We start from the raw sequence: 234,604 nt of genomic DNA, 5'->3' as shown, positions 1-234,604 counted from the left end.
TCTCAAAACCCCAAAGTGAACCTGCTCATTTGGAGGAATCATAATTCCAAGGGTTCCTTTAAATATGAGCCAGGTCTATTCTTATTGACAAGAGTACTTAAAGTTTTGCTTCTAAGGAGGGACTTAATAATTTAGTGAGGAAGGCTAATAGGTAGCATTTTCCGCAGCCTGGGAGCAGGGACTGGGTGGTACCCATGTGGGGGTAATGCATTCTGGGAAAGTAAGAGAGCTGAACCATTGCTTCTGCTGGCAGGGTAAGACTCTAACTTTGCTTCTTGAGAATAGTGGCTCTTTGTGCCTCTTAGATACTTTTCCTAAGGAAAAAGTCATTGAGGTTATTCTTTTACTTTGGTCTCTGTCTTTAATATCACTCTGACTGTAGGAAGGCAAGAACAAGTTCTCTCAGATAGTCTGACAGAAGAAAGGACAATGAAATTCTCCATGAAGCAAATAGTGACAGTAGTAACCAGGAAATACCCTTCTCTCTGGAGGAGAGTGCAGCTATGAACTGCAACCAGAGGCTGGTGGAATAGCCCAGCCAAGCATTTGAAATGTCTGATCCATTCATTATTGAAGCCCCCTTACCTATCTTGCCTCTCCCATCCCAACTCCCTTAGTGGGAGGGTCACCTTTCTAGTTCTTAGTAAATAAATTCCTCTCAGGTTGATTAGGTAACAAACATTTATCAAAGAGAGGGAAGTATGTTGGGAAGAGGACTGGACTGGGAACTGGGAAACCTGGGTTCTTAGTTACTATTGTATTGCTTAATTTCCATTGGATGACCCTGAACAAATCACCTCTCCTCTCTAGATCTGTTTTTTTTTTTAATCTAAAAGAAGATTATGGTAAATAATGTCTTGTTATATTATATATCTTAAGTTTCCTTCCAGATCTAATATCTCAAGTTCTGGGTCCTAAAGTCCCTTCTAGCTCTGGCATTATATGTTCCAAGGTCGTTTTCAGCTTTGATGCTTTAGGAATCCATAAGCATATCTGGAAGAATTTTGACTTTTGCTACTAAACTCTGATGCTAAATACGGTACACAATAGGTACTGGTTGTTGACATTAATTTAAATGACTCTCATTTCCCTGCTTCCCTATTCCCTCCCTGTGGATTCTAAGCTTGTGACTTTTATGTGGCCAGGCCACTGAATTCCCTCAGGGTACAAAGTCCATGCATGCTCGGAGACAGGCTGCCTGAATCAGCCTCATCCTGCCTGCAGGCGGCACTGTGTGCACATACTTCAAATAGTTTGGAGAGATTCACAATCAATGCATTGTCTCTTGTTTTCCGAGTCTGGGACACACCAGTCCAAGCAGTCAAACAATATTATTTCCCATTTGTCCCCCTCTCCATTCCAGATCAGAGGAAAGAATAAGTCTAGTGAGACCCAGGATCAAGTACTGGTTCCTTCGTTTGCCAAAGGTGACCTTGATACTGGTGAATCTGTTTACTCATCGGTAAAAAAGGATGATAATGATGATAATGGTATATGCATAAAACACACACACATACTTATATGAAACTTACATTAGAGAAGACTGTTCAAACCTGTGGATTCCTCTCAGAATAATGTTTTCAAATACATAAAATAAAATACCTAGGATTACAGAAATAAAGTTGTCAAAATATAAAAAAAGACAAGTTCATGTACCCCAGATTAAGAACCCCTTCCTTAGAGGGTTTTTGTATGACAAAATAAGATAATGTAAGTTAGATGACCATAAAATATTTGGTGTCCTGCAAAGAACTTTTTAGACCTTGTGTTAGGACACCTGAGTTTGAAGTTTGACCCTCAGAAAATTGTTTACTCTTTTTAAGCCTCAGTTTTCTCATCTGTAAAATGGGAACAGTAGTACTTGCCTCACCTACTTTACATGGCACTTGATTGCAAAGCACCTTGTTAACTTTAAAGTAATAAGTATTGCTATTACTATATGAGATGCTCCCTGAGAACAGGGACTGTTTTTTGCCTTTCTTTCTATCCCTAGAACTCAGCATAATATCTGTCACATAATTGGGCTTAATAAATCTTTGTGGATGACTACTATTTTTTTTCAAGTGACATCAGAGACAAATTCTGTTAATGCTGAATATATCTTGCCTGTGTTATTCTTTGTACGTTGTCTTCACCATTATAATAAAAACTCCTTGAGGGTAGGGACTGTATTTCTGCTTTTTGGGTATCTCCAGTGTTTAGCACAGTGTCTGATGAAAGTAAGTGCATAATAAATGCTTGTTGGCTCATTAATTGACTGACATCTCTCTGAGAAAATTCCCAAAGGGGCAAGTTGAGGTAGATAATTTCTGACATATTGCCAATATCTCATAATTAGTGTAGTAGAAAGAACAGTGGGCTAACAGCCAGGAACCCAGGTTCCACTCCTATCTCTGCCATTAACTTGTTGCATGCCTTTGGGCAAGTCACTTCCACTCCTTGGGCCTCAGTTTCCTCTTTCTCTGAAGGCCTTTCCAGGCCTAATAGTCTAAGATCCTGAAGGCAGAACCTGTGTAGTTTGGCCATTTCTACTTAAATCAGGAATGTCTCCTTCCTCATTCATCAAGTGTAATAGGATAGGCTGAAGGCATGAGTACTTTTAGTGGCTTTCCTAAGTTGCAAGAGAAACACAACTTGCCAACATGAAACTGGAATAATAAATTCTCAATCTAGAGAAAGCAAGCCCTTTTTCTGTTGAGTTGTATTAGCCCAAGAAAGACCAAATTCCTATCTGGGCAGAATGACTAACATGATGAGGATCTGTTCTTTACAGAGAACAGGAAAAAAGAGAAAATCTCTGCTCAGGGACTATCTCTCACTAATTTGCTGTGTAACCTTGAGCAAGTTCACTTCCTTCTCTAGGGGTCTCACCTTCCTCATAGGTATAACTAGGAGTTGCCCTTATCTCGTTCAATGGTCTGTGAAGTTCTGTGTCTGTGGGTATGATATCAACCAAAGGAGAAAATATCCATCTTGCGTAGTGTTTTCCACATCATTCATCACACTACCGATCTTGTATCATATTATATATTACTGTCATCTCTCCAGTCTTTTCCTGGGCTTATTCATCTTAGCATAGAATCATGGAGAGCTAGAATGTCAGAACTGGGAGGGGCGTTACAATGTAGATCCTAAAATATGCAATGTCAGAATTGGAAGGGGCATTAGAAACTTAGGCTATGAAACCTAGAAGGGACTTCAGGGTAAAGAATATCAGAGATGGAAGGGATTTTAGAGATCATTTAGTGTAATTGTCCTATTTTACAGATAAGGAAATGGAGGTCCAGGGGAGGGAAGTGAATTGTCCGTAGTTACAGGTCAAGTTAGTGGTAGAGTCTGAACTCAAACCTCAGTGTTGGAATTCTAGGTCCACTGCTCTTTCAGGGGTGGGGAACCTGCGTCCTTGAGGCCACATGTGACCTTTTAGGTCCTTGGGTGCGGCTTTTTGACTGCATCCAAGTTTTACAGAACAAATTCTTTTATTAAAGTGATTTGTTCTGGGAAGTTTGGATTCAGTCAAAGGGCTGCCCTTGAGGACCTAGAAGGGCACATGTGGCCTCAAGGATGCAGATTCCCCACCCCTGCATGGTTATGCCATGCTGCCTCCTCCAAGGGAAAGAAGGGGAAGGGAACAAGCATTTATTAGGCACTTACTATGTGTCAGGCACTGTGCTAAGTGCTTTAGAAATATTATCTCATTTGATCCTTACAATAACCCTGGGAGGTAGGTGCCATTATTATCCCCATTTTACAGTTGAGGAAAGTGAGGCAGACAAAGTTAAGTGACTTGCCCAGGGTAACAAAATTACTAAATGTCTGATGCTGAATTTGAACTTGTCTTCCTGACTCCAAATCCAGTGCTCCATTGCTCCACCTAGCTATAAGTAAACTTACTATGTCTTCAAAATACAGACTGATACTAAGTATATATTACTGGATACTATAGGCCATGAAACTTGAAGGAAAACAGGTGGAAGGCATATAAGGATGAAAGTCTGGGCGGTCTCTTATGTAAGCCTAGTGCTTATCCTGTGAGTGTCTTTGCTTTAGCTTATAGAGATTTAGTTCCAGGAAGCTGGAATTTCATGGGTATGGAGGAGTGTGTTCTCTGTCGCTGCTCTCCTACCTTCCCACCATCCTACTTAGCCAGTTTGGTTCCTTCTGCCAAGACAGTCCTGGTGAAGGAGAATCAGGAATTCTAAAGTTGTTATCCAGGTTCAAACAGGCTGGTCCAGAGGCTAGTCTCTTTCCATTGTTTTTTGAACTTGAAATAAACTCAGATCCCTTTGGCAGGCGTCTGCCTCATCTTATCAGTTGTGGCAGAAACAGATCATTTTGGGCTTATTTATATCTGTGGCTTTTCAGAGAAGGAGAAAAAGAGAAATCTGGATTCTTTGACTTGGCAGCTTCATTTAAACAAATGCTCATTTTGCTAAAATAGGTCTGCTGCTCTGTGTTGCTTTTTGGGTCTGGAGGGGTTGTCACAGCATTTTTTTTCCCAATGCAAAATTGAATATATATGTTCTTTGGAGCCTAGTAATCTTCCCCAGCTACCCACATATTGGTCTTTTAGGGGATGCATTAACTACACATTGATGAAAGTTTAATATATCTATACTGGGTGTGCTCCCTTCAGCTCTCCACCTTTTAATTTAAAGGCTTCCATGGTCTGCTTAGTGAAGCCTACTTCTTCAATATTGTCAAAATCATAGTTGTCATAGTGAAAGCTTTACATTGTATCCTCTAAATACATTGCCTGCATTCTACTCAGGTAGCCCACAGTACTCCTTCTTGTCCTACAAGGTTATTTCTAGAGTCCTTTAAATCATAATTTGGGTTAGAAGGGGCCCCTGAGGTCATCTGGTCTAATCCTTTCCTTTACAGATGATGAAACTGAGCCTAGGAAGGTTAAAGTCTTTGTCCAAGGTCATTCAGGTAGTAAGAGTTGGGGGCAAATCATCTCATCTGATGATAAAATCATCTGATTTTAGCACCAGTGCTTTTCCTACTTTGTCCATGATTCTTCCTTGATAAAACCAAGATATTGAAAGAAATGATTATTGAATAACCAATTGTTAATATTGGGGTTGTCTAGGATTGTTTTCCCTTCCTCATTTGGAGATTAGGTCAAAGCTTAGTTCTCTGAAGGGCAGAGCAGATGATGAGATGAAATCTTAGAATTGTTACCCCACTCAAAAGAGTGTAATCTAAGGTGAATTCTGACCCATTGTGTTCCACTCAGTCAGGTCTGAGTAGAGGTAGGTCCTTTGTCTAGATTACCTAGATTGGAGGTGGTCTGGGAGCAAGAGTGATCAGTTACATCCCCATTCCCTCATTTGAATAGGCTCACCCCTCATTATAATATTCATTCTCCTCATTAATTGTTAACCAATCAGAGTTGATTGCTACCCACAGGAACACCCACTCTTCCAAGGACATATAAATGTTGAGTGGGTTCCACGTGGGAGTCTTTGACATTCTAGAGCACCACTGATCCCTTTTATTAATTATATGCTAGCATGATGTATTAGCAACCATGCTAGCATACAGGGTAGGCTGCTGGCACAGGCTCTTTGATCTGCTTTTCTAAAGGAAAGACTACTTCAAAGGGGTCAACAATTGTACTTGAATTAAACAATGCAGACAGAGAAGCAGAAAGGAGTGAGTATCTAAGAAAGAATTCAATAGAGAAGGCTCCAACTGTCTAAGCAAAGTAACAGAACAATTTACATCACCAGACCAGAGAGCACCAACATCTGGGTTCAAAACAATGACTACTCAGAATCTCATCTGGACAAATCACAAAGAAACATTTTTCCCATGAGTGAGCCTCAAAACAAAATACCAACCTCTCAATATACATAGTTTGCAAACAGAAAAGTTGAAAACCTATGTGCCTCAGCACTTAATTGGATCCACGTGGTCCAGAGCTTAATTGGCTCTGCATCAGGGCTCTAAGTGATTCACGATGTAGACCTGGGAACAACGCTCATGTTCCAAGGGAAAAAGGAATACATGTGGTTACAAAGGCCTATTAATGGATGGGGAAGGTATTATATTCCATTAACCCTCCATATGATTAATAAAATTATTAATTACTGAGAAGCTATGTCTCTTGAACTTTTTATACATCACAATATGCTATATCTGCTCAATTTCTCTGACCTAACAGTCTAATGTCCCTATCAAAAAAAGAATGAAGGGTAGTTTGGAACAATATGTTCTTCCTGAACTCATGCTGGGTTGATCACTTCTTTCACAAACTTAATCCATTGTAGAATTTTGTTGGCGTGGATGTTTGCTTATTTACTAATAGCTACTATTTGTTCATTTCAATGATGTTTATTGAGACTGGAAAGGTAATTAATTGTTTTTGTCCCCTAGGAAATTTTTTAAAAATCAACTCTTTAACATGCCAAGAATACCTAATTTAACAAACATAGCTCTAGGTTGAGAAGTGTCATTCAAGGCAAAATCTATTTACTTTGTTTCTGTTGGTGGAAGCTCACCAGAGTATGGCTGTGAGCTGAGACAGTTGTAAGTGGTGATTGCTCTGTTATTTTTTTCAGAATCAAGAATTTTGTCCAATAGCAGTTCCTATATCTTATTCAGTTCTTAAAAAACTTAGAGGTTTCCTTGTTTTAAGGGGAAAAGAAAGAAAAACATCAAAACAGAATGGTGTTCTAAAACAGTTCCTGTGATTGGAATGGTTCTCCAATATTTAGATAAGTCATAAGCTGAGGCTTTTCACTAAGACAATGGCTGTGGGAGCTAGCTTGTTATGGGAATGGACACTGTGCCTAGGAATAAATGCTAGGAATAAATGTAATGTAGAGTTAATATATAATGTATATTTTGAATTGCATAAGCAGTGTGAACTCCAGTTCCTTACTGAAGGAAGGCTATTAACTATGAGGAGAGAGTTCCTAATAATATTAGTAATAATTAGCATTTATATAGTATCTTAAAGTTTATAAAACCCTCTATAAACATTTGAGCTTCATAAGAACTCTGTGAGGTAGGTACTATAGGTAGCATACTCTGTACTAAAGCTAACCCCTCTATAAAAGTGACCTTGGGCAAGTCACTTAACCCCAATTGCCTCATCCTGGGTCATGTCCAGTCATCCTGATGAATATCTGGTCACTGGATTCAGATAGCTCTGGAGGGGAAGTGAGGCTGGTGACCTGCACAGCCCTTCCTCACTCAAAACAAAGTCAAGGGCAAGTCATGTCATCATTTCTCTGATGGCATGATTTTTTTTGGCAACAAAGGACGAACACAGGAACCCCTCTACTTGTTCAAGTGATCTCATTCCATTCAAACTCTTCCAACAGACTGACCCATTATTTCTACTCTTTCACTCATTTTCAATCTCTCCCTATAATACTGACTCATTTCCTGCTGCCTATGTCTCCCTCATCCTGAAAAAAAACCCTCTCTTGATCATTCCATCCCTGCTAACCATCATTCTATATCTCTTTTGCCCTTTGCAGCCAGACTCCTTGAAAGGCTAACTACAATAAGGTGCCTCCACTTTCTTTCCTCTCACTCTTTTCTTAACCCTTTACAATCCAGCTTGTTATCATTCCATTGAAATGGCTTTCTCCAAAGATATTCTTGATCTCTTAGATGCCAGAACCAATGGCCTTTTCTCAATCCTCATTCTTTCTGTCCTAGCTATAGCACTTGATATTCTCTTCTCTACTTTTCTAGGTTTTTGGGATACTACTCTTTCCTAGTTCTCTTCCTACCTATCTGCTTGCTCCTTCCCTTCTTCCTCTGCTGGATCCTCTTCAAGATCATGCCCTATAACAATGGTGTCCTTCAAGGCTTTGTCCTGGGGCCTTTTCTCTTCTCTATCTCTACTACTTCTCTTAGGGAAACCCTCAGTCCCCATGGATTTGGTTATCATCTCTATGCTGAGGATTTTCAAATCTACTTATCCTGGGGCAACCTCTCTGCTGACCTCCAATCTCATATCTCCAGCTGCCTTTCAGATGTCTTAAACTCAATATGTCCAAAATAAAACTCCTTATCTTTTCCCCTGAACCTTACCCCCATCCTTCTGTATTACTGTAGAAGGCAACACCAACGTCCCAGGCCCTTAGGCTCACAGCCTAGGAATCATCTTGGATTCCTTATGATCTCTTACCACTCCCCACCCCCCACGTCTAAGTTCACCCCTCAAGGCCTGTCAATTTTACCTTTGCATCATCTCTCAAACATGCTCCCTTCTCTTCTAGGACACTGCCATGACTCTAGGGTAGGCCCTGGTCACCTCATACCTGGATTATTAAAATAGCCTTCTGATTGATCTGCCTGCCTTAAGTCTCTCCCCATTCTAATCCATCCTCCATTCAACCACTAAAGTGATTTTCCTAAAGCACAGGTCTGACCTTATTACCCACCTGTTCAATAAACTCCAGTGCCTCCCTATTGCCTCCAGGATCAAATACAAAATGCTCTGTTTGGCATTCAGAGACCTTCATAACCTAGCCCCCTCCTGCATTTCCAGTCTTCACTCTCAGACACGTACTCTTCAATCCAGTGATAGACACTGGTCATCTGGCTATTCCAGGAACAAGACCCTCCGTCTCTAGGCTATGGGCATTCTTTATATCTTTAACAATTTTTACTTTATCCTTTATAATCTTTTATCCATAATAATTTCCTACTCAACATTCTGGTTTTAGGATTTTCTCTATTGACTTCTCTGCTAGTGTTTGGGCTTTTATTGAGGCTTTTTCTTGAAATCTCTTTTCTGTCTCTGTCTCTCTCTCCCATTGTCTTGTTACTTTATGGACTTCTTTTTCTAGTGGGTACAACAGCCTCCCCTCCTCCCTCCACTCCAGACTAGGTTTCAAGGTTGTCTCAGTCTCTTTGCTTTGGGAGATATAGGGGTTTCTGGTTTGGGTTCCTGCCCTGAATAATATATGGGAGGGCAGTATTAACTTGAGCTGGGTTTCAGTCCCCTTTCCTTCAGGCCTACATAAGTCTCTTATTCTAGTACCATAATTCAATTTTTCCCTTAGCTCTCTTTCTTTCCTTCTTATTACTAAATTGAATTAACATCTGCTGATTTTTTTTCAGACTAAGGGACAGCAGGGAGATTGTTTTAGATAGAGGCTCTGCAGTTTTGTGTGTCCCCAACTCTAACAACCTTTCAAACACTGATCAGTATAGCATTCTATATTCTAAGGATTTCTATAATGCATTTCAAACACTCTATATTCAAGCATTCTATATTCTAAAGACTGCCCCCTCCAACCCCTGACAATCACTGTTGTATGTTCTAACGTTCCTTTTAGCTGTAATATTCTATGTTCTATATTCAGTGGTCTCTTTAAACTCTATTGTACCAAGGTGGTTTTTTTTCTAGCTTTAGCTAGGATTCTAAGATTTATGGGGCTTTTGCTCCTTTTCCTCTGTTAGTGAAATAGACTGGAAAAGAGAGGAGATAAGAGATGATTTCCAGCTTTATATTTCAGTATTTTACCAGTGAATTTAATTATACATTTATAGGAAAATTTTAAAATCCTTGTGACACAGATAAGGCATTTGACCATGGTTTCCTCTATGGGTAATTATATTCCACATATTTATGCCAGTATTTGGGGCTGAGCAATCTACCTCTATTTAGCAGGCTAGGAAATTTCCATCAGTACCAACCCCCTGGCAGAACTCCAAGGACCGCAGACCTTTATCCAAAGGTAGATTTTCTTCCCCTAGGCAGTTGGGGTGGGGGGAACCAACTTACTTCTCAGGATTGTTTGTGTCACACTATATAGGATATATAGAACGCCTTGGGATAGTGAATAGAGAACCTGACTAGGAGTAAGGAAGACCTAGGCTCAAATCCTGCTTCTGAAGCAGACAGGCTATGTGACCTGGGCAAGTCATTTAGCCACTCAGTTCCCCTAGGCAATTTGCTAAGACTACAAGTTGCAAAATAGTTGTTGATCTACACTTGTGGAGAGGGTTTTCTTACTTTACCCATCAAATCACAAGTCTGGACCACCCTTTCTCCTTCCTCCCTTGCCATGTACATAAATAATAGGAGGCAGTCGTTACAACAGGAGGTGCATGACTGGAATTTTGACCTCCCTTCTAGACTTTGCTCCCTCAGTAACTCGCTGTGTCCCCTAGGGAAAATCATTGAACTTTTCTTGACCTCAGTCACATCCAGCTCTGCCATTCTATATTTTCTATACCTCTGACATGGTTCATTCTAGCTCATTATTGGTTATCCTTTGTTCTCAAAGAGGACCAATGACATCACAAGGGTGTGGGGTAGAAGATATAAGTGGGGCAGAACAGTGCAGAGTGGTCAGCCTCACTCTATCCTCCAGAGTCATCAGAGTCCAGTAGCAAGACAAAAGTCAAGAGGACTGGTGATGGTCCAGGATGCAAGGGGTGACCTTGGTCTACGCCTGTATACTCTCCCTCCCTGAGTGACTTGGGGAAATGACTTAACATTTCTATGTTTGTTTTCTCCACCTGGAAAATGGAGATTATCATCTCTGCTCTGCCTAGTCTCACAGAGTTGATGTAGCAATCAAGTAAGAGAGTAAACGTGAACAGAACAAGCTGGGAAAAATATGAAGTGCAACATGCAAAAAAAAGTTCTTTTACATATCTCATCTGTAAAATGGGAATAATATTATTATTATATAGTATATACAAGTAATAAAATAATATTATTATATATGATTTATATAATAATATATGATATATAATAATAATATTATTATTAGCACCTGCCTCCCAGAACTGTTGTGAGGAAGAAATGAGATTATGTATATATAGTACTCTGCAAACCTTAAAGTGCTATGTAACCATTCACCACCCTAGACTATTTTTCATTTTTCTTTGCTTGTGTAATGAATGCTAGAAATTGCATTCTTAGCTTATATCAATGTTATTGCTGTAAGCTACTGTTAAGAAGAGGATTCTGAGAGTCAGAAACCTCCTGCAGGTCTAGAATACTAGAACATAGAAAGTTGGAAGGGCCCTTAGAATATAGATGGTTAAATCTGGAAGAGATCTTAAAATATGAAATATTGAATCTGGAAGAGAACTTAGAACATAAAAAATGCTGACTCCAGAAAGGACTTTAGAAGACAGACATGGAATGAATATCAGAGCTAGAAGGGACCTTATATGTAATAATAATAGTTTCCATTTTTACAGTGCTTTAAGGTTTTCAAAGTACCTTACAGAAGTTAACTCATTTGATCCTTACAACAACCCTATGAGGTAGGCACTATTATTATCCCCATTTTACACATGGGAAAACTGAGGGGAGAGAGGTTAAGTGACTTGCCTAGGTCATAGAACTACTAAGTATCTGAAGCAAGTTTAGAACCCAGGTTTTCCTGACCCCATGTATAGTACTCTATTCACCATGCTACCCTGCCTCTCAAAGTGAAACATGTGACATTACAGCCATAGGAAACTGTAGAATCGTTAAACCAACCCCCTCATTTTACAGATAGGGAAACTGAGACCCAGAGAAAGTAGATTAACTACGTATTGTATTATATAAATGTGTCCTATTATAATTCTTAGAGATTTCTAGTGAAGAAGATTTTATTAACTTCCTTATTAATGATTTTCCAAGGGGAACCAGTCAAACAAAGGGACATTTTTTTTTTTTTAGTTGACCAGATAGTTTGTCATTGAGGGAAGTGACCAGACTGGAAGGAACAGAAGAAAAGTAACTCTAGGATGTGACTCACTTGCAGTGACTGGATGGGATCCACACCTCAAATCTGGGTAGAGAAACATTTGAACTCCCGCCCTTTTCCCTTTCCTTTTGACTTTTATTGGAAGGGTGAGCCTGGTGAGGGTGAGGACTGTAATCTCTGACCTGCAGCAGGATGATGGTATTTCCAAGGGCCCCAGGAGAACACTCACTTGGGTTTTGGACTTTTGGTGTCAATGGCTCTATCTTGCCCCTTCTCCCCAATCCTGTATTACCCTGTCCACATCTGAAGTGCCTTGTGCTCATTAAGGGCAGGCTTCCTTTTTGCCAGGCCCTGACAGGTAATTGAACAAAGATTTTTTGCATCAGAACTGTAGTTATAACTCAGAGACTTTTGACCAGACACACAGAGAGGATTATATGCATGTACACATAGGCAGAGCCATAATCACAATTGCATACAAATAGAAATGCATATACAGGCTCATACACAAACAAATTCAAACACAATGTATACTCGTGCACATAAACACATACTATTGATATAGACACATTTACACACGTGTCCACACAAGTATAAACAGTCATACACGCAAACATAATAAATTCTATCACCTATTGTTTCCATTTCTACCCCCTAGGGCAAGCAGAACAGCTTAATTTCTTTTCTAAGCAGATATTCCAATACAGCCATCGTGTCTCCCCCTCCCCCAACTCCTCCTCCCAAGCCTTTTATTCTTTAGGCTAATGTCTTTAGTTCCTTGTGGGTTATGATTTTGAGTTCTCTTCCTTTTCCTTGGCTCCCTCTTCTGTACCCTCACCCACATGGTAACTTTCCGGGAAATGCATCATCCAGAATGAGACATAATATAGACGGTGTATGGCAAGGGCAGAAGAGGCTAGGATTGTCCTGCCCTCTTATTCTGGCTACTAGCCATCCGTTATATATGCATAGTCATTTACTTATGTCCTCTAATAATTTCCTGTGTATGACATTTCCTGAGTTCAAAATGAACTCAGCTTCTTAAAGCTTATATCTTCTGCTTTTACTGAGGCCTCTATAGTACCTAGCACAATTCTGGGCACATGGTAGACACTTAATAAGTATGTGATATCCTATGAACAATTGGCTGACCCCTACACAAAACTCTAAACTTTTCTAGGATGCCTCCTTTGCTCCAGTCCTGTTACTGGGTTCAGAGTAGTATTGTCATTTAAGAAGCGTGGTAGCACATCACACAGGTCGGCAAGTGAGCAAAGGGGCAGGAAGTAGGAGAATCCCATGACTGCCCAGAGTTAGAGAGGCAGCCAGCAAAGGGGAGGAGGACAAAACAAAAACAAAACCTTCCTCATTTAAAAATAATATTTTATTTCCCACCAATTACATGTAAAAGCAATTTGAACATCCTTTCTTTTAGTTTTGAATTTCAAATTCTATCCGTCCTCTTCTTCCTTGAGACAGTAAGCAATCTGATCTAGGTTATACATGTGCACTCATGTAAAACATTTCCATATTTGTCATTTTGTGCGAGAAAACTAGAACAAAAAAAGAAAGTGAAAAATAGTATCCTTTGGTCTGTATTCAGACGACATGAGTTCTTTCTCTGGAGGTGGATAGCATTTTTCATGATGAGCATTGTATTGCTGAGAAGAGCTAAGTCATTCACAGTCGTTCATTGTACGATGATGCTGTTACTGGGCACAATGTTCTCCTGGTTTTGTTCATTTTGCTTCATATCAGTTCATGTAAATCTTTCCAGGTTTTTCTGAAATCATCTTTTTTTAATAGTATGTAGTATTTTATTTTCTCTTCAATTACATGTCCAGAAAAATCTTTAGCATTTTTACAAGATTTTGAGTTCCAAATTTTTCTCACTCTCTCCTTGCCTTACCTTCTCTTTTCTGAATATGGTAGAACGTTTGATATAGTTCATACATGTGCTATCATGTAAAGTATTTCCATATCAATCACAGCAGTGAAAGAAGAAACAGGTAAAAAACACAAGAAATAATAAAGTAAGTGAAAAAATATGCTTCAATCTGTATTCAGAATTCATCAGTTCTTTATCTGGATGTGGATAGCATTTTCCATCCTTTATACTTGTCTTGGATCATTGCGTTGCTGAGAAGAGCTGAGCCATCCATAGCTGATTACCATACAATGTTGCTGGTACTGAGTACAATATTTTTCTGCTTCTGCTCATTTGACTTTGCCTGTACAAATCTTTCCAGAATTTTCTGGTCTGCCTTTTTTCATCATTTTTATTGCATAATTATTCTATTTTATTCATATGCCACAACTTGTTCAGCCATTCCTCAGTTGATGGGCATCCCCTCAATTTCCAATGTTTTGTTACCATGAAAAGAATTATTAATATTTACACACATGTAGTCTCTTTTCCCTTTTTAATGATCTCTTTGGGACACAGACCTAGCAGAGGTATTGCTGGATCAAAGGGTATTCACCGTTTGGTTGCCCTTTGGATATAGTTCTAAATTGCTCTCCTGAGTACTTAGATCAGTTCACAACTCCACCAACGGTGCCTTAGGGCCCCAATTTTCCCACAGCCTCTCCAACATTTGTCATATTCTTTTTTTGTCAGATTAGCCAAACTGATAGGTACGAGGTGGTATTACGGAGTTGTTTTAATTTGCATTTCTCTAATCAAAAGTGATTTACAGCACTTCTTCATATGCCTATAAATAGTCTAAAAGATGCCTATTCATATGCTTTGATAGTTTATCAGTTGGGGAATGATTTGTATTCTTATAAATTTGAATCAGTTCTCTCTCTGTGTGTGTATGTATATATATATATATATATGTATATATATATATATATATGTATATATGTGTATATATATATATTCAACTTTCCAAGCCTCCTCTTCCTTTATCTTTTTAAATAATTTATTTTTAGTTTTCAACATTCACTTTAATAAGATTTTGAGTTTTACATTTTCTCTACCTCCTTTTCTTCCCCCTAAAATCATCTTATAGCACAACAATATTTTATTACACTCACATACCACAATTTGTTCAACTATTCCCCAGTTGATGGACATCTTCTCAATTTCTTATTCTTAGATACCACAAAAAAAGCTGTTATAAATATTTTTTTGTACAAATAGGTCCTTTTCTCTTTTTTTTAAATCTTTTTTGGGATACAGCCCTTGTAGTCATACTACTGGGTCAAAGGGTTTATGCATGATTTTGCAGCTCTTTGAGAATAGTTCCAAATTACTTTATAGAATGGTTGGATCAGTTCACAACTCTACCAACAATGTACTAGACTCCCAGTTTTCCCACAGGCCTTCCAACATTTATCATTTTCCATTTTTGTCATATTAGCCAATCTGTTGGGTGTGAGGTGGTGCCTCAGAAAAACCTTCCCGTTTTTTGAGAGCCTGGTAGTATTCATAGGGTTCATCAGAACTAAGAGGCCATACCAGGTAGTGTACAGAGAACTAAGTTTAGAGTCAGAGGCTCTGGGATTGAATCTCAGCCCTACCCCTTGATACCAGTGTGACATTTAGCAAGTCACTTAACCCTTTTGGGCTTCTGAGGGGGATGGTGGATTAGATGAACACTAAGGTCTGTTCTAGTTCTAGATCTTTGAGCTGGTAGAAGGGCTCTCAGGGATAATCAAGTACAATCCACTCATTCTACAGAGGACAAAACTCAGATTTTGATTGGTAAAGTGACTTGCCTGTCATTATGTACCAAGTCAGAAAGAGATGCTTAAAGAGTCAAGTTGCACAAAGTTGTAAGCCTTACTCTCTTTTCCAGAATCATCAAAGTCCAATGGCAAGATAAAAGTCAGGACAACTGAGGATGGCCTGGAATATAGTGGATGACCTTGGCATCTTCCACATCTTCCAAGTCTGACCAAGGTCTAATGGCTCCATAAAATCTGCTTCAACTACCTTCATAGCCTTTGGAACAAATTGTTCTCACCCACCCATTCCACTGAAGGACATCTTCACATATTTGGGTTAGACATTACCCAACTCATCAACAAGTTTGAGGCCTGTTGGTTACCCTCAGCCTGGTTTAACCCATCTGCTGAGATGGTTTACCAGAGTGTGACCACTGCACATGCTACAGCTTCTTGGAGCCACAGGAGAGAGTTGAGTGAAAAGTGGATACCAAACGTAGATGAATAGCTCTGTGAAAGGCTCAGAAAGCCCTCATACCAGAGGAGCAAATCCTGCTTGAACACCCCATACACTCATATACCCTAGGGTATAAGCCTAGTAGTGAAATACCTAGGTATTAGTGGTCACACTCATTTGACTAGGGAGCTGGTAGAGATATTTAAAACCAGCCAGATGACTAAAAGCCAAGGAATCAGAAAGTTAGAAGGTCAGTTGAGTTTAGGCAGTGTGTCAGCACCTGAAAAAGATAGAATTTTTTAGCCTGGTCACGGGAAAGGCAAGATAGAGCATCAGAGTCAGATGCTTGGTTAAGTGATATTGGCTGTCTTGAAGCCCTGTATTAAGCCCTGTGAAAATTAGGCACTGGTAACAAGTACTTTGATGTGGAAAGTTGGAGAGCCCACCTTTTCCTGTATAGGTCAGCTAATTTTTTGTGCATTTATTTCTTATGCTGTTATCTGTGAATTTACTTATTGACTAGAGAATGTCAGAATTAGACAAATAATTGATTTTTGTAGTTCTTTTAGTTTTACAAAGAGCCCCCCAAACACAGCAAATAACATTAACATTTAATATTGAGATGATGCTTCAAGGTTTATAACATGCAATATTTTATAATGTTGCAATAATTTATAATATATACCCTTTGTCATCTGATATGGGGTGCATGGTGTGTATCCCCAAGCATGTGAAGACCTTCTCCTGGCAGAGTGGGCAGATAAGAACAATTTGTTCCCAAGGCCATGAAGGATGCTGAAGCAGGTCCTGTGGAGCACTTGGTGCTTGGTTAGACATCGAAGATGCCAAGGTTGTCCACTGCATGACTTTTGTCTTGACACTGAACTTTGATGACTCAGGGAGAGAGAATGAGGCTGACAACTTGGAGCAACTCTGACTCACGTAAATTCAATGCATGGCCGAGTCAAATCATCATCCTGTGATGTCCCTGATCATCTTCTGCATGAAGGATAAACAATAGTAATAACAACAGCCATCTGATATGCAACTGAAGCCCAGAGAGGTTAAGTGATTTGTCCTCAGTCCCATAGTTAATAACTGTTCGAGCCAGGATTTGAACTCAGATAGCCTGATAACAAGTCCAGAGCCCTTTCTACCACTCTGGTAGTTTTCAAACTTTTTGAGCACCCACTTTGTTTCCAGTTTTTTGGTACAACAAAAAATTCTATTATAATATTTTTACATAAAAATGAGTACTTTTCCTCTTGAAATTTACATTCTTAAAAATTATTGAGGGGCCCCTATGAAATTTTTATGTGGGTTATATTTACTGCTTCTGCTGTCCATCTCTACAAAAAGGAAAGGGAAATAAGTTGTCTTGTGGCAGTCACAGAGGCATTTCTCTCTTAGTCATTGCTGGCAAGATTCTTACCAGAGTCTTTCTTAATAGGCTGATCCTTCACCTGGAAGATTGTCATCTACGTGAGAGCCATTGTGGCTTCAGAAAGGGCTGAGGAATGGTTGATATGGTGTTTGCTACTTGACAACTCCAGAAGAAATGCCAGAAGCAGAACAGAGGATTGTACACAACATTCCTTGATCTAATAAAGGCCTTTGATAGTGTCAGTCATGAGGGCTTGTGGAAAATTACGGCAAAATTTGGTTGCCCGGAGAAGTTCATTAGTATTGCATATCAGTTTCATGATGGTATGCTTGCATGGGTTCTGGATAATGGGCAATCTTCTTGAGCTTTCCTGGTCATCAATGAAATGAAGCAGAGCTGTGTGCTTACTCCCATGCCTTTTAGCATGATGTTTTCAAGAATGTTGTTGGATGCTTTCAGGGAGGACAAAAACAGTATCAAAGTCAGCTTCTGTAATGATGGTAAATTATTTAACTTGAAAAGGCTACAAGCCAAGACTAAAGTAGGGGGAAAGTTGGTGCATGATTTTTTGTTTATTGATGATTGTGCACTCAGTGCAGACTCTGAGGCTGAGGTGCAAGAAAATATGGATTGATTCTTTGCTGCTTTCGCTAATTTTAGTATAACAATTAGCACTAAGAAAACAGAGGTTGTCTGTCAGCCAGCACCACAAGGAACCATAGGAAGTGATGAATGCTGTCAGTAAGTTCACTTATCTTGGCAGTATACTTTCCAGGGATGTCCACATAGATGATGAGGTTGACACATGCAATGCCAGTGTTTAGGAGACTCTGAAGGAAAGTGTGGGAGAGAAGAGGTATTACATTGCCTACCAAACTGAAGGCCTACAGAGCTGTTATGCTGACCTCATTGTGGTATGCCTTTGAAACTTGGACAGTATACTGGTGCTATGCCAGAAAACTGAATCACTTCCATTTGATTTATCTTAGGAAGATTCTGAAGATCACCTGGAAAGATAAAGTGCTAGACACTGAGATCCTTTCTTAAGCTGAACTGACAAGCATTCAAACTCTACTGCAGAGAGCACAACTCTAATGGGCTGGTCATGTTGTTCAAGTGCCAAGTATACTATAATAGCCTATAAGACTATTTTACAGAGAACTTGCAGAAGACTTACACGGTGCTTACATGGAAGTCAGAAGAAGTGATATAAAGATACTCTCAAGGTCTCTCTGAAGAACTTTGGAATTGACTGTGAGACACGGGATACCCTGGCACAGGACCACCCAGAACGGCATGCCCTCATCAAAAAAGACACTCTCATCTATGAGCAAAGCAGAATTGGCTCAAAGGAAATGGCTCAAAGGAAATGTGAGGTGCGTACATTTAGAGACATCTCCATTTCAAATGTTCATATGGACTACATGTGGCTGATCTGTGGTAGAGTCGTCTGAGCTTATATTGGTCTGATCAGCCACTGTTGGACACACTGTATCTTGACCCCAACACAGTTATGTCATTTTGGTCCTCTTTGGGAACAAAGGAAGTTAATCAGATTCCAGTGACTAGCTCCTTGGTTCTATTTTAACATTAAACATCAATTAACTTTAACAAAGAGATACTTGCTTTGAAGGTATTATAAGAAGAAAGTATAAACCTTTCCCCCCAATACTTGGGACCACAAGTGTAGCCTGATTTTTTACATGACACTTGTTCCACTAAGTTCATATCTAAAGGTAGCACAGCTTCCAGATGAGTTTTTGCCTCCACATGGAAGACAGAACCAAAACATCTATTTTACCATTGGGTTGGATTCTAAAGGTCATTCCTTGCTCCTTGATGCTGTGATGGCTTTGGAACCAGATTCTAGAATTCCAGCATGCTGAGACTTTCTTCTGACCTTTGGAAAATCATAAGATCTGAGGTTCTAATTCAGGGGTGGGGAACTTGTGGCCTCGAGATCACATGTGGCCTTCTAGGTCCTTGGGTTCAGTCCTTTGATTGAATCCAAACTTTATAGAACAAATCCCGAAGTAGTCTAACCACAGAGTATTAGAAAGTGTTGGAAAGGACTGAGGCAAGAGAGCAGGCCAAAGGTGACTCAGAGCTTTTGAATGCCTCTGCAGCCAGTTAAAAAGAGCCCCCCATTTGGTTTCCATGGTTATAGCCTATTGGAATCAGTTAATAGAATGTGTACTCATGCTTCCCAGAGTCTTTGTAAAACACTTCCACTTCACATCATCACAACTCTCCTGGAAGCAGGTTCCCCAGCCTTTTCACATGCAGATATGCTAACCAAGGCACTCTGCACATATGCCAGACCCCTGTTATACAAGCAACTCCCAGCTCTAGAATTCTGTCTTCTAAGGGCCCCTCCCTTATTTGAAATTATACATTCTAAGCTCCCTTCCGACTGACATTCTTTGTTATAAGGTCCTTAGAAGCTCTAACATTCTGTGTTCTAGGGCCCCTCTGAGCTTGGACATTTGATGCTCTAAGTGTAAGGCCCCTCCTTGGTATGAAATTTTATATTCTAAGGGCCCTTTCTGCTTTGATATTTTATGTTCTCTATTCTGAGGTTCTTTCTGGTTCAGAGATTTTTGTTTTAAGACTTCCGCCTGATCTGATATCCCCTGTGCCAAGTTCCTTTTCAGTGCTATGGTTTTAAAACAATGACTTCCCATCCCTTTACCCAGTGCAGACCATCTGCCAAAGGGTAAAGTTTTATTTAATTTCCTTCATCTTCATCTTCATTCTTTGCCAATTCTCTGACCTTTCTAGGTGCACCTCATGTTGCATTTGTTACTGGAAGCTCAATAAAATACTTTGTGTTGTGTCCCTACAACATACACTTTGGCATGCATAGTGTAGCACCAACATGAGATTCACAGTGCCTACGGTGGCCATGTATATTCTGGCACAATTTGGAATCACAAAATACGACAGACTCTCCACATGGAAGACAGAACCAAAACATCTATTCAGAAACCAGAAAGCCAAATTCATCATAGTAACAAAAATAAATACAAAATAACAATGCAGAGAACAACACCAGTTCCAAGCCTTCCCTTTGTTAGGCTTCCTACAAACCAGCTCCCTTAAACAAAATCACAAACAAGCTTTTTCACTCATGCTAACCAGCAGCCTGCATCCTTCCTAACTCTCACGGCTCTTTGACCAATTTCCTCTCAGCTCTGACTCTTCCTGTTCCACCCTTCCTGTTCCACCTGGTCAGCAAACTCCTCTCACAGGCTCCATGTGACTCAGACTTCAATGGCAGGTCACATGGGCCTATTAATGAATGGGAAAGATCTCCCCATGTAGATTACCATTACATTCATCCCCAAGATCTTTTGTATTCATTACATAGGTCACTGGGGCAACGGGTATCAATCAACAGAACTTTAACAGGGATAACAAAAAATAAGCATATAAAACAATAGTTCAGGCAACTGGTGCACCACAATAACAGGGATCACTCAAAATAAGCGCATAAAACAGTATCTCAGAGCAGGGCTTGAGCACAAGTCCCCCATCGTTCTCCCTCAAACAAATGGGGCCCAGAATCTTGGGGTAAGGGGCAAAGGTTTTTTCTTCCATAGCTACTTCCTGCTGAAATTGGATATGGAGCTGTCCCTGCCCCAAGAGGTCCCATTCGAGGGGTCAGTTCCTCAGCTGGAATTTGGAGCTTGGTAGATGCCAGGTCCAAAGATGACACATCACAATCGTGGATAGGGGGTGACATCCAGCTTAATCGATCAGGCATCTGCAGATGGAGGGTAATAAGCCTGCAGAAAATAAATCTGACCAACAAGGTGACCAGACAAAAAGCCAAAAAGAAACAAGGAGACAACAACCAAAACTGGGTAGATATAGGGTCAGCCATGCTTCTGGAGTCCATGAATCCATTATTTTTTTCACTGTTGTTTACTGTTTTCTAATTTGAAGTTTTGGGGTCATCATTCTGGTTAGAGGTATACTTTTTAAAATCTGGGCTGGGGCCTAGCCAACCTCCTGTTCTCCCTGAAGGTGTGAAGAACTTGGTTAAAATGTTTCAGGAGGATCTGCAGGGGCAGTTCTCATCTGTCTGCTCAGTCTAAAATCAAGCCTCTTTCCTCAGTACATTTTATATAGTTCATTAGTTGGAATGTCATCTATTCTTTCAAAATCTACCCCTGCCTTCAATAGAGCAGTAAACAAATCTTTCCTTGTCAATCTATTCTGACTTTGAATCCACTGGCTATTTATTCTTCTCTCTTGAGGAAATTTATTTTTTTTCACTGATTTTCACCATCCAAGACACCAATAATTCTCCCATCCTTTGTTGAACTGACTCAAAATATCTGTGACCTCCTGTTGAGTAAAATCCTGAATTACCTCCCCAATCACTGTGGGGTCCCCTTGATTCTCCCGTTGCGCTTCTACCTGAGAAGCCACCCACACATCGTTTTTCTTGTTACTTTTTTGCTTCTTTTTATGAGTTGAACTACCAACAGCTTTTCCTACCATCTGAGACCCTCTGGCTTGCTCTACTAAAGGAGAATTTGAATGGTGCACCATAAAAAAGCTTCTCATACAAACCAGCCAAGTCTTTTTCCATCTCATCCTTCTCCTCCAGCAGCTTGTCTCTGCTTTTACATATAATTTGATAACTTGTTAGCAAGCCCCAGCCTCTGCTACACACCCCTGTCATTTCTTTCCCTGGTTCTATTAGTATTCTCTGCAAATATCTTTCTAAGTCTCCAAGTTCTCCCTTCTGTAGACTTGGTTCTCAGTTTTCACAGAGCCCTGTGCCAACCCATTCTCTTGCTATGTCCCACCCTGGGACATTCATTTCTTCTTCTGTCTCCTCTGCTTTCCTGTCTCCAAATAGTGGTCTGATATTTCACGATCCCATCCTTGTCGTCATTTGTAGTGCCAATGCAATGTTCACAGTGCCTGTGGTGGCCATGAATATCCTGGTACAATTCTGAATTGCAAAATGCAACAGACTCTCCACATGGAAGACAGAACCAAAACGTTTATTCAGACACTAGAGAGCCAAATCCATCATAGTAACAAAAATCTATATACAATAACAATGCAGAAAATAACACTAGCCCTAAGCCTTTCCTTTGCTAGGCTTCCCACAAACCAGTTCACTTAAACAAATCACAAGCAGGCTCTCTTAAACAAAATCTCAAACAAGCTCTTTTACTCATGCTAGCCAGTAGCCAGCGTCTTTCCAAGCTCTGACTGCTCTGACCAATTTCCTCTCAGCTCTGCTCTAGCTCCATCTCTTCCTGCTCCACCCTTCCTGTTCTAACTGTTCAGCAAACTCCTCCCACCACAGGCTCCAAGTGACTTCTTTGTGACTCAGACTTCCATGTGACCCAGACAGGTCACAAGGGCCTGTTAATGAATGGGAAAAATCTCCTCATTTAAATTACCATTACACATAGGCGCACACATTCACATCCTCTTTGAGGTATGCTTCACAACAGGCACATGATTGCTCTCTAGGAGAGCTTAGCAATAGCATCTGCTTAATTACCTGCTTCGAAGCATTAAACAGGAGTTGAGGTCACTGTAAACTAAGGAAACCCTGGATGCCAAGGTAGAGACGGAAGAGATTTCTTTCTGCACAGTTTAGTACATAAAGAAGCATGGGTATTGGAATACTTGCTGGGTGAAGTTTAAGGTTTACTTTATTAAATGTTCAGGGGGTATTACGGAGCAACGGTGATTCTAGCAACTCTGTAGTTCAGGTATGGGGGTCCTCAGAATATGGTCTTTTTAAGAAATAAATGTTTGTTGCAAACCTTTAGGCTGCATTTTTCTTTTTTTTAATAGTATTTAATTTTTTCCTAATTACATGTAAAGAAAATTTTCAACATTCAGTTTTTGAAAGATTTTGAGTTCCAAATTTTTCTCCCTTCTTTCCTACACCCTCCCCCGCAAGATGGCAAGCAATCTGATATAGGTTATACATGTGCAATCATGTAAAACACATTTCTACATTAGTCATATTGTGAAAGAAGAAACAGAACAAAAGGAAAAAACTATGAAAGAAAAACCAAAAAAAATAAAAATAGTATGCTTCAATCTCACTTGGCATTTTAAAATGTGTTATCTCAGTTCTGCTAGATTTTGTCTATCAGAACTGCAAATGATGCTCTACCAGAAACTTTGACTTGTCCTGACTTAACCTAAGGAGAAAATTGAGGCACAGGGAAGGGAAGCAACTGGCTCCATGTCAGATGGATAAAAGGCAAAGCAGAGAATTGGACCCAGGAGTCCTGACTGCCAGATCCCTGGTCTGGCCATTAGTTAGTTCTGTGGATGGACAGAAAAGCATGTCCAATAATTCTAAGCTCCAGTTACTTGGTTAATCATTTTCACATTCATTATTAATGTTTGGTAATGAAAACCTGATCAGAGAGAAGGCCAGCCTCAGACCTCACTTAAAGCAAAGATTGAACACAGTCCTTGAAATTGAAGAAATGGTTGTGGGGGATGGAGGTGGCAAGGGAAAGAAATGGAGAGAGAGGGATGGGGTCATTAAATTAGTTAGAGGGGATCTTAAAGAACAACTAGTCCAACTCTCCATACCCCTTTCCCATAGTGTATTAATCTCCTCCTACAACAACACCCTTCACAGGTCTTTGTGCTACTTAATAAATGATAGATAATCATAAGCTAGCATTTACGATTTTCTAGTGCTTTATACAAGTTGTCTCACTTGATTTTCACAAGAACCTTGGGATGTAGGTGCTATAATCACCCCCATTTTATAGATGAGGAAACAGAGGCTGAGAGGGGCTAAGTGCCCAGAGTTACACATTTCACTTTGGTCTTCCTAACTCTAAATCCAATGCCTTATTTACTTTGCCACCTACTTGTTTCATCCAGTGAGAAGGAAATGATTACACTTCCTATTCCATTGCTGGACAGTCTTGTTTCTTAGACATTCCTTGTGATAATGAGCCAAAATATGTGCATCATAACTTTTACCCACTACCCCAGCTCTGCCTGCTAGGGGCAACAAGAATGCCTCTCATCCTCTGCTTCTTAACATCTAACCTAGTCAGTCAACATTATATTTTAAGCTCCCAGTATATGCAGAGCTAGATGGTCGCTTGGAGTAATAGATAGTTTGGCCTTGGAGTCAGGAAGACCTGGGTTCAATTCTTGCCTCTGATACATACTGGCTGTGTGACCTTGGGCAAGTCACAATTTCTTGTTGCTTTAGGAAACTTTCTGTGCAAATGAATTGCAGAGCAGCAGGTGATTTCAATGGGCAGAAGGAGTTTCTTGATTGGGAGTTCCCTCTACTCCAGTGTGTAGAGCAGGCAGCTTCTAAGTCTTAAGGGCCCCTTCTCATATTAACATTCAATATTCACTATTCTGTGTTCTGAGGACCTTAGCTTTGGGAGTCTTGATCTTACAGAGGTTTATTGTTGTGGGCGAGATGTAGGTGGTGGATAGATTAGATAGAGAATTAAAGAAGGAAAATCAAGATGGGCTTCCAGAGAGTGGGTGCCGGAAAACAGAATTTGACCCTTAGGGCCCTATGATTTGGGTTGTCTTTGGAGTGAAGCAGCACTTTGGTGGTAGGCAAGGGACTCAGGAAGGTTTTTCTGGTGGATAAGAAAAAAGATGAGGGACTCACATGCGTACAGTTGATTCCCAGTAAAAAGAGGATTGGACCACTCAGTGGTCATGAGACCTAGTTTTTTTCCGACTCTCCACTAACTTTCTGTGTGCCCTTGGAAAAGTTGTTTTACTTGGTTGAGTCTCAGTTTTCTTAGTAAAATGGTGGAGGCCCTTTTGGCTTTGGCATTCTGTGTTCTAAGGCCCCTCCTAGCTCCGATAGTCTGTAATTCAAATCATTACCCCCTTCTCTGAGAAATAGGAAAAGCATCGGCTTGTATCTTTTCATAAACTCTTCAATCCTGCCTTTTCCTAAACTGCTTTTGGATGTGAAATCATTTTAGCCAGATATCATATTGATCATAATGGGGCAGGGGAGGAGAAGGGGAAGAGGGGAAAGGAACCCACAACATGATTTGCTGGGACTCTTAGGGACAGCCCTACACAGATCCTAAAGTAGACTATGAAGAATTAGTAGGAAAGTTGAGAATACAAACACTGCCTTTAAGGAGGCCAATGAGGTGGAGACGGGGCAAGTACAAATTGCAAACACACAAGAAGACACACTTATTATTATTAAAAAAAAATCTATGCATAGCTTTAAGTGTCAAGGAGGATATTGTTTAGAGGGGAGACGATGGAGCAATCAATAACCGAAATCCTCTCCCCTGCCTTTCCAGGACCCTTGAAAACCTGCCCAGTGATGTCCTCAAGTCACCTCATATCGGATCCTTACCTCAGAACTCCATCATTGGTATATGGGAGTCTCAGGGCTCTGTTTGTTTCCAGACAGTGGCGACTCTAATAGGGAATTGCCAGCTGCTTTAATTATCCAGATGGGAAGCTGGCTGTGACAAACCCATCTCTGACAGGATTAATGACTGCATTATCTTCATGGAGAGTCATTTGTTTCAGAACAAACTTAGGAATGTAGATATAAATTGGAAATAGAGTTTTGTATTCCCGGAGGGTAGGGAGAACATTCTTTATTGTCTCACAAAGGAAATTCATTTCCACCCTTCCCCTCCTTTCCCAAGAATCTCAGGAAAATCTGACATAAATTTAGGAGTCATTCTGATTTTGCAGAAAGGACTTGGCTTTTGGTTTCTTTTAAGCTAAATTTTGTCACTATGGGGTTTTCACCAGGTCAGGGAATTTGCATGGTTGACCAGGTCTTAGAAACCTTTAGCAAGTGATTTTAGACTGTGGTGGTAATAGTAGAATAGAAGAGAAGAAAGAAAACAAGCTTTTATTAAGCACCCACTAGGTTCCAGGCACAGTGCTAAGTGCTGGGGATAAAAGCAAGACAAAAGATAGTACCTGCCCTCAAGGAGCACACAATCTAATATTAAAAGAAACTGAGAAGGGTGGAGTAGTGGGAGAGAAGGAGGTGGGAATTGATGGTATGACTTCCTGGGCTTCTTCCTTGAATAGAGGATCTAAAATGCCAGTGTCCTCCCCCTGTCCTTTCCAATCAGAGAGAGGGAGGAGTCCAAGAGCTAATGTGATCTTTCAAGGGGAGTTTCTGAAAACAGTGATGAAAATGAAGCGACTTTCCTAGGGTCTTGTAGCTGCTAAGTGTTTGAAGCCAGTTGAACTCAGGTTTTCCTGACTTGAGGCACAGGGCTCTCTATACACTGGGCCACCTAGACTTGAAGGGAAGAGGAAGGGAGGTCACAAGTTTTGGGTTTAATTCACTGGTTCTGACAGTTGTGGTGTGATCTTAGGAAAGTCACTCTTCTTCTCTGGGGCTCAGGTTCTTTCACTGGAAGGTGAGAGGGATGTTTTGGATGGACAGGAGAGAGGCTACGTGGTATCAAAGAAGGAACGCTAGATCTGCAGTCAGAAGACATGGGTTCAAATTTCACCTCTGACACTACCTTTGGGAACTTGGGCAAGTTATTCACTTAACCTACTTGGGCCTCAATTGTCTCATCTGTAAAAATGGGATGGGAGTTGTACTAGATGGCCACTTCAGTCTCCTACAGTTTTATATCTATGATTTGTGACGTCTAAGATTTTTAAAAAAATTCTTGCATTTCATATTCTAATACTCCATCCAGCTCTAACATTCAATTTGATTAAATTTGGCAAATGTTGATTAAATGACTACTATATTCAAGGAACTGTGGTAGGCACTATTTTGAAAGGTCCTTTCCAATTCTGGCATTTTTGGGGTCTAAGGTCTCTCTGCTCTCACATTCCATTTTCTAAGTTCTCTTATGCTTTGACATTCTATGATTTTAGACTCCTTCCAGCTCCAGCATTTTAGTAGTTCTTGAGACTTCTCTGGAAAGAATTGGAAGAAATTAATTAGGCATTGATTTTTTTTTTTTTTGCCAAGGATGAGGAGAAAGGCAGCAGTGAAGCTGTGAACTACGCAAAGAGATGAGCAAAGACAAATGCTCTTTAGCGGAACCAGAGGGATTGGCTGAAAAATGAATTTGAGGTTAAAGGAAATAGGTTCATTTCTTAGGGTCCAGACAATATTTCCTAGAAGCTAAAAGATCCTGAGGCAGAATTTACATTAGCAGAGGAGAGTGACTTGTTGGCTGCATAACCTATTGTTTTACTAAATGTGAGCCAGTTTCTCACAGGAAACATTTATTTAAGACAAGAGCCTTCAAAATTTCAATGCATTTAATAATATCTGGTATTCTTAGTTCCTTTTTACCTTCTTTTCCAACAGGATTTCCAGCCTCCTAGAACATATTCCTTCACCACCACCACCACCACCACCACCACTGTGGCAGGTAAAAGATGAAATGACTGAGGAAAACAAAGGTTCCATCTTCTGAGCATATCAATTTATTAAGCAATGCGTGCCAGTTGCCTGACAAAGTGATACTGGACCTCCTCAATATAGGGGGAGACTCTTTTATACATTAAAAACAATTAAATAAGACCAATAAGTTAAAAGAAAACAATACAACATTAGGTAATCTGATTTCTAATTGGATGAAAGATTAGGGACTTTCCAAGTTGGGAGAAAGAGATTGAACAGGTACAATTCCCTGAAGTCAGAAAAGGACATGTCTCACTCCCCAAAGTGTCTGTGAATATTCAAAGGAAAAGGTGAACAATAACGGATTGATCAGTAGTACAGTCAATTTTCAGATAAGACATATATATTACTTGAGAAGTACAATTGTGAGAAAACTCCTTGAATTTATTTTTGGATCTGATTTGGTTTCTGGTCAGCATAACCCTAGGTCCAGGTTATTTGTTTTTCCAATAAGATAGTTTGCATTTTCTTCTATTTTTTCAGTCTATTTACTTTAATTGTTTCTTCATGTTTTATTATGGAGTCATTACCTTCCACTTGACCAATTATTTTTAAAATAATTATGATAAATAATAATAATTATAATGATTTTCTTTCTTAGCATTTTATTTAGTTATTTATTTTTTAATGTTTTTTTATTTTTAGTTTTCAATATTCATTTACACAAAATTTTGAGTTTCAAATTTTCTCCCCATCTCTCCCCTCCCCCACCCCAAAATGTCATGCATTCTGATTACCCCTTTCCCCAATCTGCCCTCCCTTCTTACATCCCTCCCTTCCCTGATCCCCATCTTCTCTCTTTTCTTGTAGAGCAAGATAGATTTCTATACTCCTTATTTTCCAGTTGCATGCAAAAACAATTCTCAATATTTGTTCCTAAAACTTTCAGTTCCAACTTCTCTCCCTTCCTCCCTCCCCACCTAACCCCACTGAGAAGGCAAGCAATTCAAAATAGGCTATATATGTGTAGTTTTGCAAAAGACTTCCATAATAGTCATATTGTGTAAGACTAACTATATTTCCCTCCATTCTGTCCTGCCCCCCATTTATTTTATTCTCTCTTTTGACCTTGTTCCTCCCCAAAAGTGTGTACTTCTAATTACTCCCTCCTCCCATTTTTCCTCCCTTCTATCATCCCCCCATTCCACTTATTCCCTTCTCCCCTACTTTCCTGTAATGTAAGATAGATTTTCATACCAAATTGACTGTGCATGTTATTCTCTCCTTAAGCCAAATGTGATGAGAGTAAGATTTGCTTTTTCCCTGTCACCTCCCCCCTTTTCCCTTCCATTGAAAAAACTTTTTCTTGTCTCTTTTATGAGAGATAATTTGCTCCATTCCATTTCTCCCTTTCTCCTCCCAATATATTCCTCTCTTATCCCTTAATTTTATTTTTTTAGATATCATCCCTTCCTATTCAACTCACCTTGTGCTCTTTGCCTATATATATGTGTATAATTCCTCCAGCTACCCAAATACTGAGGGAAGTTACAAGAGTTACAAATATTATCTTTCCATGTAGAAATGTAAATAGTTCAACTTTAATAAGTCCCTTATGATTTCTCTTTACTATTTACCTTATCATGCTTCTCTTGACTCATGTTTGAAAGTCAAATTTTCTATTCAGCTCTGGTCTTTTCATCAAGAATGCTTGAAAGTCCTCTATTTCATTGAATGACCATTTTTTCCTCTGAAATATTATGCTCAGTTTTGCTGGGTAGGTGATTCTTAGTTTTAATCCTAGTTCCTTTGACTTCCTTTGATACCTTAATGTAGAAACTGCTAGGTCTTGTGTTATCCTGATTGTATTGCCACAATACTCGAATTCTTTCTTTCTAACTGCTTGCAATATTTTCTCCTTGACTTGGCAACTCTGGAATTTGGCTACAATATTCCTAGGAGTTTTTCTTTTTGGGTCTTTTTCAGGAGGTGATCTGTGGATTCTTTCAATATTTATTTTGCCCTCTGGTTCTAGAATATCAGGGCAATTTTCCTTGATAATTTAATGAAAGATGATGTCTAGGTTCTTTTTTTGATCATGTCTTTCAGGTAGTCCCATAGTTTTTAAATTGTTTCTCTTGAATCTATTTTCCAGGTCAGTTGTTTTTCCAATGAGATATTTCACATTATCTTCTATTTTTTCATTCTTTTGGTTTTGTTTTGTGATTTTTTGGTTTCTCATAAAGTCATTAGCTTCCATCTGTTCCATTCTAATTTTTAAAGAACTATTTTCTTCAGTGAGCTTTTGGACCTCCTTTTCCATTTGGCTAATTCTGCTTTTTAAAGCATTCTTCTCCTCATTGATTTTTTTGGACCTCTTTTGCCAATTGAGTTAGCCTATTTTTAAAGGTGTTATTTTCTTCAGCATATTTTTGGGTCTCCTTTAGCAAGCTGTTGACTTACTTTTCATGATTTTCTTGCATCTCTCTCATTTCTCTTCCCAATTTTTCCTCCACCTCTCTTACCTTTTGAGCTCTTCCATGGCCTGAGATCATTGCATATTTATTTTGGAAGTTTTGGATGCAGAAGTCTTGACTTTTAGGTCTTCCTCTGATGATATGCATTGTTCTTCCTTATCCGAAAGGATGGAAGAAAATACCTGTTCACCAAAAAAGTAGCCTTCTATAGTCTTACTTTTTCCCCCTTTTTTGGGCATTTTCCCAGCCAGTTATTTGAATTTTGAGTCCTTTGTCAAGAGGAGGGTATACTCTAGGGACTTGTAAATTCTCCATTCCTTCAAGGTAGCACAATCAAGGGAAAGGAGTTTACTCCTCTCCTTGCCTACACTCTGGTCTGGGAGCAACCACAAGCACTCTTCTGCCCAGGATCTGTGAGTAGGGTTCCCTCTCCACAACTGCCTCCAGCTCCACCATACCAGCCAGTGATCCTTCTCACCCCAGAGCTGCCACTCAGGGCTGAGACTCAGATCAGCACCTCAATTTCCTCAATTAAGACGAGGGCTCCAAAAATAGAGTGGCTGCTGTTGTCACATCCAGACAGTGTTCCCTTCTCACCCAGGTGAAAGAGCTTTCTCACTGACATTTGAAGCTGTCTTTGGCGTTTGTGGGTTGAGCAATCTGAGAACCACAGCTGCTACCTGAGATTCTGCCCCCAGAGGCCTGCTCTGGTCCTGTCCCTGCTACATTGTGTGGCCCATGCTGGGCTGCTCTCCCAATGATTTTCTTCATTGAGGTTTTGTACCTCTTTTATCAAGCTGTTAATTCTTTTTCTAGGAATTCTTGTTGAGCTTGTGTCAATCTGTTTTTTTTCCTTTTGAGGCTTTGCTTATAGATGTTTTCAAGTCATTGTCCTTCTGAGTTTGTGTCTTGAGCTTATCTGTCTCCATAGAAACTTTTTTAGTATTTTTCTTCCAATTACATTTAAATATAGTTTTCAACATTCTTTTTTAAAATAAGATTTTGAGTTCCAAATTTTCCTTTCTCTCTCCCATTTCTCCTCTTCAAGACAGCAAGCAATCTGATATAGGTTATACATGTACAATCATGTTACATATATTTCCACATTAGTCACGTTGTGAAAGAAGAAACAGAACAAAAGAAGCCCATGAAAAACAAGAAACTAAAATTAGTGAAAATAATATGCTTCAGTCTGCATTCAGACTCCACAGCTCTTTCTCTGGATGTGGATAACATTTTCTGTCATTAGTCTTTTGGAATTGCCTTGGATCATTATATTGCTAAGAAGAGCTAAGTCATCCAACTGAATTGAACTCTTGTTCAATTGTGTCCAACTCTTTATGACATCATTTAGAGTTTTCTTGGCAAAGATACTAAGGTGGTTTACTATTTCCTTCTCCAGCTCACTTTACAGATGAAGAAACTGAGGCAAACAGGGTTAAGTGACTTGCCCAGGGTCATACAACTAGTAAATGTCTGAGGCCAGATTTGAATTCAGGAAGATGAGTCTTCCTGACTCCAGATCTGGCACTCTATCCACTGCACCACATAGCTGCTCTAAAAATTCACTTAGTGGAACCATAGATTAGTCCAGCTATTCTGGAAAGCAATTTGGAACTATGCCTACAAAGTTTCTGAACTGTGCACATCCTTTGACTCAAGGATACCATGATTATGCTTATACTCCAAAGAGATCAGAGGAATAGGAAAATGGCCTGTATGTACAAAATAGTTATAGCAGCGGTTTTCTTTGTAGTGGTTAAGTACTGGAAACTAAGGTAGGGTGAGTTTTCCTCTCACTTCAAGACTGACCAAACAAATTATGGCACACAAAAATAATGGAATTCTATGTTACTGTAACAACTGATTAAAGAGACAGTTTCAGAAAAGCCTGGAAAGACTTGTATGAACTGACGTAGAGTGAAGTGAACGATAGTAGAACAACTTATATAAGAACATCAACATTGTAAAAATGAACAATTTTGAAAGGATTAAGAACTCAGATCAATTCAGTGATCAGTCATTATTCTAGAAGACCAAGGAGGAGGAGAGCTACCTGCTTCTTGACAGAAAGATGATAGACTAATAATACACAGAATGAGGCAAACATTTTTGGATGTAGCCAATGTGGAAATTTGTTTTCCTTGACTATTGTCATTTGTTACAAACATGTTGTTTTTCTTTCCTCTTTATCCCAATGCTGGAGGGGAGAGGTAGGAAGGAGAAAACATAAATGGTTGAAAATTCAAAAACAATTTAAGAAATAGTTGTTCACATATACATGGTAGGTAATGTATCTGAAGATTCTGTTCCAAAGCTTACAACCCTAGTGACTATTAAATGTGTGGGACAGAAGCAAAAACTAGCATCTTAAGAAAACAATCTTTGTTTTAGCAATCTCTGGGCCAGGCAATGGCTTCTATTGCTGAGACTGTTCCTTTCAGCATTCAACAGCCAAGGCCAGAGGAAGGGAAGAGTTTAAGAACAGATTCATAATGAACTGTCCAAGCCACTTCAGCAACAGGGAATTACCATGGCACCTTGGAGGAGGGTCAAAAGAGTCTAAAGCCCTGGGATGAGAAGCTGGTGACTTGGGGCACAAATGAGGGATTTGTCTTCCCAGCTATGCTCATCTTGTACCATTGGCCTGTATCAGAAACAGCTGTCTCTGCTCCCTTACCTAGTCCCTTCTATCCCTGCCTCCTGTTCTGCCTGCTGCATCTTCTTTGGTTAAGGGAGATGCCCATGATGCCTTTTCTAGCGGAGATGGTAGGATCTGTGGCAGTGGGATTGGTCTATACAGAGTAGAAGAGGAATAGATTAGACTCCCTGAGGGAGGGGCTGCCCCCTCCCCTGGAGAGATTTTACTCAGCCATGGAGGGCTTCAGTAAAAGCCGCCTAGAGAACAATGAAAGTGAAGGACAGTGGGATCCCAAGGTGAGTTTCTCCCTAGCCTATCCTTACCCTCTTGCTTTCCCCAGGTGCAATATTCCTAGATATGGTTTTTATTTTTCTTACTCCATCCCCCAAACAGCTCATATTTATATAACACTTAACGTTGTTCAAAAAATCTTTTTTCTCTACTTCCTGGTGAGGTAGGTAGTATAAATATTATTCCCATTTTACAGATGAGGAAACTGAGGCCCAGAGAAATAAAATAACTTGCTGAAAATGACATAGGTACTATATGAAGTCAGAGCTGAGATTCAAACCCACTTCTCAGGCACGTTAAGTTTTACATTCTTTCCACTATTTATCAGTCACTCTTAAATATGTTGCTTCATAAGAAGTGATGAGAAAATCAAGTATATATTCCCTTCCTCTGTCTTCTCTAACCTCCCCAGTTCCTCCTGTCACTGATAAGTTAGGTCCCTAGAGGGTGCCTACTACTACTATTACTACTACCACTACTGCTATTACTACTACCACCACCACCACCACCACCACTTCTACTACTATCACTACTAACTACTACTACTATCCTCAGGGTGACCCTGAGGGGTTTGGGTTTTTGAGTATTGTTCACAAGACCATGCCAGTATATTCTCCATTTACTAAGAAGGTAAAGCAACAACATTTGGTACAGAAACATTTTCCCCAAAACCAGGTGTGCATTTTCCCCTTTCAACACACACAAGGTCTCTGAGACCTTGAAGGACTAGAAACCCTTTCCCCTCCTGCTTTGTAGAGGACTCATGAAATTCTCACTGGTGTCACTCTTTTTTGGACTCTAAGGGCGAGTGGTTCTGAAGCTGCCTTTCCTTGTTTTCTGAAGCTGAGGCTGCCATCGGTACTAGTGCTCTGAGAACTGAACTGCTGGCTCTGACTGACACTGCTACTGATGCTGATGCAACTCCAGCTCTTTGGACTTTTCAAAGTTCACAAGGTCATCACCTGGTCAGTGGTGGGTGAGGGAGGAGAGGAGAGGAAAGGAGAGAGAGAGAGAGAGAGAGAGAGAGAGAGAGAGAGAGAGAGAGAGAGAGAGAAAGGCAATTCCCTCTCAGGAATCCTTCACCACTTGATTTTCCAGTCACTTCTTGGTGGGACTGCTACTGGAAGGAATGATTCTGAACTGACTGGGCATGTTATACATAGGCCCAAAGGTATGTCTGAGTCTTTTGTCCAGTCGCAGAAAATATCTGTGTGTTGTCATCTGCTTTCATCCAAGGCCTGAAAGTCCCTATGTTGCTTTCAAATTGATGAAATCATAGGTCTCTCACTAGCTCCTGGTGAGGGTAAATGTTAGATTTTAGCTTTAATCAATTAATATGCATTGAGCACTTACTGTATGCTCAAGGGCATTTTAGGTACTGTGCAGATACAGTTAGGAGACATAGTCCGCACTCTTCAGGAACTCATAACTTAGGGAACTAAGATTCAGACATAAGAAACAGTCTCAAAAAAGTGTATCTTTAAGTTCTAAGGGATATGGTAAGAGCTGTGGGCTTTCAGAGCAGGAGAAGATCAGTGAGGATTGGAGTAGTTGAGAAATGGCTAGAAGAAGTTGGGACTTGAACTGGGTTTTAAAGAATGAGTAGAATTCGGAGAGGCAAAGAGAAGGGGAGAAGATTTTCCAGGCATGAGGCATACATAGCATGAACAAAGACACAGATGTAAGAATTTGGCTGGAATGTTTGTGGGATACTGAATGACTGATCTTCTAAAATAGAGGATGTGTGTTGGGAATAATTAGGAAATAAATATTCAAACTCATGCTTGAAACAACTTGGCTTACTTCCTCAACAATTTCCTGCTATTTCTAGGTAACAGAGAGATGTAGAAGTACAGGGGGACAAGGATTAATTTCTTGGGTCTTTTACAATAAAGGGAGCTGTATGAGGTCATTAATATTATTCAACAATGAAATTAAAAAAAATTTATTTGGTATTTTATTTTCCCCCAGTTACACAATGGAATTTAAAAAAAAATAATTTATTTGTTTTTACATTTCAACAATTACTTCCTTAAGTTTTAAATTTTTATCCCCCTCCCTCCCCACAACAGCATGCAATCTTATATGGATTCTACACATGCATTCTTATTAAACACATTTTCACATTAGTCATGTGACAATAAAAATTTTATAACAAAGACTGTTATCTGCTTCATGGGAATCACACCAGAAGAGGTTCAGAAGAGGATGTAGAAAAGATGCCCAAGACATAGCACAGATGGTGAGTATACAGCAGTAGTTCATGGGGTCCTAGACTGTACATAAAGGCAGCACAAAAAGAATGATCGATGACCATTGGACATCTGGATCTGCTTGGCAAATGGGCTAGAATGTGCCTACTATCTCTATAGAATTGGGTTGGGTTGGGATTCACTGTATCTCGTTTTCTCTTTGTGACTGATATTAGGGCAATACCTGATAATCATTAGCATACAGCTTCTGAGTCTCTGTTCCCTGGATGAAAGTGGAATATGAGAACTAAGACTTTTACCAGAACGACTACTGCTAAGGAATGTAAATTTTAGATCTTTATTGTAATGGTTGTACTCAGTCCCATGGGAGTTTTAATATTATATTCTTTTATTTTCAGTTACATTCAGTAAGTATATCCTAATCTATAATGTGAATACATAGACTTTTTTGAGCCACTCAAAGTTGGGAAGGAGACAAAAATCTTAACGTGCATTGGGGGTCTGAGCCAAATGACTTATGGCAATCTTTATATTTTCAATCTTAGGCTAAGCAAGCTGAGATAAAACCTGAGTCAAGGCACTAGAACACTGAAAGCCTCAGGAAATCTAGGCTGTTCTGTTCCCACCAACCCAGAGTAATAGACAGGGGACCAGACTGGAAACTCTGGCAGCCTAATTGAGGTCCTGCATTTGAACAGAGGTACCAGGCAGTCAGTCCATATTTGCATGCTTGGAGAGGGACTGAGGAGAGCTGGAGCAGTCTGAACTCCAATCACCACCTGGTGGCTTATACAGAGAATGCATTCTATCTATCCACCCATTTTCTTTTCCACACTCTGTGTCCAAGTAAGGCAGGGAATCCTGTGGAAAGATTTTTTGTATCGTACATAATGAGTTAAGTGGAATTAGGATCCAAGAGTCTCAGTATATCTTAGTGAGGGTTAAAGAGTGTTGTTGGTAATAGGTGAGCAGTGGACCTGCCTCTAGTGTGACAGGCAGGTAAAGGAAAGCTTGCGCTATGCAGATTGCACTAATAGAGGCATAATGTTTAGAACGCAGGAGAGGATAGTATCACTGTATTCTTCTTATGGTCAGACACAGTCACCATATCTTGGGAAGGGCACAGACAACCTCAGTAGGTCTAGAGGAGGGTGAGCAGTAAACCATGTAATATGTGGTTGTTTGAAGAAACTGTGGATCTTCAGCTTGGAGAAGGAGAGACTTAAGGGGAAATATAACTGCCTTCCAATGTCTGAAGAGCTCTTACTTGGATAAGTTATTGTTCTTATGTTGCCTGGTCTCAGACAGCAGAATTTTCATGAATGGTAAGAAGTTGCAAGGAGGTAGACTTAGGCTCCACGTAGGGAAAACTTTGTCCAAAAGTGGAATGAGCTGCTTCAGAAGGAGTGGGTTCCCTCTCCAATGAGGTGTTAAAGCAGAGGCTGACTGACTACTTGTTAGTAGGCAGCCTCTAGTGTAGCCTCTACTTCTGAAATTCTATGATTCTGCCTTCCCTTTGGTACATATTTCTCATGTGTTCAGGTGACAGGGAACCCCACCCAAACTAGGCCAGACAAGAAGGAGGGGTGGTGCCGTCCCTCTTTGCCAGCTGGAAGGAATGAAAGGGAGAATAGGCAGGTCTTTGTGCCTATGAAAAAGTTGACTAGCAAATGCCCCCCTAACTCCAAGGCCTTCACAAAGGAGACCGATGAGGGAGATCAGCTGAGAATTGGGTCACCAGATGTGGGTGTTTGTCCAAAGACCATGCCATCAGAGAAGTAATGACATGACTTGCACTTGACTTTGTTTTGAGTGAGGCAGGGCTGTGCAGGTCACCAGCCTCACTTCTCCTCCAGAGCCATCTGAATCCAGTGACCAGATATTCATCAGGATGACTGGAGATGACCCAGGATAAGGCAATTGGGGTTAGGTGACTTGCCCAAGGTCACACAGCTAATGAGTGTCAAGTGTCTGAGGTTAGCAGATGCTCCTCTATCAAAAATCTGCTGAGGTGATGAGGATGGAAGCAAGATAAGGAAACCTAGAAGATTTTTAAAGATGCCAAATGAGTCATCTTTTCAAGTGGATTCAAAGGCCTGCTTTCCCTTTAGCCACTTTATAACTCACATTTACTAGCATTTTAAAGTTACAAAGCTCTTTCCTCACAACAACCCTGTGAAGCAGATAGCATTTTAGTCATGAGGACACTGAGGTTCAGAAAGTTTATGACTTGCTCATGGTCACACAGCTGCTAAGTATAGTGTGGCATCATGGAAAAACAATGGGATCAAAGTCTTACAATCAAGTGCTACTTTTGCCACCTTTAGTCCTACCTGTAGCTATGTGACCTTGAGTAAGTTACTTCACTTATCCCAGGCCTCAGTTTCCTTATCTATATAATGAGAAATTTGGGCCTTCCAGTTCCATATCTGTGATACAATGATATTTATGCCATTCTAAAAAATACAGATGAGGAAACTGAGGATGAGAGATCTCAGGAGATTCTTTCCTGGCTTACACTACTTACTACAGAGTGGAATTCAATAAGAAGCTGGTTTGCCTTGTACCCTCTTCCTGGGTCATTAGCTTCTGAAGTCCCCAAAGAGCCTTCTCATACAAAATACCTTCACCTGCATGTTGGCTGGATATTTCACTCTGTGGAGGATTGTTGTGAATTGGGGTTATACTGATGCTTGGTAAATACTGACTGATTAGGATGGAGGAAGTTTTTCCCCATTCATAGATGTAAAGAAAACTCAGGTGCCATGAAAGGATGCTTCTTTTCTCTCCTTGAGATCTATTTATTTTTCAGGGAACACAGTTTTGTTTTTTTTTAAATGTTTGCTTCAGCTAAAATTACTGTTTTAGTTAAGCCATCCTGCCCTTCTTATTCTCCCCTCTCCCCCCATCATCTGGCCAGATTGGAGCTCTGAGTCTGTTAGGTATGAAAAAACGAGGCATGGGAGGGAGAGTTGTCCTTAGAATCCAAGGCTGTCTCATTGGCAACCTACCACAGAAACTCTCATTACCCTCTTGTTTCCTGGATGAGCAGGAACAACAACAAAAAAATACAGTTCAGCAAAGCCCTATCTGTAACCTATCAGAAACCTCCTCTACAGCTTCATTTCCCTCCCCAGGGCTGCTAGAGTTTATCTCCCTGAATTTGGCCTGGATTGATTAAGTCCTTCCTGCCTAAACCTCAGGGAATAAGAAAGCTCAGATTACTAACTAGTCCTACTTTCTATGCCAAGTCTCCAAGATATCCTAGGCTAGAAAAGTGCTGGTGAGTGACTGGGACTTCTTGAATTATGTGTGTGTGTATGTGTGTGTGTGTGTGTGTGCGCGCGCCCATGCAGCCAAAGCTGGGGAAAGATGTTTAGAGTGGGACAGTTCAGGCACTGAATAGGAGTGGGAAGGGAACAGAATATTGACCTGGGAAAATATGTGGACCGAAGTGGACGGGATAGCAGGTGTTCCTGTATGTGTGTGGGAAGGACATTAGAGCAGGAGAGTTTTAGGTGACAGATTTGGTTTGGGTGTCTGTGGTAGGGTAGGGTTTTGGAGCTGAGAGAAAGGAGGGAATAGGAATCCAAAATGGAGTGTCTGCTAGAGCTGGGAAAAGTGTGGTGGGTTGTAGTCTGTTTCCACACTTGTCCAGGTTAGGCTAAATCAAGGGTTCTTAATTTCTGCCCCATGAACTAGCTTAAAAAAACCCCAAACAAAACCAAATACAAACAACCCCAAACCCCACAACATTTTGATAAAGGTATTTCATTAGAGTTAGTTTCCTTTGTAATCTCATCTTATTTTATGTATTATTTTGATAAGGGGTCTACAGGCTTCTCCAGACTGCCAAAGTGGCCCCTGACTTTGGAACCCCTGGACTAGAGGATCCCCAAGGCCTCTTTCAATCCTAACATTTTATGACTCTTCACGGGACAGGCTGAATGGTCTAGTGGAGGGAGAGCTGTTTTGGGACTGGGTTAGAGCTGGTCAAGTCCTGCTTCTGACTCATACTACCTATGTTTCTAACTGTGCCTCAGGCAACTGTCTAAGCCTAGAAGTTCTCGGTCAGGTGCTTGCTACATCGCTTTAGGAAGACTCCTCATGAGGAGTTTTATAGTTTAAGCCAATGAAATCGCAGGTGCTGATTTTTTTTAAGTGCATGAACCTAGGAGAAGTCCGTGCCACCTTCTAGCTCTGTGTCCTTAGACAAATACCTTTCCCCACTCTGGGCTTCAGTAAAGTGAGAGGGTAGGAATAGATGACCTCTAAAAAAGCGTCTGCCAACCCCTGCGATTCTGGGGCTCCTGGCAGACGAGGTGCCCACCCACCCCGTCCCAATTCCTTGCAGGTTATTCCTTTTGGAGAGCAGAAGATGTGGAGGGGAGGGAGAGTGAGGGGAAGCATGGGGGTATTTGCATACAGGGGTGCCTCTATGGATCTGGACCCGGGGAGGGGCGAGTAACGTGGGGGGTAGTTTGAGTTGGGATCCAGCCCAGGGAGGAAACCTGTGGCTCCGCCTGACTGACTCTCCCCTCCCTTCCCCCTCCCATCCTTCCCTAGGACTCGGCAGGCGTGGGAGTCCACCGGACATGGCCCATGGTGCGGTACTGACCTGGGCCTGGGCTCTGGCTCTGGGAGCGATCCCACGGACCCAAGCGGGCTGTGCGGAGCTCGGTCGCTGCTGTCCCGGCCGGGACCTGACGTGCGTCTCCCGGGGCTGGACAGCGGCGGGTCTCTCGCTGGGCTCCCAGCCCTGTTATTGCGACCAGGCATGCAGCGCAGCCGGGGACTGCTGCCAGGATTATGGGAGTGCCTGTCCAGGTGGGAGCCGGGCGAGGATGAGCAGGGAGCGTGGGCGTGGGCGGTCCACAGGGACTCGGAGAGGCGCGGGACGAGGGTGACCGAGCCTGGGATAGGGGCACCGGCACCGAGAAGGAGGTCTGAGAGTGGGAAGAGGGGCTCGGCAGTGAGGAGAGGAAGGAAAGCAGGAGCCCAGATCGACAGGTGATCTAATTCAACCCCACTCATTTGGCAGATGAGGGAACTGAGACCCAAGAAAGTGAACCTACTTCCCCAAAGTCATAGGGTGGGGTGAGGCTATAAAGTGGTCAGTGGGATGAAGAGGGGGCTGGGACCAGGCCTGGGGTAGAGGGGTCCTAGTTAGGAATAGGACTATGTTAGATTAGGGTTAGGGTAGAAATTAGGACTGTGGGGAAGAGGGACTCTGGGCCTGGCATGGAGTTAGGGACCTCAGGCAGGGGCATGGAAAGGCAAAAGAAACTCAGGGATTTGTAAAGGAATTCTTGAGGAGCTGATAGGAGAGGGCCATAAGGGATGGGACCCCCACACCACCACTGGTCTAGCTCTCCCCTTACTCCGAGGGCTTTTATGATGGTGTCTGAAGTTACTGACTGGTCAGTGACAGTATAACTTCCTAAGTGAATTAGAGTAATAGGACTCAGACTATCACCATCCCTGTATCATCTTGATTAAAACCATTACTATCATAACCAACAATAATCATTATCTGCATTAATAATGAGTATTCATGGAGTATGATTTAAGTGAATGCTTATTCTGCTTCTTGGAGATGTAGAACTTCCTTAAGATAAGAGGTTATTTTACCTCCCTCCCCTTAAAAAAATTCCGCAGACTCACAGAAAGTTGAGGCACTGAGGAGATGCTTTCATTCTTGGCTATGTTATTTTTCAGTTTCTTTCCAACGTGAGAATTTTCATCTTTACCTGATCAGGGTTTGGCTGGACCTGGAATGGTGATGGCTTTTCTTTACCTTTAATGCTGACTATTTATCATGCCTTGTGTGGTAGGAAGAATCCTAGGTGAGGAGTCAGAGACCAGATTCTGGCTCTGATTCTGCCTCTGATTCCCTGTGTGATATTAGGAGTCAGCATCCTTCCCGATTCTGAGCCTCAATTTCCCCATCTGTAAAATGAGGGGATTGGATCAGATGAGCACTAAGATCTAGCTTTGACATTCTAGCCTTGAGATAAAAGTCAGAAGACCCAAATTCTAGGCCTGGCATTGTCCCCACCTCACTGTATAACCTTAGGTGTCACTTCCCCTTGGTGAATATCAGGTTTATTTCCTGTAAGATGAGGGGGTTGAACTAAATGATTTCTAGGATTCCCTAGAGCACTGACATAACATAATTCTAAGGTATTAACATAATAAGGTTACCTTTTCTGGAAACACTTTCATTTTAAAAGAGGGCACAAGTTCTTAATTAAAGAACTGAGGGAATTACCAGTGGTTAGACTTTTAGTCATTTGTGGGGGAAAGTGTTGTTTTTGATGGGTGAGGCAGAGGGGGTGGGAGGGAAGTTCATTCCATGTTAAATCACACTAAAGGTACCAGATGTGTACTGGTATATCCATATCTTCTCTGAATATTATGAAGCCACCAGACTGGCCTATTCTAAGCTTGGAAAATCATCTGCCTAGAACAACAAGATTGTTTTCTACCTCTACACATCTGGTACTTGCACATGCCTGCAATCATTCCACACATACTTGCAAGGGTGGATCCTCAGGGACTCAGAAACATCACAATTCCTTCTGCCTGGCATTCTTATATACATTTCCCAGTAAGAGAACTGAGGCACAGTTTCAGGGACATGCCTGTGGCCTGTGGGGTTCTAAACAGGGGCCAGGGATTTCATTGCAGTCCCAGAGAGAAGCCTTTCTATAGTTTCAAGTTGTTTCCACTTCTAATTGTTCATTTTCTATGTCCTGTAGTCACTTCCAACACTAATATCCATGTTATGTAGCTTTGACATTCTACAGTCTAAGGCTCCTTCCAGTGGAACATACTTGTATGAGTTGCTATTCACTGGTGGAAAGGGAGTGCTGTGGGGCCCTAGGAGGGGGAGATGGGCAGAAAAGACCAGTGGTTACATTGTTTGAAGGGAAATGTTCCCACATTCCTGACCCAGAGCCCACAAACCAGTTGATGTTATCAACACCTCATCATTCTCCAGAATATAAAGAGCTCTGACCAGGGTGGCAAGAGGTGTGCAAGAGGGTGGGTGAGAGGGGGATGATAAAGACAATTCCTTGTGTTCATCAAAGCTTCTGTTCCCTTTGTTTGCCCTGTTTTAGGTCCTGATTTATACAGTAAGTACGAAAGGACTGTGGGACCAGAAACCAACTTTCTGATTATGGGTTGGCACATCTCCATCTGCTTATAAACAATCCCAGATTCAGCAGAAATTATTTTAGGGGCTCAAGGCCAAGGAACTGAAAATTTTGTGAGTTCAGGAATCAAGGAAACTATGATCCAAAATTTCCTATTTACAGTATTAGGGAATTCTATTCAATTTATAGAATCAGAGCATTAGTGCTAGATGGGAGCTTAGAAGATAGAATATTAGAATTAGAAGAAGCTTGAAAAGAAGAGAATGTGAGAGCTAGAAATAACCTGAGAACAAAGAATATTGGAACTGAAAGGGATCTTAGAATACCGAATGTTAGATCTGGAAGTGACTTTTGAGATCACCTAATCTAACCCCTTCCCTTGTTTTACAAAGAAAAAGCTGGGACTCAGAGTGAGGAAGGCCACAGAAAGAGTAAGTAAAAGAGCTGGAACTAAAAGCTAGGTGGTTTGATTATGACTCCAGAGCTCCTTCCACCATATACATCTTTATGAATCAATTACCCTTACCAGGCACTGTGTTAAGTGTGAAGTGAAAATGAAAGTGACACAGGGATCTAGCTGCCCTCCCTAATGTGCCAGGCTCCCACCTGTGCCACATGCCCTGTCTGGGTAGGCAGATGAAGACTTCTCAGTCCCAACTTCTTCCAGCTCTTCTCGAGTTCTAAGGTTACTTGTCCCTTGTGTCTCTGCCTCCATCCACTGGCAATTTCCTTTTCTTGTTTAATTTTGCTGTTGTTAACAAATCACTTGAACTGTATATTGTAGTAATCAAAAGTTTTGTTGGGAAAATCATGTTAATATCAAGTAGCAGCAAGTAGATAACTCAAAAGACCTGAGATAACCTAAAATCACAGCAGGTACCATCAACTGAAAATGTCATTTCCTCCTTTCCTTCCATGACTCTAGCACTCAAATTTGGGGTTCTATGTATCTAAGTTTCCTTAGCTGAGCTACTCAAAGAGGTTCTTAATCTAGAGGAAAAGGGGAAAGGGACAGGACCTGCCAAAAACACTACTTTCAGATGTTGTTTCGTGATTGAAGTTCTAGATGGTTTTGTTTTGTCTTAAACCTACTGCACTCTGAAACTGGGATTCCATTGGGGCTCTGCCTGAGGGCTCCTCTGGACCCTCCTAACTTGAGAGTGATTATCAATAGTAACTGTTGCTGTTTCCGTCCCAGCCTGATGTCTTTCTTTTCTTGACCTCATTAAAGGGGCCATGCCCTGGCTACTTCCTAAACAGGCCTATTCAGTGAATGGACGTTGCCTCATCCTAAAGTGCCTGCAAAGACCTTGGCCTAAAGGGCCCACGGTCCCCCTGTGCATCCTGGGTCATGTTCAGTCATCCTGATGAATATCTGGTCACTGGATTCAGATGGGTCTGGAGGGGAAGTGAGGCTAGTGACCTGCACAGCCCTCCCTCACTCAAAGCAAAGTCAAGTGCAAGTCATGTCATCATTTCTCTGATGGCATGGTTTTCTTCAGCAACAAAGGACAAACACAACAATCTAGATGGTTTTGTAGCCACCTTATTTTTTTAAAAAATGCATTGACTAATAACTTAATCTTTTGATGCACAAGACACAAAATAAAATTTTAATATAAAAGGATTAATGTTTCACAAGCCCTGAGGTCCGTATTGATCTTAAAAGGAGTCTACTTGTGCTTTTAGGAGAGAGAAGGAAAGTGGAGGAGGAAATGAGAATTGCTACCTTGGCCTGAACAGATTTTTAGTGATGTAGGTCCTATCCTGAACATAACATGTGCATAGTTCATTTATACTGCTCTGGTTCAGTAATGTCTCTTTGGGTATTGGTGACTCCTCATACACTTGTCATGGCAACTGTTCCTTCCACCTCCCTGGATCCCCTTACTCTTCCTCCTTTTGCTCCCAAAAGATAAGAGGGAGTAGCTTGGGAATTAAGGCCACCTCTGTACACAAGCAGATGCAGTAGTCACTTAATTTTGCTCAAATGGACTAGATCTTGGTACCATCAATGTCTCCATTGCCTGGAATAGGTGGACTCTTGAATTAGATTGCTCTGATCTATTCCAGGAATAGGAGAGATGACCATCATACCCTACCCAGCTCAGGGTGGGATATGGAAGATTCACACTGGCATATGATCACAGTCATTTTTTCTTCTCAACGTGACATTCTCCATCCTTTTTGCTTTCTGCCTTCACAAGTAGGAATGTGGGTCGATGCCTCATATCTGGCTCCCTGGGATGTCACTTTTAGAACCTTCTTCCATTGAATACTCTTTTCTCTCCAAAGCCTTCTCTGGGCAGAACGTGTCCTTTGTCTGCCCTGATTTAAGTCTTTCCCCAAAATTTCTTGGGGTGATATCCTTTCTTTATGTCTCTGGGGATAGGTAGATGACTCAGTGGCTAAGAGAGCTAGACTTGGGGTTAGGAAGGCTAGCTGTATGATCCTGGGCAAGTCACTTAGCCTTTGTTTCCTCATCTATAAAATGCGGATAATAATAGCACCTATTTCATTGGGTTGTTGTGAAGATCAAATGAGATGACATATATAAGATGACTTGGAAATCTTAAAATGCTATATAACCACTAGCTACTACACTACTACTTTCTGTAGTAAAATTTTCAGACTCTGAAAATTCTTGGGAGGTACACCCTGATGTTTGTGCCACACATTACAAACACACATAAATAAGTATATGTTGTTGTTGTGCAGTCATGTCTGACTCTTTGTAACTTTATTTGGGGTTTTCTTGACAAAGATACTGGTGATTTCCCATCTCCAGATCATTTTACAGATGAACAAACTGAGGCAAACATGGTTAAGTGACTTGCCCAGGGTCACACAGCTACTAAATATCTGGGACAGGATTTGGACTCAGGAAGATGAGTCTTCTTGACTGTAGGCCCAGTGTTCTACCCCCTGTGCCACCTAGGTGCCTGTTATACCTTGAACAGCTTTAAATTAAGATTGCCCAAGGAGTCCATGACACAAAAAGAGCAGGAAAATTTTCCTCTGGTTTGGTTGATGGTCAGTATCCCAGATTCTCAGCCTTACTCTCATGTCTGTGATAGCAGTTTCTCTTACTCTCTCAGATTATCTTTACCCCATTCTGGAATTATTTTAGCTTCAGACTCATGTGCTCTACAGGACACCAGGCTTCATCTGCATTTATGATCTTATTTCCTGGCTGATAGTACACCATGAACTCAGAGTTGGCTAGTGCTTCTGCCCATCCCTGGCAGATAGCATCCAATTTGGCACTGGTCACAATATACATATTCTTAGAACTTATTAGCGAAAACCTACTTCAAAGCCAAGAATGCCAAAATGTGTATGGGATAATGAGTCTCCCTCTCAGTAAGTTCCTAACTAGAAAATGTAATCAGCTTTTGATGCCAATTTGTTGGAGGAGGCCCCAGCATCAACACTCTCTTAGTTTCGGTTGGATATTAGGATGAAACACAGCACACTCAAGGCATTGAAATGTTAACAAGAGGAGGTTTACTTTGCTCTAACATGGCAAGGATATGCAACAGAGATACAATGATTTTAGCTTCTCTGGACATGACTTCCCTTGTCTCCATATGAGAAAATTCCTGGTCATCAGGGTAGGATACGTTGAAGGAGGACATCATGCCTTTTGTGGCCTTCAGAAATGCATCAAGTCCAAGGAAACCGCTCTTTTTGGCTGGCACTTTTTATGCCCTTAGATGACTAGGGAGCTGCATCAGGGAAGCCAGGGGACAGCTTTATGTTCTTTTAGGAAAAGCTAATTCATGTTGCAGGAGGGAAGAAAGAGGAGTGGTCCAAACCCATGTTGTGGGGAAATGCTGGTAGATGTTCCTATAACCCCATTGTTTTTCTGGGGTAAGATTTCTCACAAGCCTTCCAGGCTAGCATCAGTGTGTAACACAATATGCTTACTCGAATTTGAGAAGCCAGGACCAGTGCACATGTGAACCAGTCCCTTAAAACATTTAATTTTTTGTCATAATGACTTCCAAATGGTGCCAAAGGGGTGAGATTGTTCCCTTTTTTGCCCTTCTGTGTCCAGTACTTCTCAACCATACACCTGCAAGTGAGCTCATTGAGAGACTTAGCGATGGTGGTGCTTTTCTGACAGTTGCCAACAAATCCTAGAACATGTCTTAGCTCTTGAAGATTCTAGGTATAGGGAAAAGCCTGCACAAAAACATGGAAGCAGTGTTTTGAGTTCAGGGAACCAAACATGTACTCCATGTTCTGCATGAGGGTGAATAACGTGTAATAAATTTGCAATAAAATAGTCTCAAGTTAGATTGTGAAGGACTTTATATGCCAAACTGAGTTTGTTTTTTATCCTAAAGACAAAAGGAAGCTCCCAAAGTTTTGGAGCAGGGGGGTCATCAAGCTTACATTGTGCTTTAGGAAGAAAATTTTGGTAGTTATGTGGAAGATGGATTAGAGAGGGCAAGCTTAGCAGCTGGAGGTCCAATGAGGAGACTGTTGCAACAGTCCACGTAAGAAGTGATGAGGTGGCTAAATGAATAAAGAGAAAGGGATGGGTACCAACGGATGTCGTGGAGGTAGAATCAACAAGTGTTGATATGGGGGATGAGGGAGAGAGAAGAGTTGAAGATGATTCCTAGACTGTTAAGCTGAGTGATTCAGAGGATGGTTGTGCCCCAGATAGAACCTGAAAAGTTTGGAGGAGGGATGGAAAAAAAAGGCTCTTATCTTTGTATAGTGAGTACTTTGTCTTTGCACTGGCAAGCTTATTATCTTTTTCAGTAGATACCTCATTTCATGTTCCATCCATCTCCCTCTCTCCAGGAAGATTTTAAAATTTCTTGCCAAGCTCTTGTCCTCCATAGGGGATCTAGCAACTAATTTCCAGACATCCTCTTCAACTTTTATCTCTTTGGGGACATTGGAGTGTTCTGTTGTATCAGGTAATTGGCAAGAAAACAGACATCGTTCCAGAATAGCTTTATCACAGTATTCAGTGGCTAATCCTGAAACTAACAGTGCTTGATGGAGTTCCACTGCCACTAGGATACACAACTTTTTTCTTTTTTACTTTGATTTTTGTTTTTTCAATTAACAAGTATTTATTTTTTTCTCTTCTTACCTCCCCTCCTAGCGACTGGAAAAAAAAAAGGTGAGAAGCAATACTTATGTAACAACTATGCATAGTCATGCAAAATAAATCCCCACTTTGGCCAAGTCCAAAAAAAATGTATCTCATTCACACAGAGGCAGCTAATAGGTTCAGTGGATAGAGTTCTAGAACTGGAGTCAAGAAGAACTGAGTTCAAATTTGGCCTCATACACTTACAGGCTGTGTGAACTATGGACAAGACACCTAGCTTCTATTTGCCTTAGTTTCCTCATCTGTAAAGTGAGATAATAATAGCACCTATCTCCTAAGGTTGTGAGGATCAAATGAGATGATATTTGTAAAGCACTTGGAATAATTCTTGAAACCTAGTATATAGTAACAGTATGAGTGAATAAATTATTTTGTCTATATAATTACCTAAAATAAATTAATTAAGTTTAATTAATTATTTAATTTATTGAATTTTTATTTAATATTAAATATTTAATTTATTAAATTAATTAAATAAATTTTATTAATTAAAAATTAAAAAGAAATTTAACTGAGATGTTAAGTGACAATGTCTTTTTGACTCCAAATTCCAGTGATCTATCCACAGCTTACAAAGTTGGGTTTTCTCCTTTCCTTTCCCTCCTTCCCTACTCTATCATTTGAATGACTGGAATGCTGAGAATCCAGGGTATTCTAGTCAAGTCTCTCTGTAAAAATTACTCTAAATCTAGGGGGAGAAGAATTGTTTTGGGGGAGTAGAAATTGTCATAAACATCTCCCATAAGCACTGAAGGTGCCATCCCCTTCAGCTTCCTTTTATCCTTCAACATCATATAGGTTGTGAGGCACGAACTTCCCTTTGTGCTACACTCATCTGATCAGAGAAGAAGGTTAAAAGTAAAGACTTGTGGAAGATAAAATTGTAGAGGTCAAATCACTGATTGTGAGATCTGGGAGGGACCTTAGATCAGAGAAAGTCAGAACCAGGAGAGATCTTACCTTTAAAACAAGGAATGGAGAAGCTGGCATGAGTCTTTCTAATCATATAGTCCAACTCAATCATTTTGCAGGTGAGCAAACTGAGGCCCAGAGACATGCCCAAAACTACATAGTGGCAGAGGTGGGACTAAGCTCCCCTGGGCTCCAACTAATGCAGGTGGCATGATGTTACCTGGGTAACTTGGACAGGCTGACTCGCTTTAACTCGGGTTGTTCAGGTGCTATTGCTGTTAAGTTTAAGTTAGTGCTTTCTACTAGGAAAACATTGTAGTAATATACATTATATACATAGGATATATACAGTGTAAAGGAATATTATAAATAAATTATATATAGATACACTAGAATTTTCTGAAATATTGCCACCTAGTGGTGTAGATTTTGCTATGACGAGTTCCATTTCCTGAGCACTTTGTATGTGAGGCAATTTTTATAGAGTTAATGGTTTCATTTCCCCTTTCCACCGCTAAGGGGAAATGAAACTGTTAACTTTATAAAAACTGGGAAATGAAGCTATTAACTCTATAAAAATTGCCTCACATACAAGATAGATTGATAAGATAAATTTGGGGTGAATTTTCATTTTGAAATCAGGTTTCTTTCCCTCAATAATAATTACCTCTTGTTATAAGAGGAAAGTTATATTAGATAGATTCTGTTAGGGAGTGACCTCTCTATAATAATAGATATTAGGAAAATCCTCTCCTTCTGCCTCACCGAGGTTGTCATGATACTGCCTGGTTGCGGCTTTCATCTTATCCAGCAGGTTTGTATTTCTCAGTGCACTTTGTAGATTTATCATCCGTGTCCTTCTTCGTGTTTGTGGGTGTGCCTCAGGGTTCTAGCCTGGATTATTTTCTTTTTTTTTCTCTCTCTACTCTTTCTCAGTGATCTCCTTAACTTACATGAATTTAACTCTTTATGTTGGCTCTCACATCTCCATAGTCAGTTCATACCTCTCCCTGAGCTCCATTTCTGACTTTCTAAATACTTGCTGGACATTTCCATCTGGATGTTCCATCGACATTAAATCCAAAGCAGAACCCATTCTATTGTTCCCTAAGCCCAGCCATCCTCATTTTCCTGTTTCTGTCAAGGACATACCATTCTTCCAATTACCCAGGTATGAAATCTAGGAACCATCCTCAACTCTCTACTCTCACTCACGCCTCCGTATCTAATCAGTTTTAAAGTCTTGATTCCATCTCCTTAACAGCTCTCAAATGTCTTTCTTTCTTTCTTTCCTTCCTTCCTTCTTTCTTTCTTTCCTTCTTTCTTTCTCTTCTTTTCTTCCTTCTTTCCTTTTTTATTTCTTCCTTCCTTCCTTTCTTAATTTTTTCTTCCTTCCTTCCTTCCTTTTTCTCACAGACCACAACCCTAGTTCAGGTGCTCATTGCCTCTTACTTGGGTTATCAATAGCTTCCTAATGGATCTCCCTAGTTCTCTCTTCTCTACTCCATTCTCCACACAGTTATCAAACTGATATTCTTAAAACACAGTTTTGATCATGTCATTCTCCTACTCAAGAATTTCAGTGGTTTTCTATTGCCTATGAGATAAAATGCAAATTTTTTGTTTGCCATATAAAGCCCATCACATTCTGACTTCAGTCTATTTTCCCAGGCAGATTACATATTATTCTGCTTCACACTCTTTGCATCAGGCAAACTGGCCTACTTCCTTTTCTCTATCTCCTGATTCCTTTTCTATTTATGCCTAGAAAGCTCTTTCTCCTCACCTCTGTCTCTTGGGATCCTTGGCTACCTTTCAAAGCTCAATTTCAGTGCCATCTCATTCAAGAGGCCCTTCCTAATTCCCATAGATGCTAGCAGACAAGACAGAGGATCAAAAGTCCATAGATTTCTAGTGGGAAGGACCCTTAGAGATCAGCTAGTGTTGTCCCTTCATTTTACTGAGGTTCAAAGATTTAAACAAACTTTCTCAAGGTCACTCAGCCAGTACGTGGAAGAATCAAGAGTTTAGCTCAGGTTCCATGGCTCCAAATCCATGTTCTTTCCACCATACTATACAATTCCTATTCTGCTGAAGCCTCAGTTTTCTTGTTTTTTTTCTTTTTATTAATTAATTTCTTTTTGGTTTTCAACATTCACTTCCACAAGATTTTGAGTTCCAGCTTTTCTCCCCATTCTTCCCCTCCCCCCCAAGATGGCATACATTCTGATTATCCCCTTCCCCCAATCTGCCATCCCTTCTATCACTCCCCTTCTCTTCTCTTATCCTTTTCCCTACTATTTTCCTGTAGGGACAGATAGATTTCTATACCCCATTGCCTTACATCTTATTTCCCAGTTGCATGTAAAAGCAGTTTTTAACATTTGTTTTTAAAACTTTGAGTTCCAAATTCTCTCCCTTCCTCCCTCCACACCTACCCTTATTGAGAAGGCAAGCAATTTGATATAGGTTATACATGTGTAATCATGCAAAGCACCTCTATGATAGTCATATTGTGAAAGACTAACTATATTTCCCTCCATCCTACCTGCTCCCAATTTCCTTGTTTTTTAAGTGAAGGACTTGGACTAGGTGATCTTCAAAGTAACTTTCAGCCCAAAAACTGTGTGTCTGTATGTGAACTTAAGCTTGTTTCATAATCATTGACTCTAAGACAGACAGCATGGTGCAGTGGAAAGAACATTGCACCTACCACCTGGAAATCTGGGTTTGCCTCCTGCCTCCACCACTCAATAGCTGTTACCTTGGAGAAATCACTTCACTGCTTTCTGAACCTCAGCTTTTTCCTCTCAAATGACTTGCATAACTTTTCCGTTAGAACTATTCTGGGGAAAATAGTTTATAAACCTTAAATGCTATAGGACTAGGACTATTGTTTATATCTAGAAGGTATGTTAGAGGTTATCGAGTTCTTTTTCCTAATTTCACTAAGTATGTAAATGGAGAAACTGAGGCCCAGAAGGGGGAAGGGATTTATTCAAGGTCACAGAGTAGGCACAGCCAAGACTAGAACCCAGATCTTGTGACTTCCAGTCTAGAGCTCCTTCTGCTGCACTGGGATGATGCCATTTACTTTGCTGATAATTGCAGCCCACTAAGCAATAAAGCCGCTCCTATGGAAATCTTTGAGAATTGCCCTAATTTTGGAACCTCAGCAAATGAATAAATGCTGAGAAATAGCAGCACCTCAGACATGTGTGTCTTCATGTTGATTAATGGTCACTGAGCTGACCATTACACGGATAATCAAAGTATGTACGTCCCTTGTGGATTTTTATTTAGGAAATAAAATTAAAAGTTGGGTTTTGATGTGAGGGGTAAAATATTTGGACCAAGAGTCTGAAGGTATGAGTTTTAATCCCTGCTCTTTCACTAATGCCTGTGTGACCTTTGGCAAGTCACTTGGCCTCAGTTTTTATATTTGTAAAATGAGGAAGTTGGAGTAGATTATCTCTAAGATACTTTTACCAGTAATAATGATGATAATGATGATTTGCATTTCTATAACCCTTTTAGATAGCAGTCTCTGTCCAGCTCTGGCATTCTGATTTAGCACCGTGGAATGAATGCTGGACCTAGACTCAGGAGACCCGAGTTGGGATTCTGGCTGTGCCACTTGCCAGTCAAGTCACTTTAGGTAAACACTTCTCCTCTCTGAGTCTTCATTTTCTTATCTGTAAAATGAGAGTAAGAATAGAACTTTGTGAAGCTACCTGCCTCACAGAGTTGTGAGGAAAGTTGTTTGTAAAACACTATATGAATACAGTAATGATGATGGTGATTTGTTTGTGATTCTTATCTTGTGGAAGAGGAAACAAAGGATTTCCTCACTAACCCCAGCACCAAAGCATCTTCTTATTTGGAAGCTGCAAGAAGGCAAATGCATATTTGGTCTAGGGTCTAGAAATCTTACTGCAGCACCAGGGCTGAAAAGTTTAGGGCCTGAAGACTGTTATGAATTTATTATTTATTATTATTTATTAGGACCTAGCATTTGCAAATATTTCTCTTAGAGCATTTCCTTTGGAAGGAAGTATATAGCACTTATTAAGTACCTACTATATATCAGGCACTCTGCTTAGCATTTTACAAATACCTCACAATAACCCTGGGAGATCGGTGCTGTTATTACCCCCATTTTACAGAGGAGGAAACTGAGGCAGATAGTGGTTAAGTGACTTGCCCAGGATTATACATCTAGTGGCTGAGGCTGGATTTGAACTCACATCTTTCTGACTTAAGGACTAGTATTCTATCCATTGTGCAGTCTAATGACCTCCTTGAGGCAGTAAGGGTGCTCACCAAGGCAAGTTTCATTTTACCCTGTGATTTATTTCTGCAACTTTGATGCTCTAAGGATGATATAGTTCCTGTTTTGTAAGGGAGAGACAAAGGAAGAAAGAGGCACATGGGAGAGGGCCCTGACTGAGGTCATTTGGATGAAACTAGATGATGATGCTCTATCAATATGATTTTTGAAACTGATTTACTTATAATTTTATATATTAATGCTTATATTAGATGTCTAATATAGGAGACAGCTATATGGCTTAGTGGTCAGAGCATTGGGCCTGGAGTCTGAAAGACCTGAGTTCAAATCTGGCCTCAGACTTATTGCTGTGTGACCCTAGGCAAGTCACTTAGCTTCTATTTGCCTTAATCCACTGGAGAAGGAAATAGCAAACCACTCCAGTATCTTTGTCAAGAAAACAGCAAATGGCATCACAAAGAGTTGGACCTGACTGAACAACAACAAACATCTAATACAAGTATGTACCATGTTATACTCATACTATATAGTTTTAGCAATATCCATGACGTATAGATGAAAGCTCTCGGGAAATAGCACTGAATGAATATCTAGGAGAACTGAGTCTGACTCAGAGACTCACCTTGACCACTCACTCACTTGACCTGGGGCACTTCCCCCTCTGATGGGTCTGAGGTTCCCTATCTGTAGAATGTATTGAGAGGGGAAAGGGAGATCACTATTGACCTAATTGATCTCTAAAATCCCTTCCCACCTTTCATGTTCAGAATGGGTCTTATGAACTAGAGCTTGACTAATGAAAACCATGTCATTAGGAATGGCTGAAGAAAATGGTGGAGTCTACTCTGGGGAGGAGAAGGCTCAAGGAAAACATGAAACATTCAATTTACCCCCATCATTTCTATATCTCACTATATTACGCTGCCTTAAGTGGGTTCCTTGTTATTAAAGACCTTAAAATAATAATAATAATCATAATAGTTAGCATTTACGTAGTGCTTCAAGGCTTGTAAAACACTTTGTAAATATTATCTCATTTGATCCTCACTACAACCAGGAAGGTAAATGCTAATATCATCCCTACTTTACAGATGAGGAAACTGAGGCAAATGGGGTTAAATGACTTGCTCAGGGTCACCTAGGAAGTGTTTGAGTCCAGACTTGAACTCATAAGGATGAGTGCAGTACTCTATCCACTGCACTAGCTCCCCTCATTGACTTGTCACACAGCTAGTAAGTGTCTAAATTTGGATTTGAACTCAGGTCTTCTAACTTCAGATAGCTATGTGGCACAGTAGATAGAGCACTGGGCCTGAAGTCAAGAGGACTCTAGTGTGTTCTATAAGTGTCCCTATTTTTCCATATCCCTCCCAACATTTGTCTTTTTTCTTTTCTGTCATATTAACCAATCTGACATGTATGAGGTGGTACCTCAGAGTTGTTTTAATGCACATTTCTCTAATCAACACTGATTTAGAGCATTTCTTCATTTGACTAGAGATAGCTTTGATTTCTCCATCTGAAAATTATTGATCATATCCTTTGGACAATTTTTGACCAGTTGGGGAATGATTTGTATTCTTATAAATTTGACTCAGTTCTCTATATATTTAAGAAATGAGGCTTTGTTCAGAGAAACTTGCTGTAAAATCCTTCCCCCTCAACCCACAGTCTTCTGCTTTCCTTCTAATCTCAACTGCCTTGGTTTTGTTTGTGCAACACGTTTTTAATTTAATGTAATTTGGCTGCAATATCATTTGGTGCACATATATTTAGTACTGATATCACTTCATTGTCTATGGCACCTTTTAGCAAAATGTAGTTTCTCTGATAATCTCTTTTAATTGGATCTATTTTTGTTTTTGCTTTGTCTGAGATCATAATTGCTACCCCTGCTTTTTTTTTTTTTAACTTCAGATGAAGCATGATATAGTCTGCTCCAGCTCCTTACCTTCATTCTGTGTGTGTCTCTCTGCTTCAAGTGTTTCTTGTAAACAACATATTGTAGAATTCTGGTTTTTAATTCATTCTACTGCTTCCATTTTATGGGTGAGTTCATCTCATTCACATTTACAGCTATGATTACTAGTTGTATATTTCCATCCATCCTACTCCCCTCCCCCAGTTTATCATTTTCTCTCTCCTTTTATCCTGTCCTTCCTCAAAAGTGTTTTGCTTCTGATCAGTGCCCCCCCCCCCGCCCCAATCTACTGTCCCATCTCTCAGCCTCCCCTCATCTTATTCACTTCCCCTCCTACTTCACTGTAGGGTAAGTTATATTTCTATACCCAGCTGAGTGTGTATGTTATTCCCTCCTTGAGCCAATTCCAATGAGAGTAAGGTTCAAGTATTTCCTGTCACCCATCCCCATTCTCATCTTTGATCCACTGTAATAGCCCTTTTGCACTTCTTTTATGTGAGATGATTTATCCTATTCTACCTCTCCTTTTCCTTCTCCCAATGTATCCCTTTCTCACTCCTTAATTTTATTATTTTTTATATATCCCATCATAGTCAATTCACAGCCAAGTCCTCTGTCTATGGATACTCCTTCTAATTCCCCTGATAATGATAAAATTCTTAGGAGTTATAAGTATCATTTTCCCATGAAGGAATGTATACAATTTAACTTTATTGAATCCCTTGTGATTTCTCTTTCCTGTTTACTTTTTAATGCATATCTTGAGTCTTGTATTTGAAAGTCAAATTTTCTATTCAGCTCAGGTGTTTTTTTATCAGAAATTCTTAGAAGTCCTTTATTTCATCAAATGTCTATTTTTCCTGCTGAAGGATTATACTCAGCTTTACTAGGTAAGTGAGTCTTAGTTGTAATCCTAGCTCCTTTGCTCTCCAGAATATCATATCCCAAGCCCTCTGATCCTTTAATGTAGAAGCTGCTAAATCTTGTATTAACCTGACTTTCACTCAGTGATATTTGAATTGTTTATTTCTGACTACTTGCAATATTTTTTCCTTAATTTGAGAGCTTTAGAATTGGGGTATAATATTCCTAAGAGTTTTCATTTTGGGATCTCTTTCAGGAGGTGACTAATGAATTTTTTCAATTTCTATTTTACCCAGTGGTTCACGGTAGTTTTCTTTGATAATTTCTTGAAATGTTATGCCTAGGGTCTTTTTTTGATTGTGGTTTTCAGGTAGTCCAATAATTCTTAAATTATCTCTCTTCATTCTATTTTCCAGTTCAGTTATTTTTCCAGTGAGATATTTCACATTTTCTTGTTTTTTTCCATTCATTTGATTTGATTTTATTGCTTCTTAATGTCTTATGGAATCATTAGCTTCCACTTAGTCAATTCTAATACTTAAGGAATTATTTTCTTTAATGAACTTTTGTGCCTCTTTTTCCATCTGGCCAATTCTGTTTTTTGAGGATTTTTTTTTTTTTACCTCATTTTCTGTTTGGCCAATTCTGCTTTTTAAGGAGCTGTTCTTTTCTAGTGGATTTTTGTACCTCTTTTAACATTTGTCCTGTTCTGTTTTTTATGGGGTTATTTTCTTCAGTATTTTTTTTGTTACTCTTTCACCAAGTTGTAGACTCTTTTTTCCCCAAGATTTTCTTTTTTCTTTTTTAAATTAATTTTATTTATTTTAGTGTTCTACAATCACTACCATATAACTTAGATTCCCCCCCCCTTTTCTGCCCCCCCTTCCCCGAGAGAGCATACAATTTTATATAGGTTCTATGCACACATTCCTATTCAATACATTTTCACTATAGTCATGTTGCATAGAAGAATTAAAATGAGTGGGAAAAATCATATAACAAACCAAAACATAAAACACATATAAAAAATGATCTGCTACATTCTGCGATTGAATTCCACAGTTCTTTCTCTGGATGTGGCCCCATGATTTTCTTGTATCACTCATTTCTTTTTCCAATTTTTCCTCTACCTCTCTTGAATTTTAAAAATTCCTCCAGGAATTATTTTTTGGATGTGAAATCAATTAACACTCTTATTTGAGGCTTTTCATGTAGCTGTTTTGATATTGTCTTCTCAGTTTGTGTTTTGGTCTTCCCTGTTACCATAGTAACCTTCTATTGTCAGGTTATTTTTTGTTGTTTGCTCATTTTCCAACCTATTTCTTGACTTTTAACTTTCTATTAAAGTTGGGCTCTGTTCTTGGGGAGAAGGAAGGACTATCTCAAACTTTACATTTTTGTGCTACTGTTTTCAGAGCTACTTTTGGGGGTGTGTAAGTTTTCAGGTCTTCCAAGGTGGTAGGATCTAAGCAGAGGTGTGGTCACTCTTCTTCTGGCTTATGCTCAGGTTTCTGAGTGACCAAAAGCATTCTTTTCCACCCTGGAACTTCGACCAGGGTCCCTGTTCCTGTTAGGGCTCCTTCTCACCCTGGGACTTTGACCCAGAACTAAATATAGGCAATGCAACAGAATCCTGCTCCCAGGGCCCTTGTAATCTCCTTCTGATCAGTTGTCTGAGCCTCTCAGAGTCTGTGGGCTGAGAGCCTCAAGGCCTGCTGCTGACTTGCTGGGGGTAGAGTCTGTACTAGATTGCATTTCACTTTCACGCTAGTGAGACAGATCTTCCTTGTCAACCTCCTAAGTTGTCTTGGGCTGGAAAATTGTTTCATCCCATCATTTTGTTGGTTCTACCATTCTGAGGCATTATTTTAACATTGTTTGAAGGGGAATTGGGGAGAGCTCAGGTGAGTCACTGACTTTACTCACATTCCACTTGTTTAGGTGTGTGTGTTTGTCCTTCGTTGCTGAAGAAGATCATGCCATCAGAGAAATAAAGACATGACTTGCACTTGACTTTGTTTTGAGTGAGGGAGGGCTGTGCAGGTCACCAGCCTCATTTCTCCTCCAGAGCCATCTGAATCCAGTGACCAGATATTCATCAGGATGACTGGAGATGACCCAGGATGAGGCAGTTGGGGTTAAGTGACTTGCCCAAGGTCACACAGCTAGTGAGTGTCAAGTGTCTGAGGTGAGATTTGAACTCAGGTCCTCTTGACTCCTGCACTGGTGCTTTATCCACTGCACCACCTAGCTGCCCCTCGTTTAGGTATGTTTGGACTATATTACTTCTGAGATCCTTTCCAATGGAAATTTTCATAGGTGATAATAATGATAATCAATGCTTTATATTTGTATGTATTCTATTTTATACCATTCATACTTCTCATCTGTTATCTCATTTGATCATCTCAACATTTCTGTGAGGTATGCATCATTATGCCTGATTTACAGATGGGAAAACAGTGACAGAGAGTTTATGTGACTTGCCTGATCAGTTAGTGGTAAATGGATGAGTTGGAGCTCAGTGTTTTTTCCATCACAATGTAATCCTCTCTGGGGCATAATTTGGCTCAGATGTCAGAGAAAGGTCTGGAAAGGTTTGGAAGGTCTGGGAGAGTCACACCATGAATCTCTGTTTGTTCTTCCAGCTGTGACCTGCGCAGTGTCTGAGTGGAGTGGCTGGAGCCGGTGTGTTGAACCCTGTACTGTCACTTTTCGAGTTCGAAGGAGACAAATCTTAAGAGAGCCAAGGAATGGCGGTGGCCCCTGCCCCACACTGGAGGAGAGGGCCGGTTGTGTGGAATACTGGAGCCATGAGGGGGTGGAGTGCCAACAGGCCCTGAGTGAGTGCCAGGAAGGGGCCAAAGGGACAAGGCAGAAAGTTGAGGGTTTTCTGAAACAGCAGGCTGGGAAAACTTTCAAAAAGCCCCAAGTGCCAGAGGAGATAGCATGATATAAAAGCTCCCAACCTCCTTGAAATCTCAACTAAATTGCCACCTTCTACAGGAAGCCTTCCCTCACTCCTCTTAATTCCAGTGCTTTCTCTCTTTTAATTATTTTCTATTTATCTTCTGCAGAGCTTGCCTTCTATATATGTGTTTGCTTGTTATTTCCCCCATTAGATTATAAGCTCTTTGAGGGCAGGGACTGTCCTTCTTTTTATATCCCCAGCCTGCAGCACAGTGTCTGGCACATAGTGGACACTTAATACATGTTTATTTATTGAGTGCCAGTGAATAGAGGGATGGACTTGCAGTCAGGAAGACCTGGGTTCAAATCCTACCTTAGAGATGAAATAGCTGTGTGACCCTGTTCAAGTCACTCACCTTTTCACCCTGTTGTCTCAACTGAAAAACAGAGGTGATGATAGTGCTTATCTATTAATAGGATAATTAATAAGAATATTTTGCGTTTATACAGCACTTTACCTATCTTATATCTTGATCCTTACAATAACTCTGGGAAGTAGACACTATTATCATCCACACTTTAAACAGTAGGAAATTGAGGATGAGATAGGTTAAAGGATGTGCCCAGGATCACATAGTGAGCAAACATCTGAATCAGAATTTGCACTCAGATCTTCCTGACTCTCAGTCTAGCTCTTTCACTGCCTGCCTTCCTGCTATAGCGAAGATCAAGTGAAATAATAGATGCAAAGCATTTTGTGCATTTTAAAGCACTCTATAAATGTGAGTCATTGTTATCAACGTTATTATGAACCCTGAGGGCCCATAGGATTTTAGACTTGGAAAGATTCCCAGAATATAGAGTTATAGAGCAAGAACAGACTTTATAATATAGAGCATAGAATTATAGTGCTGCAAGGGTCCTTAGGAAAGACTGATCCATTTTATAGATGTGGAAACTGAGGCCCAAGGTGGGGAAATGACTTATCCCAGGTCACATAAGTGGTAAACAGAAGAGCTGGGACTCAATTCCATGTCCTCTGACTCCAAGGCCAGAGGTCTTTCTACTATCAGATGGATCTGGAGGGTGAGGGTTGGCTGATGAATCTCTAGAGTCTCTGTTCCAATACCTCTAGTCTCACCCAGCCCAATCCAATTTTGAATTTCTCAAAAAAGAAAAAAAAGGTCTTTACTCAGAGCTAAGAAGACCTGGCTTCATTCCTAGCTTTGGCTGTGTGACCCTGGGTAAGCAGTTCATCTTTCAGGGGTCTAAGTAACTCTCCAAGACCCTACATTCCAAAGAAGGTGTTGCCCTGCATTGTAGAAAGAATGTCCTCATCTAGGAATGCTCTGTGGTCTATACTGAGGAGGAAATGTTGTGCCTATCCAAGAGTGTTCAGGGTTCACCTGTTTGGGCTAGAACTCAGTTTTGTTCTGTTCTGTTTTGGGGTTTGAATTCTGGTACACTTGTCTTAATGTCTTCCTCTGTAAGACGAGGACCATTAAAAAAGAGCAGTGGTGTCAAACTCAGATAGAAACATCAACAGCTAAACTGTACAAAAGGGTCCCTTCCAGCTGCACATTGACTTAGAAAACCACAGATGGACATTATCCATGTTCTATTGCATCTTTATTCTTTAGTTAAATATTTCCCAATGACATGTTAATCTGGATCACTCAAGAGGACTGTTGGCTGCCTAGGCTGTGTGTTTGACACCTTTGAGCTAGATATTGTCCAAGGAACATTCTAGCTTCAAATGCTATGATACTGTTCCCTTTTTAGCTTTGCTCTCCAGGACCCCTTAGCCTAACTCCACAAATAGGAATAGAATTCTCATTCTGGGAATTCCAAATCTCGTCCTGGCAACTAGGACCAAAGTGGGATAATGGATCATGGGGCAATAGCTAGCCATGTAAGATACATATGGATGATCTGCTCCCCTTGTTGCAGCCTATATTTCAACCAAACTGCATGGCATGCTATTCCCTGATCAGTTCTGCCCTCTTCCATCTTTGTGCTGTATTGATACCCACCCTGATGACTAGTATGGATTTCCTCCCTTCCCAAAATCTTAGGGTTGGAAGCAAGGGTATGCAGTAAATGTTTAACAACCCACTCTCTGAAAGCAATGCTGCTTTATTGCAATATTGCTTTACAATACTTAGGACACATTTTTTAGTTTAATTAGCTTTACTAACATTTTCGCTATTACTTCCTTAAACTGAGACAATCAGCAAAACAGTAAATCAAGCCCTGATTTGTAGGATTTGTTGATTTCTGATATGTTCACACTGAAAATTTAACAACCAGAAATCATTTAGTCCAACTCTTACCTGAACAGAAATTCTCTCCACAACATCCTGGGTAAGTGGTCATCCAAGCTTTCTTCCACTGTATCTTTTGGCATCCTTTATGGTTGAGAGAACCAAATATAGGTCTGTAACCCTAAAATGAGAGCACTTTGAATGGAAGAAAAAATTATATATAAATTGAAAAATGACACCAATTGTAGGCTGTATTTAGGTTTTATATGAGGCAGATTGGGGACAAAAGTGTGACCTAAATTCAGCCTTCTCTGGTCATTGTGATTCACTTTTGTTATTAAGTAGTAGAAAGAGGCAGGAAAGACCATAGTTGCAAATGGCTATGAAACACCTACTGTGTGCTGGGAGAAGCACAAAGTTTAGCTATGGCATAATTGCTGCTCTTTCAGCATTCACTGTGTTGCGTGCTAGAATGAGCAATGGATTTGTGGGACCCTTGGGCAACTCACTTAACTTTTGGGCCTTGGTTTACATGACTCTAAAATGAGAGGTTGGACCAGATGTTCTTTCAAGTTCTCTTCCAATTCTAATAATCTATGTTCTACGATCTAGGCCCATACTAACCCTTCCGTAAAATGTGGAGTTCTAAGGTCCCTTCTAGCACAAAATCTTCTTTCTTTCTTAATTGAATTTATTTTTCTTTGTTGCATTTTAAATTCCAAAGTGTCTGCCTCCCTCTCTCCCTGCCCCACACTAGAGAAGGTCACCATTTGACACAGATCTATAAATACGTGTATAATCATACTGGGCATACTTCTATTGATCAGTTCTTTCTCTAGAGGTGGATAGCATCTTCCTTCGTAGATCCCTTGTAGTTGATTTGAGCATTTGCAGTATTCGTAATAACTTCACAGCTGTTCTCTGAACAGTATTGCTGTTACTATATACAACATTCTCATAGTTCAGCTCATTTCACTCTTCATTATTTCATGCAAGTTTTTCCATGTTTTTCTTAAATCTGACTGCTCAACATTTCTCCCAGCACAGTAATATTCTATTATTACTATCTACCACAACTTCTTTAACCATTCCCCAATTGATGGACACGCTCTTAGTTTCCATTTAGCATTAAATCTTTGTGATCCAGTGAGCTAACCATGAAAACCAAATTCTACTACAGAGAAATCATGGGCAAGGAAGCCCTGGAATTGTCCCACACTCCTTCCTCTGATTGCCACCTTGGGTCTTTTACCCAGTGCAGCCCCTGTGATTGTGATATGGCTGCCATTTTGAGCTTTTGGAAGAATTTATCCACCTCTTGTGAATTGACTCAGTTCTTCTCCCTCCTTCTCCTCTCTTTCCTGCAACTGTCCTGATCAAAAACCTGCTTGTTGGTGGGAGGAATGGCAAGGCTAGGCTTTCAGTGCAACTTGAAGTATTATTTTTTCTAATAGATTGAATGTCAAATTGAACCAGCCTTGGCTCTCCTGTAGATGATGCTGTTGTTTCTTCAGGAGCCCTGGCTGGGGGCAGTTACTCAGTCTTGTTCTCTCTCTCTGGCCCCCACAGTCCCAGCTCTCATAACCACTGGGGCCTTCCAGAATGGGAGGAAAAAGAGAGCCGTGGCCCAAGAGAGAAAATCAGCTGGGTAAGTAGGATGAGAACGGGGACCTAGACAATGTCTCCTGAGGCTAACTTTGGGGCATGTCACTTCCTTTCTGAGTTTTAGTTTCCCATTTGTGAAATGGGGAATGATGATCTCTGCCTTGTCTGCTACATGGAGTTGCTGTGAGGATCAAATGAGCTAATATGTGGAAAGTGCGTTTAAAACCTAAAGTCCCTGTGTAAATGTAAGTGACTTCAAAAAATCCACCATTTTTCGGGTCTGAGCATTTCCTCTACCAGCCTAGATCTCAACCCCTCTGCACCAGAGTGCCAGCAGTCTGCACAGGTTATTATGGACAAAAAAATCACCCCCTGGTGGCCAATCTTAGCTAGGCTGAGCCTTGAAGGACAGGCAAACATGGCAAGTCCATCACTGGGCTCATGCTCAAAGACTTTCCATCTTGGGGGGTTCTTGCCTGAGCTCATACCCCATTGGCAAAAGCTTTAAGAACCAGGGATCATGAATACCCCATGAAAATGAAACATTGGAGGAGGTCTGTGATGGAGGGTAAATGTCAGTTAAAAGAACAACAAGAAAAACAAAGCCCAGTCTTCATCTTGTCTTGAAAATCTTTCCAGTGCTCCTTGTTTCCGACTGAATCAAATCTAATCTCCTCCATAGTGGAAAGTGTACTGGACTGGAGATGCAGGAAAACTGGCTTTGGATCTCAGCTCTGATATTTACTAGCTTTGGGACTATGGGCTAATCACTAAGCTTCTCTCAGTCTCAGTTTTCTCATCTCTAAAATGGGGATAATACTAGCACCTATTTCATTGGGTTGCTGTGAAAGTCATATAAGATAATATATTTAATTACTGTTATTGTTGCTATTGTTATAATAATAATTATATTCCAAGCTACCTTCCAGTTCAGACACTCATTCTACAATGTTAAAGCAATTGATAAATGTTTGTTGCTATGCCCATGCTTTCTATAAGGGTCATGAAGTGAAAAGAGAATATCTACGTGTGGGTCAGGCTCTATTAATTGATAATAATCCATACTCATAGGATTTAGAGTTTACAAAGTTCTTCATCTGCAAAATGGGAATAAAAATACTTACACATCTTCCTTCAGAAGCTTGTTGTAAGGAAGGTGTATTGTTGACCTTAAAGGGCTATGGAGATACCAGCGATCATTATTGTCAGTCACTTTTTAGGAGGTGCAGTAGATAGAGTGTTTGACCTGGAGACAGGAAGACTTGAGTTCAAATTCCTCATCAACTTACTTGTTGTGTGACTTTGGGCGAGTCACTTATTCTCTGCCTGTTTCTTTGGCTGTGAAATGGGGATAATAACAGTACCTACCTCCCAGGTTTGTTGTGAGATTCAAATGAGATGATAACTGTAATGTGCTTAGTACATAGTAAGCACTATGTAAACGTTAGCCATCATTATCGTGATTGTTCCTGATTTCGGGAAAAGAAAATATTCTGTTAATGAGGCTTAGTGAGAAAGATATTCTTCATTCCTTAATCCATCCAAAGAGCACTTTGTTTAGTGCCTTTTATGTGCCAAATGAGCACTGTGCTGGAGAATACAAAGGAAAAAAAATGCAGACTCTCCCTGCTCTCAAGAAACTTGCCTTCTCTTGGGGAATTAAATACAACATATGTACAACATCATTTCCCTGAGGAGAGTGCTAGCCGGTACAGGACTCAAGTTTTTGTTAAGAAAATAGGCTCATTCTTCGAATGTGTAATGGGTATCACTTTTCTTGCCTTCTCAGTGGTGGGGGAGGAGGTGAAAAGAAAGGGAGAATTGGAACTGAAAATAAAAGTAAAAAAAAAAATAGTCATTGTAGAACCTGCAGTGATCTCCTTTCTTATTTCTCACTGTTCCCCCACATGTGTGACAGTTTACATTTCTAGAAAAAAAGCCCTTTTTTTCTGCAGAATGACCCTCTGGACTAAATGTGGCATTTTAAAATTAAGAAAAGGAGGAGAAGCAATTTATCCTAGGACTCACCCAAAAGGTAAATTGTACCGTAGTCAAACCCAGGTTCTCTGACTCCAATTCTTAGCAATCCCAGCCTCCTTTTTGTTTCACAAGAGGAAATGAAAGCCCAGAGAGGAGAAATTACTTGTCTAAGGTCACCCAGTGAATCAAGAGACAAGATGAGAGCTAGAAGACTATTGGACATCTGACTTCTAGCCCAGGCCCTGTATACTATGCTGTGTTGTTTTTCCCATGAAAAAAGAGGTTATTTGCTCTCTGGGGAGAGTGTCTTTGAATTTCCTTGGTTCAGTGTTCTGCATCAAAGGTGTCAAGCCCATGGCCAAGAGGTCACATGCTGTCCAAAACTGCTCCTGAACAAGATTAAAATGTAAGCGGGAAATAGTTAACAAAGCAAACAGAAATGAAGTAGAACACAGAGAGCATTACATTTTAATGTTACTAAGTTACCATGCAGTCTGCAGGGATCCTTATGTATCGTTTAGTGGCCTGTGCTTCTGTTTGGAGTTTGACACTACAACTCTCCAGCGCAGCCTGGGCCAGTCCTGGGAACCTTGTCCCCACCCCCACCCAAAGTCAATGCTTTAGGCAAGGGCTGAAAAACCACAGCTCCATGGATTATTTCAGAGATGCTCAGATCTGTTGCCACTAGAGGGCACCCGATGCACGTGGTCACAGATGTGGTAGTGGGGAGGGCAGTCTCCTTCTTTCCCCAGCAGGGGGTGATATTGCTAAGCCTTCCCTCTGCTCCACACCACCTCCAAACAGTTCTTCACAAAGTTGAAGGCAAATAGAATTTCTGTAAATTGAATTACATTTAGGTGCCTTAGGAAAGCTTTTTGGATACAGGAGTCCAGTGGAATTTTTTTTTTTTACAGTAAAGCATCCTTTTATAAATTGAATCCCCATTCCCCTAATTGGAAATTTTTATATGGCAAAGTTATTGAAAGCAAGGCAAACTTGTGTCTTCTGGGCTCAATGACTCCATTTTTTCAAATCCTGTCTCAGATACTTACTAGTTGTATGATTGTGTTAAGTGGGCAAATCCCTTAAGTTCTTTCAGCCTCAGTTGTCTCATCTGCAAAATGGGGATGAGAATATCACCTAATTTATAGGGTTGTTGTGAGGGTCAAATGAGATAATATGAAAAGCATTTTTCAAACTTCAAATGCAAACTATGCAAATGCTAGCTTTTATTATGTCCTAAGATCCTTTCCATTTCTAGCGTTTTAAGTGTCAGGGTACCTTCCAGCTCTGCCATTCTATATTTCATGTTATCAGTCAATTAACAAGCCTTTATTAAGCTCCTACTACATGTTCCAGGCACTTGCTAGGCCCTGGAAATACAAATACCAAAGTGAAGGCATCCCTGCCCTCAAGGTGGGGGGGGCAGTTGGCATTCTATTGAGAGAAACACAACATGTTCACAGTTATATGGTCCCTTTTTCTTCTCACATTATGAATTTTATGTTCTAGGTACCCCTTCCTATTCTGGGTCCATGGTGAGCAGTTTACACTAACCTTAGCAGGGATTAATAGGAAAAGGGACACAAGATTAGGTTGTTTCTGGAGGATGCTGACGTAGACAAGTGGGAGTAAGGGGTACCATTGGGGAAGTAGGCGCGTAACAAAGTTTTGCTTTTTTTTGCTCTGGTTGGTGGGCTGGAGGTGAGGATGGTCTCAGAATATACTCTATTATTGCTAGTAGTTATGGTTGTTATGTATGCGTGTTTCCTTATGTTGGCCACAGGTACTGTGTCATGTTCCAGCTGGTGACCATCACTGTGGGCTGCCTTCAGACAAGGGCCCCCTTCACTCAGTGGATGAAGTACCTCACCCAAGGGCATACGGTCTGTGTGTTGTGTGAGCCACCTGCCCTGGATATGAGAAGCCTTCGGTGCTATGGGGATGGTAAAGGATCCAGAGGGTGAGAGTCTGGACTTTGGCACTGGGTGGTGTGTGTTTGTGTTTGTGTGTTTGTGTGTGAAGAAGTCATCCCTCTTGGTTTAGAGTGAGCCAGATAAAGGAAGATGCCAGAAGGTTGAACCAATGTGTGTGGATGGAAGTTACAGAATTGTGTTCGTCCTTCATTGCTGAAGAAGACCATGCCATTGGAGAAATGATGACATGACTTGCACTTGACTTTGTTTTGAGTGAGGGAGGGCTGTGCAGGTCACCAGCCTCACTTCTCCTCCAGAGCCATCTGAATCCAGTGACCAGATATTGCTCAGGATGATTGGAGATGACCCAGGATGCACTGGGAGACCTTGGGCCATTTAGGTCAAGGTCTTTAGAAAGGCAAATATTGGCTCACTATTAGCAAGAACTGATGTTTAGAGCTGTCTTATAGTCGTTGACTTGTGAAATGATCTTTCCCTGGCTAGTCAACTGATGCTTCATGTCTGCCTCTCTGGGAGGCTGTAGGGGGTGCTCCTCTTTTACATGGGAGGTTGGAATTTCACTTGTGTGACTTTTACTGGGCCTCAGTGTCTTCATTTGTAAAATGAGGAAGTTGGGCTTTGTGGCTTTGGAGGTTCTTTCCAGCTCTAGAGTTATGACCCAAGGTTCCTTCCAACTCTGAGATTCTATGTTCTAACATTGGATGTATACTAAGTTCTAAGATTCTAGGTTCTAACCCCTTTTCCAGCTCCGATATTTTATGTTCTAAGGGTGTTTTTTACTCTAACAATCTGTGTTCCTTGCCCGAAGGTTGCTTCCAACTTGGACCTTCTTTTTTGTTTTGTTTCTGCCCCTTCTCTGACATTCTAGTTCTAACATTCTTTAGGTTCTTTCCATGTTCTTTGCTGTTTTCATTCTGTGATTCTGAAATTCATACTATTTGTTGGTTTATTTCCAAATTCTCCAGCCTTGGAAGATGTAGATCCCTATGAAACATATCCAGATGGCCTTGTGGTGACCCTGCGGATGATTGGACCAACTTACAGGTGCTACCGCCTTGAAGGTTTATGCTCTGTGCTTGTTTGTTCCAGGGACCAGCTGCTTCAGTGGCAGGCTGTTGGCAATCCCAGCTGTAGAGGGACCTGGAAGAGATTTCAGCAGCTGGAAGTCTGTTCCTGTCCTGCTGTCCACAGTTTCCTGTTTGTCTAGGGGCCATGAACTTGTGCTATCTACCCATAGAGGGCCTCTGAGCTTTGGGATCCTGGTGGATGGTACCCTCTCCTAACCTCCCCCTCTTCAAGACTGAAAACTTGTTTTGCATTCTTCTGGTCATGTGAAGGCCTTTTTTCTCCCTCCCCCTACCAGTCCAAAAAGCGCTGGAAATCTCTTCCCCCCCACCTTTTTCTGTTTTCTCTATTTGTTTTTTTCCCCTTTTCCTTATACCAGTGTGGCCTGAAATATTACTGTAGAGAATAAAGATGTTTTGGAGAGACTATAGCTCAGCAATTTTTTTTTGTCTAATAGACTTAGAAGAAAACCAGACTTAGTAGTAATGTTGGCCCTTAGCAAAATCCTTCATCTTAGCTGGGGCATGCAAAGTGTGAATGTGAATGAGCGAATGGAAGGGCCAAGATCTTTTAGCTGCCCTGGTGCCTCTGGCCAGCCTGCCTTATACCCATCAGAGCCTAGCTGATGCTTGATTTCAGGTGGAAGGTCAGGATCCTACAAGGATTTGCTAGCAAGATGGATCACGGTGACCAGTACTGATGAGAGATGTATAAAAGGTCTAGAGCAAGGAAAGAATATGGTCCTTAGAGATTGGTTTCCTTGGGCACCCAACGCCCCACTGAAAGGATGCTTATTTTTGGTTTAGAGGTCCCCATTTCTATTTGAATTTGATACCACTGCTTTAAGAGATGAACATGTGAGGGAAGAGGCCATTTCAGGCACAAGAGGATGGCACGAAACCAGAAGAGGGAAGGACAGAATTGGGGAGTATAAAGTAGTTTAGTTTAACTGGAACTGAGAGAATAGGAAGAGAAATAGTATGAGAAGACTGGAGAGCTAAATCAATCAGAGTCAGATGGGGGAGGGTCTTGAATGTCTGAGATCAGAGTTCTACTTTATTCTGAAGGTGATGACAGCCATGGAAAGTTTTTGTAAAGAGTGGCATGATTGATCATGGAGGTGCATTAGGACACTTACCTGAGAAGGGGTATAAAGGATAGATCAGAGGCAGGGAGACTAATTATGAAGCAGTTCTAGTCATGCAGGCAAAAGGAGATGAGGCCTTGACAAGGGTGATTGAAGTGGGTTGAGAGGAGGCAATCTCCCTGAATCTTGGAGCCCCAGAAATGGCTTTGTCTCTCAAGGCTCATCCTCAGCGATACCCTAACCCAGTCTCCACCTTGCTGTCCCACTCTCTGAGAGCCCAGCCCTGTTGTTTCCTCCCTATGCAATCTTCCCCCCACCCTATCTACCTGCTTTTCCTCTCTGCCGCACAGCAACAAGGCCTCCCAGGGGATCTTTAGGCCACAAGCAATTCAGTAAGTTTGTATTGAACTTCTCCTGTATACAGGACCTTGCTGTGGAAGTAACAATGAATAAGATGTAGTCCCTGCCTTCAAAGAATTTATAGTCTAGCAGAGAAAATTGTTTATAGAAAGATTTTTTAAAAAAGATTTCAATATAAAATGGATATTTTGTAGTGACTAGCCCCCAACTGAAAACCTTGCATGATCATTACCTTTGTCCTATTGTTATTCATCTATCTGTCTGTCTATCTATCTATCTATCTATCTATCTATCTATCTATCTATCTATCTATCTATCTATCTAAATATTTCCCGATTTTATTGGTTGAAGCTCTACTGTGGGTACATAAAACCTCGTGTTAGACACCTCTGTCTTAAAGCTCCTTCAGGATGCTGTCCCTGATTCCCCCATGGAAGCGATCTCTCCCTTCTTTGAATGTCACCCATAGCTTTGTGTTCCCCTTTTCTGTACATTTATCCTCATCTTGATTGTATCTAACACATAGTTAGATGTGTATATATTCTTTCTTCTATTAGAGTAGCAGCTCTTTGAAGTCTGGGAGCATGTTCATCTTTGCATCCCCAGTACTGAACACAGGGCCTCTATCATAGTACGTAACTAATAAATATTTGCATTGGATTGAATTGCCCTGGGTTTCCAGAACTAACGGGGATTCAAAAGGAGAACAATAGTTTAAGGCAGAAGGAGATTGCTGTACTGAATTATACCTGGCCATCTACTGAAGATTAATAAGGTTAATTCCCCAGACTGGCAGGCAGAAAAGATATCTGGATGATCTGGGGAAGGCAGCTTTCCCCTGGGTTTCTCTGGTGGCTTGGGAAGAATGCACACCTTGTCTGTGTCCAGTATCACCACTGTCTAGGTCTGCTGGAGGAGAGAGTGTGGGCTGGTATTTTCAGAGCGATAGCCCTAAGGGGTGTATCATTGTAGAATCAGGCAGAACATGTTGCTTGTTAATTACTGGCTCTTAATTACTGGCTGAGGATTATAGTCCTCAGGTAGTCATGGTCTGTCATGCCCTGAGGAGGTGGTAACAGCAGCAGCAGCAGCTTAGGTGCCATCACTTTCTGCCCCAGAATTCAACTTAACTTTAGATCCTTTTGTCCCGGTCAGGTGTGAATTCATGAAAGGACAGTCACCAGAGTCCCTTGTGTTCTAAGGTTCCTCTCAGTTCTAGAATTCTATGTTTTATATTTTAATGTATCTTCTAGACCTATCAGTCCAAGTTCTAAGACTTCTTTCTGTTCTGATCTTCTATGTACTAGTTCTATTCTAAGGTCCCTCCCAGCCCTGACACCCCACCTTCTAAGGTCCCTCCTAGCCCTGACATCCCATCTTCTAAGATCCCTTCTAGCTCCGACATCCCATCTTCTAAGGTCCCTCTTGGCTCTGAAACTCTCTGATTCTGCCCACGAATGCATATTGATTCAATCTAGCCAGTGGTACCATTCAGGTTTGTAGGATCAGAACTCCTTGTGATGGATCTGCTACTTTTGCAAATTTCTGAGCTAGCTGTCAGACACCAGACCGCCCCTCCCTGCCTCACGTACAGTACAGCATGTGATGAGAGATCAGGACCCGATGGTTTCCTTGTACATTACAAGCATGCACAGTCTATAATTGGCTCCAAGAGAAATGATCTCATCTCTGAGTACCAAGGAGGGAGTGGCAGGGCTGGGGGGATGGTGGCTGGTGGCTCGCCTTGCTGCATCTAACGTAATTTGTGACTAACATATCTTTGAGAGAGAGAAAGAGAGAGAGACAGGGAGAGACAGAGACAGAGACAGAGAGAGACAGAGACAGAGAGAGACGGAGAGGACAGAGACCCAGAGAGAGAGCCAGAGCCAGAGAGGAGAGAGAGAGAGAGAGAGAGGGAGAGACAGAGAGAGACAGAGAGAGACAGAGAGAGAGACAGAGAGGACAGAGAGAGAGAGAGACAGAGAGAGAGAGAGAGACAGAGAGAGAGAGAGAGAGAGAGAGAGAGAGAGAGAGAGAGAGAGAGAGAGAGAGAGAGAAAGAGAGACAGAGACAGAGACAGAGAGGACAGAGAGAGAGACAGAGAGAGAGAGAGAGAGAGACAGGGAGAGACAGAGAAGAGAGAGAGACAGAGAGAGAAAGAGAGAGACAGAGAGAGACAGAGAGGACAGAGAGAGAGAGAGAGAGAGAGAGAGAGAGAGAGAGAGAGAGAGAGAGAGAGAGAGAGATTCTGCTCTCTGGAAGATAGCTTAAAAGTTCCAACAATGGCCTATTAATAAGTAACGAGGCTCCAGTGTATTGGGTTTGGGACTGAGGCATTCTGGCAGGGTCTAAGGTCCTTCTGAGACCTTAGAGACATGGAACGTGGTCCTACCGCATCTTAAAACTTGTAACTCTAACCCCAAATGATTAATTCTCCCAGACCTTGCTATCACATCCAGCAGAAGGAGATGAGTGTTTGATCAGTACTTTAGGAGGCTGACCATTTATGGATTCTTAATCAAGTTACATGGTCAGTTCCTGCTTTGCCAGTGACCAGCTCAGCTCTGCTAAATGCCCATACATTAAATTTACAATATACCTCCTAATCATCTCCAAAAAGCCTGTCACGGCACCATCTGTGCAGCATTCGTCATTGTTGCATTACATAAGAGTCAAGACATTTTTAAAGAATGCAGCTACATTTAGGAACTGGAGCACAGGAGATATTGGAGACCATCACTCACAAGGTTCCTGAGCTCTGAGAGACCACTGTTCATTCCTTCGGGGCTAGCTTCACAGGGTGCTTTGGAAGTGATCCAAGAGTCAGAGTTGCTGGGTTGGTCCTGCGCGGGGGTGCGGTCTCCCTCTTCCATCCTCCCCCTCTTTTCCTCCCTCACCCCCGTTGCTTGCTCCCCCTCTCTGACTTTCCTTCTCTTTCTTCTTCCTTCTGTTGCCCTTTGGCTTTCTTCTGTCTGTTTTCTTCTCCTATGACTCCCATCTCAATTTCCTCTTCAGCCTTTTGCCCATTTCTGTTTTGCCCTTCTCTTCTCTTCCTTAACCCCTTGTTCTCTCTCTCCTGACTTGCTTCCTAGTTCTATCCCTCTCTTCGTTATCTCCTGTCATCTTTCTTCCTCTCCCTTTAAACCCAGATTCACAGAATGTCTCAGCTGGAAGGGACTTTTGAATCTAGAAAGAGCTAGAAGAGACTTGGAGATAGAGAAAATCGCAGATGGAAGGATCTTAGAATATACAATGCCAGGACCGGAAGAGACCCTTGATATTATTGCATCCAGCTACTTCATTTTAAAAAATGAGGGAACCTTAGGCCCAAAGAAAGGAAATGACTTTCCTAAGGTTGCATAGTTAGCAAGTGGCTGACCTCGGACTGGATTCCATGTCTTATAACTTCCAGTTTAGTGTTCTTGTGTATGATCATCCTTGTCCCTCGTCCTCCCATTATCCTCTTGATAGCTTTCTTTTCTCCATCCTCTCTCTCCGCTCTCCCCTTTTTGTTCCTTTCCCCTGTTCCTCTATCTTCCCTCATCTCTCTATCTCATTGACTCTCATCTATCCTCCCACATTCTGTCCTTTCTCTCTCCCCTATTTCCCTTTCTCTGAAAGATCTAGAGGTCCAATAATTTGAGATCCAGGTCTAAGGGCTACAACAGTGAGACTTACAGTCTTTTCTGTGCCAGGGATTCGGGACCAGCAGAAACTATCTGGGCAGCTATTTTCTTAATACCTTCTCCTGCCAATCTCCAAGACATTTCAGAATGGAATTAAATTACTGTCTCTCTCCTGTGCCATTAGCCTTTCCATCTATAGTCTCTCCCTTCAGTATAGAACTTGAGCCTTCTTGGTAGTTGCAGGGATCAAAATGGACAAAGTTCTTTGCCCTCTCACTTAAGTGATACCCTCTTGAATAAACATGAGGCAGCACGAGACAGCTGTCTTTAGGCATGGATATTCTCTTTATAAAGGTCCATTCCAGCTCTCAGAGATCTGCATTCTATGCTCCAAGGCCACTTCTGAGACTGACATTCTATGTTCTGTGTTCCTAGGACCTTTGAAGATCTGGCATTCTTTGTAGTTTGTTCTAAAACCCCTTTCACCTCCAACATTCTATATTCTAAGAATGCTTTCAGCTCTGACATTCTGTGTTCTAAGGTCCCTTCTAGCTTTGACAATTAATATTTCTGCAAAATGCCCCGATATGGCTATAAAGATTTATGGCATCAGAGCTGCTTTTATGGATCTATGCATTTTTGACTAGATGTCAAATACCAAGTGATCCCTCTCCATCTCCCAGGGGACAGCAGCTGCCTCCACACCCTTTGGCCTTTTCTTGGCCTCACAATTTGATTTCACAAAAAAGTGATCACACCAATAACTGCTCTCTTCACCATATCAGTTTTATGTCTCCTTCATTTTTGTGTGCACTGTGCTATGCTCCAAACACACCTTGTATACTCCTGCTGACAGTGGTCTTTTTCTCTCTGTCCTTCCTTAAAAAAAAGCATTTTATTGATATCATTTGTCTTTATATTACATCATTTCCTATCCCCCCCCTCTAAATTGAGCCCTCCCATTTGACAAGGAAAAACAATTAAGGAAAAAGAACTGATACAAAAATCTTGACTTTATATATGATCGTCTATCCTTGTAGGCCCCTACCTCTCAGCGACAAAGGAGAAGGTATGTTTTCTTGTCTCTTCTCCCAGACCTTTGCTGGTTTTCTAGTCTTGGAAGACACCTTCCTTCATTTATATTGTTATAAACATTGGGCATGTCGCCCTCTTTGTTCTGCTTGCTTGTTCCCGTCTATCTCTGAGATACGCATGGCTGTCACTTCTTCTTGCACCATACCATTTTCAGTTATTCCCCAATCGATGGGCATCTACTTTGTCTTTTAGCTTTTCCTTCTGTGAAGAGTGTTTGCTATGAATATGTTGTTACGTATCTGATCTTTGTTTCTGACTCTGACTTCATGTCCTTTCTTTTAAATGGAATTCTTCCCTTGGTCTTACTGAAATCCTTTGTATCCTGCCAAGTCCAGCTCAAGGTCTGCATCTTTCAGGAAGCCTTTCGTGGTCTTCACTAGCTTGTGCTCATCTTTTCTTCCTCTGCCCTTCTATAACTCTTATCTGTCTGTTTCACTTTTTAGAGCATGTAGTCTTTCATCATGTTATTTTTTCATGCTTATGTGTTTTATCTTCTCCAGAACCCTGAGCAACCAGAGGTCAGAGACTACATTTTGTGTTTCTCTTGTCTCCTCCTCTGGACCTAGGATAGCTCTTGCAAATAGTGGATGCTCAGTGATTGTTTATGGATTCTCTGAGGCATGGAACTTCCCAACCTTAGAGGCTAATGTATTGGAGGTGAACAAAGTGGTGTGCTGGTAAATGTTTAACAACTGGCTCTCCAAAATTAGCTTCCCCTCTATCACTTTCTTAAGTCTGGACAATAAATTAAGGCCTGATTTATCATGTTCACCAGTATAAATACTCATACTGATAATTTAACAATTGGCTTATTATGAGCTGGCTCTAGCATACCTTTGGATAGACTAGAAGCAGCTGGTGGCATATCTGGTGGCACAATGGATAGATCACTGGGCCTGCAGTCAGGAAGATCTGAGTTCAAATCCAGCCTCAGACACTTATTAGCTGTGTAACCTCTCTCTGCATGACTTTCCGCAGCTGTAAAACAGGGATCATAGATCCCTGTGAGGATCAGATGAGACAACATTTGTAAAACACTTAGCACAGTGCCCGGCACGGAGTGGACATCATATAAATGCTTATTCCCTTCCCCAGTGAGATGGTAGTGTCGGAGGAGAAGAGCCTCGCTATTCATAGATAAATAGAATATCACAGATAGAAGGGACCTTAGAACAGAGAGTGTCAGAATTGGAAGGGGGCTTAGAATGTAGAATGTCAGAGCTGAAAGACATCTCCGAACATAGACGGTCAAAGCTTGGAAACGACCTTAGGAATTATCCAGTCTAGTTTTTCCTCATCTCATTTTTTAAGTAAAGAAACTGAGAAGGAAAGGGACTTATCCAAGGTCAAACAATGATTTAGTGTCAGGGTTGGGATTAAAAACGCAGGTGTCTGGACTCCTGCTCAGTACTCCTTGCACAATGTCTTTCCTTTGGTTCTCTCTGCTAGCTGCAGTGCCTTTGATACAGACAGAGGCCAGACTCACCAGGTGAGGGGGAACAGAATATGGAGTCCATACCACTGTCTAGAACGGGTCCCTGCAGGAGCTCCAGGGCTCATCTTGGGGTGAGCACAGGGTGAGCAGAGCTGAAAGGAGGCCTGGGACTGTAAACAAGCCAACCAGCTGGGTGCTATGGCCCTGAACCAGGGACTGTTTACGAGAGATGACAGCTGTTCCCATGGCAACCTTCTGGGCCTTTCACCAGCCAATGTCAACACTAGGAACAGCTGCCTTCCTGGACCCTGGCAGCCAGAGCCTGTGGGGTATCTTGGGAGTTACCCTGTCAGAGCCTGTCCCTTCCTCTTACCCTAAGGGCCCTGTGGGCTCTAGTGTGTGGGGAGTGGTCTTCTGGAGAGCTAGCCTTGAGGGGAGGGGGCCACAGGCCTCTGAATACACAACTCAAAGGTCACATCTCAGCTGGGGGTCACCAAGAAGGAGATAAATGAAGTTCTAGGCAGTGGTTGTCCCGTGGGTGGTCTTGGGGTGGGGGTCATAGAAGGAGACTGCTGTCATTTAGCCTGGGGTGTTGAGGGGAAAGGGCATTGTATGGGCCATGGGCATAGGTCATTTTCCTGAGAGCTGACTGAAAGCTTGATGCATGTGTATTTCTACAAGTCTGTGTGTGTGTGCATGTGTGTGTGTGTATGTGTGTGTGTGCACGTGTGTGTGTGTCTGTGTGTGTGTGTATACAGCACTTTACTGTACTACTTAGCTATCTTCCTCATCTATAAAATGGGTATTATTAACACTTGCTCTACGTTATAAAGTACCATAGAAATATGAGCTATTGTTGTAATTATGTATGTGTGTATGTATGTATGCACACACACATACACACAGAGTTAGGTAGCCCATGGGATAGAGTTCTGGGTCTGGAGTCTAGACTTTAGTTCAGATCTGACCTTGGGCTCTTCCTAGCTGTGTGACCCTGGTCAAGTTCCTTAGCCTCTGTTTGCCTTAGTTTCTTCATCTGTAAGGTGGGGATAATAATAGCACCTACCTGCCAGGGAAATTGTGGTGATCAAATAAGGTAATAATTACTTAGCACAGTGCCTTGCACGTAGTAAGGGCTATATAGATGTTTATTATTATTACTATTGTATGGGCTTATATGTGTAAGGAGATGTGTGTCCATGACTGCTGGTAGGGAGGATAGTCTCCCAAGGGGGTTAGTTGTTTTTCTAGGATGCCAGGTCATTTTTGGGACCTTAGGATCCATCAGCGTCTTCCCTCAGAACTTGGAGCACATGGTGTAGTCTGCTCTGGGGTAGCCCCAGGCAAGGGTCTTTTAAAAATATTATTTTATTTTTTTCTCAATTACATGAAAAAACAATTTTTAAATTTGTTTTTTTTTTTAATTTTGAGTTCCAAATTCCCTCCCTCCTTTTCTTTCCCTTGAGAAGGCAAGAACTTTGATATAGATTATGCATGTACAGTTATGCAAAACTTATTTCCAAATATGTTGTAAAATAAAACACAGGCCAAAAAAACCCCCAAGAAAAATAAAGTTAAAAAAAAGTATGCGTCGATTTGCATTCAGACTCCATCAGTTCTCTCTCTGGGGGTGGCTAGCCCTCGTTAGTATCTTGAATGAGTCACGACAGTGAGAGGCAAGCTGGAGGGAGCTGGTACCTGACCTCTTCCCCGTCCTCAAGAGATGGGTCCAGTTGGCTCCCTCTTCCATTTGACTTTTCCGCTGTCGTCCTAAAACACGTCATTGCCCCTGGGCTCTGGCTGGCTTCTAGCTCCCCTCCCTCCCAGATTCCCCTCTGAAACAGAATGGAGGGGAAAGTTATTTTTCGCGTGCCAGAAGATAAGGTCTCCTTCAGCTAGAATTGAGGAGACACAGGGATCCGAGTGGGTGCCGGCCAGCTGAGAGTGATGGGCTGTTTGTGCCTTAGGGACATAACCTCATGCTGGAGAATTGGGCTGGACTTCTGCCATGTTCAGGATCTTCTTTTGTCCTTAATCCAGCTGCTAAGGCTGAATGCACAGAAGGAGTAAGGGACCTCATTTTCTCCATCTATAAAATGAGAATGTTGGATTAGGTAATAAATAATAGCTAACATTTATATAGTTCTTGCTACATGCTAGGCACTGCACCAAGTGTTTTATACTTATTGTGTCATTTGATCTTCACAACAACCCTGGGAAGTAGGTGATATTATCACCATTTTGCAGATGAGAAAAGTGACTTGCCCAGGGTCACACAGCTTGTAAATGTCTGAGGCTGGATTTGAACTCAAGTCTTCCTGACTTTAGGCCTAGTGCTCTAACCATTTCACTACCTTAGATGACTTCTAAGGTTCCTCCCACTTCTAATAATCAATGTTTTATCTTCCAAGATTGCTTCTAACTTAAATTCCATGTTCTAAGTCCCTTCCAGCTCTAAAATTCTATGTTCTCTTTTCTTTTCTAGTTCTGACGTTCAATGTTTTGTTACTATTTCACAAATCACAAACTCCTTGCCTTGAAGAGTTTCATAGTGTTTAAAATTTCAGAATGGAAGTTGAAATGAAATAGCTCTGGAAATGGTAGTGAGCCAGTTAAATATAGTAGAAAGAATGGAGAATTTGGAGCTAGAAATCCTGAGTTTGTGACCTTTGCTAGCTGTGCGACTATGGGCAAGCTACTTGAACGATGATAGTTAGCATTTAGATAGAACCTTACAATATTAATCTCATTTTATCCTCACAACAATTCTGGGAAGCAGGCAATATTATTGTTCTCATTTTACAGATGAGGAAACTGTGGCAGATAACAGTTAAGAGACTTGCCCAGGCTTACACAGCTGTCAAGTGTCTGAGGCAGGATTTGAGCTCAGGTCTTTCTAATGCCAGGTTCAACAGTTCTATCCACTGCACCACCTAGTTCCTCATTATTAGCTCTGTGACCTTCAGTTTCCTCATTTGTAAAATGGGGATTTTAGCACTTGCTCTACCTTATAAAGTATGACAGAGACATGAGCTGTTGTTACGATCATTATTCTTAGTAGCTACAAGTGGTATTGTTCCCAATGGGGATGAGTGATAAGGTCTCATACCCAAAGCTTAATCCACTCTGGTTCCTTCCTAGTGAGGAAGATGTAGGAAAAAAGTGTTGGCTCTGCCTTGGGTCTTGCTCACTGGTCTTTCTCCAAGCATCTCTTTTAGGGCTGCCACAGGGGTATGTTGGAACCAGCTCAATCCAGATCTGGAGAGCCAATTGTTAAATTTTCAGTGTGAGAATTTATACCTTGGAAGTCAGCAGATGCTACAAATCACAACTTAATTTGTTGGTTTTGATGATATAGACTTAAGAAAGTGGTGTAGAAAATGTCAATAATGTACATTGAACTTAAAAGTGTGTCAGGCAGACACATTTTTTCACCACAGAGCTACTTGTTAAACATTTATCAGCACCCCACTGCACCTGTCCCGTTTCCATGGCTCCTCTTCTCAAGTGGGAATCTCTATTCAGCATCTGGAGAGACCTCACTCAAGTTTGGGGTTTCAGCTGCTACATTCCCAGCATGTCCAGGCTGTCTGCATCCCCCAGCTGCTCTCTCTGTCTCATCTTGCAGCCCTCAATGTCTGCTTTGTCCAGATTCCAGGGCATTGGTGAAGCATGGGTTACCATTATTAATCAGGTAAATTCTGGGACCAGGAGAGTCAGGTGATAGTAGGGGAACCTAAATTTTCCAGAGCTCAGAAGAGAAAGGAAGTTGGGTAACTGGAGGGAAGGATGGCAAAAATCTGAAATCTGGGTTAGCTAGGTAGGTACCAGGTCTCTTTAAGACCAATGAACTTGGTGCTGGGGAATGAATCTGACTTTGAGGCAAAATCAGGCTTTAAGTAGAGGTTTCTTATATATTTCTTGCCAGGACAGGATGTGATCCCAGGACGTGGACCACTAATCAGAGGATGTGGTTGGACCTGACTGGAGAGGGCAATTGATTGGAAGTAAGAACTAATCAGTTGAGCTGATAGCCTGTGCTAGGTATTGAGGTATTGGCAGTCTCTGAGAGAAGGAAGGGGCAGAGACTGAAGAATGTCAATAGTAAATGAAAAGACATGCATTGCTTGTGGACTAGAGAAGTTAAGTGATTTCTCTAAGACCATACAGTCAAGCAGTATCAGAAGGAATTAGAATAGGAGTCTTCTGACTATTACACTTCTCTAGGAATGGAAGAGAGGGTAAATCCCAGAATCCTAGAAATAACCTCCAAGGTCATGTAATCCAATCCTCCCTCACTCAATAATATCCTCTCTGGTATCTCATGGAAGTGCTCGTCAAGTCTTTTGAATACTTCCATTGATGGGGACTCATTACTCCTCCAGGTCATCCACTGCATTCTTTGACAACTTTAATTGTTATTCTTTTCTTACTACTCTTAGGATTGTTGGGTTCAGAACTAAAAGGAACCTTAGGAGCCACTCAGTCAAAGTCCTTCATTTTATAGATAGGAATACTTGTTGTGTGTTTATTCTTTGTTCTCGAAGAGGACCATGACATCAAGGTGATGATATGACTTGCAGTTGACTTTGATTTGAGTGAGAGAGGGCTGTGCAAGGTTCACTTTCTCCTCCTGAGCCATCTGGGTCTAATGGCCAGATATTCATGAGAATGACTGGAGATGGCCCGGGATGCAATGGAAGACCCTGGCTGACCTTTTTGGGCTAGGGGCTTTTCAGATTTTCACTTTGAGTGAGGTAATGCCCATTCAGTGAATAGGCCTCTTTGGATAGGAATACTAAGATCCAGAGAAAAGCAGGTCACATGGGTAGAATATTAGCAGAGCTGGAGATCTGAATCCAGGTCCTCAGACTCTTTCTACTTCTAATTGTAGCTCACATTCCCATATCATTTTGCTCACAACAGCCCTATGAGAATATTATTATACCCATTTGATAGATGAGGAAATTGAGGTACAGAGAGGGAATTGATCTGGCTGTGATCACATAACTAACTAATCAGAATAAGAACTGGGTATTATACTCAGGTCTTCCATTTCCAGGCCAATATTTTTTCCCTCCAGCAGTTAAGAGAGCCCTTTCGATTGAATTATGATGAACCAGAAAATGGGACTGGTTCTCTTAGAGAAGAAGGATGAGGATAACTCTGGGACTGTGGACAGTAGGCCTTGCTATAACCCCACTGGAGTCAAAAGGGCTATGGCTCAGGTCAGATGGGTTCACGTGCTCACTGTGGTCCTGAGTGAAGATACCTGTCACAACTCATTCATTTTCTGGAGACAGAATGGCTTAAAAGTTTCCAAAGAAAGCACCATTGTTTATCAGAGCCGGCAGCATTGGCTGCCTAACATATACAGTTCAAGGGGGACTTGACAGGAAACCAAACAGAGATGGGGCCCAGGAATCTCCTCTAGAAGAGGAGGAAGGGAAGATGGAGTGAGTCCTTTAGGGAACAGAAGAGGCTAACGGGGCTGGGTTTCTAGGAAAGGTGATTTTCCAGCTTGTGGGCTCGGCTATTAGCTGTTGAGCTCCTCCAGGGGCCTGGTAACTTCTGGAAATTCCCTTGGGAGAGGATGGGTATCCTGGGAAAGGAAAATGGCCCATTTAGGCAAAAATCACTTAGAATTCAACGAACAGGAAGAGTTTTTTTGGCTGTTATTGGTGCATTTTCCAGGGGACACAGACTGTCCTATCCATATGAATTGCTACTTTAAGTACCTATAGGGGCGCTAGACCCTTTGATACTTACCTTTAGGGAAAGCTTGAGACACCTAACCTTTATTTTGGAGACTTTTTTCAGGAATAACTCCAGATAGAGACAATGAACCAAAAGAGAAGTGACCTTTGGGACCAGCCCTAGGCTCTAACCTGACCTGTGTATGGAGTCAGGAAGACCTGAGATCAAATCCCTTTCTCAGACACTTATCAGTGTTATTTTGCAGGGTTATTGTGAGGATCAAATAAGATAATATTTGTAAAGCCTTGGCATGATGCCTGGCAACTAGATACTTACAAGTTTTGTTTCCTGGCCCTGAGCAAAATCACTTAACCTCCATATGCCTTTTTTTCTTCATTTGTGAAATAAAGATATTAGACCTGATGACTTCTAAGATCTCTACCAGTTCTAAATCCATATATGATCCTATAATTTTAGAAGAGGTGGGCCCCTAGGCTACAGATTACCTTTAAAGAGAGCATTCATATCCATTATCTCACTGGAGTCTGGGAGGTAAATGGATAAAGGTCATTAGCCCCATTTTACAGATAAGGAGTTGGAGGCTCAGGATTTTAACTAGTAAATGGTAAAGGGAGGGTTCAGACCTCGGCTCTGGAGCCAGCTCCTTCTCTTGGACACTCTCTACAATGCCACTCAGCTGTTGTCACTGTATCTGCTATCTGTCTATTGTCTCTGCAGGCTCTTGCTCACTCTCTCATCTATCTTCCATGCCATCTGGGGACCTAGAGCACTTAGCTATAAACTGGGCATTTATGATATCCTTCTCCAATTTTCCTTTTAATTTTTGTTACATAAACTTTGTATTTCCAGAAATGGAGATTTTGAACTCCTGAACTCATTTGGAAATCCAGTCATTGCCAGCCCTCATCTATATTAATAGGGACTTGATTCTCTCTCCCATTAGAAGGCAGAGAGATGAGGATAGATGACTTCAGACTGTCCTCACTCTCTAATCCTGAGATTTTTTTGTGTGGGAGGATGACCATCTGATCACTTTGGTGTGTGCCAGCACAAATGGACACCTAAAAGGGATAACAGGGTACACTGTGGCAAAGAGACATCATGGTAGCCAGGTGTAGTAACCTAAAAGTCTGATAGACCTGGGTTCTAATCTTACTCAAACTAACCACTGTTTAGCTGAGTGATTTGGCATAATTCACTGCCCCTCTCTGGGCATCAGTCTTCTTTTTTGTAAAATTAGAGCCAGAGAAGAGATGAGAAGATGTATCTCCTTCCCTTCTTTGCAGAAGTGGGGGGCTATGGGTAGGAAACATTGAATATACTGTCAGACTTGAATGATCTGTTGGTGGTTAGTTTTGCTGAACTTTTTTTAAATAATTTTTTACATTATTTTTTTACTTTTTTTAATTTAAAAATATTCTTTCTTACAAAGGATATCTCTTTAGGGAGGAGTAGGCGGGAAGGAAGAAAACAAGTATTTATAAGTATCTATTATTTGACAGACATTGTGCTAATGTTATCTAATTTGATCCTCACAATAACTTTGCAATATAGGTGCAATTATTATTCCCACTTTTAAAAATGAGGAAACTGAAGCAGATAGAGGTTGTGACTTGCCCAAAGTCACACAGCTAGTAAGTATCTGAGGTCACATTTGAATTCAGGTCTTCCTAATTCAAGCCCTAAAGCTCTTTCTATATACTGACCCTCCTAGCTGCCAAGGTAGGAGAGAAATGTTTGGACATGAAGGTGATTCAAAAACAGATGTTAATATAAAATTTTTTAAAAGAGGAGTTTGAACCCTAAGATCATGGGATCATAGACGCAAAAGTTTCTTTACCAGCTTTGATGTTCTATGTCCTCACCTTCCTTCCAGCTCTCATATTTTATGTTCTTAGGTACCTTCCATTTCTGATATTTTGTGTTTGCTTTTGACTTTAAGGGTCTATGAGAGAATGAATTGATTGAGTTCATCCAGTCTCCTTCATTTGTTAAATTGCCTTGCGTGGGTAGCTCAGCCCTTGGCAAAACAGATGAGGAGGGCTTGGTAATAACCAACCAAAGAGACCCCCTCAGTGCAGGGGGTGGGGGGAGCAGCGGGCAGGGTCAATTGCAGAAGGGAGCTGTTTCCTTTCACTCCCTGCTTCTCCTCATTAGCACAAAGCTCATTGCAAATGCATCTGCCGATTAAGTGATTGGCTCCCTCCCTGTGTTTTCATGGCACCAATTACAGGGCCACTTGGGAGACCAGAGTGTATTTTACTGTAGTATATTTCTCTCCCTACAAATCAAGCTGGGTTTCAAAGGGGGATATTTTCAACCCTTTCTTTCAGTTGCTGGAACCAGGGAAAAGAGGAATCAGAATAGTAACTTCTCTCTTTTTGACTTTTTTCCTATATTCCTTGGATACGAAGTAAAAGCAAGAGACCTGAGCTGGAAGAGAGAAGGCTTGAATTTAAGTCTTCCTTAGGCCATTCACACTGGGGGAAGTCACTTCTCCACTCAAGATCTCAGGTTTCACATCTATAAATCTATAGGGGTAGGTGATACAATGGGTAGAATGTGAGACTTTGAGTCAGGAAGACCTGTGTTCAAATTTCACATTAGGTACTTTCTAGCTATGTGAACTTGGGCAAGTCACTTGATTGCTTTCTGCCTCACTTTCCTCTTCTTTAAATGGGAATTTTACATGCCTCCCAAATATTATATCATTTGATCCTCACAAGTTATGAAGATGAAATGAGGTAATATTTGCAGAGTGATGAGTAGACCTTAAAGTGCAATGTAAATGCTAGCTATTATTATTTATTATTTTTATCATTATTGTTATTGGCATAGAGGCAATGCAGCGCAATGGCTATTTGTCTCTCTGGTCTTCACTCCATTTAGACTATAAGGTCATTGAGAACAGTAACTGTTGCTTTTGTATCTCCCAGGACAAAGCACAAGACCTTGCACATGAATATTAGTCGGATTGACTGGATTAGAAAGTATTGGATTTGGAATCCAAAGACCTCAGTTTGAACCTCAAGTCTTTCACTTCAGTCAATCCATAGCTATGCAACTTATGCCTCGATGCCCTGAGCTATAAACTAGTGGTAGTATCTAACCTCTCTACTTCATAAATGTGTTGTGGGCAAGAAATAATATAATATATGTATAGGCGGAGGAACTGGACCCTGACCAGTCAACTTACCAAATCTGGATGGAATTACAGAAAATAAGAGGCAGATAGGGAAATGTAAAACTAAATATAAAGATGTCTATAGCCCTACATCCTTTTACGAAACATGAACAATTTCTTTGATTGAATTAGGAAAGGAGTCTAGTCATTGGCTGAACAAAAGATTAGCTACCTCCCAGCTGGTTCTTATCAGACAGTCAACAGCTGAAGAGTTTGTCTGTTTGTAGAGAGTCTGAGGTGTAGTTGGAGATGCATTCAGCCAGAAGCAGAGGCACACTTGCCAAATGGAGACCCAGACAGTGAGGGGCATCATTCTAGGCAGGAAACAAATTCAGTGAGTGAGATGTCTGGAAGCAGAGAAAGGGGCTGAGCATGGATTCACGAGAGAACTAGTTCTGGCAGTCAAGAGTTACGTTATGGGCAGGAGCACATGAAGGCAGACCAACTGATTGAGCCACCTGGTGGTAATGCTGCCCCTAAGAAAGAACAATGTGAGAACTCCACGAGAAGAGAAAGGGTTATAGGTCACATGCATTGGCACATTATATGCCTTTCTTACATATAGATTTACATATAAGTTTTACTGCCATGTCACTCTAAGTTTATGATCACTCTTCCCAAGAATTCTGTGTGTTTATGGAAAAATACAACTCAAGTTTATGTGAGGAATGCTTTTCTACTTCAATCAACAAAAATTAAGTATCTACTTTATATTAGGCACTGTATAGCCACTCTTCATACTACACCATTTTAGTAAATGCCTCTACTTTGAATTAAATGTGTCTACTGACTGACTATTAAGGGGAAACTCACCAGTAGGGGCTTGTGACTTTTAATACTGTAGACTTACCGCATACCCTAGTACCTGAGAGTAGTAGCCTCATTCTAGGGACCCAATATGTGAATGTGATTGCTGAGTTGGGGAGCTAATATAGAGGGGGTGCTACAGATATACTATATTATATATATTATATGCCTGTGAGCTAGTTTTATAATCAAGATGACCATAGTTCCCTCAAGCTCTAAAATTCTTCTGTTTTTTTTAAAAATCTAATCCAGTGTAATCTAGCGAGAATTTAAGAAGTCCCTACCATATACAAGATAAAAGAGAAAATTAGACAGTTCTTACCTCCAAGGACTTTGCATTCTACTGGATGGGAGTGGGGGATGGGGGAATAGATCTACTCATTGGTGGTAGTTTAATTAGCCATGAACCTGATTGATTAAGATTAACTGTTCCTACTCCCCCTCTTTACTTATTGAATGCCCATCCATTCTTTAAAATCCATCTTCCTCCAGGAAGCTTTAAGTGATCTGTAAAGACCTGTCTCCTCTAAGTAAGTGAACACCTTGCATGTCGCTTTGTTCACATCCCTCTTGTACATTAACTTGTATATTAAAATTGTCCGTGTTTGTGTCTTATAGCTCTGCTAGAGTATAAGCTCCCTGAAGGCAGGGGCCGTGTCTTATGCAAACTTTGAACTCCCTTCTACACTTTGTGTGGCCCACGTGCAGTAGGCATTTTTAAAAGTGTTGGTGGTTTGAATGAATGAACTTCAACAGTGAGTAGCTGCTGAGCTGCCCAATGCCGGCTGTTAAAATACTCGATATCCTAATATGTGCAGTGGGGGATTTCGAGATGAGAGACCATATGGTCAGCAGGAGAGAAGGAAATACAAAGATAGACCATGAGCTATGGAGTACATCTATTTGTCCACCTGCTCTTCTCTGCTTACATCCGCTGGAGAGGGAAAGACAGCTGTGCAGACCACTCCAGAGCCCTGACGGCATGGCTCCTTTTAGACTTCCAGCCCTATTCATGTAATTGAGAAGGGACCAGAAGCAGGCAATGGGAGGATTGTGATGGGCCAGACAGATGAGTGTTGGGAAGGGGGATGGAACCAGTGCTGGAAAATGGAATTTTAAAAGTTATATTAAAAATTGCTCCTGTTTCTATAGGCCTTTGAGGTTTACAAACAGCTCTCCTCATGATAGTCCCAACCGAGTATAGTATTATTAACCCCATTTTATAGATGAAGAAATTGAGGTTCAGATGAGTTGGGGGGCTCTCTCAAGGTCATGTAGCTACTAAGTGTTAGAGCTGGAATTAGAACCCAGGTACCCTGACTCTTAAGTTTGTCATTCTTTTCACTATGCGATGCTGTCTGGTGAATTGGTAAAAAAAAATCGTTACATATGAAAATCCAGAACTACATAACTCTTCTGTCCTTTTGAGGTTCAGATGATTCTAAATTGCCCACCCTGGGGGTCTTTCACAGAGGGTAATGGAGTATGTTCTTTGGGGTGGGAGCAGGTGGTCTATGAAGGAATCCAGTAGGGTCTTTCTCAGAGGGGAGGGATCACAGGTGCCTGAGGGAACCCCTGTGACCTTCCATGATTTGACCTTTCCAGCTTTGGGGAGATAACCTTACCCTAGTGGGGAGGGTATTTCCTTGTTAAATATCCTCAGGCCTCATCGTAGAGTAAGAGCTCTTAACCTGGCATCTGTGAAATTGCTGTTTATACATACACACATTACATATATTATATTAACTATATATTGTATTATATATACATATGTATATATAACTATTTCAATGTAATTGACTTCCTTTGTAATCCTATATATTTTACTGCATTTAGAAACCTTATTCTGCCAGAGGCATCTATGACACACAAAAAATGGTTAAGAACTCCTAGGCTAGATTTTAGAACCATATATGTTGCTCTTGGGAAGATGGCCTGGGCCCAGGTTAAGCAGATGCCCAGATTAGGACTGTAAAATTTCTCCATATATTTTGTATTGTGTATTCTCTGTGTATCTCTATATATGTATGTATGTATATGTATATATGTATATATAAATATATCTTGTATACAAAGGCCAGGAACCTTATATGAGTGATACAGGAGATCTGGGTTTAAATTCTGCCTTCACCAGTTACTGGTGAGTGTGACTTGGGCACATCACATTTCCATTTAGAGCCTCAGTTTGTTTCCTATAAAATGAGAAGAATTATCTTTGCTCTGTCTCTACCACAGAGTTATTATGAGGAATTGTGAGGACCTGATGAGGTAATGAATGGAAGAGCCTTTTCAATGAATGTATTGTTTTTGATATTATATCCTCAGTCAAATTCACTGGGAGCCTGGCCTCAGTGACCATTTGCCTTCCTAGTGAGTGTGACCAGCTGAGCTGAATTTGCACAGTGAATCACTGCAGGATGGAAGTTAGGGTCAATGCAAAGCAGGCTATCCATTTCAGAGATTTTTCAGTTTCACCATAAGGCAAGAATCCTGACTTCAACTGTGGGTTCAGCATAATGGGAATGTTAGAACATTAGCCTGAGGCTTGGGTCCAAGAAGGGCTAAGACAGGAGGCAATGGTGGCATTTCGAAGACCTGCATTTGAATGCTGTCTCTGGCAGTTACGAGCTGGCTGTGTGATTTTGATCAAATTACTTCCCCATACTGGGCTTCTGTTTTCTGACCATAATTATTTACCTTTCATTAGCATTTTAAGGATTTTCTGACTGACCCCAGAGCTCTGACCATTATACAACCCAGCTGCCTCAAATATAAGTTCATTTTGTTTTCTAGCTGCTCCAATCCCCAGTCCCTTTAGGAACTTTAAAATCTTCTCCCTGGAACATTTTGACCTCATGGAACACAGTTCAGAAAATGCTGCTTTGAGGAATTAGTCATTAGGAATTCATCAGACCTGTTAAGGATAAGTTTAAGGATAGATCTATGATCACAGAGCTAGTAAGTATGAGAGGAATGGAGTCCAGGTGTCCTTACTCTTAGTATGGTGCTATCGCATTGTCTCATCTGTGAAATGGGGACAAAAATCCTCACCCTGCCCCCACCCAGAGTAGTATTGAAACTCATATAAGATTTTGTTGTTTAATCATTTCAGTTTTTTCCGACTCTTTGTGACCCCATTTGGGGCTTTCTTGGCAGAGATACTGGAGTGGTTTGCCATTTCCTTCCCCATCTCATTTTACAGATGAGGAAATTGAGGCAAACAGGGGTAAGTGACTTGCCCAGAGTCACATAGCTAGTAAGTGTTTGAGGTCAAAATCAAACTCAGATCTTCCTGACTGCAGGCCTGGTGCTCTATTTACTACACCCCCTAGCTGTCCCAGATAAGGGAACAGATATCAAGGACCTGAATCTGAATCCTGCCTCAGCTATTTATAAACTATGGGATCCTAGGCAAGGCAGCCTCAGTTTTCTTATCTGTAGAGTGGGGATAACAATAGCTTCTACCTCATGGGGTTGTTGTGAGGATCAAATGAGATAATGTATGTAAAAAGACAGGAAGAGGGACAGAACTTGAGATTTTACTGGTATAGAGAAGTCTCTTGTGAGGAAACTTTCTACTAATACAATTCAGTACCTTCTTTTCAACTTAGTTTTAGAGAATCACCTGGAATCCCTAAGGGTGAAGTAACCTCCCTGGGATCACACAGCCCGGATGTGTCAGAGTGACACCAAACTCATTCTAAGGCTGACCCTCTTATCCACCAAGCCAGACAACCTCTACTACACATAAAGTACTGTCTGTTAACTATTTTCAGAATTGCATTGTCTGAGTGGAGGCCCTGTCCCACCCAGTCGTGACTACCTACCCCCATCTCCCACATCTTGTCTCCAACATATACTTCTACCACTCATTGTGGCTATGTGGGTTTGGGTGTCTCTCAGACATAACATCTTATAGATCACTCTAATGCTGTCTGTCTCATAGGCATATCCCTGTACTTACTGAAGATCCCTCTTACATGGTGTGTCTGACACACACAAGTGCTCCAGGCTCCCCTCATGCCTTGCTCCCAAACTTCTATGATCTTGCTTTAATGAGAAGCAATGAAGTAAAGGGGATAGCCCACGGACTTTAGTGTTGGAAAGACCTGGGTTCAGCTTCCCTCTTAGATACATACACTAGCCTTGTGACCATGCAAGTTACTTAAAAGCCTCTTCGAGTGCCATTTTTCAATAGTGCATTAAGGTTTGTTTGTTTGTTTGTTTAGAAATAATATTTTATTTTTTCCCAATTATACATAGACAATTTTTAATGTTCATTTTAGCATTAAGATTTGAGAAGCTCTTGCCTCACATCAATCTCATGGGATAAGTCGAATAAAGATTCTTGTACTGAGCCTCAGTTTTCCTGTCTGTGAAATGGGTGATAATAACATCACTCACCTCATCAGGTTGTTATCAGGATCCAGTGAGATGATATATGAACCTTAAAATGCCATACCTACATGGACTTCCATGGTTTATCTGAGATAGGCATGATATCCTATCTCTAGCTCTTGGTTTGGTCAGGATATTTCCAGTCCAGAAGTGTTCTATGGCAGAAGGAATTTGGGAAATGCTGGCTGGAGCTTGCCAACCCCTGCTCCATCAGGAACAAATGAAGTAGTTCAAGACTGTTTTCTCCATACCTTTTTATTTAATTCCGCAGATTGCAGTAAGGGACCACGGTTGGAAAACCCTTAGACATTTGGACACAATTTACAAGACAATAAGTACAGTTTCTGAATGTCACACAAGGATCACAGTTTCATCTCTCTACATGCATATAAAGACATCGAGTTTCTTTTCCTCTGTGTGTGAGTGTGTGTGACATTTCTTTTTCCCTTTACAGAAATGCTCGAAGAGGTCAGCAACCTTGGAACAAAGAAAGACTAGATGAACGTTACCCAAAGAAAACAGAGACCACGTGCTCTCATCGATATGGCTAATGTCGGTGGCTCACTCCCTGTCCCAGTCAGAGTGGCATTGGATGGCTTAGGAGGCCTTGGAGGAGAGATTCGAGGCTGAGGTGTACTTGCCCAGGGGAGGAGAGAGGCTCAAGCTAGGCCATCAGCATGGGATGGGAAGAAGGACTATTCACTCTATGGCAGAGAGGATAGGGCAGTTGGTGTACAAGCTGGCTGTCCTGCATCTGGCTGGGCCTCCCATTTATGCAAAAAAGTTTTTCCAGTTTGGGCTCAGAGATTCCCTCTTTCCTTTGGCCTGGGTTGTTTTTGTTTTTTTTTTGAGGGGTAGGGTAGTTGGATTGCAGAGAAGAGTTCCAAGAGAGAACACTAGCTTGGGAGTCAGAGGTCCTGGGTTTTTGTCTCAGTTCTGCCAATGCTCATCTTTGACTTTCCATTTCCTCATCTTATACAATGGGGACTGTGTGAAGGAAGAGCTTTGTGAACTGTGAAATCACCTTTTTTACTGTTTTCCTCAGTAGGCCTTCTGTGTCTGATGTCTGCATCTAGGAACAGGGAACTCTTGATTCTTGAGAGTGGGGGAATCTTAAAATGCTGGTTTTCCCTTATTTGAAATCTATCTCCCTTGGGAGATAGGGTGCATGGTCTTCTTCAAAAAAGAAGGACGAAGACAGACAGACAGACAGGTATGTCTGAGTGTATGTGGTACGAGTCTGTGCACAAAGTAGGAGCTGGAGATGAGAGGCCAGAAAGAAAGGACTGCAGTTGAGACAATCCCTCTTTGGTTTCCCAGTAAGTACAACCCTGATTCTGGAACTGGAAGTATACACTTCCCTCACGGCAGCTGGTTGGTGCCACTCCTGATTCCTCTACTTGGAGGTCCTGCGTTGATCTGGCTCCAATCTGAGTCAGGCATAAAGCCTGCAGATAATTTGGCTCAAGGGCATTAGGGAGTGACATAGTCCCCAGCCCCAAGCTCTCTCCCCTTCCCTAGTGGTCACTGGCCCAACTAAGGTCAAGTTTTATTTGTTTGATCCCTAAAAAATGAGCAAAGCATACTCTGAGGAGGGTACAGGGAGGCTGGTGAATGCCGCAAGGGGAGGGAATGCTGACCATTGAGTACCCAGCATGGTTTTGTTGCTGAGCAAATACATGTGGGGTCAGAATTCCAATCCAAAAGGGCCTAATTAGGCTGGTTAAAGATTAGGATGATTTTCATGTAGCAGAGACTCATTCTGGCATAAGGATCTGGGCTTGGGATAACTTTCCTCTTGCTCCTCATGAACCAATACTTAGAAGAATTTCATTCCAAAGAAGACTTTAGAACTTTGAATAATAACTTGAAATCAAATGCCAAATTTTGAAATTCTGGGAAAGTTCTAAAGCTTTGTTCTAAGGTTTCTAAGGAGAAGCCCAGTTGCACTAGGGACATTTACTTCTCTTCCATCCAAACCCCATCTGTGTTCCCTTTAATGGTTCTCCTGTCCTGCACTGTCAAACACACAAAGTCCTCAAGGTAAAAGATTCCCGTAGGCTCCTAAAATAGACAGGAGGGCCTCTAGGAGCACTGCTGTAATGGAAAGTGTGCTGGACCTGGAGTCAGAATAAACCTGTTTGAATAGTTCGGTGATTCTGGACAAGTCACTTATATGGACATATGGGGACAAAACTATTTCTACTACGTACCTCACAGGGCTGTTGTGAGGTAAGCAATATGTAAATCTTTAAGCATTACCGAAGCATGAATTATTATCATCATTATTATTACAAAGAAGAGGTGGTGATGGTTTATAGTTACAGGTGTTTTCTTGAAAAATAGATTCTGAATTGTGCTGAATTGTGTTCATCCTCATAGACACTGACTTAGCTGGAACCTTGGATGTTCTAGCTTTTAGCTGTATGTGCTGAAAAAAATCCAAGGCTGTTATTCTATCCCAGGAATTCTTAACTTTTTTTGGCAGTCTGGTGAAACTCATGGATCCCTTCTTGGTATCATGTTTTTAAATAATCGAAGGAAATGTTAAATTTTAATTAGAGGTTATTGAAAAATAAAGATGCAATTTTTTTCCCCATACAGGCTCATAGATCTTCTGAAATCTCTCCACGTATCCTTAAAGGTCCATGCAATCCAGGTTAGGAACCCTTGGTCCAGTTTCCTATGAAATATGGCCTTCATTATAGCACAGCTTATAAGGTGACATAGATTTAAATCTAGTATGGGCTAAATTTATACCCCACCAATTCTACAGACCCAAAATCTGATAGAAGACAGTGAGCTACTGTTAATCTTGTCCCATTCTAGGAGCTTTAGAGAAGGGTCCCCTCTATTTAGATGCATTGGAAAGAGCACCAGCCTCAGAATCAGGAGACCTGAGTTTGAGTCCTGGTTTAGACATCTCTTGTCAGCCTTTTTCCTAGGGAATTCTTAGTCATAATTTTAGGTAGAACTTTGACAAGGGCTTTCCTTCTCTTTTACTCCAGGATGATCCCACTGAAAGCTGATCTCATGGAATACCATGGATGGGGACTTGAAATGGACCTATCTTTAAATAGGGGCACCTGTATCAGCCATAGGAAAAACACATTTCTGCACTACAAGAGATTCACTCATTCCAGGAAGGAAATCCTACTCCTTGGGATGCTACTTAGTTGGGAAATGGAAAACTCTGGCCTCTGAGAGAGAAAGAATAGCAAAGATGAGGGGTTTAAGAGGAAAAGCCTTTTTACATCAGCTTAGAAAGGTTCTGAGGGCCTCAGAGATGGGGGAGAATTACAAGTTGTCTGGTCAAAAAATTCAGTTTGGTACCAGGGATCAAATAGGGCATTGGTTAAAGGTTGTGCTGTGTCCTACAGCTCAAAGGAAGGAAAGAACAGCTCTCCCTCTCCTTAAGTTGCCTACTAGTGATATGAGCTCAGAGGAAGATTTAGACTTTGAAGGTACCTTTAAACACAGAATACGAAAGATGGAAGGGACTTGAGAGGTCATCTAAACTTAGGCCCAGAAGCAGGAAAGCCTTTTGAACAAGGTTAATAGATTCAAACCCAGGTCCTTTTAACTCCAGATACAGGTCTCTTTCTACTATCCTATGTCTCTTTAATAAGACTTTGAGCATCATGAGGGTAGAGAACAAGATCTTTTTCTGTCTTCTACAATATCTCACACAGATATAACAATATGCTTGAAAATATGACATAGAGTATGACCAATTCCCAGGATATAGGTTCTATCCCCTAAATAAAACCTTATAACTTTGAATCAGAACTTGAAAGCAAATAAAAACTTTGGAATCGGAAAGTTCCAAAACTTTGTTCTAAGTCATTCCCACACTAATAAAAGGAGGTTCCTTAATCTTACATTAATAAAACTCTGACTGCCTTCCTTGGAAGGGAGGAGACAACTTGGGTCTGTGTGTGTGTGTGTGTGTGTGTATGTGTATGTGTATGTGCATGTGTGTGTATGTAGTCAGTGTAGTCATTTTATAATGAGACCACTCCAAAAACCAATCCTGGTTCAAAGTGGCATTTGGGAAGCTTTGGAGAAATTCTCAGGTAAGTGGTGTCTGGGACTACATCAAACTCTGATGTAAGTGCTTGTCTGTAACACTGAATGGCTCAGTTCCTGCGAGGAAAGGTTTTTGGACATCTGTTATACTGGTTCAATAGTTTTTGACTCAAAGGAAGTCAGAGTTAGAAGACACTTTAGAACATAAAATGTCAAAGCAGCAAGGGACCTCAGAACATAATGATTGTCATTGTTGGAAGGGAACTTGGAACACAGAACACAGAATATCAGAGCTGGAAGGGAACTTAGAACCCAGAACACAAAATTTCAGAGCTGAAAAAAATCTTAGCAAATAGAAGATAGACTTTCAAAGCTGGAAGCAACCTTAGAACACAGAATACCAGAGCTGGGAGGAAACTTATAGAGAACTAAGTCAAAACCCCTCATTTTTAGAGAAGAAGAAACTGAGGCCTGGAGAGGGAAGAGACACACTTTGAATCACCCAGGGAGGTGGTGACAGAATTTTGTCCTCCTGGTTTCTGGTGCAGGGCTCTTTCTACCACGTTATAACAGACACTGCATTTGACTCTCTTAGAACTGGTTTACCAGGATTTGCTTGGGAAAGATCTTTGGTTCAGTTCATTATTCACTGTGGAAATTGAAATTTAGCTATTTTTCCATTCAGAGTCCAGAATTATTAATGTGACCCATTCCAGTTTCTCATTCACAGTTTGGTTTAGAAATCTGCTGTCCCAAGAAGGGACACACAAGGATGCTCCCCCTCCCCCATTGTCATTGAGACATAGTGTGGCACACTATGGCTTAGAGTCAGAAGATCAGGTTCTAGTCTCAGTTCTCCTACTAAATAGCTTTGTGATTATGGCCAAGTCACTTTGGTTTTCCAAGCCTCAGTTTCCTCATCTATAAAATATGGAAAATAACTTTCAAATCACATGCCTTATAGGGTTATTATGAGTACAATTCCTTATAAAGTGCTATAGAAATATGAGCTCTGATTTTAATCATTGCACAGAGGGAGACTTGGAGAGATGCCCCTGGACAAACTCAGAGGAAAAATCAGTGAAATCCCAAGATCTGAACAAGAGAGGGCTATGTAGACCCAGTTGCACTGAATCCTTATCCATTTGGCTACATATTTAGGCAACCTTCAAGGAAAGGAAGTTTAGACAGCACATCCTGAGAAGCAGTTTTCCTTTCCAGGTGTGGGAGAGGCAGTTGGTCTTGGGTGACGTTTCTAGAAATAAGCCAATGAAAGGCTTTCAGTCTGGAAACATCGATAACTTTCCATTTCATTTGGTAGTGTTATAGGGCTGGGTAGAGAGGCTACAGACTGGTTGAGAAGAGCCAATTTGGGGCTAAAAGGAACCTAAGAATGTAAAATGTTGACTAAAATTTGAATGGGAAGAGAATTTTGGTTCCAAAAAGCCCTGGTCAATCCAGGATGTCTGGAATGGCAGCTTTGATTAGGACAGCCTTTCCAGATTCCCGTGTTGAGTGGATTCCATTTGACAGATCATACGTTTCTTCCTCCTTTCCTTCCTTCCTTCCTCTCTTCCACTTTCAGTCCCTGCTTTATGAGCCTTAAACAGTAACAACACAAAGACAACTTATGTAAAATGACAATACCAGACAGTTGGTTGACATTTCCACAAAGGAATCAGACACCAAAACCTTGGATGGGTTTTTCTGTGCCCCTTCCTCCCTCTCCTCCCCCACTCCCCTAGAAGCAACAAAAACCAAGGAATAAAATAAAAAGACCAGAAGAAATCAGATATAGAAATGACCATAAATAAGTCTCCTAATATATTATTCTGTAATACAAAAGAAGATATTTGACTCAATTTCCCTATTATAAATTTGCTAAAAATACATATATATATTTTTATCTGAACAGAAAAATAGACTATTCTGAGATGCACGAAAGTCTTGTGACATTTCCATACATCAGATACTTAAAGGGCCAGCTCAAAGGTAAACACCGAGGTAATTCCCACTTTTGTACCTTTTCAGGAACTAATTAAAGCCATCTTCTCCCTGACTTCGGGTATCCCCAAACATTCTATGGTTGTGTGAGGTTAGTTTTGGTTTCCTTAGCACAAGGGCTTGAGAGGCTATGAAACTTTGAAGAAGGGAAACCTCTAGTTTGACTTAGTCGATTCTGGCAGGGTGGCTATAGATGGTGGCTCCTCCTTTTACCACTTGTGTGGCCCCTTGAAGCCAGTGACCAAAGTGCTTCAGCATGATGGTCCTGCTGTTCAGGGCCCAGATTCCAGAGTTTTGTTATTTTCTCAAGTTCTTGTTTCAGAGTCTTGGATAATGTGATGTGAGACTTGGTGGCAGAGAGAGAGAGAACCTGGCTTTAGTGTCCTGGTTGGTTTAAGTCTTAAATTACCCCTAGTTCATCTACTAGAAACTGTACCAACCATAATTTCAGTCAAGACAGAAATATACAATAGATACAAACATTAACAGTACATTACAATTTTACAGAAGAGAATACTGTTTTGTTTTGCTCCATATAAACAGGTACTTTATTAGCTGCAAGGGAAGGAAAGGCTTGGAGTCACCAAAGATACCTATAGGATGTGTTGACAGTTCAAAGTTTGCATCGCCTGTGATTCCCAGGGGTTGGGCTGCACCAGTCAAGAGGGAATCTTTTTTTTTCTTCTTCTGAATTCTTAATTCCCTAACTCTTCTAGGAAAGTAGGAGTCACAGGAACAAATGTATCTTTTTTTTCTTCCTCCTTTTTTTGTGTTCCTTGTCCCCTTTAAGTGTGCTTAGATGAAATTCCTAAGAGAAAAAGGCACTGAGAAATCTACTGCCTGGAAGTAATGTTCTTCTTTATTCAAAGCTTACAAGTTCAAGACAACATCTCCTCCCAGTGTTAGCACTCCACCCACAACTGGCCACAGTATTGTCTCTGGAGCGTGGCATTGGAGTGGCCAACTAGCCAGTATTTGACTGACTTGGCCAGAGTTTTGTCACAGAATCCAGTTGTTGGTTTGGGATCCATGAGTGGATGAAAATGAATTAGTCATTGGGATATGCCTTCATTTCAACAAACTGGATAGGGATTGGTGATGGGAATGACATGGGGATGCTCTTATTGATGTGATCTGTTCTGACCCTTTTGAAAAAAAAATAGATTTTATTGCCCCTAAACTATCATGAGGCAGTGTAAAAGTTGCCCACACTTGTTCCCTTAGGGATGAGTGGTGGAAGTTTGACTTTATTCTCTGTTGGGATCCAGCTGACAGGTGAGTTTTGCTGAATTGATTACCCAAAGAGAAGGGAACCTTGGGATCTCTTCTACCCATCTCTGCCCACCTCTATTTGTATTTCTACAAACCACCACCTGTGAGTTTGTGTTTTATTTTTCTTCTGCTTGCTTTTTGTTGACTCCAGGAGAAAAATATGATGGGAATTTTTGAATTGCCTTCTTCTTGAGATACCTGTGGGATTGAGAGGGGGAGGGGAGGGAGAGGAACACTCTATGGATCCAAATCAGTGTTTTTTCTCTACCAAGGACGTTTGAGTCTCACCGTTTAGTAACACCTAAGTAGATTTCCCAGTGTATATGTACATACGTGTAACTATGTACAGGACTGCATGTGCACGCACATAACATCCACATATTTTAAAAATTTGGATTCGTCATGTTTTTATTTGGAACTGGGTGCACGGTAAGAGCTACATTTCCCATAATACATACACACAAAAGTGAAAAATAAAAAAAGAAATCAAAACATTCTTCAAGCATAGTAAATGCTGGGTCTCCGTGATTCTGTTTCTATAAGAAATCTATAGGGTTTTGGCTCTGATGCCACAAAAGGTAGGTTTTTAAGGATACTTCTGAATTCATCCTTCAAAAGTGACTCAAAATGCTACTTTAAAGTGAGACAAACTAGGCGAGCTAAGGGTTGAGTCCTAAGTGATCACACAAGGCAGACAGGGCCTTTGGTTACAAGGAGAGTTGCACCAATTGATTTCAGTTTTAAAAACCAAACCAAAACATGACATGTTACTGATCTAGACACCTCTTGTCAACATCACCTGCAAATAAGATGCATCAATTTAAAGTAGGGTTGGTGAGTTCCCTTGGTATATGGCTATATTTAAATGTGTTCACTTTCCTGATATGTAAAATATGCAATGTCATTTTTAAACATAATAGATTAGCATCAGCTCTAAAAATTTCTCAACTGGAAATCACTACTATTTACTTTATATATATATATATTTAATATATGTAAAAAAAAAAAGCTATTTTTTTCCCTGAATTTTCACATTTGTGCTGATGACAGACATGAATGGCGACCCAAACAAAGAGAAGATGCTAAGAACGGCGGACATTGTGTTGGACTACCTCCCACTGGCTCCCACAGGCAGACAGGCCACTCCAGATAGCTTGCCAGAGAAAAAGCCCCCTTGGTGGATAATTGCCATGGAGTGTGCTATACTCCCAATCTGACACAAGGATCCCGGGAATACTTTGCAGCAATTCCTCTAAGTACACTTTTGCATTTGCTGCACACGTGCTGTGAATAGATCTTGGCAAATCCTTCCAGTTGCTACTTTTCTCTGTCACCTGGCCAAGGACAGAGCCCACCCAGGGCCCACCCTGACTCAGTGAGAATTCATCTCCCCCAGCATGCTGAGGTGGGAGGAGAGCCAGGTGTATATGCAGCATAGAAGTCATTGTACTAAGGACGGGACAACCAACCATGGAGTTACAAATCACAACCACTGACAATGTACATGTGCACTTATTGCTGTTGTCTGTACAGGCTGCCCTGGCCATCACTGGTTGCAGGAATACGAGAGCACAGCATTTTGTACAGACAGTTACACCGAAAACAAACCCAAGACTAGTTTACAAGAAAGCAACAGAGACACCTGACTCCAGACTCTTGACTGTCTTTCTCAGCAGTGCAGGCATGGTGTCCCTTGGACAGCTAGACTGGATCGTTAACTGCCCAGGTCACCTACACTGTCATAGGGGGTTTAGAAGCCTTTTCTTGTAAGACTCATGGGGATTAACAAGTTAGTTTTGTGGGGCTGGGGCTGGGGGTGGGGAAGGTGAACCCACAGACACAGACACAACACAGAGCAGTAACAGCGCACAAGTCACATGACCAACTGTGGCCAGTGACCAATGCCTTAATGACAACCTTGCCAGTCAGAACAGGTGGCCCCTGTGGAAATAGTGCTTGTTTTAAAGTGCTAGATGTTTATCCTGTCCTTGGTAGATCCTACCTTTGAGAGACCATAAAGTGCTTTTCGTTTAGAACATTTTTTGTTTTTGTCTTTTTAGTGTGAATATCACAGAAACAAAAGTTAATCCCTTTGTAGTTGCTATAACCTGTCATGGAAGGATTTATTGCAGAGTCTAAACTGGGTGCTGCAAGTGGGTCTTGGTTTCCTTTTGAATTTTGCAGTTTTTTCCCCGTTTTAAACCAACTAGGTTTCGTTGTGGCTCACTTGTGGTCTCTTTGATTATGGTATTTTTTTTTGCATATCTAATACTTGCATATCTTTTGATTCTATGCTAGTTAAATCTCCAAAAATATTCTCATTTTCTCCCACAACATTCTCTTGGTGCTCGAGTTCATTGTATTGGGTAAATATCAGTTACCAACCCCTCCCCAGGAGGTAAGGAGTCAATTTAAATCAGATACAAGTGGTGCAACTCACCCTGCTTTGACCTCAAAACAAAAGCTCAGGTTTCTACAGAATACTGAAGTTAGATGAAGGGTCTGCAATACGCTTTTCAGGCCAGAATCTTGGCTTGTACAAGTGCTCACATTTCCATGATGTAAGCATCCCCTGCTACCTTGAAACACTGTCTCCATCCAGGAGACAGAAGACTGGTGTGCCCAATGGTTGTGAAGCAGGACCCCAGACTGGGCTTGTCTTTCCCCCTTCCGTTCCTTTCCCATAGGTTTGCTCCTTTACCCTGCTTTGTTTTTTCCTGGGAGGGATGAAAATATCCCCATCCAGGGCTGGAACATTTGAGGTTGGAGTGTCCCAAGAATGGGGAAAGAGAAGAGTGTATGGGAGGGAGTGGGGACAGGGACTGCTGTGAATATTGTTCCCAGCCCTTCCAAAGAAGGATGGTAACAGGAGAGATCCAAGGAGATACTGTTGCCTGGTCAACCTCACTCTGATGGATGGTTTTGTGGACTGGGAAGTACCTTAGATGATCCTTCCACATCAGGACTTGTGTGGCTGCTCTGGGCATTTCCTTGGATATACTTCATTCTGTATTTTATTTAGAAACAAGTAGCTTGTTTCATTTGTAAAGTTCATGCAGAAAAGCTCAGTGGTGGGGGAGCAGACAGCATCCCTGGAAACGTGCCAACAGGTCTCCTGTCCAGGGTTTTTCAGATGCTTGAATCCTTTGTGCTTCCCTGTCCTCCACCCCCTGGCAGCACATGGACCTCTGGGGATATGTGATTATCTAGTTTGCCCTTTTCTTGACTTCTCTGGTTCTTTCCAGTCAATGCTTCCATGGAATAAACACAGTTCTGCCCTAGAAACTTGGGCGAGGTGGGTAAGGGGGAAAGCTCCTGGTGGTTCTTGTCCGTCCTGTGCACACTGTCTCTTTGCCTGAGAAATCCACTGTTGGTGATGCTGTACTTTGGACTGGTGTTGCTGTGAAGGCTCTTTGGAGGACTAGAGTCCACACTGTAGAGCAGCTGCCCTTCATCATCGGTGTCTGCATCGATGTACTGATGGATACTGGCATCGTGGAAATTGAATGCTATTGCTGCGTGTTTCTCGGGGGATTTGGGGGGCGTCCTGGCACTTGCCGTGGTGTAGACAGAGGACTCCGGGCTCAGCAAGGATCTATCTGGGAGCATAGCACTCTCAAGGCCCATGATGGTGGCACCACCCCGGTTTCTGAGAGGATCTGGATATATCCCCAGGATGCTGCCCATAGGTAAGGGTGAGCCTTGATCCCCTTCCATGAAGTTGACTTTCAGTGACCGGAGTTTCAAGGGATTATTTGTCTTCATGGAACTCTTGGGACTCTCAATAAAGAAGCTGGAACGTTGGCTGCCATCTGGGGTTGGGTTGGAGTCTGATAACCTGCTTCCACCAGAGTCTGGAGGGCCCCGCCAGCTGAGTTCCTGGGCCATAGGGCCACTTGTCTTGCTAGAGAGGGATGCCAATGGGCTGTGGGAGAACCTGCTGGATTCTGGAAAGTCTGTTGCACAGCTGATGAAGCTATCGATACTGGACATGCTGCGCATGTCAATCACCCCTTCTGTTCGTGCGGGCAGGAGGGGTACCACAGGACCTGGAATGCTGTCCATTTCAAGTTCTTCCTTGTGTTTGCCCTGCTGAGCTGACTCCTTGGTGTTGAGGTTTGGCTGAGACTGAGTCTTGGCCATCTTGTTGTACATGTCTTCTAGCTGCTGAACATTCAGGTGCTGAGGGCTGCAGGATGACCTGGCCTTCTCTGGAGACCCCTGCTCTTTTGTTTCAAAGGACTTACTAGAGCTAGTTTCAGACAGAGTCCTCTTTGTCCACTTCCACTTGCTAGGAGACAAGTGATTATCTTGGACTTTATCCTTTTTTCCCAGGGTCTCCCCATTCTTTTCCACTACAATGTCCATCATTTCTATACTTCGGGCAAAAGCATCCTTCATGTTCATGGAAACAATGCTACCATTTCTCTTGGCTCTCTCCAGGGCTTCCCGACGTTTGATGGCTTTCTCTTGTCTCTTCTGCTCCTTGTAGAACTCAGAGAAGTTGTTGACAATGATGGGGATAGGAAGCGCAATCACCAGGACTCCTGCAATACAGCACAACCCCCCTACGATTTTACCCAAGAGGGTTTTGGGGTAGATGTCGCCATAGCCTACAGTGGTCATGGTGATTGTAGCCCACCAGAAAGAAGCTGGGATGCTTTTGAACTTGGTATCATCCTCATCCTTCTCAGCAAAGAAAACCAGGCTGGAGAAGATCATGATGCCCATGGCTAGGAAGAGGATGAGTAAGCCAAGTTCATTGTAGCTCCTCCTGAGGGTGAACCCCAAAGACTGCAGGCCAGTGGAATGCCGGGCAAGTTTGAGAATCCTCAGGATTCTCATAATTCTGAAGATCTGCACAACCCGGCGCACGTTTTGAAACTGTAGCACGCTCTTGTTGGACTCGGTTAGGAATATGGTGACGTAGTAGGGCAAAATGGCCAGCAAGTCAATGGCATTGAGGGGGCCTTTGAAGAACTTCCATTTCTTCGGTGAGGACAGGAATCGGAGGAGGTATTCCATGGTGAACCAGGCAATGCACACGGCTTCCACATGAGCCAGCTGGGGGTTGTCGGTGCTCTGTCCAAACTCATCGAGGCTCTGAAGCTCGGGAAGCGTATTGAGCGACAGTGCGATGGTTGAGAGGACAATGAACATAATGGAGATAATGGCCAGGATCTGTGAAGAGAAGAGAGCTGGATTTAGTTCATAATAATAATTAATCATGATAATAATGTCATTATTTTATACTTTTATATTTATATTTTATACTTTTATATTTGTATTGAGAGGCAGTGTGACATAGCAGAAGATAATAAGAATAGCTAGAATTTATACAGAATTTTAAGGTTTGCAAAGTGTTTTACATATATTATCTCATTTGATCATCATAACAATTCTGTAAGGTAGGTGCTATATTACTCCCACTTTCTAGATGAAGAAACTGAGTCTGAGAGAGGTTAAATGACTTCCATAGTGTCACACTGAACTCAGGTGTCCTGATTATCTAGTTGGAGGCAGCTAGATGGAGTGATGCACAGGGTGCTGGTTTTAGAGTAAGGAAGACCTGAATTCGAATCCAGTCTCAGATGCTTATTAGCCATGTGACCCTGGGTAAGTCACTTTTAACCTGTGTTTGTCTGAATCCACTGGCAAAGGACATGATAAACCAGTCCAGTATCTTTGCCAAGAAAACATCATGGATAATATGGTTCACAGGGTCACAGAAGAGTCTGACATGCCTGAACAACTCCTGACTTCCCAATGCCATGCTCTGTCCTCTATATCAGAGAGCTGACCTCCAACCCAGGAAGACTTGGATAAATGTTAAATATATGTACTACTTTTGACACACACTGGCTGTGTGATCTGGCCAAATCACGTAATTTCTCTTGGCTCTCAATTTCAGAGAAGGTGCAGCCCGGTATTAGTGAAGGGAGTTTCCTCACCCCAGGAGTTCATTCTACCAACAACATCCCAGGTCCAGTCCCTTTCCCTAGGAACTAGATCTTTGTTTCTCACTTCATGATCTGCAGGTTACTTTTGCTTTAGAAAGCAGGTATGGTATAGGAGAAAGAACCATGGACTTGGAATTAGGAAGTTTAATTTGTAATTGATTTCGGACTCTTACTAACTTGTTGACTAGAAGTAATAAATTTCCTAATCTGTAAAATGGGAGCAACAGTACATTAACTTACCTCATAGTGTAATGAGAGGGCTTTTTAAACCTTAAAGTGCTATGGAAATGTGACTGGATTATGATTGGATTTACAGAATGCTAGAACTGGAAATAACAGGAGTACCATTATGTCAAATGACATAATGGCCGTCAAATATTTTGAAAACCTTGAAGTGCTATAAAATGCCAGTTAATTATTATATTCAATGTTGTGATTGTTATTATTCCTATTATCCTTGAGTTACCAGGACTCCCGGCAAGTGATGACTTCATTCTCTGAGCCTTCTCCTGGGCTGCTGTGGAGCTGAAGCAGTATTTCTAGAGCTATCAGGGGGTGTGCTGGTAAGCAGTTAACAACCAAGTTCTCAAAAAAGGTTGCACATCCACTTTTAAGTTTACTCTGCTTTATTAACACTAAGGGCTAGAAATCAACAAAATAACTGAAGCCTTCAATGGCAGTGATTGGCAGTTTTGGAGGGGTAAATACTCACTGAACATTTAACAATGGGCTTTGTAAGCTGTTTAGAGCTAGTTCTAGCACACTCCTGGCTGGAAGGGACCTTAGAATACAGCATAATAGAACCCAGAACACATAGGGAAATTTGCACACAGAACATAAAATACTAGAACTGAAAACGATGTTGGAGATCATTCGTCCAACTTACTCATTTTACTGAGTAATAAACTGAGGCCCAGAGAGGGGAAGTGACTTGTTTCAAAGACACAAAGTAAGTTTGGGACTAGATCTCAGGTCTTCTGACTACTGGTCCAGTGTTCATTTATGATACTACTACCACGCATACTACCATTGGACAGATGGAGAAGTTGAGGTGTGGTGAGAACACGGAATTTGAAATCAGTGGATCTGAGTTCAAATCTTAGCTCTGTAGCTTACTACCTGTGTGACTCTGGGCCATTCACTTGGTCTTTTTAAGTCTCTTTTCTCATAGGCAAAATGTCAGAGTTGGAGTCTCTCCCTAGGGTTCCTTCCAGGTCTGACATTTTGTGTTCTACGATCCTAACTATACACACACATGATTAAATGTTATATTATATGTACATACACATATACACATGTTGTTAACTATATGTACACACATGTATATACATATATGGATATACACATGCTGGTAAACGTTTACCAGCACACCGCTGTCTGCGTGTATGCATGTGTGCACATGTACATGTGTGTGTGCATGTGATTTTCAAGATTAGCGAGGAGCTGTCCCCAAAGCAGTAAGGGATAATGCAAACATCACTAGGAGAGTGCTTCTTGGAGTTTTGATACATACACTATATTTTCAACCTGCAGAAAACCCAGGCCCTATCAAAGTGTGTGGAATACTCATAACTGATGTGCTGCAAAGGCAGACTCATAAATTACGCACCAGCTATTGTCTGTTTAACCTTGGCTGGTTGTTTAGGTGGCTTTCCCCTTTGCACCTGGGAATGTACTCTTCAGAGACAGGAAAGAAATATCTTTCTCATAGGAAGAAGAGAAAATCACCTCCCTTCCTCCTATATTCTCCCCAAGTGGTATAAGTGAACTTCTGGTGGGAGAAGGCAGCATGGTGTATCAATCTATCAGTCAATCAACAAGCATTCATAAAGCACCCACTGTATGTCAGGTACCGTGCTGGACACTGGAGATACAAAGACAATTTTTTTTTTAACAAAACTGTTCCTGCCTTTAAGGACCTTACATTCTATCAGGAGAAGCTACACGTACACATCTAAGAAGGTAAAGAATAAATACCAAATAGATACCAATGAAAAGAGAAGGAACTCTGGACTCAGAGTTAAGGTTAGATTTGAGTTCTGTCCTGTTTGATGGTGTGACTTTGGGCGACATGTACGTCTTGTCTGCTGGCCTTTCATTATAAAATAAAAATAATAGCTAGCATTTATATAGTCGCTATTAGCTCACATTTACATAGCACCTACTATGTGCCAGGAACTGTGCTTTGCAAATGTTGTCTCATTTGATCCTCACAAACAATCTGGGGAGGTAGGTATTATCATTGTCATCCCCATTTTACAATTGAGGAGATTAAGGCAGACAGAGGTGAATCGACTTGCCTAGGGTCACATACCTAGGAAGTATCTGATACTGGATTTGAATTTAGGTCTTCCTGATTCCAGGTCCAGCACTCTAACCACTGAACCACCTGGCCGCCTCCCATAAACTCCCTTCTGTCTCTCACTTTTATTTTTTAAGGTATTTTTCCACTTCTTCTATTTATCTGAGTAGATAATAGCTTCCGAAGTAGGGATCCCAACTTCCTCTCCTCTCATTTTTGTCCTACATTCCATCTACAAACCTACCTCTTTCAGCCCTCAGTAAATACAAGGCCATAGACTCTCAGAGTTGGAAAAGATCTTTAATTTTTTTAAATAAAAAAAGGTGAACAAATTTAAAGTTTTTAAAAAAGAGGGGATATTAAATTTCATCTGGCCTCTAACCTCCTGAGTGGTGCAAAAATTCTAGGACCTCTAGCATCCATAGGTCATTCAACCTCCACATTAAGACCTGCAGTGCAGGGGAATTCACTACTTCTCAAAGCAGCTCGAGCCTTCCTGAGTCCAGGGCTGATACTATATCCACTGCACCACCTAGCCAACTAATAGGTGGAAGTTACAGGGAGGCGATTTTAATTTAATTTTAGCAAACACTTCCCAACAGTTTGAGCTGTCCAACAGTGTTTGCTAAAACTGAATTAAAATCTGCCTCCCTGTAATTTCCACCTATTAGTTGGCTAGGTGGTGCAGTGGATACAGTGTCAGCCCTGGACTCAGGAAGACTCAAGTACAAATCTGGACTCAGATACTTCTTAGCTATGTGACCCTGGGCAAATCAGTTCACCTCTGTTTGCCTCAATTTCCTCAATTGTAAAATGGGGATGATAAATACTAGCACCTGCCTCTCAGGGTTGTTGTGAGGATCACATGAGATCATTGCTAAGTGCTTACTTGGCATAGTGCTTGGCATATAGTACTACATAAAATTAGTCATTATTAGTCCTAATAGTTTTGGTCTCTGGGTCAAAATAAATCTTATCCTTCTTCCACATGACAGGTCTTCCGAAATGGAAGACAGTGTTCACGTATACATTGAATCTCCTCTACTCTAGGCTAAATGCCCCCCAGTTTCCTCAATTGTTTCTTCACAAAACATGGTTTTGCGTGCCCCCTCCCAAGAATCTTCTCTAATACACTTCAGCTTTTCTAAGTCTTTTCTATGATTCTATGCTGACAATTGGACAGAATGCCTCAGGTGGGATTTGATCACCCCCCCCTCCCTTGTTCTGAACATTCTACCCTAGATGGGGTCTGACAAGATGGCATATTCCAGATGTGATCTCAGAGACAGTGAAGCCAGGAGCTGTGTTTTTGCATTCTTTTATATGCCCAGTGCTTAGCACAATGCCTGGCACATAATAAAAACTTAATGAATGCTTATTGACTGCCTAATTGTAGATCACTGGGTTTGGAGTCGAAAGATCTGGGTTTGATTGCTACGATTTAGCTGTAAATCACCCTTTCAGGGTCTTAATTTTTACTTCAATATAATGGAGATAATACTTGTACTACCTGCTTTATGAGAATGTACTACCTACTTCTACTTGTGTAGAAGAAAGCTGTTTCAACCATATTAAACTCTTATAGAAATGCGTTCTATTTATATAGAAACCAAGAACATTCTTCTATGGTCTCTTCCCATTTCATCAGAGGAAGGACTTTTCCAGGAAATGCCCCAGAACAAACCCTTTTTCCTTAGTGGGAGGAGTTGACCCCTGGGAATAGATAGGACTGTTTGGCATACTTAGCCCTGTCCTTTCTCACAGAATTGAGAGCTGGAAGGGGATCTTGGTACAATTGTGATTGTACAGTACGAAAGAACAAGAGCTAGAAGGAAACTTGGAGGCCATTTTGCCCAGTTCTCTGATTTTATAGATGTGGAAATTAAGACCACAGAGCAAGATTCAAGCTCAGGTCCTTTATCTCCAGAATGGATGTTTTTTCCACATACTGAGTCTTGTGACCTTGGTGAAATCATCAAATTTCACCGAGAAGGAAAGTGAATCCTAGAAGGGAATCCAAGTCACAAGTCACAATAAATGGCAGATATGGACACAGATCTTGGGGCTCTTTCCATCATGCCTCAATGCTTCCTCCAAGGTCTCCAAGATGTCCACAGGCTTATCTGGAGGGGATGCTGAGCTCCTGTCGTCAAGATCAGATTTTGGAGGGGGACTAGATATTCAGGACTTTGGGTCATAGAGTCTTTGTAGGACATTCTTTAGGACTCGTGATCTTTTTCTGGGATTGGTTCCCTTTAGGAACACAGGGAATACTGAGGAAAGCAGGAAAAGGCTGAGCTTGTTGGCACATGCCTGTAATTTCAAGTCCTGGGGAGTGTGAGGCTTGTGAGCTTGGGGGTTCTGAGCTGTGGTGGGCTAAGCTGATCAGGGGCTGAACTGAGTCCAGAAGCAATATGTTGAACTAGGGCCATAGGGTCACTAGGCTGTCTAAAGAGAGGTGACCCAGCCTAAGTCAGGAATGGAATAAGTCAAAGCCCCTGTACCAATCAAGAGTACAATAGGGTCTGTCAATAGCCCATGCATTTCTAGCCTGGGAGAGAAGGAAGAAGACTGGAAGGAAGAAAGGAAGGAAGGAAGGAAGGAAGGAAAAGAAAGAATCTAAGGGAAACAAAGAAAGAAAAAAGAGAAAGAAATAAAGAAAGGAAATAATATGAAATGAAAGAAAGAAGGAAGGAAGGAAAGGAAGGTAGTAAGGAAGGGATGGAAAGAAAGGAAGACAAAGAAAGGAATGAAGAAAGAATGAATGGAAATAAGAAAAGAAAGCAGTTATAGCTGTCTGAAGATTGCCACTACTGATCCAGGCCCTAAAGCAATCACCTCTTTTCAGTTCTCCTCTAATCAGAGCCACCAACTGTGAAATGTTCCAGCCATTTTAGAGAACAATTTTGAATTATTTCAGAAAAATGCCTAAACTATTCATATTCTTTGACCCTGAGATACCCACAATGGGGGATGGTATGTTAGTCTTTACAAAGAGATCAAAGGTAGAAAGGTCCTATATATAGCGTGGGGTGTGTGTGTGTGTATGTGTGTGTAGACATATACACACTCACATATGCATATATATGTACACATATTATATGGTTGTTGTCCTTCGTCTTCGAAGAATACCAAAATGACATCACCATTGTAAAGTGAAATTTCAGTGTGTCCGAAAGTGGCTGATCAGACCAATATGAGCTCGGAATGCTCTACCACAGGTTGGGCACAGATAGTCTGTGTGAATATTTGGGGTGGATATCCCAAATTTGTGCATCCTGCATTTACTTTGTGATGTCTCAGTTCTGCTTTGCTCAAAGAGCACAGCATCTAAATGCACTATATATGCTAAGATGTTTGTACTAATTTTTGTAGTAAAAAAATCATTGGAACAAAGTGAATGCCCTCCTGGGAAATGGCTGAATGAACTGTTATATATGAATATAATAGAATTTTATTGGGCAATAAGAAATACATAATATGAAGAATTTTAGAGAGACATGGGAAAACTTGTGTGATCTGATGCAGAGTGAAGTGAGTATAACCAGGAACACAGTCTATACACTGAAACCATAATATGGTGTAAATATGATAACATAAAGCTGGTCATTTGGCCATTATAACAAACAATCTTGGCTTCAGGGAAGACATGAATACATGTAGTTCCTTTCATTGATGAGGTGGGGAAGGGAAGTTTTTAGTTGTGCTATGCTGTATACATTTCAAACATAGTACATGTTGGTTGATTTTGCTTAAATGTTTTCATCTTTGTTATAAAGGAGGGCTCAGTGGGAGAAGGGTAAGGAGAGCAGCATAACAAAATTACTTTGAAGTCAATATAAAAGGTATCAAAAAACTCAAAAAATAAAATAAAATAAGAGCCACCAATTTTATCCACAGATTTAGATTTGGAAGAGATGTCAGATGCCTAACTCCTTCATTTTACTGTTGAGGAAAATGAGATCATGAGAAATTAAATGACTCACTCTACGTTACTCAGGTGGCAAGTGGCAAAGTTGAGATTCAAAACCCAAGTCTTGACTCCAAATATAGGAGTCTTTCTACTGCACTGATGTTTCTCAATTCCACTTATGGAGTCCTTGGATCTCAGTGCCAGGAAGGAGCTCACAGGTCTCTAGCCCAACTGGTATCTGACCTCTTCCTGGAGACTTCCAGTTAGTAGGATTCCATTAACTTCCATGGCAATCTGCACATTTTTGGATAACTCTAATGGTTGATATGTTTTTCCTTACATTGAGCTAAGCTTAAAAAACATTATTAAGCATTTACTGTGCTCACAGCCCTTTCCTAGGCCATTGGGAAAACAGAATGTTAGGTAATATACACATTTCCTATTTTCTTGGAGTTTAGAGTATAGTAGGATCAATTAAGAGTCTCTAGAATAATTTTCCTATTGCTTTCTCTCTCTGTCTCTCTCTCTCTCTGTCTCTCTCTCTCTCTCTCTCTCTCTGTCTCTCTCTCTCTCTCTCTGTCTCTCTCTCTCTCTCTCTCTCTCTCTTGAATTCTGCCTGTAGCTTTCTAATTAATTAATTTACTTAACTTTTCTAGGAATCAGTTTCCTTCTCTGTAAAATTAGGGGGAATTAGACTAGATGATCTCCCGGATCCCTTTCCAGCTCTAAGTTCTATGATTACAGAGACAATGCCAGAGTTCTTCTCCAACTTCAAGCCCAGGAAAGACCTGTCCCTGGTTCAATTTCCAGAAGTTTTTTTTCACTTGAAAAGAATAATTAATAGGGATGAGACCTGTGATCCCACAGATTAAAGGCGAAAGAAGTTCCCTTTACCACTGTAGGTTGGCAAGCCCTCTGCAAGTTATAGTCATAGAGAGTCGCTTCTAGTATGGAGAGGTTAAGTGACTTGTTAGTATCTGGAGGTCATGAATGTCCACTTTCTGAGGTCAGCTTTCTAGCTGTGGGTAACAACCCTGTGTATTAGGTAACATGAAGATTATACTTATTTTATAGGAGAGAAAAGAGACTTGCAGAGTTAAAATGATTTACCCAGGGTCACACAGCTCTTAAGAGTGGAGCTGAGAGGCAGACCAGATCTGTTCATCTACAAACATTTATAAGGGGCTTGCTGCATGCTATGTGTTGTGCCTGGCAAAAATGAAACTGTTCCTGCCCTCAGGGAGCATATATTCCTGACTTTAAATATGATAGTATTCTTTTCACTGCATTATGCTGTCTCCAGAAAGTGATTTGCCTTTTTCCTTCCCCTTCCCTCTCTCCACGCCTTTTCTTTTTAGAATACAGAAGGTATGTGCGGGAGCTGTCTGACAATATCCAGAGCATCCGGTCGTCTCCATTTCCAACTACTCAGGTGTCTTTGGCCTCTGGGGAATTAGTGTTCCCCAGTTTTAATCAGATGAATCATGGGAGCCAATCTGGTTATGGGGATTAGGGGCAGCCTGTTGGCCTCAAGGGATTTTATTACACTCTTCCAACTTTCAGGTGGGAGGGAGCTGACTCGTGGGGGTAATGAGAGGGGAAACTTGGGGTCATTTGGATTCAATTCAGTTCAATTCAGGAAACAGCTCCCAGCTCCAAAGAGACCAGAGGGAAATTATAACCAAATGTCTTCTATGTTCAGAGACGTTAGGAGGCCAAGGCTAAAGAAGGGAAGATTGTGGGGAGGAGAAGGAAAGGAAAGTTAGAAGGAAGGGAAAGGGATTGGGTGTAGGGAGTGGGTAGGATATGGCCTCCAGACACTAGGACCACAGTCATCATCTTTGGAGTAGCATCTTTGTGGTTCTACCTGGGTAGGTGATTGATGAAGGAGAGAAAATGTGATGAGATTGAGTTGAGTTTGGGGGATCCCATTAGCCATGCATTAGACACTGCCTGAATGTTGCCTTGGGAGGTTATGGTATGAGCTGTAAAATAGCACTGGGGATAGCAAGACAGAGCTATGGGTTCCAGTGACTGCTCAGTCCCTTATCTTTCTGAGAGGCAGGCAGCATGGTTCAATGAGAAGAGCTCTAACTTGGGCATTAGGAAAAGTTGATTCGAGTCCCAGACTCCCCACTAATTTATTGTTTGACCTTAAGCTAATCACTTCTTTCTCCAGGCTTTATTTTTCTCATCTGCAAAATGAAGGGTCTCATCTGTAAGAAGGAGGGGAATGTCTGTGAATAGATTTCAGGGAGTAAATGAAAATGTTTTTAAAAATTATTTTGCATTTTTGTATTTTATTTCGCTGTGCTTTGTCTTTTAAAAATATTTTTTACAATATTGACTGTATTTTGTACTGTATTTTAATAAGCTGTTTCTTTTGTTATCCTATGGATTTTACTTTATGCTTTTAAAAATATTTTTCTATAAAGGGGTCCAGAGCCATCACCAGACTGCTCAGTCAATGTTAGCCTGGGCTAGATAAGCTTTAAGTCCCTCCCCCCCCCCCAACTCTGGCCAGCATTCTCTGTTTTAATCCCCCCTCCCCCAACTGTGGCATTCCATGAGTCATTAAAACCACTCATCACCTTGTGGAAACTTCTTGGGTAAATGGCAAATCATACTTTTGCCAGGTGTCTATGGCTGCCTATCTGATAAATAGAGAGAACAATTGGGAATGTTGACTTCAACCTTATTTGGGCCCAGGTAGAAATCTTGCTCCCTTCCACTAAACTCCATTATAGTCAAACTGCTTTCCCCTGGACTCAATGCTCCATTTTCTGCCTTTGTGTACTAGTACAACAAACCCATGGTAATCTTCCTTCTCATCTTTGCTTCTCACAAACCTCTCTCTTTAAGGCTTCTATCTCAGCCACTTACTGTCCCTCCAACATGACACTTCATCTTCTGCCTTCATGTCTTTTCACTAAGTGTCCACCATGCCTGGAATTCTCTCCTTCCTAATTTTTGCTTCTTAAAATTCCCGACTTCCATTAAGATGTAGCTCAAATCTCAGCTTCTACAGGAGGGCTGCGCCCCCTTCCTGGGTTCACCTCCCCAACTGTTGGAGCCTTTTCCTCTAAAGACCCACAGACAGTAGTAGAAGCAGGACTAAGTCTTCCTGGTCCCAAGGCCAGTTCTCTACCTAAGCCAGGCATCCACTAGGATTTCACCTTCTTGAAGGCAGGGACTGATTTTGCCGTTGTATCCCTAGAGCATACTGACTGGAGCATAGCAAGCCCTTAATAAATGATTGTTGATTGATGAGGGTTTCCCTGATTTTCTCAATTGCCAATGCTCTCTCTCTACCCAAGTGATTTTGTATTTACTCATTGATTTATCTGGAGGGATTCTATCTTTTTTTTTTTTGTCTCGATTCCCTAGCACTTAGCTCAGAGTAGATGCTTAATAAATGTTTGGTGAATTGAATTTGTTAGATTGGAAATTTGTTGAATTATTAGAGGGTCATTCATTAGAAGTCCTGAGCTGAGAAATCAATCCATCCCTGGGTATGGAGGCACCTCTGCTTTGACTCTAGCTACATGTCTGGGGTTGGACTGCCTCTATGTGGCAGGGCAGACACACTCTGGTGATGACTAGCCCTGAGGCAAAGCTTCCAAGGGCAACGATTTTAGGTCCAGTGATATCATTAAGGGGAAAGACTGGGACCTCAATCCCATCTGCTAAATGTTGGCACTTATAGTCTAGTGCAGGATTTCTTAACCAGGAGTCCACAACCTTGTTTTTAAACTGTTTTGTAGTCCTTTAATATAATTGATTTCCTTTATAATTTCATGTACTTTAAAATGCATCTTAATGCATTTTAAAATACATTTATAACATTATTATGAGAAGGGGTCCATTGGTTTTTACCAGACTCCCAAAGGGGTCCAAGGCACAAAAATAGTTAAGAACCCCTGACGGATAGAGTGTTGGGCTTGGAGTCAGGAAGAACAGGATTCATATCCTCTAATACTTACTATCCATGTGGCCCTAGGAAGTTTACTTGACTTCTATGTGACTAGGACTTATTTAATAAATCACAGGTTTTGATCTGGCTTTATCGAGGGAATTTCCTATTCTGAAGTAATCAGTGATTCCCAATATGGAGGCACTGAACTATCTACCTTGTGCCCACTGGAAGACCAAACAGACCTCTGTGATGCTGAACCTGCCTCTGAGTGGAAAGAGTAGCCATACCATTTACTGCACATGTAACTTTGGGCATTGGTTTCCTTTTCTGAAAAATTAGTGATTTGTATTAGTGAGTTCTTCTAGCTATAACTCCTAGGATCTTTTGGTGGTATAGTGATTAGGATACTGTTCAATGATTGAATTTTGGTCATTCCTTAATGGGCTGTGGGCAAGGTAAGCTGTGGGAGGGACTGCCAGATTGCTTTTGGTGATTAGCGTCCTCAACTCCTTCCTTTGGCCACAGTCAAAGAGGGTCTGAGGCAAAGGGCTATCAGAGGATAAAAATAATGAAAAGCAAATATAAATGCCTTGGAGATAGGCAATCACCTACTCCTGTGTAAAGGTTCCTGGGATATTTCCACCAAACTGGTGAGATTTTCCTCAATAGGTCAATGGACTGTGAGTCAGGAAGAGAGTGACTGGGTTCTAGTCCTTGCTGCAGACAAACCACAGCCAGAGCACTGATGACTTACTGTTGGATGAGGGAGGGTTGGATTGAATGATATCTCAGGACCCTTCTAACCCTGACTTGTTGTTGTTCTAAGGTCATTCCCAATTCCAACAGTCTATGTTCTAATATTTTTTCCTTCTATGAAGTGATAAATGTTGTCATTTAAGGTCCTTTCCAGCAGTAATATCCCATGACCTAAGGTGGCTTTCATCTTCCTAGTTTTGTCTAATACTCGGAAGAGCTTTGGGGTAAGTATTTCATTTTTCATCTGAAGCAAGCTTGACTAGTGCTGAGATAAGCCAGTTATCCTCAGCATCATTTTAGTTTATTAGTTAATCTACAACATATGATTAGAAAGTTAGCATTTTAATGGTTTAGGAATAGATCTTTTCCCTATAGTACACACACACACACACACACACACACACACACACACACACAGACACACACACACACTCCCCATATATAGTTTGAGACCTATATCCTGCTCTGAGGCACAGTGTCAAGAACACTGAATTGAGATATACAGGCTCTGCCTAGACTTGATTTGGGACTTCAAGCAAGTCACTTTCTTACTGGAGACTTCTGTTTCCTTACTTGTAAGGTAGGGAGGATAATGCTCACGTTGTTTCCTTCCTAGGACAATTGTATGCATTAAGTGAGATACTGCCTATGCAGGTTCTCTACCAACTGATTCTCACTTTCTTCTTCCATAAAAGAGGGTAATGATCCTCTCACTGGAAATCTAGCAGAATTGTTGGGCAAATGTCATAGTGCAATAGAAAGATTTTATTATTGTTATTGCTAACAACAAAATATTTTATTGCTAATAGGGATAGAGACTAGCCTTGCTTTTTAATGGCCATAGGGAGTTCCTAGATAAGGCTATGTGGTGGCTTGGTTATACGACTGGATTGGACATCAGAAAAATCTGAGTTTAAGTCCTGCCTCAGCTAGACACTTGCTAGCTGTGTGATCCTGGGTAAGTCTCTGTATTACTCAATTTCTTTAGCTATAAAATGAGGATTATAATAGCATCTGCCTCCCAGGGTGATTGTGATGTTCAAATAAGATATTTGTAAAGTGTTTTGCAAACCTTACTATGCTATATAAATACTAGCTATTACTATTATTACTACCAGTGTAAATCAGCATCTCCTTTGCAAGGCATAGTCTTTTTTGTTGTTGTTGAGGCAGTGGGGTTAAGTGGCTTGCCCAGGGTCACACAGACACAATGCATAGTCTTAAAGACTTTTTTTTCTAGAGAACTGAAGGATTAAGTGGCTTGCTCAGGGTCAAGCAACCAGTATGTATCAGCAATCTGTATGTACTTGAAATTTGATTTCAGGTCTTCCTGGCTCCAAAGCTGGCTTGCTATATTGCTGTCTCTAATTCTTTTATAATTAATGCTAATAATAATTTTTCTTAATTCCATTATTATTGCCAATGCTAGAATAATGATGGAAGGTATTTTCATCCTCAGCTGGCTAACACTGGCAGTAGGCACTTTCAGACTTTGAGGCTCTCACTGAGGTCTATTTTCCATTCAGTCTGTGTTGAGTAAAGGGGACAGATGTTCCTGGCTTGTCGCATATCTGTCGGCCCCAGGAGATATCACTTAACAAGGCTATGGAAGTCAGAGGCTATCAGCTTAGTTGTTGAGCCAGGTTCTACCTTATTAATAGGTAAGAGATCAATGGATATTAATTGCTTGGGAATACAAGAGAGTGTCAGTCAGGAGCTTTGAGACTGCCATTTCCAAGGAGAGCTGGAGCTGACAGGGAGAGTTGTGCTTTTGTTCTATGGCCAATGCGGACCTCCCATCCTTATTCTGTGAGATATAAAGTACAGCCTATGTCCAAAGGCCTATGGATAAAACCCTTCAAAACCTGGGGGATTGGTTTAGTGGAGGAGGTCAGTGGAAGGGATCCTGGGTTTCCTGTGCAACCTGGTCTGAAGCTTTGGCTATATGACCTGGGCAAGTCATTTACCCTCTCTATGTCTCACCTTTTCCATCTACTTTCTGCTCTGAAGGCAGTTGAAAAAGTGCTGAACTTGGACTCTGAAAGAGCTGGGTTCAAATCCTGTTCCTAATATTCACTAGCTGTGACTCTACACAAATCACTTAACCTTTCTGACTCTCAGTTTCTTCGTCTATAAAATAGAAATAATAATAGTAGTTCCTACCTTACAACGTTGTTGTGACAAATCAAAGGGCAAAGATGATGACATATATAATGCACCTTGCTATGTAAATGTTGGCTATTATTATTATTTCCATGCTTTCTATACAGGTCATGAAACTAAAAGAGGACGTTTAAGAGTGGGGCCAGGCTCTATAAGCTGATAATAATCCTTACTCATAACATTGTAGGGTTTAGAACTGGAATAGACCTTTGAGGCCATGTAATCCAACTCCCTTGTTTTAGAGACATGGAAAGTGTGTCCCAGAGAGGTTAATTAAATTCAAGATCCCAATGGTAGTAAAAATTGAGCAGGAAATTGAATTCAAGCATCCTAACTCCAAATCTAGTGCTCTTTTAATTATATCGAGCTGTCTATGTACTATTAGCCCATTTCTCAGATAGAGACACTGAGGTAGGGAGATGAGTTACCTGTCATCACCTACCAGTGGGAATGGAAATATGCTGCACACCTTCTTTGATGCTGTGGTCCAAACTCAGCTAACTAGGAGGGAGGAAATTGAAAATACTAATAGTCTCTTATATTTCCACAGAGCTTTTTTGGTTTACATAGTATTTTCATAGTGGTTATTTTATTTGGTCTTGACTAAACTTTGTTTCTGCTCTAAGGAAGTTTGCAGGTTTGACCCTGGAGTTTAGAGAGGGGAAATGACTTTTCCAAAGTCATATAGACAGTTAATGGCAGAGTTGAGACTAGAACTCAAGTCTTCTGATTTCCCCCATCTAGGGATCTATGCCAGTTTCTACCATGCCATGGTTCTACTAAGCCTGCATTGACCAAGATCTACTGGGAGACCCTTTAACCTTCACAATAGCTTGTCTGCTGATTTTCTTCCCCTCTGTACTGCCCTGTCTCCAATGCTAAGCAGTATCTCCATTTCCTTGTAGGGAAACAAAATAGAGGTAGGTGAGTCCTAGCTGCCTGGGCCTCCATGGGTGTAGCTCTTTGGGACAATCTTTTGTCCTATAGATAAAGTTCCACCCTGGGTGAGGTTGATGAGGGTGGAGCTTCTACGAGGCCTTCATTTGTAAATGCACATGACTGGGCTGGAAGAAGGGTGTCTAGGGTGTCTTACTTAGTAGGCAACTGATAAATCCTTGTTGACTGAGTGATATATGAGGTTTGATTGATGGAACTCTGGGAAACCTGGGCCTGGAATTCAAATGTGGCATCAGATATATACTATTTGTGTGACCTTGGGCAAGTCACTTAACCTCTGTCTGCCTCATCTTCTACAACTGTAAAATGGGGCTAATGTAGTACCTACTTCATAGAATTATAAGGATCAAATGAAGATAATTGTAAAGTACTTTGTAAGACCTAAAGCATTATACAAATGCTAGTATTATTATTGTTTATATGATCTTGAAGGAAGAGGAAGGCAAAATATTAATGTTTTCAACAGCCAGCTAGGCAGGAACATAGCACTTTTCTACTGAAAAAGCCCAGTTCCTGACTAAATTTCCAGCCCCATGTTGTTCCCCAGGACTGAGGTAGGCAGCCCCGCCCCAGGGTCAGAGAAACTATTGAGGCTGCAGGTGAGCCTGGTGTTGGCCCTGCAGCGAGGTCCCTGGCCTGCATTTGATGAAAGAGTTCCAAGAATGGGCTGAGCGCAGCTGAAGTCTACCTCCTAACCTATGGTGGTCCCAGCTCCAACAGACTTCAAGTTCATTTACTAGTCAGGAAAGTAGGGGTGAATCTGTACACCCCCGTAAACAATAAATTATGTCTCTGAAGCATAGAGGACAGAGGACCGTATGGAGGTCCCTGGAATTGGATTGCAAGTTTCTTTTCTGGAGATAGCACATTCTGTTCCATACATACACATAAATACCCTGGTTAGGGTTTCAACTAAAGAGGCAGCTAGGTGGCTCAGTGGATAGAACACTGGGCTTGGAATCAGGAAGACTCATCTTCATGAGTTCAAATCTGGCCTCAGACATTTACTAGTTGTGTGTGATCCTGGGCAAGTCAAACCCCACTGAAAAGACTCAATGACAACAGCAGGGGTAGGGTTCAGTGAGACCTTGGCAGGCCCCTGCCCATGCCCCTTTCAAATTCAAATGCAACAAATGTTTATTAAGCACCATGCTATGCACTGGAATAGAAAAACTGAGGCAAGTCCTTACCAACATAAAGCCTCCAAGCTAGTAGGGAGATTTGAGATAAACCTAGGTACCGACAACATGATATTATATTACATGATAAGTACTTCAGAGAGCTGCAAGACAAAGTGTGATAGAAGAGGGTCTGGGGATCAGGAAACTATTGTCACTTGAGTTAGACTTTCCGGGATGGGTAAGAATTCCACAGGTGAAGAGAGGAAAGGAAGACATGCCAGATACATGCATGAAAGGGTGTGAGCCAAGGCCTAGTGCTTGGAAAGCAAGGGACATGGCTGGAGCATGAAGGAGTCCTCCTAAGCTTGAGCACAGATGACATGGAGGGGCGTCCTAAGAGGCAAGGCTGAAAAGGCATCGAGGCAGGTGGCTGTGGAGGGTCTCTTGGAGGGGGGATTATGGGTGCCAGCCTCTCTGCATGGATGCTCCCCACCTAGTTGCTGCCTGACCCACAGACACACCTTGTCTATAGACTTTGATTTTCTGTCACCACCAGCTGTGAGTTGTAAAGGTAAGAGAGACTTTGAAAGATCATCTTGAAGGGACTTTAGAGATTATCTAGTCCAGCCCACTTATTTTACAGATGGGGAAACTGAGGCCCAAATTGGGGGTGGGGAGCTTGTGAATGCAGAGTCAGGCTTATGGCACAGATCCCCTGGCATGTGCTTTCATTTCTGTATCACATCACTTTCCTTTGTCCAGCCTCTTCCACACGTTGTGGATTAATCTGTTGAAAACAGTGTTTTCATTGCATTGTCCTGCTCAAAAACCTTCCATGACTGTCTTGCCTCATGGCCCAACTTTTATCCTGGTCTTCAAGCCCCTTCCTCATCTAGTGCCACCCAATCTCATGTCCGGCCAGTGACCATTTTGAACTCTCTGACTCTCAGTTTTCTCATTGCCCTGCTCACTGGTCAGACTCATTCCTTGCCCTGACCCTAGCCCCCTGCCATGTTGTCCCCCTTTGTTGTTCAGTCATTCAATCAGGCCTTATTCTTTGGGACCCTCTGTGGTCACAAGCACACCAATACTGTCCATGGAGTTTTCTTGGCAAAGATCCTGGAGTGCTTTGCCATTTCCTTCTACAGTGGATTAAAGCAAACAGAGGTTAAGCAACTTGCCCAAGGTCTCATAGCTAGTAAGTGTCTGACACCGGATTTGAACTTAGGTCTTCTTGACTCCAGGGTCAGTGCTCTATCCACTGAGCCACCTAGCCACCCCTTTCAAATATTACCCATCCTTGAACGTCCAACTTAAATACCATCACCCCTTCCAAGAAGTCTTCCGTGATCAGGCCTTGTCCCTCCACATCTTTCTTTCTCTTCTCAAATGAGGATGGGCAGACTCATTCCTTGCCCTGACCCTAGCCTCTCCCTTACTATTGTCTCCCTTTTCAAATCCTACTCATCCTTTAACATTCAATATCAGTGCCATTCCCGCTTCCAAGAAGTTTTCTGGGCTCATGCCCAGCCCACATCCTTCTTCTTCTCCTCCAAGCTCCCATAGCCTTGACTGTACACAAACTCTATTGCCTTCTATTATTATTGAACTCTTTTCTAAGGATAATGGAAGGGATAGATTAGTTTTTAAAAAAAGAATATTTACAAAATTTTTAAATATCAGTCAGAAGAACAAATTTTTAGAGCTAAAAGGAGACCTTAGGTGTTGTAGTCTGGAGAGGTCACTCCCAACCTGCAAAGTTCACAAGTGCTGCTGGAGCCAGTTTAAAATGTAATTGGGGGACAGCTAGGTGGCACAGTGGATAGAGCACTGGCCCTGGAGTCAGGAAGACCTGAGTTCAAATCTGGCCTCAGACACTGGATACTTACTAGTGTAAGTGTGACTCTGGACAAGTCACTGAACCCCTGATTGCCTTGCAAAAAAATATGTAATTGAAAAATATTTAATAAATAAAAATACAGTTCAACACAGATAATATTAATTTGTGGTTTTCTAAGTCAACATGCTGCCCACGGGGATCTATTTTTATTTGAATTTGACATAACTATTGGATTAAATTCTCATTTTACAGATGAAGAAATCTGATCCCAAAAGCTGGGACTTGAACAGTGGTGTTCTGACTTCAAATTCAGGGTTCTTTTCACTAATTATGCTATGGTGCCTCCCCGTTATTGAACTGAAGAGAAGTTCATGCTCTGTTTTTCTAATAAGAGTGTAAATAAACCCCTCGAAGGCAGAATGTGGATCTTCTCTTATATTTCCCACAGTGCTTAATATTGGGCTGGACTGGACACTCAGGGGATGCTCAGCCTACTAATCTGAAATCAGAATTAAGCTGAATTGAAATTTGCCTTGGGTGTATAGTAGGAGTTTACGTACATCTCTTTAGTTGAGCACCTTCCCTCCTAGCCCACTGATAGAGCTGTATCCCCAGCCTTTCCCTCTCTATCTTTCTCTTGGCCTTGGGGCTATCTTGTTGCAGTTGAATTTGGGCAGCTGAGGGAAGGCTGCAGCCCCAATGGGAGAGCCTTTCTGGTGGATGGATTGGCTCTTACATCATCAATAAATAATAACCAAAAGGCAGCACCAGGAATCTTCCTGGCTTCCTCTGCTTGCCTGTCTCAGCAGAGAGGGGAGAGAACTGTTCACCACACTCCAGGGCTGGTGAGCCAGGCCAGGGGCTGTAGGAAAGCCAACTTTTTAATCATCATAATATAGAAAACACATCTGATTGCCAAACCAAAATTCTGGAAAAGCATTTTTTTTTTTGACTGGACCTGTGATTTCATCATTATAAGGAGCTCTTGGAGAGGAACTCTATCAATACAGGTTAGCTGTTTAATCTTAGATGGTTTCCTGCTGCATAGAAAGGTGATGACTTGTGCTTAAACCTTCCTGACTCTGAGGGCAGCTCTCTATCTATTACATCAAGCTGCCTTTGGGAGTATCAAAAGTAAAAAAATCTGCAGGGAAGGTGAGATGAAAGCAGATCTGAAACAGATTCCGAGTCCCAATACTTCAGATGAAGGATTTTACAGCTGAAAGGGCCCTTAGAATATGATGGTATGTGAGAGGCAGCTAAGTGGCATAGTGGATAATGCGTTGGTCTTCCTTGTGTTCAAATCATTCCACAGAATTGCTGTGTGACCCTGGGCAACTCACTTAACTTTTTCTTAGCCTGTTTCTCCATCTGTAAAATGGGGATGATTACAGCACCTGCCTGCTTCCTAGGGCAGTTGTGAGAACTGAATGAAGATACCATATATAAAGCTCTTTGCAAACCCTTACGTGGTATATGGTTGTTGTTTCTGTTGTCCTTATTGATAGAATGGCAGAATTGGAAGGGAAGGGGCTCAAAACCATCTAGTCTAACTTTCTCATTTTATAAAGAGGTCTAGTGACTTGATAGTACCTGACACACAGCAGATGTATATAATGAGGGAGTTTATAAAAATAATAATGATGATGAGAGGCACTTACAATAACAACTCACATTTATACAGCTCTTTAAGGTTTACACAGTGATTTGCAAAAATTATTGAATTTTATCCTCACAACAACATTAGGGCTATTATGATGCCCATTTTACAAATGAGGAAACTGAGGCAGACAGCGGTTAAATGATTTGCCCAGGGTCACACAGCCAGCGAGTAGATGAGGTTAGATTTGAACTCAGGTCTTCTTGATTCCAAGTCAAGTGCTCTGTAATACCAAGAACACACAACAGATAGTGGCAGAGTTGGCACTAAAGAGTCCAGGTCCCCTGACTCCTAGGCTAGATCTTTTCATTAGTTTTTCTATTGTGATCTCTCCTTCCCTTCCTCACTCCCTCCAGACTGTTTTTCAGAGAGTTTCACCTGGAAGTTACACTCAGTTACACTCGGTGCGGAGGGGGACACACCGAGAGGTGCTTAGGACTCAGCACTCTGCCACCTACAGGCCCACTTTGCTTTTATTCTGTGTTGGCTGGTCCCTGATGTGGAGCAGGTGCTTTTAGTATGAAGGATGAAGAGAAAAGGGAATGGCAGGTGAGGAAGCCTGCTGGGTTCCACCCACCTTTTAAGCCTGTTATCATGGGGAGACTCAGAGAAGAAATAATCCTGTTAGCAAAATACAGAGCAGTTCATGAGTTTCAAGAAGGGATTTCTTCCGACAGCATAAAGGTATTTCCTTGGTCAGTATCAATTCAGCACAAATTTAGTATAGGAAATTTAGCATTTCCTCCACCTAGAAACATTTTACCTTGGACTTCCCTGGAGAAGCTAGCTCTAAGTTTCGCAGGGTCCTAGTGTTAGTTAGAAAGAAATCATAGAGGTCACAGAATCACAGGATTCGAGAGCTAGAAGAGACTTGAGTGGCCATTCAGCCTGATCCATACATCAAAGGAATACAAATTACTCCATATCTGACAGGTGGTTTTCCTGCCTCTGCTGAAGATCCTTAAAGACAGGGAAGTGCTCCACCCCTACCCCACTTCAACCTGGAGGTAGCTTATTCCACTTTCATTGTTGTTTGATTGTGTCCAAATTTTTGTGACCCCATGGGGTTGGGGTTTTCTTGGCAAAGATACTGGAGTGGTTTTCCATTTCTTTATCCAGTTTATTTTCTAAATAAAGAAACTGAGGCAAACAGGTTAAGTGACTTGCCCAGGGTCACACAGCTAGTAAATGTCTGAGGTTGGATTTGAACTCAGATCTTCCTGACTCCAAGCCCAGTGCTCTATCCACTGAGCCACTTAGCTGCCTTTTCATTCCACTTTGGGACAGCTCTATTTTTGACATTGAGTCTCAATGGGTCTCTTTGCAGTTGCTGCCCACCCGTTGCTCCTAGTTCTGCTCTCAGGGTCCAGACAGAAGCCAGATTTCCTCTTCCACCACAACAGATACTTGGACATGACTGTCATTTCTCCCTTGTGTCTTTATCACATTAAACTTGTCTAGCTCCTTCAACTGATTCCCATATGACGTGGACCCCAGGCTCTTCCACATCCTGCTTGCCCTTCTCTGGACACTCTTTAGCTTACTAATGTTCTTCTTGAACTGTGACCCTTGCTCCAGATGAGGCTCAAAGAAGGCAGAGTAGAGTGGGACATTCATTTCTCTCTATTCCTAGAACTAGGTTTCCTCATTTTACAGAAAAGAGAAGTTATGTAATGAGTCCAAGGTCACACAATTAGAAATTAATAGAGCTGAGATTTTAATCCAGCTCTTCTCAATCTCAAACCCAGCATTTCTTCCACTGTAGCCCTCTGATTCCTTTTAAACTGTTGGGTAGGACTGAAGACTGGGGACTATAGAGCCCATTTAATAGATGAGGAGACTGAGGCACAGAGATGCACCCAGAAAGTAAGTGTGAGAGCCATGATGTGGACCCAAATCCTCTGACTTCAAATCTAGCGTTCTTTCCACCTTTGCTGTGCACTTGGAAGTGTTATTATCCTTATTTTGCAGATGAGAAGCTGAGTTTCAGGGAGCCTGGGAAATTTGCCCACCGGTCACAAAACTAGTAAGTGGCAAGTTTATACAAATTCTCCAGTCATTTGGGAGCTCAGCATGGCCTGCTAAATCTCCCAATCCTGGCTCCACTGTTAGACCATGAATCACTCTATTTCCCCACCTCACTTTCTGTTTCTGGCTAGAAAGGTCTCTTTAGGCTTTGGGGTAATTTCCTCTCCCTCCTACAGCAGCCTCATCCCACTGTGCTATTCCTTGGCCAGGTCAGCAAAGGGAAGGAGGTGATGAGTATAGAAAGCCGAGGCATGGGCAGGTGCCAAATTTCATCCCATCAAAGATAGAGTTTGGTGTCTCTGGGACTTGGGTAGCCACCTCTAACCAGGGAAGCCTGAGCTAGCATGGCTTGCTTGCTCCAGGAACGGTGTGAACTGAACCCTGTCCTCTAGCCCCAGGCATGTATACCAGGGTTCCCCTCTGTGTGGAGAGGGGCCAACTCTGGATGTTCTGCCTTTTATCCACAGACCTTTTCTTTGCTGGTGAGAGCTGCAAGTTCCTGATCAGACCCTTGAGCCTAGAGAATGTGAGAACTGTAAGGGACCTTACAGTTTAGGGAATGCTAGAAGGGATCTCAGAATACAGAAAACAGTATGTGAGAGCTGGGAAGGAAGGACCTTAGGATGTAGAATGTGAGAGTCAGAAAGAACCCTTTTGTTGTTCAGTTGTGTGACTCCATTTGGGATTTTCTTGGCAAAGATACTTAGAGTGGTTTGCCATTTCCTTCTACAGCTCATTTTACAAATGAGGAAACTGAGGCAAACAGAGTTAAGTAACTTGCCCAGAGTCACACATCTAGTAAGTGCCTGAGTCTGGATTTGAACTCAGGTCTTCCTGACTCCAGACCCAGCACTCTATCCACTGTGCCACCTTGAAGTCCTTTAAAGGGCCTTGGAACATACCATACCAGAGCTGGAGGGGACCTTAGACTATGCAACGTGAGAGCTGGAAGAGATGTTAGAATACAGACTTGTAAGGGGAGGCAGTGTTAACCTAATGGCTATAGCACTGCTCTCGTCATCAAAGAGAACTGCGTTCAAGACTACCTTAGGTATTTACTATCTGAGTGATCCTGGGCAAGTCACATAAACTCTCTCTCTCAGCTTCTGTTTCTCCAGCTGTGAAATGGGGATAATAATAGCACCTACCTCATAGCTCCATGTAAGGTTCAAATGGGATAATGTATGTAAATTGCTTTATGACCCTTAAAGCTCTATATAAATGCCAGCTGTTATTCCTGCATCAAGTAATGAGTGATCTCTTAAGTCACCTTCCAACTTCAGATTCTATGGTCCAATGGTTTGAACCAAAAGAGGCTTTAGAATGTGCCATGCTACAGCTGGAAGGACTGTGCCAATCATTCCACCTCAAGTCCCTCATTCTACTTTGGAGGAAACTGAAGTTGGAAAAAGGGAAGTGACCTACTTGTGGTCACGTAGTAAGCTGGATGATGGAGTTGGTACTAAGTGTAGGTCTCCTGAGGCCAAAGCCATGAGCCCTTTCCACTTTATGGTCTTTCAACCCAAGGGAAGAATGATGTGCCAAGAGGAGTGAGATGGATGTTTTTCCTACTGGCTCTGGCCTCCTTATGGGAGCCTGGATGACAAAGGGACCTGGCTGAAGGATCAACACTGGGTTTATTAACTTAAATCTGGGAGGGTGCAGGTCAGGGGAGAGTCATAGCTCCCATGGCACAAACAATCTCAGACAAGGTCAAGCTAAAGCCACCTGTGAGGGCAGATTAAGAGCAGACTCCCATCAGACTGAATTATGCCTAATTACAAGAGACATCCATTTCCTTCTCCACTCAGGCCAATACGTTTGACTCAGGGCAAGATGCTCTCCCTAAGCTGGGAGGAGCTGTCCTACATAAGTCTAGGCTGGGGGCACAGAGGATCCTGGCTCAGGTCCCTATTCCTCCTTTTCCTTAGAGCATGGGTTCATGGGATAGGGTTCCCTCTTATTCTCCCCAGTCTGGTTCCTCTAGGGGAATTCCCATCTCCTTCCAATAGCACGGGCTGCAATGGAAAGAATATTAATATTAAAATTAAAAAAAATTGCTCTGGGGATGGGGATGGGATCAGGCTGGTTGAGTTGAGTCCACCTCCTCATATCTTCTCTCCTGGATTCCTGCAATGCCCCTCCTCACTAGTTTTCTGTTCTCTAAGTTCTGCTCTCCCATTCACCCTGGCACTTGGGCATCTTCACCACTCTAGAGAACAGCTCCAAGTCAAATTTGTTCCTGTTCAACTGCCCTCTGTGGCCCCTCATTGCCTACAGGGTAAATTCAAAACTCTTTTGCCTGACATTCAGAGTCCCCCACAATCTTTCCAGCCTTGTAGAATCTGTCCTACAAACACTGATCTGTTTCCTAAACATTTCATGTACCTTCCTATCCACACAGCTTTGCTGACACTATAGTTACCCTATCCCACCAAAAATGTCCCCTGGCCTCTCCTTCCCACCTAATACAAGGCTGCATATTCATCAAAGCCCAATTTATGTTCTGTTTTAGTTAGTAAGCTGCCCCTGACAACCCAGCTCCCACTGTGCCCCCCTTCCTCTGAGCTTCCACAGTACTGACTGTATCCTCATAGGATACACTCACTGAGATTGGTAGGGACCTTTCTCTGCATATGCGTTTCATGTCTCCAGTTAGACTGGAAGACCCCTGAGGGCAAGGATCACATCCTGTCATTATCCCCTCCAAACGTCTAGCACAGGACTGGGCACATCCTAGCTGCTCAAGAAATACTTTTCAGGCAATCATTTAGCATTTGTTAAGCACCTACTGTATGTCAGGTACTGGAAGAGACAATGGGAATACAAAACCAAAATTGACAAAGTCTGTACTTTCAAGGATCTTACATTTTTCCAGGAAGACAACTTGTACATATATGAGTGCATATGGAATAAATACAAAGCAAATGCAAAGTAGGTTAGGGAAGGTGGCCAGTGGTAGCCGGGGGAGGGGGCGGGGGGGGGGGTTGGGAAAGGACTCATTCAGAAAGTCATACTTGACCTTGATCCAACATTGCATCCTTGTCTGAATCCCATGTTTCTTCTCCCTTTTTATAATGGGTTTCTCTTCTTCTCTCCCTCTCTCCTTAATTCTCTGCAGTTTGGCTTCTGACCCCATCATTCAACTGAACCTGCTGTCTTCAAAGGTACCAATGATGTCTTAATTGTCAAATCTAAAACCTTTTCTCAATCCTGATCCCTCTTGGCCTCTCTGTGGCTTTTGATATTGTGACTGTCCTTCTTATCTAGGATTTGTGACACAGGTCTCTGCTGATTCTCCTTCTTTCTCTCTGGCTACTCCTTTCTACTTTCCTTTGGTGACTCTTTTCCTAGGTCAGGACTACTAACTGCAGGTGTCCCCCATGGGTTATATCCTGAGTCCTATTCTCTTCTCCCCTTTTATTTTATTTTGCCTGATGAATATGAATTCAATGATCATCTCTAAGCAGATGAATTTCACATCTATCTATCCAGATTTAATCTGGATAATTTAAAGCTTTAATCTCTCTGAATTCCAGTCTTGTATCACTGCTTATTGCACATCTCAATGTGAATGCTCTATAGCCTTCTTAAACTCAACATGTTGAGTACACACAATTAATCATGTTTCCCCTAAACCTTCCTCTCTCCTGAATATCACCATCTTCCTAGTCACCTAGGCTTGAAATCTAGGCACCATCTTTAACTCTTCACTCAAACTCACCCCAATATCCAATCTGTTGCTAAGTCCTGTTGTTTTGGTCTCTCAACATCTGCCACCACCTGGTTGCAGGCCCTTATCACCTCTTGCCTAGATATCTTATTGCAATAGGCTGCTGACTGCTCTCCCTGCCTCAAATCTCTCCTCACTCCAATTCATCCTTTACTAAGCTATCAAAGTGATTTCCCTAAATTGAACCATATCACTCCCCTACTTAATAATTTCTAGTGGCTCCCTGTTATCTCCATGATCAAATATAAAATCCTCTCTTTGTCTTTTTGAAGCCCTTTACCACCTGGATCCTTCTAATCTTTCCAGTTTTTTTTTTATACTTTACTCAAAAGGGCATTGCTTCAGACAGTTTAGAAAAGCCAAGGTTTCCCACTGCATCCCAGGCCATCACCAGTCCTCTTGACTTCTGTCTTGCCACAGGACTCTGATGATTTTGGAGGAGAGAGTGAGGCTGATGACTTTGCACAGCTCTTAAATCCAATTCACTCCCAAGTCAAGACATCACTCTTGGGATATCATTGGTCCTCTGAGGATGAAGGACGAACAACAACAACTTTACTGGCTTCCACATATTCTATAATCCAGTCCCACTGGCCTTGCTGTTTCTCAAAGAACACTCAACATCTCCTGACTCTAATCCTTTTCATTGACTGTCCCTCAAGTTTGGTACTTTCCTGCCTCTTTCTTCTTGCTCCTGGGGCTTTCCCTCTGAGATGACCTTCCATATACCCTGTATAACCTCTTTCTGAAATGATTCCCAAGAAGATCTCTAAAATTCATCTGATCAATCAGGACTTTAAAATGTATGCATAGTAAGCACTTACTTGTTGATTGACTAACTGAAAATGAAAGAGAGAATTTCTATTTAGTGATTATGGAATGAAGTACCAGCAGCTAGGTGTTGCAGTGGATAGAGTGCTGGATCTCAAGTCAAGAAGACCTGAGTTCAAATCCAACTAGCTGTGTGACCCTGGGCAAGTCACTTAATCCTGTTTGCCTTAGTTTCCTCATCTGTAAAATGAGCTGGAGAAGGACAGAGCAAATCACCCCAATATCTTTGCCAAGAAAACCCCAAATGGGGTCATGAAGAGTCAGACATGGTTGAAAAACAACTGAACAGCAATAAAACCAGCGTTGAACCTCTGTCATTCCTTGTGTTTCCACCTCTCCCCTCCATGATCTGAGAGTTTTGACTGGTTGCTTTGTTATCTCTCCTTACACCTGAGCATTGCTGGGGATGTAAATATGACCGGCTTTTGAATCCTTGAAGGGTTACCGAAATCATAACAGCGACAAAACTAGTAAGTGATGCCAGATTTGAACTTGGGTCCTCCTGACTATAGGCCCTCTATCCACTGTGCTGCCCAGCTGTCCATGTGCTGTGACCAGGCATACAGTTCAGCAGGCCTGTACCCTCATTCCAGACATTTGCTTCTATATTGCCTCACATCTTTTTGTTTGTTTGTTTGTTTGTTTTCTCTTTTCTCTTCCTCACTCATTTTACAAGAGAGGAAACTGAGGCCCATGGAGGGAGAAGAAATTGCCTAAAATAACACATTAAGTTATAGAACCAGGACTAGAATCTAGGTCTTTCGACCCCTAGTTCAGAGCTTTTTGCTCTCTCTAAAGTTGCCTCCCCTCATTGAATTGAAAATGAGCAGTCAATAAAGCCAAGAAGATTAAATGCCCCTACTCTTCCTAGGTTTTGGGGCAACTCGTTAAATTGTGGACCCAGGAAAGTCAGAGTTTGCAAAGGGGAAGATTGACATGTCCTTAATTACAGTCAGGCTAGTGGGTGGCTTGCTAATACTAGGTTCTTTAATAAATTCCACATTTTTAACATCCTACTTGATTGGATAAATTTTGGAGATCTTCCTGGAAATCTTTTTTCACCTGGAAACTGGTTAAACAGTTTTCTAAACCTGAGCAGAGAAATCCACATTTGACCTCATAGCTCTGGTCCCAGGACTTAAGATCAGTTCATTTCATCCCTGTGGTCCCTGAAATACTTAAACCTGGTCTTGGTAAGTCAGAAAGCATGTTTGACTCGCCCATCTCTGGAGGAGAGAGTGAGGCTGCAAAGGGCAGATTGGCCTCACTTAAATCCAACTCAGGAGCAAGTTAAGACGTTACCCTCAAAATGTCATTCGTCCTATCTGAGAAAAAAGGAAGCAGAAAGATAACATCAAACACCCTGAAGCTATGCCTGTGTTACGGCTAATGTCCATAAACCAGTAGATTGAGTCTGTGGTGACAACTCTGTGCTCCAATTATTTAACTGAGGGCTGCTGTTCTCATCAATCAGTGCTGACTGAGTCTGACACCAAGATCGTTTGTCCTTGTGTTTACTCTTTTATTCCCTAGGTTAATTGCTACTTAATTGCAATTACTGGGAAGAAAACATAAACACCACCAACCTGTGGTTGTGCTAAGAATCCCTAATAAGGACTAATAAATAAGGAATAAATCATTATGTTGGGAACAGAAATGACAAGGCAGACCTAATCTCTTCATTTGCTGATTGCTGATGGAGGTTAGCTGTGTTGGTTGGACGGCAGCTATAATATATTTGTAATAAATTTTCATTGCAGAGAGGTCCCATGACATAATGAATAGCCTTAGAGTCGGGAAGACCTTTTTCTCTGACACGTGGTCGGTGTGATCACAGCAAATTACTTAACCCTTCAGTGCCATAGGGAACTTCTTGAAACAATAAATTGTAGCAGTCGTGTATCCACATTGGTAGTGTAAGTGAGTGTATGTGTGGATGCATGTATATATGCATGCATATAAACATATGTGTACATATGCAGGCATTTGTTATATGTTTACATAGCGATGTCCATGTGTTATATGTGCCTGTTATACATGGCACATATTTTTATATCTACACATACATGTTACATGTGTGTATGCATAGTATATAGTATATATTTACATATTCACATACAATGCCATATATGTGCAAGTATACCTATTATATTGTATATATATTTATATACCTACATATGCATTTTATATATGTGCATGTGTGTGTATATATGTATACCTATGATTTCATCCACATAAGAAATTCTCCTATAAGAAAAAAGCACATGTGTACACATAAGCATACATAGATACGTACACGTACATATATATTTTCACTCCTTTAACCAGCAAATTGTTCAATCATCTCAGTTTGGGCTCATGGTCCAAATTTATCATCCTACAGCTCCCTGGGGACATGTAGATTCTAGCTGCTGAGTTGGAGGGGAGAGCACCAGGCTTTCATTAGGGAAAGTGGGAAGAGGAAAAAAGGGTTTCACTTTATCCATCGACAAAATGAATGATTTGGTCTAAATTATCTCAGTGGGCCCTTTCAACTCTGCCACTCTCCATTTCATGTTCTAAGGTCTGTTGCCCCGCTATCATTTGACTTTCTGCGTTTTCAGTTCCCTAGCCAACGCTGACATTCTGTAATTCATCGTGGAAAGACGGGCATGCGTGTGTGTCTGTGTGGGTGGCCTGTGACGGTTTTAGCTGGGAAGCAGAAGAAACCGCCCCAATGAGGCAGAATGTAGCCTCTTGTTCTGGATTGGGACTTTGAGGGGGAGAAGTCTCTGGCGGGCTTTTGCAGCATCATTTCCGGGAGATGTCAGGTGATGTCTTTGAGGGTATCATCCCCTTGCCTCCTTCTGTGGGGTTGTACCCAGGGGATGGCACCGGGGGTGGGGAACACGGGTAAGATAATAATAACAACATGCATAAGTGGACATAGATAAAAATACATGTTTACACAAATAAATATAAATATATGCTATTATTACGTAGGTTTCACAGTTTACAAAGTACTTTCACATCTGGGAAAGGGATGCAGCCTGTCTCCCTATGAGTCTGACACTTTCTGTCTAAGCAGCCCTCTAAATGGTAGAGGTGTTTACTTGCATTGGTGGAGGGCATGTCCTCACTGAGGAATACCCCATATCAATGAAATCACAGGTCTAGATTTTGCCTGTAACGTTCACATTAGTTACGTCTTATTTGATTTCCACAATGGCCCTGTGGGGTAGCTGGAATAATTGTTGTCCTCCTTTTACAGATGGGGAAATAGGCTCCGAGAGGTACAATATCTTATCATCCAACATTATACAGTTTGTTCTTGTTGTTGTTCAGTTGTGTCTGAGTCTTTGTGACCCCATGTAGGGTTTTCTTGGCAGAGATACTGGAGTGGTATGTCATTTCCTTCTCCAGCTCATTTTACAGATGAGGAAACTGAGGCAAATAGGGCTAAATGACTTGCCCAGGGTCACACACCTAGTAAGTGTCTGAGGCCAGATTTGAACTCAGGAAGATGAGTCTTCCTGACTCCATCTGCTGTGCCACCTAGCTGCCCATAATCATATAGCTAGTAAGTGGCATAATCAGAATTCAAAACCATGTTTCCTGAATCTCTGGCCAGGGTCCTTTCTTCTATAGCACCTGACCTTTAATCTTTATAAAACGTTAGATAGGGGCCTTGAGATCATGCCTCAGCTTAGCTCACATGCCACCTTAAAGTTCTACCTGTATAGGGTCTTTTAGAGTCTTCCCCTTCACATTACCAGTTCTCTATTTTGTATAAAACCTGTATATACTTTTACAGGATATCCCAAAAGTCTTAGTGCAGTATAAAGTTTTAGTAGTTTAAAATTGCCCAAAGACTTTTGGGACACTCTATATAAGCCCACATGGTCTCCCTCAGAACAATGTAAGCTCTTTGATGATAGGAATCTTCATTTTTGTTTTTGTGTGACTAACACAGTGTTTGGTTCATGGCAGGTGCTTAGCAAATGCTTACTCATTGACATCTCTCACCTGTGTCCCCATTTCCCATCTTCCTCCTCTGTCCTACACCCAGTATCTTCTTGTGCTTTAATTGTTAGCTCCCTCATGTCTGACCCCTCCTCAAATGCACTACGACCTCCAAAGGGCATCATTGTCTTTCCCCCCACCTCTTACAGAAACATCATTGTTGCTTTTGTCTGTCATGATGTCTTTACTCATGGGTGAATTGGATTTAAGGGAGGCCGAGCTGCACAGTCGTCAGCCTCACTCTCTCTTACAGAGTCATTGATGTCCAGTGGCAAGACAGAAGTCTAGATGACTGGCAATGGTCTAGGATGCTGTGGGTGACCTTGGCATCTTTGACATCTGACCAAGCTCTAAGGGCTCCATAGTGCCTGCTTTAGCCGCCTGTGTGGATGTTGGAGTAAATTGTTTTCATCTTCCCATTCGGATGAGGGAAGCTATCACACGCTTGGGGTAGACATCCCCTTAACTCACTGATGAGGCCCGTTGGTTCCCCTCAATCTGGTGTAGAGCATTTGTTGAGATGGTTTACCAAGGCGTGGCCACTGCACTTGCTACAGCTTCTTGGAGTCACAGGTGAGAGCTGGGTGACAGGTGGACCCCAAAGGTGGATGAGCAGCCCTCTCACCAGAGGTGCTAGTCCTCCTGAACACCCCATACACCCCAATCATATAACCCCTTGGAAAGGACTCAGCCCCATTTTGTTTCAATAGAAAAACTTCCTGATATTTAGAGCTAGTCAACAGTGGAATGATCTGCTTCAAGAGGTCGACAGTTCCCTGTCACTGGAAGAGTTACAGAAACACAGAGCCTTAAAAACCTTCAGTCCTCGGTGGGCAATTCACTTAGCAACTCCCCAGTCATGGCCATGTAACAGATTAGAGCTCGGGTTGTGAGGTAACACTTCAAATGTTCCTGCTTTGCATATTCTACAAGAACATGAGCTTGGGGCAGCTAGGTGGTACAGTGGGATGGAGTCAGAAGGATCCAGCTTTAGACACTTGAAGCTTACTAGTTATGTGACCCTGGGCAAGTCAGTTAACCCAAACTGCCTCAAAAAAAAAGAACTGAGTTTTCTACTTTATATTTTTGTTTCCCTCCCTGCACCACTGCCCAGAACTGGCCATAGCTTAAGAATCTGATCTGATTTGAAGCTGGGTTGAAGGGTGGGTAGGTTTGTCTTATTCAATTTAATCACATCCCTTATTTATCTTTGTGGATGTTTTGGGACTTAAGTTAGCTAGGAAGAAGAACTTCCTGGTAAGGAAGAATTTAGAGGGGGATATAATCTCAGGCTTCAGGTACACAAAGAGGGACCAGACTTACCCTGCTTGGTCCCAAAAGGCAGAACCAGAAACAAGAAGTAGGGGTTACAGAGAGGTGGCTTTGCCTTCCCTATGAAGAAGAACTGAGCTAGCTCACAGGATAGTGAAGAATCACGGAAACTTTAAGGCCCCTATTTTGACTGTACCTGATGGAGACATACCTTGACCACCTGGCAAGTGACTGCCCAGCCTCTACCTCCTACAAGGGCTGCTGGAGAGGGGATTCCTGCAGAGTGAGTGAGTGAGTGTGAGTGTGTGTGTGTGTGTGTGTGTGTGTGTGTGTGTGACTACACGCCCATATGTAATAGTGGGGATGGCAAGGGTACATTAGAAGATTTCCAAAATTCTTTCTAACATGAAGATTCCATGTTCTGTGTTCTAAAGTTCCTCATAGCCCTGAAATCCTGTACTTCTAGGGCAGACCCTATAGTCCAACCCCTTATTTTTATAAATAGGGAAGCTGAGATCTGGAAAGTTGAAATGATTTGCTTAGAGTCACACATCTATCTGGTCACCTAGGTCTGTCACTTTAGAGTCAATCTTGACTTTCTTTTCATTTACCTCACCCAAAATCGAATCAATTGCCAAGTCCTATTTGATTCTTCTCACATCTCTAGCATCCAGCCTTTTCTTTCCACTGGTACTGCCAAACTTCCAGTTCAGGCCCTCATTTGCCTGGACTCCTACCTGACTATTACAATAATCTCCTGATAGGTCTCCCTACTTCTCTCCCTTATCTAATCTATTCTCCTGCCAAAATAATCCTCCTATTCCAACTGGCCTGACTTGCTAAAAAAAAAACAAAAACAAAAATGCAACAAAACCCTTCAAGTCGTTCCCTATTGCCTCCACACTCAGTCTGGCATTTTAGGGCTTCTACCATATTGGTTCAAGGACTTCCACCACATTGGTCCAAGGGCTTCCAACATATTGGTCCAATCTAACTTACCATAGCTTTGTTTCACATTGCCCTCCTTCATGGATTCTATGTTCTAGCCAACCTGGACTACTATTATTCCTTGAATTTGACATTCTGCTCCCTCATGCACTTGCTGTAGCAGGGCCTTCTTGGCTGCGATGCGTTCTTTGATTTCCCAGGTCTCAGCACTTTCTCCCTTATCTTTTTACTTATCTGTGTACATGTTATATTCCTGCATCTTACTTTACTATCTTCAAAGCAGAGTGCAATCTCATTTAGTGAAGGGACTATTTAATTTTTGCTTTGCTATCTCCAACATTTGCCCCAGGGCCCTAGACGTAAGGGATAGGATCGGTTCTGTGGTTTTATTGATGCAGGGAGCTTCTGGTAAGAAGCTTCCTCTACTAATGCAGGGTTAGTGAGTTGCTTTGAGGACTTAGAAAGTAAGTGATTTTCTCAGGGTCACACAACCAATATGGATCAGAGATGGGACTTAAGCCTGGGTGTTCTCGACATGAGGCCATCTCTAGATATTGGCAAAGAGTTGCCTCGAGCACAGGAGGAATTTAATAAAATGTGTTGCCTTGAAGCAGCAGAACTAAGGTTAGTACACAGGTCTTCTAATTCCAAACCCAGTTCTATCACACCTTGTTTTTAATTTGCATTTATTCTATATTTATTCAGCTCTACATAGACAAACAGTGATAGAAACATAGATGGATGGATAGATAGATAGAGATGGAGAGATGATAGATAGAGATAGACATAAATCTCCTTACTGTGACCCTGATAAAATGGAAGCTGATATCAAATAGGCATTGTTTCATTCTTTTTATTTGCATTCCTAGCATCTAACACAGTGCCAGGCACAAAGTAGGCACTTAATCGATGCTGATTGACTGATTGATGGATAGAGTGTCAGAACTGGAAAAGGCCTAGGAACAACATTTCATTTGGTTTGTTTGGGTCTGTCTGGAGTGCCCTTGGGATAGAATCTTTCTGCTTCTGGCCAGCTGCCTCTTGCATCACTTGCCAAGCAGGGGGAGGTCCCTTGACAAGACCATCCGGTAGCCTGAAGGTCCATGAGTAGGCTTAGGCAGCTGTATATAGCAGCAGTTGATCCTATTATCCCGATCCCCAACTGTCCTTCAGCAGCCCCAGAGCAAGGAGGTAGGAGGAGATGAACTCTGTAAAACTTGGTGAGATTAATTAATTAAGTCCCTCGGTCCATGGAAGGGGGAGTGAAGCACTGGTCCTCCAGGATCAGGCTACAGCATATAGGTTGATGGGGTAGGGAGGGAAGTGCTATAACTAGAAAGGCTACCCATTGGGAAGTCAGGAGTCTTGGAGTCAAGTCTCTTGCCCTTAATTGGCTGTGTGACCTTGGGAAAATCAGATACTTGACCCTCACTGGGCCTCAGTTTCTTCATCTGTAAAAGGAGTAGACTACATGACCTCTAAGGTCTCTTCCAGTGTTAATGTTCTAATATTTCCCGATTCTCTTCTTTGTCATCTCTGGGCAAACAAAATGGGTATTTTTAGGCAGAGAAAGCAAAGAGCAGGCAAGTGAGGATAGGTGAAGGAATGGGGACTCTGATCCGAGGGTAACCCAGAGCCACCTTGAGAAGGCAGCTGGGTCACCCAAATGAATTTTGCACATTTGGGTTCTCTCCATTTGGGGGCAGTTGACCAGGAAGGTACTAGGGGAAGGATTATTTGGACATGTGCAGGAATAAGTGGGGCTGGCTTACTTACACCTACAGGGAAGATGAAAAGGTATATAATAAGAAGAATATAAATGTTGGAAGGGCCAGGAGAACATAAAATATCAGAATTCTTTAGAAAATAGAACATGGACTATTGGTACTAAAAGGTACATTAGGACCATTGATTTAGAGCTGAAAGGGATACTAAAGGTCCCAGAGTCTAGGAGTGTGCAGGTAAATGTTTGATGACTAGACAAGCAAAAAAGAAAAAGAAAAAAAGAAAAAAGTATTCACGACACTTTGTTAACATTTTCTCCATCACTTACTTAAGTCTAGACAATCAACAGAACAATAAATCAAGCCCTGAGTTGTAGCACTTGCCAATTTCCAGGATAAATACACTAGAAATTTAACCACTGATTCCCATGAGCAGTTAGATCTAGTTTCAGCAGACCTCTGACCAAATCCATCCCTTGAGTTTACATATGAGGAAGCTGAGGCAAAAATAGGTTAAGTGACTTGCCTAAGGTCATCTGGCCTGTTAGTGTCTAAGCTGAAATTAAACCTAGGTCTTCCTGACTGCAGTTTTCATACTCTTTCACTACCCTATGCTGTCTCTTATTAAAGCATGAAATGTCAAAGCTCACGTAGCCCAACACACATTTTGTGGATAAGGAAAGTGACGTAAAAAATCAACCCCAAATCACACTAGTTTCTAAGAATAAGAGGTAGAATTAGAACCTATATCTTCTGATTCTAGATCAGTATTTGTTCCCCTTTCCACTATGCTCTTTGACTCTTCCAATGACATTTGCTATAAACTGTAAGGGATAGTGAACAGTTAGCTATTGCAGTGGACAGAGTGCTAGGCCTAGAGTTAAGAAGACCTGAGTTCCCATCCAGTCTCAGACATTTACTAGCTGTGGGGCCCTGGGCAAGTCATTTCATCCTGTTTGCATCAGTTTCTTCATCTGTAAAATGAGTTGGAGAAGGAAATGGCAAACCACTCCAATATCTTTGCCAAGAAAACCTCAAATGGGGTCATGAAGAGTAAGACAGGACTGAAACAATTGAACAACAATAGGAGTCTTCGTTTACTACCCTCCCACCCCCAGACTTAGCCAATGGTCATTGTCACAACAGCCACACCCTTAGCATAGCTCTGATTTTAAGTCTCTGCCTCAAAGGAAGCCAATTTTAGCTCAGGACCCAAGGGACAAGTATGCTCTTTGGCATACTCTGGCAGTAGGGCATAGCTTCCCCTGTCCCTTGTCCTAAAGGGGGAGAGAGAGCAGCTTCCAGGAAGGAACTGAGAACCCTTAGGGATGAAAGAGGTTAGAGTTTAGTGAAGATCATCCACCGGGGACCTGAGCCAAGCATGGGTGCTGAGCCAGTTTTTAGCCCTGCCAAAGCTTGTGGAAGCCTGCAGTGTTTGCCTCCAGCCTCTCCCTGACTGACAGGCTCTGTGGCTGCCCAACTCCTGTGAGTCCTCATTATCCTATTAGCAATGGGGTGTTTATCCACCATGTCAATTTTCCAATGTTAGAGTCACAGGCTTCCCAGGCTGGAGGGGGGCCTCTGACTCAGGGTGGGGAGGGACAGAAGATGAGGAAGGGGTGGTACTCCTTAGGCAGATATCCAAATGAGTGACCCTGAAATAAGTAGACTAGATTAGAAATGAACTAGATTATGATGAAATATAGCAAGGATTTTTATTAAAGAGGGATTTTAAATAAACAGAAATAACATGGTATAGTGGGATGAACATTTGATTTGGAGTCAGAGAACCTGGGTACAAATCTCAGATCTGTTGTTTATTACTTGTACAACCCTGAGTAAGTCACTTAAACTTTCTGGGTCTCACTTTGCTCCTCTGTAAGATGAGAGAGTCAAACCAGATGACTTTTAAGGTTTCTTCTACCTCTAAAATTATAAATTTTAATATTATAAATCATAAATCCCATGCTTTGTTATCCTATGAACTTTTCCAGGCCTCAGTTTTCTCTTGGTTAAAAAGAGGAGGGTGGACTGGACAATCTTTATGATCGCTTCCAGTTCCAAACACTATTCTTACATACTACTTCCTTATAGGTGGTTTTCCTCCTCTGAGATGTTGGGAAGGGCTGTTGACTCAGTGGAGGGTGGGGGAAGAGTAGGGCATTTGTCCTCTAGAACCATCAACATTCCAGTGTGGTTCAGCCCCCTGTTTTAGAGCTGAGGAAACTACCATCCAGAAAGAGAAGTCATATGCCCAAGGACAATGGGATTAGAAACCAGATCCCTCATTTCCCAGTTTAATACTCTTTCTATTTTTGTGCCTTCCATACCAGAGCCTGCTATAATCCCAAGTCATTCTTTTCCCAAAGACCTCCAGTGCCTTGGAGAACAGGAGCTGTTACCCAGACAAATCAGTAATTGTACAAATCCAGACTCCAGGAGAACCACTGTGGGCCTCCTCACTATAGCACACTCAACAAGTTCTTATCCAGTCTCTTCTGGAACATGTCCAGGGAGGGGGAAAGCCATCATCTTTCTTTCTAGGTAGCCCATTCCACTTTTGGCTAGTCTTTAATTGGTAGGAAGCTTTTTCTTGATGGCAAGTTGAAAATTTGCCTCTTTGTAATTTCTACCCCTTGCTCCTAGAACTTTCCTCTGTGGCCAAATAGAACACATTGAGTTCCTCTTTCATATGACAGACCTTCAGATACTTGAAGATAGCTATCATGATCCTTCCCCTTCATCCCTACTCCCAGCTTTCTCTTCTTCAGGCAAAACATGTCCCATCCTTCCCACCACCTAATCTGTCCCCACAGAACATGAATTCAAGGCTCTTCACCATACTGGCTACCATCCTCTGGAAAATCCCCATCTCATTAATATTCTTTTTAAACTGTGGCACTCAGAATGGAATAATACACTCCAGATATGGTCTTTTTGGGAGTATTATCCAATGGGACTAACACCTTGTTTCTGGAAGCTATGTTTCTCTTAATGCAGCCCCCAAATCATATCAGCTTTTTGGCCGCTGTGGCTCACTGCTGACTCATACTCAACTTTTAGTTGAAAACTGAAACTTTCAGTTGAAAACCTGCAGACTTTATTTAGATCAACTGCTACTTCACTATGTCTCTCTTGCTTTGAACTTGTAAAACTGATTCTTGATTCTTGAACTTGTGTCAAATTTTACATTTATTCCTGTTGAATTTCATCTTATTGCATTCAGAATGTAGCTCTAGCCCAGTGCTGGGGAACCTGTGGCCTCAAGGCAGCATGTGGCCCTCTAGGTCCTAAGTAAGGACCTTTGACTGAAACCCTTGGATTCACATGTGGCCTGGAGGCCTCAATCCCTGCTGTAACCTGTAAAAAACTTTCTGGATCCTGACTCTATCTATCATCAAGAGGAAGAGTCCTCCCTTCCAGTTTTGTGTCATCTTCAGATGATAAGCATGGCATCTCTCTTTTCATCCAACCCATTGATAACAATGTTAAAGAGCACCCAGGGCTAAGCACAGATACGTGAGACACCTCACTGGAGACTTGCCAAGTCAACACTGAACCATTAACGACTACTCAATGAATAGGATCATTCAGCCAGTTCCAAATCCATTTAACTGTATTATCATCAAGCCCACATCTCTCCATTTGTCCTACAAAAATAGTACGAGATATTTTACTTAGTGCTTTGATAAAATTTAAGAAATGAAATATATCAAAGTCATTTCTCGATTTACTAATTTGTATGCTTTTTTAAAGACAAAACTGCTGATTTAATTGCTGCAGTAAGGAACTTTATCAGCGCAAGTTGGCACCTTTTCTTATATGCATGGGTCAAATAGACAGTAGGTATCAAATACCGGGCTTAAACTTCAAGTGCTCCTTACTCTGAGGCCAGCACTCAATCTAAGCCAAGTTTTCACTAGTATGTAATCTCCCTGAGGGCAGGAATTGTTTTCTTTTCCTTCTTTTTTTGGGGGTATCCCCAGCACAGTTGTCTGGCACATAGTGAATGCTTACCATTAGAAGGTAGAGTAATTATATCAGATGACACTACATTTTTAAAAATAATTTCATTTTACTTTAATTTACTACATTTTCTCCTGTCTGTGCAAGTGAACTTTGAATACAAATCATTATAAGTAGGTATTATATTTTATTTTGAAATACAAAATTGTCTACCGCTCTCTTTAGTATATATATTGTGTCAATGTGATTCAGCTTGGTCCTTCCAGGTATTCCTAAATTTTGGCTCTTAACTAATTGATCTATCCATTACACCATGTTTCCTGTTGCCAGTTTCATAACTCTGTCAAAAACGGAAAATAAGCTTAGTTTGGCATGGCCTATTCTCGATGAAATGATGAAGCCATGTTATTTTTTTTTTCCTAATCATCACTTCTTTTTCCTTGATGTTCACTGATCATCTCTTTGAGATGATCTGTTCTAGAATTTTCATAGGAATTGGAGTCACGCTCACTGGCCTATACTTTGCAAGTTTTTGGACTCTATTTTCTTTCCTTTTATTTTAGAAACCAGGATGACATATGCCTTTCTCTTGCACTACATCTTCCTCTTTCTATGACCTTTTAAATACCTTTGCCATTGGCTCAGCCATCACACCAACCAGTCCTTTCAGTTCTGGAGGATGTGGTTCGTATGGGCCAGGTGACTTGAAGTCATCAAGGGCAGGGAGGTACTTCTCTAAACAATCCTCCTTCCTCTCTTGAGTATCAATACCTCATTAACCACTTCTGTTCTGACCTTTCCAGAGCAAAACTTGTTCTTGGAGAATAAAAACAAAACAAAAGCTGAACATCTCTGTTGCCAGTTAATATCTTTTTGTTTACCGCAAGCGGAGAGTCTATGTTTTCTTCACAGATATGAGGATAGAAAGTAGTGGACCTGGAGTAATGAAGACCTGAGTTCAAATGTGGCGTTAGGCATTTAGTAGTTGTGTGACTCTGGGCGAGTCAAATATCTTCACTGAACCTCAATTTTTTCATCAGTAAAATATACATACTATGCCTGCCCAGGGCAAGTAACCTTAACTGCTGTGTGCCTCATTTTCCTCATCTGTAAAATGGAAATAATAATAGCACTCATTTCACAAGGTTGTCAAATGAGATATTAATAAAGCACTTTGCAAACCTGACAATGCTATATAAGTGCTAGCTTTCATGATTATCACCCCCTTCTCACATTCCATTTTGTGGCTCTTGGTTTTCCTCTTTGTCTCAGTTCATTTTTGGCTTTAGTGTCCCTGACACTACTTTTTCTGTACCATGCCAAATGCAGAGGGTTTAACTAGATAGTCTCTGAGGCCCCTTCCAGCTCTGATGTTCAGCAATAGGGTCATCAATGTTCTAAGGCCCCTTCTGGGCCACTGGAATACAGTAGGAAGAATATTGGATTAGCAGCCAGGAGCCCCGGATTTGAATTCTTCCTCCACTCTTAATTAACAATGTGAGCTTGATACTCCAAGACTTGGATTCTTCATCTGTAAAATGTACATAATCATGTCTGCTCCCCCAAAGTTCAGGGTTGTTGTGAGGACAAAATGAAATAACTTATAATAAAGCACTTTATAAACCTTAGAGTGCTGTATAAATGTCATCTATCATTATGAAGACCAACGGTCGAAGGTCCCTTTCAGTGGACATTTATCGTTCTGGCTTCTTCCAGCTCCGACAGTCTCTAATCCTGTGTTTGGTCACTGCAAAGTGGTTTCTTTTGGATTGGTTCCCTGAGGGCTCCTGAGGTTTATCTGTAGAGGTGCTTAGGGTACACTCAGCTGATTTTCAGTACTCTCTGTTCACTGCCCCTTGAGCTCCCAATCATGTCCCTAAGACAGCTCAGAAGCCTATCCAAAATGGGGTTCCTGAGCAACCCCACTCACCAAAACCCACCACTTACTAGCCATGAAAGTTCTGTCCAGTTTACTTTCTTTCTCTGGGCCTCAGTTTCCCCTGCTGTAAAATGGAGTGCTACCTGCATGAGCTTAAGGCTTAAAAGGCTTATGAGGCTTAAAAGAGATGATGTGAAAGGGCTTTGGAAAGTTCAAAGTAGTACAGGAATATAAAGGGTAATTATATCTCTGCTTTCCTGTAGAGAAGGCCTGGTTGGGGCCAAAGGTATAATACGGGTGCCTTTGGGGAACTGGGAGCAGATATTTCAGTCTTAACCCACCTCAGTTCCAGAATTTTCCCATCCTTCTTAAAATAATTTTGGCCTCTGGCATCTTTGGCTCACTGAAGAGCTGAGGCCTGAATAAATTGAGGCTATTAGGTAATTTTTTCATCCAGTAATGGGAACTCTTGCCCAAGGAGGTTGTCTTCTCCTTCTTTTTCTTACATTCAGAGAGAGGAAGTCACCCTCTTGGAAAGTCTAGAGAACTCCCTAAGGAAAAAAAAGCTAGCCCATCTTTCTAAGAGGTAGAAGAGATGATACACTCCCTGCCTTGAGGATTTCGTAACTTCTTGGTTTCAAAACAGCCTGGAGTAGATTCACAATATTTATCCACCAAACTAGAACAATCAGCCCAATTCCTTTCCTATACCAATTGAGAATTTCCCAGAATTCTAGAGTCTTCCATCTAGAAGCTTCTCTCCTTGTCTCTTCTCTCTTGCCTAGCAGTGTCAGGGTTAAAGGCCAAAAAATGAGGGGTAACAGAGCACAAACAGCCAATTAATTAGCCGGGGCCTGCTTTGCTCTTTGTCATAGTTAATCATCTGGCTTTCATATATTGGTATTTGTGTATGAAAATAAATAAAAGTGTGTTTGTATTTCCACAAGTATGTTTGAATTTCATACATTTTTGGATTTCACAACAGGGATTTGGACTCTGATAGAACTTCTCTTTTCTCTCTCTTTTCCTTTCTCCCTTCCTTCTTCTCTTTCTTTTTTTCCTTCCTTCAAAAATGTATCTTATGTTCAGAAGACTGCTAGACACTGGAGTAGATTCAAAGACAAAAAAGAAACAATTCCTGACCTCTAGAAGTTTCTTGTATTGATACAGGGTCAAAGTTTAACTTTAATTGACAGATCATTATCTTTCACAATAGAAGTGCAAAGAGATCCCTAGTTCATTAATTTGCTGTGGATATTAACCACTGTTACAATAGCAGTGAACCTCATTTCTGACCCCACCCACCCAGTATGATCCCTCTCCTTCTTCTTCCTGCTCCCTCCCATTGCCTTTTAGTTATCTTGAGTGCTGGTATTCACCAATAAATCCCACATGTTTTTTAAATGTATATTTGATCATGGAAGTAGACTCATTGCTCATGTATTTTTCCTGGGCTTCTGAAAAGCACTGCCTGAGAAGATGGGCTCTATGGTATTAAAGGTAATTAACATGTATTTTTTTGGTAGCACTTTCTAATTAAAAAATTTTTTTCCTTATAAGAGTTCTGTGGGGTAAGTAGTTCAAGTGTGATTATCTCCATTTTCCAGGGGGAAACTAAAGCACAAAAGAGATAATTTTATTTAGTTCTGGAAGGGACCTTATTGATCATCTGTTTGGTTTCTTTTTGGTCCTACTGGATATTATGCACTTCCGTGTATGTATTTGTGTGTGTGTGTGTGTGCATGTGTGTGTGTGTGTGTGTGTATGTTGTATTCCCCTCCTCCCTCTCACCTTAAATGAAAACAGGTATTCAGACCTGAAAGGGGAAAAGGGATCTTAGGGGCCATCTAGTTGAAATTACTCATCGAAAATAAGGACAGCTAGGTGGCTCAGTGGATAGAATACTGGCTCTGGAGTCAGGAGGACCTAAGTTCAAATCTGACCTCAGACACTTGACACTTATTAGCTGTGTGACCCTGCGTAAGTCACCTAACTTCAATTACCTTGCCATGAGGAAAAGAGGAGTTAAGTGTGATATTCTTTTTACCTCCTTCCCCGTATTCTATGATGTAGCTTTGCTGGCATATTTGCTGTGGCTCACACATAACACTCCATGCCTTTGCACTGGTTGTCTCCCATGACTACTCTCCCTCCCTCTTTATCTCTGCCCTCTGGCTTCCCTGCCTCCCTGTTTCTCCTCTGCCTCTCAGCCCCCAGTGCCTTCCCTCTGAGATGACCTCCAAGTTATCCTGTGTATATAGTCGTGTGTATAATATAGCTGTCTCAGTGTGGCTTAAGGCTATAGTGTCTCTTCTCCTTATCCTTTTTCAAGAGACACTTTGATTCTTGCCAGGAACTGAAGTAGGATGTTGGAGCCAGAAGGTGGGCCCCTCTATTCTGCTCTCCTCACAGGGGGTGCCGAGATAGAATTGTATCTATTTGCTTCCTTAAATATTGTTAGTCTAGGGAAAGCAATTTTTAGATTTGATCCTGATGACTATTCTGCCGTGGGAAAGGAGGGCCCTAGGATCTATATCCATGGCTTGTCTCCCTTCCCCCAAATACCAGTTCTACAATAACCACCCATGTCAAATAACAAATAAGCCTGTTTATACAAGTCGATAGCAAAACAGAAACTAAAGTTAGTCTACATATGAGAATATATGCCAGACAATACAGTTTGAAGGACCGAGTCATTGGGAGCAAGATAGGACAGAGAGAGAGAGAGAGAGAGAGAGAGAGAGAGAGAGAGAGAGAGAGAGAGAGAGAGAGAGAGACCGAGACAGACAGAGAGACAGAGACAGATACAGAGAGACTGAGAGAGAATGAATCTCAGATCTCATCAAAGGAAAACTTCCCCAGTCTTTAATGTAGCAAGCAGGAGCAAGGGGCATGATGGAGCTCCTCTCATGTCAGTTTCTTCCTAGTATCTTTTTCTCCCTTCAGCAATCTAAAGAGAGGTTGGCATTGTACATTTGCTCTCTCAAAGCTGGAAGCCAGAAGAACCTGAGATCTTTCTTTTCTCCTGCTCTCAAAAATTCCAGTCTGCTTCTCACTTACGCACAGAGGACTGAGTAATCAATCTCTACCAAAGAGGAGAGAATCCCATACCAATGGACTTTGAGGCTTAGGTTTCATATGTTCATAATTATTTACATTGTCTTCCCCATTAGAATGTGAATTCATTGAGGGTAGGGACCATGTTTTTGCCTTTTTTTGTATTCTCAGTGCTTGTTTATAATAAATGCTTGTTTATTTGTTCGAAAAGGTAGTAAGTAGAAGAATAAGGTTTAGTTCCTCTAACTTTAAATAGAGGAGCAATGTATCTAGAATTCAAACCCAGGTCTTCCAAATCTGATTTTTTTCACCCACCATACCAAACAGGTAAAGTGACTTGCCTAGGGTCATACTGCTAGAAAATGTTAGATCTGGGTCTGGGATTCAGGTCTTCTGATTCCAAGGGCCTGGCACATAGTAGGCACTAAATAAATGCGTGTTCCCTCTCCTAAGTCCAAAGTTCTTTCCACATTGCTTCCCTTGAAGACTTATGCAAGCATGTGTATGCATGTGCCCACATACAGAGGTGGCCTGGAAGGGAGTGATCCCTGAGGGCTGTTGTCAGCCCCGAGCCTGCCTTCCTCTTTCCTAATCCAGCCTCCATGCATGGCCTTTCAGCCTTAGTAGGAGCACAGGTCATGTTTTGTGCTGCTCTTGCTGGCTGGGAATTCCGTCTACTTCAAATTCACAAAAAGCCATGCTCCACAGTAAACATGACTTGCTCTCTGCCCAGGGAACTTCTTTGGTTCATCCCAGGGGAAGATTAAATTTTGAGGCTTTGGGCAACTGGCCTTGCCTAGTAAATAGGTCTAGCTATTGAGGTCATCCAATTGCAATGGAAAGACTCTCATTTCTCTCCCTATACTGGTCCATTCTTCATTCACCTGTCAAAGTGACCACCTTCAATCACAGGTGTGGCCATATCAACCCTGCCTGGCCCCTGCTCACACTCAATAGACTCCAGTTACTCCCTGTTACTTCCGTGATCATATATAAGATCTTTGGATGGGCTTTTGAAACTCTTCATAACCTGACCTTTCCAGCTTCCTATTTTCTTATATTTTATTATCCATCATGCACTCTAGGATCCAGTTACACCAGCCCCCCGACAAGACAGTCTTATGCCCTAACTCTGAACCTCTTTGCTGGCTGCCCCCCTGCTCTGCCTGGTCTCCCTTCTCTCCTTTACTTCCTGGCTTTTCCTGCCTCATTTAAGACCTCACTCAAAGCTTACCTCCTACAGACCTTTCCCAACTCCCCTTAATACTAGTGCATTTTCTGTGAGATTATCCCCAATTTATACAAATTTTTTGTTCGCTTAAAGTTGTTTTCATGTTATCTCTGCCATTAGAATATAAGTTCCTTGAGGGTATGGACTCTTATCTTTGTTTTTCTTTGGATCCTCAGAATTTAGCCCAAAGCCTGGCACATAGTGAACTCTCAATAAATGCTTCTTGATTTGACTTAAAGGGGAGAAGCCTGGGGATTAGACACAGGTTCTGCCATTAACTGCTTGTATGATCCTAGGTATATCACTTCCCCTTCTGAGCCTTAGTGCCCTCATCTGTAAAATGGCAACCACGGCACTTGTACCAAGGGGCACCACAGACATGTTTGCTGTCATTACCATTATCTTGTTCCTTCATTCTTTCAGAGGGCAGTCCTGAGCAGGGAGGTGGGCATGTGAAAGGACTGGTACTGAGATTTTCCTGGTTTGCCTTTCCAAAGAGATTCCAGAATTCTGTTGTTTGCTAGTATTACTTCAAGGTCCTGTGATTCCATGTAGCAGCAATCATTTCCCCCCTACTCCCACTAAGGACAAGGTGGGCAGCTAGGTGACACAGTGGAGGGAACTCTAGTCCTGGAGTCAGGATGACTCATCTTCCTGAGTATCTTCCTGAGTTCAAATCTGGCCTCAGACACTTACTAGCTGTGTGACCCTGGACAAGTCACTTAACCCCGTCTGCCTGTTTCTTCATCTGAAAAATGAGCTGGAGAAGGAAATGGCAAACCACTCCAGTATCTCTGCCAAGAAAATCCCAAAATGGGGTCATGCAGAGTTGGACAAGACTGAAGGGGCTCAACAACAAAAGAGCTTATCCAGTCCAACTCTCTCATTTTGTAGATGGGTAAACTGAGGCACAGAGGAGAGTGGTGAGCTCAAGATCACATAGGTAGTATGTGGTGGAGGTGAGAGGCAAACTCAAGGAGCAGGATCACAGATCTATAGCTGAAAGAGACTCAGAGGTCATCTAGCCTGACCCCTTCCTTTTACAGAGGAAGAAATGGAAATCCTGGAAAGGTGTCCAAGATCCCCCAGGTAGGACCTGAACCCAGGTCCTCTGACTTCAGGACAAGTGCTCTTCCCACTAAATTACACTGTACTCGTTCCATTACATCCTGCTGCCTCACTTTTCTTTTCTTCTTCTTCCCCCTCTTCTAGGCAAGCCCATCTCTGCCTTCCCACCTCCACTCCTTTGTCTAGGCTGTGCACCCTGACCTCAATGAGGACCTATTTGCATATACTTCGAGGTGGCTCTTCCTCTCTTTGACCCTCCCTTTATGTCTGCATGTTCAGCCTACCTGCTTCCCCTGGGGCCTAGACTAGGATACGGTTGAAAGCCAAAATCCAGCTTGGCAGCCATATCTGGTAAATAGGAATCCGTTATGGCTTGCTCTGGAGTCACTTACAGATGATAAGTGAGTATGTGGTATGGTTGAATGTACCCTGGACTTGGAACCAGGAGATCTGTGTATGAATTCTATTTCTGACTAATGAATAAAAAAGTGAAAAACATTTAGTAAGCATATACTAAGTTCAAAGGATGGTGCTAAGTTCTGGGGAAACGTAGACAGTAAAGCAAGGCTGTCTGAATTCAAACAGAACGCACATGGAAGGTTTCTGCTGCAGATCGGATGCAAAAGTCCCATGACCCTCAGGGTGCAGCAGCAAAGCATCTCCTTTTATGTCAGTTCCACTGATGATGCCATATCCATTCCAGTTGCTGAACCATTTGAATCTTCAGTAGCTTTAGCTGGTGAGGAGATGAGGGCCCTACCTCCTATAAAGGCAGTTAACAGCTGCCTCTGTGCAATGGTTGTTTCCCTGGGTGAGTCACTTAACTTTTCTTAGTCTCAGTTTCCTTATCTATAAAATGGGCTTTCTGATACTTGCATTAGAGGAAAGAGCCTTGAAAACTGTAGATCTTTATAAAAACATGAGTTTTTGTTATTATGGATGCCCTAGTATCTCCCATAATGCCTGACACATAGTAGGTACTTTAAAATGCTTCAGTAGGGTTGACATTAAATTTTCAGTGGAAATGACACCAAATAAGAACATTATTATCTACTGTGCCCCTGAGCCCTAAAGACCACATGAGACCTATCCATCTGACTTGCAGCTGAAGCCTTCTAGATATGTGTCTTTCCCCATTAGAATGTGAGCAAGGACTATCTTACTTTCCTCTCTGTATCAGCAGTGTTTAGCACAATGCTTTGTGTACAATAAAATGCTTTACCCACTCCATCCATTCACTCATCTGTTCCTCCTACTTGGGTAGTGAGGTGGGGGAACAGCATCGTTGATGTCTTCCAGGACTTTGTCTTTCCCACATCACAAAAGCCTCAGTTCCTATTCTCTGGGCAGATTCCAGAACTGAATTGTTTCATATCTATACAACAATACTTCAAGGATCCATGATTTCATTGGCATGGGTCCTCCCTCCAGTGACAGAGATCATAACCTTCCCACATCTTGTTCAGAGTTGCTGTGGCCAAAAAAGTCATTACATTACGTTACATTGTGACTAGCCTTCTTCTGTTAAATCCCTCTGCACTCAGACCAATCCCTGGAAGAGGGACACACTGCATCTCACCAGGCCCATCTCTCTCCCTTCCCCAGTCCTCACTACAGATTACCTTTCATTTGCTTTGTGTATATCTTGTATGTAGCTGTATCCTCCATTAGGATGCGACCTCCTTGAGAGCAGGGAATATATTTGCTTTTCTGTGGATCTCTAGCTTTTAATATTTAATCCATGTCTGGCATATAGGAAATGTTTAATCAATCCTCGTTGATGCAAAATCTTTCCAGTTTGGTAAAACTGATTTGTCTGGCAAATAATTATTTATCCAGAGGCCAAGCAACCAGAGTTTCAAGATTCAGTCCAGATCCCTCGGCCTCTAGGAAATCTTCCTTGACCGCCAGCCTGCAGGGATCTCTCTCACACCCCCATCTCCTACAGCCCCCACTTGGCATTGTCAACTCACATAACATTTAGCATAAACTGTCTTCCATTAGTCTCTAATTATTTCCTAAATCTTTTCTCCTCACTACACTGTGAGTCCCGTGGGGGTAGAAGAGCATTATGTCTTGGCCCTCCTTCTTTCCTTCTCCCTATCAACACTCAGTACAAGATACAAAACACACAATAATGTACCCTATGAGGAAAGCATTTCGGAACTCCAGGGCTAAAGAGATGCTGGTAATGAAAAAGGCAGCTGCCCATGGCTAAGCTAAGGATTCCTGGGGATACCAGGTCAGCAAAGCAGCAGACCAGGCCAAAGGCCCTTGAAAACCAAACAAACTAGATCAGGTTGATTTCTGGTTCACGGATCAGTCCCTAAAGTAAAATTCCACAGAGTCCTGGCTCTCAAGGCACAAGATCAGAAACCGTGGAATCTCAGAAGGACCTCAGAGGCCAATGAGGCTTCTACTTGAGCAAGAATACACTCTACACCACTCCCAACATGAGGCCATCAGCCTCCTCTTAAAGACCTCCATTAATGCCTTTGGAAATAAGGACAACCAGTGTCAGGTGCTAGGGATATAAGATAAAAACAAGTCCTGCCCTGGAGGAGCTTCTATTCTATTGGATGGCTAGTTCTATTTTGGTCAGCTCTCTGCCGTAGGAGGTTTTCTTTTACATGGAGCCAAAATCTGCCTCTGAAGCTGGCTGTGATTGCTCCTTCCTCTGCCTTCTGAAGTCAGGCAGAACAAAGCTAATCCCCCTTCCCTAGGATGACTTTTTGAATACTTGAAGAGTTCCTTTATGCCTTCTTCCACTGATCTTCCCATGACATGGTCTCCAAAACCTTCACCATGTCCCAGAGCATGCAGGCCAGATGTGGGCTATGCAGGTCTGCCTGCCCAGGCCTTTTTGTCCTTTGTCCTGTGACTATACTCATAAGTCCTTCAACATACAGACTTGCATGTCCTCTTGCATCTTGCATCTTGGCCTCGAATCTGGACCAGCATGCTTTTCACTATGCCAACTGCTTTTCTAATGTCATAGAATGTTCAATACCCTCATTTTACAGCTATGGAAAATACGTGCTGGAAAGTGAAAGTTGATTTGAGCTAATAATAATGGCAATCATAAATCATTTATTTGGATAGTATTTTAAATGGTTCAAAGCGCTTCCTCCTGAGTTATCTCATTGGATTCTCACAGTACCCCTGTAACATAGGTAGGGTAATTATATGTGAGGAGTCTGATTCAGATAGGTTAAGCCATCTACCCAAGAGCACACAGCAAATCCGTAGCTGGGACTGGGATCTGACTCCTAGGGTTTTGTTCTAGACTCCCCAAGCAAAGGAAATAGAAATGTCTTAGCCAAGATTTCTAAAGGGTTCTGCTCCAACAACTTGCTTGTTAAGGTAGCCAACCACATGGATAAACACAGGTCCACAGCTCTGCCACCGGAGAATAACAAAGCTGGATTTTCTCCATGGGCATTTCTTTGCTAGACAACAGTCAACAGTCAACAGTTGGTAACAGCCAACGGTGGTGACCTGCTGGGAAGAATTGTGCCATGCTTGTGGATTATAATTATGTCTCACTTTGCACAGTCAAAGTGTTCATTCTTGGAAGGTCTCCAGACCCTGAGGCCTGCATTCTTGGGCTCTCGTAAAAACGGAAGCCCCAAAGGCTTGTGAACCCTTGCCTGAGCTTTACACAAATGAATCATTCCAGGCTCCCATGAGAAGAGAAAGTAGGCTTTTCGAGGAAACCACTCTCTCAAAGAAACTAGTGGCTTTGGTTATAGCAGAAATGTCTTAATGGGGCCAATGACTAGGGAATGGCTATGGTATAGCAACATTATGGAACATTATCATATTGCAAGAAATGGCAAGAGGCAGGAAGGTATAGTGGTTAGATAACTGGCCCTATAACCAGGAAAACCTGGGTTCAAGTCCAGTCTCTGCCACATGCTGGCTGTGTGACTTACTTAAACTCCTAGGATCCTAGGCAGTTTCTAGGACTAAAGATTCTGCAGAGAGGATGTCAGTCTCCACCAACAGAGGAAGATTCCTTATTGGGGAGTTGCCTTGGCCAATGATATTAAAGATCTAATCACTATCTCCATCCCTAACAAATGACAAATATGAGCATTACAAAGAAAGAAGGAAAATCATATTATAGGATTCTGAGCTGGTAGACTTTAGAAACCACCCAAGTCCAATCCTTTCTTTATAGAGTTTAGGAAACTAAGGCCTGGAAAATGGGTGATTTGGCCCAATCACATCAGTATTTAAAAGCAGCGCAAGGATTGGAGCCTAGATCTTCTGACCACAAAATGTTCCTCCTACTTCACTATGGGGACTCACAGAGAACCTTAGATATAGGATAGCATGTCTAGGGGAGACCATATAGAAGTAGGGGAAACCCCTAGGTAGTGTGTGTATATGTATGTGTTTGCATGTATGTATCAATGTATGTATATATACATCTAATATTCCATTGAATCTAAGCAATGTGAGTATTCCCTCCAATAACACATATAATAATTCATTCTTGTTTGCCCTTACCATGTACCTCTTGTTCACATCTTCCCATAAATCTGTAAGAGAAGGTCCACTCAACATGCTGGAGTCCTTTCAATGCTTTCAATATGGTATGGATAACAGCAAAACATGTGGTCTACCCCATGACTATCTCTTGTTCCCATCACATACCAGATCCATTAAAAAAACATTATTATATATTTCCTTCCAGCAAACTGTAAATGGTTTATAGTTTATGGCCTTGTGTGTGGTTTTCTTTCTTTTGATTGATTGCTTCTGTTGAGATAATTAAATTTATGATATAAATCATTAAAAAAAACCACTAGTGACCTTTAGAGAGCAGTTTTCCAGTCATTCCTGTGCTCAAAGTACTGCACTGACTTGGTGAATAAAGTCCAAACTTCTCACCCTACTCATCAAGATCCTCTACAACCTTGGGCCATCTTAACCTTTCCAATCTCATCTCTTACCGTTCCCCCTCAAATCCAGATTGGATAACTCACCATTCCATATCTACTTTTTTATTATCTCTGCTTCTTAGAATCCAAGGTAGACCTTTATGTTTTAGGTTCTCCAGAACCATCTGATCCAGTGATCAGATATAGATCAGGATAACTGAAGATGGCTCAGGATGCAGTTGGGGACTTTGAGGGACCTTCATTTATTCCTTATGCTTGGAATGTGGTTTCTTACCAATCGTATTGAAATTCTATGTATTCTTCAAGGCTTAGCTCCAACAGAAGCAATTTTAGTAAGCCTTTCTGGACCCCATTTGTAAGAAATAACCTTTCTTTTTTTTTGGATCCTTCATTAAACGCTCTCACATCTTTACCATATTTTATTTCTATTTATAGTTATTTGTGTATGTGTTGTCTTCTTCCAACCAGATTGTGAGCTCCTGGGCAGGTGCTGAGTTGTATATTTCTCTGTATCTTATCCACAGCCAAATGTGGTCCTCAGCACATAGTAGGTGTCTCATAGAATTATAGATCCAGACCTGAGAAGGCTCTTAGAGGCCGTTGAGTCCAACCTACTCATTTTGTAGAGGAGGTTAAGTGACTTGCCCAGGTTCATAAAGCTAGTAAGTGTCTGAGGCAGGATTTGAACTCAGGGTTTCTGACTCTAAACCCAGTGCTCTATTTCTTGTGCCACCCATTGGCTTCAATTCTGCTTAATAAATGCTTAGTAAACTGAAATCACTGATCTTACTGGAGATTCCTCTTTGAAATCTTTCCAATCCTGAAGGAACCTTGGAGTGAGTCAGGGACCTGGCTCTGCCAATGACTTCTTGTATGATAACAATAGTATTATTGGTCGTTGTAGCTATAGGCATAAGTAGATCACATTTCTGTAGTGCCTTAAGATTTACAAAGTGCTTTCCTCATAAAGTGCATAATGAGTGGAATATTAAGTATTTTTTAAAATGGAATTTAAAATTACATCAGTATAGGGGTTCCTGGTGAGGAATTTTGTCCACCACTGCAGGTTGGTACCTTCTCTGCAATTTATAGTCATAGGAAACTGCCTGGGGCACCGACAAATTAGGTGACTTGTCCAGGGTCACATAACCAGCATGTATCACAGGCAAGACTTGACTCCTGGTTTACTTGACTCGAGGCTTGCTCTCTATTAACCGCCTTTCAGGGGAGTATTTTTATTCCCACTCTACACACGAATAAATGAGGTGAAAAGTGCTTAAATGAGTTGACAGAGTTACATAGCTAATAAGTATTAGGTCTGGGAATGAAACTCAAATCTCCTGACTCCTGATTCCAGAAACCTCTCCCTTCTGCCCTCTCCTATTGTTGCTTCTGAAATAAGTCATTTACTTTCTTTGGATTCTTGCAGTTGCCTTACCTGTAAAACAAGGGGGTTGGACCATCAGTACTAATAACTTCTTTGTGCAGACAAGTAGGCCCTGTCCTCAAAGGATCCTGCAGTCTTACAAGGAAACATAGACTTAGGAAAGGCATGGTAAGGAATTAGGTCCGACCTGAAGGGGCTCAGAGCAGAGAGATCACTATAGGCTGGAATGGTATAGAATCAGAGTTCTTAGAAGAGATCACTTTTAATCTGGGCCTTGGCGAGGGGGTGGGAGGGAACTGCAGATTTCCCTGGCCAGGGATGTCCCCTCTCCTAATTCAGTTGAGGACCTCTTTTCTCTCCTCATAAGACTGCCACCTTAATTTAGGGTCCTTTTTCCTACATGCTTAATTGGTCTTCCTGCCTCAGTTTGGCCCTATCCAGTCCATCCTCCACACAGCTGCCACAGTGATTTTCCAAAAACACAGGTCTGATAACCTCACTTCCATACTCACTAAAATCCAGGAACTTTCTATTGCCTCTAAGATCAAATATAAACTCTGGTTTTTAAAACCCTTTACAACTTGACCCCAAGCTTTGTTTCCAGACTCATTATACCGTGCTCCATATCCTACACTTTACGATCCAAACTGGACTTCCCTCTGTCCCCCCATCTCCTGCCTTCATGTCTTTGCCCTGGCTGTTCTTTCCCCCCTGGAATGCACTCCTTCTACACCTCTACCTATAGACCCTCTCATTCCCTTCAAGATGAAGCTCAAACATAGTCTTCAATATGAAATCTTTCTTGTTCCCTGAACTATTAGCACCTGACCTCTCTAACCACCTTGCATTTATTTTTTTTATATTCATATATGTCTCGGTTATCTCTCTCGTTAGAGTACAAGCTCTTTGAGAGCAGGAATTGCTTTGTCGTTGAATCATTTAGTTGCGTCTGACTCTTTGTGACATGGACTTGTCTGAGGTGTTTTCTTAGCAAAGATACTGGAGTGGTTTACCATTTCCTCCTCCAGTGTGTTCTCATTTTACAGATAAGGTGAGGCAAATAGAGGTTAAGTGGCTTGCCCAGGGTCACACAGCTAGTAAGTGTCTAAGGCTGGATTTGAACTCAGATCTTTCTGACTCCAGATCTGGTGCTCTATCCACTGCACCACCTAGCTGTTCCTGTCGTAGCTAGTAAGCACCTAACAAACATTTGATTGATTTTATAGGCAAAGAAACTGAGACCCAAGAAGCGATGAATTGTCCAAAGTTGCATACTTGGTGAATAGCAAGGGTAGCATTTGAACTCAAATCCTCTGACTCTCTCTAGATCCAGTACTCCTTCCAACATACCACAATATATCCCTTCTTCTGCTCAACTCCCAAGGGCCCTCCCAAGGGCCAATGAATAAGTTTTGCTGAGAAGGTAAAAAAGTGGCGCATTTGTTCCTGTGTATATACTTTTCCCAATAAAACAGCTGATTCTAACTCTTCTCAACTGCTAGCATGTTGGTTGGCTCAACTCCTTAGAGGCAGAGAGGTCTAGTGTGTTAGTTGATAGCTGTTGCTTAGCATAGTAGGCATTCTACTGATTCAGACACACCACTGCCTCAAAGAGCACGGAAGCAGGTATTATTACCATTTCACAGATGGGCCAACTGAGGCTCCATTGTTATTTCCTCAAGGTCAGACAACAAATCAACCAAAGGAATTGGCTTTGAAAGGGAGATAGTTTGGAGGGTGGGTGGGATTGTAGTGTCAAATCAGGAATTTTTCAAAGAATGGGGTCACCTAGGTATGTTTATGGATGGCAGAGTGGGAGACAGTAGAGATAGAAGATTAGCAAGAGAGAAGACTGTGGGAGCAGCCTTTGAAAGATGGTGGGTTGAGGAAATGCATAGTGGGATTGGTTTTGGCAAGGAGAAAGATCACCTCTTTGCCAGAGGCTAAAATGAAGATGTAAAGGAGGGGAGAATGGGGATAGTGTCTAGAGGTTTGGAGACGTGGAGAGGAGAAGGAGCAGGACCTCCATCTCCTCAGTAAACTAGGAGGACAGGTCCTCAGCTGAGAAGGTTGGGGGTGGGTAGTGTAGGAGGCTGGAAGGGAAAAGAAAGTTTGAAACACCCACTGTGGGAAGTGCAAATAGAGACTCAATTAGGGAGGAGAAAAAGGATTACCTTGCTGTAGTGACAACTGGGTTGAGATTAGATAACATACATTTGTAGTGAATCCAGTCTGCAGATGATTACGTGACTTCCTCTAGCTATGTTCAGCAGCATGGGAGTAGGAGGGAGAGGAGGCAGATGGTGGGAGTAATCTGCTTCGGGCTTTGGAAAGGCATGAATGGCAATAGGACAGAGGTAAAAGATTAAAGAGTAAAGGACATCTCGGAGTTGACTTGATTAGCATAGTGGGTGGAGCACCAGACCTGCTTGTCAGGAGGACATGAGTTCGAATGTGGCCTCAGATACTTATTAGCTGTGTGACCCTGGGCAAGTCACTTAACCCTGTTTGCCTCAGTTCCTCATTTGTAAAAGGACTTGGAGAAGGAAATGGCAAATCACTCTAGTATCTTTGCCAAGAAAACCCCCAAATGGGTTCACAAAGTTGGACAACAACACAAAGGGTTGAGACTGGGAAGAAATGTGAAGCTAGAGTAAAGGTGATGGTCCGGGAGAATATTGAAGGATGAAGGGACTGGAGGTCATGGTGAGAATGTGAAGAGGGTAAGGCGCAGGGGAGAGATGGAATGACACAAAACTATGATGAGATAAAAGTATTTCAGAATTCTTGATCTTAGAAGTGGGACATCTGTGGGTAATGTGGAGATCAAGACTGTGACCAATCCTGTGTCTCCTTGAAGTAGAGAAGAGGCGTGGTTCACGGGAGCTGAGAAGCCTGAGGAACTGGGCGACTAAAGTGTTAGAGAGAATCTTTACATGTGTGTTGAAATCCCCTAGTTTAGTGTTTCTTAAACTTTTTGGTCTCAGGATCTATTTATACTCTTGAAAACTGTGGAGAACTTATCAAAGAGCTTTTGTTTATATGGGTTATAGTTATCAATACTTACCAAATTAGAAATTGGGGGAAACCATATTAGAAACTAGAAATTTATCAAGCTAGATGTTAGAAAATCTAGTTAGAAATCTGAATTGGACATTAGAAACACCTTAGTGTTATTAGGAAAATTATTTTGACCCCCAGACAACACTTTGAGAATCTCAGCCCTAGTATGAGGACAGTGGTCAAGGGAGGGGAGGAAGACTATGAGTCAGGGACTAAACACCTTGAGGAAAGAAGGAGAATGACCTGAGTAGTAGTAAATGACTGCTCCCAGCATCTGGATTGGCTGTTAGGTAAACAGCTAATGAAAGAGTCTGAGCCAGGACCCAAACCTGGGTCTTTGGACCCCAGGATCAGGGCTCTTACCACCACAGCTCTTCAGGAGGATTTCAAGCAGAGGCTAAGTATGCATGTACAAGGATTATAAAATGAGAGTTTACAGTTTTATAAAGCATTAAGGTTTACAAAATGCTTTTATCACAATCCTGTGAGGTAAGTGTGCAAATATCAACATTACCAAGTTTTTCTAGATATTACAATGTGGATAAACATCTAAAGCTCAACAAATCCAAAATGGAACTCATTATGTTCCCACTCTTCCTTCCAAACCATTTATCCATCAAATTTCCCCACTTTCATCGAGGGTATTGCCATTCTTCTATCTACCAGGGGAATCATCACCCTCACTTACTCCCACATTTGATCAGATGCCAAATCTTATTGATTCTAGTTTGGCAAAATCTCTTACAACTGTTCTCTTCTCTCTACTTATATGGCCACCACCCTAGAGAGGACCTTCATTATCTTTTGCCCATAATACTACAATAGTCTCCTAATTGGTCTCACTTCTTCCAGTTTCTGTTTTCTCCAATCCATTTTGTACACAGATGCCAAATTAATATTCCTAAAACTCAAACCTGTCTTTGTCACTGCCCTACTCAGAAATTTACCATGGTTCCCTATTGCCTCTAGAACAAAACACAAGATTCTCAGCCTGAATTGAAAGCTGACTTCTACCTTCTTCTAACTTGCCTTCCTTATTTTGTATTATTCCTTTTCATGGATTCTCTGTTCCAATTAAACCAGTTTGATAGCTATTTCCCACATATGACATCTCATCTCCCACCTTGGTGCCTTTGCATAGATGGTACTACATGCTAGGAATGTACTTTCTCTTCCCTTCTGACTCTTGGAAGTGCTATGTTCCTCCAGAGCACAGCTTAGGTGACTTCTCTTGCATGAGACTTTTCCTGATTTGTTCATTCTTGTTCCTTCTTTATTTCATATTTATCTGTACATTTTTTGTTGTGGTTCAGTCATTCCTGACTCTTCATGATCCCATTGGTCAATTGTCCATGAGATTTTCTTGGCAAAGGTACGGGAGCGGTTTGCCATTTCCTTCAACCAGTGAAGAAAGGCAAACAGAGGTTAAAGTGACTTGCCCAGGGTCCCACAGCAAATAAGTGTCTGAGATTGGTTTTGAACTCAGGTCTTCTTGACTTCAGAGCCAGTACTCTATCCACTGAGCCACCTACCTACCACTTGATACTTATCTGTATACATGCTATATCTCCCAGCAAAATATAATACTTAAAGAAGATATTGCATGGTTTGTGTCATTGTATCCCCCTGCACCTAACATAGTGCCTGGCATACAGCAGGCATCTGACACATTTTGGTGAATTCTCTTTAATACTCATTTTGCAGATGGGGAAATGTAGAAAATGCAGACTGCAATCCAAGATCACCAAACTAGTAATTATCAGAGCTGGACTTCAAAGCAAGCTTCCTCACAGAGATTCCTGCTCAGGGGCCTTTTGAGATCTCTTTCAGTTTCAAGATTATATAACTCTATACTTAGGATCCTAGGATCACAGATTTAGGCCTAGAAGGGACCTTAGAGGTCATATATTTCAACCTGCTTATTTTACAGATGAGGAAACTGGGGAAAGGCACTGAAAGTTAAGTGATTTGACCAAAGTCACACTAATAGGAGCAGTCAAGCAGGGATTAATGCCAGAACTTGGGATCCTGTTAGTTTGGGAGACCCAGAACTAGCCCTCCTGAAGAAGGGCAAATGAAAAATGATGAGACTTTTACATTCTGGGCCCTATGATCCCCCAAAATTCTCTCCCAATACCTATGTCCTGCTGCTGGGGAACAGCAAACAGTTTGGGAGGCCAGGCGATATATTTAACGATGAGTCACTCTTTTAGGAGGATCAGTTGGGAAAGGCTTGCGCTCCACTAGGGATAATGCAGGGATGTGTCTTGGGGAATCAGTGTCCGGGTCTCACCATGGCAACCCTAACCTAGCAGTTTTCCTGCAGCTGGGGTGATAGAGCCCAAGATAGTGGCAGAAAATAGCCCGGCGTGCTGAATTCCGGGTGATTCACGCAGGCGTGTAACCTCCAGTGGCTCTGAATGGCATGTTTTGAGATCTTGACTGAATATAGGTATCAGCCATAAAGTCCTTTTCCCCTGTTCCCCATTCCCAATGATGATTTCTCTGTCCCTAGAGGCCAAGGAAAACCTGTCTCGGTTTCAAAAGGCAAATGGGGGGTATTTATCCAAAATGGTAGGCTGGGGTTGGGGGGATCCTGCTCTTGGGAACCTCTCACCTAGGACATCCTCTTACTTACTGAGCCAGGTAAGGGACTCCTTACCTGGAGTCTCTGACTTTACTGGCACCCTTGGCCTCACTGACGTGCTAAATCTTGACTTGCTAAGAGTTCTAGCTTTGGGGTAGATGCTTCTAAATAGCTTCGGAACTCATACACACACATGCATACATTTGTTGTTGTTCAGTAATTTTCAGTTGTGTCAGACTCTTTGTGACCCCATTTGGGGTTTTCTTGACAAAGGTACTGAAGTAGTTTGTCATTCCCTTTTCTAGCTCATTTTACAGATGAGGAAACTGAAACTCACAGGGTCAAGTGTCTGAGGCTAGATTTGAACTCAGGAAGCTTTCCTGACTCCAGGTCCTACACTCTATCCCTTGCACCACATATAGACACACACATAATACACACCCACACAAATATACATGTACAAACACAATATATATATAATACGTGTAAACACACACTATATAAATGTGTATATACACATGTGTGATGCAAACATGCCACATATAAACATACATATTCATATATGATAGAGATATACATGTTTACAATCATATACATATACACATATAACCACATATTCGTATATACAGTTACATTCACAAAATAAGGTGGTGTAATGGAAAAGAATGCTGAGTTTGGAACCAGGGGAACTGAGGTCAAGTCTTGGCTGTGTCTCTCATTATCTTTGTCAGTGTTCACTCACAGCCTCTCTGGCCTCAGGTTCCCCATCTTTAAAACGAAGGGTTTAGACTTGTTGAACTCTGACTTCCCAACATCTCTAAATCTTTAAAACAAACAATGACACTACAGTATAGGGGCAGCCAGGTGACACAGTGGATAGACCGCTGGCCCTGGAGTCAGGAGGACCTGAGTTCAAATTTACCTTTAGACAGTTATTAGTTATGTGATCCTGGATAAATCACTTCACCCTGTTTGCCTCAGTTTCCTCATCTGTAAAATGAGTTGGAGATGGAAATGGTAAACCACTCTGGTAACTTTGCCAAGAAAACCCCAAATGGGGTCATGAAGAGTCGGATATGGCCAAAACAACTCAATGTTTTACGTCTACAGTGGATTTTAATTTTTTTTGGACTGGACCTGCAATTCAATTGGTATAAAGAACGCCCGTTGAGGAAACTCTATCAGTGGTGATTGGCACCTACTCTGCAATACTGACTTTACAGTCTCAGGGAAATGCCTGGGGCACTGAGAGGTTAAGTGATAAAGGCTAATGAAGCATTCATCTGAGGCAACTTCAACTGAAACCTTCCTGACTGAGCCTGGAGCCAACTCTCTTCACTCCTCTGCCATATTGCCTTTCATATAGAATATCTTGGCACACATGTGCATATACATACCATATACACATGCACATGTATTTGCATCTAACCAAATGCTGATGTATACATTTCATCCCCACATGCCCTCTGTAGCTCAGTAATAAATGCAATCAGAGATGTTTCAGGTAGTGATGTGTGACTCTTAGATATGGAACCAACAGCCAATGCCATCCCAAAGGATTGGTCCTTGCTGTGTGCATGTCTTTCTTGTCTAGACTCATTAGACTTCTTTTCCTAAGAGTTTGTGGGAGCAGGGGAGAGGTGTAATTAACTTTGACAAGTTAGAGATGGGAAAACTGAGTTAGAACAAAGTACTATGGAGGAAATGTATCAAGAATGTAGTGGTGGGCATAGAAAATCTGCCTTTTCTAGAAAGTGGAGAGAGGGAGAAGCAGAAGCCTGAGACCCTTCGCCCCATGGCCTGGACACTGTGATCTATGGGAGGCCTGGGGAAATCACATGTCTGGAGAGATCAGGAAATTGACTTCAGGATTCCTGACACCCATTGTCAGGTTCTGAACCACTAATCCCAGCTGTCTGTGTGAGGTTGGGAGGGGTGGTGCCCCAGCCAGCCTCCTTGGTTCCCTTCCCATCTTCTTCCTTCATTTAGCCATCTCCTTACCTCTTAATCATAGCTTATCAATAAAGACCGTCCTGGCTCCCTACTGAGGATCACTCAGCCACTCTTCCCAAGGAAACAAAAAAGAGGTGTTCTTCCACTTCTATTTTTGCCTCCTGCCTACAGTTTGGTTCTCTGGGAACACACCCTCCCTAGAAGGCCCTCTTAGATGCTTTGCCTCTCCAGAGAGGTCCTACTGGTTGGTTTGTGTTTGATTATGTTAATACCATCAGAGAAACTGAATCTTCTCAATTGGGAAAGCAGGATTTCATGGGGCTGGATCTCAATTTGTCTCCCTAAAACATGTACAAAGGAGGTTGGTAGACTGGAAAACCTACTGGCATATTCTCACCCCAAATAAGGAATATGTTGACATCCCTGGACCCATTTTGATCCCTGGATCCATGAAGGGAACTTGGACCTTACACAGGATGTAGAACATGAAAGGGACTTAAGAACCTAGAAAGTCAGAACTGGAAGAGATCTTAACCCACACAGAATGGAATATCAAACATAGAAGAAAGCTCAGAACGTAGCTCCAGATAAAATCTTCAAACATGGAACATTAGCAATGTAACATTAAAATTGCAGGAGCGGGGAATCTTAAGGCATAAAAGATAGCTTGTCAAGGGCTAAAAAGGACATTAGAACCCAACAGAATGTCAGGGATGGAAAGGCTCTTCAGACATCTAACAGTGAGAGACGACCTTAAAACACAGAATAGCAGGTCTGATAAAAGATCCTAAGACACAGAAAATAATATTAGAACTAGATTGTTGTTGTTCAGTCATCTTTCAGTTATGGCTGACTTTTCATGACGTCATTTGTGGTTTTCTTGGCAATGATACTTGAGTAGCTTGCTATTTTCTTCTCTAGCTAATTTTATAGATGAGAAAACTGAGGCAAACAGGGCTAAGTGACTTGCCCAGGGTCACATAGCTATTAAGTGTCAGAGGACAGATTTGAACTCAGGAAGAAGAGTTTCTGACTCCAAGCCCAGTTCTCTATCCACTGCACTCCTAGAACCAGAAGAGATCATCTAGTACAATCTCCCCATTTTAGAGATGGTGAAACAAGTGCTACTAGAGAAACACTTTGCCTAAGGTACTTTGTAAAATAGGGTTACAAAAGATGAGATGGGAAAAAGTCCCTGCTCTTTGGAGTTCACACTCTTTGGAGTCAGGGATGTGATCAACAGATAATGGAGAGTTAGAAAGCAGTAATGTGGTATGATGGGGATGGTGAGGAATTGGGGAAAGACCAAGATGAGGGTATTTTCCTTCATTTGGAATCAAAGTGAAGTAGCCTGCTGTCATGAACTAGGACCCAATGGAACTCTTGGTGGTGGAGGGAGATGGGAAACCAGGACTGGTCCTTAGGGACAAAGACTTTATCCAAAATAAATGAAGAGATGGTCTTGTGTCAGATGAACATGTAGGTTTTTATAACCAAGAGCAGGAGGTCCAAACCAATAGATCTACTAGGAAAGCATAGATTTCTTGAATTTTGTTTTTTGAAAAAACCTAGCTTCCTCCACTTCTAAAGGATATATGATCTTGAGTCAGGAAGAAATTCCACTGATCTGCAGAGTCAGGAATTGAGTAATTCATCCTTCCATAATGCTTTAAGATCTTTAAGATCTTTAAGATAATTAGCATCTATTTAGTGCCATAAGGTTTGCAAAGTACTTTAAATATGTTATCTCACTTGGTCTTTACAACAGCCCTGAGAGGTAGGTGCCATCGTTATCCCCACTTTACAGATGAGGGAACTAAGGCCCAGAGAAGTTAAGTGACTTGCCTAGGGTCATACAGCTAATAACTATCTGAGGTAGAATATGAACCCAAGTTTTCCTGACCCCAGGTCTAGTGCTCTATCTATTCCGAATCTAAGAGTGGTACAAACCCTTAAGAACTATATAAATGTTAGTTACAATTGTTAGAGCTAGAAGGTACCTTAGAGTTCATAATACAATCCCTTCATTTTGCAGATGAGGAAACTGATGCCTAAGAAATGACTTATCCAGGGTCACTCAGTAAGTAGAAGGGATTCAAATTTAGATCTCTTGACTCTAGAAGTCCTTGGACCGCAAATCTAGCATGCCTTTCCCTTTACCACACAGCCTTCTTACAAAGCACTCTCCTTACAAAAACTCTGCAAGCCTTAGGTAAATAGTAATTATTCCCCATGTTATAGATGGGTAGCCAAGGCTCAGAGAGTTTGATATCTCTAAGGTCACAGTAATAGTTAATTTAATTAGATCTGAGGCCAGGATTTAAACCTAGATTTTTCTGTTTCCATTCCTGGATCTATTTTGACTTACCAGTAGGGAATATGAGATCATACACCATAATGAGTGCCTGAAGGTGATTCCTTTCCATGAATCTTTTCTGAAGTGACCTGGCCCTTTCTTCAAATCAATCTCAGATCTACTCTTTTCCAATTTGGACTTGAATTATGAGTGAATGAATGAAAAATAAAAGCATTTATTTTTAAAGCACTAATTTTGTTCCCAGTGCTGCACTAAGCTACAGGGATACAAATTGGGTGAATAAGACAGTCCTGTCCTTACCTTCTAAGGGATGGAAGTAGAAGCATGTTTTGGAAATGACCAGAAGATGGTGTTGTACCCTGGTTCTGGGCAAGGTGGCTATCTTATCAGAGCCTAGAATCTGAGTGGGCAGAGCCTGATTTCTAGTGGAAAAGGGATAGGATGAACCCATCCCTCTCATTGGTACCATGGTTTGGAAATGGTCAAGACTATTATGACAATATTCCAGGTAGGTTTGGTGACAATGAGGGGTGAGGTTGTTCCTGCTACTGGGGAACTTGGCCTGAGACCCTTCCTGTGTGGCTGGTCTGTGACTCTCCATCCCCTAAGAAGAGTCTAACTCCTTAAAAGAACAATTGTGAGATAAATGTGGTTTCTGTCCACAGGGATGACACTATCTTGTCTTTTCAGCAAGGAAGCCCCAAGGAGAAAGTTATTAACTTCATTCCAGAAAAGAGATGGTGAAGAGTTTCCATGACAACAAGCTTTCAGATCCAAGATGCAAGCATGTAGGGCCTGAGCCAGGACAACTAAGAGTATCCAGACCCAGAAAATGAGGGAATATTCCTGGGTAACCAGAAGAGGGGGAAAAAATCCCTGCTCCTAGTCCCAAGTTACTAGGATTCACGTGAGGATTTGTTCCTAGAGAACTGAAATCTTCAAAGACACATCCTCCAAGAAGTCTTCCCAGATTAATCTAGCTTATTCATAAACAAACTTGGATTTATCGTTTCCTCTTGAGTGCCAGAGTTCATGGGAAAAAGTGAGTTGGAGCCAATGTAGGGTCAGATTCACCCAAGGGATATGTCTGGGACCAGGAAATGCTAACTAGCTGTGTAACCTTGGGAAAATCCCTTTTCTGGATTTGTTTCCATCTAGATAAAGTGAGAAAGATGTGGACAAGATAACCTCCATGGTTCCTTCAGCTCAGAAATTCTATGTTATATAATTTGTGAGCCTGCCAAAATTGCTCGGGCCCCCTCTCTTCTCCTGCCCCACTAGAATTTTGTATTGTCTAACTTCCTAGAGTCTTTCTGGCATGGGGATTTTCTTTTCTCCAGCCAGCTGTTGGTAGAGGTCAGCCTTCTGCCCCGAGTCCCTTCCCCACAGCTTGTGAAGGGCTCCAAACTGGACTCAGCTCACAGTTGCCATTTGGGGTCCTGTCCTCTTCTGGGATGAGCCAGGGCTCTGTCCCCAGCAGACCCTCAGGTCATGGGAACAGTCCGTCAGAGGCGGCGCCCAGTGGGGCCAGAAGCAGCCTTTGTGGCAAGCTAGTGTTGAGTGGCAGGGCAGCAGGCACCAAGGCCCAGCCGGGATGCCTGGGCTGCTCTAACGCTCCATAGTTACCATGGCAACAAGCTGCTGGGTTGTAACACATTCTAAATCTGAAGTGGGGAGGGGGAAGGGAGGGAAGAGAAAGGATGAAAGCATTTCTCTGCAGCGACAGCCCCTCCAGCAATTCTATGGAGACCTTGGGAGAAGACAGGAGAGAAGACTAAAATTGTCTCTCTATATCAGGGGGCCGCAGCCCTTTCCCAAAAGAGAGAAAGGAGATAAATCAAAATATTCTATTTCATGACACTAGGGGTGTTCAGTTTAGATTTAAACTCATCTTTCTTTAAAAAAAAAAAAAGAAAGAAAGAAAAACTACCACAACGTTAGCTATTGCAGAAGGCGTGGGCGTCTCAAACTTGTCTCCATTTCTGTGCAAACGTGGAAATCCACCACCGCCTCCCTTCCCCCTCCTCTTCTGGTGGGAGGCTGTCACTGCCTGATTCCTATTCAACTGAATCCCAATTGGCATTCTTCTCCTATTCTCGCCAAAGATACTGACCCCCCCAGGATCTGAACTCTGCTAGGAAAAACTAGTCCTAAAACATAAGGATATTTTGCATACAGGGTGTCCCAAAAGTCTTAGTGCAGATTTAGCCACACCCTGTATTATGTCCTCATCAGGGTGTCACACTAGATGACCTTTGAAGTCCCTTCCAACTCTGACATTCTATGATTCACATGTTATTGCACCATAGCATTCCAACATTCTGTGATTCCAGTATCTTAGATTTCTATGATTTTAACACTGATTTTTTAAAAAACATTTTTGACTAACATTCCATGATCCTGACTTCTCTGATGCCAACGTTCTGTGATTCTAGCATTCTTTTCTGTGATTTCAACATTCTATTATCCTGATGGTAATTTTTATGGATGGCTTAAAGAACAATAAAGAAGGGAAAGAGAGTCACTATCTTCCTTTATAACCGTAAGATCTAGAGGACAGACAGAGGCAAGAAGATTTATCCAGCCAGTTTTCATCAGTTTCTGAATATTAATTAGCACCCAGACCCTCTTGGTGTTCACTCTGCTATTAATATTAATGGAAGTAATCATCAGGCATTAGTAATAATGTTTTGCAAATTAAGGTCACTTTACTCAGGAGTAAATAGTAGCATTAGTGGAGGAGCATCAGCATGTAGCAGCAAGGCTGGTCCCATGCCACAGGAGAGCTCAGAAAGTGAAGACATGAATCAGAAATAATACAATCCGAACTTCAAGTCATTATGATCACAAACTACACAACTATGGGTGGGTATGTGTGGATAGGCATCCAAGATTCTCATAACCACTAAAATGTGGTCAGGCAAGGCCTATAGCCCACTGAGGTAGGGCACAAATCTCATGATCCTGGATTCTTCTCCCAGCTGCTTCATGTGTTCATACAGGTGAAATCTGATTCAGGGGAACACCAAGGGCAGCCTTGATCATGGGGCTTACATGGTAACATTGGGAGCAGAAGCCAGGAGGCAGAGATGGAATCAGTCAATCAGGCAGTCAACCAGCATTTTTTTAAGTGCCTCCTATGTGCCAGGGAATGTACTAAGAGTTGGGGATATACAGTCCCTGTCTTTAAGAGGTTCACATTCTAATGGGCATTCACATTGTAATGGGAAGACATAAACATAACTAGGTACAGAGAAGATATACATGACTAGATGAGGGTACTTTGAAAGGGGGAAGGCATTAGGTGGGAAAATTCTAAAAAAAGTGAGATTTGAGCTGAGGCTGGAAAGAAACCAGGGAGTGAGAGTTAGAGAGCAAAGGGATATAGAATATAGAATTTAGAATGTTAGAGGTCAAAGGGATCTAGAATATAGAACATAGGATGTTAGAGGTGGTAGAAGGGACCTTAGAACATAGAGTATTAGAGGTGATGAAAGGGATCTTGGAACATAGATTGTTGGAGGTGGTAGAAAGGACCTCAGAACATTGTGTATTGTGGGGACAATGAAAGGGATCATAGCACGTAGAATGTTAGAGATGGTGGAATGAACATTAGAACATGGAATGTTAGAGGTGGTAAAGGTTACCTTAGAACATAGATTGTCAGAGCTGGAAGGGATCTTAAGAGATTATCTACTCAAAATATCTCATCTCATAAATAAAGAAACTGGGATTCAGAGATGTGCAGCAACCACCAAAGTCACATACTTGTCCCAGATCATATACCAAGTTAACTGGCACAATTGGGAACAGAGCAAGAACTCTTGGCTTTCTGCTATACTATCTTAACAAGGTCCAATTAGAGACAGGGCTTTAGCCCAAAGGGGAGACTGCAATAGTAGGAATTTCAAGGAAGGATACAAGCATTTGGAGACTGGAAGATTGGGATATCTTTGGTCAGGGAGACCTTTGGGAAACATCTTCATCATTCCTTGGGGTACCTATGTCCTCACCTTCAGGGGTCATTCCTGGAGGGTGTGTGTGAGTGTGTGTGTGTGTGTGTGTGTGTGTGTGTGAGTGTGTGTGTGTGTGTGAGTGTGTGTGTGTGTGTGTGTGTGTGTTTTATAATCAAATCCACCTGATGGGGAGAAGCAAGGTTATGGACTGCACTCTTCTCTCAAAGCCTCACTTGAAAACCTGGCCTGTAGACAACAGGCTCAGGCCTTGAGTATGTGAGGGAAGAAACTAAAGAAACCCCAAAGGCATTTCTCCTGGAAAGCAGAAAGCAGTTCATCCCTCCATCCCCTCCAAAAGATAAATACTTCCATTTTTTCTTTGAGGAAACTTGAAACATGATGAAACATCCAGACTGATTAGACCAAATAATACCTCTAGTCCCAAATAGAAAGAATGCATCTGTTATGTCTGGCTACCCCGGAGAGAGAGAGAGAGAGAGAGAGAGAGAGAGAGAGAGAGAGAGAGAGAGAGAGAACAGTGTCATTCTTTCATCAGAGTCTCAGTTTCCTTGATACCCAGCTATGCTTCCGAAACCTCTACCTGGGCTTTAGCAGTCAAATATCTCATACCCTCCAGTTAAGTACCAAGAGCAACCATCGTTCCTATTCAACAAACACTCCTTAAACACCTACTCTGTGCAAAGCCCTGTGCTGGGCCCTGAAGATTTTACAGAGGGGGAAACTGAGGCTCACACAGGGGTTACTTGGTCTTGGCTTAAATAACCCCAAGTCAGGAGGCACCTACTATCTTTTGAGGCAGCCCCTTCTGATTTGGGGAAGCTTTAATTGTTAGTCAATATTAGTAATTGTTATGATAGTTAATAATTACTAATACTTGTTAATAATTCCTGTTTTCCTTCAAGGCTCCCTCCTACAGGAAGCCTTTCCTAATTCCCCTTAGTTGGAAGTGCTGTCTTCTGCCTCGATTTTCTTTGTGACTAACAACAGCAACTGCAACAAAATCTAGCATCGATATATCGTTTTAAGGTTTGCAAAGTGCCTTATAAATATTATCTTATTTGGTTCTCACAGCCCTGGGAGTTAGGTTTTATTATTACCTTCATTTTTACAGATGAGGAAACTGAGGCAGACAGCCCTGAAGTGACTTGCCCAAGGTCACACAGCTAGTAAGTGTCTGAGGCTGGATCTGTACTCCAGGCCCAACATTCTATCCACTTCACTCACTAGAGCAATCTAAGTGTTGTTTCCACACAAAGGATCACAGAATGATAGATGTAGAGCTGGAAGGAACTCTAGATCATCTAATCCAAACCCCACATTTTTACAGATGAGGAAACTGAGGCCCCAAGAGGTGAAGTGAGTTGAATAGCATCCCAAAATGGCAGAATTTGAACTCAGGTCCTCTGGCTCCAAATCCATAGCCCTTTTTTTCTTAGCCACATTGTCTCCTTTCCTGTGAAGTGGTTTTAGGCAAAGATGGAAGAATGTCATAGAATCATAGGGTCTCAAATCTGGAAGGAACCTTTGTGATGAAGAATCAAAATAATAAGAAAAACATATTTATATCACCTTGAAGGTTATAGAGAATGTTCTGCTCCCAATAGTTCTAAGGGCTGTATAAACTATACTCATTTTACAGATGAGGGAACTGAGACACATCACGTAGGTGGGAGATGTGAGAGCCAAGATCCAGCCAGTCCTGGTCTGCCTCTTTGGACATTCTCTTGAAGTGACCCATTACATTTCTGGATACTCAAATGGTTCCAAAAGTCTTTCTTATATAAAGCCCAAATCTCTTTCTCTGTAGTTTTCCTCTTTTGGTCCTTGTTTGAGCTTCCAGGGCCAAACAGAAAAAGACTACAGTCTCTCTCCCCATGACAGTCAAACTGTAGCTAACGATGCAGGAGAGGGTGGGAGGAGAATACGGGGCATCTGCGCAGATAGTACAGTTTGTCAGAATAAAGTGGGAAGAGCCCTCAAATGGAAATCAGGCAACTGAATCCTGCTGCGGCCCACTGATTCCCTCTCTCTGATCTTGGGCAGGTTAGTTGATCCCTCAGGGCCTCAGCTGTTGATTTAAAAAAAAAAAATCTGTAATATGGGGATAGTTGTTCCTGTCTGATAAGGAGGCACCATGGTATGGCAGATAAACGATTGTGTTTGTCCTTAGATTTTGAAGAGGGCCATGACATCAGGGAGATGATGTCATGACTTGTAGTTGACTTTGATTTGAGTGAGGGAGAGCTGGGCAAGGACACCAACCTCACTTTCTCCTCCAGAGCCATCTGGGTCCAGTGGTAGATACTCCAGAATAAGCAATTAATCTGGAGTTGGAAGACCTGATACTTACTAGTTACGTGATCCCCTCTCTGGGGATTGGAAGAAATGATTTTTAGGGTCCTTTCTAGCTCTCCATTTATGATTCTATGGTTCCCTTTCTGGCCTACTTCTCAGGGGATGTTGGGAGATGATCATTGCTTTGTAAAGTAGGGCAGCCTGCCCAAAGATAAGAGGAGGCTGGACATTCCAGGGTCCTGGAATCCAACCAGGAAAAGACCATGGGGAGATGAAGGATGGTCACAGAGAGTGCTCCCAAATCTAGGGTTTAATTACCGAGCCAAACACCTGAGTTCTTCACACCTCATTAACCTGCCCAGCTGATGTAGCTTCAGGGGCCTGACACAGGCCAGAGTGAAACTGTTTCACCCACCAGGCAACGTGTGAGAGCAAGGGGAGGTCAAGGGTCCATGATCCTGGCCTGTTTTAGTCCCATGCTGTGATATTCAAAGAAATACAGGATGCTGCCTGGCATCGTGGACAGGGCGCTGGGCTTAGAGCCAGGAAACCTAGCTTTCCACCTCGCCTCCCCACATGCTAGCTATGTGTGACCTTTAACAAATAGGTTCTTTCCTCGCAGCCCCCTTTCAGTTTTTTTTCATCTATAAATGAGGGAGCCAACCCAAATGATCTCAAAGGTCCCTTCTGGTTCTAAATCCCATATTCTTTGTTCCCAGGTTCCCTCCAGCTCCAACAATCTGTGATTCTCAGGTTCACTCCATGATTCATCAGAAAGCCTCTCTGATGGTACTTTTCAGTCTTTCCCCACCCCAGAAATGGAAACAGGCATCTGGTGCTATTTTTCCCCTTTCCCTATACTGAACCAGGGTCAGAAGAGTCCTAGGGATTCTATTTCTATCTTCCCCATGGGAGGGGCGGATCCCACAACCTCAGCTGTACGGATGGGGGATGGCCTTGTCCTCTAGCTCTCTTTCCAAAACCTCCCACCTCCCTCAGGCAAGGCTGGATTCTCAGGCCAAGGACTAGGAGTCCCAAACTGGTAAGCGTTATTATACACCAGTCATCAAGGTTAACTTATTGCCCAGTGGGAGAGCTTCCCTAAGCTGACTGGCCCCATCCCCAAATGGCCAGACCATGGGCCAGAGTGACACATGAGGCCTGTTCCTCTTATGTGATCCACTCCCCTTGGTGCTCCTCTTCTAGAGAGGACCTGAGGCAAAAGGCCCAGTCTCATTTTACTTCTGGCCCCAGCTTACCTTAATAACAACCATTTTCATAGCTATAAAATCAACAATCTTCAGAATTGGAATGAACCTTAGCATAGGAAATGGCAGAGGATGTTAGAACACAGAATATTAGAGTCAGAAGAGATTTCAACTAGCTCTACCTTCTAAGTGGACTGAAAAAGTAATTGATCATCTTAATAGCTAGACTTTGGGGTTTGTGAAACATTTTACAGATACTATTCCATTTGATCTTCACAACAATCCTGAGAGGTAGGGGCCATTGTTATTCCCACTTAACGGATGGGGAAACTGAGGCAGATAGAGGTTAAGTGACTTGCCCAGGGTCATACAGTCAGTACATGTCTGAGGCCAGATTTATATCCAGGTATTTCTGACTCCAGGTCTAGCACTCTATCCACTGTGTCACTCTGCCCCAGAGTCTTTCAATAGTAAATTAATGAAAAATCTGGAAACTGAACCAGGCCTCCTGATTCCCAGGGTAAGGACCTGTGCCATGTACCCTTAGTATAATCAGAGTCTGACTTCTGGATGGGAATAAGCCATCTTTCCCTACTTGGAAAAGAACCAAACTTTGTGACTGCCCATCTATGTCCCTAGGGGAGACGCTATCAACTGCCCAGATCAACTTTGCACAACTACAAAGTGTCTCTGAGCAATTGGATCTCTTTGTTCCAGCCAGAAACCAAAGCTTGGGACCTGACTCCACCCCCTCCTCTTTGAGAGCCTGGAAGGAACCTTGTCCCATGCTCTTGGCTGGTGGGGAAACCAAACAAAGGAGACAGCTAGATGAGGTGTCAGGATCATAATTTTTGTTTATTATCACCATTACTATCATCTTGCATGGTATAGCATCTTGCAGTTTCTGAAATTCTTGTCCCATATGTTATCTCATCCAGTTCTCATTATGGTCTGGAAAAGGCAAGGCAGGAGTATTTTGTCCCCATATGTAGAAACCAAGGCAGAGGATGGGAAATGGCTTGCCCAAGGTCACTCAACAAGGACGAGGTAGTTTAGTATCTTAGGAAGAAAGGGTACTTGGTAGGGAATATTTTCCCCTCCTTGCAGATAGGGATAACAACGTAGGAAAGGTCAGAAAGCAATCACTGGCCAAGCCAAGGTTAGGAGCTCATTCTCCTGTCATCCCACTTTCAGATATGTCATCTCTCACACCGATTGCTTGCTGGGGGCTTCTAGAGAGGCAAAGGAGGAAGCTTCAGTATTTTTTCCCCAGAAGGCTCAAGATCCAATAGGAAAATCCCCACCCATTCTTCATATGGAATTAATTGCCGGAGAATGGGACTGAATTCCCTTGCCAGTCTGATGGATTTGTGGTAGTAAGAACCAATAAATATTGAGGATAAATGGTGAAGTCCCCCCAGCAGACATTTCCAGTTTATTACCATCATTACTCTCCTTCTTCAGCAACTGGCAAAATCAGCTGGCTTCAAAGCCAAGAGACTGGGGGAGTCTGCCCAGAGCACCTTCTGCCTGCGTCAGAAGTGGGGACCCTGCCATGGTTCCTTCTTGTAAAATCCAGCCCTTCATTGCTGTTTAGTCATTTTCAGTCATGTTCGATTTTTCGTGACCCCATTTGGGGTTTTCTTGGAGAAGATACTGAAGCTCATTTTACTCCAGCTCATTTTACAGAGGAGGAAACTGAGGCAAACTGGGTTTAGTGATTTGCCCAGGTTCACATAACTACTAAGCGTCTGAGGCCTGATTTGAACTCAGGAAGGTGAGTCTTCTTGTCTCCAGGGCTGGCACTCTATCCACTGTGACACCTAACTGCCCTCCACAAAGATCCAAGGAGATTGGTAGAATGAGATAATGAGATAATGGATATGGAAATACTTTGGAAACTAAAGTGCTACGTGAGCCTAATGTATATTATTACAATTCCATTTTTAAATGTGAAAAAAAAAGGTTCCCACTGCAGAAATTCATCAGCTTGTGGAAATTTATGGAGAGGTTGTTTTTAGTCAACTGGACAGGCACCTTGTGGGGACATTGTAGAGGGAATTCCTCTCTATGGGAGGGAGAGGTTTGATGTTCTTTGATAACTGAAATTCTAAGGTTCCAAGATTCTAAGGTTTGAGGGTTTTGGTATCCTAAATGAGTACAGAAGTGTCAGGATAAGCCATTCATTCCTGTGGTGACTAATTAGATGCAACTACTTCTTGTCTCCCTCTGTGAACCTCAAGGAAATAGCCCACCCCACATCTAAGAAGAAGGGATGTGCTATTTTTATCCTCCATGATGGGTGTTGGGAGGGTGAATGATGTTCGCTTGACCCTGGTGATGGGGAAGGATCCCCAGCAGTCAGTGTCTAACTGGAGGCATGCTGAGCTGGCATCACTGGTTCACAGAAAGGCTGACAGGCCAGGAGGCCTCACTGAGGAACTGCTGTTTCTTCCTCCCCTTTTGAGAGTGGGTCAGTCACATCCCATAGGCCCTGAATTCATGGTCTCCCTGTACTTAGTTCTCACACAGGACTAGGTCTGGAAAATGACACAGTAAATGGTCAAAGGACCATCAGAGAGATAGCTGGGTGTGGGGCGGAGGAGGGGAACAGTTGATGGAGAGTTTAAATACTGCACTTTTCCCCTCATGTAGGGATTTCCAGAATAATTCTCTTTCCTCTTCAGCCTCCTCCTTCTCCTGTCCCCCTCCTTTTTCTTCCTTCCTTCCTTCCTTCCTTTCTCTTTCTTTCTTTCTTTCTTTCTTTCTTTCTTTCTTTCTTTCTTTCTTTCTTCCTTCCTTCTTTCCTTCCTTCCTTCCTTCCTTTCTTTCTTTTCTTCCCTTCCTTCTTTCTTTCTTTCTTTCCTTCTTTCTTTCTTTTTCTCTCTCCTCTCTTTCTCTCTCCTCTCTCCCTTCCCACTCTTTCCTTTCTCTCTTCCTCCTCCTCTCCTTTTCTCTCTCTCTCCTCTTCCCCTCCTTCCTCTCTTCCTCTCTCCCCCTCTCTCTTTCTCTCTCTCTTCTCTTTTCTTCCCCCCCCTCTCCCTCCCTCCCCTCTCTATCTCTCATTTAATGTCTAATACCCAGAAGCTAGTACACTAAAGCTAGCCCTGGGAAGAACACTAGATTTGGAGTGATTTAGCTACTCCTGGCTACGAATGGATTGCTGACTGGCTCTACATAGGATCATAGGATTGACAGGTGGAAGAGACTTTGTAGTCCACTCCTCCCTTTTTTTTTTGCAGAGGAAAAAACTGAGTCCTAGAGAGAGGGGGAAGTGAGTCCATCATAGAATTTCAAAACTGAACTGGAACTTGGAGGTCCCCCAGTCAACTTGCCCAAAGCTACCTAGTAAAGGAACTGAGCTGAGATTTCAATCCAGGACTTTTAGCCTGACAGGCTGAGAGATGTCCCTGATTTTCTCCTGTCTCTCTCTCCACAGACAGTGGGGTCAGTAACATCACATTGGCTCTGCTGGTCAAGACTGACTGTATTAGGTAACAACCGAGTATGCTCTCCTTTGGGCCACATAACCTTCTCTCTGGGTCAGAGTCCTGGCTCTGCTACCTACTGCTCATGTGACCTTGGATTAGACACTTCTCTGGTGTCTGTTTCTTTCTCTGAAAATGTTGGAGGGGGAAGGAGGGGAGAGAAAGACAAATTAGATCAGTGGTATCAAACTCAGAGAAACTGATCCTTGGGGACTGCAAAGAGACTTTGAAAACTACAATTTAGCAATATATAGATTGAGTTGAATTTTTATTTATTTTGTTAAGCATTTCCCAATTCCATTTTGATCTAGTTCAAGCCTTAGTTGGGAGTTTGCAGGCAGCCCTTCATCCAGTGAGTTGAACACCTCTGGATTTGATGATCCCTAAATTCTCTTCTGGGTCTAAATTTGTGATAATGACAACAACTAACATTTATATAGTGCTGGAAGATTAGAAAACACTTTCCTTGAAACAGCTCTCCTGGGTTGGTAGTGCCACATTGTACAGAGAAGGAAGCCAAGGCTCTGGGAATTCATTCACCTCTTCATCACACAACTGGCTCATGTCTCGGGTGCTGCTATTCAGTCCCAGGTCTCCTGACCTCAGAGTCTGCCTAAGTCACATTTTGCTTTTCCGGAATGGGAAGTCAGATTCTAGCCTGATTGGACTATATTATCAGAAGGAGAACCTCCCAATCAGCAGAGATTTAATATTCCCCTTCTACTGAGGCCAAGTGTAATAGGGAGTCTAGCTGCAGCAGGGCATGACCAGGAGGACAGTTGAGCCTTTCAGGGCTGTTGTTTGTTTGACCCTGGGTAGGGTGATGGGAGACAAACCTACCTTTGCCCACTTGACCAGCTGGGATCATCAGCTCCCACTGAGAGGGCAGGGTGCATGTGTTCAGTCATTTTGGTCATGTCTGACCCTTCATGATCCCATTTTGGGGTTTTCTTGGCAAAGATACTGGAGTGGGTTGCCATTTCCTTCTCTGGCTCATTTTACAGATGAGGAAACTGCGGAAAACAGGGTGAAGTGACTTGCCAAGGGTCACACAGCTAGTAGGTATCTGAGGCTGGATTTGAACTCAGGTCTTCCTGCCTGTACTCTATCCACTGCAGCTGCCCTAGGGTACTTGTATGCTATACCAACACATCATAATAGTGACCTTTGTGTGAGTTGAGTCTGAGAAAAAAATCTAGGATTGATAGGACCAAGGGTAGTTTCCATTTCTATATGGCATTTTTACAGCACTGTAGGTCCATTATCCTATTGGACCCTCACAATAGGCCAGAGTAGTAGGAAATGAAAGTATTATTCTCCCCCTTATCTTACAGAGGCAACAACTGGGTAATAGGGAGAAGTGCCTTCCATAAAGGAGCGATTTACTTTTCAGCTAGAGAGATCTGAATTGAAATGTGGCCTGAGACATGTACTAGCTGTATGACCCTGGGTAAGTCACATAATCTTTGTCTGCCTCAGATTCCTCATCTGTAAAATAAGGATAATTATAGTACCCACTTCCCAGGGTTGTTTTGAGAATCAAATAAGATAATAACTGGAAAATGCTTAGCACAGTGTCTGGCAAATAGTAAATGCTATATAGATGTAACTAGATTAGAGTTTCTTAACCTGGGATCTGTGACCTTTAAAAAAATACACTCAGTTTCATTTGCAATCTTATGTAGTTTGTTTTATGCATTTAAAATAAGGATCTGAGTTTGGCTGCACCAAACTGTCCAAGAGGTCTGTCACATAAAAAAAAATTAAGAACCTTCCTTCCCCAAGTTGCTTTCAAACGCTAAACCTTGTTTTCTTTTGTTCAGCTTTTATTTGATAATTAATTACATAAATACAATTTATTTGATAATTAATTAATGACTGTAGAGGAAATAGCTCCAGGTTTAAAATCAGAAGATATGGGTTCCAGTTGGTCACTTGCTAGCAAACTCCTATATTTTATAGAAGAAGAAGCTGAGGCCCAGAAAAGGGGGAACAATTTGCTTAAGGTCGCCTACCACCTCAGTAGGGCCTACCACCTCAAACCTGGGTCCTCCAACCTCAAATCCAGAAGTACCCTTTGTAGTAGGTGATGAATTTTCAAGGAGCACCCACTATGTGCTGGCGTCTGTGAAGAGGCAAAGAAAAACTCCTTCCTGATCACTGAGTGGGAGAGACCCTTGGAAACAACCAGTATATAGTATAATATAGAGACTTTTCTCATTCATCCTTCTCTCCTCCCTGTCTCAAATGCCAGCCTGGACCCATATTAGGCATTCAGGAAATGTTTGTTGAATTGAATTTTTATTAAATTATTGAATTCTAGAAGAATTACATAATCAGTACTACAGGAGAACAGAGAAGAGATGGGTGTAGGCTGTAATAGTTCAAGGATGCTTTTGAGGGGAGGTGGGGCTTCAGCTGGACCAGGAAGGAAGGCTAAGATTGAGCAGGGAGATGGATAAATAGGAGGCAGCCTAATACAGTGTAAAGAACAAAGGACTGAGTGTCAGGAGAATTGGATTCTAGTCTTGGCCTCACTTTTTATCAACTTTAAAATCTTGAGCAAGTCATTTCACCTCTGTGGGCCTCATTTCCCCATCTGCCAAGTGTGGGAGTTGGCCTATATGACTTCTAAAGTCCCTTCCAGTTCTAAATCTATGATCCAATGACCTATTAATCTGACCTCAGTGGGTCTCAGTTTCCTCATCTGTCGAGGTAGGAGTTCGGCTAGATCATCTCTGGGCGAAGACGTAGCCCATAAAGAATTTCAATGGGCTTTCCCTCCTCTTCCCCTTTCTCAGGGCAGTATCAGGAAAAGGGAGATGTCAGACCCTGAATGGCTCACTTTGGCATCAGCTGCTGCCAAACCCTGTCTAGTGAAATCTGTTCCTTCCCCCTCTTCCTTCCAGGCCAAAAGGCATTGCACAATGTACTAAATCAAGGACAAAGTCTTCTGAGTGAAATATAACCAAATCTTGTTTCCTCTAACCTGCTCTGGAGGCCCTTGGCCTTTGGAGTTTGAGTGGGCATCTGGGCCTGTGTGAGTGAGAGGTTGTTCAGGCCCTTATGGTTTGGGGCTAGAGGAAAAGGAGAAATTTGCCTATTATTGGCACAGCTAACAAGGCTTGTAGGTTCAACCTGGGCTCACAGCATCTGAGAGACCAGATGTTAGGTAAGGAATGACTGACTACAGGGGCCAGAGTAGGAAGAGGGAGGAAGGGAACCTGAAGGAAAACATGTTTACTTTTGCTATTCTCTACACCCACCACACTTTCCAGCCATCTCTGCCTGTTTATATCCTACCCACCCTTCAAGGCCAAGCTCAAATATTAACTCTGTCTTGATACCCTGCCCTCATCAGAAATAATTATAGCTCACATCTATAGAGAAGAGTTTTGCAAAGAATTTTCTTCACAACAACCCCATTGTGAGGTAGATTTCCATTTTATAGATGAGGAAATAGAGATAAGGTGACTTACCCAGGGTCTTACAGTCTAGGAACTGGGGCTTGAACACAAGGTCTTCCATCACATTATTCTGCCACCTTCTATACTCCTATAGTCTGTAATGAACTCTTTGCTTATCCACACATCATGTTCTATCTACATTATGGTGCCGGTGTTATAACCCCTTGACTAGGCAGTCAGAAAGTACAATAGAGCACTGGACCTGCAGTTAGGAAGACCTGAGTTCAAATCTGCCCTCGGATACTCATTAACTGCATATCTTTGGACAAATCATTTAACTTTTGAATTTTCTCATCTGTAAAATGGGGCTAATAGCAGCCCTTATCCCTCAGGGTTGTTGTGAGGATAAAATGAGATAATCGTGACGAGCTTTGCAAACCTTAAAGCATTATGTAAATGGTAGGTAAGGCCATTATCATTATTAAACTCCAGAGTTTCACGACGGCAGAGCAGATGTCGTGACTCTCTCTCAGCTACCAGCCCAGGGCCCTGCATGCAGTAGTAGCCGATACGGTGTTGGTTGAATTGAATGGTCATAGGAGATAACCTGTGTATTATACCTGGCAAATCTTTAAACCCTCTCTAAAAACTTGTAGGATAATAGATTCCAGAGCTGGATGAGGTCTTAAAAATCATCTAATTCAACTCCCTCGTTTTTCAGCTGAGGCAAAGGAAGTCCAGAGAAGTTAAGTACCTGCTCGAGGTCACACATCAGGGCTAGAATTCGATCTCAGTTCTTCCTTCTCCAGAGCCCAGGGACATTCCCCTGAACCTTTAAGTCTCTGAGGCCTAGGGTGAAATCTTGACAAGTTCATTATTAGGTGTGTCTGGTCTAGTTGAAATCATAGGTCCCAGAATCTTAAAGCCAGGAAGAAGGAAACTTTGAGACCAGCTAGTTCCATTTCATTTTATCAGGGAGCAAACTCTAATTGCCCAAAGAAGTAGGGTATATGGGGGAAATCTTGGGCTTTGGAGTCAAAAGATGAAGGTCCTTTCTTTACTGCTACCTTTTGGTATGACTTTGGACAAGCCTCTTGGTGTCCTCTGCAAATAATGGGGTTAAAGAACGTCTAAGGTTCCTTATGACTCAGGCATGCTATAAAGTGACTTGTGCCATATCACATGGACAGATCTCTGGGACTCCCAGTCCAGTGCTCTTTACATTCTAGTGTTATCTCTTTACTAATTTTAAAATAGACTTGCAAATTTGACAGGAAAGAAATTAACTCAGACTCTGGTGTCTCCAACCTCTTTCTCCCTGTAGTCCCTGAAATCTCCTATTCTTCTTCCCTAGCAACAGGGTTAGATTAAGGAGAGCTGCCTTCACAAGTGGTCATGAATTTGAGTGAATGTCCTTTTGACCCAAAGTGAAGAATTACATTTCCCATTATGTCTGATCTCAATCTTTTAAAAAATTAGATGTGGATGGTAGATTGGGAAAGATGGGGGGGGGGGGGCGGTGAGAGAGTGGAATAGATGGAAGAGCCTAGGAAGGACTAGGAAGGATAATGGGGAAAGGAAAGTAGGAGGGGCAAGAAAGGAGAATGGGTATAAAAAGGGGGGAACCAGAGGCAAAAATATTTTGAGTTTTTTTCTTTCCCAGATTCCAGGCATTTGAAGACAAGCAAATCTTTGCAGCAGCCAGGGTATCCTGCCTTGACCTCACTGTCCTCTGCATGGAAAAACACTCTTGTAGTTCTAGGGAAGCAAATAATACTAAGGCAAGGGAATGAGTGGTACAGGAGGCCTCTGGGTTCTTCCAACGTCTGATGTGTTATGTTCTGAAGTCCTAAGGTCCCCTCCAGCTCTGACCTTCTTCTGTGTTTTGAGTTCCCTTGCAACTCTGATGTTCTGTGTTCTGTGTTCCAAGGTCTTTTCCAACTATGTCGATTTTATATTTTGGAATTCCTTTCAATTCTGAGATTCTATGTTCTAAGGTCTCTTTCAACTCTGACATTCTGTATTCTAAAGTTCTAAGGTCTCTTCCAATGTTAATATTCTGTGTCTTAATTTTCTTCCAGCCAGTGATCAAATGAGATATTTGTAAAGCACTTGGCACAGTGCCTGGCACATAGTAGGTACTATGTAAATGTCAGTTATCATCATCATCATAATTAGTAGTAGTGGTGGTGGTGATGGTGCTGGATTCTATATTTTAAGGTCTCTTCCAGCTAGATACTTCCAACTTTGATATTTTTTATTCTATGTCCTAAGGTCCCTTCCAACTCTAAAATGAGAGGTTCTGTTTTCTAAGGTCCCTTTCATTTTCCATGTCTATCATTCTATGAACCCATCATTTTATGAACTGATAATGGGCTATCTGGGTCCCTGCTAGGGGCGGAGCAAAGTCAGTTTCCTCACCAATCAGTTAAAATTACTGATACATGTAGCTAGCTGGGCAATTTAACCAAATAGCTGGTCATTCAGAAAGTCTACCAGCCAGCATCATAGACTGAATCCAGCATTCCTTTTTTTTTTTTTTTGGCTTTCATATTATATCAGACCTTTACAGATTATTTAGCACAATCCTCTCATTGAACAGATGGGCAAACAAAGGCACAGATATTAAGTGCTTTGTTCAGTTTCACATAGGTAGCAAAGGCAGAATTTCAATCTAGACCTTCTCATTCCAAATCCAATGTTCTTTCCACTGAATGAGAGGCTGGGTTGTGTGGAGGATAGAATGCAGATTCAGGATCCAGTCAGGAAGATGTATTGTTTGAATATTGCTTCTGATACTTAATGTCTCTGTGATCCTAGGTAAGTCACAATTTCTCTGAACTTTAGTTTCCTAATCTGTAAAAATGGTTATGGGAAAAGTATCTACCTCATAGAGTTGGTTGGGAAGATCAGATGAGGTGATGTGAGCAAATGTCAGCTATGATGATCACACTTCTGATACAGTGGGAATAAGGGCAGCTTGCTCCTGAATTTATAGTCTAGCTGGGGACCCTGACAAGCACATCATCACATGAAAAATTCATGGGTTTATAGAATCATAGATTACAAACGGAAGGGGCCTTAGAGGCCCTTAAATCCAACCCCCTCATTTTACAGATGAGGAAATTCAGGTGCAGAGACAATGATTGATAATTACACAGCTAGTATGTTTCTGAGGCAGGATCTGAACTCAGTTCTCCCTGACTCTAAAACAACATTCTATCTACTAACTCCACAAAGTGAAAAAAAAATCCACCCCACCCCCCCAATTTGGTGTTGAAGAAGTAGAGAGGGGTGTGGGATCAGAGAAATCATGGATTGTCAAAACTGGAATAGACCTTGGGAGAAGGTTGGGGAACCTGTGGCCTCTAGGCCATATGTGGACTTCTGGGTCTTTGGGTGCCACCTTTTGACTGAGTCTAAGTTTATAGAACAAAGCCTTTTATTAAAGGGATTTGTTCTGTGGAGTTTGGATTCAGTCAGAGGGCCACGTTTGAGGACCTAGAGGGCCATATGTGGCCTCAAGGCTGCAGGTTCCCCGGCCCTGCCTTGGGACACAGGATATCAGAACTGGAAGCAACCTTAGAGATTACCTAGGCCTAGTCTAATCCCTTTATTTTACAGATGAGAAAAATGAGGCCCAGTGAGGTTAGGAGTAAGTAGAAGAGTGAGGAAGGACACAAACATTTATCAAGTGCCTACTGTGTTTTAGAGATTGTGCTAACCGCTTTAGGAATGTTTTCTAGTTTGATCCTCATGTCAATCCCAGGAGGTAGGTGGCTATCATCCCATTTTGCAGTTGAGGATAATAGAGATGAAATGGCTTGCTGAAGGTTACACAGCTAAAAGTGTCTGTGGTCACATTTGAACTCAGGTCTTCCTAAGTCCAGACTTGGCTGGACTCACCACCCACCCCCTGCTCAAACCAGCTTCGTCTGGCTCCAAATCCAGCCTGCTTTGCACTGTCCCCCCCTCTCCGCATTCCCTTACTCCTCTAGATCCTTTAATCTTGTTCTAGACATTGACGATAATCTTAAAACCGGGGTTCTTAACCTCAGGTCTTAGAACTTGTTTTCTTACTATGTTGATTAATATATCTCAGTAGACTTAGTTTCTTTTGTAGTTTATTTTATGCCTTTAAAAACATTGCTCTTAGAAGGGGTTTGCAGGCTTTGCCAGACTGCCGGAGAGGCCCCTGACATAAGGAGATTAAGAACCCCAGCCTTATAGGGTAAATTCCTTCTTCCAGAGCCAGTCAGTTCTACCTCCCACCCTCCTAAATTTTAGGGAGTCAGGGTCTCTTGAACTGAACCCAAAACCTGTGAATCTGACCTTATTCTCCTCCTCCCACCAGCCTGTTTTATTTTTTTTTTTGCAAGCCTAGGGATGGATGAGGTGGTAGAATCAGGAAAAAGGCTGTTGGGGCTGTCGGAGGGACAAGGGAAAGTACATTCATTTTAGGAACCTCTGGGTTGTTTTGTTTTTTTCTGTCTTTCATATATACTCCATAGCCTTTCCCTGGTCTCTGATGGGGCTGCTGGGGGTTGGATTTGTCCACAGTTTTACCCTTCCCCCCACCTTAGATCCCCCAGGGCTCAGTCACTGTTTCCCATTTTGGGCATCAGGGCTCAGAACTATGCATGAGACAGAAATAATTCCTTTTTGGAGCTGGCCAGGCTCTGAGGGCGGGCTTGTCTGGGCCCCAGCCAGCAGAAAAATAAAAAAAAAAAGGCAAGCTTTGCTTGGGGCTGACTGTGCTGTGCAGGGAGGGAGGGGGAAGGAAGGAAGAGGGAGAGGGGGAAAACTCAAGTTGATGAAGGGATTATTATCTTCCAGGGGGATTCCTCCCCCCATCTTCCTCCCTAGGCCCTGGAGATACAGCGAAGAGGAGTAGAAGGGAAGGGGAAAAGAAACCCAGGGTCTACCTCTGGGTGCATTACTGGAATGAAAGTTGTAAGGGGAAGATTCATGGTTGGCATGGGCAGCCACTTCCCAGTGGGAGAGAGGGCAAGGATGACTGCAATGCCTCAGGAGCACTAGTACTACTCAGCGGGTACATGTGGACAGCCATTCACGGACTTCAAAGAACCTTAAATTACGGGAGATTACAAAGTGCTTTCCCCCAAATGACTTTGTGTGGCAGGAAAGGTAAATATAACCTCCTTGGCTTTCTTTAAGTCCAACTAAAATCCCACCTTCTACAGGAAGCCTTTCCCAACCCTCTCTTAATTCCAGTATTTTCCCTCTTTTAATGATTTCCTATTAATCCTTTACAGAGTTTGCTTTGTACGCATTTATAAATGTGCTTGCCATCTCCCTGTTAGATTTTAAGTTCCTTGAGGGCAAGGAATATTTTTTGCCTCATTTGTGTCTCCGGCAGTTAGCACAAATTGGCCTGGCACCTGGTAGGCAAAGAATAGTTGTTCATTGAATGAATGAATCTGCACAGAGAAAGCATGTGCACAGGACTATGCAGCTCAGACCCAAGCCTGCTGCCTGGAGGGCAGCTGTTCAATCCGCTGGACCACACCGGCTTCCCCACTCTCCTCTGCCGCATCTCCTCTGACTTTCACAGCAGTCAGGCAGAATGGGAATTTTTATCTTCATTAGACATAGGAAGCAATGGGGGCAGGTGTCTTGTCTAAGGGTACACAGCTAGTACCCAGTGGAGTCAAGACAAGAGATCAGATAGCTCCCTTATATTCCTGAAGAACTTCGAGCTTTCCAAATCCCCTTCACATCATTGAGAACTCACAACAGTTTTGAGAGGAAGGCAGGACAGAGACGATTATTATCTCCATTTGAGAGGTGGAAAAACTGAGGTTTGGGGAGACTCATCCACGATTTGAGAACAACACCCAAAACACCCTGATTTATTATTAGTAGTAAAAAATAATGACATTAACCTGCTGCCAACGCCTCATTGTGGAATGGAGGGGGCACTATTAGACTTGGGCAAACGCTACCAAAGTAGAAAGGCTTTGAGCCTGGCCCCGGGGCAGATGCGTTTCTGTTTTCTGAGGACCAGCCTAGATAATCAACCAACCAATCAAAAAACACTTTTTGGTGCCTATACTAGCCTAGGCCCTGTGCCAGGTGTTGGGAACACAAAGACAAAACCTTGAAATAATCCCTGCTCTTGGTGAGCCTAGACTCTATTAGGGAAAACAACATACACATACATTATATACGTACATAATTACATATATACATGCATATGTTAATAGTATAATATTTAATATATACGTATGTGTGTAAACAAATATGAAACATACATAAATAAATATAAGGGGATTTCACAGGGAAGAGCACTAGCATCTGAGGGATCAGGAAAAGTCTCATGTAGAAGGCAGAGCTTGAGCTGAGTTTTGAAGATAAAAGAGGCATAAGTTGGGGGGGTGGAGATTGGAGAGCAAGTGAAGAGAGTTTCATCACCAAAGGGTTTGCCACTATGTGATGAGTTTATATCTGTCATAACAACTCGAAGTATCTCTAGCACATAGTAGGCATTTAATAAATGTATGTTGATTGAGTATTTCTAAGATTGTCTAATTTGGAGATTACTAGGTGGCTCAGGGGATAAAATACTGAATGGAGAGTGAGGAAGACCTGACTTCAAACCCTGCCTTGCATACTAGCTGTATGATCCTGGGCAAGTCAATTCAATGCTGATTGCCTCAGTTTCTCCACCTGTAAAATGGGGATAATAAAAGATACTACCTCCTAGATAACTGTGAAGCTCAAATGAGATAAGATTTGTAAAGTATTTGCAGACCTTAAAGCACCATGTATAAATGGTAGCTATTCTTACTAAAAGGCCAGAAGAAGTGATGACTCTCGTCCTCAGGAGTGCCCACGTGGAAAAAACTCATAGAACCCTGAGGTATTACAGAAAGGAGTATGATTACAGTTTGGGGGGATTTATGCAGCCCCTTGTGACTTGCCAAACATATTATATTCACTAATCCTCATTTACCATCAGTCTGATCTTTTCAACAACCTTGTGAAGTAGGATCTACAGGTAGAACTATGCCCATTTCATTCTTTTACATTATTGTTTAATTTTATTTTCATACTGAACTTAGCAAACACACACACACACACACACAACAACATGAGCATTTCCTTATACGTAGTAGAGGAGGGATGAAATTGTACATGAAATTGTGAATCTGTTTCTTACCGTTGCTAGACTATTACAACAATCTAATTATTATGATAATATAATGGAGGCAGCTAGGTGGCAAAGTGAAGAGAGTGCTGGTCCTGGAGTCAGGAAGCTCTGAGTTCAAATGCAGCCTAAGCCACTTATGAGCTGTGTAACCCTGGGCAAGTCACTTAACCTCGGTCCACTTCAGTTTGCTTATCTGTAAAATCAGAGCAGTAATAACCCTTGAACTCTCAGGGCTATTCTTGTGAGGATCAAATGAGATGTTTGAAAAGCACTTTGCAAACCTTAAAGCGCTATATGTAAATTCTAACTATTACTATTAATGATTATCTTGACAGGGATATTAATGCTGATAAATTGTAGCTAGGGGGCTTTGGCTAAGGGAGACTCCAGGTCAAATCAACAAGTGTTTATTGTGTCCAGTATGTGCTTGGCACTGTAATAAGCTTTGCGGAGACAAAGGCAGAAACATAGACCCTCCTTTCAAGGAGTTCAAAATCAAGCAGGGGAAACTGTAAGTAAAACAACTATGTGCAAACAAGGTGTGTATACAGGAAAAACTGGAGATCATCACCAAAGGGGAGACATGATGATTAAGGATGACGGGAAAGGCTTCCTGCAAAGGTTAGGACTTTAGCTGGCACTTGAAGGAAGCCAGGGAATCCTGGAAGTAGGGATGAGAAGGCAGGGAAATCCAGGCCTGAGGAACAGTCAGTGAGAGTGCTCCTGAGAGTTGTTAGGGGGCCAAGCAATCCTCAAGAGGGGATGATTGCCTTCACTCAACATTCTTAGGAGGCAACTAGGTAGTATAGTGGATAGAATATGGGGCCTGGAGTCAGAAGACTCATCTTCTTGAGTTCAAATGTGACCTCAGACATTTACTAACTGTGTGACCCTGGACAAGTCACTTCACCTTGTTTATTTTAATTTTCTCATCTGTAGAATGAACTGAACAAGAAATTAGCAAACCACTCCAGTATTTTTGCCAAGAAAACCCTAAATATTATCGAGAAGAGTTGGACATGACTGAAAAAAATAGGAAAACATTCTTAGAAGCAAAATAGACTCTCACCTGGACTGGAGATTTCTGACACAATTTTCTTAAGCCAATGGGGGCCTTTAACTTTTGGAGGTTTTTTCCTAGCCTGAGCTTTCTGAGATGACAAAGCAGTGCCAGTGGGTCTACTCTTGGGGTGAATTATGCCACTTGAGGGAGTGAAAACAGATTACAGGATCATAAATTTGGAGCTGGGAAGGGACCTTTATTTTACATAAGGAAAATGTGATCCAGAGAGCTTAAGTGATTAATCAGGGTTGCACAGGTTTAAAGGAGGATTCCAATCTAAAACCGCAGACTCCAAGCTGAGTTTTCTATTCATGCTGCCCCCTCCCTGCCCCAAAGCTAATCAGTATGTCCAAAGTTCTGGGGTAGAAACAGGTAAGTATCTTGCTTGTCTAGGCCCCCCAAAATGATAGCTGTAACTTATATAGCATCTACTCTGTGCCAGGTACTTTGCTAAGGTGTTTTATAAATATTATCTCATTTTATCCTCACAATAACCAGAAAGTAGGCACGGTTGTAATCTCCATTTTTACAAACAAAAAATTGAGACAAACAGAGGTTAAATGACTTGCCCAGGGTCACACAACTTGTAAGTGTCTGAGGTCAGATTTCAGCTCAGGTCTTCCAGACTCCAGGTCCAGTGCTCTATCCACCAAGTCACCTAGCTGCCCCTAATAATAGCGCATAAAGGTAAAAAATATAGGTTTTTTTTGAAGGGAGAGGAAATCTCTTGATCCCCATCTCCTGCTCAACCACCTTCTTTTCCCTTTTCTTGACTGAGGAGTGAAGAGATCAGTCTTGTAGTCCCGGTCCTACATCTGACCTTGAGCAAGTCGATTTCCTTCTCTGGCTTCTGTTTTCTCATCTGTAAAATGAGAAACTTGAGCTAGATGGTCCTCAAGGTTCCTGGGAGCTCTGACATTCTAGGATTATATGAAGTCACCTGTCTTTGAACCTCCCTGAAAGGCTTCCGCAGTCCCATCCAAGACCGAGGTTGCAATGGACCTGTCATTTGAGTTCTTCCATTTTGACTGCCCTCTCGCAATCCCTCCCCTCTGAGGCTTGCCTTCCAACTCTATTTCTTTCCTTCTGTGTAGGTTTGGTCATCTAGGGGATGTGTACCAAAGTTCAGAGGTTGAGTCATTTGAGTCATGTCTGACTCTTTATGTCCCCATTTGGGATTTTCTTGGTAAAGATACTGGAGTGGTTTGTCATTTCCTTCTCCAGCTCATTTTACAGATGAGGAAACTGAGGTGAACCAGGTAAAGTGACTTGCCCAGGATCACCTAGCTAGTAAGTATCTGAGACTGAGTTTGAATTCAGGTCTTCCTTACTCCTTACTCCAATTGCTCTATCCACTGTACCACCTAACTGCGCTGAAGTTCCTAAGCCAGGATTCTAATTTTGGCTGATTTGCCATGTGACCTTGGGCATATCACCTAACATCTCTGAGCTGTCCTTTTCCCTCTGGTGGACAGTAACAACATTCTGCTTCCCTCAAAGAGATGGTGGAATCAACAGAATAAGGATAGCTCTGAGGAAACCTTTTAGAATATTGAACCAGTTTTATGTCCTGTCTTGCAGGAAACAGAACTGGGCGAGCCCTTGTTACCCCTGGCTTGGTGGCCTTGGTTGTACTCAGCTAACCTATTGATATCATTGCTAATTAGGCACCATCCAACAGGGATGCCATTTATGGACAATAATTACAGGTGCCCCTTCTTTGCAAAGTCCTGACTGTCAATGATCCTTGGCCCTTGTTGTTAGATAACAACACTTAATTTATCTGCACAGAAGAGGGGCCCCTGACTATATGCTGTTAACACCTAATTACTAGTGCTAGAATAGATTCATCAGTACACATTCGTGCCGACTGGGGCACATGTGTATTTTAACAAGCATTTACTAAGTGTTTACTCTATAGAAGACACTCTTCCATGCTTGGGGACACTAAAATGACCAATGACACAATCCCTGCTCTTGTGAAATTGTAGTCTAGTAGGGGAGAGAGGATATGATATCTAGTCATATACATATACAGGCACTGCCCATACTGTGTAATAATCTTAACTTTTATATAGTGCCTACTGTGTGCCAGACACTGCGCTAAGTGCTTTACAATTATTATCTCATTTAATCCTCTAAACAAAGTTGGGAGGTAGGTGCTATTATCCCCATTCTATAAATGAGGGAACTGGGAGTAAGTGACTTGCCCAAGGTCACACAGCTAATAAGTATCTGAGGCTATATTTGAACTCAGGTCATCCTGACTCCAGGCCTGGTACTTTATTTACTGTACCACCTTGCTTCCCCATCTAATATCTGTTCAGATAAATGCATATATACAAATACACAATCAGTCATACGTGTACTCACACATATAAAAAATGCACTCCCATATTCATTCAACACAGATGGACACACAATGAACATATAACATGACAAAACTGAAAAACATCTGAACCAGAAAGAATCTTGGAACATAAAATGTCAGAGTGGGAGGAGCCCTAGACTATGGAACATAGGATGTCGTGACTGTTGTAAACAAACACAACCACAGAGGACCTTAGAATGTATAAAATAGAATATTAAACCTGGAGGTGGACCTCAAACATAGAATATTATAAGGTTAGCGTTAAAATCAGACATCAGAACCACAGAATATCAGAGCTTGAAAGGACTTTAGAGACCAACAGTCCAGACCCCTCACTTTAGGCAGCTAGGAGGCAAAGTGGATAGAGCATTGGGTTTGCAGTCAGGAAGACCTGAGTTCAAATCTGCCCTTGGACACTTACTAGCTGTTCAGTCTTGGTCAAGTCACTTCACTGCTCTTTGCCTCAGTTTCCTCATCTGTAAAATGGGGATAATAACAACACTTATCTCCCAAGGGTATTAAAAGGATCAAATGAGATAAAATATGTAAAATGAATTCCATCATGAGCCTCTTGAGGACAGGGACTATCTTTTTTGCCTCTTTTTGTATCCCTAGAATTTAGCACAGTGCCTGGTACACAGTAGATACTTCATGTTTGTTGAATGACTGGCTGACTAAAGCGTTTTGCAAACCTTAGAGAGTTAAATGAATGCTCCTCTTATTACTTTACAAATAAGAAAACTGAGGCCCAGAGATGGGAAATATCTTGCTTCAGACCACACAGAATGAAAGGCCTGTCCAACCCCTGCCTTGTCCTCTTTCCCCTTCCTTCTTGTGGCTCCCTTAGTACTTTGGAGGCCCCAGTCTCTCTCAAAGCTCTGAGTTAATGGGGCCCTGGCATCTTTTCCCTTTTAACTCTATTAAGCCGTAAGTCTTCCAAGGTCCAGCTCACACTCCACTCAATCAACGGCGAGGAATACAGCCAAGCTAAACTTCAGAAAAAAAAAGAAAGAAAGCAAAACAGAAACAGAGGCCAGGCCTAGAGCTTTCCAACTGCAGATGGGAAGCTGTGTCTGGGAGAAAAGGGGGGCACCCAGAAACAACTCATAAACGCCTGTCACCAAGCAAACACTTGCACTTCAGGCCTCATCAGCGACTTTGAGCTCCAACCCAGCTGACTTATGGCAAGACTCCTCAGCCTTCCATGATGCAGGCAAGACTACCAGACAAAACATTAGCCTTCGAGGTCTTTGCCCAAGGAGAGGAGATGACTGGCGACCACTCTGGAGGCTCAATGATAGTTTACATTTACAGATCCCTTTCTCCTCAACAGCCCTGTGAGAGAAAGAGTTCTTCCTCATCCAATATCTGTTCAGACAAATGCATATAAACAAGTTGCCCCTTTTAATTGGCAGGGAAGGTAAGGAGCCTAGAGAGGAGTGACTTACCCAAGGTCTCATAGCAAGTAAGTGACAGAGATGAAACTTAAATCCAGGGTCTCTGATGCCTAGCCCACTGCTCTTTCTACTCCATAAGGTCTCCTTCTTCCCTCCTCTTTCTTGCTGTCGTGGATAGAAGCTCTCCTTTCCTTTCTTATATACTAGGAGAGTTTTCCTACCCCCAAGAAACCTATCGGTAGCCCATTAGGCTACCGAAAATTGGCCAAGCCAAGGCTAACTCTCAACTCATCTCTCCTTGGCATCCTCTCCAGCATTATTACATGGATGGCTAGGTTGCTTAAGTACACATGTTTTTATCTCCTGATTTTTTGTAACAATCTATCCATCATTGCCTATGGAATACTGAACCAGTTTTGCTAGAGAATTTCCTTTCCAGATGTCATGTCAGTCTGTCCCTTAGGGCCTCAGAGCTAGAAGGGACCTTAGGGGTGATCTAGCCCAACTCTAGGTCAACTAGGTGGCACAGTGCATAGAGCATCTGACCTGGAGTCAGAAAGACCTAAGCTCAAATCTGGCCTCAAACACTTACTAGTTGTGTGGCCCTTCAGTATCTCTGCCAAAAAACCCCTGCACAAAGGGGTCACAAAGAGTCAGACGTGACTGAAATGACTGAACAAGAAGCTCAACTCTCCTCCCTGTAGAGGAATTCCCTGAATGACATCATTCTTTCTTTCATCCCATCATAAATCCATTCATGCAGCTATTTATTCATTCAGCAAATATTGAGTGCCTACTACATCTGTGGTATTGATGGTATTGATAGATGGTGTCATCTAGCTCCTGTTAGAAAAGGCTCTGATTTGGGAGGCTCACTATCTTCTGAGTTTGTTTGTTCCATCACAATACAACTATCATCATTAGGATGTTCTTTATTTTGGGCTGAAATCTGTCCTTTTGCAACTTCTCCCCCTCCCCCAACACATACATACACACAGACACACACACAGACACACACAGACACAGACACAGACACACATAGTCATTCACACAGACACAGACACAGACACACAGACACACAGACACACACACGCACACACATACTGTTCCTGGTTCTAACATCTGGGGCCAAGGAGAACGAGTCCAATGCAGCCTGCACATGACTACTCTTCAGCTACTTGAAGTTAGCTGTCACATCTCCCCAAGTCTTCTCCGTGCTGATCCTCCTGGCTCCTTCAGGAGATTCTCTGTCATCTGTGATGTGGTTTTGAGCCCTTCCCATCCTCAGTAAGGTGGGCTAGATGGTGTCTAAGGTAGGTAACCTACAGCTCTAACATTCTAAAATCCTTCAGTCTCTGATCCGTTCTAAAGTCTTTTCCAGCTCTACCATTAATGGGGCAATTGGGTGGATCAGTGGTTAGAGTGAAGGGTCTGGAATTAGGAAGACCTGAGTTCAACTAGAAGTGTGGCCTTGGAAAGTCACTTAGCCTGTCTCAACTGCAAAATGAGTTGTTGTGAGCATCAAATGAGATAATAATTGTAAAGTGCTTAGCACAATGCCTGGCATGTAGTCATTGTTTAATAAATATTATTATTAATATCAATAAGTAATAACATTAATAGTCAGTAGTATTAGTAATTATATAGAATAGTTTGTGATTGATTTAATTAAAAGTGAATATAACTAATAATTTATAAAACTGGATGAATATATCCATTCTATTGGAGTTCCCTATTCAGACCACATCTGTAGGATTCCTGACCCATCTGAATCTGTGGTGTCCTTCTGAGGATCAGCCCTGAGTTCAGAATACTTTCCTGTCTTCTACTGAACAACAGTGATTAAAAAGTATTATCCAGATGTTAAAACTCTCCATACTACTTTCGTTTGTAGAGGGCCAGGACTAGACAACAGAGAGGAATTTGCCAGGAATTTCCCACTGTCAGAGTTAAAGGCTCATACCTAGGTCCAGGTGGAGGAGTTGGAGTGGGTAGGCAAAGCTATAGTATCCAGCTCAGCTGAAAATAGGCTGACTTTTCCCACTGGCAGCCTTACCGTATTCATGCAGGAGGACGGAGAGAATATAATTTAAACCAGTTCGGGGTATGCCTGAGCCAAGATCCCTGGTACTGATTTTTCCCTCCCCTGGCTGCCCAGGCAAAGATCTTTGGTACAGAGACAGAGAGACAGACAAAAGGGTGGTTCAGAACCAGTTGATGTCTTTGGAAAGGCACTTGGCTCAATATGCAGAGTGACATATATATTTTTGTACACAGTCAATGTAGGGAATTGCTTGACTACACATATTTTTTTTTTACAGGAGTTTTGTTTTTCTTTTTTCTTTCCTTTTTTTAGTGCAAAGAGAGATGGGAAGGAGAGAAAATAAATGCTCATTTTTTAAAGAAAAAAAGAAGAAAGGGACCTGATTAGGAATTCCCTGGGGGGGTGATGGCAGAAGAGGCTACTCAGTCCTTTCTGTGGGGACCTATGGCTAGAATCCCCTCCTCTACCTCACAACATTTTCCTGTCTCTCTCTTAGCCAGGAAACTCTCAGACACCAGCTAGGCCTAATTTACTGCATACACTGCTCAACAATATAAACTGGTTTGTTAGTAAAGGCTTTGGGATCAGGATCATAGCAGAGTTCTATGGAATCATAGGCCATTCCACTTAGAAAGGACCTTAGAACATAGATCATTGAATCTTAGATCTGGAAGGGACCTTAGAACACAGACAATAGATAGGCCCATACGGAGTACAGGGCCTAGTACCTTAGAATAAGACCCTGGATTTCTTACCACCCATCCTTTTAAGCCCAACTCAAATGTCACGTCCTCCACAGAATATATATAGATGCCCTCTCCCACCTTGTCAGTTGTGATCTTCCTCCTTGGACTTCATACACCACATTGTTTGGTCCCTTTCTAGTGTCACACAAAATTGTGCATTATAATTATATCTTTTGGTAACCTATTGTACTCATAGACTACAAATTTCACAAAGGCAGGTGCCTTTTTATAAAAAAAAGTTGTTTTCCCCAGTCTAGCACTGTGTTCTGCACACATCAAGTGCTTAACAAATGTTTCTTAATATTATTGGAGAGATGTGAGAACAGAGACCAGAGAGCTACCTTAAAGAACTTCTTTTTACAGAGGAGGAAACTGAGGCCCAGAGAGAGAAAATGACTTGCAATAAATTATATGACAAGTTAATGGTAATACCAGGACCACTTGGAAACCATCCAAACACCTCCAAGACTGTTACTCTAAATTACACATTGCAGTCTGCAGTGGTTTTCTCCAGACTGCAATGCCATGTCATGCCAACCATGCTCTCATACTCCATTCTCATTCCTCCCCTGTGAGCTAGAGGAGCATTAGTTTGGGATAGGCTATGTCTCCTTCGTCCAAGTACAATGGAGTGTGTGCACTCAAATGCCTGGGAGTGGAGTCAAAATTGGTAGTGAGAGAAAGTGTGGGTTCAGGAGGGAGCAGGAACTGAGAAGAGCTGAAGGCACTCTACTCATGTTCTGGATTCCTATCAACAGGACCAGCTTGCTTAGGGAAGAATGTACCACCCTGGTGAGTGGTGGATGCTCTGCTGAGGAGAAACATATCTCTCTTTTCACATATGTAAATACGTATATGTATTAGTATAGTGTACTAGTATATGAAGCATCGATCAGATGGAATTCTCCCCATACTCCTGCCTCCATCCCTACTGCAACCACCCAAACTGCTGGGCATAAACTAAGCTCCTCCAGATTCCCCAGGCCTTTCTAGCCATAACATAATCCACCTAACCTCATCCAATTTTAATACATGCTAATCCAGTCTTACCAATTCCAAACCAATCCCAGCCCAACAATGACCCAAATCAACTCTAATTCAAGCCAACCTGTATCTATCACTCTGTAACAACAACCCAACCACATGGCATAATAGAAAGAAAGCTGGATTTGGAGTAGAAGTTCCTTGAGTTTCATCTTACCTCTGCCACTTAGTTCCTGTACTAAGAGTAAGTTGACTCCTCTGGGACTTAGTTTCCTTATATGTAAAATGAAGGAGATGGATTAGACCAGTGGTGTCAACCTCACATAGAAACAGGCCACTAACCCACACATAAGGGTCCTTGCAGCCCATCTATTGACTTAGAAAACCTCATACTAACATTATCTCTGTTCCATTTTGCTTTTCTTTATTTTGTTAAATACTTTCCAATTATATTTTTGTTTGTTCTGGTAGCATTTAGGAGCATTGCTGGACATATGTAGCTCTTGGTTGACACCTCTGGACTAGATAATCTTAAAAGCTCTCTTCAAGTTCTAAATCTGGGATCTTCTGACCCACTCAGAACAATCCAGATAAACTCAACCTAACTCCAAACCAACCCAAACCCATCCTACCTCACTCCCAATCTCCACCACTCAGCTCCACAATCTCGAATTCCAATTCCACTTAAATAAACCCCCAGATCTCAATTCACTTGATTTTCCCATTTGGTGCTTCCTAATTACATAGGGTCTTCATCAGGAATACTCACTAAACTTTTTAAGTTCCCTCCTAGCTCTTCCCAAGGCAGGGGTGCTATGTTATTTTCTCAGGAGAATGTAAGCTCCTTGAGAACAAAAACTGTTAAGTTTTCTTCTTTCTCACCAGAGCTTAGCTCAAGGCTTTGCATACAACTGCTTAATAAATGTTCGACTGAGTTATGCTCATTTGACAGGTGGGAAAGCTGAGGCCCAGAGAGAGAAGGGAAGGAGATGTCCAAGATTCTCTAGAAAGCAAGAACCAAGTTCGAGACAGCCCTAGTGGTCCTGTCTCCCACTGAATTCTCTTAGTGCCCTCATTCAGCTCAGCTACTCTCATATCTGCCTGAGAGAAATAAAAGCAATTTCTCTTTACTATGCTAATTGAGAATCAGTGTGAGCCGTAATGTTAAAATGCACAGCAATTTATTCTAATCCACGTTGAAAATCTTCTGCAATTAGAGGAAGGAAAGAATGACTCTACATTCAGATTACTCTACACTCACTACCCTTGCTGAGAGACAGGAATCAAAAGATCAGGGTTCCAGTCCTGTAACCATGAGACCACTCGACCTTTTAATGCCTTAGTTTTCTCATCTGCAAAACAGGCACAATGAAGATCTACTGTATCTACTTGACAGGGTTTATTTGTAAACAAAGCATACCAAGTTTTAGGGCTTCAGATTGATGGAGTGGTGAGAAGAGAGAGTTCCAGTTTCCTAGGCAGAAGATAAAAGGGATGGGGTGGGACAATGGCATTTAGGGGAATCTATAAGGTCAGGGTGAGAGGGCTAATCTAGCTGATCTCTCAAGTTCTTTCCAGCTATAAATCTTACATGAAGAGCTGCAAGTTCCATATAAAAGTGAAACATTATTATGTACCTTTGCTTATTACTTTCCCAGAATCCTCTAATTAAACCTGGAGGGTACAGAAATACTTCTTCACCTGCATCTTGATATTCACCATCTGACCATCACCTTCCTCAAGGTTGTCCCACGCACGGTATCCATTGCTCTCTCTCCATCCTCCCCACCACATCCCCTTCCTTCAGGATCATATCTCCCCATCCCCTTGTCTCTCCAGAGGCTTGGCCCAGCAGAGTCGTCTTTCTTCACCTTGTAACTTCATCCGTGCTGCATGGTACTTCTGATGTCTGCTATCCACCCTCCCTGGATTAGAGACTTTTGCTGGGGTCTCACAGCTCATAGACCCAGACTCCCTTAGTAGAAGGATTTGGGAAATGGGTTTTTATTCCAGCCCCTGGGCCTTTGTAGTCCATCTTCCAGCTCCAGCTGATAAAGCATGGCTTTATGAAAGGTGCTGGAATCCTATGAGGCCAATAGCCACACAAAGAGGAGGTGAGGAAGCTCATTCCCAGGCTCTTCCCTGTACTTCCAAACTCCTCTAGACTCACTTCTGTGATATATAAATCCAATCTACAGCTAACCTCCTCCAGGAAATCTTTGATATACCACCCCCACGAGTGGTCAACCAATTGTGATTAAAATTCTTATTAATCAAAAACGCCTCCTACACACGTCAGGTACTATGCTAAGCACTTTACAAATATTATCTCCTTTGATCCTCACAACAACCCTGGGAAGTAGGTGCTATTATTATTTTTCTCATTTTACAGCTGAGGAAACAGATGTTAAGTGACTTGCCCAGGATCACACAGCTAGCTCATGTCTGAGGCTGGATTTGAATTCAAGTCTTTCTGACTCTAAGCCCAGTCCTCTAACCATCTATGACCCATGCACCTATAAGAATATATAAAATCGGTCACTGTGTACTACAAACACATAGCTTTTATGGGCAGCTAGGTAGTACGTTGGATAGAGTGCTGGGCCTTGAATCAAGAAGACTCCTCTTCCTGAGTTCAAATGTTTGTTCAAAAATTCTGGCTTCAGATACTTAATAGCTATGTGACCCTGGGCAAGTTACTTAACCCTATTTGCCTCAGTTTCCTCATCTATAAAATGAGCTGAAGGAAATGGCAAACTATTCTGGTATCTTTGCCAAGAAAATCCCAAATGGGGTCATGAATAGTCAGACACAACCGAACAACAAGAACATACAAAACAGACAAGATAACATTAAGAAAAATCTTGGTTCAGACCTCACCCTGGCAATAAGGCAAACTCATGAAATAAGGCTAAGCTCATTTGCTAGCACACCAATGTAGCAAGCAATTGTAATCAGTTGGCACCTTGCAAAACATGCACAGGTTTTATAGATGCTGATTGGTACCCGTATGAGGACATGGGTTTTATGTCATCTCAACTTTTTCCACATGTCTAAGTATGCATGCTCAAGGGGATCTCCTGCACGCTGGTACCCAAAGGGAAAGCAAGGTTTCAGCATGGCTTCACTTAGGCTAATTTTGCACAGTAACTTCTGATCTTATAGTACTCTGTACTCCTCTTGTGCTCTTACTGTATTCTAATTTGTATTATGTATATCTGTATTTACTATCTTAGCTCTCTCCCTCTTTTCCCCCTCCCCAGGAACTTTGGTTCATGGATTCAGTTAAGCAGCCTTGCAGAGAGGAGACAAAACTGTCTAGCCTACAAGATTCCCCTTCAACTCTTGTCCTAAATACAGTTGGCCTGAATCATGTAGAGCATAAACCAAATGGAATACTGCTGGCTCAGTCTCAGTGATTCCTAGCTTCAGATCTGTGGCCATCTTCAATACATTAAGTTCCCCAATCCTGAGAGTAAACCCTGAAAAATCACAGGCTCATAGATTTAAAGGTAAATGGGACCAAGCCATCTAGCCCAATTGTCATCTTACAGATGATCATTTAGTTTTAGTTCATCCTTTGGGGCTTTATTCATTTAACAAGCTTGTACGTGTACCCACTGTGTTCCACGTACTGTGCTAAATACTAGGGATGTCAAGACAAAAATAAAATCATCTTGACCTTCAGGGAACTTTCATTCTATTGGGGAAAATAGCATGTGTGTAGAAAATTAAATGTCAAATATATAAAAACTAATCAGTCAATGTTTATTCAGGGCTTACTATGTGCCAGGCGATGTGTGGAGCAGGGATGTTTAATGTGGGGTCCATGGACCATCATGGATAGATGTCAGGGGGTCCATAAATTTGAATGGGAAAAAAAATTCATCTTTATTTTTACTCACCTTTAACTGAAATTTAGCATGTTCTTCTGTTATGAATTGTAAGAACATTATTCTTAGGCCAAACGTTGTCTATGATATAAAAAGGGTTAATCTCTCCTGGTGGGGAGGGAGTTTTCTCCTCTGGGAGTTCCTTATACCTCCCCCTAGAAGGGGAAAAAAGAATGAGTCTAGTCCCTATTCTATATAAACTAATTTCAGAAGGAGGGCACTAGCTGCTTGTGGGGGCGGGGATCATGATGGGCTTCCTGAAGAGCACAGCACTAAAGCTGAGATTCTAGAAGGAAGGGGGTGAGGAAGGATTGAGTTCTAAGTGGGAGGAAAGAGCCTTTGTAAAGGCAAAGAGATGGGAGGTGGAATATATACACACACATATATACATATATGTGTGTATGTATGTATACATACATACATACACACATATATATGTAAAACAGTAAGCAGGTCAGCATGGCTGAAATATAGAGAATCGTGCTTTCAGGAAGCTTATAATCAATTTAACATTGGGAAAAACATTCGTATCCAAATAATCTCACTATCAAGAAGAGTGAGGAAAATGTGAAAGATAGGGTCAGGCAAAGTGCTAGAACGTACTTGAGGAGGAAGAGATCACTTTCAGCTAGGGGAGTCAGGGAAGTCTTCATGGAGGACGAAGAATATGACTTGGACCTTCAAAGAAGGGAAAGACTTCACAGATAAAAAATAAGTTGGAAAGGATCCATTTGGGAATAAGAGACACCTTAAGCAAAGGTTTATCTGTTTTCCCTACCCCACCACAGCTAGAATTCCTCAACTTCAAACCTTTGAGTCAGAGAGGTAAGAGTAGTTGACAATGAAAATTCAAGGATTGGCAGGTGATCCAGTCCACAATTCTGGTCCACCCCCAGTTCTGTTTGCAAGATACAGCGACCAGGATAGAAAATTTGTTTTGTACATATATATATATATGTATATATATACATATATAAATATAAATATACATGTGTATATATGTGTATGTGTACATACACATATACATATACATATATATATTCCACAGAGTGAATAAGCCATGCAAGGAAAATTGAGAATTTGACACACTAAGCTGCAATTTTAACGAAAATTCTTTCTCAGCTCTGCTGATTTCTTCAGGGACCCCCTGCTCCCATCTAATTTCACTGTTGTCCCCTTCCTGGAGTTCCTGGCCTTAGTCGATAAATGCCTCTGGCTTTCTAGGAATAGTTTACATCTTTAACTGGGGCTATTGATTCTAATGCTGTCCTCAGGAGTTTTAAAATTTTCCAGTTGAGTTAGAAGCTATAAAAGTGAGGCACTGGGTTGAGAAGTATTTATGGACCCTCAGGTCTCTGGGGGAGTGTGATCAAGAGGAAAGTAGGGGACACATCTAGGGACTGCCCCTGTGGAATGGAACCCCAGCCTGAAAGGGTTAGAGAGGCCCTGGGAAAACTGGGCTGCCACAAGGAGAAAGGCTCTCTGCCAGTCAGGCAGGGACATCACATGGATCCTGGACTTCATCTCCCGCACACAGAGAGACGCTCTAAATTCTCTAGCGAAAAGGACAGAGCCAGCCTGGGTGTACGGAATTGAGCCCTAGGGCTCATGCTTTATGGGAACACAGTAGCTGGGAAAGTATGAGGAGTGGGGAGGAAATACTCTTTCCCCATTCCTCCTTGGGCATCAGCTGGACTCTGGAAATGAGGATGGAGATGGCTGAATGGTGATATTCATTATCTCCTCTCTTTCCTTCACAGGATCCAGAATGGCAGTACTGGAAGAGGCCTTAGAACACAGAATGTCAGAGCTGGAAGGGTTTCACATTATGTTTAATGTGGCTCTTGAAAGAAGAGAGAGATTCTACAAAGAGGAGGCAAGAAGGGCATTGCAGGATAGGGGAGACAGCCAGTACAAAGGCATGTAAATAGGAAATTGATTGTCACATATAAAAAAGAGAAGCCAGTCTGGTTGAAATGAGGAAAACAGAACGGGGATTGATGTTTAATGAGACTAAGATAGCTAGGGGTTTTGAACTAGACTCTGAAAGATTTCAGTAAACAGTAAATGGAGGTCAAGAGTGTGTGTGTGTGTGTGTGTGTGTGTGTGTGTGTGTGTGTGTGTGTGTGTGTGTGTGTGAGATGAATGAACATATTCATTCTGACCTTGGAGGCAGAGGGATGGACTTAATGACTGCTGGTAGCTCAGTATCACTTACTAGAAAACATTGGCTCCAGTCTTACCAGCCAGGTTCTGCCCTGGGCCCTTTTCTCTTCTTGCTCTATGCTACCTCACTCACTGATCTCGTTGGCTCCCATGAGTTCAATGATGCAGATGATTCCTAGGTAGATGTATCCAGCTCTGGCCTCTTTGCTGAGCTCCCATCCCACATCTTCAACAGCCTCTTTGACCTCAGGAACTACATGTCCCACAGACATCTAGAACTCAACATGTCCAGGACAGAGCTCATTCTTTTCTTTTCCAAACCCTTCCCCCTACCTTCTGAACTGTGACAGTCACTTCTATGCCACGTCCCTGTTCAATGACTTCCAGTGCCTCCCTATAACTTCCAGGATCAAAGGTAAACTCCTTTGTTTGTAGACCCTTCCTAAGCTAGTTCCTCCAACCTTTTCACCCCTGGCTAAAGTGACCCACTAGAATTTCCTTGAAGACCCATCTCTGTGCCTTTGCATTCAATGTCCCCCAACTTGATGCCTGGAATATTCTACCTTTTCACATCTGTCTCTTAGCCTCCCTGTCTTCCTTTTTAAACTCAGCCCAATACTTTCCATAGGAGGCCTTTTCAGTTCCCCCCAAATGCTGATACCTTCTCCTATTAGATTACCTTCATCTAATTTGTATATATCCTGTTCATACCTAGTTATTTCTATGGTGTCTCCCCCATTAGAATGTTTGCTCTTTGAGGGCAGGGACTGTTTTTCCCCCCTTTTTCTGTATCCTCAGTGCTCAGCAGGTTGTCTATTAGATGTTGTTAACTCATCTCAGAGGACCTGGATTCAAATCTTGTCTCTACCTGAGTGACTTTGGGCAAGTCACTTAATTCCCCTAGGCCTCAGTTTCTTCATATGTAAAAATTAGGAAGCTTGTCAAGATAGCTGCTATGACTTCTTAATCCTAGCACCAGGATGGGGAACCTTTGGCTTCAAGGCCACATGAGGCCCTCTAGGTCTTCAAATGTGGTCCTTTGACTGAATCCAAACTTCACAGAACAAATCCCCTTAATAAAAGGATTTGTTCTGTAAAACTGGAACTCAGTCAAAAGGTTGCACCTGAGGACCTAGAAGGCCACATGTGGCCCCAAGGCTGCAGGTTCCCCACTCCTGGCCTAGTCAATAGATCTTTATAATGAGCCTTCTATAACATTACTCTGACCCAGCATTATAGTGATTCTTTAACTGGAGATGCCAGGTGGATACAGTAGCCTCAGATTCAGAATTCTTGGATTCAAATCCCAGATCTTTCACTAGCCTATGACCTTGGCAAGTCCCCTTCTCTGTTTCCTTACTACCACAAGGGGAAGCAGGGATGGTGAGGTGAGGTGGGGTTTTGTGAGAGTCAAATGAGATAAGATATGTAAAAGTATATGGCAAACCTTAAAGTGGGACATAAAAATCAATTATTATTATTTTACAGAGAAAGAAGTTTAGTCATGAAATGGATTCCAGTGGCTAACATTCATAGACTCTTGGCTCAGCATACTTTTTTTTCTGGTAAAATGTGAGGGATTTTATTTTTAAGACTTTAATGCAGCTTTAGAATTGGTATATAATAGTTGGGACTAAGCAGTCCTATAAGAATGTAGGTTTCCGATTCTAGAGTATGTTACTCATGACCTTGACTGTAGGAAAGATAACTCCAACTGTAAGATTTAGAGCTGCAAGTGATCTTAGAGATTTTTTTCAACAAACTTTGTCATCTTAAAGAAAGGCTTTTTAAGTTAACAAATATTAATTTTCTCTCCCTCTTGGACCCACTGAAAAAAGAAGGAAACCGAAATTTTTATAAAAAAAGATGTATAATTAAGTCAAATAAATGCCCATATTGGCCATGTCCAAGAAATGTTTGTCTCTTTCTGCATCTTGAGTCTGTCAGGCTTTCTATCAGAAGGTGGGGGACATGTTCGGTCTTTGGGTCTCTGGATTTAGGGTTGGTCATTGAACTGATCAATGCCCTGAAGTCTTTCCTGCAGCCCCTCGGGCATTGGTCATTTTCCTTGCTTGTCAATTTCAACAGTCTGATACAAATCCCTCCTCCCTTCCAGCACACATTGAGAACACAAGAAAAACAAAACCCATTTGAAACATGTAGAGTCAGGCAAAACAAATGTTCACTTTGTTGGCTCAGCATTCTTATGTTTAGCCCTCTCCACCTTCCTTTCTCACACTTAAATTGTTGTTGAGCTTCCACCTTCTCCATCCCTTAGGGACACTTAAATGCCTCCAGTTAAGTGACTAGGTGGTCAGAGGGAAAAGCAACCCCCCCCCCCCCCCATATCTACTATAAAAACAAGTCTCAGATACCTTTTAAACCACCCAACTCCCTTCTGGCCTAAAGCCAGAAGCTGACTCAATTTGTTATTTCCTTGCCTTTTGGCTCTGCTACTTCCTTCTCTGTGTATAGAACATTGAAGAATTAGATCAAATCAGGGTAAGGCTTCCTGGAGGCAGGGAGTTGGGCTCCTTGATCTCCTGGAAGTCCTGTCTAGTCAGAGTATTTCAATAATGATGCTTCCCAGCTTAGGGCCAAGTCTCATGGCTCCATTTTGTTGATGGATGAACCAAGGCAAAAAAGGATCAAGTATGAAACATGTGGGCTTTAGACTAGGCAGCAGAACAAAGGACCAAGAGACCTGGTCAGGTCTACTGACCAGAGTGGGTTGAGCACCTAACTTCTTGTAGATACTTCCATCTGCTCAGGGGTGACTCCTGGATCAAATGCATATTAGAAACAGAGGAACACAAGATGGGGGTCCTACCTACATTGTTACAGTAGTACAGTAGTACAGGTACTACTTTGGACAGTGGGGCCTTCCATAGGGAAAGAGAGGGTCTCAAGCCCTGGTGCAAGACATGAATTAGGTAGTGGGTCCTCTACTTTTTCATTGGGACTCCATTTGGGGTCCTACTGCCTTTCCTTTTTTGTAGAAGTAGGGAAGTACAGGTATGGGACATGGCATATACTGTTATACTTAGCTGATTGTTGATGTGTTGGTTACAGTTACTGAACTGTTTGTCTTTTCTCTTTATTTTTTATTCTTTGTTACAAGAGATGGTTCTATTAAACTCCTAACTGAATGCCTTCTAACCCTAATCTGATCAATTAATCCAAATCCATCAGACCTCTAAAGGTTGAGGTCTCAACATTTGTTTCTGAGACAGGGATGATCAAGGAGATTTTAAAACATAAGTTGTCAATAAAAATTAAGAAAATAAAAATCCAAACCCTATCCAAAGATTCCTCCCCCCAATAAAAGATCCCACTCATACTCTGGCCTTTCTAATGACTCTCTACTTCAGGGATCCTTACTTTGAGATCTGTGAATTTTTCTTTTATAAATAAATGTCAATATAATCGGTTTATTTTATAATGTTCTATGCTTTATTTTGTGCACTTTAGAACATTATTTTGACTGGACTGCAAAAAGTTGACACATAAAAGGTTAAGAATCTCTGATTATTTCCAACTCTCTCATTTTACAGATAAGGAAACTGAGGCCTAGAGAGGAAAAGTAAGTTGCCAAGGTCCATAGAAAAGCCGGAATTTGAACAGTTTATTTCAACACTTATTAGCCACCTCCTGCGTTCAGAGCACTGTGCTAGGTACTGATGGAAATAAAAAAAAGTTGAATAAAACCGCATCTATCCACATGGACTTTACTGTTTCATTTATGTCTGTGAAATTCCAGTCTCTAGTATAGCACTTCGTACACATTAAGTGCTTAATAAATGCTTGTTTATATTGTTTATAGTATATTTATACATTGTTGATATTACGCTTAGAGCGATGGTGCTGTATAGGAGCCAAAGCCCCCAAGTTAGAGTAATGACTCCTTCCCTACTAGCTATGTGAGCGCAGACAAGTTATTGCCCTTGTCCAGGCCTGTTTCCTTTTATGTAAAATGAAGGGCGGGCTCTGACTCACCAAACTAAGTTTCTTTCTCACCTTAAAGCCTGCTCTTCAGTTGATTGATAAGCAAACTGAACCCAAGCCTCCTGCTTGCCAGCCCAATACACCTTCCCCTACACACAACTTCCCTGATGTTCTAGAGTCCCCTCAGAAGACAGGGGTCTTAGGAGTGATGGCAGCTGGTCCTTGCACAGGGGGAATCTGTGTCCATCTTCTGAAGCCCCTTCTGTCCTGAGAATGTCACTAATGATGGGGACTGTACTAGTTACTACCTGAGCACAGCCTTAGGGAAAATCACATAAACTCTACCCGCAATAATAACAGCACTTATTCCTAGCACTTTAAGGTTTATGAAGTGCTTCCTTCACAACAACAGAATGGACTGAGGAGTCCACGTATCTTTTTCCTCACTTTATAGGTGAGGGAATGACAAGATAGGGAAACTGAGGCCCAGAGATAATGTGTACAGTGCTTTGCAAACATTAAAGCATCATATAGATTCTGATTTTCACTGCTGTTGTTATTTCCCCAAAGTCACAGATCTGAGTAAAGACCCTAGACACTGCTTTTCCAACTGAGTAATAACAACTGACATTTAAATAAGACATTAAGGTTTACAAAATACTTGTCTCACAACAATCTGGTGAGGTGGAAAGTCCAAGTATTCTTATTCTCATTTTACAGAAAACTGAGGTTCTAGAGAGTAGGTGACTTGATCATGATTAGTGTCCAAGGTGAATCCAGGCTTCATGGCTACATACTCAGCTTCAAACCCCAGGTACCATATTATCCTTCTTGCTTTACAGCTTCTAGCCCAGATCATTGTATTTCCTAGAGTTGTGTCTATGATGGTATAATGAAGATGGGTATCATTGAGTAAATTTAATACTAAACCTTATACCTAGATGGGGTTGTCTTTATTCCCTAACCATGTTGTAAACTCTGCCTATGGCCTAGTGCCATAGTGAACATAGTTGAAAAGGAATAAACTTGGAAACAGAAGGTCTTTGGGTTTTAGTTCTGGAACTGCTTTTTACTATTCATCACCTTGGACAAGTTATTTTACTCTCATAGTACTGGTTTCCTCAGTATCAAGTACTGATTTCCTCAATTTCTTTTCAAATGGAAAGGCGAAAGGATGATCCCAAAGTAGCTTCAATTATGTCAAGATGGTCACCAGACCCTGTTTTTTATCTCCACTGAGGATGGCATCAGTGGAAATGATCAGAAATGAAGAGCTAAAACATGAAGTATTTAGGTTGGACTTAAGGGAAATTATCCTAACAATGAAGGTTGGTAGATACTAGAATGGATTACCAAGGTAGGTTGAGGAAATTTCTGTCTTAAAAAGTAAGATGAATTATTCTCTGTCTAGAGTGATTCCATCTGGCCCTGTGCAAAAACAGAAAGAGAAACTGTATGACCTCTTGGGCATCTGTTGCTATATGGGGTTGGGTGAGGACTGATACAATGTTTGGGTGGGATATTTACTGGTAGCTGGAGTACTGCCAAGTGACCAGGCAGGAGATGGGCACCTTTCCTTGGAAGTTGAGGAATAATAATTAGGATAGTTATAATAATACCTGACAGGGAGTGTGCCAGGGTCCATAGACAATCAACCTTGGAGTCAGGAAAACATGGCTTCAAGTCCTGTCTCAGACATATTCTATCTTGCTGACCCTGGGTAAGTCATTAACTTCTCAAGCCCCAAATAACTTTATAATTATGAGTTACAGATAGCTGTCCAGCTACGTCTATGGAGGAAGATTTCATACCACAAGTCCCTTACATTGGTAAAATCACAGGACCAGATACCCACTCCCCCCCAAAAAATCCTCATATCTCTATAGGGCTTTAAGATTTTTAATGCATTTTCCTCACAACAACTAACAATATGAGTTAGGGAGTGTAAGTATTATTAACCCCATTTTACAGATGAAGAAACTAAACCACATTGAGTTTAAATGATTTACTTAGGGCTTAACTGATCAGTAAGTACCAGGGCCTGGTCCTGAACTCCATTATGCAGCAAGCACTCCCACTTTTATAGAGCTTCTACAGTTTACAAAGTGCTCTCCTTCCTCACAACAGTCCCATTAGGTAGGTAGCACAGGTATTTTTGCCCCATTGCAGAAATAAAAAAACTGAAGGTCAGAGAGGATAATGAGATTAAAACCATGAGCTAGAGGGTCAAAAGAATATATATTATGAGTAAACTCATCTTAAGAGAGGTGAGGAGAAACAAAGGCCCCTTCCTGGTTGTTTCCTCTCTGTTGGAGAGTCCCAACATTCACCCTCTCCATTCTTTGATTTCCAGTTCTGTATTCCCAAATCACTCAGTTGCTTTTTGATCCAGATTTATCTTTTCTTTGGTGCGTTCAGTGTGGCCTCATGGAAAATGGATGGAGGTAAAAGGCGGAAGATTTGGGTTTAAATGTAGAACTAATTTTCTGATGATCTGAGTTTCCCAACAATGAAATGGGCTGCTTTGGCAAGAACTGGAAGGTTACAAAAGAAGACTGGATGACCATTCACTGGTGATGTCATAGAAGGAATTTATGCTTCAGGTGGTTGGACAGGATGAATTCTGACATGCTAGGATTCTGTAAGTCTCATTGCCAATCCCTTCCCCGTGCATAGCCAAAGAAAGCTTCAGGAGAGTTTGTTTACATGGAAAAATCATAAACTCACAAATTAAAATTGGGTTATGAGCAAATCAAAATACCCACTACATAACTAGATGACTTCAGGCTTCATAAATATACCCTGGTCTGGCTAGTCCTCTCATTTTCTTATATTGCTCCTGCCTGTTGCCATCAATCATTTTTTTCCAGACCCAAAGGCCCTAGAGAGTACACAGACCCTCCCCTCTGGAATGGCATCTTCCTATTCCATTTTTTCCTTTACATTGACTTTTGTCCCACCCACCTTCTGGGTCCTATATTGTAGGATCACAGATTTAGAATGGGACTTTAGTCCAAACCCCCTCGCATTTTAGGAACTGAGGGCCATAGAAATTAAGCAATGTGACAAGGGGCCTACTGCTTGTATTATTTGTTTCAAAATTTACACCACAATCTGAATCTATTTGGCAAGCTACACCAATAATTCACTGGTCCCTGGCACTCCTCTGACACAAAAATCAGCTTTTCCCACCTTGAGAACTATGTCATCTCTCTCTCTCTCAACCAAGAAGACAGTACAGAACATACAAGCATTAAAAACAATATGGACAACAGCCCAGGATGTGCCTGAGCCAATTCATTCTGGCTCTGGAGAACTGATTGTTAAATTTTCAGTGTGAGCTCTTATATATCAGAAACCAGCAAATACTACAAGTCAAGATTCAATGGACTATTTTGATAACTAACTAGACTCGAGGAGGTGATGGAGAAAATACTAACAATACAGATTAAACTGAAAAGTATGTCCACCATTTTCAGAGAGTCAGTTGTAAAATGCTTACCAATATACCCCTGACTACAATCCACTGGCTATAAGCCCTTTAAAAATTTACAAAGACCATCTGCTTCTTCACAGAGAGGTTTTCGAATGATCTGTGCACTTCATTTATCCAGGCTCTTTCCATTCCCCCCCTGCCCCTTCCAAAGAGTCTGATCATCACGAGTTGTCTGTTAACATTGTTTATGGGCCAAGATTCATGATTTGAATAGGAACTCCAGAATATTGACCTTGAATGCGAAAGTTGAGTTCCAGCCTTAAACATCAGTGTTCCTGTCTTAGTGTAGTGGAAAGAAAGCTGGATTTGGAAACAGGATTTGAGGTCAAATCTAAGCTCTCCTCTTTATTATCCATGTGATCACAAGCTAGTGAATATCTGAGGCTGGATGTGAATCCAGGTCTTCCTGACTCCAGGTCCAGCATTCTACCCACTGTGCCACCTAGTCACTTCAGTAAGTGTCAATTCAGGATTTGAACCCAGGCTTTCCCAATTCCAAGTCCAGAGCTCGGTCCACACCTCTATGTTGCCCCAGACTCCATCTGGTTCACCCCTAATTGAACAAGAATCTACTCTGTTCCTAGGAAATGCTCATTCAGTCTTCACTTAAGGTGAGCAGGATCCCCCTACCTCTGAAAGCAGCTTATTAACAAGAATAACTTTTAGGAAGATTTCTGCCAAATGGAGCTAAATCTGTCTTTCTGCAAATTCTATCCCTTGCTCTGTAGTTCTGCCCTCTGGGGCCAAGTTGCACATGATAGCCCTTCACATACTTGAAAACGACCACATAAACCAAAAGGCTTGGACTAGATGACATAGGTTGATCCTATGCCCCCTTTCCCCCCATATAATTTGTTCTGGCTAAACATTCCCAGTTCTTCATCAAGTCCTCATGTGGCATGATTGCAAGGAAGGCCCTTCGCCATCTGGATCATTCTCTTTTGGATGCCCTCCAGCTTATCAATGTGCTCTCCTAAAATGTGGCACCCAGAACTGAATATGCTAGTCCAGATGTCGCCTGACAAGGGCAGAATACATAGAAACTATTGCTTCCCTTGTCGTGATTCAGCCATGGTTATCGTTGACTGTAAAGTCAATGGGTTAAGTAGTAAGTTAAGTGACTTGGCCAAGTTCATACAGCTAATAAGCAGAAGAGTACAAATCAAAGCCAGGTCTCCTGACCCCATGTATGGTGCTCTCTCTCCCTTACCCTACACTGCTCCTCCTCTAGTTTCCCATTCCCATAACAGGGAATAGATAAGCAGTGGGCCTTATCCTTAAAAATGGAAGACTCAAAGAAATTCAATTCAACAAGCCTCTATTAAGTTATTGCTACGGAAGCAACCTGGTGTAGTGGCCCTTAGAGCCAGGAAGATCTGGGTTCAAGTCTTACCTCTGGCACATCCTGGCCAAGTGACTCAGGGCAAATTACTTAACATCTCAGTGCTCTTAGGCAACTCGCAGAGATTAGAAGATGCTGACCTGCACTGGTAGATGGGAACAAGCATTTACTAAGTACCTACTATATGCCAGGCACTATGCTAAGCAGTTTACAAATATGATCTCATTTGAAGTTCCTCACCAGGAGCTAAGTGCTGCCTACTAGGGATACAAAAATAAGATATGGCACAGGTCCTGCTCTCCAGGAGCCCTATCTATCTAATAGGGGGGAAGGAAAAGTCCACAAATAATTTTGACATAAGGCAAAACAAGATAAGTCCAGGCAATGTGAGAAATTTGATCAGAGGGAGATCACTTTCACTGGAGGCAGGAGGCATGGGAGAGGAGGAAAGAAGCATTGAAATCCATGACTACCTTCTGCCATGGGAATTTGATTCATGGCACACAACCTGTGTAAGGGTCTACCCTAACCACCTCCTCTAGGCATAGACTTGGGAAAAACATAGAACTTTAGATTTGGAAAGGCCCTTAGAGGTAATAATACTACTGTTCTTGAGCTAGATTCATATTTATATGTCAAATTTATGGAGCCTTTCAAGGTTTATAAATCTCCTAATACATCTATGAAATAGGTGTTACAACTATGCTTATTCCTGTTTTACAGATAAGGAAACTGAAACTCAGAGAGGTTCAATGATTTGCTCCCAGCAACACAGCCAGTAAGAGGCAGAACCAAGACTGGAACTCTGGTTCCTGGCTTCAAGCTTTCATGAGTCTTCTCAACAATAACCTGTTTTGACTAGTTTCTAATTGAGGCACAAATCTCCTCCAAAGTATCATTAACAAGGGGTTATCAAGTATAGCACAGAAGAAAGAGACCTGGAATTGGATTTAGAAAACCATGGTTCAAATCCCAGCCTTGCTGCTCAATATCTATGTGACTCTACATAAGTTGCTTCCCCTCCCTGGGTCTCAGTTTTCTCATCTGTAAAGTGAGAGGGTTGGACTCGATGTTCTCTGATGTCCCTTCTGACTCCAACTCTATAATCCTATGTACTTCAAGTGGCAGAGAACTCACTAACCTCTAAGGTAGCCCATCCCATCATCAGCTGCTTCTAATTGTTGAAGGTTTCTTTAACTGAGCCAAAGTTCTTTTCCTTGGTTGCCATGAGATTGTCAGCAGTTTCCTGGGAACAGAAGTGCTCTCCATGATACACCTGTTTCCAAGAGTTATGTTTGAGTCATTTTCAGCCCCACTAAAAGCTGAGTAATTAAAATGCCCCTGTTGACATCTTCAGCTCATCCATGTGATGGACAATCCATCACATCTGTTGTATCTCCCACTTTGGGAGGTTTAGAGATTAGTCATTGAATGACCCGGTCATTAAAAGAGTAGTAACAGATGACTTTTTTGACAGAGGTTAGACTGGGTTAGGCATTTGGACCTATAATTTCCATCTAATTACAGTCTTTAGCTGGGCACCTATTTCCTCTTAGTTTTCCAGTTTCCCAGAATATCACCTTCCCCTGTGAATTGGTCCTATAATGTCCTCAGCCAGCAGGTGAATCCTATCTTCTTGAAGGACTCACCCTGGAGGAGAAGGCCACTCCTCCATGGCACAGTGGGAATAATAGTAATTCACATGTCTATTGTGCTTTAAAGTCTATGGAGAGCTTTCTTTCCAACACCCAAGTGGGATATGTAGTGCAAACATTAATATTCCTGTTCTGTAGTTGAGGATATAATGACCCAGAGAGGTTAAGGGACTTACCCAGGGTCAAACCTCTAGCCAGTGTCAGAACTGGGCTTGGAATGGAGGTCTTCTAACTCCAAGGAGAATGTTTTCCCCACTACACTATGCTGAACAAGACCCAGTGTTAGGAGATCAGCCCTACCTTTATCACCAGTATATGATAGAATATAAGCTCCTTGAGGTTAGGGACTTTCATTTTTGTCTTTGTAGTACCTGACACAGAATAGGTGCTCAATAAATGTGGATTGATTGGTTGATGAAGGAATGGAGGGGTCATGATCTTCATTGGTGTAGAAAATACCCATAAAGCCTTAAAATAATAATTTTTTGGAAAACAATAATATTCATTGGTCTCTGTAAAGGATTACACCCAAGATTGCAACAAATCGCTAGGAAAATTGAATACGCAAGTGGATCCCCAGTGTAAAGCAATTTCTGGTAGCCCCTACCCTGTATAATACACAGACACTCTCTGGCTCATTCTCCTGCCTTCTCTGAGTAACATTCTAGCCATGTGATTTCTGACTATCATCTCTAATTTCCAAAAGGAATGACTGAATAATGCTTGTCTCCAACTAGTAGGCCAAAATCTAGTGGTGGACCTCAAAATGTTAATTGTTAGCTGGCCATTTCAGCTGCCATTGTCAGCCCTTTCACTGTTACCATGCTTCCAACTTTTGCTGTTATGTCTAGTGAGTCAGGGAGTCACCCCATGTCCTCTGTGCTCAGGGTCTTTACTGTCATCACACTTCCACTGCATCCTGCAAGTATTCCCTTTACAGCACCAGGAAGGGATAAGAGCTGATGATATTTGGATCCTTGGAGAGTAAGTGATTTAGAGGAAAGCCCATAGCACACTGAATGTTAGAAAGGGACCTGGGAACACAAAATGTCTAAAATAAACGGAAAGACTTCTAAGGCTTCAAAATAAGTAGTGATCTCTCAGTTACCAAATCCAGTGGCCTTTTCTCAGTCCTCATTCTCCTTGACCTCTCTGCAGCCTTTGACACTGTTGATCACTCTCTCCTTCTTGATACTCTCTTCTCTGTAGGTTTTCAGAACACTATTTTCTCCTGGTTCTTATCCTACCTATCTGACCACTCCTCTGTCTCCTTTGCTCCTTTTCCAGATCATGCCCTCTAATCCTCAGGGTTCTATCTTGGTCCTTTTCTCTTCTCCTATTATAGTACTTCACTTAGTGATCTTTTCAGTTCTCATGAATTTAATTGCCATCCCTGTGTTAATGATTTTCAAATCTACCTATCTTTTCCTAGACTTTATGGTGATCTCCAATATCACATCTGTACTACCTTTCAGACATCTCAAACTGGATGTTTAGTAGTCATTTAAAACTAAACTGGAAATTATCTTTTCTTCTAAAACTAGACTTTCTCCTATCTTCCATATTACTATAAAGGGCAACATGATCCTTCTAATTGCTCAGGCTTGCAACCTAGAAGTCATTCTAGATCCTCATTATCTGTGTCCCTCCCCCCATATCTAACCTGTTGCCAAGGCCTGAACATTTCATTTTTGCAACATCTCTCAAATATGCCCCCTTCTTCCATTTCACACTGCCATCACTCTAGTTTAGGTCCTCATCACCTCATGCCCAGACTTTTGCTTATCTAGGTCAGCCTGCCTCAAGTCTCTCCCTACTCCATTTGGCCTCTAAAATGATTTTCCTAAAGTACAAATCCAAACATGTCGCTCCTTCCTCCTACTCAATTAAACTCAATAAATTGCCTACAGGATCAACTACAAAATTCTCTATTTGGCATTCAAAGTCTTTCATAACCTAGTTATCCCCTACCTTTCCAGTCTTCTTACACCTTACATGTACTGTTTGATTCAGTGACCATAGCTTCCTGATTGTTCTACAAAGCATTTTCTCTGGTTCCCCCACCATACTTGGAACATTCTTCCTCCTCATCTGTGCCTACTGACTTCTATGGCTTCCTTTAAGTTTCAGATTAAATTTCATCTTTTAGACGAAACCTTTTCTAACCCCTCCTAATTCTATTTTCTTCTATTAATTATTTCCTATTTATCCCGTCTATAGCTTGCTTTGTATATATTTGTTTGCATGTTGTCTCCCCCATTAGATTATAACTCCTTCAGGATAGGGACTGTCTTTCTCTTCTTCTTGTATCTCCAGTTCTTAGCACAGTGCCTGGCACATGGTAGGCATTGAATTAATGTTTATCGATTGAAAATGTTTGTTGATTGATCATTGAGTCTAATTGCTTCATTCTACAGAGGAGGAAACTGAGGCTCAAATTAGGGGAATTGACTTGCCCAATGTCACACAGCCATTTAATGACTGAGATAGACATGGAACCCAGAAGTCCTGACTCCCAGTACAGTGATGAAGACTTCAGCTACATCCATTGAAAAGTAAAGGCAATGTAGATCCCAGAGAGAACAGGGAGCCATCCTCATTGGTCTAAAAGATGGCCCAAAACAGGAGCCAGAGCTATAGAATAAATGCTAACACACTACCATGACTGGAAGGATTGGTGAGTCCCAGGAATAAGTAGACATAGGAGCTAAAAGAATTACAGAAGCAGGAGGGAAATGCTAAATAAAATTACAACGAATATTTCAAGGAACAGAAAAAAGATGTGCAAATATATTCACAACCAATAGGAAATAAAAGAGAAAACTAATTCATTACAAGAGGTAATGGGAATTAGAGATAAGTGATAAAAGAGAGAAGGTTTATCAAACATTCCTCCCTTTTAAAATTTTTTCTTCTTCTATGTTATGGGAAAAGATTTCAGAAGAGGCCACTTTCACAGCAATTGTATCAGATAACAAGGGAAATCAGCACTGGATTAGCAATGGCTAAAGTTGGAGAAGATGAGGAGAAAACCAGACAGTCACAGGGATGAGACCCAAGTAACCTAGTACCTCATGTTCTGTAAAGAGGACAGGAAGAGAGCAATTAGTGAAATATTACTCGTTATTTTTAGCAGCTCTTTGATAACAAGTCAAGTACCTCGAAAATGTGAGACACCGAAAAATTGGCAAACACAGCATCATTATCCCAAAGACAACGGCAGTCAGTAAGGCAGCAATGAGTAATGACGGCAGGAATCAGCCTTGACACTGCCTAAGGACCAGCCTGCGATGGGCAAGGGAACACCTTGAGTTCTCTAATTTAATTGGGCCTGCCAGTTGCTGACTGATCATAGGATTTTAGAGCTAGAAGGGACCTTACAGAAGCCTCAGTCCAATCCCCTCATTTTACATAGGAAAAAACTGATATCTGAGGAGAAGCCGTAGGATGTCCAAGGTCACACAGGAGGTTGGCAGAAGGGGATAGGACCACTTCCTTAGATTGAGAAGCAAGATGAAACTATCATGTTGGTCTGAGGCTGAGGAAGGATATAAGAAAATAAACATCTTTATAATAAGCACCATCATGATGTAGAGAAAAGAGCACCAGACTGTGAGTCAGGAGACATGAGCTCTTCTCTCTACTCTTTGTATGTGTGTGTGTGTGTGTGTGTGTGTGTGTGTGTGTGTGTGTGTGTATGTCTTTGAGCTTTATCTCCTCTCTGAACCTCAATTTTCTCATCTATAAAATGGGGGAGTTAGACTAAATAATCACTAATGTCTTTTCCAACTCTTCCTTCCTACATTTCTATGGTTCCCAAAGATTCTTCATAGATTAGGAAGATTCTCCTGATCAGGGGGCTTTCAATTACATCTGGAGCATTCTTCAAAACAACCCTGAGGTAGGTGCTTTGCGTATTACTGTCTTCATTTTGCAGATCAGGAAATCCAGACTCAGAGAGATGAAATGACTTGACTACAACCACACAACAATGTCACAGCATTTGCCTGCCTTGTTAATGATTCCCAGCAGTACTGGCCCCAAGGCAACTCATCTCCTTTCCCTTTTTGCTTGAGGACAGCCCAGTTCCAGACATTTGTTGGTATTATAAACTTTGAAAAGAACAAATTGGAATGGCCTATCAGAATTTTTAAAATTAAGCTCCCATATGGTTCTTAGCATGAGAGGGCAGATCAGGCTACATGAAGACTGGTCAGAGTTATTGGGAGAATTTATCCTGGGGAAAAAGAAGAGTTAGGGTGTACACAATAGCTAGTTTTATATATTTGAAGGTCTGTCACATGGGAGATGGATTAGCTTGTTCTGCTTGGCTGAAGAGGACAGAACTAAGGAAAATGGAAGTTGTGAAGAGACAAAATTAGGGTTGATGTCAGGAAAAAACTTCCTGACAATCAATCAGAGCTCTCTAGAAGTAGGCTGGGTTGCCTGCCCCCTCCCCATACACATGGAAGAGCTTCACCCTTCTGCTCAGCTGGCTACCTGTCCAATATTTGGTAATGGGGACTCTTGTTCAGTTGAATTACATAGTCTCTGAGCCCCTCCCAACTCTGAGATTTTGTGGTTCTCCAGAAAGTAAAATCTTGTTTTAGTAGTAGCCACTTCCAAACTCCAAATACCACTATCTCAGTGGAACTGACCCTGCTAGTGGAAATTATCAGCAATTGTCACTTCTAATGGATTTGACAGCAAGGGTTTCTGCTTCAATTCCTCTCCATGATAACAAAATATCCCTGACCCCCTTCCCTGATCAGCTATGGACAGTTTAGCTACCCAATGAAAGAGGAGAACCTGGCCTAACAACATCAGGAAGGAAGCTTAGTGTCTTCATCAGAGCCACTTCCCTCTCAGTGGCACAAGGCTAGGTTCTCTTGTTTTCTTCCACCATTCAGTTTCCCAGAACTCATGCTAGATTTCTGAAATTCCCAAGTACTAGATTAGAAAATGAAGGATAGAGGGGGAGGAAGAAAGGAGAATTGAATTAGATAGGGTTGGGAAGAGAGAGATAGAGACAGAGACAGAGAGACCATAAAGGTGGGGATTCCCATATGTGGTGGATCAACTCAGTAACAGCTTTAACATCCTCCTTCTTCAGCTTCTTTACAGCCTAACCCTGGCTAAAGAAAATTCCACAGCACAAATTTATCAGGAATGAAGATAACCAGTTCTCTCCAGGAACACATAGAGGTCACAAGGGGATTAACCCAAGATGCCTCTTGTAAACCCAAGTGGTCAATGAACTCCTGACAGATGCTGACCCTTACCAAGATAGGAAGGTACCTCTCTTCTCCCCTCCCTCATTCTGAAAATGGAAAAGCACAAAATGATAAGAAATTTAGAGATTTATTGGCAAGTCAAAATCTAAAAGGAACACCCTACCTCACACCTTGAAATAGCAAGATAAATCCACTGAGCCGAAGTAAGCATCTTACTGGAGGCTTTTTGGGCACGAACTTTCCAAGACCTGCTACTGGATTACGGTCACAGCTTCAGAAATAAAGAGGTCAGTGCATAAGAGCAGGAAATGAAAAGAAGAACTAACCCTAAGATGGGATAGTTCTTCTTTGGGGCAAGAAATCCCTAGGGAGCAAACCATTTTAGTCAGTGTTTCACTCCCCACCCCACCTCCTTTACTTTCCCAGTAAGTTTTAGTGGGAAAAACATTCTTTTTCATATCTGACCTAGAGAGCCAATTTTGTGATTGATCTGGTGGAAAAGGGAGAAGCTTTCTCTCCCACCAATGTGTGATTGAGGAAAAGTTCAGCCTCTTAAAGTAGAGAAGGGAAATGAAGAGGGTGAGGCTGTTGTTTCTGCTGCCCATTGCCATCTTACAATTCACAATCTGCTTCTCAAGTATCATTCTCTTTCCTTTTCTCTTTCTGTCCCTCATTACACGGAGTTCTCAAAGATAGTTTCTGAAGCTGCTTTCCTCCTCCCCTTTTGGGTATGGCTTTTCCCCCAGGAAGGAAAAGACTTTCCCTAGCCCAGGCTTACCTTGGCAGCCACAGAGGAGTTAGGTTTCTCCAGTAGGTCCCATAACTTCTTTCTCTTTTCAGCGCAGCATGTGTTGTCAAATTCCTCTCCCTCTCGCTCTCGCAGGGTCTCTGCCTCTCTCTTCAACTCTTCATTCATTTGCTCCTTTTTCTGGTGGTACCTAGCCTGGCAGCAGGATTCTAGGTAGATCTCATCGATGCCCCAGTAGTCCAGTTCTTGGCTGAAGGAGAGCGCACACATCTCTTCCATCATGTGCAGCTTGCCAGTGCGGTAGAAGTTCAGAATGGATGTGAAGGCTCCCGGATGACGGTCGAAGAAATATTCATTGCCGTCCAGGCTGTAATCGTCGCAGACGTCCATGAGTGAGTCGTGAGTGTTACAGTCTCTGAGTCGACCGAGCCGTGTTCGGGGTAGGCGGTCCAGGGTCCGCCACAGGACCTCGTGGGCCAGTCCCCCGACGTTCAGTTTGACTCGACGGGAGCATGCCTTGCTCCGGATGATCTCCATAGGGTCCGGCGGCAGGGAGGTGGTGGAACGCGAGCCATGCTTCGTCATGCCCGACGGCATCGCGGGTCCGGCCGCCGCCACTCGCCCTCCCTCCCGCCCCCCCTTGGCCCAAGTGAATAGATCAGTAAGTCCGACCTGCAACCGGGAGGGGGGCTGGGAGAGCTGGAGCCAGCCCCCTGGAGGGAGGTCTTTGTCAGCGGTGGCTCCTCCTCATGAGTCCCCCTTCACCTCCATCCCGACAGCTGCAAGACAGGAACAGAGGTACAATTCATTACGCCTGGGCAGAGGCGGCCCCACGGACCCCCAGCCCAGTCAGAGACGTCCCCCTCCCTCTTCCCACTGTTTGTTGGTCCCAAGGCCGCTCTGTCCACCCAGTCAGCCGCACGCTTGAGCCTCCGGGCTAAGAGGCTCTGGGCTGAAGGCGGAGCGACCAGAGCGCTGTCCCTCCTGTTAGTGCTGAAGCCCGCCTCCTTCCTTCTATTCCTACCCAGAGGTCGGGGAGGGGGGGCAGGATTGAGGCGGTACGCTCAGCCTCAAGTCTGTGGCCTGGATCCTGAAGAAGACCGGGTGGAGGAGGTTCGGGTAAGTGCCCCTGAGCTCCAAAAGAAAACCTCCCCAGCAGCTCAAGGCAAAGCGGCTAGTTCAGCCCAAGGGCGCTGTCCGCCCCGTCGAAGTGCTGAACCTAACGACTTTGGGGCCTTCCATTAGAGGCTGAGAAAGACGTCAGGGACACTGTTAAAGGAAAAACTTTGTGTGTGTGTTTTTAAATAGTTTCCTTTTTTGTTCCAGAAAGCACTATATGATGAGAGGGTAAATTGGTTTGGGGTTTCCTTCCCCTTCCCAATTCGCCTAGAGATAAGGCAGGGACAGAAAACTAGAAGAAACTGGGAGCAGACTGGGTGTCCAGACAGTGGTTATGTTGGGTCTCTGGTCCCTAGATTTTCCTCTAAGGGAACACGCCCCACAGCTCCCGAGACCCCTAAAGTCTCTAAACCTCACACCTTCCCCATTTTCTGTGACCTCTAAACCCCGGGGCACGCCGCCCCAGCCCAACAGTGCCCTGGCCAGAGGCAAATGAGAGCTAAAGGACCTTGGACCTCTTATGTCTTACAGATACAGACGCACAGATACACATAGACAAACACACAGGCACACATAGGGGTGGGGGAGAGGGAGCAGGAGTCCTCCCAGGCCAGCCTCATTTCTCTTCCTTTTTCTTTCCCTCCCACCTCCGCGGATCACTCCTCCTCCTCTTTTTCCCTCCTGCAGATGCTTTTTATAACTCCGGTTCTGCGCGTTTCCCCGAGCCTGGGGGTGGGGTGGGGGGGGGGGGGAAGTGGAGGGAGAGGAAGGCGGGGAATTGGGCTGCATTTTCTGCTCTTTCAAATGTTTTTCTCCTCCTCTCTGTCCTCTTCCTTCCCGCGCACCCTGGGGAAGGGGAAGACTCTCTGACCCCGACTGCCTCGACCCATCCGTGCCCCGTGCTCCCAGTTGTTTGGGAACGGTGGTGTTCCCCTCCCCCCCTCCCCGGGCTCCCGCAGGTTTCCTTCTTTCTCTCTCTCACCAACCCCCCCCCCCCCCCCCACCCCGGTTGCCCTCCAGGTTCAGAGAGGAGCTGAAGACTCTAGGTTAATCAGCAAGTCAGCTCCTCCCCGCCCCCCCCCCCCCCCCCCCGCCCCTATCCCTTGTCTCTGGCCAGTACCCGGCCTGAGAGCGCTGCGCTTGGACTAGGGACCAAAGCGGAAGGAAAGCATCCCCCTACCCCCCCCCCCCCCCACACATATACACTCCACCTCTGCCCCTCAGCGTCCTAGCTTCCAGCAGATCTCTCCTCATACCTCCAAACCCCCCACCTCCAACCTTCCATCCTTGCTCAGCCTCAGCGTCAGCTCGGTCCCCTACCTCTTCAGCGGCAGCCTCCGGTCGCCAGGGCCCTGGCATAGTCCCTGCCGGCTCCCGGCGCGGGTGGGAGCCAGGCGGGCGGAGCTCGCCCCCAGCCCGGGGGCCAGGGCTGTGCCAGGCCTCCTTCCCTCTGCTGGGCAGCCGCTTGCTGCTTTCCCCTTCGCCTAATCCCGCCAGCAAACGCGTCTTTAATCTTCAGTATTCGAGTGCTGGGTCTGGTGAGTGTGTGTGTTTGAGTGTGTGTGTCTGGGTTTGTGTATGTAGCTATAAGAGGAAATGCAATTGAGGGGGGAAAGGCAAGAGAAAAAACGAAGCTGCAGGCTTGCTGGGGGGACTCAATCCGGGCTGCTCGACTTCCTCTCTCGGCTTTCCTCCTGCCGCCTCTTCGCGGAGATCAACAAGTCTGGTCTGAGCCTCGGCTATTGCCTGCAATTCTGTCCCGCACTTGTTTGGAAAAGCCTTGGAAGTTGAGCAGACAAGAGAGGCCAAACAGCGCCACCTCCAGGAAGGAAGAGAGACCGAGGGCCGCATTAACTCTTGACTGGCCAGGCAGAAAGGAGAGCGCATGGGGTTTTTTTCTGCAGGGATGGGGGTGGGGGAAGATGGTCAATTCCATTCACAGAAATCACAGAATGGAAGAGCATGAGAGAATGTTAGAGGTTATTTCGTGTAATCTTGTCACTTCATAGATGAAACGACTAAGATTATGAGGGGATATAACTTGCCCAGTTAGTGGCAGAGATGAGACGCCAGCCCAGGTCATTAGACTCCAAGTGTGGTGCTTCCCCTACACTTTGCTTTCTTTCAATTGTGCTAACCTGCTGGTTGCACTTTCTCTCCAAAGCTACTCTGAAAAATTAAATTACATTAAAAAGCAACGGGTCAGATTTCAAGCCTCTTAGCCTGGCATTCACACAGTTTGGTCCTATCCTACCCTGCATCTTTCCATACTTATGCATCAGGTAAACTGGACAATTCAAATATATTCCAAATGTATGAAAGACTTTCCCCTCTCTGACGTTTTGTTTATCCCCTTTTTTATATAACTGAAATGTTTTTCCCCATATGCTTGGTATGCCCATCCCAGCTTGCTGAAATTCTACTCAATCTTTAAGGGTCTAATAGCTCAGATGCCATCTGCTCTACCAACCCTTCTCTGATCAACCTCTCCCCCTCACCCCAGACCCCAGGCTGGAAGTGATTCCTCTCTTCTCTACTCTCTCAATAAAATGAGGAAAATAGACCATCTCAAATGTCCCTTCTAGCTCTGACCTGCTGCATTCCATAATCCCTCCTAGCTCTGACATTTTACATTCTGTGTTCTAAGGACATCTCAATTCCAGCATTTACCCATAAAACAAAACAGTTTTTAAAAAAGTTTTCTCTCTGGTGAGATCATTGTCACAGGTTTGATACTTATATCACAAAATGAAAAGTTCTTCCACAGTCACAGACTACACAGCTCATTCTAGCCAGTTTCATCACTTTCATTACATGGGAAAGTATTTGCCTTTTTTGTGCTACATTTAGCTCTGAAGTTAAACCAGTGTTGATGTACAGATGCTTAATAAATGCTTTTTTGATGATGTTAATCAATTCGATTCCTTGCTCATGAAGGTTCTGGATATTATACAAAGAAGCAGATGTAGGCTTAAGGAAAAGAAAAAACTTCTTAACCATTAGAACTTTTTAGAAGTAGAATGGGCTGATTTCAGGAGGTGGTGGGTTCCCTGTCACTGGAAGTTTGATAGACACACATCAGGGATGTTGTAGAGAGTATTTCTGTTCAGGCTAGACTAGGTGTCCTCTTGTTGCTGCTGTAGGCTGTTGTGTTCATCCTTTGGTCTCGAAGAAGACTATGACATCTGAGAAATGATGACATGACTTGCACTTGACTTTGTTTTGAATGAGGGAGGGCTGTGCAAGGTCACCAGCCTCACTTTCTCCTCCTGAGCCATCTGGATCCAGTGGCCAATTATTCATCTGGATGACTAGAAGATATCTTCCAACTCTGAGATTCTATTATTCCATATTTTTACCTATTCACTTTCTCCCCTTATACTTTGTCCAAAAGTTTAAACCACCTGGGAAGTGCCTTAGGACACTCACTGATGTCAAACTCAAATAAAGACCTCCCTAATCTGTACATAAGGTTCTCTTTAGTCCATATATTGACTTATTTGAAAATATGTTACCTATATTTTAGTGTATTTTTATTTATTTGGTTCAATATTTCCTAATTGCATTTTAATCTGGTTCAGGCAGCACTTGGTTAGGAGTGCTGTCTGCATGGGGTCCATGGACTGCCTATTTGACACCTATGCCTCAGGGACTCTTGGGCCAAGGAGAATACCTGACAACATCCTCTCCTGGGCTTCAAGGCTAGACAAGTGGTTTGGGGTTTCTGTCTGGTCTGTCAGTCCATCTAAGTCTTTGGGAGCTGAGAAACATCATTTTCTCAAACATAAATCTTTAAATCTAACAGAGGTAAAGTTTTTGTTTTTAATCTCTCAATTTGCAAGCATGTTTCCCAGCTTGAAAACACCCTTCCCAAAATCTATAATAGCACTATTCTGTTCTGACTGTAAGGGAAACAATGAGACCTGGGGAAGACCAGTGCTGAAACTATATTAACCATTCTTATGTTCAGATTTACAGATTTCTTCTAGCATATGCTTAGTTTCTCAGGGTGAATCATACAGTTTGAAAAACACACTGTAAGTTTCTTTCTTCTATTAAATGATGTTGGACTACATGATTTCTGAATTCCCAGACATCTCTGACAGTTTCTGTTGTATATTCAGGTCTCTCCTAGATCTCCTAATAATAGTTCTTTGTTCTAAGGTCCCTTCCAGTTTTAAGATTTTATGTTCTAAGGTCCCTAATGTGTCTGACATTTTATGTGCTGTGAGTCCCTTCTGACTTTTAATATTCTACATTCTATGTTTTAAGGTCCTTTCTGGCTCTTACTTTCATTCTATGTTCTACGCTCCAAAGCTACTTCCAGCTCTGATAGTCTATATTCTAAATCCCCTCAGAGGTTTGTCAATCCTTGGTTCTATTTCTTGAAAACAAGAACTATATCATACATCAATATATCCATCAGCAAGATTTTGCCTAGAGTCAGTGCTTAATAAATATTTGTGAAACTGGTTGAATTCAGCCAAACAATCAATTATTTGGGGGAATACCTGAAGCAAAAACAAAGCATTATTTATTATATAAAGCTGCCTCTTCCCTGTTCTCCCTGGATATGCCTTGCCAGTTCTTCTATAGTGTCTGCTTGACCCAGCCCAGTTCATCCTGGTTCATGGTTCAGTGCCCAGCATGATGGAACAGTTCACTAGCCCCCAGGGCAATGATGTTTCAGATCCTTAATGCCCTTGGGGCACTCAGAGGCAAGATAATGTGGTTTTTAGGGATGCTTACAAAACTGGCTAATGGCTGCCCCTGGGCAGAGGAACCAACCCAAATAAGAAATGATTTGGGGGCAACAATCCAGAGCCCCAAATGTTAATAAATGCGCCATTAATTTTGACTGAAATGAAATTACATTCTGTGGCTTTGGAATGTTCCCTGCCAATGTGTTTGTTACTTGTAAATGTTCAATATTTAATCATGTTACCTTCAATTACCAATGAGTCAAATAATAGCAACAATGGTTCATGTTTATTGAAGTCCATTTTGCAAACATTTTTAAGGATCTACTATGCACAAATTCCCATGCTAATTGGTGAGAATGCAAAGTTGAAAAATGACCAGCTTCTTATCAGTTTATACTCAACTTTGGGGTTGCAGAGTAAGAAAGCGAAAAACATAAACATGTATTATGCAAGGCAGAACGTGATGAGGGCAAAGAAAGGCTCAAGGAAAATTGGAACTGAAATAAATCACTTTCATCTGCGGAACCAGGAAGAATTTCACGTGAAAGATAATATCTGAGATGACCTTGAAAGAAGGATTTTAAGAGCAAAGAAGAGGAGGGAGTGCTGCATTCTAGGTCTGGAGGTCAACCTATGTGACTGCAAAAAGGCTGAAGAGGGCGGTAAAGTAACAGAAGACTAGAAAGGTAGCTTAGAGTCAAACTGTGTAGGGCCTAGAATGCCAAAATAAATAATTTGGCTTTCATTCTATAGAATAACAATAACAACGTCCTATAAGAAGCACAAATGTGTGTACGTAGTGTGGCAAGTTTGCCTAAGCACAATGTAATGTCTCAAAGAAATGGTATTTTGTGGGGGAGGAGCCAAGATGGCAGAGTAGAAAGATACACATACGCTTGCTCCGAACCCACAGCCCATAAAATACCTGTAAAGAAGAACTCCCAACAAATTCGGGAGCAGTAGAAGCCACAGAACAATGGAGCAGAGGAGATTTCTGTTCCAGAGAGAGCTGAAAAACCGAAGCGGGGGTCCATCAGGCACCAGACTGGAGTGGAACCTGCTGAGGGGAGCAGATCCGAGCAGACTTCAGGGACAGAATCTCCAGCGTCTGTGCAGGTCCCTCCACCCACAGGTGGCAAAGGTCAGTGAGAGAGTCTTTTGGCTGGCGGGAGGGGAGAGGGGTGTCCCCATAACTCAGGCTCCCTCGGGAGGCAGCAGCAGAGGCAGCAGTAGACAGGGCCTCCCAAAGCAGGCAGGAGCTCAGATCCATTGTTGAAGGTCTCCACATAAACCCCCTGAGAGAACTGAGACCATGCTGTGGCCCTGCCCCCACCTGAGCACCTGAGACTGGGAAGCAGCATTTGAATCTCAGACCCCAAGCACTACCTGGGCAGATCTGCAGGCGAGATGGGTGTGGAGAAGACACTCAGAAGTCAAGTAACTGGCTCGGAAAATGCCCAGAAAAGGGGGGAAAGAAATAAGACCATAGAAGGTTACTTTCTTGGTGAACAGATATCTCCTCCCTTCCTTTCTGATGAGGAAGAACAATGCTTACCATCAGGGAAAGACATAGAAATCAAGGCTTCTGTATCCCAAACATCCAAAATAAATATTCAATGGGCTCAGGCCATGGAAGAGCTCAAAAAGGACTTTGAAAATCAAGTTAGAGAGATGGAGGAAAAACTGGGAAGAGAAATGAGAGAAATGCAAGAAAAGCATGAAAAGCAGGTCAACACCTTGCTAAAGGAGACCCCCAAAAATGCTGAAGAAAATAACACCTTGAAAAATAGGCTAACTCAATTGGCAAAAGAGGTTCAAAAAGCCAATGAGGAGAAGAATGCTTTCAAAAGCAGAATTAGACAAATGGAAAAGGAGGTCCAAAAGCTCACTGAAGAAAATAGTTCTTTCAAAATGAGAATGGAACAGATGGAGGCTAATAACTTTATGACCAAGAAATCACAAAACAAAACCAAAAGAATGAAAAAATGGAAGATAATGTGAAATATCTCATGGGAAAAACAACTGACCTGGAAAATAGATCCAGGAGAGACAATTTAAAAATTATGGGACTACCTGAAAGCCATGATCAAAAAAAGAGCCTAGACATCATCTTTCATGAAATTATCAAGGAAAACTGCCCTGAGATTCTAGAACCAGAGGGCAAAATAAGTATTCAAGGAATCCACAGATCACCTCCTGAAAGAGATCCAAAAAGAGAAACTCCTAGGAACATTGTGACCAAATTCCAGAGTTCCCTGGTCAAGGAAAAAATATTGCAAGCAGCTAGAAAGAAACAATTCAAATATTGTGGAAATACAGTCAGGATAACACAAGGTCTAGCAGCTTCTACATTAAGGGACTGAAGGGCATGGAATAGGATATTCCAGAAGTCAAAGGAACTAGGACTAAAATCAAGAATCACCTATCCAGCAAAACTGAGTATAATACTTCAGGGGAAAAAATGGTCTTTCAGTGAAATAGAGGACTTTCAAGCATTCTTGATGAAAAGACCAGAGCTGAAAAGAAAATTTGACTTTCAAACACAAGAATGAAGAGAAGCATGAAAAGGTGAACAGCAAAGAGAAGTCATAAGGGACTTATAAAAGGTGAACTGTTTACATTCCTACATGGAAAGACAATATTTGTAACTCCTGAAACTTTTCAGTATCTGGGTAGTGGGTGGGATTACACACACACACACACACACACACACACACACACACACACACACAGAGCACAGAGTGAATTGAATAGGATGGGATCATATCTTAAAAAAATGAAATTAATCAGTGAGAGAAATATATTGGGAAGAGAAAGGGAGAAATGGAATGGGGCAAATTATCTCTCATAAAAGAGGCAAGCAAAAGACTTTTTAGTGGAGGGAAAAAGAGGAGGTGAGAGAAAAACATGAAGTTTACTCTCATCACATTCGACTAAAGGAAGGAATAAAATGCACACTCATTTTGGTATGAAAACCTATCTTACAATACAGGAAAGTAGGGGAGAAGGGGATAAGCAGGGTGGGGGGGAGGATGGAAGGGAGGGCAATGGGAGGAGGGAGCAATTTGAAGTCAACACTCTTGGGGAGGGACAGGATCAAAAGAGAGAATAGAAGCAATGGGGGGCAGGATAGGATGGAGGGAAATAGAGTTAGTCTTACACAACACGACTATTATGGAAGTCATTTGCAAAACTACACAGATATGGCTTATACTGAATTGCTTGCCTTCCAAAGGGAAGGGGTGGGGAGGGAGGGAGGAAGAGAAGTTGGAACTCAAAGTTTTAGGAACAACTGTCGAGTTCTGTTCTTGCTACTAGGAAATAAGAAATACAGGTAAAGAGGTATAGAAAGTTATCTGGCCCTACAGGACAAAAGAGAAGATGGGGACAAGGGAAGGGAGGGATGATAGAAGAGAGGGCAGATTGGTGATAGGGGCAATCAGAATGCTTGGTGTTTTGGGGTGGGGGGAGGGGAGAAATGGGGAGAAAATTTGGAACCCAAAATTTTGTGAAAATGAATGTTACAAGTTAAATAAATAAATTTGAAAGCAAAAAAAAAAAAAAGAAATGGTATTTTGTGTCTCATTTTTTGTTTGTTTTTTTAAAATAAAATGTAGTTGTTAATTTTAAAATTATGGTTAAGTTTTTGTTTCTTTAATTTATTTGCAATAAAAATGATGTCCATTATGAAGAATATAAGCATTTATTTATTTTTTTGCAATTTTCAATTCATTTATTTTTGGTTTTCAACATTCACTTCCATAAGTTTTAAATTTTCTCCCTCTCCTTCCCCAAGATGGTGTGCAATCTGATATAGGTTCTACCCATACATTCATGAAATAAGCATTTATTAAGTGTCTACTATGTGCCAGACATTGTAATAAGCACTTTACAAATATTATCTCATTCATGACAATCCTATCAGGTAGGTGCTATTATTATTGCCATTTTTTTCAGGTGAGAAAACTAAGACAGACAGAGTTTAAGTGAATTGTCCAGGGTCATGCAGTTAGGAAATGTCAAAGGCCAGATTTGAATTTAGGTCTTCCTGACTCCATGCTTATCATTTTATGCAACTGTGCTCTCTAGCTGCCTTTAACTGCTTGTGATTAAGTGCTCAAGTAAGTTTTAATTTTTAAAAAATCTTCAAATTTTTTAAAAACATTTTTTTTAAAGTCTTGAGTACCAAATTCCAAACTCTCCTTCCTTCCTTCCCTTCCCCTCGCTAAGATAATAAACAATCAGATATACATTAATCATGTGCAATTATGTAAAACACTTCCATATTGTTTATTTTGCACAAGAAGACTCGAAAAAAATGAAAGAAAGTTGAAAAATAGCATGCTTCAGTCTGTATTCAATTAATATCAGTTCTTTCTCTGGAGGCAGATAATATGCTTCATCATTAGTCCTTTAAAATTGTCTTGCATCATTATATGGCTCAGAATAGCAAAATTATTCACAATTCTTCAAATGAACAATATTGCTGTTACTGTTTACAGTGTTCTACTGGTTCTGTTCACTTCACTACGCATCAATTCATGTAAGTCTTTCCAGGTTTTTTTTAAATCATTCTGCTTGTCATTTCCTATAGAACCATAATACTCCATTACAATCATAGACCACATCTGGTTTTCCAATTCCCCAATTGATGGGCATGCCTTTGACTTCCAATTCTTAGCCACCACAAAAAGATCTGCTATAAATATTTTCGTACACATAGGTTCTTCCCTCGCATCCCTATTTTCTGTATGTCTTTGGCCTATAGATCTGACCATGGTATTGCTGGATCAATGCACAGTTTTATGGCCTGTTGGCCATGATTCCAAATTGCTCTCCAGAATGGTTGAATCAGTTCACAAGTCCACCAATGGTGCATTAGTGTCCCAGTTTTCCCATATCCCCTCCAACTTCCAACGTTTTCATTTTTGTCGCATTAACCACTCTGATATGTGAGGTGATACCTCAGAGTTGTTTTAATGTATATTTCTCTGATCAATGATGATTTAGAACATTTTTTCATATGACTATAGATAGCTTTCATTTCTTTGTCTGGAAACTGACTGTTCATATCCTTTGACCACTTATCAATTGGGGAATGACCTAATATATTTGACATAAATATATATGTGTACATATATATTTATATACATGTAGGTATATGACATAAATTTGACTCAGTTCTCTATGTATTTGAGAAATGAGACCTTTATCAGAGATACTTGCTGCAAGTGTTTCCCCCCATTTTCTGCTTTCCTTATAATTTTGGCTGCATTGATTTTGTTTGTGCAAAAATTTTTTAATTTTTTATAATTGAAATTATCTATTTTACATTTTACAATGCTCTTTATATCTTTTTCAGTCCTAAATTCTTTCCCATAAATCTGACAGATACACTATTGCATGCTCTCATAATTTGTCTGAGATCATGATTCCTACCCCTGCTTTCCTTATTTTAGCTGAAGCATTAATAGATTCTGCTCTGGTCTTTTACCTTTACTATGTGTATATCTCTCTGCTTCAAATGTATCTCTTGTACCAATATATTGTAGGATTCTGTTTTTTAATTTATTCTGCTATTCACTTCTGTCCACTTCTGTGAGTTCATTCCATTCCCATTTATAGTTTGATACCTGTGTATTTCCCTCCATGCTATTTTTCACTCTCTCTCTTACTGCCAAACCTTTCCCTCCTCACAGGTGTTTTACTTCTGATCACCACCTTCTCCAATATACCCTCCCTTTTATCAGTCCTCTCTCCAATTTCTATTATCCTCATCCCTTTTTACTTTCTTATAGGGTAAGATAGCTTTCTATGTCCAACTGAGTGTGTAAGTTATTCCCTTTTGAGCCAATTTTGATGAGAGTAAAGTTTAAGCTTTGCCTGCCACTCCCACCCCCCAACTTCCCCTCCATTATAATAGCTTTTTCATGCTTCTTTTATGTGGGATAATTTATCCCATTTGATCTCTCCTCTCCTTCTTGCAGTGCAATTTTCTCTTTCACTCCTTTATTTTGTTTTTTTGGTGCATCATTTCATCAAAGGCACCTTATATCCACACTCTCTGTCTACATATACTCTTTCTAATTGCCCTTAGTAATAATAAGGTTCTTAAGAGTTACAAATATTATCTTGCCATATAGAAATATGAACAGTTTAACCTTATTGAATGTTTTATGCTTTCTCTTTCTTCTTTCTTTTTTTTTAACTTTTTAGTTTTTCCCTGAAGGGAAAAGTATTGTATTTGGAGGTCAAATTTTTTATTTAGCTCTGGTCTTTCAATTAGAAATGTTTGAAAATCCACTACTTCATTAAATATCCATTTTTTTTCCTTCAATTTTTTTTCCTTCAAAGATTATATCCAGTTTTGCTGGGTAGGTGATTCTTGGTTGTAATCCTAACTTCTTTGCCTTCTGGTATATCATATTTCAAGACCTCTGGTTGTTTAATGTGGAAGCTGCCAAATCCTGTGTAATCCTATCTGTACCTCCACAATTTTTGAATTATTTCATTTTAGCTATTTGCAATACTTTTTCGTTGATCTGTGAGCTCTGGAATTTGGCTATGATGTTCCTGAGAGTTTTCGTTTGGGGATCTCTGGTGGTTATTGGTGGATTCTTTCTATTTCTATTTTGCCCTCTGGTTCTAACATATCAGGGCAGTTTTCTTTGATAATTTCTTGAAAGATGTTGTCCAGGCTTTTGTTTTTTATTGTGGCTTTCAGGTAGTCCAATAATTCTTATATTATGTCTCCTGGATCTATTTTCTAGGTCAATTATTTTTCTGATAAGAAATTTCACATTTTCTTCTATTTTTCTTTTACTTTTTATATTTTGTTTTATCATATCTTGATGTATTATAGAATCATTAGTTTCTACTTGTTCAATTCTAATATTTAAGGAATTTTTTTTCAGTAAGCTTTTGTACTTCCTTTTCCATCTAGTCAATTCTATTTTTTATAGGAAGTTATTTTCCTCAGTAAATTTTTGTATATCTTTTCCAATGCTATTGACTTTTTTCATGATTTTCTTGCATTACTTTTATTTCTTTGCCCAAATTTTCTTCTTCTCTCTAATTTGTTTTGTAAAATCCTTTTGAAGCTCTTCCAGGCATTCTTTTTTGGGCCTGAGACCAAATTACATTTTTTTGTGAGGTTTCACATTTAATCATTTTGACATTATTATCCTCTTCTACATAAGGGAAGCTTGATTAGGGGAGGCCCACATCTTTTGTTAATTTTCTAATGAGGCACTGATTTTCAAGGGTTGTGATACTCTCTGGCTCTGAAAAGTGTTTAAATACTCTGAGGAGAGGTTTTACTTTGGGGCTTATTCATTGGAAGTGTTTGTTTTGCCAGACAAGACTCTGGGTAACCGCTAAGGAGCCCCCTGGCTTTGAAGACCCAAACGTTGGTGCTTCTCTCTCTGGTAACTATGTATGTATATATGGGCAGACAGTTGGATCCGTCTGTTGATTATTATTTCTTTGTATTTTCTCTGAAGTTTAGGATGCTGACTTTTTTCCCTGAACTAAGTGAATGATTTATGTGCTTGATTAAAGTAAACTGTTGGCCCCTCAAAAGTTGCTTTTCTTTTAGAAAAGCAGATCTAAGAACTTGTACAGCAGGCCCTCCTGTGTATATTGGGGTCCTTGCTGATACAACTGTGGAGGTACAGTCAGGATTACACAAGACTTGGCAGCTTCCACATTAAACAACCAGAGGTCTTGAAATATGATATACTAGAAGGCAAAGAAGTTAGGATTACAACCAAGAATCACCTACCCAGAAAAACTGAATATAATGTTATGATTAAAAAACCAAACTTGGGCTAATAATCATTAACACAGCCATTAACCAATGCACATATTTCTGTACTCCTCCTTCTTCTAATATGAAAGTTAATAAAATTAATTGTTAATGAATTAGAAACCATTTCTGGTTTGCCTTCTCTAATAAGTAGCTCCTCTTGTCTCTGGAAGCTTGTATATTGTCCTTAGTAGGGTTCTTACTGGGGAGCCTGATCTGTGAAGAAAGGGTTTTGTTATTGTTCAGTCATTTTCAGTCCTGTCACGATTCAGTGAACTCATTTGGAGTTTTCTTGGCAAAGATACTGGAGTGGTTTGCCATTTCCTTCTCCAGCTCATTTTACAGGTGAGGAAACTGAGGTAAAAAGAGTTAAGTGACTTGCCCAGGGTCACACATCTAGTAAGTGGACTTTATGCACCCATGAGCACATGGTACCTAAAGCACAGGTAGTGCTCCAGCAAGGCTGAACCTGGTTTTGGTGTTGTCTTTTTTGATATTTGTCTTTTTCTAATCTATGTAAGTCAGCCCTTCCTCACACCAGGCTTTGCACTCTATCCACTGCACCACCTTGCTGCCTCGAAAAGAAAGATTTAGGCTCCTTGTTTCATTATACTCTTCAGTCTATTAAACCCTTATCTTCTTGCCTTGGGGAAAAATTATTTAAGGCTTAGGTTTTGTCTCATGTCTATCTAGGTCTCAAAAGAAAGAGTAGAAAGGTACTTAATTAATGCTCTAGATGAGACCTGTACAACTTGTAGAGGTGGGTCCTTATGGCCCTTGGGCCACTTGAGGCATGCAAAAAAGATTTCGGCACCCTGGACAAAATTGTAGAGAAAACATCCTTTGTATGTAGAGGAAATTCTTTGGCATGGAGCAAGCATCCATGGGCTATAAGCTGCTGGAGGTTGCAGGTTGTACAGGCTTGCTCTAGATCACTACACTAAAAAGAAATGCCAAAAGACACAAAGGATTCAGCACACATTGATAGAAAGACTTAACATGGATCTAATAAAGCTCATAATGACAATTATTCTCTCTTGGGAGGATGATACTTAGACCTCATTTGGATATAAATTATTTTCAGGATTGCTGAATGATAAATATTGTTATATTTCACCTTCCTTCTGCATCGTCCAAGTGATTCTCACTCTAATTCTTCTGATCAAATGAGTCAGGCTTGGGTCAGTTAGCTTGCTGGTGTTCACCTTCTCCAAGACCACTCAAATGCTCTTGAGTTGTTCGGGATTCCTCCTTATGCTGCCAGTAAGTTCTGGCTGAAAGGGCTTAGGACTTATATACCTCTTGAACTCACTGGGTCTCCTCCAAATCTGGACACATCCATCTTAGCATACAGACTCACTTAGATTGGGAAAAAAACCAACGTCAGAAAAGATAGCACCAAAACCAGGCTCAGTCTTGCCTGGGCAGTACATGTCCTTTGTATACCCTGTGCTCATGGATGCAAAAAGACTGGGTTAGGGGATAGATTAAGTCATACCTCCCCAATCCCTCATAGGGAGGAGCTCAAAATAGTCTTACGGTGATCCACAGCTAGAAGGGAAGAGAATATTGAGGTTGGGATCACTTCCTTTTAAACATCCACTGAATCAAAGATTTTCCTGCTCAGAAAGAAAGGGAATTTCTCAGAATCTAAAAGTACCACACCCTTTTATTGCTTCAATACCCTACGGCCAGAAGCATCCAGGAAATTTGTCATCAATAGAAGGCTCAAATGCTGAATCACCAAGTCCTTAGAATCTTTATAAGTTTCTACTACAAGTTTGGGCACACATTCCTAGGTATTGCCCCAATAGATCAATTCAACCTCCCATTACATTAGGAAATACAAGTGATGGAAGCCATACATACATACATACATACATACATACATACTTCAGTGGTGTAGTAGATAGAGTTCTGGACTTGGAGGCAGAAAGATCTGTATTCAAATGCTTCCTCTGTCACAAAGTAGCTGGTTGACCTCAGACAAGTTGCTTGATCTCACCAAGCTTCAGTTTCTTCACCTATAAAGGAGGGGCAGGGGGCTGGGTGTGTGTGTGTGTGTGTGTGTGTGTGTGTGTGTGTGTGTGTGTGTGTGTGTGTGTGTGTGTGTGTGTGTCAGACTCACTGATATCTAAGCTGACTTATAGCTTTAAATCTGTGATCCTATGATCTCACTCACAGGCAGTGGTGATTAATCAACCACGGAGACTTAAGTCAAGCAAATGCTTATAGTTGACAACTTAAGTGAAAACAGCGCTCTTGAGGAAAGTGCTAATACCAGGACATTAGCCAAGTCTAGGTCTTTGAAAAACAAAAAGTCAGAATATTATTTTAATCAAATAAAGGGAATTCACAAAGCAAGAATCAAGTCTCTTATAAAAGTCCCAAAACACAAATATCTGGAGATTGCCTCCATAGAAAAGAGAAGAGGGAAGTCTTTGTCAATGGCAGAGGTCAAAGTAATGCTCTCTCATTTCCTTCCTTTATGATTAGACACATGAGCCCAAGAAGGAAGAAGCCAAACTTGCCTTCAGTTCAATTCAACAAGTATTTCAATATTTTAAGTTCATCCAAGATCTTGTTGATGTGGGTACCTGACCATGGCAACCCATGTAGTTAAAATACAGCAAATAGAGCAAACATTTATTAGGAACCTACTATGTATAGAACATTGTGTTACATACTGAGAAAGAAATAAAACATAGTCCTTTTCCTCAAGGAAATCATAGTCAGTAGCAGAATAAGTCAAAAAGCTATAATATGCCTTAATCGATTAGTGTTTTGGACAATTACAAAATTAAGTATTATATGAAATATAAGGGGAATGTCATTACTGAAGGGGAAATCAAGGAAGGCTTCCTGGTTGGTTGGTTGTTGTCCTTTGTTCTTGAAGAGGACCAAAATGACATCACCATGATAAAGTGAAGTTTCAGTGTATCTGACTGTGGTTGATCAGACCAATACAAGCTTGGAATGCTCTACCACAGGTAGGGCACAGATAGTCCATGTGAATTTTTGGGGTGGATACTCCAAATTTCCACATCCTATATTTACTTTGTACTGTCTCAATTCTGCTTTGCTCATAGAGCACAGCACCCTTTTTGATGTGGGCATGCTATGCTGAGTGGTCCTGTGCCAGTGTCTGCCATGTCGCACAGTCAAATCCAAAGTTCTTGAGAGTGTTCTTGTATCACTTCTGACCACCATGTAATCTCCTGCCCCATGTGAGTTCTCCATAAAATAGTCTTTTTGGCAAATGTACATTTTGCATTTGAACAACGTGGTCAGCCCATTGGAGTTGTGCTCTCTGAAGCATAGTTTGAATGCTTGGCAGTTCAGCTCAAGTAAGGATTTCAGTGTCTGGTACCTTGAGTAAGGTGGCACAGTGGATAGAGCACAGCACTAGAGTTAGGAGAACATGAGTTCAAATCTGCCCTTCAGCTACTTGACACTAGCTGTGTGATACCCAAGCAAGTCATTTAACCCTGATTGCCTCAAAAAAAAAAAAAAAAAAAGAATGAGTAAGGGCTACAGAAAAAGAGGCACATTAATGCACTGTTGGTGGGACTATGAATTGGTACAGCTATTCTGTTAAGGAATTTAGATCATGTTCTCAAAGTCACTAAACTATATATCCTTTGACTCAGCAATACCAGTCCTAGGCTTAGGCTTCAAAGGCTCATTTATACTCATTTATAGCAGACCTTTCTGAAGTGACAAAGAATTGGAAACAAAGGGCATGCTCATCAATTAGAGAATGACTGAACAAATTATGGTATTTGAATGTAATAGAATCTAATATGCAATAAAAAACAACAAAAGGAACGGTTTCAGAGAATCCTGAGAAGGCTCGTATGAACTAATGCAGAGTGACGTGAGCAGAACCAGAACAATTTAAACAACAGCAACATCATAAAGACAACTTTGAAAGACTTGAGAACTACAATTGAAGAAATGACCCATCACAATTCCGGAGGACCGATGTTGAAGCATGCTACCCACCTCCTGACAAAAGGTGTAGAAAGTGGCATAGATTTTTGGACATGACCCAATGCAGGAATTTATTTTGATTAACTCTGCAATTTGTTAAAAAGGTTTTCTTTTTCTTTCTTAAATTGAAGGTATGAAAGTAGCAGGAATAAAAAAATAAATAAATGTTTTTTAATTGAAAAGGAAAGCAAAGTTTAAAAGGAAAATAAAGGGTGAAGAAAGTGAAGGAGGTGTTGTTCAGACATCATGAGCAAAGCATGGAGGCATGACAGGAAGGTGCCTGGTTGGGGACAGAGAATGAATGAGAGAGAATAACGTATGACCACGCTGAAAAGGAACAAAGATACCGTACTGTGGAGGGACCTATTGTATATCTGGTCTCCTTCTGATCGTTCAAGAAGACAGAAAAGAAATAACAGGTTGTCCCTGTCTATGACCTTCCAGTTTCATTGGGAAGGTAGGACTTTCACAAGTTTTTATCCATTGACCTCAATTTAACTATTTGTAAAAGAAAAGGATTGAACTGGATGATCTCTATGGTACTTTCCATCTTGATTTTTCTACGTTCTCTATTCTAAGATTCATTCAATTTGGACATTTTTGTTCAAATTTCCACTGCAGATCTAATACTCCATGCTGTTCTATGGTAAGGGTAACTCACCAGGAGCCCTATCTCATTTTTATGACAATAGCTCATAAGAAGATCTAACTCACTTTCTTTTGACTCTGATAAAGCAACGTCCTGACTATAATTCCATTTCCCAAGGAACTATCATTGTGAGGAAGGAAATATACACACCAGCATGACTGTTCAAGGTCATTTAGCAAGTAGAGTTCTTGTCAATGAACAAATGAACATTCTGTATTATGTACTGGTCTCTTATGAGGGTAGTTGGTATATATCAATTCTTTAGGGTTTAATCACAAGAGGCAGTCATCATATAATATGAAATGCATTGGATTGAGGGGTCTGGAAATATGAGTTTTAACTCTCACTCTGCTACTAAATCTCTGTGTGATTTTGAGTAAATCACTTCCTCTCCTGAGGCTTCAATTTCTCTTTCTTTAAAATGAGAGAATTGATATAATAGAGTGAAAACATCAATGAACTCAGAGGATCTGAGTTCAGATCTTGGCTTATTACCTATGTAAGCTTGGGCAAGTCTCTCACTTTCCCCATCTGTATGAATGAAGAGACTAATGACCTCTAAGGTCTCTTTCAACTTTAAATCTACAGTCCCATAATCCTATGACTAGAGACCAGTAAAGCCCCTCCCAACTCTTAATCTGTCCCCTAACCATGATGGGATATGGATTACTTTAAAGAAAAATACCTGTAGATCCTGACCAAACTATCTATATCAATTCTTGTGGGTTCAGTCACAGAGGATGAGGCCTGGGTGTGTCACACTTTCCCCGACTACTTGCTAATGTTCTGTTCCTAAACTAGGCGTCCATCTAATTGTGAGTTCTATGGCCTTGTGTCCCCCTAATCTCCTTTATTCTACCTCCCTTCCTCCACTTCCCAGAGCTGGCTGGCTGCCCCCACCCACTGCTGG

At 41.9% G+C, this 234,604-nt stretch overlaps 2 protein-coding genes across 4 annotated transcripts; one reads left to right on the top strand and one right to left on the bottom strand.

Moving 5' to 3' along the window:
- Positions 1-38,281: 38,281 nt before the first annotated feature.
- On the top strand, positions 38,282-92,817 carry LOC140520009 (somatomedin-B and thrombospondin type-1 domain-containing protein-like). 3 transcript variants are annotated; one of them, XR_011972356.1, is made up of 7 exons: positions 38,282-38,468; positions 39,752-40,012; positions 58,119-58,313; positions 62,214-62,292; positions 66,016-66,192; positions 89,396-91,600; positions 91,950-92,817. XR_011972356.1 is itself a non-coding variant. In XM_072633593.1 (6 exons), exons 2-6 carry the CDS (start codon positions 39,781-39,783, stop codon positions 67,154-67,156), a joined length of 708 nt encoding a protein of 235 aa, XP_072489694.1. In that variant the 5' UTR covers positions 38,283-38,468; positions 39,752-39,780; the 3' UTR covers positions 67,157-67,243. The 3 variants fall into 3 exon arrangements, 2 of the variants coding, with proteins under 2 accessions (XP_072489694.1, XP_072489693.1); XM_072633593.1 differs by lacking the exons at positions 89,396-91,600; positions 91,950-92,817 and adding an exon at positions 67,132-67,243 and having other exon boundaries at positions 38,283-38,468; XM_072633592.1 differs by lacking the exons at positions 89,396-91,600; positions 91,950-92,817 and adding an exon at positions 67,256-67,661 and having other exon boundaries at positions 38,287-38,468.
- Positions 92,818-96,636: 3,819 nt separating this feature from the next.
- Positions 96,637-218,299, bottom strand: KCNB1 (potassium voltage-gated channel subfamily B member 1). Its single transcript, XM_072633591.1, has 3 exons — positions 217,863-218,299; positions 215,454-216,202; positions 96,637-101,427 (listed from the first exon to the last, which is right to left on the bottom strand). Exons 2-3 carry the CDS (start codon positions 216,018-216,020, stop codon positions 99,376-99,378), a joined length of 2,619 nt encoding a protein of 872 aa, XP_072489692.1. The 5' UTR covers positions 216,021-216,202; positions 217,863-218,299; the 3' UTR covers positions 96,637-99,375.
- Between the last annotated feature and the right edge of the window lie 16,305 nt (positions 218,300-234,604).

The sequence above is a fragment of the Notamacropus eugenii genome, chromosome 1 (genome assembly GCF_028372415.1).
Source record: "Notamacropus eugenii isolate mMacEug1 chromosome 1, mMacEug1.pri_v2, whole genome shotgun sequence".
In the NCBI taxonomy this organism is placed as follows: Eukaryota; Metazoa; Chordata; class Mammalia; order Diprotodontia; family Macropodidae; genus Notamacropus; species Notamacropus eugenii.
This window is presented reverse-complemented; position numbering and strand designations above follow the sequence as displayed.

Coding starts and splice junctions, on each gene's coding strand:
- LOC140520009 (XM_072633592.1), top strand. CDS start 39,781: ATGGCCCATGGTGCGGTACTGACCTGGGCCTGGGCTCTGGCTCTGGGA. Junction 40,013..58,118: donor TTATGGGAGTGCCTGTCCAG/GTGGGAGCCGGG, acceptor TTGTTCTTCCAG/CTGTGACCTGCGCAGTGTCT. Junction 58,314..62,213: donor GGAGTGCCAACAGGCCCTGA/GTGAGTGCCAGG, acceptor TGGCCCCCACAG/TCCCAGCTCTCATAACCACT.
- KCNB1 (XM_072633591.1), bottom strand. CDS start 216,020: ATGCCGTCGGGCATGACGAAGCATGGCTCGCGTTCCACCACCTCCCTG. Junction 101,428..215,453: donor ACTCCTCTGTGGCTGCCAAG/GTAAGCCTGGGC, acceptor TTCTCTTCACAG/ATCCTGGCCATTATCTCCAT.